General features: G+C 41.7%; 2 protein-coding genes across 3 annotated transcripts; one reads left to right on the top strand and one right to left on the bottom strand.

The window, feature by feature from the left end:
- Positions 1-36477: 36477 nt before the first annotated feature.
- On the top strand, positions 36478-37530 carry TMEM185B (transmembrane protein 185B; the record flags this gene model as incomplete). Its single annotated transcript, XM_080688930.1, has 1 exon — positions 36478-37530. One exon carries the CDS (start codon positions 36478-36480, stop codon positions 37528-37530), a length of 1053 nt encoding a protein of 350 aa, XP_080545056.1.
- Positions 37531-67604: 30074 nt separating this feature from the next.
- EPB41L5 (erythrocyte membrane protein band 4.1 like 5) lies at positions 67605-201844 on the bottom strand (the record flags this gene model as incomplete). Of its 2 annotated transcripts, XM_080688965.1 has the most annotated exons (24): positions 67605-67671; positions 86234-86364; positions 87150-87191; positions 89264-89338; positions 90974-91064; positions 98779-98843; positions 103272-103400; positions 112513-112610; positions 114007-114170; positions 149978-150081; positions 150481-150523; positions 158817-158844; positions 160486-160592; positions 162425-162594; positions 169404-169473; positions 173286-173374; positions 174642-174729; positions 174864-174984; positions 180263-180315; positions 180474-180518; positions 181657-181735; positions 183776-183818; positions 194638-194742; positions 201665-201844. In XM_080688965.1, the coding sequence occupies 24 exons, from the start codon at positions 201842-201844 to the stop codon at positions 67605-67607; spliced, it is 2187 nt and encodes a 728-aa protein (XP_080545091.1). The 2 variants fall into 2 exon arrangements, with proteins under 2 accessions (XP_080545091.1, XP_080545092.1); XM_080688966.1 differs by lacking the exons at positions 67605-67671; positions 86234-86364; positions 87150-87191; ... (4 more) ...; positions 112513-112610; positions 114007-114170 and adding an exon at positions 146479-146659.
- Between the last annotated feature and the right edge of the window lie 86514 nt (positions 201845-288358).

The raw sequence follows: 288358 nt of genomic DNA on the forward strand, positions 1-288358 counted from the left end.
GACATATTATAAACAATTTTTCTTTACACATACTGCAGCACATTTCTCAAAGTTCCATTAGGAAAACACTGTCTAGGACAGCATTAAAATAGCAGTCTTCCCCAGAGGTTCTTCTTGTGGTTTAATAATAAATGCTCTTCACTACCAATAACATAATAACATACATACACACACTTGCCTCCACATACTCAGGAGACAATCTGAAGAGAATGGTAAAAAAAAAATGGCAATTAAAGAACAACAAAAATAACTGCAATGGATTGAAACATCAATTTGTTTATAACAATACTCAGAAAGTACCTCATTGGCTGCCTTTGGAGGAAACAACACGTTATTTAAAAAATTGGCAACTAAAGAATTGAAAATGTACTTTTTTGTCCTATGCAACCTATATTACTAGGTAAACAAATTTCCTCTTCTTAGAAATATGCACATATCAAGGAGTGATAGAATGAGGGTAGAACCATTTTGCATCTCCTCCTGATATGAAACCTTGGTACTGAGCAGCAATGGCAGCTGACACCACAATAAAGAGACAATATTGCCAGGTGGTGGCATGCACTGTAACCCGTTACTGAGAAGAATGAGGCAGGAGGATTACTCGAATCCACTGGCAACACAGTGAGACCTTGTCTTTAAAAAGCAGGAGACACAACGTGGCATATATGAGCACCTTAAAAAAGACATAACCATAATTGACACAGTCATGCCAAAAAAGCTTTAACCTTAACCATCAATTTACAGGAGTTAAGGGGAACCACGGGACATGTTAAATGTCACAACAGAGACGTACCGCCAGCAACATACAAACTGTGAGAAGCTCAAAGGAACAAACCACCCAGTTTCTTCAATAAACTTCAAGGACAAAAGAGATGGCGAGAGAATCTATAAAGAATGAGACCTAAGAGACTATAAGCAAATTGAAACAGACCTTTTTTGGATTCTCACTTGAACAAACAAAAGAAAATTGAGGAAATTGAAAATACTGGCTGGATTTGATAGCATTAGGTAATTCGTGTTTTAATTTTTCAAAATATCTCAAGACAAATAAAATTAAGTGATGTATGAGATCTGCTTCCGAATTAATCAAAGGAAAAAGAGTAAGTAGAGATAGAGATGTAATAAGGTTAGTTATAAGTTGACAGATGCTGACCTGATAGGGACAAAGTGGCTCATTATACTATATTCTATATATGTATATATACTCTATATTGGTAAATGTTTAATTCATACTAAAAAGAAACATAAGGTAAATGAGCTCATGCCACCCAGGGGGATTTACTGGGATTTCACATAAAAATAAATTTTTTAAAACCAAGCAGAGGAAGGAGAATGAAGATGTGGCTGGGATTCAGGGCAGCTGGAGCCAGCGCCCTAACTGTTGCCAGGACCATCGCTGTGTTTCTCTTCATGTGCTGGCTCTGTCCTCTGTATTCCCTCCATGTGCTGGCTCTGTCTCTCTGTCTTGCTATAGATGAGTGTTCACCACTTGGCAAAAAAACAGAGCTGCCAATTTGTCAAATTCGGTGGCCTGCTGACATGCTTTGTTTGCTCACACCGTGCCTTTAAAATTAATTATTAACCCTTTTAAAGAGAGGATTTACATAAAGGTTCAGATTTCTGGCACCTCTCAGACAATCAGAAGTCGACATTCCTAAAAGCAGGCAATAGGCTGGTGCTGAAGAGAGCCACTGTTCAGGAAGAGGCATGCCCAGTCTGCAGGACCCTAGGAGGCCGCTCCTCTCTTCCTTCCACCCTGTCCCAACTGCAGCCATGACAGACTCTGCCCTCTTAGTCTCAATCCCAGAACCTCACTTGGGTCCAGTGCTCTCCTTGGTCAACTTCCTCTTCCCTTGTGCAGCTGTTACTGTTATTACCACCAAGGAATCTTTTTATATGCACATACATGCATAACTCATGTCTATAAAAATAATGAAGTTGAATTAAATAATCTATGTTCTCTATTAATTTTAGGCTTTTTTCCTGAAATTAAATTTGTAAAACAATTCAAATTAGCACTACTATGTGGTTAAGGAAAATTAGTTTAGGTATTCTACCCTCTAATAAATATCTCTTTATTTGTCCCCTTCCTCCCCCTCCCCCACAAAAAAAAGCCTATGTTAACAAAAACAAATGAAGTCAGAAGCTTTGAAGTCTCTTATCAGAAGTGCCCTGCCTCTGGTTTGTGCCTCTATGCACGTGTTATTCCTTATTCCAGGACTGTCCTTTCTCAAGAAGGATCACCTGTATTTTCACACCCAGCTCAAGTGTTTCCTCTGTTCCTTCCTAGATGTTCCCCAGGCAGCTCACCCTCATAGTCTAGGCAAGCCCTGGTGCCTGTCAATACTTCCTACTGCTATGCTTGGTCATCTCCAAGTGTAAAGTCTATCTTCCCAGTAGCTTCCAGCTGCCATTCATCTTTGAGTGCCCCATGCACCTGGTACCCAAAGAGATGCTCAAGTCGGGCGTGGTGGCGCACGCTTGTAATCCCAGCATTTGGGAGGCTGAGACTAGAGGATCACAGTTCGCGGACAGCCTCAGCTACTTAGTGAGGCCCTTCGCAACTCAGTGAGACCCTGATTCAAAATAAAAAATAAAAAATTGGGCAGGGGGTGTAGCTCGGAGGTCAAATGCCTCTGGGTTCCATCCCCAGACCCGAAATAAATAAATAAATAAATAAATAAATAAATAAATAAAAATAAAGAGATGCTCAATACTTGGTAGATTAAAAGCTGGAGCTCTCCACATGCGTTTGAGGCCTTAGGAGGACAAGTGGTAACTGGTAAGTCTTATCATTTACCAATTTAGTGACCTGCCTAGACTACAAAGCAAGAAGAAATGGTGGGAATCATTTGCAAGCTCTGGTTTTTTAAAAAATGTATTACTTCTGAAATAATGTCCTCTCCCACCATAATTCCATCCAGTCATGAAGTCTGAGGATTTTCCGGCCTTACAAAGGTCTACCAATTTATACAGGCTCACTGTAAAAAGTTCCTTCCACCTGCAAAGGCAGTCTTGGAACCATCTCTCAATAGCTGAAGGGCAAATTTGGAACTAGCATAAACGTCCCTTTTTGGACTCACTTAAAATCCATTTCAAGATTTAAGTAGTTTTCTACTGGTATTTTCATTTGTCAGCATCACTAGTTACCACCCTCACACATAGCTGGCACAACTTGCCCAGGTCACCTAACTAGCAGAGGTATGGCTGGGACTGGGGCTCCAGTGTGGGGTTCAGGGCCTATATATTGGGCCACTACATTGTCTGTTACTCCATCACCATATTCAAATGTGGTGTGATATACTGAAACTTATTTCAAAGAAACAAAACTATGGGTCAGAGAGAGCTTTCGAGAACGGCAAATACATAAGCAGTAAAGAAGAAAAAGTAGTTATCATACACCAAAAAGACCTGAGAGCAAGGGCCTGTGCAGAGATCTTTACATCCATCCTCTTGTCACTATCATACACAATAGCCAAAAGGTGCAAGTGATCCAAGTGTCTGTCAACAGATAAAGAAAATTGTACTAGTATTGGGAAGAAGGTTTAAAATGTATTAATGTATCAGTATTGGGAAAGATTTCCAATTTTCAAATATATCGTCTTTACTAAGAAAGCCAGGGTTAGCTAAAAGGAAAAAGAGACTTGTAATTTCCATTTGTAAAGGAAAGAAGGCTGGAGCCAGGAAAAAATGTGTCTTTACATTCCTAAGAACAATTTCACACATTTTGGGGGATAAGACAAAAGGTAAAAGCCTGTGTCTGGAGACAGAAATGCCTCCCCCTCCGGCCCTAGATCCGGCTGGAGAGATAGCAGAAGCAGAGCTGGGGCTGGAGATAAGGGGTAGCATTATCTCCAAAATCATAGGGACCTGCTGGACTTGGGCGGGATAAAAACACTCAGTAAACTGAAGTTCTTTGGCATTTTCATTCGAATTGCCCCCCTGTGCCCCGTTCTGGCACAGGGCTGTACCTATCTCTATATTTCTATCTTTTTAATAAACTTCTTTAAATCTTCAGCAGCTGTCCAAGCGATGAATACTTATTCTTAGCTTAGGACAAGAATCCACGGTTTTTCTGTTTGTCTGTTTGTGTGTGTGTGTGTGGGGGGATTACTTCTCCCCACACACACACCACTCACACTTCACTCCCACAACAAAAATGTGGCCAGCAGATATGATAGAACATCATTCAGCCTTAAAGGAGGACCTTGTGATGTAAGATACAACATTGATAAACTCTGACGCCCAGTTCAAGGAGCCAGCACAGAACACATCCTGTGATCCACTGAAAGCAAGCATCCAGAACAGTCAAAATCAGAGATGGAAAGTAGCACAGTGGTTGCCAAGGACTGAGGAAAGAGAGAAGTAGGGGGTTACTGTTTAATTATTACAGATTTCCAATAGAGGATGATGAGAAAGTTCTGGAGAAGAATGGTGATGGTTGCAAACCAATGTACATGTACTTAATGTCACTGAAGTCTACACTTAAGAAAGTTAAAATGATACATTTCAGCTGGGTGTGGTGGAACATGTCTATAAATCTCAGTATGTTGGGAGGTTGAAAAAGGAGGATTGCAGGTTCATGATCAACCTCAGCAAGCTACTGAGACCTGCTTCAAAACAAAAAATGTAAAAAGAGCTGGAAGTGTAAATCAGAGGTAGAGTGCCTCTGTGTTCAACTCTCAGCACAACTACCACCATCCTGCCTGCACACACACATACACACGCAAAAGTAAATTTTATGTTATGTATGTTTTACCATACTTTTTTTAAAAAGGTAGTTATATACTGATTATAGTATGAGCCAAGAGAAAACATTCAACTTGAAGTTTGAAATTTCAGAAAGCTAATGGCTTTGGTTATTTAACTGAATAAGCATTGGGAAGCTAGTGACTTTGGTTATTTAACATTTCTTGGCCTTCGTCTAATCTATAATTACAATGCACCAACAAAAGTATAAAAAATTAAATAGGTCATCTTTAAAAATACAGGATAGCTCTCTCCTCAGGTTTTTAAGGAGATGAAATGAGAACATACCTCTGAAAATAAGTCTTGAGCATGCACAGAACTGCTCTCTGAATATCACACTAATATTCCAGAAAGAGACATGGGCCTCGAGAGCCAAGCCTATGCTAAGGCAGGAAGAGACCAGGCAGGAAAATCCTCACTTGGAGGCCTTCCCATGTCAGCATGCACTAGAAAGAAAGAGGCCTGCCTTCTAGTGCTCAGGGATTTCTGCACTGCATGGAGAAGCCACATGGCAGCTTCCTCCTCCCAGCTGAGAACTGGAGGGATGGATCCAGAACAGGATCCACCATACTGAGGGTGGCAAAAAGAGAAACATCTCTCTACTCCAGTCACCATCAGAAGCACAGGCATCCCGGTGCTTCCTCATTACTAGAGCTCTCACCCAACAGAACCTCCACCCCAAAATGGCCAGCTCCTCCACTTCCTGAGCCCCAGGGCACACCAGAAGAGCCTTCAAGAGCATCTGCCTCTTCGAAAGTGTTCGCGCTCTGGCTATGCCTGACCCCTGGGTGTGCCCTGGTATTCTGCACATATTGCAGATGCCGTTTGGTTCCCATACCACAGTCTGGAGGGCGGGGATAAGTGTCCTTCCTCCTTCTCCACTGTCACTTCCACTTCAGTACCTCCCTTGAGCCCCACCTTGTTGCAAAATCCCCTATCTCCGAGGTGGTAATAACCTGTCCCCCACCCAGTGACTAGCAGCTCCAGCCCTCCTAGCCACTTTCCTCATTTGCTAGAGACATCCGCTTCTGGTTCACTGGCTTCCTTCCTGTCCCATCAGCCTCCCCACTGACTTCTGGTCCATGTGGATGACCCAGCCAGTTCTCTCAGCCCTGCCCCTCCCCAAGAACCTTGTCCTTCATTTTCCCTAACACTGCTATTATCATACTCTGAAACAGTTTTCTCTGGCCTCTGCCTCCATCCTTCCAGCTCATTTGGTTGATGCCCCCGCATCATCATTCTCTGCCCTCCTGAAATCCCTCAATGTTGGTACCCAGCACACTCTCCACATCAGTCCTCTCTGGGCTCCACAGCTGATGTTAGAAGAGCCTCCCTCTAAATCCCTGGTCTCCTGTCCATCCTCCTCCATCACACCTGCCGCTTTCCTTTTCAACCTGTATGTGGCAAGAGAATCAACTCCTACAACCAGTGTCGTGGAACTTCACTTTAAATGCACTTATGGTCACCAATCAGGAATGTGTGTTCATTCCACGTTCTGGAAACCTCAGATATTCTGGAGGCTGAAATTCCAAGATGAGGCAGCCTCATTTTTTCATCCTCTCAGCCTCTGGTGAGGGACTCCTGAAGGATAGTACCTTGGTGGGAGCACAAGCTAGAAAGCAGAGAGGGGCAAGGCTCTTTTGTAACAGCTCACTCCCACAGGGACTGACCCCAGGCCCCACAAGAATTACCTTTCTCTTTCCTGAGGACAACACATATCCCCACCTAACACCCTCCCACTGAGCCCCACCTCAACCCCACCACATGGGGACCAAGTGTCCAGCACAGGAGCCTCTGAGGGCCACCCATGGCACCAAGGCTTCTCAAGATCGAATGCAGGGTAAATGACCTGGGCATCTTGTTACATGCACATCTGGATTCAGTGGGTGTGGAGTGAAGCCCAGGCTTCTGTACCACTGACCCATCTCTGGTGATGTCTGGTCCCACAAAGCCCACTGTGAATGGCAAAGGACTGTGGTTCTTACTCTCACTATTTATGAAATCCATTGCAATCTGACGGTCAAGGTCACCAACAAATTCCATGTAACCAGTTCTAAGGAAGATGTGTCTTGTGTGTGAGATACACACACACACACACACACACACACACACATATACATACATACATACTGGGAATTAAACCCAGAGGCAGGCTACCTCTGAGGTGTAACCCCAGCCCAATTTATCTTTTACTCTGAAACAGGGCCTCACTAAGTAGCCATTACTGAGGCTGGCTTCAAGCCTACTCTTCTCCTGCCTCAACCTTCCAAATACTGAGTTACAGGTGTGTGCCACCACACCAGATCCCTTCCCCCTTTCAGTAACACGAGCACAGAGCAACTGTGACAAAGCTGTGCCTGAAGAGGGGAAGGCCCCAAGGGACCAGTGTGAAGACCCCTCTTGGCAATGTCCTCCTTGCCCCTTTACCTCTGGCTCCTGGAGCCCACACCTCCCTGGGGGCAGCTCACTTCTCCACAGCTTTCTCCATATTTGCCAGTCTTCTTCCTTCACCTGTCAGCCTCCAAATGTCAGTGCTCCTCAGGGCTCAGGCCTACACAGCCCCTGGTATGAGTTTTCTAAAGGTGCAAATGAGAGTAAATGACCGAAGTGTTTCCAAAAGTGGATGACATCACTGAGCCTACATGCTAAGACTACCCTGGATAGGAAGCGGAAGCGCAGGGAGACGGGTGGAAAGCAGGTGTGGAAGATGCAGCAGGCCAAGCCAGTGACCAGGGCAGCGGGGACAAAGGGGAGGACAGCAGACAAGGAAGTGGCTAGATGTTAGAACAATTAGGACAGTAAAAATGGCAGCAATCACTGACTCTACAGATAAATTTTGAGATTTTAAAGGAGCTCAATATGCAAGTATTACTAGAGGTACCCACCCTCTGGCTAAAATTCATTCCTAACAATGGGGCCAGCTAATCAACAATAAATGACTGACCACCAATCTTTTCCTGTGGAAGGAAGGAGGGGGCCTGAGAAAAGGAAGAATGACAGAAAAGAAAAAAAACTAGCTCATAAATAAGGACAAGAGATGGGCAAAGGGCCAAAAATAGGAAGCAGAGGAAATGCAAATTGTGCTGACTTTTCAACTCTGCCTGATGGTGACTCTCACAATCTCCAACTGGGTTGGGAAGAATAAAAGTGATTCTCCTCACTCAACATGAGTAACTGGATCTTTTGTTACAAATGCAGTGATATTTGTCACATGAAAATATTAGAATCATAAAATTTTTTAGAGATAAAAGGAAACTTAAGAGGTCTTTTAGCCAGGCTTCAGGCTCGAGTTTCTTAAACTCTCTCTTCATCTCCAGACCCTTAGGAAGATTTCATCTGGAAGCTGAAAGAATTAATTCCTCCTAGAACCCAGGTGGATAATTAAGATATATGAGGGTTTCAAGAGAGAACCAAAGAATTTCTAGGCAAATAAACATTGTCCAGAGATTTAAAATAGTGGAGAAGGAAGCTGGGCACGGTACTGCACGCTTGTAATCCCGCATTCGGGAGGCTGAGACAGGAGGATCGCAGTTCATGGCCAGCTTCAGCTACTTAGTGAGGCCCTTTGCAACTCAGTGAGACCCTGTTTCAAAATAAAGAACAAAAAATAGGGCTGGGGGTGTAGCTCAGAGGTAGAATGTCCCTGGGTTCCACCCCCAGTACTGCAAAAAATATATAATAATTTATATAAAGTAATATATATTAATAAATTAATAAAATATATGATGATGGAGAAGGGAGGGTTTAATTTCTCCACAGCTACTTTGCCAACAAGCTTTATTTTTAAGAATCCACATATCATTAACGATTAATTTTAAGCTATTTATCAAGGAGATTATTTTTTGGCAATTTTTTTTTACCAACTTGTTTTAGGGTTAAAAAAATCTCAGCTGTTCCATTTGGTTTAAGGACAAACAAGATTTAAATTTCTAATTTCTAAAGCTACTGCATATTTGGCTAATTAATTCTTAGCATCTGACAATGAAGAGCCAGAAGAAAGAACATAAAGTTTCAAGAATATCATCCATTATCTAGAACAGCAAATACTTTGGCCTGTCAAAATTCCAGTTGTGTTTTAATCTCTCCTACAGTACTGTATACTTTAGTAAACATCTTAAAGACTATTGTCAATAATGTCTGGTCTAAACTTTAAAAATATATATATATAAGCCAGGCACAGTAGCACACTCCTGTAATTCCAGCTATTCAAGAGGCTGCGGTGGGAGGATCACAAGTTGGAGGCCAGCCTGGGCAATTTAGCAAGGCCTTGTCTCAAAATAAAAAATAAACAAGCCTAGGAGTATACCTCAGTGATAGAGCACACCTGGGTTCAATCCCCAGTACCACAAAAAAGAGGGCAGATCGCTCACCTCCAAGAATGCCGACAGCTCATGTTGTCCCTTCCCACATCATACCAGGTTTGTTCTGTGTGCTTGTAAAAGTGATCACCAATCATTTCCAAGATTAGATACCAAGATACTGTGCCTTTCATCCTGGTATTTATTCTCTCTCCTCTCTTCCTCCCTCCCTCCCCCTCTCTCTCTTGCACCACTAACTCTGAGGAAAAGGGTGCTATCTTGTGAAGTAGCAGCATGGAGAAGCTCAGGCAGAGTGAAGCTGAAGCCTTCAGCCGACGACTACGCCAATGCACCATCCTGGAAGCAGATCCTCTGGCCTGTCAAGCCTTCAAGTGACTGCAGCCTCAGAAGAGAGCCTAAGCCAAAAGCATCAGCACTCTTTCCCAGACTCTGAACTTCAGAATTATGTGAGAAAATGTCTGTTGTTTTAAGCTATTAAGTTTAGGGAAATCTGCTATACAGTAATAGAAAACTCACTCAAAAGGCAAATATACATTTGAGGTAGGCAGCCACAAAAGGCCAAACTTTAATAGTTCTTTCAACTCATGCCTAAGTAAAATTACATAATTTTCAATATTTCAGTTAGGATCAGGCCTATGTCAATTACCAATATAATAAGTCTAAATATATATGCTATATGTGTCCATATGCACCCGTTTATATTCCTGGGTAGCAAAAGAACTGTGGTGCTAAAGGAGACAGCTCAAGGTCAAATCTTCAATGCCACATACTTAAACACTATTGATAATATCAGTGGCTCTCTGCCAAATAGATAACAGATGTTCAACAGTGGTTTCTTTCCTTATCATGCCCTATCACCTGATTAAGGCAGAGCTGCACTCTTTCTGGTACTCTGAGCTCTCTGATCTAACATTCAGACTTCTCAACATGCATCATTTTTTTTAAAAAAATGCAAAAATAGGCCGGGTGTGGTGGCGCACGCTTGTAATCCCCGCTCTTGGGAGGCGGAGACAGGAGGATCTCCCAGGTTCGAAGCCAGCCGCGCTGGCTTAAGAGACTCTGTTTCCAAAAATAAAAAATAGGTCTGGGAGTGTAGCCCGGAGGTAGAAGGGCTTCCAGGAACCCCAGTACCACGAAAAAAAAAATGCAAAAATAACCCCCAAGAGTCCTGTATGTCTAATGGCAGGGGTTGTTCAGAAGCAATTAGGGCCAATGAAGAGTAGGAGTCCTATAGTTTTATCTTGAAACAAATTACACTGAAAACCTTCTAAAGTTCATCAAGAACTCACCAAGCTCTCTAGATTGTTATCTCCAAACTTAGCTTTCAAAAAAGATCTCAATGATGTTTCTGATGTCCATACATTAGATGAGTGGGTAAAAATTTAGTGACTAAATGCAAAGGGGTAAAATGGAATTGAGTGGAAGGCCGGGCGTGGTGGTGCACGCTTGTAATCCCCGCGCTTGGGAGGCAGAGACAGGAGGATCGTGCAGGTTCAAAGCCAGCCACATGTGCTGGCTTAGGAGACCCTGTTTCCAAATAAAAATGTAAAAAATAGGTCTGGGAGTGTAGCCCGGAGGTAGAAGGGCTTCCAGGAACCCCAGTACCACCAAAAAAAAAACAAAACAAAAAAAAAATGGAATTGAGTGGTGTGGTTCAAAGGATTATCTCAACTCTCAGGTTTAAAATTTTTCATAGCTGGGCATGATGGTGCACACTTGTAATCCCAGTACTTGGGAGGCTGAGACAGGAAGACCCAAGTTCACAGCCAGCCTCAGCTACTTAGTTAGGCCCTCTGCAATTTAGTGAGACACTGTTTCAAAATAAAGAATAAAAAAATAGGACTGGGGGGATAGCTTAGAGATAGAATGCCACTGGGTTCCATCCCCAGCACCACACACACACAAAAAAATTTTGACTTATTAGGCCATCTATAGCCAGGGCAGAACCCTGAAATTTTAGAACTTTTCCAATCTTCTTTTTTTTTTTTTTTTTTTTTTTTTGTGGTACTGGGGTTCCTGGCTGGAAGCCCTTTCACCGCCAGGCTACACTCCCAGACCTATTTTTATACAAACATATAAATATATATATATATATAATTTTTTTTTTTTTGGAAACAAGGTCTCTTAAGCCAGTGAGACTGGCTTTGAACCTGCGCGATCCTCCTGTCTCTGCCTCCCAAGTGTGGGGATTATAAGCGTCCGCCACCACGCCCAGCTCCAATCTTCTAAGACCTCTTCAGATTTCATTGAAGGTTCTAATTTTGTTCTTCTATCTTTGCATGTCTAGGTCCCATTTTCCCAAAAGTTATCTAGTAACTTCTACCTGTATTTTTTCCACACAAAATTCTAGGAAAAGGTCTACTCATGCATAAGAAAATTCTGCTAGGATCTCAAATAAGAGCATGTGCTAGCTGGGCGTGGTGGCACACACTTGTAATCCCAGTACTTGGAGGTCTAAGACAGGAGGATCACAGGTTTGCAGCCAGCCTCGGCTACTTGCCCCGCACAACTTAGGCTCTGTTTCAAAATAGAGAATAAAAAATAGGGCTGGGGGTGTAGCTCAAAAGTAAAATGCCCCTGGGTTCAATCTCCAGTATCTCTCTCTCTCTCTCTCTCTCTCTCTCTCTCTCTCACACACACACACACACACACACACATAAAAGTAAAATGCCCCTGGGTTCAATCTCCAGTATCTCTCTCTCTCTCTCTCTCTCTCTCTCTCTCTCTCTCTCTCTCTCTCACACACACACACACACACACACACACACACATATCTGCTGTTTCCAGTAGGAAATACTGTGAATAGAAAAGGAAGCAATGGGGGTGAGGGCACAGCACAGTGCTACATAACATGCTTAGCATGTGTGAGGCCCTGGGGTCAATTCTCAGGACCAAACAAAAGAAAAGGAAGGAAAGATTCAGATGTGATCAGAATAAAGACAGACTAGCTAACACAACTAAACTACACACAGAAGATGTGTATCCCTGGCTGCTTCCTACCTGTGTTAGCCAGCTTTCTGTTACTGTGACAGATCCATGGTCAGTTAACCTGCTGCTTTGGGGCCTGTGGTGAGGCAACACAACATAGTTGGGAGCAGTGGAGCAAGCTCACAGAAGCAAAACGGAGAAGAGGCCTGAGTCCCAATAGCCCTACAAGGGCACACTCCTAGAGACCTAACACTGCCCTCCAGGATCCACCTCTTAAAGTTCCACGACCTCCCAACAGCATCACAGGATGGTGCCCAAGCCTTTAACACAGGGACCTTGGGGAACACTCATCCAAACCTCCACTACCACAAAGAACACCTTAAATATTCCTGAATTCATTTAATCCTAACAATGAGAATAAATATTATCACCTTTTTAACAGGTGTTGACTCTGGAGCTCAAAGAAGTGGAAAGCCACGCTCAAGATCAGACCACTAATAAAGTTCCATACCCAGCATCCAACCTTAGGACTTCCAGCCCCAACCCTCTCGTTCTTCCCGATATTCAGTGCCAACCTACATGATCATCCCACTTCAGAGAAGTTCCATACTGTGCTTCTATTGCTCCAGGTCTAAGGAACACTCGACTTGTTCTGAAGAGTGGCATCCAAAACCTTGTTGCCCTGCTTAGAACATAGATCGTTTGTACATCTAAAGATATGCTGCCCCCACGGGTCCTAAGTGCCCACCTTCATCCCCAACCCTTAGGAAGAAACGAGGTTAGGAAAGTAGGACACAGCAGCAAGTTCTCTGTTGTACAGGGCTGAAGTCAAGTCACAGATGATTCAAACCAACAGTCAGCTAAGTCTATACTGCCTGGACAATTCGAATCAGTCCACCTGACAACTGAGAACTCTCCCGAAGACTCACCTGAGAACAGAAGTTTCTGGCGTCTAACTTTCACCTGGAAAGGAGCTCAGAGAGTAAGCACACTGCTAAAACCAGCAGTGTGCGCGGGGATCTCTGCCGCCGCAGTTCTGAACTAACCAGGGACACTCTACCACAGGAGAGCGACAGCAGAGACGCCAGTCCAGGCCAACAGCGAAAGCCACTGCGCTGACCCCCATCAGAAAAAACGGGGGAGGGGTCTGTACACATTTGCAAGACAGCACCAAAAGCAAAAGGCTAAGCAAAAACGTACAGAAGCGGCCCGGTGCACACCAAGCACGAGTTTTCACCGTAGTGAGTTTCCGCGTGACTTTCCCGCTCCGCCCTGCCCGGTCGGCAACTCGGGACTGAGGAAGTGGACAGTCCTCAGGCGGCGGTCTGAGAGAGCAGGAAGTGGAAGCGGGGCCATTTGCGGGGAGAGGGAGGGCGGCGACCCGGGACAGGCTGGGGCAGCGCCCCGTTTCCTCAGCCCCACCGACCGAGGGCCGGGCGCTCCGGGCCGCGGGGACCGAGGAGCCGACGCGTCGCCCACTCCGCAGCCCGCGCCCGCCCCGGCCCAGCGCGCGCCAAGCCCTCACCTGGACGGTCCCGCGCCGCCCCGGCCGACACACTAGTCATCCAGCTGCCTGGCCCGCGCCCCACCCCGAGCGCCCGGGCGTCGCCTAGGCAACCCCCTCCGCAGCCCGCCTCCTTTCCGCTCCCGCCCTTCTCCTGGAGGCCACGCCTACGTGGAGCTATCAGCCAATAGGAGGGGGCCATCTGCAGCCGCGGGCGGCCGGGCAGGAGGTTTCACTAATGAGGAGCGGTCTTGAGCGGGGGGTGGGGGGGCGCCCCGCCCAGCTGCAGCTCCTCCCTTCCCGGCGAGCCGCGCGCACGTGACCGCTGCCGCAGTGTAAAGCTCGGACTTGGTCTGGGGGTGCCGGGCGGGGCGGGCGCAGCGCTGCTCGGGTTTGGGACACAGGCCTGGGTAAGGCTAAAGTAGTGCAAGGAAGCACAGACCCGACAAGAGGTGATCAGTGTGCTTATGAATGCAGCGAGGACAGACAGCGAGGAGACACGGTCCAGGGGCCTCTGGGGCGTGGAGAACCGCCAAGTACCGCCACCACTAATAGCATCCCCTTAAGCACTCGTGGAGTTAACCAGTGTCTAGCTGCAACTTAACCCAGATCACGTCCAAGGGCCAGAACCCTCCAGACAAGGCTGGAGGAAGGAAGTGCCTGCCGTTTGGAGGGCAAGCTCATGGTCACAGGTCCCCCCCCCCCACGAACTATCCTCCTCCCCGCCCATGCCATCACCCTCCAAAGCCCAGGAGTTTGTACTGTTCTATCCACACAGGGTTTCTCCCAGTTGATTTTCCTAACTAGCCTCCCACATCCCACACCCTGCTTTTTTTCCTTTTCTTTTTCTTCTCTTTTTTTTTTTTTTTTTTTAAACTGGGGATTGGATCTGGGAACATACCACCTCCAAGCTACGTCCCCCAACCTATTATTTTTATTTTTTATTTTTATTTATTTATTTATTTATTTTTGGTGGTACTGGGGTTCCTGGAAGCCCTTCTACTTCTGGGCTACACTCCCAGACCTATTTTTACATTTTTATTTGGAAACAGGGTCTCCTAAGCCAGCGCGCGCGCGGCTGCGCGATCCTCCTGTCTCAGCCTCCCAAGCGCGGGGATTACAAGCGTGCGCCACCACGCCGGGCCCTATTATTTTTATTTTGACACAAGGCCTCGCGCTGTATTGCTGAGGGTCTCGCTAAATTTCGGAGGCTAGCTCTAACCTGCAATCCTGTTTCAGCGTCCCAAATATTGGAATTGCAGGCATGCTTCACCCCACGCAGCTCCATCCGCCCCTTTCTGGAGTTTACTGACCTCTACACAAACCACAAAGCATATCACACTGTATCACAATTAATGGTTTAAATGTTGGCCTCTAATCTCTAAGGAAGGGGAATATCTCTTGTTCAATGTGATACCTAGAGCAGCAAGCACAGTGTAATTCTTCTGTTGTTGATTGTCATAAGATGGATACATGTGTATCATATTAGCTGAGTTGTGTTTTGATTAGGTTGTTATATATCAACAACTAACAGATCCAGACACTTTAGCAAAGTCCATGAGTGATGGGCTTAACAAAAAACATGGAACCAAAAGATTGTCCTGTTGTGAGTCTATTCTTTTTTTTTTTTTTTTTCCAGTACTGGGGATTGAACCCAGGTTCAATCTACCTCCTAGCTATACTCACCAGCCCTATTTAATTCTTTATTTTGAAACAGGGTCTCACTAAGGGGGGGGGACCTCATTAAGTATCTGAGGCTGGCCACAAAGACATAATCCTATCTCAGCCTCCCAAGTACTGGGATTACAAGCATGCACCACCATGCCTGGCTTCAATCTACTATCTTAAATACTGTGGTCAGTCTAGTTTTCTATTCTTACCCTTGTTGTGCACATTAAAAACTTAGTGTTAATTATATGACAAACTCTGCTGGGGTTTTTTTGGGTGTTTTTTGTTTGTTTTTTGGTGGTGGTACTGGGGATGGAACCCTTCTACCTCCAGGCTACACTTCCAGGGTACTTTTAAGGAAAACAGATAGGAGGCTTCTCAAAGAGGGAGCTCTCGCTGGGCATGGTGGTGCACACTTGTAATCCCTGAGCTTGAGAGGCTGAAACAGGAGGATAAGACGGGTTTGAAGCCTGCCTCAGCTACTTAGTGAGGCTCTCAGCAATTTAGTGAGACCCTGTTTCCAAATAAAATATAAAATGGGCCTGGGAGTGTAGCCTGGGGGTAGAAATATAGCCCCTGGGTTCCACCCCTAGTACCACCAAAAAAAAAAAAAAAAAAAAAAAAGAGGGAGCTCTCTAGTATTTATAACCAAAAAGGAGAATTACACGTAACCCCTTCTCCTCTGGATTAATGCAGAAGCATAGACTCTAAGCAAGACCTAGTATTTAAGTAGAAGTTGCTTAGTCAGCAAGTTATTTAGCTTCTGTGGCCCACGGTTTCCCAGCTTTCCAATAGGAGCAGTACCTGCACACTGTAGGTGTAAAGATTTAAATAAGATTGCACATAGAACTCAAAGTACAGTAATAGGAACTTACTTGGGCACACCTGGTACAGCCTTTCCTCCTCAGGCCCATCCATACTGCAGTATCAGTAACTGCAGCCTGGTACTAGGGCTCCCATGGTGGAGCCTTTTATCAACTGCAGGTTTAGATAGGGGAGCTGCCTGCCTCAGACTACCCAAATGAAGTTAGATTAGAGAACAGGGTCAGGAATCAGATCACAGACAGGCCAGAAATTTCCTGTTCCTAGCACCCCCCTCCCAAATACAACATCACAAGGGGTTCTCCTTCCTTTTCTGGGGCACATAACTGCCATTCCTTTGTATTGGTAACAAGCTTACTGGGCTGTCCAAGAAAGGCTAACTCACTCTCTGAGAGACCCTACTGAGACTCTATCAGCAGGATCACCAGGTCAGATCCTGGATGAGCCAGGCCCGAGCTGAGAATGGCAGATTCAGAGACAAATTGCAGGACCCTTTCAGAGGGCCACCTCACATGGGATACCAATCCAGAAATGAGTCCCACCAAGGAAAGGGCACCAGTCCTCCGCCTCCTCTGGAATGGCTCACACCAGGACTCAAGATCTCCCTCATCTGCTCAGCTTCTTCTGCCATAATTCTAACTCCTGGCAAAGCCAGAGGCCTATGTAGCAGGAATACTAGATACCCAGCAAGATCCTGTAAGGTCCCTCTAACCCACTGCAGCTATGGGTAAAAGATTCTAGGCACTCCCTCCTTCAAAAGTACTTGTTGAGAATGTGTGAGTTTTTACTGCTATTTGGCAAATATTTCTACTTCTCTCCTGGGCACTGGGTAGGATTGAATGTCTTAGCTACCTATGATTGGGTGGAGCCATGTGATTAGATCTAACCAATAATGTGTGAGCAGAAATGATACCAAAATCATTTCTGGGCTGGAGGATTTAATTGCCAATTCAACCTTCAGAGTTCGGTTGTCCTTGATACTAAATGTTTGGGAGGGTGGCTTCTCTATCAGTCTGGCCTTCTATGATGGGCATAGCTCCTCCCCACCCCTGACCAACCTGAGATGGTCATGGCATGACTGAGAAATAAACCATTGTGGGTTGAAGATACTAAGTGTGTTTGTCAGCTCAGCATCGCTATAATAAAATATCTGAGGCAGCCAACTTATGAGGAGAAAAGGCATATATATATATATATATATATATATATATATATATTTTTTTTTTTTTTTGGTGGTACTGGGGGTAGACCCCAGGGGCTTTTCTACAAATCCAGTCTATTCTCCCAGGCCTATCTTAAACTTTATTTGGAAACAGGGTCTCACTAAGTTGCCAAGAGCCTCACTAAGTAGCTGAGGCTGGCTTTGAACCTGTGCGATCCTCCTGTCTCGGCTTCCCAAACACTGGAATTACAAGCATGCGCCACCATGCCTGACAAAAAGGCATATTTAGCTCACTCTTTTGGAGATGTGAAGTTCAGGGTCACGTTTGGGTGGGGGACATTGGTTTGCTCTTTGGTGAGGGCAGTGGTTGGTGGCACATCATGACAGGAATGCATGTAGAAGCAAGCAGTCACATCTTGAACAGCAAACATAAAAAGAGTGGTGTCCCACATCACTTCCAAGGACAATACCCCCAGTGACCTAACGACCTCCCACTCTCCCCACCTCTCAATGGTTCCACCACCTGCCAACAGTGCCACCCTGGGAACCAAGCCTTTGATTACAATGGTCCCTGGAGAGACACTCAAATCACACCCAAACCATAGCACTAAGATTGGAAAGTTGTCAGTGCAGCATAGCTTAGCCCATTCTGACTGACAGATTGCCAGGCAGTATGGCTGGTATAGTGTAGGGAAATATGGGTGAACAACTCAGACAAGAGAACAGACAAGCCAGGAAACAATCAACTCAGCAATTCTGACTTGTGTCCTTGCTAATTGTTTTAGACTGGACAATCAAAAATAGCCCTCTACTGGGAGGTAACATTTAAGCTAGGACCTGAAGGATGAAGAAGAATCAATCACTCTTGGCCAGAGCTGGGGGTGAGAAGGAGGATAACAGGAAAATATTACAGGCACATGATTAAGCCTATACACAATTCAGAGGCAGAAAAAAAAAAAAAAAAAAAAAAACGCAGGATACTAAGAACAGCCCAGAGGACTGGAGCCACAAGCAGGGGAAAGAGCCACCCAAGGCTGGAAGGGACATGGGACATGTAAGACTTCTAGGTATTCGTAGGAGGTTGTGGCTAGTAGGTTGGAAGCTACTGCCGGAGCCAGCTGGCAAAAGTACAGGTTCCAAAGAGAGGCGTGAGGATGAAGAATTCAACTCTAAGAATTTGATTCTCAGAATTTTTTAATTCTAACATGGGGGAGGGGGAGTGCCAGCCTACTATCTCTACTGGCTGACCCCTGATCCTGGGTCAATATTTCCACTTGCCAACCTACTGGCTGACGCCTACTTCCAGGTCAATATCATCTCTCTCTTGACCCGACAATGCGTTTATTTTCCTAGAGGTATTTATACAGTTACAGGTCAATCAATATCCTCGTGCTATTGCCACCGGAATACAATAGAGACCAATCCAAAGCACATACATTACAGGTAGGTTAATCAGTACCCTCGTGCCATCACCATCTGATCTTCTCTCAGACGTTTTACTTTGAACCTTCTATGACCCCAAACCTTGTTGATTTTGGGCGAAGGATAGTCAGCTGAATCAGAAATATTCTTTTAGGAGAACACTTTAATGGCTTCCCACAAGCTACCAACCAGGTTCAATCTAGAAGGCTGATCTTTTTCCTTCTCCTCCTCCTCTTCTTTGTCACTGAGACTTGAATCGAGCACATTCTATCTCTGAGCCACACCACCAGCCCTATTTTATTTTGAAACAGGGTCTTGCTAAGTTGCCAAGGAACTTGTGTGAAGGACAGTCAGCTGAGTCAGAAACATTAATTTAGGGGAAAGCCTCATGGCTCCCCACAGACCTGAATCCTTTCATATACACTACCGGCATGGACGAGGCCCCAGGTAGAGTCCTGCCTCATTGGAGTTTTCCTGTGCAGCCCGGGCAGCACCCACAAGGCCTCCTTTCCTTGCAGCCTCTTACTGGCAGCTCCTAAACCAGCAGCACCTGGTATTTACTTATTTCCAAACATATTCAAATTCTTCACTTGTGTTGCTCAGTTTAGTAATTGTTACTAAAACAGTTACTGGAGGGTTTTGTTTTTATTTTGTTTTTGTTCTTACTTTGTGATACTGGGTGCAGAACCCAAGGGCATTCTACCTCTGAGCTATATCTCCAGCCCTTCTTCTTTTTTTTTTTTATTTTAGAACAGGATCTTACTAAGTTATCAACATTAGCCTCGAACCTATGATTTTCCTGTCTCAGCCTCCCAAGTATTGAGATTACAGGCACATGCCACCACACCTAACAGGGGATTTAAAAAACTGCTTTTTTTCTAAGTGCCTTATCAAGAACTCTTCTTCACCCATTACTACTCTTCTCAGCAATCTCTACAGCTCTGACTGGCCAGAAGAAACTAACTGGACATTCCTGCGAATCGCTCCACCAGAAAGTCAGTGGCTTAAGTAATTAGCAACGGGATGAGCATTCATCCTCCAACAGAACCAAATCTACATGAGAAACACGTGAGAAAAAAAGAGAAGAGATTCATTTCAATTTTGAATTATTGGATTAGTTGGGCTTGTTCTGTTGTTGTTGGGTATGTTTTGTTTTGTGTTGTGTTGTTTTGTTTTGTTCTGAAACAGGATCTCACTAGGTTTCTGAGATTCTCACTAAGGTACTGAGGCAATCCTCGAACTTGCAATCTTCCTGTCTCAGCCTCCCAAGTCCTGGGATACAAGCATGTGCCACCACACCCAGCCCAGGCTTGTCTTACACAGTCATAGCTTACACATTCTCTCCTTCCAAAATGAAGTGAGTCTGTCCTGGAAATGAATATGTCTCTGCCTGGCCCCTCCATGTCTCTTTCCCTAGCTAGGAATTGTGTCTGTCCACATCACAAGGGCCTCCCTGGATGTTTCCTGGATCACAGACACACCAGGATGCAAACTTAAACCTCAGAGCTCCCGAGGATCCAGTTGCCACCACCTGCCCTGCCCTGGGGACCCACATCCACACTTGCCTGTCACTCACCTGGTACATGATGATCACACCAAGCACATCTGGGCCCCCAGCCCAGCTGTTCTCTCATCCCACCTGTTCACATGACAGCAGGAGTCAGGCAGCTCTGGTGGCTAGACAGACTGACAGACAATGCCACTTGAAACTTGTTGGGAAAGCAATGAGTTGGCTCCCCCTGTGGCAGCTGCTGTTCCTCTGAGGGCTAAGGGACCAGAGGGGACCTTGCTCACTCGGGAGCCACATCCCTATGCTCTGCCCTTGTCCTCATCCCAGCAGCCAGTGTTTCCTAGGGCAGCCAGGGTTCTCCAAGGCTCTACTCACCATCTACTCCTTGAGGCTAATTCTGGCTCCCTGGAGGGGGTATGGTGGTTCAGAGGGAGGTGCTCCTCTAGGCCTTTCTCTGCTGGTTGATGATGTGCCCTTTCTCCTACCACCTCATATCAGCCTTGTCCTAGAGCTGGGGAGGGGCAGTGCCCCTTGCCACCTGGCCCCTCAGCAAACACCACGAGCCTCTACTGTTTTGTCCCTCCCAACTCCTAATGCCAAACTGCTCCCTGGTACATGCTCATTAGCACTATTTTTAAAAAGCAGCTTTCCTTGTCTATGGATGGTCCCATTTCCTCCCCATCTGCTCCAGCGGGCAGAGAAGGCCCAAGGGTAGGAGGTGTAGGAACACAGGATGTCCACAAGGGAAGGGAAAAGCAAGAAGTAACTTGCTTTTCTGTTATAGGCAGAGACATGGCCCCAACCCCTCATCCCATCTCCTAAAGCAAGAACACCAGGCCACTGAAGCACACCTCTCGGCCTGGGAGTGTGGCTCGGTGGTAAAGAGCTTGCCCAACAGGCGTGAGGCTCAAGGTCCCATCCCCAACAATGCAAAAATAAAACAAAATCCCTAGGGTGGGGGCTGAGGAATGATTCTCCTTCCTACATTTTTTCATAGGATTTTTTTTTTCTTTTTTTGCGGGTCTAGGGATGGAACCCAGAGGCATTTGACCTCCACGCTACACCCCCTGCCCTATTTTTTATTCTTTATTTTGAAACAGGGTCTCACTAAGTTGCAGAAGGCCTCACTAAGTAGCTGAGGCTGTCTGCAAACCGCAATCCTCCAGTCTCAGCCTCCTGAATGCTGGGATTACAAGCATGCGCCACCACATCCGGCTCCATAGGATTTTAATTCTTTAAAAACAAGAAGAAATTTGGTGCACAGGCACAAAAATATAGTAGGGAGGTCTGTGCCACTTCTGGGGTGAGGAAGCTGCAGCCTCTGTGGTAGCCATCGAGTTCCCTCAAGGACTGAGCAGAGGGGTGAGGGTGAGAATCCTCATGCCCATGCTCCTGCCTTGGGGAAAATATGAACTCTGCATAAACAATGAATCCATCCTGGAGACCCAGGGTCATAGTCACAGAAAGTGCCCAAGGTAGTTGTGCAGACCCAGCTGAAGCCTTCCCCTTCCCGCACATGCCTGGAAGGGCCGACTGGCCAGAGGTCAGGTACCTACTCCCTGGCTCTCCAGGTAACTACCCTTACATGGACAGGTAGGAAGAGAAGCCTGGCACAGAAAGCCTTGAGGAAGCTGGGATCAGAGGCACATTCTAGTAATCCTACTACTTGATAGGCTAAAAGAAGAGGATTGCAGGTTCAAGACCAGTCTTAGCAACTTAACAAGACCCTCAGCAACTTAGCAAGATCCTTTTCAGATAAAAATTTTAAAGGGTTGGTGGTATAACTCAGAAGTAGAATGCCCCTGGGTTCAATCCTCAGTACTTAAAAAAATGAATGAATTAATTAATTAATTAAAATAAAAGGCCTTGGCCAGGCATGGTGGTGAATGCTTATAATCCCAGCACTTGGGAGGCTGAGACAGGAGGATCGCAGGTTCTAGGCCAGCCTCAGCAAGTAGTGAGGCCCTCTGCAACTTAGTGAGACACTGTTTCAAAATAAAGAATGAAAAATAGGATTGGGGGGTGTAGCTCAGAGGTTGAATGACCCTGGGTTCCATCCCCAATACCTCAAAAATAAATAAATAATAATAAAAAGAAAGGCCTCAAGGGACATGTTGGAGCAGGTGAGGCTATGGGAGCCTTCTTAGGCTGCACAGTGAGATTAGTATCTTGGACCAACTCAAGCTTGAGCACACAGTACTGGCTGGGTGGTATTTATCCGCCAATGGACCTGATAGAATGGGTAAGTGTGGTCTTTGATGTCTTCTCCATCCAGTAATGTTTAACTCTTCCTTCCTCTAAGCTTGTCTCCTGGCTGCCTTCCCCTAAACCTGGCCTGTAACCCTAAACTTAACTCGTGACTTCCTTGCTGTTTGCTTTTTTTTTTTTTTTTTTTTTTTGCAGTACTAGGGATGGAACCCAGAGGCATTCTAGTTCCAAGCTACACCCCCAGCCCTATTTTTTATTCTTTATTTTGAAACAGGGTCTCACTAAGTAACTGAGGCTGGCTATAAATCTGCAATTCTCCTGTCTCAGCCTCCCAAGTACTGGGATTACAAGCGTGCACCACCGCACCTGGCTTTATTTAAATCTATAAAAGAAAGGCACTGTAGGAGAACAGGAGAATTGCCTGGCTCCTCCCTGGCCAACCGCAATATTAAAAATAGTAACTTTGGACTCAGAGTCATTTATGTGAGAGACATCAGTAAGCAGCAGCCATGGCACCCAGTACAAAGCAGGAACCCTCTAATGTGATATTGGGTCTGCTTCTCCCTCCCCTCAGGATTCAGGCTTCTATGATGTCAGACCCTGTGCCCAGCACTTCCTAATACTATTTCATGCAGCCTGAAAGAAAGGGGGGTTTCCTATTTATAGCTGAGGCCCTTGGAGTCAAGGAAAGTTAAATCTATCCAAAATCACATAGCTAGGTAGGGGCAGACCAAGCCGGTATACAGTCCATGCTCTTTACCCTGGTCTCTGGCCCCTTCCCCCTCACATTAGTCAGCTTTCTGCCACTGTGATAAGATACCTGAGAAAAACAACTTCCCAGAAGAAAAGACTTGTTCCAGCTCGTGCTTTCAGAGGCTTCAGTTCACAGTCACTTAGCCCTGTGGCCTGGGCCTGTGCTGGCAGTGTTTCACATGGGCATGCATGGCGGAGGAAGTGGCTCCCTTCAATGCAGCCTGGAAGCAAACGCACAAGAGGAAGCCAGGGCCCCAACATCCCTTTCAGGGCATACCCCAGTGACCTAGCTTCCTGCCATGAGGCCCCGCCCCCTGAAGGTCTTACACTGCCCAACAGTGCCACAGCCTGGGGACCAAGCCTTCAATCCATGGGCCTTTGGTGGATGTTTGGGGGATGTTTAAACTACAAGTTTAGTGTAGAGTACACATGTGTAATCCCAACTACTCAGGAGCCTGAGGCAAGAAGATTCCAAGTTCAAGGCCAAACTTTGACAACTGAGCAAGGCCCTATCTCAAAATAAAAATTTAAAGAGCTAGAGATGTAGTTCAGTGATAGAGCACTTGCTTACCATGGGACAGGCCCTGGATTCATTCCCCAGTACTGTTAAAAAAAAAAAAAAAAGCAAACCATAGAAGGGTAATTAGGAAGCTCAAGGATAAGGGGTTCCACTCATGAACTAGGGGTGCCCTGGTGAATTGTCCTGAGGTAGGGAACAGAGGAGAGGGTGCTTGGCAGCCATAGAGATGTCTGGGGCCTTGAAGATGTAGGTAGAAAATGGGTAGGCACCTGTAGCAAACAGCATGCTGGATGTGAGCAAAGACCCCAAGCTGTGCACAGCACCTGCCTCCCACTGCAGGCTGAGCAAGGCCCATGGGCCCGGGACAAGGCCAGCACCTACCTGACTGACAGACCCTGACACTTGCCAGTCAGCTTGCACCGTGATGCAGCTCAGCCTTAGTGACTCAGCAGAGCTGTGACAAGCTGAGCCCAAGCCCAACAGCCCGTGTTTGTGGCAGACCCTGGCTCTATCTGAGAGTATCTACCTGCACACCCTTTCTTTCAATAAATAGTCCCAAGACTATGGTTGCCACATAAGGTACAGATACAGTACTGGGGACATGCATATACTAAAACTGGTTCATTGGGCATTGTGTTTTTACTTTCAAAATCTATGAACCCAAGTCCAGGGTTCTCAACCTTGCCAAAGTCCCCCAGCTGCACCTGCCCAGAGGGTAGCCTACAGTGGCAAGCTTGAGTAATAGCTCCCAGATAGAGGGATTCCCTCACTACCACCTAAACATAGGAATGGATCCCCCAACAAGACCAGCTTGGGGGTGAGCACAAATAAGATGATGTGCATGGGGAAGAAGAGGAAGGGAGGAGTTCCCTTGGGCCTTGCCTCCTCCCTATGACCCCTGGTCATGGCGCTCTTCTGAGGAACCCCACCAGCCTATAGCCACTCCGCACAAACTGTCTTAGCACCTGTGGGACTGGGGTGACACTATCACCATGTCCAGTTCCACCTCCTCCTCTAGGAAGCCACCTCCTTGACTCAGGCCTTTCTGATCTAGCCATGCTTTTTTTTTTTTTTTTTAGGTGGTGGGGCCCAGGGGCATTCTGCCTTTAAGCTATACCCCCAGCCTATTTTATTTGGAAACAGGTTCTCACTAAGTTGTGAAGGGCCTCACTAAGTTGCTGAAGCTAGCTTTGAACTTGAAGTTCTCCTGTCTCAGCCTCCCAAGTACTGTGATTACAGGCGTTGTGCCACCACACCCACCTCTGTCCATGCATTTTTACAAACCATCATATGTCTCTTGTGTTCTTGTCTTGGGTATTAAGGGCCCAACTAAAATCACAAGACCTCAGCAGACTGAGTCCTATACACAACCCAGCACAGTGTACCAAGGACAGTAAGACCACTGAAATCCTGGCCTTGTCCCTTCCCAGCTGTGGGGCCTTGGGCAAGACATGCCATGCCTATGAACCTCAGTTTCCATGTCAGCAAAGAGGGGATATCTCATAGAGGGTGAAGAGAAGATTAAGTAATACAGCGTCAAGGGCCCTGTGTCAATCTGGCCTGTTAGAGCCCTTAGTCCACACCAATTTCCTTTATAACATGCTCATTTTAATTTTCATTATAATTTTAATTGTAGTAAAAATATACAACATAAAGCTGAGCGTGGTGGTGCCTTGTAATCCCTGCGCTTGAGAGGCTGAGACAGGAGGATTGCACAGGTTCGAAGCCAGCCTCAGCTACTTAGTGAGGCTCTCAGGAACTTAGTGAGACCCTGTTTCCAAATAAAATATCAAAATAGGGCTGGGAGTACAGCCTGGAGTTAGAAACCTTCTGGGTTCCACTCCCAGTAACACACACACACACACACACACACACACACACACACACACATATATATATATATATATATATATATATAAACATAAAATTCACCACCTTAACTATGGTTAAGTGTACAGTTCAATGGTATGAAGTACAATCACATCATTTTGCAAACATCACCACCATACACTCCGACAGCTCAACATAGGCATTAACCATGACAACCCCCACTTCCTATCTCTAGATACATTAGTTAAGTGTATACCTCAGATGAATGTGACTGGCTTATTCCACTTAGATTAAATTCACCTATGTTGTACCACATGTCAGAATTTCCTTCATTTTAAGGCTAACACTCCATTGTATGTACATTCTACCTTTTGTTAATCTCTACTACCCTGATTGGACCCTTGGTTTGCTTCCACCTTTAGCTATTATGAATGATGTAAATACCTCTACGAGACCATGTTTTCAGTTCTTTGGGGCCTCTACCCAGATGTAGAACTGCTGGGTCATCTGGTGAGTCTGTTTAGTTTCTTGAGCAAACTCCCATACTGTTTTCTGCAGCAGCTGCACTCCCTCAGCAAAGCCCAGGGTTCCAGTTTCTCTCCACCCTGCCAGCACTTGTTACTCTGTCTCTTGCTAAGCAGCCATCCTGATGGGTGCCAGGTGTCCACTTCTTTTATCCCAATACACACACAGGCAGAGCCCTGTTCATGGCAGGCATTTCATGGGTGTACTTCTGGTGAAGAAGCACCTGTCCTGAGCTTTCTCCACAGATCTCTGGCTCCTTGGGGACAAACAACACCTGTTTCTTTCACCAGGGGTCTTGGGCTTTGCAATTTTTAGGAATTATTTATAGCCAAGGCCATCTCTTGGGCAGACTCAGGGATGGCCCTTCCAGAGGAAGGCTGAGCTGAGAGGAGACTCCTCCACCAGGTAACCACACCCTGTGGCTTCCCTGCTGAACCATCTTAGTTGACAGACTGTGTCATCTCCAACAGGACCAGGAGAACTGTGAGCCCTGTGGCCGCTAAGGCTGGGGTCCTTCGGGCCCCTGTGTTCTTCCCAGCTGTAGGCACTGTCTTTGTGGCTATTCCTAGGTCCTATGTAGAAGCTTCCTCCTCCCCTGGAACCCAGCCTCTTTGCCCACCCAAGGTACAGAGCCAGTGGCTGCCTGAATTCCTACCAGGAGGGCATCAGAGTGTCAGCTCCAAAGCCCCTCCACTCATAGGTGGTGCTTGGCGCCAGCCTCCCACTGACTTGGCAGCACTTGCAGGAGACACGATCACTAGGGAGATTGCAGGAAGACTAAGCTCTGATGGAGGAAGGGCCTGGAATGATCCAGAACAAGACTCAGAATGACCAGCCTGTGAAGACCTGCCATTTCTTTGGGGTTTGTTGTTGTTGTTGTTTTTGTTTGTTTGTTTGTTTTACAGTACTGGGGATTGAACCCAGGGGCATTCTATGTCCAAGCTACAACTCCAGATCTATTTTTTATTTTTTATTTTTGAAACAGGGTCTCACTAAATTGTGGAGGACCTCACTGCTTGCTGAGGCTGGCCGTGAACCTGCGATCCTCCTGTCTCAGCCTCCAAAGTACTGGGATTACAAGCATGTGCCACCACACCTAGCAAGATCTGCCATTTTTCCCATTGAGGATGAGGCTTTATCATGACTCTGGAGCTACAGAGACCTGTTTAAGTAGCAGCTCCATCAAGGCATGCTGTGTGACCTTGGGCAAGTCCCTTTAGCTCTCTGAGCTTCACCTGTCAAGCGAGGATAGTAACACTGAGTCATGGGATCACCTGTAGCTTTGCAGGGCAATCTTGAGTCTCACCTGCTGCACCAAGGGGACCCCACCCACCTGACCTCCACTGTTTAGCACAGAGACCCCCACTCCCATCCCCATGCCTTGAAATCCCACAGGAAAAAACAGTGAGATTAAAGGATAATGACCTTCCTTTCTCTGACGTGAGCGGGCTTGTTCCAAGGGGAAAACAGCCTCTCAGCTGCACTGCCTCCTCTGCATCCTTGCTTTGTGTAGGGCTTCTGGGGAAGCAACATTCCCAGGGTAGTTTCCTTCCAGGATCACTCCCCCTCCAGAAATTCCCCCAGCAGCTGCCAAGCTCTGTGATAAGAAAGAAAAGAGTAATTTCCAGAAAGAGGCGGGCATATTCAGAGATGGAATGGAGGCCACACCCCACAAGGCCACAGGTCACCTAGGCCATGTCCCAGTCAGCACAGAACTCTAGTGGGCTGGGAGGAGGGGAGGTTCAGGCAGGAGTGGACCTATTGGGGGATACCTGTTGCTGTCTCTCCCAAGCATTTCTACTGTAGTCAGGGCAGAGGCAGGAGGGGGAGGCACATATGGTGCACCTGCTGTATACCTAGGGCTTGCAGACACAGAGCATTCCACAAGCACTCATCCAACAGTTTTTCTGGACCACTAAGCATCTGTCAGGCACTGTTCTGAGTATTAGGGTATTGTAATGAGCAAAACAGACCTCAAAGGGCACAGGGACCAGACTCCCAGGAAGGTATGGCTGTCCTCCTGCCCCTCAGGGCCTGTGAAAACAGGTAGGGGTACCAGGTGTGGCTCAGAGGTAGAGCACTTGCCTAGCAAGCTGGGGCCCTGGATTCCATTCCTAGCACTGCCCAGTGGGGAACTGAACAAAAGAGCAAAGTCCACAGGAAGAAACAGAAAACCAGGTGCTCTGGCAAGGTTTTTTTTTTTTTTATTACACCTATGGTGCAAAGAAATGGCGAGGGGGCAGGGAGGTGGAAGTGGGCAGTCCTAGAAGGGACCATTGTGCTCCTCACCAGGGTCAAGTTCAATGACAATCCCCAAACCAAATCTTCATTTTCCACCTCTTTTTCCAAGAAGGGCAATGGGAGGCTGCAGGGCCAGGAGCTGACTTTATTCATGGCCTCCCTCACATCCAGATCGGTACCAGAGTTTCTTGTGTACCCTGGACTCTGTGTCCATTGAGGAGGCCAAGGAGAAATCCATTACTACCTCTGTCCCCCAACGCCCTGACCCTTAATGACACCTTAGTCCTATGTACAATGAAGCTAGGGAGTCTAGGGACTTAGGGAGGAGGATCCCCTGCCAAGAGAGCCTCGGGACCCACAATGCACCCCACTATGCCTGGAAGTGAAGATGGAGGCAGGCAGAGGCATCGAGGGGCCTTCCTTCTTGGCACCACTGGCCCTGAGCATGGCTACAGTACACAACCTGGATCCTATCTTACAGGTGACTGAAGATTTGGCCAAACCACCACTCAGATTTCCCTCCAAGCCCCACATTAATTGGTTTTTTTTATTCTACAACTCAAACTGCTAAGCCCAAGCCCCAGGGCACACTACAAGGATTCTGAAGCCAAGGCTTTCAGACACCTGGGCTGCACCTGTGCGGCAAGCCTGGGAAAGCTGATGTGGGGACTGTGCCAGATGTGGGGCTGGCAAGCCTCTGCACCCAGGTAGGCCCAGAGCATGAGCACTCTGCCCGTTGCCTGGGCAGCTGCTAATGAGTAGATGCCTCCTGGGCCATCTGTCCCAGGGGCCGCTGCACCAGAGCATGAAGAGCAGAAGCTGTCAGGGTCGCTTTCCCCATCTGCCCTCCTGTGGGGTGGGGGGTGGGGGAGCTGGCCAGCCCAGCCCTGCTTGGCCCTGGCAGCCCATGGTCCTATGTAGGAAGACAGGGCAGCCTGCTGCCTTTTACTTTTCTCTCAAGTCTTACTTGAGGAAGATTAGATTAGGGGTTCAGTCATGTATTCCTAGATCATGCCCGGAACATAGTAGGAACTCAATAAAAGCTGCTCTTCCACCTTGAGTGGGGAGAGCTGTGCACAGATGCTCCCCTGGCTCTGCCACCCACTGGCTATCTAAGCCTCAGAAGCAAACATGCAAATCAGAGTGGAACCTACTCTAATACAGACTACAACAGGGCCGGGGGCATAGCTTTGCCATACAAGATATATATGTATATGTGTGTGTATATATATATATATATATATATATATATTTTTCCCCCCCTTAAGAATCCAGCTATGACCAAATACAAAATTGGGACAGAATTAAAGCTGTCTTAGGGGACAGGAACATTGGTGCCTGGCTTCTTCATGGAAGGCTAAAGTAATTGCCCTGTTGGCACAGTGGGAGTGTAGTTTTGGCCCACTCCATTGCAGGCGCAATGGCCAAGGCATTTACCTAAGACCCAAAGCCAGCCAATAGCTGCATTATCCAAGCCATATGCAAACTGCAGCATCGGAGGTGAGTTAAGATCAGGATTGCCCTTTAGAAAGTCCTCACTTAAGCTTGGCGTGGTGGCGCATACTTGTAATCCTAGCATTTGGGAGGCTGACACAGGAGGGTCACAGTTCACAGACAGCCTCAGCTACTTAGTGAGGCCCTTTGCAACTCAGTGAGACCCTGTTTCAAAATAAAGAATAAAAAATAGGGCTGGGGCTGTATCTCAGAGGTAGAATGCCCCTATGTTCCATCCCAAGTTCTACAATAAAAAAGAAAGAAAGAAAGAAAATTAAAAAGGAAGAAAGAAAAGAAACTCCACACTTGAAATAACAACTTTGCATTGTAAATGGAAGTAAGAATCTATCCTCCTGGGCACTAAGCAGGGAAGCACCCCTGCCAGGGGACAGAGGGTGGTCAAGAAAACCAGGCCACCAACAGTGGACCAGGGAGCTGGCAGAAGAGCTGAGGTATGCCCTTGGCTAGCTTTGCTAAGAGTGTTCACTTTTGGTGCTGTTAAACCCTGCCATGGCCCTTAGAAGTTAGACTTCAGACATACACACAGGGAGCTGGATCCAACCCAGTTCTGTCTCACACTCCTGTTCTCTCCACAACATCTCCTTCAGTCTCCAAGTTGGGGTGGAAGGACAAAGGAAAGAAAAGACTTAGGTTCCACCCAAGTTCTGTACTGGCAGATGAAGTCAACTATTATTACAGAGCCTGCTGGATGGAGTGGCCTTCCATGGCAGGAGCCTGCATCCCCGTGCCCTGAACCCACACCACAAAACCAGCTGAATGGGAGTTCAAGAGCCTGTTGCCTCTCTTCAGCCCGGTTTGCCATATACAACTTGCTACTCCTTGGTGGCAGTGATCAATAAGCACAGGGGCAGCCACCTCCTGCCCCAGGCGTGAGGTAGAGTTCCCTTACAGCATCTGCTCAGAGCCCCACTCCCCATGCTTCCTACATTACTACACCAGGAAGGGACGTGCATGGTGTTCTTGCACAGCCGTGCAGGCCAGCGTCATGTGGTTGTGCTTCTGAACTGCCGGGCAGCCTCTCAAGGACCAGAGCCCCACACTGTTCATGGAGCAACTCCGGGGCCTGGCTCTGAGTGGTATGCAGGTTTTAATTCATTTGTTTACTTCCTGCTATTTTGCATCTGTTAATGAAAGAATTCTCTGTAGCTCAGAGCGCTACTAGGAATATAGTTTTGCAAATGTCTGTTTCTGAGCCATTCCACCCACATGATGCTATCTTGCAAATTCTGACAGATCCAGGTGAGGGCAAGGCTGAGCAAAAGAGTCTGTTACTGAGAAAATAGTGCAAGTGAGACCAGAAAAGAAAGGTTAAGTTGCACATGTAAACTGTTTAAAATATTATACAATGTCAATTTAAATATAACCAAGTAAGCCAAGTGTGATGGCACATGCTTGTAATCCCAGTACTTGGGAGGCTGAGAAAGGAGGATCACAGGCTTGCAGCCAGCCTCAGCTACTTAGTGAGGCTCTCCATGACTTAGTGAGACCCTGTCTCAATAAATAGGCTGAGGGTGTAGCTCTGAGGTAGTGTGTCCCTGGGTTCCATCCCCAGTTCCTAGACAGGAGGATCACAGGTTTGAGGCTAGCCCTAGCAATTTAGCAAGATATCAACAACTTAGCAAGACCTTGTTTCAAAATAAAACAGGGCTGGGGGTATTGCTCAGAGATAGAATGACCCTGATTTCAATCTCCAGTACCCCCCAAAATAAAATAAAGATAACAAACTCATACTTGCATACTATTTATTTAACAATATTCCATAATTCAGGAAGTCTCCCACCTGCCTCCACAGACAAACATTTTATTTGAATATGTCATTATATTTAGATGCCCCAAATTAAAATACCCAATATCCACTTTATCAGTTCATAACATGCGGAGGCTGTGATGTGATCCCAAGTTAACCACTAAGTCTCACGAGCACTCACTTGTCAAAACTGCTCCTAATTTTGAGTTGACTTTAAATCTTACACTGCCCTCTACTTGAGCTACCTCTTTACCTCATGAATTTTAATCTTCACTCATGTGGTTTTTCAGACCCCATGATCCTTACTACCGCTGTCAACAGAGACATGTTCCCACCCCGAGTGGGGATAGCCTGGCTCTAGTTCCATTTTTGCAAAGACAACACAAAAGAAAGGAAAAATAACCTCCTCAAATACCAGGCCTTATGTATCAAGAGGCTTTAGTATAGTCATTCTTCCAACCCAATTATACTATTTCTGAGAATCTGCCCCAAAGAAATGAGCTAGCCGGGAGTGGTGGCGCACGCTTGTAATCCCTGTGCTTGGGAGGCTGAGACAGGAGGATCACACAGGTTCGAAGCCAGCCTCAGCTACTTAGTGAGGCTCTCAGCAACTTAGTGAGACTCTGTTTCCAAATAAAATATAAAATGGGTCTGGGAGTATAGCCCGGAGGTAGAAAGCCTCTGGGTTCCACCCCCAGTCCCACCAAAAAAACAAAACAAAAACAAAAGAAATGAGCTAAATGTAAAAGAAGTTGCCTGATCAAAAAGATCAATATCAGCTCAGAAAAAACAAACAACAACCAGAAACAACCCAATTCACAAGAGGATGGGTGAGTAAAGGATTGGACAGGCCTGTGATGTGATATTTACGTGGCCACTCAAGGATATTTGTGGGAATCTGAGATATTCTGTATATAATATTTCATATAAGAAGCTCACATTTAAATTCACATGTAAGACATTGCTGATTACAAGGCATGCCACTACCACAGAGGAAGGATAACCAAACCCAGGATGGGTGATCTAAGAGACATCTAAGGGAAGCCAGGATCTAAAGGGGAATGATAAGCAGCCTCATCAGGCAGAAAGCCAGAAAACCTCCTCCTCTCAACCATGGACCCAAGTACAGAAAGGAGATAGAACTGCTCTGAGAATGAATAGCCAGTCCTAACACAGCTTTGAGTCTACACGAAGATGTCTGCAAGCAAATTCTGCTTCTTGGTTTGGGTGTAGAGTGGTTTCGAGTCGGCAGCAGATCCTTCAAGACAGGCTGCCAGTTCCTGAGCGAGACTGTCAGCTGCAGGGCAGGTTCTAGAGGTGAGGGCAGGTTCCAGTGGGAGGATAGCAAGCCTTAGAACGAACGCTAAGGAGACAAGCAACTCAAATGTTATGTGGACATGACCTTTCTCTGCAGGGTAGACCGACTAGAAGGAAAAACACAGTAAAGTGCTCAGGGTGATTTTCTGTACGTAGTAAGGCTAGTTTATGTTTTCTTTCTTTAAACAACTCTGCATTTTCCAGATTTTTCTAAAGTGAGGGCATATTTAGGGACCATATAAGAAACAGGAGAAATAAAACAGTGTGGTATAAGTGGAGAGGAGGACATCATCAGGTGGGGTGGTCACCATAGCCTAGCTCTTTGGGGGGAATTCTTATGAAACCTGACCTGTGGACAGGGTGAGGATGCCCACAGCATCAACAGTAGGACTGAGCAGAATGTCTGTGGCTGTGAATTTAGCAGAGATCCATGGCCATGGTCTTGGGCCTCAGTTTCCCCCTCTGAAAAATGAGCTCACTATAGGCCTGAAGGGCGATGTGCTCTGGGATGTCCTCCCACAAACCTGAAACACCTCCTCGCAAACTTGAGACCTGTTCTATTTAGTCACAATGTTGGCTGTGCTCTGCTAAAGATGTCATATTGGCACCAACCTTCTTGCCTGCACTTTCCCAGATACACTGCCCACCTTCAGGCCTGTGCTGCAAACTGTGAATACAGAGATGAGAGATGGATCTCTGCCCTTGAAAAAGTCACAGGGGCCAGTGTGGGGATGATATTGATGTTGACTGATTGATGAGAAGTAGTCTCTCACACAGATGACAATGGAGTCAACATGGCAGCTGAGGAGGCCGGGGAGGAGAGAGATATCTTCACTCCTTCTGTTCTTCAACCAGCATCTTACTTTTTAATTGAGGGTTATAACCAACACATTATAAGAAATTATTAATCACAGGAAATAGCAAAGCAATAATGGGTGAGTCAGGAAATAACACCAAGCTAGTCACAGATGAATCAAGGAAGGAAAGGGTAAATAAGAAAACTGTCAGGGTCTTTGCTTATCGGTTAGGATCCCTGGCTATCAGTCCCATTTGGTCCCTGGAAACTTATCTGTGCAAAAACAATTCCCACTTGGGTGGACAGTTTGTGACCTTCCCAAGCCAAACCAAGGTAACTTCAAAATGGATGACTAACAATGCTCCCAGCAAGCCGGGAAAACCACATGAGCAAACAGGATGACAATACCCTGTGGTGTGAGCCCTGGGCTGGAAGTTCCAGTCCTTGAGTGAGGGATGGCTATCTGGAGCCCACAGAGATAGTAAGAATAGCTACCAGAAAACTGACATATTCTAGGTTTTCAGACATTGCTTCATTACACTGTTTCATTTTGCTCTGGCATTATGGGGGCTATCTCCACTCACAGATTGGGGCGGGAGACTCAATCACTTGCCAAGGTCAGAGGGCCTGGATTCCTGGGGGAGGGGCAGTGGGGCCTCTGGTAAGGGCTGTGGGTGTGCCTGGGGGAGGCAGTAGATAGGAGGCTACTGCAAGGAGAGGTAGAATAGGTTGCATTTAGGGACCTGGGGTGGCAGGGTAAAAAGGTGGCACTAAGGTAGACAGAAAGGGCCACATGGGCTATGGCTTCCTCATAAAAAAGCTGCTGTAAGCAAATCTACTCGTAGATCTAAAACCTCCCTGGGCTTCCTAGTCCCTGCTACCTTAGCCCTACACCAGGCCCTCGGAGCCCAAGCAATGAAGACATCTTATCTCTTGTGGCTGGAGGCCATGGAAGAATTCTGACTTGAGCCCAGATCCAGGGCTGGGAACACTCAAGTGTCACCAAGAGCAAATCCGGACCTAGCACTGTCATGCAGGTCTCCACTAGGCCAGGACTCCCTCTCCCTGGAGACTGGGGCTCTCCTAAGCAGTAGCACTCCTGAGCCAGGCTGTCTGTTACAGAGGAATGTGAAGAGCCACAGAGAGCCACTGGTACTGAGCAAAAGCCCAAGGACTTTGCAGGTTGAATGAAGGTTACCAATAGGCTGGCCTTAAAAATAGATGATCCAAGCCTAGCGTGGTGGCACAAGCTTGTAATCCCTGTGCTTGGGAGGCTGAGACAGGAGGTTCGCACAGGTTCAAAGCCAGCCTCAGCTACTTAGTGAGACTCTCCGCAACTTAGTGAGACCCTGTTTCCAAATAAAGTATAAAATAGGTCTGGGAGTACAGCCCAGAGGTAGAAAGCCCCTGGGTTCCACCTCCATTGGACAGCAGTGGGCCCAGTCAGCTCAGGAGGGCTGCAGAGGTCACAGGGGAGTTGGGACTGAGGATGTCAAGCAGGGGAGAGATGCTGGAGAGGAGGGACACCTCTCAGGACTACCTCATTCCTCAGGACAGTGACCTCAGACATGCCAGCCTCTGCCCTCTGACCTGAACTCCCCCAATCCCCACATAACCTGACTCTGGCAAGGCAGGCCTACACTGGTGGCCTGGAGCACTGCACCCCAACACTCTGTGAATGGCTGAATTTATACTCTGCTTTGTGACAATACCATACAGAACAGGGCAAACAGTCCATGTCGCTTTAGAGGTTCTGAGAGACTGGCTACACCTGGGAAAAGACAAAGCAGAGAGGTACAGCCCCATAGGTCCAGGATCCCCAGCCAGGAGAGGTACAACAGACAGTGTCCCCCCTCACCCATTACTTGAGCACAAACCTGGAGGAGACCCTGCCAGCCCACATATTCATTCCTCTGATGGCAGGGTGATGGTGGAGCAGAAAGGTAAAAATCCCCGCGGAAAGGGGGGGGGGTGCCCAGCTAGCAAGAGAAAAAGGTGTGCTCCAAACAACAGACTTACTGCAGCTTTGTTGGCCCTTAGTGACCAGTCCTTCAACTTAGTAAGGGTCAGTTTATTTAGGTTTCTTGGCTGTGGCAGGGTTTAGGCTGGGACCCCAATTTCTTGACCTCTGGTCCAGTGTCCTTTTTCCAACACTGTTCTTGGCGAATCAGACCCAGACAAGGGACAAAACGAGGATTAGGAATTTAAAGTTCCTGAATTTCAGCCCCGACTCTTACTCTTGGGGCTCTTCTGCTGGGGCTTGGGTTAGTGGGCAGAACCCCTTTCCTGACCCAGTTTCATCCCCTGCCCCTCCGCCTGGACGTTGCTTTGGGCCCTGTGGGGTCTGACACCCTCCCCAGCACTCCCGGCTCATTTCCGAGGCAGGCAATCACCACTGCTGCCCACACACTGCGGGTCCATTTCCGCAGGAGTCAAGAACTGTAGGTTCCCGGCCGGGTAGGAGTGCCCCGAGCCGCACCCGCTCTGCGCCGACCGCCCCGGGGACCGCGGCCGGCCGCGCTGGCCTCCTCGCCAGCCACCCTGGTCACACAGGCCACACCCTGGGCCACCCGAGGGCGTGAACGCCCGGGCTCGGGCGGCCGGGAGGACGCAGGCTCGGTCCCACCTCCGCGTTCGGGCCGGGCCGCGCCTCCCAGTCGCAGCAGCGCGCAGGGCGGGCTAACGGCGCGGGCCGGGGCGGGGCGGGGCCGGCTCAGCCGCGCACGCGCACGCGCACGCGCACGCAGCGCGCTTCCGGCCGGGTCACGTGGCCGCGCGCGCACGTGTTCGGACTCTCCGCGCCGCTGTCCCGGCCTCCCGGCCGCCGGGCCGAGGTCCGCCCGCAGGCCGCGCCCAGGCGGCGGCCCGGGGGAGCGGCGGGGGCGCGGGCGCCGAGCGGCGGGAGGAGCTGGTGCGCGCCGCGGCGGCGGCGGCTTCCGCCATGAACCCCCGAGGCCTGTTCCAGGACTTCAACCCGAGTAAGTTCCTCATCTACGCCTGCCTGCTGCTCTTCTCCGTGCTGCTGCCCCTCCGCCTGGACAGCGTCATCCAGTGGAGCTACTGGGCCGTCTTCGCCCCCATATGGCTGTGGAAGCTCCTGGTCGTCGCGGGAGCCTCAGTGGGCGTGGGCGTGTGGGCCCGCAATCCTCGCTACCGCACCGAGGGGGAAGCCTGCGTGGAGTTCAAGGCCATGCTGATCGCCGTGGGCATCCACCTGCTGCTACTCATGTTCGAAGTCCTGGTCTGCGACAGGGTGGAGCGGGGGACCCACTTCTGGCTGCTGGTTTTCATGCCACTCTTCTTCGTCTCCCCAGTGTCCGTGGCCGCTTGCGTCTGGGGCTTCCGACACGATCGGTCGCTGGAGTTGGAGCTCCTGTGCTCGGTCAACATCCTGCAGTTCATCTTTATTGCTCTCAGGCTGGACAGGATTATCCACTGGCCATGGCTGGTGGTTTTCGTGCCGCTGTGGATCCTCATGTCGTTCCTTTGCCTGGTCGTCCTCTATTACATCGTCTGGTCTCTCCTCTTCCTGAGGTCCCTGGATGTGGTTGCAGAACAGCGAAGAACGCATGTGACTATGGCCATCAGCTGGATAACAATTGTTGTACCTCTGCTTACTTTTGAGGTGCTGCTGGTTCACAGATTGGACGGGCATAATACATTCTCTTATATCTCCATATTTGTTCCCCTGTGGCTCTCCTTAGTAACTTTGATGGCGACAACATTTAGGCGAAAAGGAGGCAACCATTGGTGGTTTGGGATTCGCAGAGATTTCTGCCAGTTTCTGCTTGAAATTTTCCCATTTTTAAGAGAATATGGGAACATTTCATATGATCTCCATCACGAAGATAGTGAAGATCCTGAAGAAATGTCAGTCCCAGAAGCTCCAAAAATTGCTCCTATGTTTGGAAAGAAGGCCAGAGTAGTTATAACACAGAGCCCTGGAAAATATGTTCCCCCACCTCCCAAGTTAAATATTGATATGCCAGACTAAGCTTCTTCCCCTGCAGGGCTCTTAAGTGAAACACACAGACACACACACCCCATCTCAATTTTTCTTCTTAGTTCATCCATCCCAGACTGGAAACAGGCTTCAAACACATCAGCTCATGCCTTGTTTGAGATAAATGCCTATCCCTGACTTATCCGTATGCACAACAGATAGAGTTAGTTTAGTCTCGTGTGTGTGCGTGTGCGTGCGTGTGTGTGTGTGTGTGTGTGTGTGTGTGTGTTGTACATGGGAGAAGAGAACTTGCTTTCCAGGTTGATCTTTTAAGAGCCAGCCAGGAGCAGTAGTTGAATTGTTTAAGTCCTGGAAAGAAGTAACTACACAGCTGTTTGTTTTTTTTCTTTTTAAGTGCTTAGTATACCTGTCAAAAGTATTATTAAAAAAGTATTTTTATACACTGCTAGTCTAAAATTGTATTTCAGATAGTGCCTGTTGTGACATAATAGCAAATATACAGAATTCTCTTTCCCATCACTGGTTTTTAAACCTCATAGTTGTTATTTCTGGTGTTCCTACTGTTAAAATAGTTTTTCTTTGGGTTTCGCTGATACTGGTCTTTAATATTCTAATAGGTGATTTTTTTTCCCCTAATGGAGTGAAACTGCATACATAGTATTTATATGAACATTTTAGCAGTGTAATATGTTGAATTCTAGTTCTCTGCAGTACAATATTATGTTAAAGTATTTTTTTAAGATTCTGTGTGAAGATAAATGTCTATTGCAGATGTACTTAAAAACTGCATAAAATGTTAATATGTTCCTTGTTGTGGAATCATGTTGAAGTACTAGGCATGAAAGCAGGGATTGAAAATCCCACGGATCTGAATATTCAGGTCTATGCGGTTTTAAGGCTTCTCTTAGTACGCGTTAGCCCTCATCCTTTGTGGTAGGTGGCATTTCCAGTGTGGTACCAGGTCATAAAGTGACACTGTTATTTACCACCTTGAATTTTTCCACAAAGGTAGTAATGTCTCTTGAGGAACAACCAAAGTAAGTAGTAACTGGTAAGTAAGATTCTAAGGATCTTGGAATATTAGTTTGCCATACTGTAAAGCATTTCTTGTTATCAAAGAGCTGGAGAGGGCTGGGCGTCATGGCGCACACTTGTAATCCCTGCGCTTAGGAGGCGGACACAGGAGGATCACGCACCTCGCTGGTTTAAGAGACCCTGTTTCCAAATAAAAATATAAAAAATAGGTCTGGGAGTGTAGCCTGGAGATAGAAGGGTTTCCAGGAACCCCAGTACCACCAAAAAACAAACAAAAAAAACTGGAGAGTGACCTTAACTAAAACTGGCCAACAAGATGAGGTCTTATTTTAAGGCCCAGACTTTTTTGGTTTGTCAGCCAGAGGTAACCAATAGTTCAGGTTACTTTTTTTAGGTAAGTACAGTGTTTCTTTAAATACTGGTGGCATTCACAGAAGCCATACCCAACCAGAGAGATGTTCTGACTGGAAACAAATAAATACTTTCAAATGTATTTAAAGTTAAAATTAAAATAATAAAATTAATATTACTGGGAGAAGACTGAAGAGAACCCATTCTTACTAGCAATTTAAAGTTATCTAAATTGGGTTCCATATATTAAGTATATAACTATACCCTTTTTCCTGGCCATGAGCCAGACCTGTTCCATTTGAAGAAAAAGATAAATTTATATTCACAATTTTTGCCCCATTGAAAACATTAAAGCAACATCTTTGGTACACATGGCTAGCAACAAATGCTAGCAAAAAAAGCCTGTGGCTGGAGGGTGCCACAGCTCAGATTGGTTGCCTGGGACTGACATTTTCTCTCTCTCTCTCTCTCTCTCTCTCTCTCTCTCTCTCTCTCTCTCTCTCTCACACACACACACACACACACACACACACACACACACAATTGTTTTATACTATCTGGGAAGCAGTTCTTAGCAGCAATGAATGTAACATTTTATAAAAAGGATTCATATTTTTATAAAAAGGATTCAACAAATACTTATTGAGGACCTGCCTGGAGCCAGGGATGGCCCTAGGAAGTTGGGGGTGCCATGGAGAGCAATTCAGATGTGGCCCTTTCACACAGGAGAAAGTGATAGAATGTGTAATCAGGCCTTACCACAGTGAGAAAGCAGTGCTAGGCACAGTGGCATGCTGGAAGGAGAGAGGAGCTGAGAGCAGCTTCAGAAACTTCTGGAAGGATGCTATCTACCTCAGCTAGATGCTATCTACCTTCACCTAGAACTTCAGGTTCATCTTTGCTTTCAAGAGCCCAGTTCTCCCCCTATTTCATTTTTCTCTGCCCCCAAAGAATACCTGAAAGGATCAGCTCATGCATCATTACAATTTAGGGGTGAGCCGGGTGGGTGGCACATGATTATAATCCTAGTAATTGGGAAGCTGAGACAGGAGGATCACAATTCACGGGTTGCTTCAAGCTATTTAGTGAGTCCTTCTGCAACTTAGACCCTGTTTCAAAATAAAGAATATAAAATAGGGCTGGGGTGTAACTCAGAGGTAGAATGCCCCAGAGTTTCATTCCCAATACTGCAAAAGAAAATGTAGGGGTGGAAGAATAGGTGTTGGAGGAATTGGCTGCAGTTTCAGGGTAGGGACTGTTGGCACCTGGTTCAGACTTCTGTCTCTGATGGGTACCTTGCCACACTCAACTGGTCCGTCTTCACTCCTCCCAAGGAACCCTCTGTTGGAGAGCCAATGTCTGAAGGGTAGTAACTGGCTTCACACCCAGCTGGACCAACCCCTTTCAGACCTCTTACTCTAAGGTCATTGGATAAAATCAATAGAGTGACAGGTTGGGGACAGTGGGTGATCTGAGATGATGCAACCTCCGCTGTTTCTGAAGGTTTATGTGATTGCCCACAGCAGAGTGACTGCGCAATGTAGCATGTCGATTCTGTCACTCTGGTTTCTTCTGCAAAATGATGTATCCATCAGTTTTGCTGCTGAACAACCTTGATAGTCTCAGTGGCCTACAGCATATGGTTTACAGGTCAGCTGGTCTGCTCTGCAGACATCATCCACAATCTGGATATCTGACTGAAAGGAGCAACACTCCCCGGTCCACGTGTTCTTTTTTCTTTTGGCAGATACACAAGGAGCCAAGCCAAGCTCTACAATCACAAATACAGCTCCTTACCTGTGACTTATGTCTGATCTTACATTGTTTTGGCCAAATCACATGGCCAAACCCATGATGTCTGGGGTAAGACAGCACATGAAGGGTCATTTGTGGTAGATAATCCTCCCTTCCAGTTTATAGACATTCGGTCATTTTTTAAGTTGTTGCCATCTGAAGGAATCTTGAGGATCTGAGGAAAGAAGGGAAGACCCTGCACTTAAGCCTTCAGTGAGGCCTGGAGGCTCCATGCAGAACAGTGTTAGGAAGATGCTGTAGCCAAATTCTTGCCCACATGGCTATGCTGAATAACTTGAAAGGCCAAGGCTGGATGCATGGAGACCAGCTAGGGAGGGGCACACTGGGATACAGAGAAGCAGCAGGACATAACCAGACCTCAGTATCAGGCCATCTCCCTACCCTCTTCCAGAGCTCTGACTTAGACAAGGGAACTGAGCATACGGGTAGCTCACTGCCGGGTGGGCAGGAAGACTGGGGTCGTGCACAGCAAGCACAGGGATCCTGGGAAGTTGTGCTCCCAGAAATGCAGTCAAGACACTGCCTCAGAGACTGTTGGTGAGGAGGCTGTAGTTGGTGCCCTTGCCTGGCTGTGTGACACTGGCACCAAAAAGGGCCACTATTGTCACTTCTGCTGCCACCAGTAATTCCTCTACAGTCTGCATGATCCCAGGATTACAGAACCAGGAGGGAGCCTGGAGTGTGCATGCCTCTGGTGTATGTTCATTATGCAGCCTCCTAATGTGAGAAGTCATATGCCGAGGAACCAGAGTGAAAAGAGTACCCTGCTTCTCACTCCTTGGCTATCTGGCATGCGCTCTCCTCCCAAGCTCATACCTCAGAAATAAGGCTCCCATGGAATGACAGCCATGCTTCTCAACAAACAGTGGCAGGCCCTACCCTAAGGGAAAGAGATAAACCAAAGCTACATGGTTACTTCCTCCAGCTCCACATCCATGATATTTGGGTGTTTCTTTTTCTTCCTGGTTTTTTTTTTTGGTATGTTTTCTAGAATGTACGAATTCAAGGGAAATGCCACACCATGCCCTCCAGAGTGTGGCTCATGGATTCTAGAGGTCTGCACATCCCTCCCTTGCCCAACTGCAAATCTAGGGGAGGATGTTCTTCAGTCAAGATGCTGTAGTGCAAGAGATTAAATGCAGAAACAGATGCAAGGGTGCAGCTGTGTCCAGATGAGCTAGGTATTCAAGGCTCACAGACATGCGGAAACAACGCACAGTAGCCTGGCATGGTAGTGCACACCTGTAATTCCAGTGCTCTGGAGACTGAGAAAAAATCCTAAATTGAGGCCAGCTTCCACAATCTCTTGAGATCCCATCTCAAAATAAAAAATAAAAAGGTCTGGATGGTAGCTCAGAGATAGGATTACTCTCCCCTCCAAATTTAATCCCTAGTATTACCAAAATAAATAAATAAAACAATACCACCATTCTACTTACTAATTTTATTTTGATAATTAGGGTTATTTTTCACTTTAAAAAAGTTAACACAATGGATTTATTGTTTTAAAATGAATAAGTAGTTGGGCGTGGTAGTGCATACCTGTAATACCAGTATTTGGGAGGCTTGAGTCAGTAGGATCATAGGTTGAAGACCAGTCTCAGCAACTCAGTGAGATTCTCAGCAACCTAGAGATACCCTGTTTCAAAATAAAAAATAAAAAGGGCTAGGGTTGTAGTTCAGAGGTAGAATACCCCTGGGTTCAATCTCCAGTGCAAAAAAATTAAAAAGTAAAAAATTTTTTAACATCATTGGCTTTAATTCCTACCATAGTAACTACTGATATAACTTAAAAGCTTTGGGGGTCTGCAGTCACTTTTAGGAGAGTAAAGGGGACCTGTGGTCAAGATTTTGAGATCTGCAGTTCTATACAGAAGGAAAAGTTTAGTCTGGAATAGCCCCTAGGGTACTATCCCCATCCCAAGAAGGCCAGGCAGAAGTTGTGAGGGGATGGAGAGTCTTGCCTGGGGTGTCCCTGGGCCTGATTTCAGGCCCCTTGGCAGGTGAGAAGAGGGCCTTTCAGAGCAGGCCAGGGCTCCTCAGTAGAGGCCCAAGGAAGGGAGACGTGCAGGGAGGAAGGAGGGCACAGGGCCAGCCCAGGAGCAGCATCAGCTGTGATGAGAGACACCGCAGACTGGCTGGTTAAACCACGGGCATTCACTGTCACGATTCTGGAGGTAATGCCCATGGTGCCAGTGTGGGGATCTGCTGAGGGGCCTCCTTGCATGTCCTCTGCTGCAGGGTGAGAGAGGAAGCTCTCTGGTGTCCTTTCTTACAGGAGTGCCCATCCCATCTGAGGGTCCCACCCTCGGACCTCCTTCAATTCTTTTTTTTTTTTTTTTTTTTTGCGGGTCTGGGGATGGAACCCAGGGGCATTCTACCTCCGAGCTACACCTCCTACCCTATTTTTTTTTTATTCTTTATTTTGAAACCGGGTTTCACTGAGTTGCAGAGGGCCTCACTAAGTAGCTGAGGCTGTCTGTGAACCGCAATCCTCCTGTCTCAGCTTTCCAAATGCTGGGATTACAAATGCGCCACCACGCCCGGCTGACCTCCTTCAATTCTAACCACCCCACAAAGCCACACGAGGGCTTCGGGGATGCAAGTCAGTGTAAAAGGTCCATGCTCACTCAGCCCACCTCTCCCACACCTAATGTAGACCAGGCAAAGTAGGCTCAGAGGGACCGAGATGTGGTCACTGAGGGGAGAAATGCCCCTCAGCTCCAGGACCGCTGTACCTACAAGTGGCTGGTGATGCGGCAACAGTGACATTGGAACCACTGCAGCCAAGCAGGGTTGTGGGGACAGCCATCCTGAGGAGCACTAGAGTGTGACGAGGGTGAGCCTGCTGCGGAGAAGGAGGCTCCCAGCAGGGTAGGCCTTGGACCATGGGGGTGGAGAAGTAGCCATTGACTCCTTTGGTGATCAGTAATGCTGACTTGATCAGGACCATTACAAGAAGTCCAAAGGAAAGGTAGGCGTGCTGCAAACACCTAGAACACACCTGTAATCCCAGAACTCAGGAGGCTGAGACAAGAAGATGTAGGTTTGAAGTCAGCCTCAACCACTTAGTGAGACCCTGTTTCAAAATAAAAAGGGTTGGGATGTAGCTCAGAAGTAGAGTGTCCCTAGGTTCAATTTCCATTACCAAAGCAACAACAATAAAAAAGTAAATAAATCCAGCAGGAACTGGCCAGAAATGGGGTTCCTTGTTCAGCCATTCATGGGAGAAGGCAGGAAGGCAGGTTTTACCTTTCCATGTACTGCTTGATATCTGCCCTGGGTCAGCAGAGAGTGACAGACATTGCCTATGATGAGGGGATGGCCAGACGAGGGAGCATTCGTATCCTTGTGTCTCTTTTTATCTGAGGAAGAACCCAACCCACAATCTTTCCTCCCCTAGGCCAGAAACAGGGAATAGACCAAAGCGCTGGCATAGGAAGGTACGGCCACCTTGAGGGAGCCCACCATGACTTTGAGAACAGAGGTGGGGGAACAGAAGGCTGCCAGTGTGGTAGGAGAGAGCCAGTAGGGGACTGTACACCCTTCCATTTTCCGTAAGAAAGAATCTAAGATGTGAGTGAAGGGATGGGGAAGCAGACACATGATCATGACTGGTCTTGCCAGCTAGAGTTTAATGTCCAGAAATCATGAAAACCATCAAAGGACAGAGTTATTGTTTTGAAAAATCATTTTAAAATGATTTAAAAACTTGGAAGAAAACTAAGTACCCAAGAATTGAGTATTAAATACATTATATGTACATATGCTGGAATATTATGCAGTCTTTAAAAATATTTTTAAAAGAACTTTTGGAGTCCAAGAAAACTCTCCAGGTGCTTCGGTACATGCCTGTAATTCCAGTGACTTGGGAGGCTGAGGCAGAAGGATTAATGCTCTAGGGCAGCCTTGGCAACTTAATCAGACCCTGTCTCAAAATAAAAATTTAAAAAGTGCTGCGAGCCAGCTGTGGTGGCACACGCTTATAATCCCAGCATTTGGGAGGCCGAGACAGGAGGATTGCGTGGGTTCAAAGCTAGCCTCAGCTACTTAATGAGGCCCTTTGCAACTCAGTGAGACTCTGTTTCAAAATAAAGAATAAAAAATAGGGCTGGGGGTGTCACTCAGAGGCAGAATACCCCTGGGTTCCACCCTCAGTACCACACACACACACACACACACACACACACACACACACACACACACGCTGGGGATGTAGTCCATTAGCAGAAAACCCTTGGCTTCAATTCTAACATTGAAGACAAGAAAGGAAGGAAGGAAAGAAGGAAGAAAGGAAGGAATGAAGGAAGGAGAGAGGAGTGGAGGGGAGAAAAGAGAAAGAAAAGAAAGACAAGTCCAAAAAACCTCTGTTATACAATGTAAATTGAGGTGCGATAAGCAAGCACAAGGTTAATGTGTGCAGAGGGAGGAGACTGGTGGGAAACAAGCCATTGAAGAAAAGAACGGTGCTGGTGGATTGTCTTTCTTCCTCCTGCCTTTAACCATTTTTCTACAATGAACATCAGAAAGGTGATAATCTGGAGTTTTTAGAAGATTGCTCCAGATACAGTGAGCAGAGAGGAAGGGGAGGCCCAGAGTCTCTGAGGCAGATCTGGTAAAAGTTTCAGAAGAGCAGGACAGAAAAACTCAGGATAAGTGGGTGTGAGTTGGGAGGATATTTCAGGAACACCTCCTGGTGAGCAGCAAAGGGGCTTCCTGCTGGCCTCGGGGATTCCCAAAGCTGTCCACCCTGGCCTCAGACCTCAGCCCTGTTCTCAGCTTCCCTTTCTGCTCCGGCCGGGCTTTCCTCTCCTGACTGGAGAAGTGCCTAACACAGCCGGTGCCCTGGTGGCAGCTCACACTCAAGAGTTAAAACAGTATCCCTCTACCCTTGAGTCCTGTGGGGTATCCCTGGAGCCCACCGAGAGCAGCCTCAGATCCTCACAAGCCAGCCTTTGAAAAGATCATTCCACGCTGGGCATGGTGGTGCATGCCTGTAATCCCAGTACTTGGGAGGCTAAGATAGGAGGACCACAGCTATGAGACCAGCCTCAGCAATTTACACACTGTTTCAAATTAAAAATAAAATAGGGCTGAGTGTAGATCAGAGTTAGAACGCCCCTGAGTTCAATCCTTAAGAAAGAAAAAATGAAAAACAAGAAAGGATCGCTCTTCAGGTACCGGCTCCATGTTCACCCAGGCTCTGGAGGAAGTGAGCCGGCTGGCTCTCAGCACTTGCAGTGTGAAAGTCGGGTGGGCCACTCCTCTGCACAGATGGGTGCCTCCCCCTACACTGTGGCCCTTTGAAGTCACACGAAGCAGCTATGGGACTCGTGCCATCCTGGTGCCCAAATGCAAAGCACAGCTTGGCCCAAATGCAAAGCACAGCTTGGCAGTAGGAAATCCTGGGAAAAGAGCTGTGGTTGGGGGCTGACACCTGTGTTCAAGCACCTCCCACTGTGAAATGTGTGACTTGGGGCCACCAGGGACCCCTCTGTGCTTGAGGGGCAATGGTGTTAGCCACCAGGGTGGGCAGCACTGTGAGGCCTAAGACAGAGGCAGCCTGACTTGCTACTGAGCAGCTGGACACCAGGAGCTCCTCACTGCCCTCCACGCTGCCAGCGCTGTGGGCACCCTGAGCCAGGCTGCCCTCCCTCCACCTGTTACTGCTCTGGCAGGTCCTTGTCAGCTGGGGCTGCACTGGCTCAAGGGAGCCCCCGGCTGGCCTGAGTCACGACCCTCTGGCTCCCAGTGGAATGTTGGCCAGGTCTCTACAACTCTGCTAGACCAACTGGGCCCAGGACAGGTGACTCATTGAGAGACGCTCTGGCTGCCGGGACTCAGACAGAGTCCCAGGCCAAAGGGGGTTAGTGGGGCATGTAAGTGCACACGCCTTCTGTGGGGCAATGGCACAGATGTATCTTTCAGTCTCTCCTTTCTTCCCCATAATGTTGGGGATGGAGCCCAGGCTCTCTTGCACATTATATAAGCATTCTATCACTGGACTCTACTCCCAGCTCCCATGCCCCTTCTCTCTGGGAGGAAAATGCTGCCTAGAATCCATAGAGACTTCTTCCATCCCACTGGGCCAGGAATGGGGCACAAAATGAGCAGTGTGGTTCTGGAGACCAAAGTCTAAGATGGAGGTGTCAGCAGGGCTGTGCTTTCTCAGAAATCCTGTGTTCTCCGGCTTGTGGCTGTTTTGGTCCAAGTGCTGCCTCTGTGGTCAGGTGGCTCTGCACGTCTACATCTATGTCCAAATCTTGGGGTCTCCTTCCTCCACCCTGGATGGGTAGGACCTCATGGTAACTCGATTACAACTGCAAAGACGTCATTTCCAATGAAGTCACAACAGGCACCAGGGGTTAGGACTTGGATTTATCTTTTAGAGATACACTCCAACTCTGACAGCCAGGGTCACAGGGCAGCCAACCCTAGGACCTGCCCACCCTTGGGCAGGGTGGGTGACTGCTGGCTCTACAGTGACCAGGGTCCTTCAATATCAAGTCTCACTCACAGCTTGCCCAATGGAGGAGCTGCAGCTGGCCCCAAAGCTCTTTCCCAGAGCCAGGCTCCCAGATGGCGTGTCCCTGGAGGCTCAGGATGTAGAACAGGCACCACCACACTGCCCTGGCACTGCCCAGTGTCCCCAAACAGTGGGTGCCTTGGCTAGCAGGTTCAGGAGCAGCCTCTGAGCTGTTCTTTGGTAGCACTCTTACAGTCTCACCCCTCTGGCTGTGGAGCTTCCAGAATCTGACCATACCTTTAAGAACTAGACCAAATGTACAGCGCTCACCCCAGCCCACCTCTGGGGTCTTTCTGAAGGATTGCAGTAGATGGTAAATCCCTCTCTTCTGTCAAGTCCTAGCAGCCATGCCATCTCTTTTGGGAAGAGTTCCCCGGCACTCCTGCTCTCTTAGGGACAGGAGAGGGTCTCTGGCTCCCTCTCATAGCACCATCCGTTCCTATACCCACATCTGGCTCCCAGTCTCTGATGGAACAGGAACAACATCTGAGTGAACAAGCACGATGTGCCAGAGCTGAGCCAGCCTCTGGGCTGCCAGCAGGAGGAGGAGTGAGAAGCCTGGAGAGTGGAGGCCAGAGTGTGAGGCTGACTCGGTGAGCAGGCTGGGCTGCTGCTGAGAGTGCAGGGGGCAAAGGCCTTGAGGCCCCAGGAGGAGGTGGGCCACCGCTCTGCCCAGCGGACACATATGCGCCCGGCACAACCATGGACTTCCTGGGGTTGGTGGGGCAGATCTGCAGACACATTGTTCTGGACCTCGGAGCTTGCTACTCCCATACCCTAGAAGCCAACCAAAAAAGGAAAGTTGTGTTTAGGCCCCAGCAACAGGACGAAACCCATTCTCCTCTCAGGGCAGCCTGGATCTTTCTGGATGGGGCAGCCTCTGTCTGGGGGACACAGAGCTACAGTTGAAGCCAAGGCCTGGGCAGGTCCTCTGGCCACTGGGAACTTGGTCTCGAATGCCTCTCCTGCTGTTGGTGTGGCTGAGGCCCCTGAGTTCTCCAAGTTTAGGAGGAATGAGGCCCCACTCCAGGGCTCCTTCTCTTTCTGGGCCCCGTGCAGGCTGGTGCCTTTGTTTCCCAGTCAGCCAGCTGCCCTCTCAGCCCTGCAGCACTGAGGCTGTTGGCAGCTGTGTGCTGAGTTGCTCAACCTCCAGGCAGTGCCATGGGACCCCGACCAACCCTAGCAACCCCTTCTTGACCTTTGTGGTGCTCCAGGGTACCCAGTGTGCCTCCTTCTGGCTCAGAGATAACTGCTGTTTTTATTTTTTCTGGCATTGGGGATTGAACCCAGGGATAGTCTACCTCTAAGGTACACCCACCCTAGCCCTATTTTATTTTTTATTTGAAACAGGGCTTTGCTAAGTTGCTGAGACTTTTGCTAAGTTGCTGAGGCTGGCCTCAAATCTACTATCCTCCTGTCTCAGCCTCCCCCAAACTGAGATTACAAGCATATGTCCCCATGCCTGGCTTTGTTGTTCTCATGTGGCCAGATTGGGCTCAGGTAAAAGGCTCAGGCACAGTGGAAGGGAGGGAGAGGCTGTGTCCTGCAGCCCTTGGGCCGCTTCTTGCTGCTGCCTGGGACTCAGAAGGGCTGGGCTGTCCTTCCTGGTCACTGGGCAAGTTCTCTCTGGGACCCCAAGGTGCCCTGCCCTCCCTGCTCCAGCCTGGGGTAGAGGCTAGGCACCCACACTTTTGGAGGACAGCTTCTTTGGAATGGAGAAATGGGACTCTGTGCCTCTCAGCCCGTCCTCATGCCCAGTTCCCTGTGCTGACCCATGATGAACCCACCAGGAAGTTTTAGCTTTTTTGGTTTTGTATTTTGAAAATGAGATGAGAGCTCAGAGCCCCCTTCTCTGCCATTTGGCTGACATGACTCCTATACTTCCAACACTGTGTTTCTGAGTCCATGGATGTTGATTCCCACACCTCCAAATTAATTTTTAATCTGGCTGATTTTAGAAAAATTTTCTTTCTTCTATAATGGGATAACCTCCAGTAGTCTTTTTTAAATTATCATTGCATAAAATAGGCCCCACGACTTAAAAAATGCTGTGTTAGAAATCCCACCCTCTTGCACGCTGAAGGAAGCTGGGTTGGTCACAGGACCCCAGCAGTACTGCCAGGTCTGAGATGTCAGGTTGCCAGGACTTGCTGCAGAGAGCGCTGAGGAGCATCCCGCTCAGCACCAAACCAGGCCAATTGAGTGGAGTGGAGGAGGAGGAAGGACAGAGGGCAAGGTGCCCCGACCTTCCACATGCTGGCGGCCACAGTCCCTCATACTGTACTTACATGGCTCCCAGCTCCAGCATGGGTGGGGCTGCTGGAGGCAAGAGGGTGTCCTGGGCTCTGGTCACATTGATGATGGACTTTTATTCTGTTACTGCTCTGTTTCCTAGTCTTTACCTTGACACAACCTTGTCTGGGTTTCTATAGCATATGGTAAGTGTGAGGTTGGGTTGTACATGCCCCCGGTGTGCTCCCCTTTTTTCCAGGGTGTTTCGCCAAGTCTCTGTTCTTTGCATTTACATGAGAACTTCAGAATCACACCGTCCATTTCTCAACAAGCCTGGGAGATTTTACTGAACTCATAGGTGGATTTGGAGAGAGCTGACATCTTAAGAATATCAAGTCTTCTGAAACACAAATAGCTCCTCCTTTGAGTCTTTCTCTTAGCACTGCTCTGTAGTTTTTAGTACCCTTGATTTAGGTATCTTTTCTCTGATGTATCCCTACTTATTTCATTGTTCTGATCCAATTGCAAATATGGTTGCTTTTATTTCCTTTGGTGCTGGGATCATACCCAGAGCCTCCTGCATGAAAGGCAAGAACTCTACCAGTAAACAACACTCTTAACCCTTAATTTTCATTTTTGTCATATGTATGGAAAATACAATTGACTTTTTCATTGAGCTAACATACTGAAACCTTGTTGAACTCACATATTAGTTCCAGCAGCTTTTTTTTTTCCTTTTAGATCCCAAGATCTACAGTTGACTGTTGTAGCTCACAATCATAAACCCTGCACCTGGGAGGCTGCAACAGGTTCATGACCAGCATCAAAAACTGAGACCTTTTGCAACTTAGTGAGAACCTGTTATATATTAAAAAAAGAATAAAATAGAGCTGAGGGTGTAGCTCAGAGGTAGAATGCCTCTGGGTTCCATCCCCAGTAACACACACACACACACACACACACACACACACACGCACGCACGCACCTCAAGATTCCATTCTACTTTGGTGGTTATGTTTTCTGTGAATAAATATAGTTCTAGTTTTGTTGTTTCCAATATAAGTGCCTCCAGTATAATATTGAATAGGAGTGGCAAGATCAGATGTTCCTGATCATATGGGAAAAGTACTCCTTGCTTTCATCAAGTATGATATTGGCAATAGATACCCCATAAACACTCTGTATCAAGTTAGGAAATTTTCCTTCTATTTCTAGTAGCTGAGAATTTGTCTTGTGTACTGGGACTATATACTACCTGGCTGATGATTTTTTTTTTTTTTTTTTGTACTGGGGATTGGAGCCAGAGGCATTCTACCTCTAAGCTACACTCCTAGACCGATTTCATTTCTTATTTGAAAACAGGGTCTCACTAGGTTGCTTAAAGCTTCACTAAAATGCTAAGACCATCCTCAAACCTGCAATTCTAGTGTCAGTCTCCCACGTACTAGGATTATAATGTATACCACCACACCTGGCCTTATTTCTTAATTTGAGACAGGGTCTCACTAGGTTTCTAAGAGCCTCATTAAGTTTCTGAGACTGGCTTGTAAACCTACAGTCCTGTCTCAGGCTCCCAAATACTGGGATTACAAGTTTGTATTACCATGATTGGTTTGATGATTGGATTTTACACAGCTTTAAAAGGAAGTAGGTGCAAACAGGGTATCATCTTTCTATCCTAGACTTCTGGGCTGGGGTTCTTGCTGAGTGGTAGACTTGCCTAGTATAACCAAGTCCCTGAGTTCCATTCCCAGCAAAACACACACACACACACACACACACACACACACACACACACACACACACGATGTCAAAAAGGAAGGGCAGCTAGGTGTGGTGGTTCACACTTGTAATCTCAGTACTTGGGAGACTGAGAAAGGAGGACTGCAGGTTCAAGGACAGCCTCAGATACTTAGTGAGGCCCTCTGTAACTTAGTGGGACCCTGTTTCAGAATGAAGGATAAAAAAGAGTTTTCAGGTTTGAGGCTAGCTTCAGCAATTTAGCAAGACCTTCAGCAACTTAATAAGACCCTGTTTTGAAAGCAAGAAAAAAAGAAAGAAAGGAAGGAAGGAAGGAAGAAAGAAAGAAATAGGGCTGAGGGTCTAGTCCTGAGGTAGAACCTCGGTTCAATTTCCTGTACCAAAAGAAAAAAAAAAAAAAGGTCATTCTTACATGAGATAAGCCAGGAGCAAAAGAATAAATGTTATAGAATTATAGTACTGGAGGGGCCCAGAGCAGTCAGACTTACAGAGATAGAAAGTGGCATGATGGAGGCCAAGAGCTGGGGCAGGGAGATGGGGAGCTGTTGATCGTGGGTACAGCTTTATTTTGGGAAACCGATAAAGCTCTGTGGAGGGCTGGTGGTGGCAACTGCACAATAATGTGAATGTAATTCAAGCCACTTAAATACATGCTTTAAAATAGTGAATATGGTACATTTTGTCACGTAAATTTTGCCACAGTAAAAAAAACTTAAGCTGGGCATGGTGGCGCACGCTTGGAATCCCTGCGCTTGGGAGGCTGAGACAGGAGGATCACACAGGTTTGAAGCCAGCCTCAGCTACTTAGTGAGGCTCTCAGAAACTTAGTGAGACCCTGTTTCCAAATAAAGTATAAAATAGGTCTGGGAGTATAGCCCCGAGGTAGAAAGCTTCTGGGTTCCACCCCAGTACCACCACCAAACAACAACAACAACAATAACAACAAACAAACAAACAAAAATGTAAATAAAAAAATCTCTTTTTTGATACTGGGGATTGAACCAGGGAGATTCTGCCTCTAAGCTATACCCCCAGCTCTATTTTTATCCTTTCTTTCTTTTTATTTTTTGTGGTACTTGGAACCCAGGGGCTTTTCTACCTCCGAGCTATACTCCCAGACCTATTTTATACTTTATTTGGAAACAGGGTCTCACTAAGTTGCTGAGAGCCTCTCTAAGTAGCTGAGGCTGGCTTCGAACCTGTGTGATCCTCCTGTCTCGGCCTCCCAAGTGCCAGGATTACAAGTGTGCCACCATGCCTGGCTTATTCTTTATTTTGAAACGTGGTCTCACTAAGTTGTGGAGGGCCTCACTAAGTAGCTGAGGCTAGCCATGAACCTGCGATCCTCCTGTCTCAGCCTCCCAAGTACTGGGATTACAACTGTGTGTCACCATGCTGGGCTTTAAAATAAATCTCCTGGAGGACAAAGGACAACAGAAAACACAGAAATGGGAAGTCCTCCAGGCCCTGCTATACTCATGTGTTTTTTCTCTCCACCCCCCCTCTCTAATTCTGGGGATTGAACCCAAGCATATTCTACCTCTGTATCATATCCCAGCCTTTAAAAAATTTTTGAAATAGCGTCTCCCTAAGTTGTGGAGGGCCTCACTAAGTTGCTGAGGCTATCCTCGAATCTGCAATCCTCCAGTCTCAGCCTCCCAAGTATTGGGATTACAGGTGTGCAGCATCATGCCCGGCTCTAACTGTACTTCTACCTCCTCACAGACACATAAAGACCCAGGAGAAGCTCTCAGATGGGTGTCAAGGGCTCCCAGCCCAGCACTGGGCCTGGACGGAGTGTGCTAGGCTGGGGGACAGTGAGGTAGGACAGGCTCGCCTGGCCGGGGGTGGGGGGGGCACAGCAGGGAGGTAGAAGCCTGTCCCTGCTCCCTTTGGTCTACCAGGGAGAGCAGGTGTAGAGGAGTCAGTCCAAACGACAGGGGAGAGGCTCCTGAACTCTTCTCACAGAGACTAGCAGAGAACCTGAAGGAAGGCCAGAAAGCTTGGCCTCCCACTCTGTCCAAAACTGAAAGAGAGGGCCCTGACCACTCCCAGGGGGAGGGGAGTGAACTCCTCAAGTCCCACAGCCCCAGAACCTCCTCTTGTCCCCGTCGCAGGCCTGGCCTTGAGAAAGCTGTGCTCAGTGGCTGGTGCTCTGGATCAGGCTTGTGGGTGCAGCTTGCTACGTGGGACTTCTTGGTTCTGGAAAGCTGCAGTGGCTTCCTTTACAACAGTGCCACCTTGTGGAAAACTACAAGGTCGTCCTGGCTGAACTGTGCACCTGGTTCTATATGCTGTGTGGACAGAGCTTAAAACCAAGGCAGGAGAAATCTCTGGGGTTACATAACAGCCTGAAGGTGTCTCAGATGCAGGTGAGGGCAAATATGCTCTGGTTGATTTGCAGTGTGTGTGTGTGTGTGTGTGTGTGTGTGTGTGTGTGGCGCAGATTAAATTCAGGGCCTTGCCCATGCAAGGCGAGCACTCTGCTACTGGGGTACCTGGCCCTGATTCACCTTTGGAGCAAGGTGTCAAGGTTGGTGTGCAAAGCTGCCTAGAGAAATGTCAGGTCTCCTTTATTAGAGCACCAATGGCAGAGCACTGACTGCCACCATACCATGGCCAGTCATGCCCAGCTTGGGCTTCATTTATCCTCTGTAGCAGAAGAAAATCCCTGGGCATGTCCAAGTCCTCCTAGGAAGAGCCATTTGTTGACAGTCACATGCTCTGCCCCCGCAGCCCCACCTGAGCAGGTATTGCTGGTGGGGCAATCGCAGTTTCTCTCTAAACACCAGTCCCCACTGGGCCTCCTGCTGGCCTGTGGGTGACACTCATGAACTGAGAGGTGGGATGGTCTTCACTTCCCCTCAAAGAGGCAGCTCAGGCCTCTGCCTTCTGTGCTGCCCTCCAGCAGGCTGGGGTGCCTTGGGGCTGGAGGAGCCTCATGCTCTGCCTTCCAAAACTCTGCAGCTTCAGATCCCCTCCAGCCTCTTGAACACCAAGATCCTGAGGGTAGGGCCAGCCTAGCTCACCTAGGCTTCCTTCCATGCACCATGAACTTCAGGGAGCCGAAGCCTCTGGACTTGCATCAGCTTGCCCTCCCTCAGTGCAGCCACTGGGAGATTTTATGGAGTTGGCAGAGCTAGGTGACACCCTTGCACACTACAGCATCACATACAGATGATGCTAAGTTCCTCCCTGTTAACTGTCGGTCTCAAAGACTGACTATGTCCTGGGATCTCCGCCCGGCTTCCTGGCCAGGTATAATGATCGAGGTTATGGGAACCCAGCAAGAAGCCCAGATCTGTCAGAGACAGAAAACTATCTAGGGGGCTCATCTGCTTCTCCCCTGACCTGGCTCTGGACCTTAGAGTTGCGGGTAAGGCCCTGCCGGCTGGAGAGATCCAGAGGGTCCCGTCTGCTGCCTTGCATCACCCTGGCCTTCGGTGTGAGGGAGGCGTCAGCTGCTTAGCCTGCAGCTCCAGTCACACAGGATAGCGTAAGCCAGGCCTTACTCTAGGAACTAGCCCTGCTGTGAGTTCAAAGGTCACCTTGCTGGGCATGTACCAATGGCAAGGCTGTGATATCTCTAGGACAGGGAGCATGCAATAAGGAGAAAGGTGTGCTACACTGAGGGGAGCAAGCCCTGTGGCATCCTCTGGTCAAGAGCCTTTGGGGAAGAGACAGGCCTTTCAGGTGAGCTCTGCCTTTGTGCAGTCTGGCCACTGGCTGCTCTGCTCCTGACCTCTAAGGCTGCTGTGGCCTTGTTTCTGGCAGGAGCCTGAGACTGGCCGCACACGGCCAGCAAGGACCCACTCTGAGAACGAGGCCTGCAGCTGGTGCAGTGTCCTGGAGAAGATGTAATAACTGTCACCACTCGGAGCTACAGTGCCACCTTGGCAGATGTGCACCTGAGTCTGTTCTTGTGTTTGGCCTGGCAGCATATTGTCTGGGTCTTTCTTTGCAGCCCAGAGCACAGTCTTGTTTGTGCTTTGAGAGGATCTAATTTTCTGAATCTATAAAACCATTTGGAGCTAAATCTAGGAAGCAAACTATGGGATCCAACTGTAAGAAACTGGCAGTGTAGCCTGGCATGTTGGCACATCCCAGTACTTGAGAGGCTAAGGCGTATCACAGGTTTGAGGCCAGCTTTAGCAACTTCAGTGAGACCTTCAGCAACCTGTGAGACCCTGTTTCAAAATAAAAAGGGCTGGAGGTGTGACTTGGAGGTAGAAGGCCCCTAACAGCTCCTTCCTACCTAAATCTCAAACAGGCGGTCTCTCAAGCTTTGGGAAAGAAATCCTTGTGGGCTGATGGCACAGTGAAGTCCTGGAGGGGAAGAACCACAGACAGTTCTTAGTGGTAGAAAGAATCTGAGGCTAGAAAAACAAAGATCCCAGACTCACATGAAATGGTGCTGGGCGCTGTGTACTACAACCCTATGTCAGTGGAACGCTCGCTCTCTGCCAGGGGACGACCCTGGGGTGGAGGAGATACCGCAGGTCTCAGGGTAAGCAGTCAATTCCATCACAGAGTAGGCTGACAATCAATGTTGATGAGCCCTGGGGTCCAACAAGGGCTTCTCATTTCTGCAATGCCCTCTGTGGTCACCAGAGGCATTGTGCCCCATGGCCACAAGGATTTCCCCCAGCTGGAGGTGCTACACAGCCCCTAGGCATTCCTAGGTTGCTGCTTCCTCCTGGAGGCAGCCACCTTGACCACTCTGTCCTCAGAGTCACAGGTTGGCAAAAAAGTGCTGAGAGGGGCTGCCTGGGCGATCAAACCCAAACTCTGCCTTCAGAGCAGTTTTAAGGCCCAGGCATCCCTCACCCAGGTAGCACTGTGGTGAGATGAGTCAGGGGCAGAGCGCAGGAGTTCAGGGTGCACCGCGTTGGATCAGTGCTGAACGGGCACATGTACACTCCGGGAGCAAGTGCCCCCTCAATCGTGAGCTCTGAGCTCCTCACTTCTTCCTAGACCTGACCCTGTGGGGAGAGTAAATCTAGGGTGTGGCGACCTGTGCACACCCACTATGCTATCTGCAGGGCAGGTGAGATCTGGGTGGGGCTCATGAAGGCAGAGCTGTCTGTACTGTCCCAGGAATGGAACTGGCGGGGGTCTGGTATGACAATGCTGCTGCCTTGGATGAAGGGAAGTGCTGGCGGAGGTCACAAGCCTCAGGACAGGAGCCAGAGCACTCTGAGAGCAGCCACAGACAGTTCTGAGGCGAGCCCAAAGTAGATCTTCCCAAGAAGCCAGGCTGGTGCATCTGGCTCTGCCAGAGATAGACCATGCACACCTGTGTCCAAGTCCTGACTGACAAGCAACACCAGTGTACCCCAGAAGTGCTGCTCACCCGTGGTCTCCATCCCTCCTACTAGTTTTGCTCACTGGCCTCATGAACAGGCCTCGAGGGGTGACTGACCTGTGGAGTGGCTGTGCGTCAACATTCCCAAGCCCTAGGAGGGGCTGTGGTCTTCCTGGGAGCACTCTGAACAAACCAGAACAGCTCACAAGGCCAAGGGAGTAGGAGGTGGTGCATATGACATCCAGCCAGAACATTTTTCAGCTTAATAATTGCACTTATAGCTGGGCGTGGTGGCACACACTGGTAATCCCAGCGTTTGGGAGGCTAAGACAGGAGGATCACAGTTCAAGGCCAGCCTCAGCTACTTAGTAAGGCCCTTTGCAACTCAGCGAGACCCTGTTTCAAAATAAAGAATAAAAAATATAGCCGGGCATGGTGGCGCATGCTTGTAATCCCCGTGCTTAGGAGGCTGAGACAGGAGGATCACGCAGGTTCGAAGCCAGCCTCAGCTACTTAGTGAGGCTCTCAGCAACTTAGTGAGACCCTGTTTCCAAATAAAATATAAAATAGGTCTGGGAGTATAGCCCGGAGGTAGGAAGCCTCTGGGTTCCACCCCAGTACCACCCCCCCCCCAAAAAAAAAAGAATAAAAAATAGGGCTGCCGGCATAGCTCAGAGGTAGAATGCCCCTGGGTTCATCCCCAGTACCGCAAAACAAAAACAAAAACAAAAACAACCAAAAAAAACCCCAACAACAACCTGTATTTACTCAAAAAGTATAACTAGTTCATGAAAATTGACTCATAGGATGAGGCTGCATGAAAGCATGTGGATAAAAAGCTAGACACATGGTAGAAATCAGGATGGTGGTTATGTGATCCTGGAGAGCCCTAGACTTTTCTGGATGTGGTGCTCAGAGTCCCATGTCCCAGGAACCCTCTCAGCCACTTGGTCACCTGTGTGTGGAGGCCTGTGGCTGGGAAATGCAGACGTCAGGGATCAGGGCGGCACAGACTGTTCAAATCTTGGTTGAACACCTACTGGCAACAAGAGTTGCTGACTCTCATGACTATCTCAAAAGTGGTGGTAAGGAGCACGAGGGCTAGTTTCAGTGCCAACCTGGCTGGATTAAGAAATACCTGGAGCATTCAGGAGGCTGAGACTGGAGGATCGCAGTTCGCAGACAGCCTCAGCTACTCAGTGAGGCCCTCCACAACTCAGTGAGACCCTATTTTAAAATAAAGAATAAAAATTTGGGCAGGGAGTGTAGCTTGGAGGGCAGGGAGTGTAGCTTGGAGGTCAAATGCCTCTGGGTTCCATCTCCAGACCAAAAAAAAAAAAAAACACCCCAGAAATACCTGGAACCATGTAGTGCATTGTTTTGAGTGTGTCATGGACATGTTTCCAGAGGTCAGTGTGTGCGTTTGAGCACATGAAGTGGGGAAGAGCTGCCCTCAGTGTGGGCGCTTTGCCCGATCTGCCAGGGCCTGGAGAGAACAAATATAGAGGGCAAACTGGTATCTCCTCTTTTGAGAGCCAAGGCATACTTGTCACTGACCTCGGGCACCAGGACTGCCATCTCTGCAGATTTTGGAGTTCAGGACTTAAATCAGAGGCCCCCTTCCCGTGCTCACTTCCACCTCAGCCTGGAAGTGCCACCAACTACTCTCCCGGATCTGAGGCCTCCTGGCCTGGCCCGAGTCACACTGCTCACACGCCGGGGTCTCTTGTCTGTAGACAGCCTGTTGGGGACTCAGTTTCCTAAGAACATGAGCCAATTCTGTAATAAATCTTCCCTCATGCATCTGTACACACATATTCTGCTGGTTCTTTCTCCCCTAAAGAGTCTGACCAATGGAGGAGCAGATGGGAAAACCTAAACTAAGAACCCATCAGGGAATATAGTGGGATACAGTGGGTGCTAATCAATGTTGTATCCCTTCAGTAAATATATGAACAACTGCACGCTGCATCTAAGGCTTCTGGGTGCCTCAGAGGCAGCAGTTAATGACTACGTGATCAGATAAAACATTAAACAAGTAACTCTGGAAAAGGGAATGGGCTCATCAAGGAGTGCTCAGAGGGATGTCTAGGGAAGCAATATGAAACCTCAGCCTTGAACAAGGAGCTTTGGGTCCCGGCAGAATGAGGGAAGACCCAGTCATGAGGACCCTAGGAAGTGCTGGGAAAACCACTAAGAGTCTGGGTTCTGTGGCCACAGGAAGCCACCACGAGTTCAAGCAAAAGAGGATCATGACCTTTTTTCTGGCTAATTCTGAAAAATGGATTCGATGGGTTGAAGGCAAGGAGATGGGTGGGCAGGTAGTTGCCAATTTGGGCAAGGGGTAGGCAGACCTGCAGAAGCAGATTCAATAGGACTTGAAGGCACATGGGGTAGGGGAGGAGAGAGGAACCAAGGACAGTAAGACAACTTACTGAGATCAAGACCACCGGGGAGCAGCCAAATTGCTACATGGAGGATTAGGGGGCTTTGGCAGAATATTTTTAAGTTTGCTGTAAGATATTCCAAGTCTCAGGTGTTTGTGCAAACCCCAAACTGAGCTAGGAAGAGTTCAGGCAGAAATGAGGTTGAGAATGGGCTTCGGGAGGCAGCGGCATGTGGTGGACTGGACACCTGCCCAGCCTCAGCAGTGTGAGAATGGGGAAGGCCAGGCCAAAACCGTGGAGAACTGCTAACAGAGGAAACCAAGGAGTGGTCAGATTGGTGGGAAAACTAGATAAATTTGTTGTTAAGCCATATTCTGCTCTTGCTCAGTCTTTCTGAAGTCAGACACACCCTGTGACTGGTTCTGGCCAGTAAAATGTAAGCAGCAGGGGTGTCACAGCCAGGCAGAAATGGTATCACTCCCTAGAAATTAATATGGCAGGTGATTTTCTCCCTCAACTCTTGTTTCCCAACAGATCGATTTCAAGCAGAAAGCCCAAATAGGGAATATAAGAGGCTTATTTAGGAAGTAGGGACACAGTAACGAAAGAAGGGCCATGATAAAGGGAGTTACATTCCAGAAAGGGTGGGGTCACGAGAGGCAATTTAGATAGAAAGAGCTGCTTCCCCAGGGTGAGAAATGGAACGAGAGGAAGAAGTTACACTCACGAGTGTGTCTGGAGCAGCCCACCTGGGAGTGGAAACGGTGTGGAGTCTCCTCATGGTGGGTTTTATTCACCCTGGAACGCTTTCACTCTTTTCCTTCCACAGCTTAGTGCTCAAAGTGCTGTTTCTACCCTGCCCTTTCCCTCAGAAGTCTAGTGAAACCCTGGGGTGTGTGTGTGTATGTGTGTGTGTGTGTGTGTGTGTGTGTGTGTGTGTGTGTGTGTAAGCGGGCCTCTAAAACAGCAGTGGTAGCTCTTGTACCTTCTCCTGAGGTTTAGCCAACTCCTCTGTCCAATTTCTTTCTCTGCCCCATTCATCTCTAATCCACACAGGACAAGCTCAAGCATGGTTCCTTGTGATAGAAATGTGTGGCGTGAGGAGAAGTTGTAAGTTAGGCCACACTTGGAAGGGTCCTGTGTTCAACTGGATGCTTTGCTGCTACTATCTCGAAATTCTCAGTAATTTTCTAATAAGGTCCTGAAAGTTATGCAGCCAGTCCTTGTGAGCCACTGAGCCTTTCTGGTTCATTACTGATGTGTAATCTACTATCCTAACTGATAAACCAAGGAAAGAAGGGAGCTGAGAATGACGACAATAGTGACTATGAGGGGAAGAGAGCAGCACTCGAGAAAGAGCACTATTTGTTCTTTCCAAAATTAAAAACATTAGGAAAGGTTTCTATGCTAAGGTGAGGCAGTTTATAGAAAGGCAAAGTATAAAGACCCAGGACAGGGGGCACATCCGGAGGAAGCCCCTGCAGGGAGGATCATGGCCAGGCACAGGCGACAGGTACAAAGGAGGGAAGGGAGAGTACAGCCACAGAAGCCTCAGCTGCTGGCAGTGCTGAGGAGTTCACTTACATTAGTGACACACAAGGTCACTTGCAGGAGAGGCGACTGAGGAGCAGTGACCAAGGACCTTTTGTGGTGGGTGCTTTTTCTCTGCAGCTGAGACCAGGCCCCCAGCAAGGGCAGCTGGATCCACTCAATAGTGTGTGTGTCCGTGTCCACATGGGTGGGAAGGAAAGCTAATCAATGAAGGCTGCCTAGGGACATACCACCACCACCACCACCACCACAATCACAGCACCTAACATGCACTTGCTGTGTGACACTCTTCCTGAGTGTTTTCAGTTATCAAATTCATTTAGTGTTCACTGTATTATGAGGCACTGTTTTTTCTTTTGGCACTGGGGATAGAACCAAGGGGCACTCTACCTCTGAGCTACATCCCCAGAACTTTTTAGTTTTGAAGCAGGGCCTTGCTATGTTGCCAAAGCTGTCCTTGACCCTGCAATCCTCTTGTCTTACCCTCTCAAGTACTGGGATTACAGGTATGCATCATTACGCCTGGCTATGAGGCACTATTATTATTAGCATTTTACAAGATGAGGCAGAGGGACTGGTGGACAGAGTTCCGATAGGGTCTATTTGTGTACTGTAATTCAATGTTAATTCATTTCAAATGGCTGACCTGATTCTAGGCTGAGAACCTCTCTCCTTTGAAGGCTTCTGTGAATGTGTTTGCCGATTATCTACTGCTTGCCAGTGCTGCAGAGAGCTGTCAGAGGGGCTGAAAGCTGCCAGGGTCCACATGAAATGCCTGCAGCCATAAGCCCTGTCAGGAGGGCCCCCGAGCAACAATGTTCTGTTTTCTCCACATAGTTTCCCAGCAGGCTATAGATAAACAAAGCCATGAGAGTGGTATGTGGAGCTCTAGGACCAGACCCTGGTACCATCAGCACCAGGAATGAGCTGACATCCTCTCAGCTGAGATAAACCAGGTACATTACTCTGGCTTGGATGAAAGCCACTTTTGTTTTGACCACTATTCAAGCCTCCTTCCTCGGACCCAAGTTGTGTGATCAACTGGAACCCAGAGGCATTGCACCTACCGGCCACATTCCGGCCCTTTTTTTTCTTTTTTGTGATACTGGGGATTGAACCCAGGGGCATTCTACCTCCAAGCTACACCCCCAGCCCAATTTTTTATTCTTTATTTAAACAAGGTTTCACTAAGTTGCAGAGGGTCTAAGTAGCTGAGGCTGTCTGTGAACCGTGATCCTCCTGTCTCAGCCTCCCAAATGCTGGGATTACAAGCCTGTGGAACCACACCTGGCTGGCCCTTTTTATTTTGAAACTGTATCTTGCTAAGGTGCTGAGGACCTTACTACGTTGCTGAGGTTGGCCTCAAACCTGCACTCCTGTCTCCACTTCCCAAGTGCTGAGATTACAGGTGTGTACCACAGTGCCCTGCTGACCCACTGTTGCTACCCTAAACCGCACATTTCTAAGTAAATCCCCAGTAGATTACACTGAAATTCCTCATCTGCCCGCTTCCTTGCTTAGTCTCTCGGACCCTTCTACATATGGTGGCTGACTCCTGTAATGATTCCCCCCCCTCCCCCGGAATAGCCTCCTCTGTCCTTTCTACTCTCAAAGCTCCTCTGGCCTGACAATGGAGTTTTGTGGGGATGGTAGGACTTTCCCATGAATACCTGTGAGCTCACCAGCTGCGAAGGTGCTCAGGGCTCTGAAAGGGACAGCATGCATGGGATGTGGGAGTGTGTGACAAGCACAGAGAGCACATTCCCAGGCCGGAGTGGATGGCTACGCCCTAGGGAAGAGGAGAGGAATGTTTTAGGCCCCAGAAAAACCTGAGAGATGGCAGAAGTGCCTGGCTTTCTCCAGACCTGAGTCGTGGATGTTTTCTTTTCTGCTGAAGGCACTGCTCTGACCCTGAGGCTCCTTTTTGCTGCAACTCTGGTCCAGGGAGCCAAGAGAGTGCGGTAGGGTAGCATCTGGAAATCCTGAAGATCTGGATTCCGTTCCTAGTCACGTGGCCCAGGTCAGGTCCCTGTGCATCTCTGGCCATGTTTCTTTATATACACACTGTGTAGCTGGCACCCATAATCTCAAAAGTCTACTTCTGTCCCACAATCCTGCTTTGCTAGCCTGGAAGCACATGCCAGCTGCGAACCTTGCCTAGTGCACCAGACACAAAGGACACACTAGTGTGGGTGGCAGAGGGCTGGGCGCAGGCACAGAGCTCTCCTACTGTGGGGGAGAAGGGCTGGTCTGCTGCCCCTCTCAGCTTCTCCTCAGAAATGGAGTCCTGGAGTCTTATCACAGTAGGAAGGACTTCTGCTGGGATGTGAGTGGGGCCAGAAAGACACTCCAAGCCTATCACCAAAGTGAGTTCCTTTCCTCCAGCCTGACTTGACACCTGTGCCCTCAGCCCTCCAGGCATTTCTTGGTGCTGGCCACAAAGTGCCTCCCAGGTAAAAAAACATGCTGGTTTTATTGGCAGACTGGTGTCCATTCCCCTTCCCTCTGGGGAGCCATGGCAGAGTGAGGTCCCCAGTCCTCCAACCCAGGCCTTCAGCTCTTGCCTGACAGTGAGCAGCATGGCAGAGATGCTGTGTGCACCCCTCCCTCTGTTCCTGTCCACATTCTACCTTTCAGTGGGGATGGAGAGCAATCCTTATCTTTCTAATGAGTTGTTCTACTTGAGTTAGCATAGCTTTTATTACTTAATGCCTCCCAAAATTAATGTTTTTTAGGGGTTAAACTCAGGGCCTTGCACATCCTAGGCAAGCACTCCATCGCTGATATATTTTCCCAGCTCCCAAAATTCGTTTTAGGAGAGCCCCTAGCACAGATACCAGAGCCCAGCCCTCCTGTCCACCAAGAGCCCTCTCAAGAGCCTAGAAAAGCCCCTTGGCTCCAGGCCCAGTGTGGCTCTCTCCCAGGCAGAGGGAAGAGTAGCAGACTTCCCAACCTCCCTCAGAGGCCTCTCGGACACTGTATGGTGCAGCGTGTCTCTGCCCAGCAGAGTCCTGAGAATGAGGAGTGGCAGGGAAGACAGGAGCTGGCAAGAAGAAAGGAGATGAGGACACCTGCCTGCTCTGGATCTGCCTTCACAGCATCTACTGTGAGGCACTTACGAGTCCTTTCAGTAGAAGAGTGACTTACGCGCACTATGCAGTGGAGCCTAGACTCAACACCAGCTGTTTTGACTCCACCACACTGCTCCTTGGAATGACCACTGTGTCTACCAGGACTCCTGGGCAGGATCAACGAGAATTTTAACCTTGAAAACATTTCCACCCCAAATTCATACCTTCTAGAGACACTGACATAGGCCCCAAATACCCTGCACGGCCTCAGCTTGCTTGTCATGTTGTTTACAGTGGCTCTGGCCTTACAATTCTGTCAAGGCCAGCACGTAGGTATCACACGCCCAAGACACGCAAATAGCCCACAGAAACATGATGTGTCACAAGTTTTATTTGAACAGGTTCACATCTAGAGCTCCTATTTCAGTGTACAGACAACTCATAGTTCAGTGTGGTATTTCTAATACAAATCATATAAAACCAGAACACACTGAATATAGTGCACTTGATAGAAAAATAAATTAGTCTCAAAGCTACTGCAGAGCTTTACACACACCAAAAGTAAACACAAAACAGTTAGTGAGGTCCTCATAGGGTACTGTACCCAAACTTGAGGGACTCTGTGATGTAAAAATGCCCCTCTGATAAGGAGAAATCCTGAGAAGTACTGAATACTGTCTCCAGAGATGTCATGAGTTAGGGGCTTCAAGCTCCTATCTTTTAAAACTGGGAAAGGATTGCAGCTCCTCCAACAACATATTAACATAGCTCTGGGTTAATTTCCATAACCCAAGCTAAGCTCCACATTCTAGAGGCTAATATACAGGAAAACTTTCCAACTTTCTGTTCATCCAAGAACCAGGTTTTTATTTTTTGAGAGGAAAAAAAGGGCCAATGAATGTAGAAATGTGCATTCTTCATTCTGCAGAAGTATCTGCAGAAGTATCCAGGTTTCCAAGCCACCATTTGGTCAAGGGAAAGATTAACCAAAGCCTGGTGGGATCCCAGAGGCTCAGAACTGAGCCCACAACTGCTTCTTGCCCAGCTGCATATGTGGATGAGGAAGACAGCAAAAAGTGCTGGGAGTGTCTGAGTGCCAAAAACCCCTGCAGAACCCATCTGAAGACCTGTCTGCCTCCCAGGTGGCCATTTTACTACTCTGCAGAGCTGGAAGCCAGGGTCAGGAACTGTTTCCTAAACAAACTTTATGGAACACAGCCAAGTTGTGAAATGCTGTCTATGCCACTTTTGCAGTGTGACAAAAGGACTGAGAAGTGAAACATTTACTACCTCTGGCCCTTATAGAACAAATGTGTGACCCTTACAAATTGACAAAACAAAAACTTTAAGATATTAACTTAGAAAATTATGAGAAACTTTTCTCTATGGAAGTGATGCAAAGTTCTGGATGGAGCATGGGACTCCACTTTCAGAGCTTGGATAAGAGAAGACAGCAGTGTGGTCTTAGCCGGGATCGAGAGGCATGAGAGGACAGACAGGCTAGACCCAGACCACAACTCAGGGCTTCCTCCTTACACATCCACAGGGCAGCTGTGATTGTGCAGAAGTAAGGAGCTAAAGACAAAAAATTAGAAAGCCTCTAAAAAATATTTTTTAAAAAACTGTCCTCAAACAACATACTAAACACATAAGAAAGCTACTCACTGCCCTGTTCAGCAGCACCTCCTGAAGAACTGGGATGAAATGTAAGAGATGCTACCAACGAATGTTCAATAAGGATCTCATGGGTTAGCTCACTGGGGCTGGACAGAGTCAGAGGCAGATGGCCAGAACCTTTACATCTTATTTTCGGCCCCTTGCCTATTCTCCTCCCCTCCAGGCGATCGCCTGGACAGATGCAAGGATCCTCTCCTGACCTGGCTCCCTGGGCAGGCAGCAAAGCAGCCACTGCTGGCACAAACCATAGGGAAGGCACAAACCTGCAGTGCCTTCAGCTGCCCCAGCACTGCCCTTCTACCCAATGCCATCATCAGCCTCTCTCCCCGTGTCCTTAACTGGTTCACAAGCTTCCCTTTTCCCCAGTAAAAGACATCTTCCCTTCCTCACCCACTACATCCATAGCCCTCCTCAACCCTGCTTCTTCATACCACTAGGTTTCAGGGAAGCAGAGCAGCACAAGCTGTTCCACAAGCAGACACAACAAGAAACTTCTATTCAACAGGTATCTAAGGTGTTAGGTTAATTCACCACTGAAGTATAATTTCCATGCTTACCAGTTCATGTCAAGACAAAAATCTTTTTTTAGCTTGAGATTCAAATGAAAGCCACTATCAATATTCTGATTGGCAAGAATAAAGGTACCCGAAAATATGGAATATTTTCAACTATACAATTCCTAAATTTTGAGAAGCTTAAGGATGAACAGGATGGGGAATTTAGACCTTCCAAGTTGCAAAGCCTTTAGCTGCTCTGTGGTTAGCACTACAACACTAATTATGCAGGACATACAGGGTGTCAGACACTGAAGATCCGCTGTCCACTCCCGTTTACTGAGCCAAACCCAGGTCCCAAGTGTCATCTAGAACTGGTAAGAGCACCACCAGTTGAGCACACAGGCTCAATGTAATGGCTAAGGGGTGTCAGCTAGCAAGAAGTGCCAACCTTCTTTAGCAAAAATGATTGTGCAAAAGCAGTTTCCTATCTCTACAGCTCCCCGGAAAAAAGTGCAAGATAAAAATTCCTGAGCTTTCCAGTTAGACACTCGTGTATATACCCAAGCACATCAGCCCAGGATAGTTCAAACTAGAGTTTTAAAAATTATGAAAGTGGATGTTGTTTTATGCTAAGCAGTACAAACTAGTGCTCAATTACATGTATGTATCATAGGGCCAAAGTATAACGACACAAACTCTAGGAGTGACTGCTCAACATCTGTCCTTGGTAATAAGAGATACTAATGACTTTTAAACATGTCTGCAGATCAGCCTCACTTCCCATGGCAACCAAGGCTTACCTTTCCAGTCTAGTTTAAAGTTAAACTGGTGTTTCTGGGTACTGGATTTACAGGCAGATATCTGTATACTTTTCTATGATTAGCATGTACTACTTTAACTTTTTTTTTGGGGGGGGGAAGGTATAGGCTAAAAGGGACAAGGAAATTCTTAAAACCTTTTTAAAAACCAACTGCAAAATCCCTAATGTGATGCAAATTCTTTCAGTGTGTGCACATACAAAATCCTCTCAATCCAACCCCACACCCTATTCCTGGTATCATTTCCTTTTGCAGTGTGAAGGCTCTAGATTTATTGAGCATCTACTAAAAGGCAATAGAGGTTAAGTCAAACAGAGGCTGCAGGTGTGGAGCACATCGTGCTGAGCCTTCACTCTCCCTGGCCTGGGCGGCAGAGCAGGGTCTCTCCACCAGGAGCCTGCTCCATTACAGGCTGCAAAGTTAGGTATGCTATGCAAGTGAGTGCTTCCTGTGGGAAGGCTGGGGAAATGGGATGGCAATGCATATCTCTGTAGTTCTCAAAGTTTATCTTACCTGGAAGTAAATCTGCTAAGATGTCAAAAGTATGGGAGACATTTAAAACTCTGCATTTTCAACTTCTATTTAGTACAGCAATAAGTATAAAATTCTACTCCTAAGTCTACCTACACAGTGCCTGAGTCAGTTTTCCTACACTCCTGATGTCCAGGTACATGGAGAAGTGCAGCGTCTCTGAGGAGCATTCAGCTCAAGGATGCTCTCCCATGACACTAGAGGGGCATAACAACCTAAAGGTTGGTGACAGCCAGTCATTACAAACAGAACTGCTAGGTGGAGCCAGGAGATGAAGGCAACTGCAGGGAAAGAGACTGCCTGAATCACAAATTTATAACTCTATGCAGTGTGATTAAACTCTTCCAGTTGGACGGAATAGGTAGCTGTTTTTTTTCCCCCCCCAGGGAGCTGAAGTCAAATCTAGGTATAAGTTTTCTACCTCCAAGTAAAGGACTAGCTCCTGCATCTAACACATTCCAGAGGAAACATTCCAGAGGATTCCAGGACTTCAGGGCAGTGAAGAGTGAGTGCCACATTCCAGTTACAGGTGGGGATGGGCAGTCCCTCAGAGCTCCGTGGTCAGTAAACACTTCTGCTTTGAGACTGCATCTTTGGCCAAAGTTGGAGCAGAACTGAAAGGAAGAAAATTTGGGTACTTGGTAAAAACATTTTGCAGGGGTTGAAGGACATTCAAGCCTCCACAACTTAAAGACAGATGTTAGAAAAGATTACAGACTTAAACAGATATTTAGTAATAACTAAATCTTACAATGTGATATTCCACAGAAGAAAATTTTCCAGATAACTGATAACATTTCATTTTGAAATATAAAAATACCAGTTTCTGCCAGGTGTGGTGGTGCATGCTTGTAATCCCAGTACTTGGGAGGCCAAGACAGGAGGATCACAGTTCGTGGCCAGCCTCAGCTACTTAGGCCTTTTGTAACGCAATGAGACCCAGTTTCAAAATGAAGAATAAAAAACAGGTCTGAGGTGTAGCCTGGAGGTAGAATACCCCTGGGTTCCATCCTCAGTACCACAAAAACAAAAAACAAACAAAAATACCAATTTCCCCCTACTTCCTTGAACATAATATGCCAAACATACATTTACCCATATTCAATCATGTCTTTATGACGCCACTCTCCATTCCCACTGTGCAGAGACAAATACCACAGGTGATGACAGGTCAGATTCCCTACGTCCTCACTGGCCATGTGGCCTGCCCTGGTACATTTTAAACACAGCTGACCAATTTGTTATGTTAACATTCAGTGTTTGTTGTCATTTTATTTTCACAAATGGGTATCAGTGTACTTTACATCATTTGTACAGTTTTTATTTTCCCTGCACTGAGTAACTGCCTTACCTTGTTTTGACTGTGAACTCAAGTCTTCTACACATAACTCTATTCCTAACCTCTTAATGTAGAACTGTGGATCTTAGTACATTATTCAGACAGGTCATTTTTAAAAAGTGGTGGAGTATGCTTGTTTTATCTTGACAAAATTCTTCCTATAACTCTGTTCTCATTTTTTAGTCTGGACAGGATTCTTTCATGCTAGATGAGCACTGTATTACTGAGCCATATCCCCAGCCTCTAGACAGGATTCTTTCTAGAACTGTTGGGCAGCTGCTATCTTGGGACTTTCTGTACTTTCCTCCAGGTAAATCTCTGTACCTGTTTCCTGGGTCCTGTGTTTTCCTTTTTTGGGCTGTCTTATTTTGATGGAATATATCTTCTAGTAGCTTCCTAAAAAGGAATACTTGGCAAATATATATATATATATATATATATATATATATATATATATATTTTTTTTTTTTTTTTCAATTACATTTGCTGTGTGTGTGTGCACATGCATGTGTTTTACTGGGGATGGAACTCAGGGGCATTCTACCTCTGAACTACACCCCAGACTTATTTTAATTAATTAATTAATTTTATCTTTTATTTTTTAGGTGGTATTGGGGTTCCTGGAAACCCTTCTACCTCCGGGCTACACTCCCAGACCTATTTTTTATACTTTTTTATTTGGAAACAGGGTCTCTTAAGCCAGCACGGCTGGCTTCGAACCTACACGATCCTCCTGTCTCCACCTCCCAAGCGCGGAGATTACAAGTGTGTGCCACCACGCCCAGCTTATTTTTTTATTTTTGAAACAAAGTCTCACTAAGTTGTGGAGGGCCTCACTAAGTTGCTGAGGCTGGCCACACACCTGCAATCCTCTTGTCTCAGCCTCCCAAGTGCATGCCATCACGCCTGGCTTATTCTGTATTTTATTTTAAAACTACAGAACCATATTATCATTAAAAAAACAATTAATAATGGTTCTAGGCAAATACCTCTTGGTTTTTCTCGAGTTGGATAACTTTGTATGACAGGCTTTTGTCAATTTTTGGTAGCACAGAGAAAGTGGTCAAATGAGCACACAAAACTGCTCTACTGAGTGAAAGTATGCACATATACTTCTGCTTTCTTAAAAATTTTTTGAAAGCCAGGCATGGTGGTGCACACTTGTAATCCCAGTACTTAGGAGGCTGAGACAGGAGGATCACAGGTTCATGAACAGCCTCAGCTATTTAGTGAAGCCCTCTGCAACTTAGTGACACCTTGTTTCAAAGTAAAGAATAAAAAATAGGGATGGGGGTATAGCTCAGAGGTAGAATGCCCCTGGGTTCTATCCCCAGTACTGGGGGGGGGGGATTCTGACTCTAGAGAAATCACATGCCTAAAAAGATTGCTATTATTTATTTACTTACTTATTTGTTTGGAACTGAGGATTGAACCCAGGGGCATTCTCCATTTTTGAAACAAGGTCTCACTAAAGTTGCAGAAATCTCACTAAGTAGCTAAGGCTGGACACAATCTGGGATCCTCCTGTCTCAGCCTCCCAAGTACTGGGATTATAAATATATGCCACCATGCCTGGCTAAAAGACCACTATTCTAATCTCACATTTCTTGGTAGTTTTTCTGGATATAAAACTCTAGGTAAAAAGATTCTCCTCCACAATTCTGAAGGCATTATTGCACTGACCTTCCAGCGCTCAGCGACCTCTGCTGCCACTCCTTTCATGTTCTTTCCCCCGCCCTGCCCCCAGCTTCATGTCCTTTCTTAACTTTGATCTGGAGTTTCTTTTTTTTTTTCTTTTTCTTTTGCAGTACTGGGGATGGAACCCAGGGGCATTGTACCTCTGAGCTACAACCTCAGCCCTATTTTTTAGTCTTTATGTTTTGTTTTGTTTTTTGAAACAGGGTCTCACTGAGTTGCAAAGGGCCTCGCTAAGTAGTTGAGGCTGCCAGTGAACCCAGATTCTCTGGTCTCTGCCTCCCAAATGCTGGGATTACTCTTTAGGGTACAGGCCACTGTAAAACTTAAATTAGTGATGTTAATTTGTTTCTTATTTTGTTAAAATTATTTCAAAATGTAAATTTTTAACTTTATTCCTTTTAAAAAAATGCTTTGAGATGTTAGTGATGTTTACCTGATGTCTTAACTTCCAATGGTAATCTGTAATTAAATTATTAAGTTAAAAATATAAAATACAATTCTATAAAGTGTTCTTAACTTCATAAGGCTTAAAGTAATACCATGAAAAGTAAGGAAAAGCTCCGGGTCTACCGCCACAAGAAAGCCCACTAATTTGGCTAAAATAATATTCAGGAAAAAAAATAATAGAGGCTTTCAGGATGTACTTTTCCAGGTCGGGCCGAAGCGCACCCCACCAAAAGGACCCCACCAAGAGGAAATAGGTTTGCTGACCAAACTGCTAGGGTGGCCGTCAAAAGACCAGTAGGGCCACTCGAAATGTTAACGGTTGTGCCTAAAACCCTTTTGTCCCCTAACCCTGTATACTCAAAGGGAGACCGGAATATCTCCTAGTTATGGTGGATACTTTTTCAAGATGGGCAAAGGCATACCCAACCAAATACAAGACAGCTCAGGTGGTAGTTAAAAAATTCCTTGCTGAAATTGTCCCCCAGTATGGCCTACTCAATTGTTAGCAAAAGCTCTTAAAATAGAATAAAAACTTCACTGTATTATAGACCACAGAGCTCTGAACAGGTAAAAAGGGTGAAGCCCTTCAACCTCCAGCCTACACTCCCAGACCTATTTTTACATTTTTATTTGGAAACAGGGTCTCTTAAGCCAGCGCGCACGGCTGGCTTGGAACCTGCGCAATCCTCCTGTCTCTGCCTCCCAAGAGTGGGGATTACAAGCGTGCGCCACCACGCCCGGCTGAATCGGACTCTTAAACTAACTTTACTAAAGTTAGAAACTGGTGAAAACTGGGTAAGTCTCCTTCCCTTTGCTCTCTTGCGGGCCTGGTGTGCCCCTTATATAAAAGGTCTGACTCCCTTTAAAATAATGTTTGGGCGACCTCCGCCCCTCCTTCCCCCTTCCTCAACTCCGGGAGGAAAACAGCACAAATGTCAAATAGTTATGTTCTTAAGATCTTACAGGCACTCCAGACTGGCTGAATGACATCAATCACATGGTAAAAGCTGTTTATCAGGACCAACAGGATACCCCAAAATCTACCAGCCTTGCAGCTCAACCTGGAGACTTAATATGGACACAGATATGGGAACCATGTACTCTAGAACCCTGGTGGGAAGGCCCATATACTGTCATTCTCAGCACTCCTTCAGCTGTCAAGGTAGCCGGCAAGAAATACTGGATTCACTGGACCCAGATGAAGAAAGCGATACCACCATTACCACAAAATCAGCGCCTTTCATAGCCAGAAAACATTATCACCAGAGAAACAAAGAAATCACCAGGCTCCAGAGAGAAAGCGGACTGAGAACACAGCTCAGAGTACAGAGGAGATACACCGGTCTCACGCCCGAGGACGCGGCAGCAGCGCCATACTGCCGGCGGCAGCGGCGAATTCACCGGACGGCTACAGCAAGCCGAGGTGAGCCGCTGCAGAACAGCCAGGCGGGATCTTTCGGTGCAGGGAGCATCTAAAGCTCCCAGTGGCTGAGCTCAGCACACGCTACAGGGACTCAGAGTGGAATTCAAAACCAAGAAAAAATACGCCAGCCTCACGGCCAAGGGCATAGCAGCAGCGCCATATTGCCACTGGCGGCAGCAGCGAATTCACCGAGTCCAGTACAGCTACATCTGCGTACTCAAGAACAGTGAGTCAAATTGCGGTCCACAGAGGAGAAATCCCAGTACTGTACTCCCTGGGACTTAACCCAGTGGGGGAGTGGCGGTGGCAGAGATATCACACCATAGGAGAACGTGCAACCTGGCACCCGCCCATAGTCTAAAGCAGCCTCTATCCACTCCCTCGGTTGGAGACTCTGTGATACAACCCAGTAAAGGAGTAGTGGGGTCTGAGATACTACAGACTCGCGATCCAGAGCACCTTAAGTGAAGTCATAGTGACCCAAGGGAAGAACCCAGAGAAGGCACAAACATCCGAAATCATGGGAAAGAGGAATAACACTGGAGCAATGAATGCCCACAACCCCACAACATCAGAACCAGATAAAACAAAAAATCAGAAATTTCTAAGCGGGGCGTGGTGGCGCACCCTTGTAATCCCAGCATTTGGGAGGCTGAGACAGGAGGATCGCGGTTCGCGGACAGCCTCAGCCACTTAGGCCCTCTGCAACTTAGTGAGACCTTGTTTCAAAATAAAGAATAAAAATAGGGCAGGGGGTGTAGCTCGGAGGTCAAATGCCTCTGGGTTCCATCCCCAGACCCGCCAAAAAAAAAAAAAAAAAGAAATTTCTAGAAGATCAAATCAGGAAAATAACTGTAGAAATAATAGAGGTGCTTCAAAAAGAACTCAGAGAGAGCCAAAAAGAGATAAAGGATGCAATTAATGAAGTAAAGGCCTCAATTCAAAGCACAAACAACCGATTAGACCACATGGAGAACAGAATCTCGCTCTTAGAAGATGATCATTCCAAAAATGAACGCATAGTTTCTAATCTAGAAAAAAATATCCGACAGCAGGAATCTGACATTGAAGAAATATGGGCCCATTTTAAGAGAGCTAACCTAAGAATAATTGGAATAAAGGAGGGAAAAGAAAGTGAAACCAAAGGGATCAACAATCTCTTCAAGGAAGTAATAGCAGAAAATTTTCCAAACATAGAGCAAGAGGTTGATACACAGGTCCAGGAAACTTATAGAACTCCCTTTAGACAGGATCGGAGAAGAGGATCCCCACGCCACATAATTGTCAAAATGACCAATGTGGAAGCCAAGCAGAGAATCTTAAAGGCAACAAAAACAAAGGGCCAAGTGACATTCAGAGGCAAACCAATTAGAATCACTCCAGACTTCCCAAACCAAGTCATGAGAGCCAGAAGGGCTTGGAGTAACATATTCCAAACTCTGAAAGAAAACAACTTCCAGCCAAAAATTTCCTACCCAGCAAAACTATCTATCAAATTAGATGGGGAAATAAGAAGCTTCCATGACAAACAGAAACTGAAGGAATTTATGTCTTCAAAACCAGTGCTAGAGAAAATACTCAAAGAGATTAACCACAAAGAAGAAATAGGTAACACACACCAGAACCAGAGAAATAAGACTTTCCATCCAACAGACAACTAAGATTGGTTATCTGTGGAGATTCATTATTTATGTTAGTCTTTTACCTATCTCTAAATGGTATTGTTTGCCTTTATTGTTGTTAATTTTTAGGATTTCTAGTTGGAATATTAATATACCTTCAGATATAGCAATTGGAAATATTTTATCCCATTCTATTAGTAACTTTTAACTCTGTTTCCATTGTCTTTGGATATACAATATTTTTTTATTTTTTACGGAGTTTGTTTACCCTTCTGTTGCCTGTGCTATTGAAATCATATCCAAGAAATCACTGCCAATTTCAATGTTGAGAGTTTTTATGACCCAGATTTTCTTCTAAAAGTTTATAGTCTTAAGATTTATATTTAGGTCTTTTATCTATTTTGAGTTAATATTTGTGTATGGGATTAGGTAAGGGTCCCATTTTATTCTTTTCCATGTAATTATTATTTTTCAACAATATTTAGTTAAAAGATTATTATTTCCACCACCAAATGTTCATGGAAACCTTGTCAAAAATAACTTGACAATATAGGGAAGAATTTAGCTCAAGGCTTTTATTTAACTCCAATGGTTTATATATCTGCCTTTAGAACAGTACTACACTGTTTCAATTATTGTAGCTTTATATTGTTTGAAATCAGAAAATATATATCTCTTAGCTTTGTTCTTTTTCAAGATCATTTTGGGTATCTAGAGTCCATATTCCATATTAGGATAGTTTTTTTTTTCTGAAAAATAAATATATAAATATATGATATTTTCACCTAAAAACATAGAAAAAAATATTCTCTGGTAAGAAAGAAAGCAAACAGAAATATTGAAATGTTATCTTTAAGTCATCAAAAGCTTGGTATCAGACAAATGAAAATGTTATGTGAAATTATCATTTTTAATTTTGGATAAAGTGCTATAATACTAGATGTCAACCACTAAGCCAAGCATGGGAAGGAGGGATGGGGAGAGAATGGTGTGGGGATCGGGTGGGGGCTGACTGGGCGATGTGTGCATGTATGTCTACAAAAGTTTGTATCCCACTATAATGTATGAATACAGTGCACCAATAAAAATAAATAAATAAATAAATAAATAGAAAGCGACACCATCTGATGAACAATGAAAGCTTCAATCTTCAGCCGATGACTCCTTAAAGGTCAAGTTTATACGCTCCTCTGTTTCCTCAGACTGACCTGGATGGTTACAAGGTAACCCACACCAGACCCAAACGTTTTGATAGACATTAACTCAAACTGTGGACGGGACACTTGTCACTAATGTTACTACTGCTGGGACTCCTACCTTATATTTAGACCTTTGTGACCTCTTCGGCAGGGAGTGGAAACCAGAATCAAGGATTTGATTAGTTAGATAAGACCAGTAGGGAGTGAAATGGGCAACTCATTTTTGTGAAGCAAGCCCCTTTAAGAAATGAGTACAAAGGCACCTGGAAACTTACTAACAAACCCAACCAGGAAAACAAACCCAACCAGGAAAACAAACCCAACCAGGGCAACAAACCCAACCAAGGCAACGAGCCCTAACTAAATATTCTAACGGTTAGGGGAGTATGGGGCCTTCTGCTCAATCAACCACTAAGCCTGTATATGTTTTTGTTGCCCCAGTGACTGCAGGTTAAAAAATTATCACTACAAAATGTAATGTAACCTTGACTTCACCTTTTCAGCTAGCCAATCAACAAGTTACAAGTCTTTGCTATATGCTTCAGTCTTCTGCGAGGGGTATAAAACTAGCCCAAGCCTTTGTTCGGGGCTCTTGTTCCTCACGGCTGTGTCAGTTGAGCCGAGAGACCAGACTCGAGTCTGAAATAAAGCTTCTTTCAAATTCACTACTGGCTACTGGTGTTTCTCTCCTGGAGGCGACCCATAACAAACAACACACTACTGAATGAAGAATGGGTCATAGAAGATGTAAGAGGTGAAATCAAGAAATTTCTAGAAACAAATGAAAATAAAGATACAACATATCAAAACCTCTGGGACACTTTGAAGGCAGTATTAAGAGGAAAATTTATAGCACTGAGTGCTCACATAAGAAAAGCAGAAAATCTTCAAATAAATAATCTAACAACACACCTCAAAGCCCTTGAAAAGCAGGAACAATCTAATCCCAAAGCCAGTAGAAGACAGGAAATTATTAAAATTAGAGCAGAAATTAACAAAATAGAAAATAAAAAAAAATACAGAAAATCAACAAAACCAAAAGCTGGTTTTTTGAAAAAATTAACAAGATAAACCTAACTAAAAAAAGAGATAATCAACCCAAATTATGAAGATAAGAGATGAAAAAGGAGACATTACTACTGACACTGTAGAAATCCAGAGGATTATCAGAAACTACTCTGAAAAACTATACTCCACCAAAATGGAAAATCTGGAGGAAATTGACAACTTCCTAGATAAATACAACCTTCCTAAACTGAGTCAAGAAGATAGAGAACACTTAAACCAACCAATAACAATCAAAGAGACTGAAACAGCAATAAAGAGCTTACCATCAAAGAAAAGCCCAGGACCAGAAGGTTTCCTAAGTGAATTCTATAAAACCTTTATAGAAGAGCTAACCCCAATACTCCTCAAACTATTTCATAAAATAGAAAAAATCGGAACTCTACCAAATACATTCTATGAAGCCATCATCACACTAATACCCAACCGAATAAAGACAGTTCAAGGAAGGAAAACTACAGGCCTAATGATGAACTTGAATACAAAACTATTAAACAAAATACTAGCAACACGTATTCAAAACCACATCAAGAAAATCATACACCATGACCAGGTAGGGTTCATCCCAGGGATGCAAGGCTGGTTCAATGTACAAAAATCAATCCATGTAATTCACCATATAAACAGAATCAAAGACAAAAATTACAAGATCATTTCAATAGATGCTGAAAAAGCATTTGATAAAATCCAACATCCATTTATGATGAAAACACTGCAGAGAATTGGAATAGAAGGAACATATCTCAACATTATTAAGGCAATCTACAATAAGCCCACTGCCAAAAATCATATTAAATGGGGAAAAACTTCAAGAATTCCCCCTAAAAACAGGAACGAGACAAGGATGTCCACTATCACCAATAGTACTAGAGACTCTAGCCAGAGCAATAAGGCAAGAAAAGGAAATCAAAGGAGCACAAATAGGAAAAGAAGAACTCAAACTTGTACTATTTGCAGACGACATGATACTATATTTAGAAAACCCAACAAACTCAACCAAAAGGCTTATAGAACTGATCAACAAATTCAGCAAAGTGTCTGCATACAAAAATCAATCTTAAAAAATCAGAAGCTTTTCTGTACACCATCCATAAATCCACCGAAAAAGAAATTCAGAAAACACTTCCACTCAGGATTTTCCACAATAAAATAAAATACTTAGGAATAAACTTAAACAAGGAGGTAAACGATCTCTACAAAGAAAATTATAAAACATTGAAAAAAGAAATCAAAGAAGATCTTAGAAGGTGGAAAGATCTTCCATGTTCATGGATTGGCAAAATAAATATCATTAAAATGGCCGTCCTTCCAAAAGTGATCTACAGATTTAACACAATGCCCATTAAACTACCAAGATCATTTCTCACAGACATAGAAAAATCAGTTCTTAAATTTATCTGGAATAACAAAAAGCCCAGAATAGCCAAAGTATTTCTCAGCAACAAAAACCATGCAGAAAGAATCACAATACCTGACTTTTAAACTATACTACAAAACCACTGTAATAAAAACAGCATGGTACTGGCCAAAAAAACAGATACATAGACCAATGGAGCAGAAGAGAAGACCCAGAAACAAGTCCACACACTTTCAGCCAATTGATTTTTGACAAAGGGGCCAAAAACATACTCTGGGAAAAAAAAATAGCCTGTTCAACAAATGGCTTTGGCAAAACTGGTTAACCATATGCAGAAAATTGGAAATTAATCCCACTTTCTCACTCTGCACAAGAGTCAATTCAAGATGGATCAAAGACTTGGAAATCAAACCAGAGACCTTGAAGCTCCTTGAAGAGGGCATAGATCCAACACTGTAACACATAGGCACAGATAAAAACTTTCTCAACAAGACCCCAAAGGCACAACAAATTAAAAGGAGAATCAATACGTGGGATTGCATGAAACTGAAGAGCTTCTGTTCAGCAAAGGAAACTGTCAAGAACCTCAATCGAGAAACAACAGAATGGGAGAAGATTTTTGCCACTTATACCTCTGGTAGAGGATTAATATCTAGAATACACAGAGAACTCAAGAAACTCAACACTAAGAAAACAAAGCATCCAATAACAAAATGGGCAAGCAAACTAGATACTTCACGAAAGAAGAAATTCAAATGGACAATAAGTGCATGAAAAAATGCTCAATATCACTGGCAATCCTCTGATTGCCAGTGATATTGATGCAAATCAAAACTACCCTGAGATTTCACCTAAATCCAACTAGAATGGCAATCATTCAAAACACAAACAACAACAAATGTTGGCAAGGATGTGGAGAAGTGGGAACTCTAAGACATTGTTGGTGGGATTGCAAATTAATGCAACCACTTTGGAAAACAGTATGGAGTATCCTCAGAAGAATGGGAACAAATCTACCATTTCATTCAGCAATACCACTTCTGGGTATCTACCCAAAAGAAAGGAAACCAAACTACCAAACTAATGCATGTGTATCTATGTTCATATACATAATTCACCACAGAAAAACTATGGAACCAGCCAAGATGTCCATCAACAGATGAATGGACTACAAAACTGTGGGATATGTACACAATGGAATTTTACTTAGTCATTAAAAAAAACTCAATTACATCATTTTCAGGGAAGTGGATGGAGCTGGAGGACATTATGCTAAGTGAGATTAGTCAGTCACAAAAAATAAGAAATCAGATGCTTTCCCTAATATGTGAAAGCTAAGGAGAAATGGGTCATTGGAGGAACTCTAGATGAAAAAGGAAATCCTACAGAGGAGCAAACAAGACAACCTAAATGAGGGGATGGGAGGGGGAAAAGAAGGAAAATCTCTAAAACACACAATGTACTTAAACATATTGAAATCAACCACTAAGCCAAGCAAGGGAAGGAGGGACAGGGAGGGAATGGGGTGGGAATTGGGTAGGGATTAAATCGGTTGTGTGTACATGTATGTCCGCACAAGTTTTTTAACCCAATATGATGTATGAATATAATGCACCAATAAAAAAAATGTAATTCATCACATAAACAGAATGAAAGACAAAAACCATATGATCCTCTTGAAAGAGAAAAGTATTTGACAATATTCAACATCCTTTTGTGTTAAAAACACTGAAGAAACTAGGTTTAGAAGGAAACTATCTCAATATCATAAAGGCAATATGAGAAACCCAGAACCAACATCATACTAAATGGAGAAAATACTGAAAAATTCCTGTTAAAATCAGGAACAAGGCTGGGCGTAATGGCGCATGCTGTAACACCCGCACTTGGAAGGCTGAGACAGGAAGATCGCATAGGTTCGAAGCAAGCCTCGTCTACTGAGTAAGGCTCTCAGCAACTTAGTGAGACCTTGTTTCCAAATAAAGTATAATACAGGTCTGAAAGGATAGCCCGGAGGTAGAAAAGCCCCTGGATTCCACCCCCAGTACCACGAAAACAATAACAACAACAACAACAAAAATCAGGAACAAGACAAAGAAGCCCATCATTATCACTGCTATTCAACACAGTACAAATTCTAGCTAGAGCAATAAAAAAAAGAGAGAAGAAAATTAAAGGAATACAAATAAGGAAAGGAGTGAAATTATTTCTATTTACTGATGACATGATCTTATACTTAAAAGACCTAATAAACTAAAAGACAATTAGAGCTGATAAGCAAAAATCAACTTATAAAAATAAACAGTCTTTCTATATACCAATTATCAATCAACTGGAAAGGAAATATAGAAAAAAAATCCCATTCGATAGCCAGGTGTGGTGGTGCATGCTCATAATCCCAATACTTGGGAGGCTGAGACAGGAGGATTGAAGGTTCGAAGCCAGCCTCAACAATTTAGTAAGGCTCTCTGTTAATTTAGTGAGACCCTGTTTCCACATAAGAAATAAAATTGGGCTGGGGTGTTTAGCTCAGAGGTAAAATGCCTCTGGGTTCAATCCTTAGTGCCACACACACACACACACACACACACACACACACACAAAAGAAAACTATTTCATTCACAATAGCCCCCAAAAGAATATAATAGCTACATAACCAAGGAAGTAAAACACCTCTATAATGAAAACACTAAACACTAAAGAAAGAAATAGAAAGATGTGAAAGCTTTTCATGTTCCTGGATAGGCACAATAAACATCATCAAAATGGCCATACTGCCGGGCGTGGTGGCGCACGCTTGTAATCCCTGTGCTTGGGAGGCAGAGACAGGAGGATCGCGCAGGTTTGAAGCCAGCCTTGCTGGCTTAAGAGACCCTGTTTCCAAATAAAAATATAAAAATAGGTCTTGTAGTGTAGCTCAGAGGTAGAAGGGTTTCCAGGAACCCCAGTACCAAAAAAAAAAAAAAAAAAAGAGGCCATATTATCAAAACACTCCTAAAATTAATCTGAAAAAAATGAGAGATCCAGAATAACCAAAGCAATTCATAGCAACAATAATCAGAAGCATCACAAGACCTAACCTCAAACTATACTACAAAGCTATAGTGAGAAAAACAACGTGGTATTGGCACGAAACAGGCATACAGATCAATGGAACAGAATAGAGGATACAGAAACAAAGGTTCACAACCGATAGCAACTTGATCTTTGACAAAGGAGCCAAAGACAGATGCTGGAGAAAAGACAGCCCTTCTAACAAATGGTGCTGGGAAAACTGGTTAACCATATATAGAAAAATGGAACTAAACTCCAGCCTCTCACCCTGCCCAAAAAACAACTCAATGTAGATAAAGGATCTAGAAATTAGACGAGAGACTTTGCAACTACTAGAAGGGGCACAGGGCCAAACATATAGGCACTGGTAGCAACTTCATTAACAAGAACTCCAAAGCCCGGGGGAGGGGGGTATAAAATAAATGGGAATTTTATGAGATTAAAAAGCTTCTGTGCAGCAAAGGAAACTATGGAGAACCTACTAGGAAAGCCTAAAGAATGGGAGAAAATCTTCATCAGCTATCACCTGATAGATTATTATCCAGAATATATAAATAGCTTAAAAATTCAATACTAAAAATATTAAAAATTAATTTTTAATTATATAGGCAATAAGCTGGGCATGGTGGCACATGCTTGTAATGCCAGTACTAGGGAGACTGAGATAGGAGGATTGCAGGTTTACAGACAGCCTCAGCTACTTAGTGAGGCCCTCTGCAACCTAGTGAGACCTTGTTTCAAAATAAAGAATAAAAAATAGGGATGATGGTATAGCTCAAAGATAGAATGCCCCTGGGTTCCATATCTAGTAACACACACACACACACACACACACACACACACACACACACACACACAGAGCAATAGAACTGAACAAACACTTCTCAAAAGAAAAAAAATAGAAAAAGCCAATAAACAATATAAAAAAGTGTTCAACATCATTAGCAATCAGGGAAATGCAAATAAAAACTAACTCTAGTTAGAAGGTAATTCCATCTAACACCAGTTAGATGGAATTACCTTCCATCTAACTCTGAGATTCCATCTAACTCCAGTTAGAAGGTAATCATCAAGAATACAAATAACAGGAGGTGGAGACAGGAGGATCATGCAGGTTCAAAGCCAGGTGTGCTGGCTTAAGAAACCCTGTTTCCAGCCAGGCGTGGTGGCACACGCTTGTAATCCCAGCATTCGGGAGGCTAGGACCTGAGGATTGCGGTTCACGGACAGCCTCAGCTACTTAGTAAGGCCCTCTGCAACTCAGTGAGACCCGGTTTCAAAATAAAGAATAAAAAATAGGGCAGGAGGTGTAGTTCGGAGGTCGAATGCCCCTGGGTTCCACCCCCAGACCCGCAAAAAAAAAAAAAAAAAAAAAAAAAGAGACACTGTTTCCAAACACAAAGTATAAAATAGGCCTGGGAGTGTAGACCAGAGGTAGAAGGGCTTTCAGGAACCCCAGTACCACCAAAAGAAAAAAAAAATGCAAATAGCAATAAATGATGGCAAGGGTGTGGCAAAACTCTTATACACTGCTGGTGGGACTACAAATTAGTATAGCTGCTATGGAGATCAGTATGGTTCCTTACAACACTGGGAATGGAGCTACCTATGACCCAGCCATACCACTTGTGAGGTTCTTCCCAAAAGCACTGAAATCATATTATTACAGGGACACATGCATTTCCAAGTTTATAGTTGCTCAATGTACCATAGCCAAACTATGAAACCAGCCTAAGGTGTCCGTCAATAGATGAATGGATTATGAAATTATGGTAGATACACACAATGGAATTCTAAGTCATAAAAATAACACAATTACATCATTTGCAGGAAAAAGGATGGAACTCAAGAATATTATGCTTCCGTGTCAGAAGTGTTTGCTGAGTGCATAATGATATTACTAAAAAGACTATGATGATAATGGAATAATTTAAAGCTTAACCTATGAATTTCTTTCAAGATAACTATCTTTAATAATTTTTCCTCTAATTGGGAAAGTGTCTTCTTCAATTGGTTCATATTCTCAACACCAGGAGGATATGAGAAATGGCAGCTAATCAAGAAAAAGGTCTATGGTGCAAATGAAGGTAACTATAAGTCTTTTGCAAAGCAGGTGTAGTTATGATACTAGCAGTCAATGCTTGATGATCTCTTTTTACACCAGTTTCTGTCTGTAGCAGAATGTGTAAATGGGTGCACAAGAGGTCTCAGTAAAGCTACTTTGAGGCTCTCCTCTTGGGAATCTTTTTTTTTCTCTTTTAAGTGAATTTATTTTTCTTAATTTATTTTTTTATTGGCGTACTGTATTCATACATCATAATGGTACAAAGACAATACTTTTGTAGACATACATGCACACATTGCCCAGTTAGCCCTTACCCGATCCCCACCCTGTTCCCTCCCCATCCCTCCTTCCCATGCTTGGCTTAGTGGTTGACATCTAGTATTATAGCAATTTATCCAATATTAATGATGATAATCTCACATAACAGTTTCATTTGTCTGATACCAAACTTTTGATGACTTAACGATAACATTTCAATATTTTTTTTTTTTTGCTTTCTTACCAGAGAATATTTTTTTCTTTTTTTTTTTTTAGGTGAAACTATCATACATTTATTTATTTATTTTTCAGAAAAAATCTATTCTGATATGGAATATGGACTCTAGATACCCAAAACAATCTCGAAGAACAAAGCTAGAAGATGTATATTTTCTGATTTCAAACCATATAAAGCAACAGTAATTGAAACAGTGTAGTACTGTTCTAAAAGCAGATATATAAACCATTGGAGTTAAATAAAAGCCTAGAGCTAAATTCTTCCATATATTGTCAAGTTATTTTTGACAAGGTTTCCATGAACATTTGGTGGAGGAAATAATAATCTTTTAACTAAATATTGTTGAAAAATAATAATTACATGAAAAAGAATAAAACTGGACCCTTACCTAACACCATATACAAATATTAACTCAAAATAGATAAAAGACCTAAATATAAATCTTAAGACTATAAACTTTTAGAAGAAAATCTGGGTCATAAAAACTCTCAACATTGAAATTGGCAGTGATTTCTTGGATATGATTTCAATGGCACAGGCAACAAAAGGGTAAACAAACTCCCTAAAAAATAAAAAAAATTGTATATCCAAAGACAATGTAAACAGAGTTAAAAGTTACTGATAGAATGGGATAAAATATTTCCAAATGCTATATGTGAAGGTATATTAATATTTCAACTAGAAATCCTAAAAATTAACAATAATAAAAGCAAACAATACAATTTAGAGATAGGTAAAAGACTAACATAAATAATGAATCTCCACAGATAACCAATCTTAGTTGTCTGTTGGATGGAAAATCTTGTTTCTCTAGTTCTGGTGTGTGTTACCTATTTCTTCTTTGTAGTTAATCTCTTTGAGTATTTTCTCTAGCGCTGGTTTTGAAGACATAAAGGCCTTTAGTTTCTGTTTGTAATGGAAGCTTCTTATTTCCCCATCTAATTTGATAGGAAGTTTTGCTGGGTAGGAAATTTTTGGCTGGAAGTTGTTTTCTTTCAGAGTTTGGAATATGTTACTCCAAGCCCTTCTGGCTCTCATGACTTGGTTTGGGAAGTCTGGAGTGATTCTAATTGGTTTGCCTCTGAATGTCACTTGGCCCTTTGTTTTTGTTGCCTTTAAGATTCTCTGCTTGGCTTCCACATTGGTCATTTTGACAATTATGTGGCATGGGGATCCTCTTCTCCGATCCTGTCTAAAGGGAGTTCTATAAGTTTCCTGGACCTGTGTATCAACCTCTTGCTCTATGTTTGGAAAATTTTCTGCTATTACTTCCTTGAAGAGATTGTTGATCCCTTTGGTTTCACTTTCTTTTCCCTCCTCTATTCCAATTATTCTTAGGTTAGCTCTCTTAAAATGGGCCCATATTTCTTCAATGTCAGATTCCTGCTGTCGGATATTTTTTTCTAGATTAGAAACTATGCGTTCATTTTTGGAATGATCATCTTCTAAGAGCGAGATTCTGTTCTCCATGTGGTCTAATCGGTTGTTTGTGCTTTGAATTGAGGCCTTTACTTCATTAATTGCATCCTTTATCTCTTTTTGGCTCTCTCTGAGTTCTTTTTGAAGCACCTCTATTATTTCTACAGTTATTTTCCTGATTTGATCTTCTAGAAATTTCTGATTTTCTGTTTTATCCGGTTCTGATGTTGTGGGGTTGTGGGCATTCATTGCTCCAGTGTTATTCCTCTTTCCCATGATTTTGGAAGTTTGTGCCTTCTCTGGGTTCTTCCCTTGGGTCACTATGACTTCACTTAAGGTGCTCTGGATCGCGAGTCTGTAGTATCTCAGACCCCACTACTCCTTTACTGGGTTGTATCACAGAGTCTCCGACCCAGGGAGTCGATAGAGGCTGCTTTAGACTATGGGGGGTGCCAGGTTTTTGAATGATCATCTTCTAAGAGCGAGATTCTATTCTCCATCATCTTGGGAATCTTCATTCATTCATTCATTTATCATTTGGCAGTACTGGATTTTGAACCCAGAGACATTCTACCACCAAGTTACAACCCTAGTCCTATTTTTATTCTTTATTTTGAAACAGGCTCTCACTAGGATGCAGAATGCCTCACTAAATTGCTGAGGTTGGTTGTGAACCTGCAATTCTTCTGTCTCAGCCTCCCAAGTACTGGGATTAGAAGCATGCACCATCATACCTGGTTCTACCTCACCTTTATACTACACCTCTTCACCTGTACTGATGGCATTGCCGTCATCACTAGTATAATACTCACAATCAGAATAGTACAGCATAAAAGGAAAAGTCATAAAAATTTAAAGACAAGGCTGTTAAGCCAGGCGTGGTGGCGCACGCTTGTAATCCCAGCATTCGGGAACCTGAGGCAGGAGGATTGCAGTTCGCGGACATAAGCCATAAAAATAACACAACTGCCTCAGCAACTTAGTGAGACCCTGTTTCAATATAAACAAATTAAAAAATAGGACAGGAGGTATAGCTCAGAGGTCAAATACCCCTGGGTTCCATCCCCAGACCCGAAAAAAAAAAAAAAAAAAAAAAGACAAGTCTGTTAGTATCTATTTTTGTGTGTGGCACTAGGGATCGAACCCAGGGGCATTCTCTCTATGAGGTATATCCTCAGCCCTATTTTATGTTTTGAAACAGGGTTCCACTAAGTTGTGGGGGGGGGCCCTCACTAAGTTGCTGAGGCTGGCTGCAAACATGATTCTCTTGTCTTAGACTCTCAAGTACTGGTATTAATAGGTGTGTGCCACCATGTCCAGATTTGTTAATATTTTAATCCAGCAAAGACTTCACAAAGAAACATCATAATTTTGTAGAAAATTACTAGTAGGAAGGAAAAAACCCACTGTGCTAAGCTATAAATAAAAGAAAGACTGATAATTTTAATTAATTGTTGAACTTAAGGCTAGGCACAGTAGTGCCTACCTGTAATCCAAACTAAATGGGAGGGTGAGGTGGTGAGATTGTAGTTTCAAGGTCATCCTAGGCAATTTGATGGGATCCTGTCTCCAAATAAAATAAATTTTAAAAGGGGGTGGGAATGTAGTGCAGTGACAGAGTATTTGTCAAGCATGTGCGAAGCCCTGGGATGGATGGATAGATGGATGAAAAAAAGAATTGTATTGTTATTTAAATAGAGTTAATTTTGCCAGGCATGGTGGTACACACTTGTAATCCCAGTACTTGGGAGGCTGAGACGGGAGGATCATGCAGGTTCGAAGCCAGACACTTAGTAAGGATGTCAGCAACGTGTTTCCAAATAAAATATAAAATAGGTCTGGGAGTGTAGCCCAGTGGTAGAAAGCCCCTAAGTTCCATCCTCAGTACCACAATAAATAAATAAATAAATAAATAAATAAATAAATAAATAAATTTTATTATTCTTTTTACTACTAAAAGGTGACTAAAAACTGCAACTGAGAAAGTCTCACCTCATCACAGCATCTACCAAGAATGGTGCTGGAGGAGAGATCAGTGAGGCTCTATCTTTATTATCATGTCCTTCTTTATCTGCCAAAGATGCTCCATATCCTGCAAGTCCATTAGAAATGGCACCACTCTGCTGTAGAAGAAAGCACAGCACATACGATCACTGAGGCAGCAACTCTACCAATACAGGCAATTTGATGGGATCTGGTCTCAAAATAAAAAAAAATAAAATATAAAGGGGTGGGGATACTACCAAGTCAGCATTTCAGCTCTAAATCAGCTTCACTGAAGACTATGACAGGAGGGAAGAAGATTTTGATGGTCACAGTTATTTTGCTTTTTATAATCTCTCATCTCTGATTCTTATTTTGGCCATATCCTTAAATACTCACAAATACAAACATCAATCAATTAATTAATTAATACTGGGGATTATACCCAGAGGCATTCTACCTCCAAGCTATATCCCCAACCCAATTTTATTACTTATTTGGAAATAGGGTCTCACTAGGTTGCTGAGAGCCTCATTAAGTTGCCAAGGCTCGCTTTGAACCTGTGATCTTCCTGTCTCAACCTCCCAAGTACTTGGATTAAAAACATATGCCACCATACCCATCTTATTTTATTTTTTTTGTGCTACTAGGGATTGAACCCAGGGGCATTCTACTTCCAAGCTATACTACCAGCCCGCCCCCCTTTTAACATTTTTTTGAGAGTCTCCATAAGTTGCTGAGGCCTCCCAAGAATAAGGACTATGTGCCAACATGCCTACCTAAGCCATAAATTTAAAGTCACTAAACTTACTTTGAAGAGTTTTGATAATGACCCCCATGTTTTTAAAGAAAAACAACTCAGAGAGCCTTTAGGCCTTCCTCTAACAGGGTAACCAAAAGAAAGTCACAAATTTTATGAACTTACTGGAACAATCCACCGGGGTGTGATCACAGATGGTGAAGATACCTAAAACAAATTTTATATATGTGTTTACTTTAGGGAAGACTGACTTATTTTCATAATTATAATACTTTAAGAGAGAAAATGTGGTAAATAGTAACCAAAAAAGTAGATTGGGAGAAATGAGTATTACAAATATAAGCTATAATTATAGTAAATATAAATGGGTTAAACTCTGGAACCAGAGTATAGAGACTATCAAGATTTCTCAAGAGATGCAGCCATATTGTTCACAAAAGGTCCAACTAAAATCAACAGATACAGAAAGACTGAAAACAAAAGAAAATTATACCTCAACCAATAACAACTAAAAGAAAGCTAGGGTGTCACTTTTTATACCAATCAAAAGAGAAATTAAGAGGAAAAAATGGCAAAGAAGAACACTTTATAAAGTGCTAAGAGTAGCTCAAGGATGTATAAATGCCATGATTACATATGTACTTCAGAGGACATCCTTCTTCAAAATATACAAAGTATTAACTGAAAGATCTATCAATAGGTGAGAAATGAATTAACTGTAGATGGAGATAGTAAACACACCAAATAAATTTTGGGGGAAATTATAAGATGATCCTAAAATTTATGTCTAAATAAGGATATACCAGACATCAAACCATAAAGCCAAGCCGCGCCTGGTGAAGCATGCTTGTAATCCAGTACTTGGAAGGCGGAGCCTGGAGGATCCAGGTTCATGGCTAGCCTCAGGTACTTAGTGAGGCCCTCTGCTATTTAGTAAGACCCTGTTTCAAAATAAAAAATTTTTAAAAAATTGGGCTGGGGGTATAGCTCAGAGGTAAAATGCCCCTGGGTTCAATCCCCAGCAACACACACACACACACACACACACACACACACACACAATAAATAAATAAATAAATAAATAGTAGCACAAAAAGCTTGAAGGGATGGGTACAATGGTCTGGAAAACTTAGTGAGACCTGTCTCTAAATAAAAAATTAAAAGAGCAAGGGATATAGCTTGGTGGTGGGAGAGTGCCCTTACATTTAATCCCTAGAGTTACAAAAAAAAAAAAAAAAAAGCCAAAGGATCTATAAATAAAAAAGAAGTTGATAGTTCATATTAGGGATGGGGCTATAACTACACAACTCTAATAGGAAATGTAGACATCTTGAATGAAAAAAACATATTACTGAAGATAAATTATCATAATTATCATATAACAATTCTCCTAAATTAAATTATAACATCAGTACAACTACAAATTAGAAGCCAAAAGATTTGGAGGGGTTGAGGCTTGATGAAATAATTTAAAAGATCATTTGAAAGAACAAACAAAAAGCAGCTAAACAACTGTATAACAGATGCTGGGGGAATCTTAACACATAGCAAAACCTACTAAAAAACTAAAAGTAGAAGGCTGAGTTCGAGTTCTGATCACTGAGAAATATATCAATGTAGTAGAACATATAGTCTAAGACTAGAACTTCAAATGCGTAAAAATCTATATTCTGACTTTTATTTTATTAATTAATTTCTTTATTTTTGTAGTATTGGGGATGGAACCCTGGGGCATTCTACCTCCAAGCTACAACCCTATCCCTATTTTTTATTCTTTATTTTGAAACAAGGTCTCACAGAGTTGCAAAGGGCCTCACTAAGTAGCTGAGGCAGTTCAATCTTCTTGTCTCAGCCTCTAAAATGCTGCAATCCTCCTGTCTCAGCCTCCCAAATGCTGTGATTAAAAGTATGCACCACAACGCCTGGCTATATTGATTTTTAAATGTGCCTTCTAAGTTCTTAGGGAAGGAAAAATACATTGGTGATATAAAAACAGTCTTTTACTTTTTTTGTGGAGGTCGGGGATAGAAGAATCCCTGGCAAGCTAGACAAGCATCCTACTCCCAAGCTCCAACCCCAGCTCTCTGCTTTGGGATTTAAAAATTGCACTTGGTTTCCATCACCGCACCACTTCACACACCCATTGTGATCAAAACTATTTACTGTTCGAACTGTGATTCCTTCCTATCCTTACAAAAAGTCTTTTTATTTGTTTACCTAAACTCTTCATTTTCAAAAGAGAATTTCCTTCCAAACTTGCTGTGTTATAACATATTTACCTGAGGTGTAACTGTGTGGTCAATTAGATTCTCAGTTAGAGATAATATCAAGGCATCCAATTCATCTGTAGCATCCTATGGAAGACAAGACATCTAGAATTGTTAAATAATTCATTCATCATCAGGCTAATTTTTTCCTATCTCCTCTCAATTCTATAAGTCTAGCCAAGGCTGGCCGGGCGTGGTGGCGCACGCTTGTAATCCCCGCGCTTGGGAGGCAGAGACAGGAGGATCGCGCAGGTTCAAAGCCAGCCGCGCGCGCTGGCTTAGGAGACCCTGTTTCCAAATAAAAAATGTAAAAATAGGTCTGGGAGTGTAGCCCGGAGGTAGAAGGGCTTCCAGGAACCCCAGTACCACCCCCCCAAAAAAAAGATCCTAGAGGATACTCTAGAAAGACAAGTCTAGCCAAGGCCTAGTTAGTATTTATCCTTTTAACACAGGGATATTTAGGAACCATGATTATTAATGACTGAAAGGAACCTAGACTATCATTACAACATAAAAAGGAAGTGTTCTGGAAATTTTCATCCAGTTATTTCTTTTGTTGAGATAATCCTGGGTGAGGTCAGGGCTATTCTGGATTCCTTTATACTACGCTGAGAGGGGCAAAAGGTTCAGCACAGGAGACAGTGAATCAAGCAGGTGCCTAATTCCAAATGCTTCTTGAGATATATAGGGCACTTCATTGCTTACAAATAAATACAATATAAATTCTCCCTCACAAATGTTTATATTTCTTATTAATTTTAAACATGAAGAATGTTATGTAGGACACAATTCTACATTGCAGTGTATGAGGAGGTAAATTTTTTTTTTTTTTTTGGTGGTACCAGAGATGGAACCCAGGGGTATTATACCTCTGAGCTATACCCCTAACCCTATTTTTAAAGTCTTTTTTAATTTTTAGTTTATTTTTTTGTGGGTCTGGGAATGGAACCCAGGGTTATTCAACCTCCGAGCTACAACCCCTGCCCTATTTTTTATTCTTTTTTTTTTTTTTTTTTTTTTTGTGGTACTGGGGTTCCTGGAAGCCCTCCTTCCTCCGGGCTACACTCCCAGACCTATTTTATATTTTTTGAAACAGGGTCTCTTACGCCAGCACGGCTGGCTTCGAACCTGCGCGATCCTCCTGTCTCCGCCTCCCAAGCGCGGGGATTACAAGCGTGCGCCACCACGCCCGGCTTTTATTCTTTATTTTGAAACAGGGTCTCACTGATTTGCAGAGTGCCTAGCTAAGTAGCTGAGGCTGTCCACAAACCGTGATCCTTTGGTCTCAGCCTCCCAAATACTGAGATTACAAATGTGCATCATCACGCCCAGCAAGGAGGTAAAATTTGAAAACAATAGAAGATAAAATTTCAAGCCGGGTGTTGTGCCACACACCTTTAATCCCTGTACTTGGGAGGCTGAGACAGGAGGATCACAGGTTTGAAGACAGCCTCAGCAAGTAGTAAGTCACTCATTAACCTAGTGAGACCCTGTTTCTAATAAATAAAATCGGGCTGGGGGTGTAGATTAAAGGTAGAATACTTCTGGGTTCAATCCTCAATACTCTTGGGGAAAGATGTGACAATGAGGTCCTCCCTAGACAGGTGAGACTCAGTGTGTCTCTCATAGCTTAAGTTCCAGTGCTAATCCGAAATCACTAGATGTCCCTGGTTATACTAGGAATCAATGCAATATTGCCTTTGGAGAAACTTGTGTTCTTACCTTTAGAATAGAATCATTGTCCACTGGGTTAGTATTCACTGGAGCAAGAAAATCTTTGGAGAGGAACAGGTTATTCTCGTTTAATATAGCACTGAGGAAAAAAAAAAAAAAAAGATAAATTCAGATCATGGAGGACCTGTACAGGAAAAGGCAGGATTTTTTTTTTTTTTTTTTTTTTGCACTACTGGGGATGAAACCCAGAGGCATTCTACCTCTGAGCTATATCCCTAGACCTATTTTTTTTTTTTTTATTCCTTATTTTGAAACAGGGTCTCACAGAGTTACAAAGGGCCTCACTAAGTAGTAGTGGACACTGTCCACGTACTGCAATCCTCCTGCCTCAGCCTCCCAAATGCTGGGATTACAAGTGTGTGCCACCATGCCTGGCAAGGCAGAATTTTTAAAGAAGTGAACTAGGAAAGAAGAATAAAGAATTCATGTGGGGGAGAGTGGCAGCTTCTGAGGAGTGTATGGTAGACAGTATCGCACTCAGGTGCCTATGTGAAACCTGTCTCCAAGCCTTTATATCAGAGTCAAACTCTATTGACGTCAGACTTGTTAGATTAATTAGGTTCTTATTTCAGATCCCCCCCCCCATAAGTTAAGTCTCCTGAAAGGCCCTGGTCTGACCAGTTAAGATACCATCCCCCTCTGACCGCACCTGTTCACTTACCTAGGAGACCTGCCCCCTCCTGGTGCCCTTGGCCAATCAGTGAAAGGGACATTCCCTGCTGACCCCAAGCCAATTACCTGGCCGCAGGACCCCCTCCCATGGGACTCTAGCCAATTAGTTCAAAGGGCATTTCTCCTATCCTATTGGCCCCCAATCTGTAACCCCAAGCCCCTATATAACCCTGATCCCAGCACATGCTCTCTCTCTTCTCGGATTCTTCTTTCTCTCTCCCCCTCTGTCTGTCTCTCTCTTTCTCTCTCTCTCTCTCTTCCTTTCATACTGGCCCCTCCAATAAATCTCTTGGCTACAAGGTGGTCTCTGGTGTGATCAAACTTTGTCCTTTCAGTTGAGAGGCTGAGACAGGAGGATTGTAGAAGTTCAAAGCCAGCCTCAGCTACTTAGTGAGGCTCTCAGCAACTTAGTGAGACCCTGTTTCAAAATAAAATATAAAATAGGGTCGGGCGTGGTGGCACACGCTTGTAATCCCCGTGCTTGGGAGGCGGAGACAGGAGGACCGTGCAGGTTGTGCAGGTTTAAAGCCAGTCGCGCTAGCTGTCCTAGGAGACCCTGTTTCCAAATTTTAAAAAAAAATGTAAAAATAGGTCTGGGAGTGTAGCCCAGAGGTAGAGGGCTTCCAGGAACCCCAGTACTGTACTAGTATTGGGAAGAGGTTTTAAAATTTATTAGTGTATCAATATTGGGAAAGAAGTCCAATTTTAAAGAATATATCTTCTTTACTAAGAAAGCCAGGGCTAGCTAGCAGGAAGAAGGAGACTTGTAATTTACATTTTAAAAGAGAAAGAAGGCTGGAGCCAGAGAGGAGAGGAAATCCCAGATCCTGGAGAAACAAGTTCACACATCTGGGGGGATGGAACAAAAGGTGGTCTGAGATGGGGCTGCCCCCCCTTCTGGGGCAGATCCACCTGGAGACAGCAGAACCAGGGCTGGAGATAAAGGGTAGCATTATCTCCAGATCAAAGGACCTGCCACAGACTTGGTCCAGATAAAACACTTAGTAAACTGGAATTCTATAGCATTTTTATTCGAATTGCCCCCCTGTGCTCACCTCCGGCACAGGGCTGTAATTATTCCTATATTTCTATCTTTTTAATAAACTTCTTTAAATCTTCAGCAGCTGTCCAAGCGATAAATATTTATTCTTAGCTTAGGACAAGAATCCACAGTTTTTCTGTTTGTCTGTTTGTGTGGTGGTGGTGGGGAATTACTTCTCCCCACACACACACCACGCACATTTCACCCCGCAACAAGTACCACCCCCCCAAAAAAAAAATATATATATATAATAGGTCTGGGAGTATAGCCTGAAGGTAGAAAAAACCCTGGGTCCCACCCCCAGTACCCCTCCCCCAAAAATAAAGGGGAAAAAAGCTATTATAAAATATATGAATGGGAAAATTTAGTGGATCCGAAATTATACAGATATCCCGGCTATGGAAGAATGGCCAGGAAATATTGAGAAGTCACCATCTGAGGACACAGGTTGGGAGCTCTGCTGCAGAAGGGAGAAGCAACACCTAGGGTGCTCTGGATATTGTAGCAGGACTAGCCATATGAGAGCGTGCCAAAGCATCTGTGGCCAATAGGTCTGGCAGCTGAGAACAGAGTGTCTTCCTCCAGACAGGTCTAACAAGAATGGTGTGTGCTGAAATTCTTTCTGCCACACAAGCCAAGGACCTCAAGGATCCTGATGAGTTTCCATCTCCAAAACTGGGAATGCCTCAGGACTCTCCATGGAATTATCATGTTTTCCTGTGATGATATTAGCTAATTCCCAGGGACTAGTCCACTGAAGAAACACCAAAAAAACTTTGCAAAAATGGTAACAGTCAGGCTGGATTCTGAAATACGGTCCAAGTTTTACAGTGAACAAGCAAATGCTTAACCAGGAGCCAGCGAAACACAGCAGAGAACTTTGTGGTATTTCAACTTATTCCAGTCCTTTGCTCCCTGGGGCAAGGGTTGTTTAGCCAGCAGCTCTGGCTCATATTCTTGATGTGAGGACCTGGTTTCCAAGTAACTGTGTTGCCTGTTTGGATCTGTGTGAACTCCCTATAGGACAGCTGCCTAGGGCTGATGTTTGTTTTGCCTAACTCAGGTTTCACTGAAGGTAGAGAGGCACAGACATTCCTAGAATTCAGCATGTCCCAAAGGATGCATTTCAAATCCTGGGGAAATACATATTATTTCTTTTTTTTTTTTTTTGAGGGTCTGGTGATGGAACCCAGGAACATTCGACCTCCAAGCTACACCCCCTGCCTTATATTTTATTCATTATTTTGAAAGAGGGCCTCACTAAGTAGCTGAAGCTGTCTGAGAACCGCAATCCTCCGATCTCAGGCTCCTGAATGCTGGGATTACAAGCGTGTGCCACTACGCCCAGTTCGGAATACATATCATTAAAAATAGAAATAACCATGTAGAAAAATAAATCCGGAGCCAGGCATGGTGGTATGTGATTAGAATTTTAGTACTTTGAAGGCTGAGAAAGGAGGATCACAGGTTTATTGCCAGCCTCAGCTATTTAGGTCCTCCTCAACTTACTGAGATCCTGTTTCAAAATAAGAAATAAAAAATAGGACTGTGGGTATAGTTTAGAGGTAGAATGCCCCTGGGTTTAATCCCCAGTATGGGGGAAAAAAAAAAAAAGAAATCTGGAAGCCGGGCGTGGTGGCTCACATTTATAATCCCAGCATTCAGGAGACCAGAGAATCACGGTTTGCGGACATCCTCAGCTACTTATCAAGGCCCTTCGCAACACAGTGAGACCCTGTTTCAAACACTAAAAAGACTATAAAATAGGGCTGTGGATGTAACTGGGAGGTAGAATGCCCCTGGGTTCCATCCCCAGTACCACACACACACACAAAAATCTGGACATTGGAGTATATTCTAGCTAGGCTCCTTCTAGTTTCAAGAGTTCAATAAAACTCCTGATGATCACAGGGTAGTACTATTCTCATTTCCCTCTTCTGGGTAAACAAAAATTTTTGAAGAGATTATTCTAGCTGGGCGTGGTGGCTCACGCTTGTAATCCCCGTGCTTGGGAGGCTGAGACAGGAGGATCGCACAGATTCGAAGCCAGCCTTGGCTACTTAGTGAGGCTTTCAGCAATTTAGTGAGACCCTGTTTCCAAATTAAATATAAAATAAGTCTGGGAGTATAGCCCAGAGGTAGGAAGCCTCTGGGTTCCAACCCTAGTACCACAAAAAAAAAAAAAAAGAAAAGAAAAAAAGATTATTCTAAATAAAACTTTAATAATTGATAGGTCAGGTCCCCCTGCCATGGGCAGCTTGGACAGGAGGCAGAACCCTGGAAGCCAGACTCCAGATGTCGTGAGACTTCAGATGTCACAGGGCAGACTTCAGATGTTGTGGGAGGACTGGCATTTCCACACCACTTAGCCTCCACCCCTAAGACCCCGGCTACATAAATGCCCTCACTTCCCCTCTGCGGTGCAACTCGGCAGACTGATAGCCCTCCAATATCAGTCTCCAGACCTTGACCAGGAATAACAGACACTAATAAAAGGAGCCTAGTATCACACTCTTTTGCTGGATTTTTCGTCCTTTGCAACCCCTGACTCAATTTCAATGTTACATTTGGTGCCAAAACCCTGGAGGATTTATTCTTATTTTATTTTTTTTTCTCTTTTTTTTTAACCCTCCCTGAGCCCCTGTGACTCCCCAGTGGTTCCACCAGGCCCATCTCCTCCAGCTTCTTGCCTCCGGCTTCTCTGTTTATCCAAATGTGTGGCCGCATCAGAGTTGCCTCTGAACAACCAGGTTGTCCTCCGTCCTTGAGAAGGGAGTGGAGAAATCCTTCCTGTCCTCTTGGTTCCTCCAGCCCTGAGAAGGGAGAGGAGATGTCCCTCCTACCCTCTTGGCCCCATTCCCAGATGTTGACAAGGACAATGAAGACATATGTCTCCTGTTCTTCATTCTTGCCCATGGACCAGACATGGGAAGCCAAAATTCCAAAATGGGTTCCGGATCCCCACTAGGTTGTCTCCTTGCTAATCTCCAGATCCTGGGGCTATTGGAAGATTTATGCCCTGCACGCCTCTGTTTCTATTGTAACATGGGATGGCCTCAGTACAAATTAGATGTCTTGGTGGCCCAAAAACAGAACTCTGGATTTTAATATCCTGACTGATCTCAGTAACTTTTGTAAATTATCTGGTAAATGGTTGAAAGTCCTTTATATCCAGGCCTTCTTTTTCTTGCATTCCTACCCCTCCCTTTGTCCCCACTGTTCCACCACCCAAGTCCTACTGGCTGGAGACCCCCATCAGCTGCCATTTTCTAATTCTGCTGGGTCACAGTCTCCATCTTGTGACTTTGCATCATTTCAGGTCTCTTCCTCCCAAGTCCCGGAGAGGAATCCCCGACAAGCCCTAGAAGCCCCACCTTCATGAGCTCCTTTGAATCGCTGTATGGTCACCCTTTTTTGCTTAATCACTCTTTCTCTTCAAATCCCCCTCCCTTGACTTCCTATCTCCCCTACTTGTCTTTTCTCAAGCACTTCCTTTGGGAACACGCTGACCGATATCTTCCCCAACCTGGGATGGAAGAAGCAGCTTCACACCCAGCAGCCAAGTCCCTTAAGCCGGGAGACCAAGTCCTCCTCAAGTTGCTTCAACCAAAACATCTCCAACCATGGTGGACTGGGGTTTTACAGGGATCCTCACCACACCTACTATGGCCAAACTGCTGGGTGACCCCAACTGGCATCATCTTACTCGGCTAAAATGGGGTCTGTTATCACAGTCTCCTGACAAATTCTCCTGTACAATGTCGGGGGCCACTAAGGTCTGTTCTTCTGAGCAGGCCCACCTGCTTATGTCTGGAAATTCACCATGAAGGAGACCTATCTGTCCCCCTCCATAAAACATTGGGCCGACCACAAGGTAGAATCATCACAGTGCTCTCTCTCTCTGGATGCCAGACAGCCATAAGTATTGAACTCTCTCTAAAATCTGTTACTGATGCTCCTGACCCAATAGTATATTTTCTATTTAACCAGACTGACACATATTGCCTAATCCAAGCAGAGACGACTTAAAATGGCTCTTGAATCTACAATCTACTCTTTGGCCTCCCTTCAGCAACAAATTACCTCCCTTGCTAGGGTAGCCCTCCAAAATAGAAGGGCTTTCCATTTACTCACTGCTGAAAAGGGTGATGTTTGTCTTTCTCTTTCTCAGGAAAAATGCTGCTATTATATTAATAAATCTAGTCTAGTGGAGGAAAATGTCCAAACTCTGATCAAGTTAGGCAAGAATCTAAAAACACAATATCGTCAGTCTACCTCATATCTGGAAGGGTTCCAAGGGCCAGTAACTGATGGACTCCTTCCCTTCCTGGGACCCATTCTCATGATCTGCCTTTTCTTTTTTAATAGACCCTTGTCTGCTAAAGTTCATTCAAATGTGCATTACCAAGCTGTCCAGGGTAACCTTCAGTCAACTCCTGCTGCAGCCACACTCTCACCTGCCTACTACCAAATGACCCAACCTCTCCTGGCCAAGGGCCCCCTGATAGATAACGACATCCCCTCTAACAGCAGGAAGTAGTTATTGACTTGGTCGTCGACCAATATCACCAAAGGGCCAGGATGATAGGTCAATTCCCTACCTCCCTTCATGGGCAGCCAGACTCCAGATGTCACGGGGCAGACTCCAGATGTCGTGAGAGAACCAGAATTCCCAACACCACTTGCCCCCTCCCCCAAGACCCTGGCTATAAAAATACCCTCACTTCCTCTCTGTGGCACAATTCTGCGGACTGACAGCCCTCCAATAATGGTCTCCAGACCTCAACTAGGAGCGACAGACACTTTAATAAAAGGGGCCTAATATCACACTCCTTTGCTGGGTTTTACCTCCTTTGAGACCCCCGACTCAATTTCAACATTACAATAATAATAGTAATAAAAGAAAATAATTACAAAATAAAAAATAGCCGGGCGTGGTGGTGCACGCTTGTAATCCCCGTGCTTGGGAGGTAGAGACAGGAGGATCGTGAAGGTTTGAAGCCAGCTGCGCTGGCTTAAGAGACCCTGTTTCCAAATAAAAACTATAAAATAGGTCTGGGAGTGTAGCCCGGAGGTAGACGGGCTTCCAGGAACCCCAGTACCACCAAAATATAAATAAAATAAAAAAATTAAAATGATAAAATAAATAAAAACATTAGCACTAATATTTATTAGACCAGTTTTTCCTGATGTTTGTTAAGTACTAACTGTGAAGTCCTTTATGCAAAGCATTCTATATGCTTACTTGCTATGTTGATTATAGCATGTAGAAAAGAATATTATCTGAAAACCCTCCATTGAATAAGTTTTAAATAAAAGGGGGGGAGAAGCTCACTCACTTAGCATTTTAAAGCACCAATTCAGAACAGATCAGTAGATAGTGATTACAAAACCAAGCAGCACAGAACAAGAAATGAAAGCTAACAAGACAGATAAAAGGCATGGCATCAACAATTACAAGAGTGGCAGAGAAGAACTGGAGGATGCAGCAGAAAAACTGTTTACTGTGAGTGCTACTGGTAGGTAAGTATGTTAGAAGAGGTCACTGTAATGACAAGGTAACATCGAAGTTAACAACAAAATCCAAGAGAAGTAATAAACATTTTTCAACATTATCTTTGAGATTAAAAATTGTAATCCCCGCGCTTGGGAGGCAGAGACAGGAGGATCGCGCAGGTTCGAAGCCAGCCGTGCTGGCTTAGGAGACCATTTCCAAATAGAAATATATAAAAAATAGGTGTCTGGGAGTGTAGCCCGGAGGTAGAAGGATTTCCGGGAACCCCAGTGCCACCACACACACAAAAAAATCTGTAAAGATGGTTTTTGCTCTCTACTGTTTGTCTCATTTGAAGACAAGTGAGACTGCAGAGAGACTAATTAGGAGTCTCTTCAAATAATCTAAAACTTAATATAAAGCAACTCTGCAATAAATGAAAAAAAGTGAATTCAAGCTATCTTTCAAAGAGTTATCATGAAAAATGTGATGGCAGAGTGGGGAAGAAGACATCCCCCACATTCTCTCATCCCCCCAAAAAAATATCAAGAAAGGACGAGAGCATCGATCTACATGGAACTATACCTGCTTGTGGCAGCATCTTGAACATTGGTGTTATTATGACTTAAAAAGCTATCTTCTCTTGTAATCTAGGAAATAAAACCATTAAAACAAATTTAATCTTTGTTAAGATTACTAAAATTAAAAAATTATGTTTCCAATGAAAATAGAAATATAGCTTACTTCAGTCCAAGTAAGAGGCAATCATACCTTACCTTTATCTAGTGCAATCACATCCTAAACTAATAGCCTAAGATCCCATTTCAGTATGTTTGATATACAAATCCCACATTCTTACTGTCCTGTTACCAATTACTTAAAACATCATAGTGTGCTAACTCAATATATACACAATTCACAAAGGTTTAATCCCAGAGTATTTTGAATGTAAATGTTAAAAAGAAACATGTTGCACGGTATACTTACTGGTTTTAATTTTCCTGAAGTGTGAGGAATATTATAGAAGAAAAATAAATTTTTCTGAGCTCAGTTTGTCCCCTGCTTTCTTGAGGTATAATTTATAAGAAAAATGCATCATTTTAAATGTATGGTTCAGTGAATTTTTGAAAAATATATATAGATGTATAACCAACATAAGTAACATTTCCACTATTTCCCTCATCAAAATATTTCCTCAACATAGGTGTGGTGGAGCATGCCTGCAATCTCAGTACTTGGGAGGCTGAGACAGAAGGATTGCAGGTTTGCAGCCAGCCTCAGCAATTTACAGTGAAGTCCTCTACAACTTAGACCCTCCCTGTTTCAAGATAAAACAAAATAGGACTGGTGGTCTAGCTCAGAGGTAGATTGTTCACTGTATTCAATTCACCAGTACCACTAAAAATAAGAATAAAATTTTAAAAAGGCCCTCTGGCCAGGCGTGGTGGCACATGCTTGTAATCCCAGCATTCGGAAGGCTGAGACCAAAGGATCATGGTTCGCGGACAGCCTCAGCTACTTAGGCCTTCCACAACTTAGTGAGACCCTGTTTCAAAATAAAGAATAAAAAGTAGGGCAGGGGGTGTAGCTCGGAGGCTTCCCACTTATTTCTATAAAAAATTTTTTACTTGTGGCAAACAATCTATACTTTCTGGAATTTCATATAATTTGACTCCTGTGACACTTATCTTTTGGGTCTGCATGAAGTTTTTGAGAGTCATTCATCTTGTTGCATATATCATCAACTGATTTCTTTCAATGGCTGAGTAGCATTCCACTGTATGGACATACCACAGTATCTGTTTAAATGTCTGTTGATAGATATTTAAAGTTGTTTCTTGTTTTCAGCTATTATAAATAAAGGTGCTGGACACATTAGTATATCAATATTTGTGTCAATCTAAGTTTTAATTTCTCTTGAGCAAATACTTAAAGAGTCTAATGGCTGAGTCAGATGATTAATGCAATGTCAAACTCTTCTAATTTGTTTTCTAAAGAAGAATTTAAATAAAATTACATTTAAAAAGCACACATTAATTTTTCTTACCAGTAATAAGGGCTTACAGTAAAATACACAATTATAAGGTTTAGAGAGTAATTTCTTTTGTGGGGGATTAAGCCTACAGGCATTTTATCTCTGAGCTATACCCCCAGCCCTATTTTATTTATTTTTTAAACAAGAACTCACTAAGTTGCTGAGGCTCACTGCAATCCTGCGATTCTCCTGTCTCAGCCTCCCAAGTACTGAGATTGCAGGCATGCGCCACCATGCGCAGGTAAAAATAAAATTTTATATTCATAACTTATTTTATAATATCCTACCAGCAAAACATTTTTCTTCAAAATTACAAGTACCCGTTTTTCTCTCAAGTGGTTCTGTTACATGTTGTTGCTCAGGATTTACAAGCTGCTGTTGAGTTTTATCCTCCTCCACTGATTACACACTGACTCATGTTTTATTTTGTTTTTTAAATATTCTCATCAGCAGTATACATGCATTGCACCAACACAGGAATGGCCGGTCTTTAATTTTAGCTATTTCAATAGTGAATGTGTCTTTCACAAGTGTGATGTTAGCTATACATTCTTTTTCATAGATCCCTTTTGTAGGCTGAATAAGTTCTATTCTATTCCTACTTTGCTGAGAGCTTTTATCATAAGCAAATGGTAAAATTTGTAAAATGCATTTCTTTACAAATCAATTTTATGTATTTTTAATATGTGAATTATATTAGGGTTTAAATAATAAATCAACTTTTTCTGAGAAAAACCCTACAGGGTCATGATGTATGACTATTTATTTATTTTTGTTTGTGGCACCGGGAATTGAACCCCCAGCCTGATTTTATTTTTTATTTGGAAACAGGGTTCCACTAAGTTGTGGAGGGCCTCGCTATTTTAAGGCTAGCTTCCAACCTGTGGTCCTCCTGTCTTAGCCTCCCCAGTACAGTGATTATAAGTATGCACCACCACGCCCAGCTGACCCTATTTATAAACTGTTGAGTATGACTTAATTATATTTTAAGACCTTTTATGCCTATATTCAAGAGGAGTATAAGTCTGAAATGCTGCTACTGGGATAACATTAGTTTTATAAGATGAATTAGGAAGTTCTCCTTTCTCTTCTAATTTTTGAAAGAATTTGTATAAACTGTTATTTCTTCTTAAAATATAGGCCGATTTCTATCATGAAAGTATCCTGAGTTTTTCTTTATGAAAAAGCTTTTTTTTTTTTTGTACTAGAGATTGAACCTAGACACATTCTCCTGAGGTACACCCCAGCCCTATTTTAATTTTTACTTTGAAACAGGGTTTCACTAAGTTGCCTTGCTAAATTACTGAGGTTGGTCATGAACCCATGATCCTTCTATCTCAGCCTCCCAAGTACTGGGATGATGAGGTGTATACCACCACACTCAGTTCATGAGAAGGCTTTTAATTATAAAATCAAACCCCTGTAATTCAGAGATTTTATACACACACACACACACACACACACACACACACACACACACATATATATATATATATATATATATATATATTTTTTTTTTTTTTTTTTTTTTGGCGGTACTGGGGTTCCTGGAAATCCTTCTACTTCCATGCTACACTCCCAGACCTATTTTTATATTTTTTATTTGGAAACAGGTGGCTTCAAACCTGCGCGATCCTCCTGTCTCCACCTCCCAAGTGCAGGGATTACAAGTGTGCGCCACCACGCCCGGCTTGAGATCCTATTTTTTGCTTCTTAAAGTATAGAAATGCCCAAAAGTAAAACTGAAATGTAATGATGTCTTAATCCATACAGGCTGCTACAGCAAAATGCCATAAAGTGATGACTACAAACAGCAAACATTTCTTCCATACAGTATTGGAGGCTGCAAGGCCAAGATCAAGGCCCGGGCAGTGCTGTGTCTAGGGAGTGCCCATTCCTTACAGATGATTAAAGGGACAAGAGAGCTTCCTCTGGGCTTTTTAGCACCAACCCCATTCTTGAGGGACCACTTCCCCAAAGACCCACCCATGATTAGCACTGCTTTGGGGACGAGGTTTCAACATATACATCTGGAGGCAAAAAATTCAAATCACAGCAAATGATAACAACTATTAAGACTACTGCTACTATCACTATTTGGGTTAAAACTTCCTAAATGCTTATTATGTATCAGGCACTACTTCATTCCTTTACATTTGTTATCTTACTTTATCCTTATGACATATCACAAAGCAGGCATAACCATTATTTTATTTTAAACATAATTAAACTGAGGCTCAGAGAAATAGACTGATTTACCCCAAGTCACAGAGTTGGTAAGCTATAGAATAGAAATGGAATTCTAGAGCCTATACTGTTGTGTTTTATATTTTTTATGTATTATGTCGTATATTTATATTTGGAGAGAAAGGGCAGATAAAAAGCATGAATTCCTAAACTGATCTCATCTCTCTTCAAGGCTTGTGCCTAGGATGAGATGAATAAAGCACATTTTCTCAGAGGAAGACTTTGAAATTCCAGTTGGTAACCTGACAGGCTGGACTTGGGTAAGACAGCCTTGACTTGCCTTCAATAAAGAATTTAAGTTTGAAAGTTAAGAAGGCCCAGGACAAACTTATTTGGAAAGCATGGCTGCCATACCACTCCAGGGGTGACCCTACTCTGTATCCTTCACTAGATCACAGGTAACTCTACCTCATACCTCACTCTTGTTGCTAATAACTCCAAAAAATTTTGCCAAATTAAAAGTACAAGGGTGGTTGGGAATAATGGAAGAATAAAGAAAGACCTAGAATCATAGGCATAATAATGGAAGGAACTAAAAAAGAAAATTACTGGCTTTTCTGGTATAAAAGTGGAAAAATTAGTGACTCAATTTAAAAGAAATGTATCAGAACATCTTTATCCTAATATTTCATCCTGTGACTGCCCCTTCTTAATCAAGCTCAATTTTAATTCATTAAGGAAGGCATTACAAACCATCTTGGATGTGTTTCTTGGTACCATGCTCTGTCTCTTGTCACTTGCTAAATTCTGCATTCTTTTCACTTGACCAGGACTATGTCTATTAAAAGCAACTTACCTTATGCACTGCTTCTGCCTGAGCCTTCAAAATGTTACTCTTGAAGTCAGGAGGAACTCTCAGGGCATTCAATCCTGGGTTCTCAATGACATTATTGAGACATTTTTCAGTCAACTTTACCACTTCCTCCTAGATATTAAAAATATAGAGTAGTCAATACATACTCACATACATACTTATGTGGAAAGCAAAAAGGTTGATTAAAGCCAGGCGTGGTGGCGCATGCTTGTAATCCCTGCGCTTGAGAGGCTGACACAGGAGGATTGCATGGGTTCGAAGCCAGCCTCGGCTACTTAGTGAGGCTTTCAGCAACTTAGCGAGACTCTGTTTCAAAAAAAAAAAAATACATATATATATGTGTATGTCTGGGAGTATAGCCCGGAGGTAGAAAGCCTCTGGGTTCCACCCCTAGTAGCACCAAAAAAAAAAAAAAAGGTTGATTAAAGTTCATATTCAGGCAATCAAGAAATCATGTCATAAGCAGCCATATCCTATTCTAGACATAGATAACTCCTACAGTCATCCACCTGTGGACAGCTCCTGAAATCCAGATGAAATTAATTACAGAAAATATCAAACATTCTCAATATATGATTTAACTCAGGCATCTGCCTCAGATGATACAGGTAGTTAGTTATTCAGTTATTCAAAGACAGGGCCTTAGGCACAATTATTTATAGAGTCCCTACCAAGTCATACTTCATGTCTGTAGCTCAGGAGCTATCACCAGAAAGACTACTGTGTCTGGGATTATACATAACAGAGCCATAAGTCACTCCTAGATAAGACTTCTGAAAAAGGTAAAGCACAAATTCAGTCAGTAAAGACCACCATTCCAACAATGAAAATGAATTACTTTGAGAGGAGATAATTGGGAGGAAGCAGGTTAATAAGCTTAAAAAAAAGAAGCAAATGACCTGCACCACAATTGATATTTTGCTACCTCATTAATAAAAGGCTACTCCCAAGTACAGGATGATGTACTACACCAGTTTTTTAGGTTTTAAAAGATTTAATGAATAAGCTTACTTTTATTTGATGTTTCTCAATCTTCCAACATCTGCCTGAGTGGCAATGGAATATCTAAATTTTTAGTAAGTGATTTTTTTTTTTTAAAACAGGGAACAGTGATTTATTTTTTTATTTTTTTTAAATTTTTTAAATTAATTTATTTTTTAAATTGGTGCATTGTAGTCATATATCAATCACATTGGAGTACAAGACTTGAGAGGATATACAAGCACACATCATCCAATTAGCCCTCCTCCAGCCCCCATCCCATTCCCTCCCCCTCCCTCCATCCCACACTTCTTTGGTGATTTACTTTGATACATTTGTTTATGTACCTCCTGCTTTTTAAAGAGGCTCCGTCCTCCAGTATTACATACCCTCTGATTGGTCACATTAGTTGCTTCACTATAGGGCCCTTTCTATAGCTCAACCTCTTCCTGTTGCCCTTTTCCTCCTAGTTACTGCTGATTAAGAGAAGCGTCTGATTTATATTTTCTGCGATATTTCTCTGTGCATGCTGAGTTGCAAGTACCAATCCCACTCTTGATGGTCCCAGTAGTGGCCTGGCTACTCAGTGGACTGATCCAGACCTCGCTGGCTCAAGCAGCGGCCTTGCCTCATGGGAGGCCCCAGTTCTGGTCTCGCTGGCCCCTGAACCGGTCTAACCCCTAAGCTGGCTTTGGTTCTGGCCTTGGAGGCCGCAGGAGTGAACTTGCCTCACGCCAGGCTCCGATGTAAATGATTTTTTAACTATAACTTAACATGTGATTTTAATATGTAAAAAAGTCTGAAAATAAATTCTTTAGAATATGTCTATGACCTCCTACTCTTCAGAATGGTTCAAATTAGTTGAACAAACTCTTTGTGTCCTTTTTCAATCATGGCTCTTTCAAATGCTTTAACTTTTTTCAGAGACAATTATTCTGAAGACTTGAGATCACTTGTTAATCACTGTTATCTGCACATTGCAGTATTCTCAGAGCAATTGGTCTCTGACATATACAGATATTTCTTTTTCTGCCTGTATTTAAAACTAAAACAAGAAATACTAAGAGTATAAACAGCTATCATCTTTCTGGAAGTTAATTTTGCCAATGTACCACAGGCTTTAAAATTATGCATGTTCTTTGACTAGAAAAGTTGATTATGTGTATTCATTTAAAAGACTAACACAAGCCGGGTGTGGTGGTGCACGCTTGTAATCCCCACGCTTGGAAGGCGGAGACAGGAGGATCACACAGGTTTGAAGCCAGCCTTGCTGGCTTAAGAGACCCTGTTTCCAAATAAAATATAAAATAGGTCTGGGAGTATAGCCTGGAGGTAGAATGGTTCCATCCCCAGTACCACCCCAAAATAAATAAATAAATATATAAACAAAATAAAGACTAACACAGCACTGATCAAGACAGTAAAAACTGCCTAAATACCTAATAGAGGGCTGAGTAAACATGAGAGAAAACATGACTCTTCACTTCTGTGACCAGTTAATCTTACTTAACATAATGTTCTCCAGGTCCATTCATTTTCTGGCAAATGACATAATTTGTTCTTCTTCATTGCTGAGTAGAATTCCATTGTATGTATATCCCACAATTTTGCAATCCATTCCTCAGTTGATGGGAACCTAGGGTTGGTTCCATGACTTGGCTATTATTTCTTGTTTCTTCTTTGTGGTATATTTAAGTATTTTTTCTAGTGTCAGCTTGGAAGTCATGAATTATTTTGGCTTCTACTTATCTTGGAAAGTTTTTATTTCTCTGTCAATTTTGAAAGATATCTTTGCTGGATATAACAGGCTTGGGTGGAAGTCATTTTCTTTCAGGGTTTGAAGGACATCCTACCAGGCCCTCCTGGTTTTAATGATTTGGGTTGAGAAGTCTTGAGTGAATCTTACTGTTTTTCCCCTGAATCTCATCAGTCCTCTTGCTCTAGATGCATTTAAGATTCTCTCTTTGACCTCTATTTAATCTTTTTTTTTTTTGGTGGTACTGGGGTTCCTGGAAGCTCTTCTACCTCCAGGCTACACTTCCAGACCTATTTTTTTTTATATTTTTATTTGGATACAGGATCTCTTAAGCCAGCAAGGCTGGCTTCAAACCTGTGCGATCCTCCTGTCTCCGCCTCCCAAGCAAGGGGATTACAAGCGTGCGCCACCACGCCCGGCTCTATTTAATCATTTTGACTATTATGTAGCATGGAGAAATTCTTTGATCCTTTCGGACTGGGGTTTTGAATGTCTCCTGTACTTAGATGTCCATCACATTTTTCATGTTTTAAAATTTCTCTGATATTATTTCTCTGAAGAGCTTTCTAATTTCCTTGGTTTGTGCTTCAACACCTCCTTCAATGCCTTTAATCCATAGTTCGGTCACTTCATATCCCACATTTCTTGAAAATTGTGGTCATGCTGTCCTACATATTGTTGGCTGTCCAACAATGTATCAGTTTTCATTGAGCTGTCTTCTAATAAACTCTATTTTCCATGTGGTCTAGTCAAAGTCTAAAGAGAGAGCTTACAGAATGGGACGTCTTTTCCATGTACACCTCTGATAGAGGACTAATATCCAGAATATATAAAGAACTTAAAAGACTTAACCCTAAAAACCAAATAACCCAAACAATTAATAGGCAACTGAACTAAATAAACACTTCACAAAAGAAGAAATAAAAATGATAAATATAGAACTGGGTGTGGTGGTGTACAGTTGTAATCCCAGCATTTGGGAGGCTGAGACAGGAAGACTGCAGTTCAAGGACAACCTCAGCTACATAGTGAGGCCCTTTGCAACTCAGTGAGATCCTGTTTCAAAAAAAAATAATAAAAAATAGGGCTGGGGTATACCTCAGAGGTAGAATGCACCTGGGTTCCATCCCAGTACCACAAAAAAGGCAGATATATGAATAAAATGTTAAACATCATTAGCAATCAGAAAGATGCAAAAAGCACAATGAGATTCTATATAACCCCAATTCCATGTAACCCCCATTCAAAAAGTCAAACAACAATAAATGCTGGTGAGGATGATGGGAAACAGGAACTCTTATAAACTGTTGGTGAGACTATAAATCAGCATAGCCACTATAGAGGTGTGTGTAAAAATTTCTCATAAAACTGGGAATGGATCTACGATATGATCCATCTATACTAAACCTGGGTATCTTTCCAAAAGAACTGAAGTCAGAATAAAATAGTGATACATGAATATCCACGTTTATAGCAGCACAATTCACAATAGCTAAATCAGGGAACCAATCTAGGTGTTCATCAACAGAGGAATGGATATAAAATTATAGGATATATACACAATATAATTCTACTCAACAAAATTATGTCATTTGTGGGAAAATGGACAGACTTGCAAAACATTATATTAAGTGAGATTAGCCAGTAAAAAAAAGTGGAAGGTCATATGTTTTCTCTCATTTATATCTCCATCATTTTGTTTAGAACCTTTTTTTCTTTTTAGTGGTACTGGGGATGGAACCCAGGGGCATTCTACCTCAGAGCTACATCCCCAGCTCTATATTTTGTCTGTCTTCCTTCCTTCCTTCATCCTTCCTTCCTTCCTTTCTTTTTTTGTGGGTTTGGGGATGGAACCCAGGGGCATCTGACCTCTGAGCTACACTCCCTGCTCTATTTTTTATTCTTTATTTTGAAAAAGGGTCTCACTACATCACAGAGGGCCTCACTAAATAGCTGAGCCTGTCTGTGAACCATGATCCTCTGGTCTCATCCTCCTAAATGCTGAGATTATAAGCATGTGCCACCATGCCCAGCTTCGATTCTTTAATTCTTTATTTTGAAACAGGGTCTCATTGTATTGCAAAGAACTTCACTAAGTGCTAAGGATCGCCACAAACCCTGATCTTCCTGTCTCAGCCTCCCCAATGCTGGGATTACAAGGATGCAATATCACACCCAGCTTAGGGCCTCTTTTTTTATTCTTATTTAGATCCTCAATTTCTTTCTTTTTTTGGTGGTACTGGGGTTCCTGGAAACACTTCTACCTCCGGGCTATACTCCCCGACCTATTTTTTTTTATACTTTTTATTTGGAAACAGGGTCTCTTAAGCCAGCGCAGCTGGCTTCGAACCTGCACGATCCTCCTGTCTTCGCCTCCCAAGCGCGGGGATTACAAACGTGCACCACCACGCCTGGCCCTCAATTTCTTTATTGATACATTGTCTCATATCCTGTATACTTTCTCTAATTTCAGTTCATAATTTTGGGGACGGGTTACTGGTGATTCTACCTGAGAGCTATACCCCCATCCCTATTTTATTTTTTATTTTGAAACTATGTCTCCCTAAGTTGTAGAGGGCCTCACTAAGTAGCTGAGGCTGGCTTTGAACCTGCAATCCTCCTGTCTCAGCCTCCCAAGTACTTGGATTACAAGTGTGAGCCACCATACTGTACCAGTATTGGGAAGAGGATTCAAAATGTATTAATGAACCAGTATTGGGAAAGATTTTCAATTTCCAAATATATCTTTGGTAGTAAAAGAAGCCAGAAGCTTCGAGGAAAGGGCTGCAGATCTCCAGGTGCCACGGGCAATTAGCAAGGGAATAGAAGAAGCCCAAGAGCCTAGAGCCTTTTTTTTTATTTCTAAAGAGAGGCAAACTTCCTCAAGGATGTGGGGAAATCCCAGACTCCAGACAAGCAATTTAGCACATTTAGTGCTAAAAGGCATGGGGGTCTGGGCTGGAGACAGAGCAGGTCATCTACATATCAAACAACCTGCCTGGAGATATAGTCCAGTTAGAAGACTGGTTACAAAGATACTCTATGTCCAGGAATCTTCAGTGACTTGTTTCAGGTCATTCTACTATGTCACTCCATGGCGTAGTGCTTTATTCTAAGCTCTAGCTTTCCTGCTTTCTTTCTTTTCTTTCTTTCTTTCTTTCTTTCTTTCTTTCTTTCTTTCTTTCTTTCTTTCTTTCTTTCTTTCTTTGTGTGATACTGGGATTCCTGGCTACCTCTGGGCTACACTCCCAGACCTATTTTATATTTTTTTATTTGGAAACAGGGTCTCTTAAGTCAGCGAGGCTGGCTCCAAACCAGCGCGATCCTCCTGTCTCCACCTCCCATGCGCGGGGATTACAAGCGTGCGCCACCACGCCTGGCTAGCTTTCCTGCTTTCTAATGGTGCTATAACAGTTACAACCTGTATTTATCTTTGTAATAATAAACTCATTTAAATCTTCAGCAAGAGTCCGGACTAGTGTCCATCGGTCATAAATCTGGACAAGAACCCGCGGTTTATGGGAAAAATCTCCGGAAGCCTAATAGAGGTCCCCAGGGACAGTTCTCCCAAATGATAACAAATCAAACTGTAATACATACCAGGCTTTTCTGATTTCATTTCAAAGGTCTTTGATCATATTTAAAATAAAAATTTTGATTCTCCTATTTTCTGCAGTTCAGTATTGGTGATCTGCACTGTTGTAGAGTTGTGGGAGTTTATTGTTTCTTTGTTGCTCTTCATTCTCATGTTTTAGGATTCATATGTTTGTATCTCTGTTGTGATGGTATCCTCTTCTTTGTGTGGAAGTCTTTTGTCTATTTGCTATCCTTTTATAAGTCCTTTGAAGGGGGCATATATTTGCCTCAAAAATCTGTCTCATTAGCCAGACATGATGGCACATACCTGTAATCTCAGAACTTGAGAGACTGAAACAGGAGGACCCTAAAGTTCAAGAACAGTCTCAACAAATAGACTCTCATCAACCCAGTGAGACCCAAATTCAAAACAAAATACGGCTGGGAGTGTAACTTAGAAGTCGAATGCCTCTGGGCTCAACCCCAAATACCACACAAAAAAGAATCTGTCTCATATATTCAGAATTTTGAGTTAGGCCCCCCAAACCTCTCTAGCAGTATATAGTACTTAGCAGTATAGTCAAGCTGCAGTGTGACACTGGCCACAGGCCTCCATGCTCACTGGATCCAAACTCAGCAGGATCAGAGATTATAACATTCTGAGCCTGTGGCCTGACTGGCTGAGCTTTCATGCTGCAGGGACATCACTACTATTCTGCTGGCTGCTATCACATTTTCGTGTGGACTTCTGTGCCTCCATCATCCATACTTCCATCATCCAGAAATTATGTTCTGAGCCTGTGGCCTGGCTGGCTGAGCTTTAGCATACCAGGGACAGTACTGGTGCTCTGATGGTTGTGATCACATAAAATACTATTAGCTTTGGCCTTTATGCTCACTTGGCCCAAACTCTGCTGAAGGACAAATGGCAATCCTAGTTGGCAGTGTGGCTGTCTGCAGTGCCCCAGAGACACTGCTGCTGCTCTGCCTGCTGTGATCATGTGAAGTCCTGCTGGTCATCTGCCTCCCTGCTAGTGGGCTCAAACTCTGTCAGGGAACTTGTTCAAACAAGTCTAGTGCATGGGTGGTGACTTATTTTACCCCAGGGACAGCTTCGATCACATGAGACCTTGCTGGTCACCAGATGTGTAGTTGTGGAGCCCAAACCATTGGGTGTAAATTTACAGCTTTCTGAGACTGTGGCATTGTTGCCTGAGTTATTTCTCCCCAAAGGCTCCACTGCTGATGACCCTGCGGTGATTGCTGGAAACCCCACAGAGGCAGGGAAGACTACTGACTATCCCTAGGAACTATCTGCCAATTCGGTGTCTATTGTGTCTAACTACAACACCTGCCCCTGCCTCCACAGGGTGGTTCTGCAAACTCACGGACCATGATTGTTGCCATGGGAGTCCCTGCAGCCATGCAGGCTCCAGCTGGGACGGTTTGTAAACTCATGGCTTTAATAAGCCTGATTGTAGCCACATGGTGCTTTGAAGGAAGGATCTGTAGTATAGTTTCTCAGTTCTAACAAGTTCAGGGTGGCCGTAGGAGTTCACTGGGCAGTCTGATGTGTGGTATGGAATTTGCTGTGGTCTTGATGTGACTGGTTGTTGTAAGTTATAAGTTGTTATAAGTTATGTCACTTGCATCCCTGCAAGAAAGGTCTGTAATTTCTTAGGTCCAACAAGTTTACCTGTAGCTGTAAGAGTTTGCCAGGTGATCTGGCTGGGTGGGCTGGAGGTTCGTGGTTTTGAGCATGGAAAGAATAATGTGATTGCTTTTTTGTGTTGGTGATAAGGTAGAATAGAAGAAATAAAATTTAAGTAGAAAGGAGACAGATTATCCGGGTGTAGTGGCACACACTTGTAATCCCAGTACTTGGGAGGCTCAGACAGAAGGACTTACAGGTTCACAGAGAGCCTCAGCTATTTGGTAAAACCCTCCACAACTTCGTGAGACCCTGTTTCAAAATAAAAAGTAAAGCACTGGTGGTGTAGTGGTGAGCATAGCTGCCTTCTAAAATAAAGAATAAAAAATAGGGCCGGGGATAAAGTTCAAAGGTAGTATAACTCTGAGTTCAAAGCCCAGTACCACAAAAAAAAGAGAGAAAGAGAGAAAGGAAAGAAGGAAGGAAGAAATGACTTCTCCAAAGATGACAGAACACTGCAAATCAGCTATTCCCCTTTCCTCTGTAATACTGAAAAAAAAAGTCAACTTGACCTCATTATTGGTTGTCTATAAATTTAAAAAAAGGATACCTTTACATCATTACTTAAAACTTACTATTTTATTTAAGGGAGACTTCTGATAGCTGATTATTAATTATAAAATTTCTATCTCATTCAATTTATTTTAGTTACTTTAGTTACCTCCAGATACACCCTGCCCTTTTTATTTTTATTTATTTATTTTTTTGTGGTACTGGGGATAGAACCCAGGGGCTTTTCTACTCCAGGCTATACTCCCAGACATCTTTTATATTTTATTTGGAAATAGGGTCTCACTAAACTTATCTCGAGCAAAATAATTAGTAATTAAGTTGTTGAGAGCCTTACTGAGTAGCTGAGGCTAGCATGTGCCACCACGCCCGGCCACTTGCCCTTTTTATTTTAAAATAGGGTCCTAATAAGTTGATGAGACTGGACTCAAACCTGTGATCATTCTGTCTCGGCTTCCCAACTACAAGTGTGTGTCGTCATACTCAGATGACCTTACAATTCTTAATGTTGCTGTACACCTTTCCTCTTTCCCTCCTAAACATATATAACTTTCATTTTTTTTTTAATGAGAAAAAAGGTCTGTGAGAGCTCAGCATAGATATTATTTTCCAGCAAAGGAAAAGAGAAAGTATTCTCTAAAAAAAAAAAAAAGATTTCTGGGAGCTCTGGGGATGTGTAATCTGAATACCTGGTTGTTGACATTAACATCAGTGTTGGATCGAGGGGGTGGCAAAGGACTCTTTTCCATTTCAAGCTGTTTGAACTTCTCTGAGGCATCTTTCAATGCTGGGGGAAAAAAAGGTAAAATTGCCTGTCAGTCTACCAAACCGTCACCACTGTGTGAGGGCAAAGATTTAAGTTTGGTTTTTTCTCAACACTCACTAAAACCAACTAAAAGTAATAATCCAGAAAAGCACAAATATATATTCTTTCACAACCAGGTAACTCCACTAAGAGTTAATCCTACATATTAATCCTAAGTACATTGTCTATGTCTGTACCACTCCTAAAAGGCAACTGCATGTGGACTTTCAATAGCACGTGCTCTTAAGAGTTTATCCAGCCAAGAGACCTGCAGCACAGTCCTCTTTCTTTTCTTTTTTTGTGGTACTGGGGTTCCTGGGAACCCTTCTACCTCCGGGCTACATTCCCAGACCCATTTTTATATTTTTATTTGGAAATAGGGTCTCTTAAGCCAGCAAGGCTGGCTTCTAACCTATATGATCCTCCTGTCTCTGCCTCCCAAGCATGGGGATTACAAGCGCATGCCACCACACCCAGCATAGTCCTCTTTCTTATCTCTTTTACCCTTAACTCAAGCTCACGTCTAACCTCAGTACTATACTGTCTTCATTCCCTGACTATAAACTGTCTGAAACTAAACTTATCTTAAGCAAAATGATTAACTCATTAATTAATTCAACATATTCTATATTGGTACTATCAGGTATGATGCAGGATAAGTATTTTGTCTTTATAATATTCTTTACAAATGTATTTTGCATATATTTGTAATATATGCAAATATTACAAATGAAGTTCTTTACTGAAAAGATAAAATGTTAAATATAATTTACCTTTAAGTAAACTCTATTTAAATTAACCACCCTGAAACAATTTCATGTTGCAGAAATAAATTTGATGTGAATTTAAATTTTTATATTATCACTTAACAAAAAAGTTGCTGAATACTTAATAACTTCTATATAAACAGATAGGATAAGAAGGGAAAAACTATGAAATCATGTTCAAAAGGATCTCCTAAAAGTACCCATCAGTTAACCCAGTGGATTCTCTCCCTGTATGCACATAAGAATCAGATGGAAAGCCTTTAAGAAATACTTATTCCCAGGGTTCATTCTACAAGATTCTGGTAGTGAAAGTTTTTAAAACTCTCCAGGTGATTTTTACGTACAATTAAAGCCACAAGTTACAAATTCACGGCTGGTGTATTCAGAAGCTTTCCTACTGATTTACTTAATTCCCGTTTCTGGTTTTGTCAGACATCAAAATCTTAAGTTCTCTTAAGTCAAAAAGGTAGGAAACCATGTAACTATTCTAACAAATTTAAAAATTCAACTGCTACATAAAATGTTTTTGGAGGAACTGATTTAATACCTCACTTTGAAGGAAGATAAAATAAAAAGAAATGTCACTGATGTATTACAGGGCATTTACTTACTCCCAATTTCAACTTCAGGTTCCTCTAGTCCCATCTGCCTCACAGCTGCATTCATGTTATCCAGTGTTGGAGGTGTGTCTACAGTATCTGATGTCCCAATCACATCACCAGTAGTTGTTTCCAAGAAGCCTGGGCTGTCTAGCAAATCGGTACTCAGAGGCAAACTGTAAAGGTAATAGAAAACTTACTCAGACCAAGAAATGTGTCATGAAATGAATTTAAAGTACCAACAAAGCCGGGCATGGTGGCCCACGCTTGTAATCCCAGCAATTGGGAGGCTGAGACTGGAGGATCGTGGTTCACGCACAGCCTCAGCTACTTAGTGAGGCCCTTTGCAACTCAGTGAGACCCTGTTTCAAAATAAAGAATAAAAAATAGGTCTGGGGGTGTAGCTCGGAGGTAGAATGTCTCTGGGTTTCATACCAAGTACTATAAAAATAAATAAATAAATAAAAATAAAGTATCAACAAGAAAAATCATTGCTGAGAAAAGATTCTTAAGAAAGTTTTATTGAACTGGCTTTACTTATATCTCAAAACTCTGTGGGCAAAACACGTCTAGCCAACATGAAATAAAAGGAACTGTGTTAAACTGGGCATGGTGGTGCATGCTAGTAATCACAGTACTTGGGAAGCTGAGACAGGAGGATCACAGGTTCACAGCTAGCCTCAGCTACTTAGTGAAGCCCTCCTCCTCCGGTCTCAGCCTTCCGAATGCTGGGATTATAAGCATGTGGCACCACACCTGGCTTATTCTTTATTTTGAAACAGGCTCACTGGTTTGCAAAGGGCTTAAGTAGCTGAGGTTGGCCGTGAACCCATACCCTCCTGTCTCAGCTCTATTTCAAAATAAAAAATAAAAAGCCTCAAGTGTGTAGCTCAGAAGTAGAATGTCCCTGCATCCAATCCCTAACACCACTAAAATACACACACACACACACACACACACACACTCACACTCTCTTTCTCTCTCTCTCAAATCTCAGCATATATGCCTAATAGAAATTAAAAAAAAATACATCCACACAAAAACGTGTATGTAGATGAATGTTCATGGCAGCATTATCTCTAACAGTCAAACATGGAAACAACCCAAATGCCCATCAACTGATGAATGGATATAATGTGATCTATCCATAGATTATTCAACAATAAAAAGGAATAAAATATTGATAGATGCTACAACATTTTTTGGATGATCCTTGAAAACAATCCCAACAAGAAAGGGGAACCTGTCACAAAATACCATACACTGTATGATTCCCTTTGTATGAAATGTCCCAAATATGCAAATCCATGGATTGAAAGTAGACTTGTAGTTGTCAAGGGCTGGAGAAGAGGTCAGGGAGAAATGGGAATTAGCTACTCTGATACAAAGCCTGAAATTATATTCCATAAGTGCTTCCTTGACATCATATGCCTCACAGGAACCCAAAGGCTTAACACAGCTTTTCTGCTCTCATGAGACAGGACCTTCCCTTGTGGAAAGGCTCCATACCTGGCCAGTTCCACTTTCAACTGTGCCAGATGCACACTACCAAGACCTAAACCTAATTTCACTTCTCTGCCAGCCTAGGACATTATTCAAACAAGTCAATAACACCTGAATAAACACATAAAAGCAAAGAAACTTAATTAGTAATTAAAAATCTTCCGCCAGGGTGGTGGCATAGCATTCAGGAGGCTGAGACCGGAGGCTCGCAGTTTGTGGACAGCCCCAGGTACTTAGCGAGGCCCTTCACAACTTAGTGAGACCCTATTTCAAAATTAAAAGGACTAAAAAATAGGGCTGGGAGTGTAACTTGGGAGTACAATGTCCTTGGGTTCTCCCCAGTACCACAAAAAAGAAAAAGAAAAAGAAAAATCTTCTCACAGACAGGTCCAGGCCCAAATGATTTCCCTGGTCAATTCTACCAGTTATGTAAAAGAAGATACAGTACCAATCTTCAACAAATTATTTCAGAAATTGATTCTATACAGCCATTATCACTATAACAAAGACGTAACAATAAAGCAAGCAATGAAAAGGACCACCGTAACCCAGTGGGATTTATCCTAGGAGTCTAAGAGTCTAAAGCTGGTTTAACATCTCCAAATCAATTAATACATCATACTAAAAAAGCAAAACTCAGAGATGAAGAAAAAGCACCTGACAAAATTTTAAAATGTTGATATACACCAGGCATGGTGGCGCACGCTTGTAATCCCCGCACTTGGGAGGTGGAGACAGGAGGACTGCGCAGGTTTGAAGCCAGCCTTACTGGCTTAAGAGACCCTGTTTTCAAATTAAAATATAAAAATGGGTCTGGGAGTATAGCCCGGAGGTAGAAGGGTTTCCAGGAACCCTAGTACCACCAAAATTAAAAAAAAAAAGTTGATGACAGTAACTTTCAACAAACTAGAAACAAAAAGAAACATCCTTAATCTGATTTTAAAAACCCCACTAATGTCACATTTAATGATGAAAGACAAATGCTTTCCCTGTTAAGTCGGAAGTAAGATGAGGATGTCCAAACTCACCATATCTATTCAGAATTGTACTGGCGGTTCCCACCAGTGCAACAATATGTTAAAAAGAAAAGAAAGAGACATAGATGAAAAGTCTCCAGACTGAAAAGAAAGTCACATATGACAGAACCCTGTGTGCAGAAAATCCAACCAAAATCCACAAAACACTACTAGACAAGTTCCACAAGCTTGTGTGATACATGCTCAATATACAAAATCAACTGCATATCTACAAACTAGTGATGAGCAACATGTAATTCAAACTAAGAAAACAAATCTAGCTGGGCCTGGTGGTACATGCCTGTAATTCCAGTACTTGGGAGGCTGAGACATGAGGACTGCAGGTGTGGCCAGCCTCAGCAATTTATTGAGATCTGCAACTTAGCAAGACCGTTTCAAAAGAAAAAATAAAATAGGGCTAGCGGTGTAGCTCAGAGGTAGAATGCCACAGGGTTTGAGCTTCAGTAACACTAACACATACGCAGGCACGCACGCAGGCACTCCAGGAGTGGTGGCGTATGCTTATAATCTCAGCATTTGGGAAGCTGAGACAGGAGGATCACAGTTTGCAGCCAACCTCAGCTATTTAGTGAGACTCTCTAACTCAGTGAGACCCTGTTTCAAAATAAAGAAAAAAACTTCCAGCCAAGATGGCGGTGGCGACGGTTGGCAGCAGCCAAATAGGACTTGTATTCCTCTGAGAAACCCTGGACAACAGATTTTGGTTTCATATCTGACTGGGACAACATACAGAGACATTTCCAGTCATGACTTCCTATCAAAAATATGAGAAGAGATGGACCAAGATGGTGGTAGCAGCCAGTATTTGGGAGAGGCAGACAGATTCAATCTAATCCACCTTGAACTGTTGAAGAAATCTCCCCAAAAGTAGACTGCTCTTGCCCCATATGCTTAGGAATTCTGGACAACATACTATGTAAGAAAAATGTTTGGGGTGCGATAGAGGGAGCCTCACATGGCCGGGCCAGGCCCGCTGCACTGCCCATCCCGGGAGGCCTCAGCACTCATAGCCGCCGCACTCCTCTATGCAGCACTGGGGACCATGGTGCACTTGGTGCAACAGATCCCGCTCTCCATGGTAAAGCTGTGGAACTCTGCCTACGGAGGGGAGACAAAATTCATTGCTGCTAGGTATTTGGGCTCCCAGCTCTTGCAAAAGACAAGTACTATTTTCACCTATTTAAAAAAAAAAAAAATTGGAAGAAGAAATGGGAACCTCTGTTAGACGCCTTGATTTGCCCACAATGAAGGAGATCAGAGCCTGCCACACAGCAAGGCCAGTCTCGGGACCAGCGAGGCTGGGATCAGGGACAGCAAGGCCTGAACGAAGCCTACTGAGCAGAAAGGCCAGGACCAAGGACTACGAGGCTGGGGCCTGGGCCTGGTGAGTGGCAAGGCCGGTGAGGGGCCCTGCTGCACAGCAAGGGGCCAGTGGGTCCCTGCAATCATGCAGTCAGGAAGCTCTTGAAGCTGCCGCTGCTTCACCCAATCTCCCAGAAGATTCCCAAATCCAACTGGCCTCTATTAAAAAATTGGGTGTGAGTGGATTATCTCGTCAAAATCACTCACCTTCTGGCAGTCATGATTTCAGCAAATGGGAATCAGTGTGGAAAATAAAAGGACTTCCAAGGAAGAGATAAACTATAATTGATCAGATGTATCTATGTTCATAGCTACACAATTCATCATTCCCAAACTATGGAACCAGCCAAGATGTCCATCAACAGATGAGTGGATTAAAAACCTATGGGATAGGGTGTATTCATTCGAGTCACCCCTCCATGCCAGTCTGGTATGGAGCTGTACCTATCCTCTGTATTTCTATCTTTTAATAAACTTCTTTAAATCTTCGAAAAAAAAAAAAAAAAAACAAACTATGGGATAGCTGGGCGTGGTGGTGCACGCTTGTAATCCCCGTGCTTGGGAGGCAGGGACAGGAGGATTGCTCAGGTTCAAAGCCAGCCTTGCTGGCTTAAGAGACCCTGTTTCGAAAAAAAAAAAAAAATAGGTCTGGGAGTATAGCCCAGAGGTAAAAGGGTTTCCAGAAACCCCAGTACCACCAAAAAAACAAAAACAAAAACAAAAACAACAACAACAACAACAACAACAACAACAAAAACTATGGGATAAGTACACAGTAGAATTTTACCCAGCTATAAAGGAGAACAAAATTATGGCAACTACAGGGAAATGTCACACACACACACACACACACACACACACATCAGATGCTTTCCCTAATATACAAAAACTAGGAAGAACTCTAGATGAAGAAGGGACCCTATAAAGGAGCAATTAAGGTGACCTGAGGGGAAGGGAGGGGGAAGATGGAAACTCTTTAAAGCACATGATCTACTTAAATATATCAAAGCCAATCACCACATCTAGCATGGGAAGGAGGGAGGGGGAAGGAATGGGATGGGGATTGGATAAGGGCTAATTGGGTGATGTGGGCATGCATATCTCCACAAGTTTTTTTTTATTCCATCACGACTACAATGCACCAATAAAAATATATTAAAAAAATAAAAAAAGCCGGGCGTGGTGGCGCACGCTTGTAATCCCCACGCTTGGGAGGCAGAGACAGGAGGATCGCGCAGGTTTGAAGCCAGCTGTGCGCGCTGGCTTAGGAGACCCTGTTTCCAAATAAAAATGTAAAAATAGGTCTGGGAGTGTAGCCCGGAGGTAGAAGGGCTTCCAGGAACCCCAGTACCACCAAAAAAAAAAAAAAAAGTAAAAAAAAAAAAAAAAAAGAATAAAAAATAGGGCAGGGGGAATAAAAAATAAAATAAAAAATAAAATAAAAAATAAAATAAAAAATAAAATAAAAAATAGCTCAGGTGGAATGTCCCTGAGTTCTATTCCCAGTACCACACACACACACACACACACACACACACACACACACAAAGATAAAAGAAAAAAAAAAAAAGAAGAGAAAAGAAAGAAAAGCCAGGTATGGTGGTGCACATTTGTAATCCCAGTACTTGGGACGCTTAAGAGGATCGCAGGTTCGAGGCCAGCCTCAGCTACTTAGTGAGGCTCTCCACAACTTAGTAAAACCATGTTTCAAAATAGAGAATAAAATTAGGGCTGCAGGTGTAGTTTGGATGTACAATGCCTCTGGGTTCCATTCCCAGTATCACAAAAAAAAAAAAAAAAGGAAAAGGAAGTGAAAACAAATCCATTCACAATAGCATCAACAATACAAATTAAAGAGTAAATTTAATAAAAGGACTTGTACCCTGGAAACTAAAAGATCTAAATAAGACATTTAATGTTCATGGATGCTGGGCATGCTGGTGCATACTTGTAATCCCTGTGCTTGGGATGCTGAGACAGGAGGATCATACAGGTTCAAAGGCAGCCTCAGTTACTTAGTGAGGCTGTCAGCAACCTAATGAGACCCTGTTTCCAAATAAAATTTTGATTTTGGATTAGGTAGAGTATTCACAGGACTAACAAACACCAAAGGTACATCCGTTAAAAAAATATTTTGGATATGTTGGACTTCATCACAATTAAAAATGTTTGAGCCTGGTGTGGTGGCACACGTCTGTAATCCCAGTACTTGGGAGGCTGAGATAGGATGATCACAGGTTCAAGGACAGCCTCAACAAGTAGTGACAATTAGTTAAGACTCTCATCAACCTAGCAAGACCTGGTTTCAAAAAATAAAATAAAATAGGGCTGGGGGTGTAGCTCAGAGGTTGAATGCCCCTGGGTTCAATCCCCGGTACCACAAAAGAAAAAGTTTAAGCTTCAAGAACTGTGTGAAAATGAAAGAAGCCATAGACTGGGATAAAAGTTGTACAAATCATGTTTCTGAGAAGGGAGAGTATTTAAAACATGAAGAACTGTTAATACTATAGTAAAAAGATGACTCATGTTAAAATAGGCAAAAGGTCTGACCAAACATTTCTCCAGAGACAATACTCAAGTAGTTGATGAACATACAACTATAATGTTAATAACTCAACATTATTTACCCTCAGGAAAGCACAAACCAAAACCACAATGAGATACCACCATACACAAACTGCAATGGCTAAATAAAAACAGAAAGATAAACAATAACAAGTGTAGGCAACGTTGTGGAGACACTGAGACCCTCATATGTTTCCATTCTAAAAAGACAGTTTGCACATTTCTTGAAAAATTACATATACATTTATCATACAACTCAGCAATTTTTCTTCTAGGGTTCTATCCAAGAAATACTATAACTTGTGTCTATAAAAATATGAACAGCTGAGTATAGTTGTACACAACTGTAATCCCAGCAATTGGGAGACTGAGACAGGAGGATTTCTCAAGTTCAAAGCAAGCCTCAGCAATTCAGCAAAATCTTGTCTCAAATTTAAAAAGGGTTGGGGATGTAGCTTAGTGGTGAAGTGCCCTGTGTTAAATCACCAGTACAGGAAGGAAGCAAGAAAGGGCAGGGGGGCTCGGATATAGCTCAGTGGTAGAGTACCCCTAGGCCCAATCCCCAGGATCAGCACAAAAAAATAAAATGTGTACAAATGTTCACAGCAGTATTCATAATAACCCAAACATGGAAACAATCCAAATTTCTACCAAATGGTGCATAGCTAAGCAGTGTGCAGGACAACCATACAATGTACTATCAAATACTATCAACCATCAAAAAAACAAAGCAGCACTCATGGATGAATTTACAAACATTACACTAGGTGAGAGAAGCCAGACACAGAAATCTGTACACTCTATGTATCCACTTACATTTCTACCAAAGGAAATCTATAAGGAAGAAAATAGATCACTGGTTTCCTGAAAGGGTGGAGAAAAGAAGATGACTTACCTGTAAAACAGCATGAGGAAAGTTTTTAGGAATGATGAAAATGTTCTAAAACTGTACCGTGATGACTGCACAACTGTATACATTTATAAAAAATCACAAAATCGTACACAACAAATTTTGAGGTATGTAAACATATAACTCCATAAAGTTATTTCTTTTTTTTGGTGGTACTGGGGTGGAACCCAGAGGCTTTCTACCTCCGGGCTATAGTCCCAGATCTATTTTCTATTTTATTTGGAAACAGGGTCTCACTAAGTTGCTGAGAGCCTCACTAAGTAGCTGAGGCTGGCTTCGAACCTGTGTGATCCTCCTGTCTCAGCCTCCCAAGCGCAGGGAATACAAGTGTGAGCCACCACGCCCGGCCTAAGTTATTTCTTTAAAAAAAAAAACAAAAAAACCTGAGCCAGGCGTGGTGGCGCACGCTTGTAATCCCAGCATTTGGGAGGCTGAGACCAGAGGATCGCAGTTCACGGACAGCTTCAGCTACTTAGTGAAGCCCTCCACAACTTAGTGAGACCCTGTTTCAAACATAAAGAATAAAACATAGGGCAGAGGGTGTAGCTTGGAGGTCAAATGCCTCTGGGTTCCGTCCCCAGACCTGCAAAAACAAAACAAAACAAACAAACAAAAACCTTCCTGAATTAGAAACCTATTACCCAATGTATTGTACTTTAACAAACTCTTTTCCAACTTTCTTTTTCCTCCCTACCTTCTTGCATGGTGATGGGGATTAAACCTGGGGCCTTACATATGGTAGGCAAGAGGTCTACCACTGAGCTGAATTCTCAACTCTTAATAGTTTTGGTTTTGTGTTTTGAGACAGGTCTCACTGTTGTGAAGGCTGTCATCAAACTTGGGATCCTCTTGGCTCCACCTACATGTGTGTCACTGCTGCAAGTTTTTTTTTAGAATAAGACTTGATATTTAATTTTGCTGATCTAACATTGAGTCACAGCACACAAACTTCCTATTTGGAAGGTTCCAGAGGAATGAGGACCTTATTTCAATATCGTGTGTCTCAGATGGAAGTCAAAAATAACAGTTTAGGCCGAGCGTGGAGGTGCACGTCTGTAATCCCAGCGCTTGGGAGGCGGAGACAGGAGGATTGCACAGGTTTGAAGCCAGCCTCGCTGGCTTAAGAAACCCTGTTTCCAAATAAAAATAATATAGAATAGGTCTGGGAGTGTAGCCCAGAGGTAGAAGGGTTCCTTACCCAGTACCACCAAAGGGGGGAAAAAAAAAACAATTTAGGGGGGAGGAGAAATTATCAAGAGACAGCAAGAACAAATAAAGGGAATCTTACAGGAAGCCAGGAATCCCAGTTCTGCCTCTAGTCACTTAGCTGTGGAACTCTTGACCTTGGCTTTCAAAACGTGGTCTATGGAGTTGAGCTACTTTTAAGTAGAGGTGTGGAAAAGGCAGTGGTAGAGCTTTGCTCTTCCCATGATGATTTCTTTCTTGAGCTTTCATTTGGATTTTTGCCAGGTAGACTAATTTATTTTATTAATTTACTTATTGTGGTACTGGAGATTAAATCCAAAGGCATTCTACCTACAAGCTACATCCCAAGTCCTACTTTATTTATTTTGAAACACTGTCTCACTAAGTTGCAAAGGGCAGAGGACCTCACAATCTGAGCAGAATTTAAGGGAACCCAAGAGCACTAATCTCACCGAGGCCATAGAATAAAAGAACTTCAAAAGAGACATTCTGCAAGAGAAGTCAAAGGACTAGAGGGCACTTTGACCTTTCTCCTCCCCTCCACAAGAAGAGCAGGGCTTTGTAAAATGACATTAGGAAAACAGAGTCTAAAATACTCAGTGGAGGGAGAAGAATAATATCTTACTCTGTGGTGAATTCCCCAACAGCAGAACACCCCAGGCTTGCATCAGGTGTGGTACAGGGAGCATCCTTGGGAAAATCTCATGTATGACTCCATTAATTTGGGAGCATGTCTAAAAATATTGTCAGTGTAGGGGAAGTCTATTCTAGTAAGAAGTTATTTCCCTTTTTTCCTTTTTTTTTTTTTTTTTGGTACTGGGGATTGAACCCAGGGGCATTTTACCTCTGAGCTACACACCCCCAGCCCCATTTTTTCTTCTTTATTTTTATTTTTATTTTTGCAGGCCTGGGGATGAACTCAGGGGCAAACCTCTGAGCTACACCCCCTGCCCTATTTCTTTTTTATTCTTTACTTCGAAACCACTGAGTTGCAGAGGGCCTCACTAAGTAGCTGAGGTTGTCCTCGAACGGTGATCCTCCGGTCTCAGCCTCCCCTGCTGGGATTACAAGCATGTGCCACTACGCCCGGCTTTTTTCTTCTTTATTTTGAAACAGGGTCTCACTAACTTGCAGAGGACCTTACTAAGTAGCTGAGGCTGGCCACGAACCTATGATCCTCCTGTCTCAGCCTCCCAAGTACTGGGATTACAAACATGCATCACCACACCTGGCTAGAAGTTATTTCCTTTAAAGGCAAGGAGAAAAGAAAATTCTTTACAGAAGAAAAGAAATTCATATTTATAGGAAAAATGACAGAGTAAGAAAATCCTATTACAAATACCAAATTAATAATAATGGGTTGAGCCAGAATTATCAGTGGATGCTAAAACTTCAGAGTAAGGTTGTTAGGAAACAGAAAAACCATTCAGTATCAAAATGACAGTTCACAGGTTAAATCACAAAAAGTACTTTCACAGTAAAATTTGGTAGACATCATTTTAAGAAAAAACATTAGTAAAAATGTTTAGACTCAATCTAACCACAAGAGAATCAAACAAATCCATGCTGAGACATCCTGCCAAAGAACTGGCAAAGGCTATTTGTGTGTGTGTGGGAGGGGGGGTGGACTAGGGGTGGACCCAGGGGCTTTCACCTCCGGGCTATACTCCCAGACCTACTTTTTAATATTTTACTTGGAAACAGGGTCTCACTAGGTTGCTGAGAGCCTCATTAAGTAGATGAAGCTGGCTTCGAACTTGTGTGATCCTTCTGCCTCAGCCTCCCAAGCGCAGGGATTACAAGCATGCGCCACCACACCCGGCCAAAGGCTATTTTCTAAAGCCCAACTATAAAATGCAAAAACTCAGGGAAGGGGAAGTATTCCTGCTTAAAGACACATGAAAAACAAAATGAAATTTTGACTGGATTTTAGATTAGGAGGAAAAGTTGCTATAAAGTACATTTACTGAAACATTTGGAAAAATCTGAATATGAACTAAAATTTTTAATAACTTATCAATGATAAATTTTGGGTGCAATAAACGTATCATACACAAAAATGTCTTTGATTTATGGAAATTCATATAAAAGTATGTAGCGATAAAGTAATATAATTGTGTATGTTATGACCCAGCCAATAAAATAAAGCAAAATATTAATAGTATATCTACAAAATGGCACATTTGAAGATACCTATCATTCAGCTTTTCTGCAAATTTGAAGTTTTCAAAATAAAAAGTTGGATGCTGGGGATGGTGGCGCACACTTGTAATCCCCGCGCTTGGAAGGCAGAGACAGGAGGATCGCGCAGGTTTGAAGCCAGCCTTGCTGGCTTAAGAGACCCTGTTTCCAAATAAAATATAAAAAGTAGGTCAGGGAGTGTAGCCCTGAGGTAGAAGGGTTCCATCCCCAGTATCACTAAATAAACAAACAAACAAACAAACAAATAAATAAATAAAACAAAATAAAAAGTTGGTAGAAAACAAGAACAAATGTTCCCTTGGACCAAGTGTGACTTTAAGCCCATTCAATGGTACTCCAAACTGTACCAAGATCAGATCACTGAAAGAGTGAAGGGGCAGCAGCTGAGCCAGGAATTAGGGGAGAAAAAAAAGAGTACTGGGGGAGGTGAAAAATATTTTGCCTATGTTACAGAAAAGTGACTGATTCTTTGAGGGCTGCTGAAAAATGTGTTAACATGTAGCACAAAAGAACTGGTGCTGCACGTGTCCCAACACATGTCTGGCTTACAACAGCACCACTGAAATAAATCTTGCCCCCTTTTTTCTTCCTTCCTCAACCCCCAAGGAAAAGAGGAAAAATTGAGAATTAAAAGCATAAGCAGCAGGGCATGGTGGCGCAGGTTTGTAATCCCCGCGCTTGGGAGGCGGAGACGGGAGGATCATGCAGGCTCGAGTGCTGGCTTAAAGAGACCCTGTTTCCAAATAAAAATATAAAATAGGTCTGAGAGTGTAGCCTGGAGGTAGAAGGGCTTCCAGGAACCCCGTACCACCCACCCACACACACCCACACCCACACACAAAAGCAGAAGCAACTCCCACTCCCATTCCCCTCTGGAGACATTAAGAATGGAAAAGGGGAGCTGGGCGTGGTGGCGTACACTTGTAATCCCAGCATTTGGGAGGCTAAAACAGGAGGATTGCAAGTTCACGGCCAGCCTCAGCTACTTAGTGAGGACCTCTGCAACTTAGTGACCGTGTTTCAAAAAATAAAGAATAAAAATAGGGCTGATATGTAGCTCAGAGATAGAATGCACCCGGTTTCAATCCTCAGTACTGCAAAAAAAAGAAGAAAAGAAAAAGAAAAAAAAGAATGGGAAAGGGAGATCTTGGACATGAGCTCAGAAATGGACTTTTTGTGACCTAAAACATGTTTTAATACTGAAGGTAAAATGATCTTATATATACAAACAGCAGTGATGGACTGTCAACGGTAAACTGAGGTCACTCTAGGAAGCACTGGAGGAGCTGCCAGTGGAAACAGGCACTGGGGCCTTGAAAACAATGCTTTGGATGAAATAAAACCCAAAATACCACAGGTAAAAGCGAAAAAAAGAGTTGGACTTACTACTTGAAACCAAGGGACTGAATTTTCTATATACGAAGAGAGGCTGAAAAAGCTCTATTCAAAAATGGGAACAAAAAAAAAAAAGAAAAAGGGCCTTATCTGTGAAATTGGGAATGGTGGTGCATGTTTATAATCCCAGTACTTGGGAGCCTGAGACAGAAGAATCACAGGTTCTTGGCCAGCCTTAGCTACTTAGTGAGGCCCTGTTCCATAAATAAAGAATTAAAAATGGGGCTGGAAGTTAGAATACCCCTGGATCAATCCCCAATACCGCAAAAAAGAAGAGGAAAAAAAAAAAAAAAAAAAAGGCAAGCTGAACTCACAGAAAAAAAATTACAAAGTACATTTAAAAAGTATGTTAAGACAAAACACACAAAACTTAGAACTAAAGAATATTTCAGCTAAGAAAGTAGAGAGTTACACAATCTACAAAGAAATGTAAACAAAGTGTATTAAATATGATAGAGCCAGGCATGGCGGCGTACACTTATAATCCTAATACTTGGGAGGCTGAGACAGGAGGATCGCAGGTCTGAGGACAGCCTCAGCAATTTAGTGAGATTCTCAGCAACCCAGTGAGACTCTGTTTCCAAATAAGAAATAAAACTGTCTGATAGTTCGGAGGTAGAATGCCTCTGGGTTCAATTTCCAGTACCACAAGGGGAAAAAGAAGTGATAAAAGAAGTCAGATACAAGCTTATAACCCAGTACTTGGAAGACTGTGACAAGAAGACCACAGGTTCAATTTCAGATTTAAGTAACTTAGTGATATCCTATTTCAAAATAAATGAAAAAATAAATAGAGATGGGGTTATAACTCGGAGGTACAATTTACCTGGGTTCAATCCATAGTTACCCCCCATAAAAAAATGTGGTAAAAGACGAAGGGAAAAAAATTGATGAAAAATGAAAGGACATTTTGAAACTAGAACAGTAGATTGTAAAAAAAAAAAAAAAAAAAAAAAAAAAAAAGTATAGCCAGGCGTGGTGGCTCACGTTTGTAATCCCCGCGCTTGGGAGGCTGAGACAGGAGTATCGTGCAGGTTTGAAGCCAGCCTCGCTAGCTTAAGAGACCCTGTTTCCAAAAATAGTAAAATAGGTCTGGGAGTGTAGCCCGAAGGTAGAAGGCTTCCAGGAACCCCAGTACCACCAAAAAAAAAAAAAAAAAGAGTGGTAATTGGACCTCTATCTCACACCATATAAAAATCAACTCCAAGTTGATAACAGACCTAATTTTAGTAGCTGGAACTATAAAAATCCTAGCTGATTTTTATATGGTGTGAGGTAGGGTACAATTATCACTCATTTCAATGTGGACATCCAGCTGAAACAGCACAATGATAAATTTCTTAAAAAGTGGCGTTAAGAGGTTTCGGACTTCCGGGAAGATGGCGACCGAGAAAAGCGGGGCTTAAGAGCCCCGCTAACAACAAATCTCCATTACCACAAAATCAGCACCTTTCAAAGCCAGAAAACAACATCACCAGAGAAACAAAAAAAAAAATCACCAGGCTCCAGAGAGAAAGCGGACTGAGAACAGAGCCACAGAGGAGATCCTCACGCCCGAGGACGCGGCTTCACGCCTGAGGACGCAGCAGCAGCGCCATACTGCTGGCGGCACTGGCGAATTCACAGGACAGCCACAGGAAGCCGAGGGGAGCCGCTGCGGAACAGCCAGGCGGGATTTCTCGGCGCAGAGGGCATCTAAAGCTCCCAGTGGCTGAGCTCAGCACACGCTGCAGGGATTCAGAGTGGAAATCAAAACCAAGAAAAAAAAAACGCCAGCCCCATAGCCGAGGGTGTAGCAGCGGCGCCATATTGCCACCGGCGGCAACAGCACCGAATTCACCGAATTCAATACAGCTACATCTGCGTACTCAAGAACAGTGAGTCAAATTGTGGGCCACAGCGGAGAAATCCCAGTACTGTACTCACTGGGACTTGACCCAGTGGGAGAGGGGTGGTGGCAGTGATATCACACCATAGGAGAACGTGCAACCTGGCACCCCCCACAGTCTAAAGCAGCCTCTATCGACTCTCTGGGTCGGAGACTCTGTGATACAACCCAGTAAAGGAGTAGTGGTGACTGAGATACCACAGACTCGAGATCCAGAGCACCTTAAGTGAAGTCATAGTGACCCAAGGGAAGAACCCAGAGAAGGCACAAACTTCCGAAATCATGGGAAAGAGGAATAATACTGGAGTAATGAATGCGAACAACCCCACAACATCAGAACCAGATAAAACAGAAAATCAGAGATTTCTAGAAGATCAAATCAGGAAAATAACTGTAGAAATAATAGAGGTGCTTTGAAAAGAACTCAGAGAGAGCCAAAAAGAGATAAAGGATGCAATTAATGAAGTAAAGGCCTCAATTCAAAGCACAAACAACCGATTAGACCACATGGAGAACAGAATCTCGCTCTTAGAAGATGATCATCCCAAAAATGAATGCATAGTTTCTAATCTAGGAAAAAATATCCGACAGAAGGAATCTGATATTGAAGAAATATGGGCCCATTTTAAGAGAGCTAACCTAAGAATAATTGGAATAGAGGAGGGAAAAGAAAGTGAAACCAAAGGGATCAACAATCTCTTCAAGGAAGTAATAGCAGAAAATTTTCCAAACATAGAGCAAGAGGTCGATATGCAGGTCCAGGAAACGTATAGAACTCCCTTTAGACAGGATCGGAGAAGAGGATCCCCACGCCACATAATTGTCAAAATGACCAATGTGGAAGCCAAGCAGAGAATCTTAAAGGCAACAAAAGCAAAGGGCCAAGTGACATTCAGAGGCAAACCAATTAGAATCACTCCAGACTTCCCAAACCAAGTTATGAGAGCCAGAAGGGCTTGGAGTAACATATTCCCAATTTTGAAAGAAAACAACTTCCAGCCAAAAATTTCCTACCCAGCAAAACTTTCTATCAAATTAGATGGAGAAATAAGAAGCTTCCATGACAAACAGAAACTGAAGGAATTTATGTCTTCAAAACCAGCACTAGAGAAAATACTCAAAGAGATTAACTATAAAGAAGAAATAGGTAACACACATCAGAACTAGAGAAACAAGATTTTCCATCCAACAGACAACTAAGATTGGTTATCTGTGGAGATTCATTACTTATGTTAGTCTTTTACCTATCTGTAAAGGGTATTGTTTGCCTTTATTGTTGTTAATTTTTAGGATTTCTAGTTGGAATATTAATATAGCTTCAGATATAGCATTTGGAAATATTTTACCCCATTCTATTAGTAACTGTTAACTCTGTTTACATTGTCTTTGGATATACAATATTTTTTTTATTTTTTAGGGAGTTTGTATACTCTTCTGTTGCCTGTGCCATTGAAATTATAACCAAGAAATCACTGCCAATTTCAATGTTGTGAGGTTTTATGACCCAGATTTTCTCCTAAAAGTTTATAGTCTTAAGATTTATATTTAGGTCTTTTATCTATTTTGAGTTAATATTTGTATATGGGATTAGGTAAGGGTCCAATTTTATTCTTTTCCATGTAATTATTATTTTTCAACAATATTTAGTTAAAAGATTATTATTCCCACCACCAAATGTTCGTGGAAACCTTGTCAAAAATAACTTGACAATATAGGGAAGAATTTAGCTCTAGGCTTTTATTTAACTCCAATGGTTTATATATCTGCCTTTAGAATAGTACTACACTGTTTCAATTATTGTAGCTTTATATGGTTTGAAATCAGAAAATATACATCTTCTAGCTTTGTTCTTTTTCAAGATCGTTGTGGGTACCTAGAGTCCATATTCCATATTAGGATAGATTTTTTTTCTGAAAAATAAATATATAAATATATGATAGTTTCACCTAAAAAATAGAAAAAATAGATTCTCTGGTAAGAAAGAAAGCAAAAAGAAATATTGAAATGTTATCTTTAAGTCATCAAAAGCTTGGTATCAGACAAATGAAACTGTTATGTGAGATTATCATTTTTAATTTCTGATAAATTGCTATAATACTAGATGTCAATCATTAAGCCAAGCATGGGAGGGAGGGATAGGGAGAGAATGGGGTGGGGATCGGGTGGGGGCTGACTGGGCAATGTGTCATGTATGTCTACAAAAGTATGTATCCCACTATGATGTATGAATACAGTGCACCAATTAAAAAAAAAATTGAGCCAGGAAAAAAAAAAAGAAAGAAAAAAAAAAGTGGCGTTAATGTAACTGGCCATGTTAAAAAAAAAAAACATAAAACTACATTTCCTCATACCTTTTCTCAAGATAAGTCTAAAAAGATCTGAGATTCAAATACAGTATACAAAACTTAAGCCTATAGGTGCTAGAAGCTGAATTTCCCCTAAAACAAGCCAGGGAGAAAACACCCTAAACATTAAAATTCAAAACACAATGGATCAACTTGCTTACATAAAAATAAACTTTCATACAACAAAAATACCAAAAGCAAGATAATTTGAAATATACATGCAACTTATATACCAAGTTCATACAGCTAATATATACAAAAGTTTCTTAAAAATAAAAGCTAATAGCCCTACTTAAAAAGGGCAGTGGGAAGCCAGGGGTGATGGCACACACTTATAATCCCAGTACTTGAGAGGCTGAGACAGGATTGCAGGTTCGAAGCCAGCCTTGGTAACTTAGTAGAACCCTGTTTCCAAATAAGAAATAAAATTGGGCTAGTACCACAAAAGGGGGGGGGGACAGTGGGGACACAGATAACAATTTAAAGGAAAAAATGCAATGGCTCTTAAAGCACAAAAATGTTTATAGGAGAAATTTTAATTTTTTGCTATACTGGGAATGAAACCCAGGGGCATTCTACCTCCGAGCTACACCCCCAGACTTATTTTTTATTCTTTACTTTGAAACAGGGCCTCACTTAGTTGCAAAGGGCCTAAGTAGCTCTCTTCAAACCATGATCCTCCTGTCTCAGCCTCCCAAATGCTGGGATTAGAGCGTGCATCACCACACCCGGCTCATAGGAGGAACTTAAATGAAAACTACACTGAACACATCCATTATGGAAGTTTCATGGAGGTATATGTGTCAAAATTCACAAAGCTTATAACAATAAGAAATTTTGGAAGAGAAAATCTGATAGATGTCACTTTAACCAAGTAATCAGTAATCAAAACAATGGGGCCTGTGACTACCGGGAAATTTAAATGTGCACGTATATACTAGGTAAAAGCAGTACATTATATCTGACTTTCTGAATATATGTTGTAACTACCTTGGGGACATGCAAGTATTTGTTATTTTTGTTAAAAGATACATAATAAGGAATATGAATGTGAAAGTCAATCCTACAAATTCTTCTCAATTGGTGTAGGGAGAAAGATCTACTTTTGCCTTGTATTTTCCATACAACAATTATCTTTTTGTGTCAGAGTTGAATTTGGAGGGCATTCTACCTCCAAGTTACACTCCTCTCCCTGCCTTTTTCAATTTGTTGTTTTGAAACAGCCTCACGGAATTGCTGAGGCTGGCCTTGAATCTGAGTCCATCCAGTCTCAGCCTCTCAAATACTGAGTTTACAGGCATGCACCACCACGCCCAGCTACAAAGCCATCTTATAGAAAAACCAATCAGGAAGAACCAGGTTGGTGCAGCAGATTCAATTATGTTCCCTTCCACAGGGAACCTTCTGGGAAAAGAAAAAAAAGCAGCATAGATCACTGTAAGAGCTGAAAGAGATAGTGATAACACTGGGAAAATGTTTCTTTCTAAATTATAAGTCTAGCCGGGCGTGGTGGCGCACACTTGTAATTCCCGCGCTTGGGAGGCAGAGACAGGAGGATCGCGCAGGTTCGAAGCCAGCCCCGCGCTGGCTTAGGAGACCCTGTTTCCAAATAAAAATGTAAAAATAGGTCTGGGAGTGTAGCCTGGAGGTAGAAGGGCTTCCAGGAACCCCAGTACCACCAAAAAAATAAAAATAATAAATAATAAATAAGTAAATAAATAAATTATAAGTCTAGGCTGATGGGCATACGCATATAAAGATATAATTTGTATGACACTAACAGCACAAAGTGGTAAGAGTACATTAAAAGTAAATGTTAGACTGTCCAGTTAAAAGGGAGAGATTGACAGAAAGGATTTAAAAACATAACCACCAGGCACGGTGGCACACGCTTGTAATCCCTGCGCTTGGGAGGTGGAGACAGGAGGATCACTCAGGTTTGAAGTCAGCCACGCTGGCTTAAGGGACCCTGTTTCCAAATTGAAAAAAAATATAAAAATGGGTCTGGGAGTGTAGCCCGGAGGTAGAAGGGTTTCCAGGAACCTCAGTACCACCAAAACAAACAAACAAACAAAAAACCCCAAAAAACCATAAAACAATTATATGTTGTCTACAAGAAATACTCTTTAGATCCTAACTTACAAATAGGATGAAAAAGCAAAGAAAAATAGGCCATGTAAACACTAGCCAAAAAAAGGGATAAAGTGGCTATATAAATGCTAGGCAAATGAGACTGTAAGTTTTGCCAGATACATGAGCTGGGTGTGGTGGTGTAGACTTGTAATCCCAGCATTTGGGAGGCCGAGACAGGAGAATCACAGGAAAATTTTCCAAGATAAACTATTTCACAAAATAAGAGAAAAAATTTTCAAGTTATATATTTGGTAAAGGACTTGATCTGAACTATACAAAGAATTCTTACAAATAAATACTACCTAATTTTTAAAACAAGCCAAGAATATAAAGATTATTCTCCCAAGAAGGTATAAAAATGGTGAATCAGCATATCAAAGATATCCAACACCATTAGTTCCCATAAAATATATTTTTGAAGATTTAAAGGAGTTTATTAAAAAGATAGAAACACAGAAGACAGTTACAGCCCCATGTCTTTCAGGAGTGGCATGGGGGTGTTTCGAATGAATTCACCATCTCCCATAAGATATTGCTTCATAACAACCAGGATGACTAAAATGAGCAGGAGAGATATTATCAAGTGTTAACAAAGATGCAGAAAACTAAAAAGTTTATATAGTGCTGGTGGAAATACAAAATGGCACAGCTCCTGTGGAAAACAATCTGGCAGTTCCTCAATATGGTCAAAATAGTCACATGACTCAGTAAATGAAACTATAGGCTCATACAAAAACCTGTACATGATTGTTCAGGGTAGCATTATTGACAAAGGCAAAAATTAGAAACACAAACATCCATTAAATGATGAACCAATAAAATGTACATCATATAAAAATATTAAGCGAATAAATGGAATCAAGTACAGATGGTCTGTATTATACATTCCCCATCTTTGGATTCAAGCAGTTGTAGATTGAAAATACTGGAGGAAACACTGCATCTGCACAGAACATATAAGAATTTTTCTTGACAAAATTCCTTAAATGATATAGTGTAACAACTATTTAATAAATTCAGGTATTATAAGTAATCTAGAAATGCTTAGATTATATGAGGGATGTGCACAGGTTATATACAAATATTATGCCAGTTTACATTAGCATTGAGCATCCATATACTCCTGTATCCCCAGGAGGAGGGGTGCCTAAACCAATTCCTTAAGAGATACCAAGGGATGATTGTACTGATACATGCTACAATGTGGAAGAACCTAAAAAGCATGTTAAATGAAAGAAGTCAGATACAAAGGCCACACAGCGTATGATTCTATTTATAGAAAATTTACACAATGGGTGAATATTTAGGTGCAGAAAGTAAATTAGTGCTTGCCAGGGGTAATGGGAAGTAACAAAATGTTCTCAAATTAGTGGTGATGGTTGAACATCTTTGTGAAGACATTTAAAAACACTGAATTGTACGCTTTAAGTTTTAAAAATGTTGCTAGACATTCCAATTTCAATTCTTGTGCAAAGAAGTATGTAAAGACAATCTCTCTTCAGCCATTTCCTTCCTTCCATGGACACTTACCTGTATAAGCTGAAACAAGTCTCCCTCCACATGTTGGGGCATTTTGTTTCCATTTACTTAAGTAGTATGTGCTAAGAAACATGGTATCTTCCTTATCCTCTCCCTACTACCTAAAACTCCACTATTTATCAATTTAGGTATTTTTTTTATGCATGTACAAACATACATGTGGTTGGGTTGCTTTTACAAAAATGAGAACTTCTCTCAGAAATTTAAATGAACACACATATATGGAGGTGGCATATTTTATCATCCAGGCTTCCTCCAATTGACATCCTTTACAGCGTCTCCACAGTTACCTTTCTAAAACACGACTATTAGTTCAGTTTGGGTGTTTTTTGTTTGTTTGTTTGTTTTTGTTTTTTAACTGTACTTCACATTCTATAGAGCTTTATTCCCTTAATAGCTTCACACTGGTATGGAGGCAGTACAGAAGTAAAGTCCAGGTTTTCAGACTGTCTGAATTAGGACTTTAAGCAGTCAAGAGCTTGAAATAGTTTCACCATGTCCTAGCAAAGCAACTTTATAGATTACATATCCTTTCTGCATCTTAATTTCTTCACTAGCCTAAATATTATAGATCTAATGATTAAATGCTATACTGCAGTAATTATTTATGCTGTACCTTAAGAACAATGCCAGGCACAGAAGCACTCAAGTATAAGCTATCATGATGCCGCAACATAAATTTTATAATCTTTACATAAACCTAATTCATAACTGCTTGACTATACCTTGTACTCTGCTACTACTTTAAAATTTATTTTGCTGTGCATCTCTTGGCCTGTAATGATTTAGACATCCAATGCTCCTGATTATATTTATCACTTAAAACCTGATGCAAGTGCTAAGAGGCCTGCTAAACTTTAACCTCTTCTAGTTTTCTAGGACCTTGCTTACATAATGATTATACTTGTATTAGGTACTTATAAAACTGTCTATCTACACAGTTTGAGGGTACATTTTTTTAAGCCAAGGACAACATATTATGTCTGCATCACAGTGTATGCTGAGCATCCATCCATTCAATTAAATAAAATGGAATGCCTGTTCTGAGGATAGAGGGTGTAAACAAAATAAATGTTCTCCTTTGTTGTAGCTTATAATCTACTTAAGAATATGGAGATGTCAAATGTACAATATATAAGATGAAGTGAGGTGAGAAAAAAAGGTTCAGGGGGAGAGAGAATGCCAAGAAGACTGGGATAGCACACAATATTTTATAGTGGTCAAGAAAGGCTTCAGGTCAGAGAAGCCTATCAGAATGAACCATCAGAGATTCAAGGGAGGAGCAGCATTCAGGCAGCAGTAACAGTATAAAGAACCTGGGAGGAACAAGCGCGGTCTATCTAAAGAAGCATCAGATGGGTCTTTGAGAAAACTGAATAACAAATTTTGGCAGAAGGGGTGTAAAAATCATGTTTTTGGATGTGAGGATCTGGGGTTTTATTCTGAGACAAGGACACTGGAAGTTTTGAGCAGAGGAATGTTATCTAAGTTATGATTCATGTGGCTGCTAAGAGGAAAATCAAACAGTAGGGGAGCAAGACCAATTGCTTGGAGACCAGGCAAGGTATTGGTTCTGAAAACAAACAGGATGGCTATAGTAGAGATGGTAACAAGTGGTAAATTCTGGCTGTTTTGTAGAACTGACAGAACTTACTTATTGATGAGTGTAAGACAAAGAGGAGTCAAGAGGACTGTAAGGTAGCTATGGTCTAGACAAGTGCTTCCCCCAGTGGCCATTAGAATGCACCACAATCTGGCCGGGCGTGGTGGCGCACGCTTGTAATACCCGCGCTTGGGAGGCAGAGACAGGAGGATCGCGCAGGTTCGAAGCCAGCCGCGCGCGCTGGCTTAGGAGACCCTGTTTCCAAATGAAAATGTAAAAATAGGTCTGGGAGTGTAGCCCGGAGGGAGAAGGGCTTCCAGGAACCCCAGTACCACCAAAAAAAAAAAAAAAAAAAAAGAATGCACCACAATCTGTAGGCAGCACATCTAGACACAAACTACTGCCCTTCCTTCCAGAGCTTCTGGTTTGTTAGGTCCAGAGTGGAGCCAAGATGGAGTAGCCAAGCAACAGGAAAACCACAACTACCACTTATGAAGCTAGAAAAAACTGCAGAGTTGGGAAAAAAACAAATCAAGAGATCAATTGTTTAATTCTGAACATATTGGGGAGACCACAATATCACCTCTGCAGTATTTCCCCAAATCCAAGGCTTTCATTTAATCATGTGAAAACACCACACAAATCCAAGTTGAGGGGCACCCCACAAGGTTTGACTTCTATGCTTCAAAATGTCACAAAAAGCATGGAATAACTGAGTATCACAGACTAAAGGGAACAACTGTGCTCCAAGGGACCTTGGGGTCAGACCCTGGAACGTTTGCAGAAAGACTACTGAAACCTGCCAATATGAACCTCAGTTCTTATAATACCTTACCATAGTTAAGTGAGACACTGCCATTAGTGGAAACAGGAATGGGCTGTGGGTGCTTTCTGCATGATCCTTGCAACTGTTCTTTAAGCCTAAAACATTTCAAAATAAAATATTATTGTTGTTTTAATAAGATGTGTGTAAAAGATATGTAAGCAAAGAGGTCAACTAGGCAGAGGATAGGTAAATTTGAAAATAAAGCGGTCCAAGTTGATGGTATAAATGAAACTGCCAGTGGAGATGGCACTTTAAAATCTTAACCCTAGATAAGACTACCAAGAATGAGTTGCGATTGCATGAAACTAAAGAGCTTCTGTACAGCAAAGGAAACTGTCAAGAAACTCAACTGAGTACCAAAAGAATGGGAGAAGATTTTTGTTTACCTACTCCTCCAATAGAGGGCTCATACCTACAATATACAGAGAACTCAAGAAACTCAGCACTAAGAAAACAAATAACCCAATCAAAAAATAGGCGAGTGAATTAAATAGCACTTCAGAAAGAAGAAATTCAAATGGCCAATAAATGCATGAAAAAATGTTCAACATCAATAGCAGAGAGATGCAAATCAAAACTACCATGAGATTTCACCTAACTCCAACTAGAATGGCAATCATTCAAAACACAAACAACAACAAATACTGGCAAGGATGTGGAGAAGTGAGAACTCTAAAACATTGTTGGTAGGATTGCAAATTAGTGCGACCACTTTGGAAAACAGTATAGAAGATCCTCAAAAGAATGGGAACGAACTTACCATTTGATTCAGCAATACTAATTCTGGGGATCTACCCAAAAGAAAGAAAACCAAGCCGGGCGTGGTGGCACATGCTTGGGGCGTGTAATCCCTGTGCTTGGGAGGCGGAGACAGGAGGATCAGGCAGGTTCGCAGCCAGCCTCACTGGCTTAAGAGACCCTGTTTCCAAATAAAAATATAAAATAGGTCTGGGAGTATAGCCTGGAGGTAGAAGGGTTTCCAGGAACCCCAGTGCCACCAAAAAAAAAAAAAAAAAAAAGAAAACCAAACCACCAAACTAATGCAGGCATATCTATGTTCATAGCTGCACAATCCACAATTGCCAAACTATGGAAACAGCCAAGATGTCCATCAACAGATGGATTACAAAACTATGGGAGATGTACAGAATGGAATTTTACTCAACCATATAGAAAAACACAATTACATCATTTACAGGGAAAATGAATGGAACTAGAGGACATTGTGCTAATTGATATTAGTCAGTCACAAAAAAGAAATTGGGATGTTTTCCCTCATATGCGAAAGCTAGGGAGAAATGGGTAAGAGGAGGAACTCTAGATGGAGATCCTATAGAGGAGCAAATAAGGTGACCTAACTTAGGGGATGGGAGGAGGGAAGAGGGAAACTTTCTAAAGCACATGATGTACTTAAACATATCAAAGTCAATCACTAAGCCAAGCACGGGTAGAAGGGTAGGGAGGAAACAGGCTGAGGATCGGGTAAGGGTCTTTTATCCCATTAAGAAGCATGACTACAGTCGGGCATGGTGGTGCACGCTTGTAATTCCAGTACTTGGGAGGCTGAGACAGGAGGATCACACAGGTTCAAAGCCAGCCTCAGCTACTTAGTGAGGCTCTCAGCAACTCAGTGAGACCCTGTTTCCAAATAAAATATAAAATAGGTCTGAGAGTATAGCCCAGAGGTAGAAAGCCCGTGAGTTCTATTCCTGGTACCACCAAAAAGGAAAAAGAAAAAAAAAAAAAAAGATGTAATATACCAATAAAAAATAAATGAATAAAAAAGAACGAGTTAATGAGTTGTTACAGGAATGGTCTTAAGACAGTTTAGGGGGTTAGGGAGACGTGTAACTAGCAAAAGGGATTAAAAAACAGTGGCTCCAGAAGCTAGAAGCAACATAAGAATGGCATCCCTAGGAAGAGTGAAGAAAGTGTTTCATGATCCTGGGTATGGTGGCACATGCTTGTAATCCCAGCATTTGGGAGGCTGAGACCAGAGGATTACAGTTCATGGACAGCCTCAGTTACTTAGTGAGGCCTTCCACAATGTAGTGAGACCCTGTTTCAAAACTAAAGAATAAAAAATAGGGCTGAGGGTGTAGCTTGGAGGTAGAATGCCCCTTGGTTCTATCCCCAGTACTGCAAATAAACAAACAAATAAACAAAATGCTGATAAATTTATTAAAATTGATTGTGGAGCCTGGATTGGTGAGGTGGCACAGGTCTATAGTCCCAGTACTTGGGAGGCTGAGACAGGAGGATCGCAGGTTCCAGGCCAGCCTCAGCAACTCAGCAACCCTATTTCAAAATAAAAAACAATATAGGGTAAGGGAGGTAGCTCAGAGGAAGAACACATACAGACTGGGCATGGTGGCACAGGGTTGATTGTAATCCCAGTACTTGGGAGGCTGAGACAGGAGGATACAAGTCTGTGGACAGCCTCAGCTACTTAGTGAGGCCCTCCACAACTTAGTGAGACCTTGTTTCAAAATAAAGAAAAAGAGAAAATAAGGCAGCATGCACACATGTGGTCCCCTGCAACCTAACAAAAGCTACTTTGTTGGAAAAGTGACATAACAGTACTAGTCCATGCAGAGCTTTTGTATAAACGATGTTCCCCCTAAAGACACTTTACACCTATCTTTTGCAAAACTGTTATATAGTATACTGATAGATCATAACACTTGGTACCATCTGCTGGAAAGCCATTGTCAAATGTAAATACTGTCCTCTTTAAGTGGTACTCTTGTAGAGAATGCAACCTGCACAATTATCCCAGTAATTCTGTAACAGAGACAAGGTCTAATTAGAATAGATTTAAGAGTTAGAGAGAGAAGATAGTGAGTAGAGACAATTCTTTCAAAACGAAAAGCTTTGCTACTAGTGGAGGTAGATCCAAAGCAAAGTTTCTCTTTTAATGCAAAGAGGTATGCAGGATGTTTCTTTGCTGATGAGAATATTCCAGGAGAGAGAAAAACCCGATGATATTAAAGAGAAGACAGAATTGTTACAGGTATTCCTGAGTAATTTGAGGGTCAGGATCTAATGGAGAGGTGATGGTTCACCTAGCAATGGAGAAAAAGCAAAGGATGTATGTTCAAATGCAGACATGTTCACTGATCAGATGATGGGAACAAAAAAATGATCTTCTGTGAGTACTTATTTTCTCATTTAATAGAAAGTAAAGTCGAGCTGGGCAGGTGGCACACGCTTATAATCCCAGCATTTGGGAGGCTGAGACAGGAGGATCCGGGTTTGAGGACAGTCTCAGCTACTTAGTGAGGCCCTTTGCAACTTTGTTTCCAAATAAAGAATAAAAAATAGGGCTGGGAGTGAAGCTCAAAGGTAGAATGCCCCTGGGTTCCATCCCCAGTACTGGGGCGGGGGGGGGGGGGAGGTCATCAAGTGAGACTGGAAAGTTAGAAATGAAAACATGGTGGAGGTAGACAATGAATAAAGAAAATGTGATGGATGTCAGGCAGAACTAGGGCCCATTTGAGCCTTGTGGTCAGTGCTTAAAGTGAGGTCTTTCAATACTGTTGTATTTCACATTCACCATCTGTATGCATAGTACATAAGTTAGGTTTAATCAGGATTAAATTCAAATGTAAACAACAGGGGAAGGCCAAGAAATCTGAGGATCAAGGAAGAACTCTGAGCTGTGTTTAAAAAGGAGATGAATCCAAAACTAAGAGATTTCCCAAATCTTTCCTTAAAAACTTAAAATGAATTCCCTAGACCTTCTTACAAATCCATACCCCTAAGGCTGATTTTCAATACCTTTCTAATCTACTCAAATACCTTTTACTCTTAATGCTACAAAAGAATTGTGAAATTACATGATAACTTGAATATTCTAGAGTACCCAAATCTTCCTATGTTATCCTAAAGACTTTCAAGGGTTTTGTTGGTAGTGCTCCAAGAAATAACTGATCCAAGTTGTTAAGCATAGTCTTATCTCCATACTCATGGCACATTTATAATTATTTGAATATGTAATCCTTGAAGATAATGTCCAGGCTACACACATAGCTTTGTTATAAGAATCTTTTTGTAATGGTACATTTCCTAGTGATATTTTATATCCTAGGATGTTTTCCACAAGTTCTCACAAATACTACTCTACGAGCTTCACAAGATAAATTAAGCCAGCAATCACTTTCCTATTATAATTTCTTTTCTTTTACTGTAACCTTAATAGTTTTTGAGGTACTGGAGATAAAACCCAGGGGCATTCTACCTCTAAGCTACAACCCAGTCCTATTTTTTATTCATTATTTTGAAACTGGGCCTCATTGAGTTGCAAAGGGCCTAAATAGCTGAGGCTGTACAAAAATTGTGATCCTCCTGTCTCAGCTTCTCAAATGCTGGGATTACAAGTATATGCCACCAAGCCTGGCTAATAATTTTAAATATTTTCCATTTAAACACTTTTCATGATTAGACACGTCTACAGACAGGAGCTTTATTAAAGAATACACACTTTCATACAAATTCTAACCATGCAATAGCTTACCTCAATTCTTCATTAAAATTATCTAAAAAAAAAACTTCCTTTAACATAAAAAACTAAGAACTACAGGTGTGAACCTTTTTCTAAGGGGAGGAGGTACACAGTCATTAGGCCACTTTAGGGAGTCTTAGTCACAATCAGTAGAGAATGTTGTTTTCCATGCCAATATAAACATGATGTTGGGCAGCTACCAGAAACAAATTAAGAAGCTAGCTCAAGCACCACCGCCTAGGAGTAAGGCCACAGCTGCTTCTTAGGAAAAACAGATGCTTAGATAATTACCTATAATAAATTTTTTGTGAGAACAATTCCCTCAGAAAGAACAGGAATTTTTATATTCCTATTCAGTATAAAAATAAAATGTATCCCCAAAAATCCACAGAAATTTTTTTCTTTTCACCAACTTCTTTTAAAAATTTCTCTTCTCTTTACTAATTATATTTTGGAAAGCTAATATGTATATACTGCCCCATCAGCCCACCGAGCGTAAAGGAGACATGCTACCACATTAGCAATGGATAAAAACAGATGAAAAAAATGAAGCTAACATTTTTTACAGTGAAAGTGACGTGCTTCACATACTAATTTCTATACCACTTAAGTTTTCAAATTCAAACCCCATGTAAAATCATCTTACATTCAAGCCTTCAGAACAATTCTGGTAAAAGACCTAATTGATGATGTAGTACAATTTGTATTAAATATAAGAAGTACATGGTGTGGCATATGTGGTGAGATTTTTACTGGCCCCAAGATTTTATTTTTGCAAACCCATATGACAAGTCTAATAGCAAGGATAGAAAAGTCAATACAATTTGGCCTTATTTTCAAACCTAAGATTCAATGCTTAACACACAAAATAATAGCCTCTCAGAGCAAAGGGCTATGGTTTAGAAACAAAGTGTTCATTCAAACACTTCAAGTTCCAAAGTGCAGGCTTCCGCCATCAGAGCACTGACATAGAGCAACCCTCTCCCAATGTTCTCAGTCTACATTTGGAAATATGAAGGGGGGGGGGACACTAAAGCTGAGGGATTAGTCTTCTTATCTTTACAATACTATTCTCCTCAGGAAACCCAAAGACACACTACTCTGGACTCTCTCTTCTATTTTACTGTTTTGGCAAAATGGAAAAATAAAATCATGACACCAGGTTACCTAAAAGTGATCAAGCAAGGTTAGTAAATCCAAATCACTATTAGCACATGGATGCAGTAAAATGTAAAAATATAGAAGATATGAGAAACTAGGGCTGGGAGTGTGCTCAGTCATAGAATACTTGTGTAATCATGTGAAGCCTTGGGTCAACCCTAACACCTGGGGGAGGAGCACCACTATTAAGGCTCAGCTAACTGTGTTACCCTACAAAACAAGCAGTCTCCTATAAGCTATCTCCTTGTCCTCCATTTAACAAATACTTCCGTTTTGCACCTTGATATATCTATATAATACCTTTTATATCCTAGATAATTTCAATAATAAAGATTACCCAAGCATTATAAAACTTGGGATGGGGGAATACTTAAAATATCCCCCCTTCAAAAGACAAGGATGATTTTAATTAAACTATTAGCAAGCTAAAATATTTGTATACTAGCTGCCTTTTAAAATACATAGACATGCCGGGCGTGGTGGCACACGCTTGTAATCCCCGCGCTTGGGAGGCAGAGACAGGAGGATCGCGCAGGTTCGAAGCCAGCCGCGCTGGCTTAAGAGACCCTGTTTCAAAAATATAAAATAGGTCTGGGAGTGTAGCCCGGAGGTAGAAGGGCTTCCAGGAAACCCAGTACCACAAAAATAAAATAAAATAAAATAAACATAGACATAGGATAAAGTTATTTTTCTGTATAAATTCATTAAGATAGATCTGTGATTATCATATCAAGATCAGAAAAGGTTAGATCACAATCAGAGATAAATGCCTGTTTTATCATAAAAACAAATAATGAGGCTGGGAGTGGTGGTGTATGCTTGTAATCCAAGTACTTGGGAGTCGGAGGAAGAATCGGAGGTTCAAAGCCAGGCTCAGCAACTTAGTGAAGCTCTCAGCAAATTAATGAGATCTGTTTCCAAATAAACAAAACAGGTCTGAGGGTGTAGCTCGGAGGTAGAATGTCCCTGGGTTCCATCCCCAGTACCACATACAAAAAAAGAAATAATGACTATGAGCTCATTTTTATTTCTTTTGTTTAAGTATGGTCATCAGCTTTGCTATGTTTCTGAAAGTTTCCCTGTATAAGAACACAGTTGAAACGTAACCAAACTAACTCAAGATGTTGGAATTACATTAAGTAAAACTAGATGAAGCACTAATTAGCACTCTAGCACATAATCCTGGAGTTCTAGGTAGATGATTCCTTTAACAGAAAAGATGATGGTCTCATAGAGTGCTTCTGGGGGGGAACATTTCTTTAGATTTGTTTTACAGTACCTGGGATTTAACTCAGGGGCATTCTACCTCTGAGGTACCTCCACAGCCCTAGTTTTTATTCTTTATTTTGAAACAGGTTCTCACTAAGATGTGGAGGACGTCAATAAGTGGCTGAGGCTGTCCACAAACCCATGTTCCTCCTGTCTCAGCCTCTTAAGTATTGGGATTACAAGCCGGGAGTGGTGGCGCATGCTTGTAATCCCAGCATTCAGGAGGCTGAGACCAGAGGATCAGGGTTCGCGGACAGCCTCAGCTACTTAGCAAGGCCTTCTGCAACTCAGTGAGACCCTGTTTCAAAATAAAGAATAAAAAATAGGGCAGGGGGTGTAGCTCGGAGGTAGAATGTCCCTGGGTTCCATCGCCAGACCCACAAAAAAAAAAAAAAAAAAAAAAAGTATTGGGATTTCAAGCATGCACCACCATGCCCAGCAGTGTTTTTTGTTATTTTTAAGTCCAGTGTTAATTATGTTGTCCAGGCTGTCTCAAATTCCTGGGCTCAAGTGATCTATGTTCCTTTTGGCATAATAAAAAGCAGAGTAGAAATAGTTTAAGGACACTTTATTTAATTTAGGTTAGGCTACTGTAAATTCCTTTTAGCTCTGAAAACATACATAGCCATCTATGAAACTATCAGTAGTAAGAATAAATATTTACAACAGAGGCTGAGTATCCCCCTATTGGAAATAGTTGGGCCCACAAGTATTTTGGGTTTTAAATCTGGAAATATACATAATAAGATATCTTTGGAATGGGACCCAAGTCTGAACATGAAATTCGTTTACGTTTCAGACCTCAGCACATGGCCTGAGGTCACTTTTGTTAGTTTACCTGCCTTCTGACTGCAACTAGCAACACATGATGTCAGATGTAGGATTTTTTACTCGTGGCATCAAGTCAGCCAGCAAAAGTTTCAGGACTTGTAACATTTCAGATTTTTGTATTAGGAATATTAACCTGTACTGACATGAAATCCTGAGGCACATGGAAATGTCTACAAAAAGAGACAAATTTCATTTTACTACCATCCAGCTTTAGCCCATTACTTCCCCTTTGTCCTCTCTCTCCTCCAACCCAGTTTTATCAGGAATTTAGAAATGAATTTTTATTATGAAGTTTTCAAAGAAAGAAAAACTACAGTAAAATTTTTCCATTACTTAAATACATTATCAATTAACTCAAACTCATGTATAGAAACGACTACTTTTAATATAAACTGAAGATTTTACTCTTCGATTACATCCTTGTACATTGTTTTCTTTTGTCTATACTGGGGATGATCACGCTAGGTAAGCTCTCTACCACTGACTATATCCCCAGCCCAATACTTCCATGCTTCTAAATTTAAGATTCTGCTAAGATACATGAGGCATTGTCTGAGTGTTTGACTTCAGATTTCAAGATGAATATTAAAATGAGCAAAGTTAAGCTTTGGGACTTTCTAAAAGATCCAAAGCTTTGTTAGTCATCGTGTCTCCTTGGTTTGCATTACAGAAGTAGTAAGGTTTTTCATCATACTCATATCCATGAAAACTTTTATTGAATGGTACAAACCAAAACTTCTGTGCTTATAATGTTATAATACAAACCCTTTTGAAAAAAATGTTATAATCTGTGTTATGCAAAGTCTAGACTCTATAACTATGAAGGCAACACATTACTGGCCATTTTTTGTTATTGTTTTATTTGAAAACAAGGTGCTCACTAAGTTACTGAGAGCCTCACTAAGTGGCTGAGGCTAACTTCGAACGTATGATCTTCCTTTCTCAGTCTCCCATTCTTTAGCTTCACTAAAAATGACATTCACGGCCATTTTTAGGCATACTAAATGATGAGGTCAGGAGTCCAGCTAGTTAAGATACAGATCTGCTCATATTTAAGAAGAAAGTTTTTGAGTTACTGTTTATCAAAAATGATTTGTAGGATGAAACCAAACTTTGAAGTAAGCAGAATGGGTTATATGGGTTTTGTTACTACTAATAAAACTTGATTACCTTGAGGTATTATGAACTCGCAAAATATAAAATATCCTCAAATTATATATGCCTATTTTAGAAGTTTGAACATTTTTCTAAAAATCTAAAAAAAAAAAACCTACTGAGAAGAAATGCTTCCTTTATATCACTTCTCATCCATCAGAAATGTACTTTTTCAAGCTCATCTGCCTCTATGCAAGTACTTAAGTAATTACATTAGAGGCTCAAGAAGGATCAGAAATAGTAACATACATTCATCTAAAAATGATATTGTTTGGGTCAGAATTTTATTCTGAAGATTGTGCAAGGTCAGATTCTGAGACTGTTTCAAACTTGGGAAATCTATCAAGCATAAGAGATGAAAGAGAATAAAGTAAATAGGCAAAATAAATACATTTTTCATAGCCATCCAGTAGTAAGAGAACCATTCAGTTAAACATTGGTTAACTGTTCAAAATAACTGTTTAGATTTATTTATAAGCATCATTCTGTTAACAAGATTTCTAGACCTGTGGTAACTTAAAATATTTGTGTTTATTAAAAGTAAGCATGTATTAAATTCTTGTTAATTAAAATCTAGGCACTTAACTGAAATGAATGCATGAATCATTTTAGAAATAAAAACAGTGTATAAGAACAGTATTATAAAAATATCAAGAAGGGCTTATACACAATGGCTGAACATGCTTCCATTTGGGCGTGCTTTTAGTGTGTCTGATTCTTTAAATTTATGTGGATGGAATATGGTGAGGTGACAACTAATAATAGTTTATCCCAAGCACAAGCCTTCTGAAAGATATTCTGATTGATGTATTAACAAGCTAAAATCATGAAAACCCTTTTCAGTCATAGTAATATACATACTCTTGTCAACACGGCTACATTTGTCATTGATGGCAAACAGCTTCTTCAGATCCTCTTCCCTTTCACAGAAGAACACAAGTACAAACAGCACCATACAACAAGTGACACACAATAAAATATATCCTCCCAACTATTCCTAAGGTGAACAATCCTTCAGAAACGTACACTGTGAACCTGGAGGCTTAACACTCATATCTCAGTCATGGGTACATAGCCAGGAAAATGAACGTCATGATGGACTCCTGCATTCTTCACATTGTGCTCATGGACAAAGTCAGTGTAGTTTCTACGTGCGGTCTGGGGTGGGGGCAAGGCCCTTGTGTTCCACGGGTTTCCGCCACGTTGACAGCAGTCACTGGAAGCAGAGAGCCTGGACAGTTGGGGAGTTGGAGGGGAGCACAGTTAGTCAACAGGAACAGGAAAAAATGGATGTGTGAGAGGCAATGAAGAAGAAAGGCACAATGACTTGCATGCACTATGGCCAAGTATTGGTACTGACACCTACTCCATGCAACAATGACATTCAAGAACAAGAGGGTAAATCCACAGTCACATGTAATGAGAGTTGTCTATATAGAAATGCACGCAAGTAATCAGAATCAGTTAAGTGAATTAATTAAAGAAGAAATTTCATAGACAGCAAGACACTGTATCTGTACCTGATGTTGCTATGAAAATCAAATGCAGAAATGTTGTTTGGGGCTAACAAGAAGTAAAATTCATTCATAATCAACTTAATTTAAATATTTAAAAGGAAAATTCTGTATAAGGACAAAAGCATATATGGAAAAGGGCAACTGTGAAAATTATCCCCCAAATTAAGTGATTTCACAAAACTGAACTCCAGGAAACAAAATTTCAAAAGAGCATTTAAAAAGAAATCTGCCCTAAAGTCCATGCAATTTTACATCAGTGCACCCAAGTAACAATACAGAATCATCTCTCCTTCTATAATCAAAGTTCAAAGGGCCTCAAAATGAAATTCAACAGGTACAGATGAGATAAGATGAATGTCCCCTTCAAGAAATAGTTTAATAGGCAATTAGATGCTTTTTATAGCAGTGTTATAGAACGAGAAGAGTGCCATGCATATGTGCAGTCTCCAGTTAGAAGTGATCAAAGTCCTCTGATAGAAAGAAAACATTTGCCAAGACTTAGCAAACTGAAGATTTATGAAATGGCAAAAAGGGCAATACATATTTCAAACAACTGCAAAGAAAAAAGTTACCTCAAATTTAAAAAATGTCTGAAAACAGGGTTTTAAATATAGTGTTAGCCAGGAGCAGTGGTGCCTGCTTGTAATACCAGTACTTAGGAGGCCAACCAGGAGTATCACACAGGTTTGTGGCCAACCTCAGCTACTTCATGAGGTCCTTTTCAACTTAGTAAGACCCTCTTTCAAAATAAAGAATAAAAAAATAAGGCTGAGGGTGTAGCTCAGAGGTAGAATGGCCCTGGGTTCAATCTATGGTAATGCCGGGGTAGGGGGGTATCTTTGTAACTCAACAAAAATGCAAATCTTTAATCTTTAGAGAAACTGAAAAGGACTTTTCAGAACAAATGTGGGAGGCTTTTTAAAATAAAGTTTTCTATTAATTAAAATATAATTTATCAGACCTCACAAAATTCAAACCTTCAACCAAGGGTCACTATAAACTAATTCACCCAATTAATGGTGTCATTTAAAAGATACCAGTAGCTGGACATGGTGACACATGCCAATAAGAACAATACTCAAAAGACTGGGACAGGAGGATCATAAGTTGCAGGCCAAGCTTAGCAATTCAGCAAGACTCTATTTCAAAATAAAAAATAAAATAGGGCTGGGATGTATCTCAGAGGTAAAATGCTACTGGGTTTAATTCCCAGTGACAGAATAAATAAATAAATAAATAAATAAATAAATAAATAAATAAATAAATAAAACTTGAATAGGGAGTAGATTTAGATGAAAACTTATCTGAGGGAAATATGAGGCTCCATTATTCTGCCCAACTTTTCAAACCTGGGGAGCATTTCCAAATCTTTTAACACTTTCTAAAGGAGGACTATTTTACATTCTTTTAAATCAAAGCATGCAGAAAAAAGAATGAAATGCAGAATGAATTTTAAGTTAAGGCTAGAAAATATCCATTTTTATCCAAGACATGTCAGCTGTGTATTCAGTCCCATGCCCTGTTGCCATTCGCTGAGGCTCACTGGGTTTTAATAATCACTGCTTTACTCCATTTCAGCAAAGGATGTCTCAGCACGACCACATAAAGGAAGGAGGTCACATAGTTCCAAAGTTTTCATTTTTCTTGAAATTAAATTTAAATCACTAATCTTTCTCAAGGATGGATCAAAGGAACTGGGTAGTGCCTAACAAATGAAATTAAAACTTTTTTATAACTTAAAAATACAAAGATTAAAATTGGGTATTTTGAGACCTTGTTCTTTATACTTTTAAGGGTGTGCCTTACACAAAGCGCCCTATACCACACTCCCAAGTTAAACATTTTTTTAGAAAGGAGAAAATGGGGAAAAGAATCTCTTAATCACAAGTTTTTTGGAACTGAAGTAAAAGTATGCCCAGCCATCAAGAGCAAAGCGTCCTGCAGTGAGTTAAGCCAAAATTACTGTGGAGAAACAATTACACAGCACAGACGAGACAACCACCAACCACTGCTGACCCACCACCAGATAGGAGAACTGGTTGCACAGAAAGATGACCAAAACCTTGACACCATCACAGAAACTCATTTGATTTCAGGGACCACGCAAACTGAGGGCAAAAGAGAAAAATCCTATGTGTTATTAAAGTTCACTTAATAAATGGGCACGAAACTTGAACAGATGAGATACCCAACACAACCACACAATCAAACGATTCCAAAGGCGTCCCTCCTCCCCAAGCCCTACACATTTAAATAGGAAAGGATGAGCCCAAATAATTGATTCCAATAAGCCACAAAATATTCATATTTGTGTACTTACTATTAATCTAGAAAGATCCCAAAATCTAAATAAAATATCCTTCCTCTCTTTAGATTTTCTCTTAATGTCTCAAGAGTTAAATATTTCAATCATGCTTCTCTTTGGCTTTTTTTTTTTTTCCTTTTTTAGTGCTAAGAATTGAACCCAGGAGCTTTCTACCTCTGAACCACTCTTTTGGGACTATCTTATTTTTTATTTTGAAACGAGTTTCACTAAGTTTTGGAGGACCTCACTATGTAGGTGAGGCTGGTTGTAAACCTGAGACCCCCTTGTCTCAGCTTCCCAAGTACTGGGATTACAAGCATGTACCACCACACCTGGCTCTCTTTTGACCTTCATCTTCAGTCTTTGATGAAGAAAACAGTTAACATCATATTGCATGGAACAACATGGAACCTATTTTCCTTATGGCTCTGGGATAAGGTTCCAATGATTAGCAAGGAAGTTCTTTTCAGTAAAGAACCACCCGCCAATCCCGGACCATGCTTATCAAAACAAAAACAACTGTCTTGTGTTCTTCATTCAGACAACTGGACTCCCTTCTTCACCCACATACTTCATTTTTCTATCTTTATAACTTGTTTAAAATTCTGTTTTTAGCTCACAAATATGAATAATTTGTTTTCAATCACATTTCAAGTATTTAAAGATTACAACTTGACTTTTAGAATACAATTAAGCAAGCAATATTTTGGTTTAGGAATTAACAAACCATTTCCTGGCATGCTGGTCTGTTCCGGAACTCTGTGTAGTATTCTCTATCTCCACCAGCACAGGACCAGAAGATACAGGTACAGTAGATCTTATATCCCAAGCCTTTGAACAAAGTTACAAAAATCATCTATTTTGCCTAGATAAGAGTCCTCATCAGCAGATAGAACACTAAAATACAATATTATCTACACTGTGAACTAATGAAATATAAACAAAAGTCTTTTATATTACCTTAGAGATAGTTAACAATTTAACTGACATTAATATTTTATTGATTTCCCTGAATATATAGAGACAAAATGTTTTGCAGAACATCTGTTCTACTTACAGTGTTTTAAGAGTAAGACAGGGAGGTGTACATTACTGTGACACTGAAGGAATAAGGACAAGAAAATGCATACAACTTACACAAGGTATATCTCTATAAAATCCAATTAATGATACTAATGTGTGATATTAACTATCATGTTCTAGTATCTTAGAAGTTTGATATTGTCTTACCTGTTGGGAGTCATTATTCTGAGTTGAAACATTATTGTGAACACTGTAGAGGAAAAAAACTATTAAAAATAATATATAAAATTCTAGGGCTACATTTTGTAAGATTATACACACTTCAATAAAAGCAGAGCCAAAGATATGACCTATTTCAAATAAAGAACAAATCTATTGGAGGTATCTAAAACTAAGAAGGTCAGATATCCAGAAGACATTTACTCTAACAGGCAAACACCTGCTTTTCTATACACTGGTATTTCCACATACATGTATTTTAATTATGTGTTAAGACATTTACTTTACTACTAATTTTGTTTATTCATTGGACCAGCATAGCAAAACAGAACACCACAAATGATTGCTTACAGAAAAATTTCATCGGTGTCAATGCATAAGACAATGAGACATAGGTTAAAATTAGAAACTTGTGTATATGCCTTCCTCTCCAAATAATTTATAATTTCTATGTGTGTGGTACTCGTGATTTAACCTTGGGGAGAATCTACTACTGAGCTACACCCCCGACTCTTTTTAAAATTTGTTTCGAAAGAGTCTTGCTAGGTTGCTGAATCTCAATAAATTGCTGAGGCCGATGTCAAATCTATAATGCCTCCTGCATGGTTCTTACTGCTGAAAATTGCTTTGGCTATTCTGGGTCTTTTGGTTTTCCATATGAAATTAGAAATCAGGGAAATGAAAATTAAAACTACAATAAAACTCCATCTAACCTCAATAAGAATGGCAATCACCAAGAAATCAAACAACAATAAATGCTGATGAGAATGTGGGAAAATAGAACTCATATATAGTGTTCATGGAATTGCAAACTAAAGCAGTTACTGTAGAGATCAGTATGGAGATTCTTCAGAAAATTGCAAATGGATCTACCATATCATCCAGGTATACCACTCCTGAGTAATACACTCATATACATGTTTATAAGCAGCACAATTCATAATAGAATTGTGGAAAACTATGGAACCAACTAAGTGTTCATCATGGATTATGCAATTATGGGGTATACATACAATGGAATTCTACTCAGCAATAAAAAGAACAAAATTATGTCACTTGCAGGAAAATGGATGGATTTGGAGAACATTATGTTAAGTGGAAATCAGCCAGTCACAGAAAGTGAAGACTCATATGCTTTCTTCTGTATGCAGGCTACAAAAGGGACTTTAAATAATGGAGGAGAAACCCACTGGAGTAAGGGAGATGGTCTATAGGAGAGTGAGGGTGAGAGAGAATTAATGAAGAAAGTACTTCCACTGACATTATGTACATATATGAGAATACAAATGCCAATCTCAATATTACATATTGGGGAAGGGAAAGGAAGCATTAGGGAGGGAGCCGGGGGAAAACTCACCAAGCACTGTGTGCATGTATGTCCCTATCACTCTCAACTACATTATGATGTGAGATTACAGCACACCAATAAAAGTATTTATTTAAAAAAAAAAAAAAAAGCCAGGCGTGGTGGCGCACGCTTGTAAACCCTGCGCTTGGGAGGCGGAGACAGGAGGATCGTGCAGGTTTGAAGCCAGCCGCACTGGCTTAAGAGACCCTGTTTCCAAAAATAAAAAAGGATAAAATAGGTCTGGGAGTGTAGCCCGGAGGCAGAAGGGCTTCCAGGAACTCCAGTACCACCAAAGAAAGAAGAAAAAAAAAAAAAAAAAAGAAAAAAAAGTAAGAAAATAATCTATAAATCTAACTGCAGCAATGTGTTACAGGAAAATGAGATACATAATAAAATGCAATCAAACCCTTACTGTTAAGTTACTGACCTTCAAGGATTAAGAAAGAATACTTGAAATATCACAAAGGGATCTGTTTTATTTATATGTTGTGGTACTAGGGACTGAACCCAGGGCATTCTACCTCCAATCTATACCTCCCAGTCCTATTTTTCTTTTCCTCTCTTTCTTTCTCTTCTTCTTTCTTTCTTTCTTTCTTTCTTTCTTTCTTTCTTTCTTTCTTTGTATTGGAGATTGAACCCAGGGGCATTTTACCTCAGAGCTACACCTCCAGCCCTATTTTATTCTTTATTTTGAAACAAGGGCTCAATAAGTTGCAGAGGGCCTTACAAGATGCTAAGGATGGCCAAAAATTGGAAATCCTCCTGCCTTTCAAGTACTGGGATTACAAGCACGGGCCACCGTGCCCAGTTCTATTTTTTATTCTTTATTTTGAGACAGAATCTCACTAAGTTGCAGAAGTACATGCATGTGCATCCTCAAAATGCCTCCCTCCTGTCTCAGCCTCCCCAGGACAAGCATGTGCCACTACACCCAGCTTTCCCAAAGGAACTGAAAATCACATGACCAGGGTCAGGTTCGCACAAACATTTCCAACAACACTCAAAAATATATATTGAGCCAAGATGTTATTTAAAAAGAGAAACAGGCAATACTTCTCAAACAGAAAAAAAAATCTGAATAATCATCCAGAAACCTTTCTTAGAGGGCAAAAGTGAAACCAAGACTACCTGAAGATGAAAGTCAATTAAGAAAGACCTCAGGTAATGTATAAACCCATATATACATACATATACATACATACATATGTATATATATGTATATATAATACATACATACATACACACGCACACACACATATATATGTATATGTGTGTGTGTGTATATATATATATATATATATATATATATATATATGTATGTATGTATTGTGTGCGTGCGTGTGTGTGCGCGTACACACGCGCACATGTGCTGGAGAGTGAACTCAGGGCATTCTACCTCTGAGCTACATCCCCAGCCCATTTTAGTTCTTATTTGGAAACAGGGTCTCACCAAGTTCCTGAGAGCCTTAGTAAGTTGCTGAGGCTGGCTCAGAACCCATGATCCTGCTGTGAGATATGCAACATCAATCCAGTTATATCCTATTTATAAAGTACATTTTGATTACAAATTGAATTGCCTGAACTTGCGTTACTATTGTCTGAGGTCAAACTCAAACTTGGGGCTGGAGATGTGGCACAGTGGTAGAATATGCACAGAGCCCTTGATTCAACCCAAAGCACCATAAAATCGCTGCCCTCATTATCATCCTTCTTTCAACACATGATGAAGAACTTATCTTTGGGGTCTTCCAGTTCATTTCTTTTTTACATTTTCAAACCACATAGTAGCCTGGTCTGCCTTTCTTCCTTTCTTTTGGATTAAAACCCAGGCACTCTTCTACTCAGTACCCCCCCCCCCCAGCCCTCCAGCCCTTTCTATTTTGAGACAGAGTCTCTCTAAATTGCCCAGGCTGGCCTTTAACTTGTGATCCTCCTACCTCAGCCTCCCAGATACTGATTATAGGTGCATACCACCATGCCTGGCATAGCATTATTTTTAGAAAAATTCTCAATATAATCTAACTAAAAAAAAAAATAATCAAATGTTTTATTTTTAATTCTGTTTTTACTCATGGAATATATTTGGAATATTGTTTTATATATTTTGTGGAGAATTATCCTGATATCGGGATTTATGCTATCATTACCACTATCAGAACAGCCTTTGCAAAACATGCTTATTCAAAGTAATGTAATTACATTTTTAAAGTACATTGTACTTAATTTGTGTAAGGGAACAAAGGATCTACTTTTCTCTTTATTAAACTAGATTATTCACTGTGTGTGTGTGTGTGTGTGTGTGTGTGTGTGTGTGTTGTTTTTGTTTTTGGTGGTACTGGGGTTCCTGGAAGCCCTTTTACCTCCGGGTTACACAGACCTATTTTATACTTTTTTTAAAATTTGGAAACAGGGTCTCTTAAGCCAGCGCAGCTGGCTTCAAACCTGCGTGATACCCCTGTATCCACCTCCCAAGTGCAGGGATTACAAGCATGCGCCACCATGCCTGGCTCATTGTGTTTTAACTTTACCTTCAAACCAATTACAAAATCATTAAGTAAAATTAAAGCATATTTAAAAACACTGTTTAGGGTAGATATATTGAAAAGTAAATTGTAAAGAATATATCTTTCAGGCAGAAGTACTTTTTGTGAACCATTTTGATCTTTCCAGAATATACTATGCTGGTGTAAGTAACTCATTATCCTACATTAATAAAATCTCATTCCACCTGCTGAACACAGAGTTAAACCAGTCTATGGTTCCTCTGTTACTCTCTGAAATTTTCCCTAACTGGAAATAACTTCATTTAGTGAAAAATAAAAAACAAAACATGACCAAAACAAGTGTTTATAAAGAACAATGTTAACTTACCCAAAGTTTCTTGTTTTCAACTAATTTGAAATGTGGAAGGCACTATTTTCTTTTAATTATGCATACTCTTTCACAAGTATGAAAGCATTACTAAATGAATTACTTATTATTACTGATCTAGACCTGGCTTTCCACTGTAAAGGATTACGTGGAGGGAGGGAGGGAGAAAGGGAAAGTACCAGTATCAACTATCCTTTAAAATGTCACCCCTTAGTCAGATGTAGTGGCACATGCTTGTAATCCCAGTACTGGGATGCTGAGCAAATTCAAAGCCAACCTCAGCAACTTAGCAAGGCTCTCAATAACTTAGTGAGAACCTATTTCTTTCTTTCTTTTTTTTTTTTTTTTTTTGGTGTCTCTGGGGTACCAGGGATTGAACTCACAGGCATTCTACTTTCGAGCTACACCCCGAAGCCTGATGTTTTATTTCTAATTTGGAAACAGGGTCTCACTAGGTTAATGCGAGTCTCACTACTTGCCGAAGCTGTCCTTGAACCTACAATCCTCCTGCTTCAGCCTCCCAAGTACAAGGATTATAGGCATATGCCACCACACTCAGCTGTGAGACCGTTTCAAATTAAAAAAAAAAAAAATACTAAGAGAAAGGGATGGAGGTATAGTTCAAAGGTAGAATGCCCTGGGACTCAATTCACAGCACCAAAAAAAAAAAAAAAAAAGTCACCTCTTCTACCTCTTCATAATATATTTTTAGTTGAGACTCATAAGGGAATAGTAGTTAGGGGAAAAAACAGTATAAAGAAAATAATTCACATCAACCAATTTAAAAAACTTTATTCAAAGAGGAACTTTACAAAACTGTAAAGTACAAAATCAGGGCACATTTTAAGCCAAATAGTTGTGCTCTTTTACACACTATTGCTTTCCATGGTTCACTGGAGCAAAACTGTTTACGTACACAGAGCAGCAAGGGTGAGAATGGAAGGCTGGACCCACCAGTTTTTTTGTTTTGTTTTGTTTGAGGTACTGGGGATGGAACCCAGGGGCATTCTACCTCCAGGCTACACCCCCAGCCCTATTTCTTATTCTATATCTTGAAACAGGGTCTCACGGAGTTGCAAAGGGCCTCAGTAAGTAGCTGAGGCTGTCCACAAACCACAATCTTCCTGTCTCAGCCTCCTAAATGCTGGGATTACAAGTGTGCGCCACCACTCCTGGCCTCAAGCTCAGGTTCTCAAACACTGTCATGAGTGGTACTTCTTCTGGAGAGCTAGAGTCCCTTTTTAAATGTCATTTCTTTTTTCTTTTGTTGTTTTGTTATTGTCATTGTTGTTGTACTGGGATTGAAACCAGGGGTATTCTACTTCCCAGCTATACCCCAAGCTCTACTTTTTATTTTTATTTTGAAACAGCATCTCACTAAATTGCAGAGGGCCTAATTAGTTGAGGCTGGCTGAGAACCTGCAATCCTCCCAAGTACTGGGATTACAAGTGTGTGCCACCATGCCCAGCTTTATTTCATTACTAAAATGCCTTTATTTCTTTTTCAGTACTGGGGATAAAATTCAAGGGCATTCTACCACTGTACTACATCCTTAACCCCCACCCCCACCCCTTTTTTTTTGGCAGTACTGGAGATGGAATCCAGGAGCATTCTACCTCCGAGCTACACCCCCAACCCTATTTTTTATTCTTTAATATAGGGTGTTGGCCGGGTGTGGTAGCACACGCTTATAATCCCAGCATTCAGGAGGCAGAGACTGGAGGATCCCGGTTCACGAACATGCCTCAGTAACTTAACGAGTCCCTTTACAACTCAGTGAGACTGTTTCAAAAATGGAAGGGCTAAAAAAATAGGGCTGGGGGTGTAGCTTGGAGGTACAATTGCCCCTGGGTTCCATCTCCAGTAATGCGCAAAAATATAAAAAATAAAAAAATAAAACAGGTTTCCCTGTTTTTAGTGAGCAAAGGGCCTCACTAAGTAGCTGAGGCTAGCCACAAACCCTGATTCTCCTGTTTCAGCCTCCCAAATGCTGGAATTACAAGCATGTACCACCACGCCCAGCTCCTAACCCTTCTCATTTTGAGATAGTCTCATTTGCAGAGGCTAGCTTTGAATTTGTAATCCTCCTGTCTCCTTAGTTGCTGGGATTACAGGTATGTATCACCATGCCGAGCTTCTTTAACAGCCTATTCTTAAAGAAATTGAAAAAAGAAATCTATTATTACTTAAGTATTCCATTTCTGCTGTTTTCCAGAGGCAAAAGTATAGATAATTAAGAGAAAATTACAAGCCGGGCGTGGTGGCGCACGCTTGTAATCCCGCGCTTGGGAGGCGGAGACAGGAGGATCACGCAGGTTCGAAGCCAGCCGCACTGGCGTAAGAGACCCTGTTTCAAAAATATAAAATAGGTCTGGGAGTGTAGCCCGGAGGAAGAAGGGCTTCCAGGAACCCCAGTACCACCAAAAAAAAAAAAAAAAAAGAGAAAATTACATTTAGCATTAACACTTAATTTCAGTTCCCTTTTTAAATGTCATTTCTCATAGAAAAGAGACTACTGCACTAGTATTGGGAAGAGGCTTTAAAATATATTAATATACCAGTAATGGGAAAGATTTCCAATTTTAAAAATATATCATTTGTACTAAAGAAAGCCAGGACTGTCAGGAAGAAGGGACTTGTAATTTACATTTCTAAAGAGAAGGAAAGAAAACCAGAGCCAGGGAAGAGGTCCTTTACATTTCTAAGGAGAGACAGATGGCCTAAGGGATGGGGGAAATCCCAGGTCCCAGAGAAGCAATTTAACACATCTTGGGAAGATAACAAGAGGTGGAGAGGTCTGTGTCAGGAAGACAGGACTGCCCCCACTGGAGAAAGCAGAAAACTGGGCTAAAGATAGGGCAGCATATCTACAGATCAAAGGACCTGCCTCAGACTTGGTCAGGATAAGAACTCAGCTTACTGGGGTTCTTTGGTGAAATCATTCGAACTGCCCTCTTGTGCCATTCTCAGGCACAGAGCTGTAACTATCTCCTGTATTTCTATCTTTTTAATAAACTTCTTTAAATCCTCAGCAACTGCCCAAGCTATGCATATTTATTCTTAGCTTAGGACAAGAACCCGTGTTTTTTTTTTTTTTTTCTGTTTTTCTGTTTGTGTGGTTGTGTTGGGGGAATTACTTCTTCCCTCACACACCGAATATATTTCACCGCAACAACTACATATTCCTTACTTTTTGATCAGAAATATTTATTTCCAAACATCTTAGAAGAGGGCCTAAAAACTTTGTAATTTTTCAACATCATATCACTGCTTGAATATTGTTTCCATTTCTACTAACTTTACTAGGTACTATTTCTTTAAAGAGTGTTAATACTAGCCAGGTGTGGTGGCACACACTTGTAATCCCAACATTTGGGAGGCTGAGACCGGAAGATCACGGTTCACGGAGAACATCAGCTACTTAGTGAGGCAGTCCACAAATTAGTGAGACCATGTTTCAAAATAAAGAATAAAAATAAAGAAAAAAATAGGGCAGGGGGTGTAGCTCAGAGGTCGAATACCCCTGGGTTCTATCTCCAGTCCCACAAAGAAAACACACACACACAGTGTTAATATTCCATCCCAGACTCTCTTTCAGAAAAGCAAGCTATGATACATTAAAATCTTTCAAAAAGTATATCCCTAATATCCCTCCAGTTTTTCTTAAAAGGAAATTATAAATGAAATAGCTCGAAAGGACACAGAATTGTACAACCCCCAAAGGCACCAAATTCTGTATATTACTCAGGAATAGAGTTACTTATTTGTAAATCAACCTTTGTTCTCTGAACTCCTTCTGTGCAGAGATCATGATTGACTCCTCTGCACATCTTCAGTCATTTGTCAATAACAAGCATACTCACAGGCATACAATGTTCACACTCACTCCACTCTAGTTCTCTGAACTGCTTTGCTTTTCCTCATGTCCAGTTTATCTGGCTTTGTGTATCCATTTGTTTCCTATTACTCTCAATGCCTAGAGGCAGTGTGACACTTCAAAAAGCCTTCAACAAATATTTAATGACAGCAACTACTTGCAATATTTAATGCAGCAATAAATTGCAAACATTGTTTATCAATACCTAAATTGCAAACATCACTCACCTGAGATCTTCAAGTTTTGTTGTACTTGCTGACAGAGATAAAAAGATAATATCCCATTACTTTCAAAATCTTAACAGAGTAAATTGCTTCACTATTCATTAAAGTCAAACTTTGAATAATTGCTTGATAAAAGCTATGTTTCCCAACTACAGTTTTTAAAGCCTTCATTTTATAAAAGTGTTCTGGAAGCAGGACATAGTGGTGCACACCTGTGATGCCAGTGCTTGGGAGAATGAGATAGGGGGATCAGAGGTTCGCTGCCAGCCTCAGCAACTCAGCCAAACCCTCCACAAGTTAGTGAGACCCTGTTTCAAAATAAAAAATAAAATAGGGCTGGGGGTTGTAGCTCAGTGGTAGAATGTCTCTGGGTTCAACTTTCAGTACCATGAAATTAAATCCATCAATAAAAATAAAAGCATTTATGGAAATGAGCATCATGCCTTCTTCCGCCTCCGAGGCCCTGTCCAAAAGAGTTCTCATCGCTCGGGATTTATTCGATTAGGATCACAATTTAGATATAGGTTAAGTTTAATAACTCTTTTCCGGATCTTTTGTTCTTGCACACAGGCCCTCCCAAATTAGGCCAACCATCTCAGTTACAAACGTGGAAACTAAGGCGTAGAAAAGTAAAGTGGAGCCAGGTGTGGAGGAGCGCACCTCTGATACCACAACTTGGGATTTATACTACTCAAGTCAATAATGGAGATCCTTCTCATTTTTAAAATAAAGCAAGTATACACCTTTTCTTTCAAAACTGAACTAACTTCAAGTCTCCTACAGGAAGCTAATTCTGAACAATATGAAAAACAAAAAGTAACAGGGTTTGAAACTATCACAAACTAAAATGGTTTCTTTACAGCCATATACTATTTAATTTACAGCCACTCCAAAAATTAATTATATGACATTTAAAAAAAAAAAAAAAAACCAGTATTGGCAAATATCAAACCACGGCAGCTGTTTCATATAGCTAAGGAAGACCCTGATATTGGACATACTTAAACTTCAATCTCTATTTTAATACAAAATCAAATCCAAGTTTAAATTTAGTTGTCAAAGTAAATTCACGCTTTTTCTTGCATAACTGAAGTATCTTCAATAACAAGTAACATTTAGGAATTTGAATTTATCTATGTATAACATATACTGATTATTAACTTGTTTTGTGGTGCTGGGGATTGAACCCAGGAGCATTCTACCTCTGAGCCACACCCCCAACCCTTTTTATTTTGGTTTATTTTTATTTGGAAACAATCTCACTAACTTTCTGAGAGCCTTGCTAAGGAGCTGAGGCTAGCTTCAAATCTGCCATCATCCTGCCTCAGCTTTGCACGTTTGCATTTTGTAATCCTAGTACAGTTTGCGCCACCATGCCCAGCTAAATTTTAAAATTGTACTTAACAAATGTTTTAATATTATAATACAATATGAAACAATTTTTACTTAAGCTGAACAAAATCTCAGAACAGCATCTGAATGGTATTACCATAATTTAATATCAGCTATCAGTAGAGGCCTATGTAACTTATGAAATTGATTACACTAGAAGAGCTCATTAGACAGGAATAAACCTAAAGATATTCTTCAATAACCTCTTCTCAAGGAAATGATGTCAGCACAAGTTTAGCTGTCAAGGAGAAAGATCCTTTGAAAGAGGACTGCACTTTACCTTTCATAAGTAGAGTTCGGCGAGAATATCTTTTGCTGGGTCTTCTTTCAAAAGATGTTGATCTTCTTGCCTTATTGGTTTTTGTGGTCTGATACTCAGTTTTCCCACTAAAATAAATGAGGTATATATCAGTAAGGATAAAAGAATTTGAAGCCTAGTACGTAACAAGATACACATATGTAAAAATCTACATTTAGATTCTCCTTAAAAGATTTCTGAGCTTTATCCCAAATGAACTACTAATAGTTCTGATGTTCTTCTTTACCACATCATTCTTTTACTCTACAGGGTTTTGTGAAATATATAAGATTAATTATACTTTGTTTTCTCAAGAACATCTATCAGATGTATATTAGATATACATTTGTAATTTCCATACTCTTATAGAAACCCCCTCTCCTTCCTATTAACACTCCTCAATGCAAAGCATGTAATTAAAAATGACTTTCAAAACTGGGCGAGGTGGCGCACGCTTGTAATCCCAGCATTTGGGAGGCTGAGACCAGAGGATCATGGTTCACGGACAGCCTCAGCTACTTAGTGAGGCCCTCTACAACTTAGTGACACCCTGTTTCAAAATAAAGAATAAAAAATAGGCCGGCATGGTGCCACACACTTATAATCCCCGCGCTTGGAAGACGGAGACAGGAGGATCGCACAGGTTCGAAGCCAGCCACACTGGCTTAAGAGACCCTGTTTCCAAATAAAAAAGTATAAAAATAGGTCTGGGAGTGTAGCCCAGAGGTAGAAGGGCTTCCAGGAACCCCAGTACCATTAAATAAATAAATAAATAAATAAATCTATGGCAGGGGGTGAAGCTCGGAGGTCAAATGCCCCTGGAGAGGCCGGGCGTGGTGGCGCACGCTTTTAATCCCCGTGCTTGGGAGGCGGAGACAGGAGGATTGCGTTGGTTCGGAGCCAGCCTTGCTGGCTTAAGAGACTCTGTTTCCACATAAAAATGTTAAAAAATAGGTCTGGGAGTGTAGCCCGTGGGAGTGTATACCAGAGGTAGAAGGGCTTCAGGCTTCCAGGAACCCCAGTACCACAAAAAAAAAAAAAAAAAAAAAAAAGACTTTCAGTTCCTTTTCTGTGATATGCTTTTCAGAATATTTTTCTGGAAACATTGTCAAAAACTAATATCCTGCTTCTCTGATTTCATTTGAATTCTGTTAAGAAATGCCTCCTTCCTTTAACACAGGTAGAAGAGAAGATTTCTTACATGAATTCCTCACAGCTGACTTGCCAGATTAACTTGTACTGTCCATTCCTTCTTTAAGTCATACTGATTCCTATGGCATACTGAAAACTCAGAACTAATAATTGTGTCATGGAATATAAACTGAAACATTTCTAACTTGTGACAAACATGGAGTCTCTAACAATAATGGAAGGCTTATAAAGGACCACAAATATAATTCAGATTAACTTTTTACTCAATGCAAGATACCACATCCTTTTTCCATATGGTATCTAGCTATTGAAAAATAAAACTGGGGGTTATTATATAAAGTAAAAGTAGAGGGATTATGAAATCTATAACACAATTACTATGATTTCACATCTATTCAAGAAACTACAACCAATAATGATGCCTTTTTTTTGACCAGTGGAAGATTTTGGCAACATACTTTACTCCTCTCTCCCTCCCTCCCTCGTTCTTTCTTTCACTGGGGACTGGACCCAGGGGTGTTCTACTTCCTATTACAAACCTGGTCTCATAAGGTCACTGAGAGACTCCTACATTGCTAAGTCTATCTCCGAACCTGGAATCCTCCTGTCTCTGCCTCCCAAGTCGTGGTTATCAGAGGTGCGCTCCTCCACACCTGGCTCCACTTTACTTTTCTACGCCTTAGTTTCCACGTTTGTAACTGAGATGGCCTAATTTGGGAGGGCCTGTGTGCAAGAACAAAAGATCCGGAAAAGAGTTATTAAACTTAACCTATATCTAAATCGTGATCCTAATCGAATAAATCCCGAGCGATGAGAACTCTTTTGGACAGGGCCTCGGAGGCGGAAGAAGGCATGATGCTCCACAGCACATTTCCACAAATGCTTGCATGCTTTTGGATGATCCAATCTAAAGACAAATGTATGTTCTTGTTCTTTGCCCTGGAAATTAAAAAAAAACATTAAAAGCAATGATTATTAGGTCAAATAGTCCTGTCTCTACTTCTGTAATACACATACAACAAGCAGCAATGCAAAGAAGGAAACAATAAAGTCTGCTCCCTAAAATACACTTTCTCTCTCCCATACATGTCCTTTTTCTTTCTTTCTTTTGTGTGGTGCTAAGGGTAGAATCCATGCTGGGCAGTGCTCTACCACTTAAATCCCCAGTCTGAAACTCATTTTCTATAGCCATCTACATTAAAAAAGCAGAGTGAGACAAGAGGATCTGGGTTCGTGGACAGCCTCAGCTACTTAATGAGGCCTTTTGCAACACAGTGAGACCCTGTTTCAAAATAAAGAATTAAAAAAATAGGTCTCAAGGTGTAGCTCAGGGGCAGAATGCCCCTGGGTTCCATCCCCAGTAACACAAAATAAATAAATAAATAAATAAATAAATAAATAAATATTTAAAAATAAAGTAAAAAATTAAAAAAGATTTGAAAGCAAACTGTTTTTTAAGCCAATATAAAATTACTTTTAGGAATGTCCTTTCTACTTACGTGATTTCATTTAACAAAGAAACATAAATGAGGATTCCCCTTCCATTCTTTGTGGTAACTATATAATTGTAATTTAGAATCTTGCTGGGCATGGTAATGTATGCCTGTAATCCTAGTAGTTGGAAGGCAGAGACAGAAAAAAAGGCAGGTTCATAGCCAGCCTCAGCTACTTAGTGAGACCCTCTTTCAAAATAAAAAATAAAACAGGACTGGGGATGTATGTCATACATAGAATGCCCCTGGGTTCAATCACCAGTACAACAACAAAAAAAAAACCAATTAGGGTCTGGAGAAGTAACTCAGTACATCTCCATGAACTCTACATGATAGACTGCTTGTCTAGTATGTGTGAGGCCCTGGGTTTGATTCCCTACAATTCAAAATAATAATATTTAAGGAATTATATACAGTCTGACAATATGTATCAACAGCTTTAAAAATGCTCACATTTTCTGTTCTAATAACCAAACTTCCAGGAGACAAATTATAATGGTCAACATGTACAAGCATTTTCTTAAGGATTTCACATGAGCTGCTCAAACAAGTGGTAGTTCAGTAGTTCATTAGCTCCATTTCATAGATAAGACTGAACATCAAAGTAAATAGAAGCCCCAGGTCACAACCATAGTAGGAAGAGAAACCAGAATTTGATTCTAGTTGGTCTGGCTCCAGAACCTACAGATGTTAACAACTAAAGTTATATTACCCTTCTAGGGAATATGGTTTTCTATAGTAAAACTTAGCATACACCCAAAATCCCAAACTAGAGAAATAGTCAGGTAAATAATGGTTTACTGAAAACTATACAAAAGATAAAGATAAATGATTTATTCATATTATAGAATATCATCTACTATTAGCTGAAATTGAATAAGCTACAGCTTTATGTATATACATGTTTAGATAAAACAAGCTGAAAATATATATGTTCAATTTTAAAACAATTTTACTGTTATGATGTGTTTATATTTGGAAAAAAGTTATAAAATACACGAGAATTATGCCCACTACAAGTGGTGGCTAGCTATGAGAAAAAAGAAAAAGTGGGGCATTAGATCTTAACTACTATTTTTTCTTATATATTTATTTCTAAAAAAAGAAGGAATCAAAATGTAAAAAATACTAAACCTAGATCATGAGAAAAGTAGATATGTGTTTTTTAATTTTTATACTTTTCAATCTGAAATATCTTATAATTTAAACTTTTTTATTTAAAACTATTTCTTAATTTTATACAGTTTTTCATGATAAACTATAAGACATAAGAGGTACTAACCACAGAGGGAAAAATTTAAACTTGTACTATATAAAAATTGAAATTTCCGTTCACTCAAGAGATGCTATTAAAGTGAATCCAATGTCAAACTAAGATGCAGAAGATATCTTGCACACATACACCTAAGAATACCTACAAATGCACAACTTTTTCAATGAGAAAAAGGCACATGACATAATAGAAAAATGAAGAAAAGACTTGAACAGAAACTTTCTAAGAAAGAATACCCAAATATTCAGGAAGTACATAAATAGATGTGTTCATCAGATAGTGAAATGATTATGGGCATCTATCCTGGAATGAGAGTTCAAGAATATATTAAACTACAAAATGGTTCCCCCACCCATTACAAAGACCAAAGTGGAAAATTTTCTACATTATTAAGAGATTTCTCTTTAAAACACTTCATCATAGCCGGGCCTGGTGGTCCACGCTTATAATCCCCATGCTTGGGAGGCTGAGACAGGAGGATCACACAGGTTCAAAGTGAGCCTTACTTAGTGAGGCTCTCGGCAATTTACTGAGACGCTGGTCCAAATAAAATATAAAATAGGTCTGGGAGTATAGCCCAGAGGTAGAAAGCCTCTGGGTTCCATCCCCAGTATCACCAAAAAAAAAAAAAAAAAAAAAAAGAAAAGAAAAGAAAAAGAAAAAAACACTTCATCATTGTCTGATTTTCTTTCAAGTTATACAACAGGAAAATCCTTTGTATATATCTCAGTAATAAAACTTAAAAACTTTTGAACTATATATCTTTTTCATATACTTTTTAGAATCTTCTTCCTCAGGTTCTGTTTTATGCACTTTGTTCTGCATACAATATTGGAAATGGTTTAGGATGCTCTTTTTCAGTATTTTAGGGTGAAGGGAAGAATGAATGAGATCACATAATATGAGTAGCAAAGGACATTGCTACTTGGTAAAAAAAAAAAAAAATCAAACTGAGGTCATCCTCTAACAATGCACATTTATTCACTAGAGACAAACTAATTCCCCTAGATGTGTGGAAATGTTTTTTTCTACAAAGTAACTTCTCGTTTCAATATTGAATCACAGTGCCAACTTTTTAAAGCCATTTTGTGTAGTAATTATACTTAACACATATAATACTAATAATGAATGTAGTATTTGACTGAATTTGCTATGACATGCTCCCATGAACACAAGCAGTAGCTGTTGCCTGGCTGAAAAAGATTTTAAGGTATTATCAATTGTAAGATGCATCCCAATATTTTCATAGGTGTTAAACTTTTTTTAAAGTGTGGATAAAAATGTTTAAAATAATAACATTGGGTATTTCTAAAGCACTTTTACCTTTTCCTTTCTATCAAGCAGTGAATAAAGAAATATATATATATATATATATATATATATATATATTTTTTTTTTTTTTTTTTTTTTTTTGGTGGTACTGGGGTTCCTGGAAACCCTTCTACCTTCGGGCTACACTCCCAGACCTATTTTTATATTTTTATTTGGAAACAGGATCTCTTAAGCCAGCAAGGCTGGCTTCGAACCTACGCGATCCTCCTGTCTCCACCTCCCAAGCGCGGGGATTACAAGCGTATGCCACCACGCCTGGCTGAAATGCATAATGTTTAATAAGAAAAAACTCAAGACTATAAAAGACAATTTTTTATATTCTTAGACCTAGGCAACGTGAAAATTTAAAACAGCACACTTAAGGAAAAAGAAAAAAGAAAATCAATACTGGGAGCCCTTTTTTTTCCCATACGAACCTTGACCTTTGTAAGAAACACGTGTAGAAAAATATAAACAAAAAGGAAAAATAAAAATCATCCAAAATGGAAATCACCTTGTAATCACATACTCAGCAGATTTAAATCCATGCAAAGTTTCCTCTATGCAAAATATTGTCATTTAAAAAAAACTAAACATAACAATACTACCAAACCAGCTTGGCGTGGTGGCGCACACTTGTAATGCCAGCATTTGAGAGGCTGAGACCAGAGGATCATGGTTTGCAGACAGCTTCAGCTACTTAGTGAGGCCCTCTGCAACTTAGTGAGACCCTGTCTCAAAATAAAGAATAAAGCCGGACGGGGTGGTGCACACTAGTAATCCCCACGCTTAGAAGGCGGAGACAGGAGGATCGCGCAGGTTCGAAGCCAGCCATACTGGTTTAAGAGACCCTGTTTCCAAATAAAAAAATAAAATAAAGAATAAAAAAAAGATAAAAAAATACTACCGAACCAAACATTCACTTAATGTACCATAAAATTTTCCCAACACCAGTATCTATTTTTCTTAACTACATACATAGCATTTATTGCATGAAAATGTAAGTATGCACACACTTGTCCACATCTTTTGAAGACTGGCAAAGATTAGTACTCCTATCTTAACACTTACCAGACACATTGTTGCAAGTGCTTCTCTGACTTATTGGGTACTCCCATTACACTCAAATTTTCTTGAGAATATGGAATATTTCTCATTCACTACAATAAAAAATTTTAGCATTGTACCAAGCACATAAGCACTCAATTCATAATGAACTGAGCATGTGTGTATATCTAGATGAACTGAATATATATGTGTGCATGTGTATAATATACAAATATGTATGTATACATATGTATGTATGTACATGAAGGATCACTATTCATATATGAACAACTTTGGAGCTGAGTGTGGGGGTGTGGGCCTGTAATCCCAGTACTTGGAAGGCTGAGACAGGAGGATCACAGGTTTGAGGACAGTCTTAGCAATTTACTGAGACACTTGCCAACTTGGAAAAACCCTGTTTGAAAATAAAAATAAAACAGGACTGGGGGTGTAGCTCCAAGATAGAATGCCCCTGGGTTCAATCTCCAGTACCAAAATTATTTTTTAAAAAAATCAGATTTAAGACAATAAGATTTCATTATCATGAGCAATTTTTAATTCAATATCAGCAAAATTTTGGCAAAACTCACCTATTTGTATTTCACTTACTGCTGCTCACAGTTTACACTGGTACAACCAAAATGTATTACTAATAATAACAAGAGGTGGGAAGTCAATTAATAATTATGAACAGACCAGAAACATGTGAAAATATGCCTGCACATGGTAAAAGCTGGAAGAAAAAGATAGGAAGCATTTAAAGGGAGAAGTAGAACACTGAATTTGCCTACGGAAAGAAACTTGAAAAGCTTCTTTTAATCATGCCAACATTGTATTACAAAAATGTTCAAACATATAGAAAAATTAAATACACACATACATACCATGTACAACCAACAACTGTTAACATTTTATCCAATTTTTAAAATATCTACATCCTTGTGTATATGTCTTAAAAGTTTACTCATAGCCAGGCATGGTGGCACACATTTGTACTCTTAGTACTTGGGAGGTGAAGAGAGAAGGATCCAGGCCACCAGCCTCAGCTAGTGAGACCTTCTGCAATTATTAAGACCCTATTCCAAAACAAAAAATAAGGAGGGAATGGGGCAGAAACTGGGTATGGGCTAATTGGGTGCTGTGTGCATGTATGCCTCCACCATCGTGTACCCCATTAAGATGTACAACTATATTGTACCAATAAAAAATTAAAAATAAATAAAAAATAAAAAATAAAATAGGGCTAGAGGTGTAGCTCAGAAACTGAATGCCTCTGGGTTCAATACTCAGTAACACACACACACACACACACACACACACACACACACACACACACGCAACGTTTATTCATTTCCATACAGTAAGGGGAGTGAATGCAGAATTCTGAGAGTTTTGATGAATGCTCAGTTATGTAATCATCATCAAAATAAAGCTACAGAACAGTTCCCTCACCCACAAAACTCCCTCTCACTCAGTCCTCTTTATATTCAAACCACCTCTCAACCCCTAATCCCAAGCAGTGAGTGATCTATTCTACACTATAGGTTTGCCTTTCCCAGGTCATATAAACAAAATCATATGGTATATAATCTTTTTTGTTGTGGGTCTGAGGTTTGAACCCAGGGCCTCATACATGCTAGGTAAGTATTATGCTACAAGTTATGTGCCCAAAGGTTCATTTTTATTTTACATTGAGAAAAGGTTTCCCTAAGTTTCCCAGGTGGGCCTGGAACTAGAAATTCTCCTGCCTTAGCCTCCTGTGCAGCTGGACTGGCAGGTGTGGAGCACAGCACCCATGGGTGCTTCATCTTTCAGATTCATCTCCATGTATGTACATTAGGAACTGCATTGGGGGGTGGGGGGGAATGGGGTTCCTGGAAGCCATTCTACCTCTGGGCTACACTCCCAGACCTATTTTTATATTTTTATTTGGAAACAGGCTCTCTTAAGCCACCAAGGCTGGCTTTGAACCTGGGCGATCCTCCTGTCTCTGCCTCCCAAGCACAGGGATTACAAGTGTGTGGCACCACGCCCCGCCTAGGAAGTACATTTTAACGGATAAAATGGCAGTCCTTAGTTCAAAAGAACTTATTAAAGAATATTAAGTAGAGCCGGGCGTGGTGGCACACGCTTGTAATACCCGCGCTTGGGAGGCAGAGACAGGAGGATCGCGCAGGTTCAAAGCCAGCCGCGCGCCCTGGCTTAGGAGACCCTGTTTCCAAATAAAAATGTAAAAATAGGTCTGGGAGTGTAGCCCGGAGGTAGAAGGGCTTCCAGGAACCCCAGTACCACCAAAATAATAATAATAATAATAAGAAGAAGAAGAATAAGTAGATATTTTTGACTAATGTTTTTGGTAAGGTACTAGAGTGATAAAGTGACTCAAGTGTAACCTTGTGAACACTTCAGATATATTATCAATGAAGAAAAACTTTATATTTCATATCAACAGCAAAAATTTGTATTTTTACAATGGTGTTATCTGAATCAAAAAATTACTTCAAGTATTAATTATAAGATTGTTTTGTGGTTTTCTACAACAAACAAGAATATTCCCCTTTTAGACATATAAGTTAATATATAATGAAGTCATTATTAAACAGGTAATGAAATAAAATTCCTACCTGATCATCATCTTCTACGACGACTAGAGTTATTTTATTCTTCTTAAAGTCCATTCTTGTTATTTTGGGCCTACAGTAAATAATATGAGACCAACAGCCCAATTAAAAAAACTTTTGTTTTTGCTTCAAGTACATTCAGTTACCTAACTTTTGAACTGAATACTGGTAAGAGTTTAAATATAATCTGTACCACCCATCAAATTCTCTTATCTATTAATCTATAAGATAAATGTGCATTTCAAAAACAATATCTGTCCACATTGATGCTACATATGTATGTCATTAAAAATATTAAGAAGAGCTGGGCGTGGTGGTGCACGCTTGTAATCCCCGCGCTTGGGAGACTGAGACAGGAGGATCGCACAAGTTCGAAGCCAGCCTCAGCTACTTAGTGAGGCTTTCAGCAACTTAAGTGAGACCCTGTTTCCAAATAAAATATAAAAAAGGTCTGGGAGTATAGCCCGGAGGTAGAAAGCCTCTGGGTTCCACCCCCAGTACCACCAAAAAAAAAAAAAATAGAAGAAAAGAAAATAAGTTTATATAATTTTATAGACACCAACTATGGGTAATAGACTCTCTAGGCTTAGGTAAAATCTTGTCAATGTTAAAGAAGTAGCTCAGCAATTGAAGACAGTAAAGATAATATAACTTTAAAAGGCATAAAGGGCACATCTGTGTACCTGAAATTAAAATATATATTTATTAGTATGTTATATTATACATTAATATAAGTTTTCTATTGACACAAGCAACAATTTCAATGAATCTCAAGAAAAATATGAGTGAAGACAATCTCAAACTGTAAAATACTCTAAGAATTCACAAAACATTCTTTTCTTTTTCCACAAAACATTCTTAAAATGACAAAATTAAAAGATGGGAAACATTTGGTTATTGACTTCCATAGGCTGGGAAGGAAAGAAAGGAAAGATGTGGTTATAACTATGAAAGGGAACCACAAAGAATCCTTGTAAGAAGTACTGTCGTGGTGGTTACACAAATCCACACATGTAATTTTAATACATACATTTTAATACATACGTACATACATACATACATACATACATGCTTGCACTTGTAAAACTGGTAAACCTGAGGAATAAAGTAGCGGACTATATCAATGGCAATTAATTTGGCACAATGTCTTAATGTATTTATGTAAGATATTAAGGGACATTAGATGAAAAGTACATGGGATCTCCCCTACAATTTTATTTGTAAATAAAATAAAATACTTCCTCTTGATTTAAAAAAATAATAAAATAAAACGAGCCATATGTAGTGGCACAAGCTTATAATCCCTGTACTTGGGAGGATGAGATAGGAGGGTTGCTGTTCATGGACAGCCTCGGGTACTTAGTGAGGCCCTCTGTATCTTAGTGAGACCCTATTTCAAAATAAAGAATAAAAAATAGGGCTGGAAGTGTAGCTCAGAGGTAGAATGCTCCTGGGTTCAATCCCTGGTACCATAAAAAATAAATAAATAAAATACAGTTGGGATATAGCTCAGAGGTAGAATATCCTTGGCGGGTTCAATCCCCAATATAAAACAAACACACACACACGAAAACATTACTGATGAGGTCTTCAACTCCGTTTTTTATAGCAATGTGGCTTAAGGAAAAACATTTAAAAAATTGTTTACAGCCTAGTGTGGTGACCACAATTGTAATCCCAGTACTTGGGAGGCTGAGACTGGAGGATCTCAAGTTAGAAGATAGCCTCAGCAAGTAGTGAGACTCTCATCAACCTAGTGAGACTCTGTTTTAAAATAAATATAAAATTGGGCTAAGGATGTAGCTCAGAGGTAGAATGTACCTGGGTTCAAACCCCAGTGCCAAAAAATAAATAGTTTTTTCAGCTGGGAGTAGTGGCACACATCTGTAATCAGAGTACTTGGGAGGCTGGGAGAGGAAGATCACAGGTTCACAGCCTGAGGAACCTCAAGAGACCCTCTGCAACTTAATGAGACACTGTTTCAAAAATAATAACAATAACAATAATAGAGCTGGGAGTATACTTCAAATGTAGAATGCCTCTGAGTTCAATCCCTAAAACACCCTCCTCACCACATACACACATATATGCAAACCTCACTTTCTGGCCTGCTTTCTATTTCTCCACCTGTACCAGAATTCTAAACCACCTACTCAGCTGGGCACGGTGGCGCAAGCTTGTAATCCCAGCATTCGGGAGGTGGAGATGGGAGGATATCATGGTTCAAGGACAGCCTCAGCTATTTAATGAAGCCTTTTGCAACTCAGTGAGACCATGTTTCAAAAATAAAGAATAAATTTTAAAAAACCACCTACTCTATTTGAACTCTACTTCTAACAAGGGTGAATGTCAAAACAATGTCACTCTCACTCCCACTGACTAATCTTTAAATTTCCACAGTATTATGAGGAGGCACAAGAGATGATCTCTTTCTCTCTCTGCCTGGAGCATTCTATGGCCATGAAGTAAGTTCCATGTGCCTAAAGGGCAAGATAGAAGTACCAGAGAATTAGTGCACCAACACAGGGCAGGTGAATGTACCAGCTTCCTTGTCCATCAAGGCATGGCTGTAACAGTGTACACTCAAGTCTTTCAAGAGTCCTTAGCAGAACAACTGGATGTGAATGTGAGTCTTGGTAGGAGGTCTTTGAACTAACAGTCCTAGCCCTATGAAGAAGTAACACAGGGGCAAATACAGAGCAGCCATCTTTGGTGCTTGTCACTCCTAAGCTCTGTGCTGGTTCTGACATAACATAGTAAATGCTATTTCCTAATTCTAAGCTTCCAGCACACAAGACAAAATCTGAAGGACTAAATTATGGCTATGAAGTCCATGTAAAATGTATTCTTGATGTACAAGTAAAATATACTGTCTATTTTGGATACTGAAAGCCAGATCACAGAAAGAGGAACCAAGTTTAACAAGAGACTGTTTCAAAATAAAAAAAATAAAAAATAAAAAGGGGTCAGAGGCAGAATGCCTCTAGGTTCAATCCCCAGGACCACATAATGAAATGATCACACAAAGTATCCAGGTGAAGAAGACTGAGTAAATAGAGAAACTTGTAATATTTATGTTAATACATATATTTTTACATACCTTGAAGCTAATAGAAAATATAGCTACAAGAGTTTTAAAAACTGCCTCTGGAGAGCCAGGCGTGATAGCGCACGCTTGTAATCCCTGTGCTTGGGAGGCGGAGACAGGAGGATCACGTAGGTTTGAAGCCAGCCATGCTGGCTTAAGAGACCCTGTTTCCAAAAATAAAAAAGTATAAAATAGGCCTGGGAGTGTAGCTCGGAGGTAGAAGGGCTTCCAGGAACCCCAGTACCACCAAAAAAGAAAAAAAGCCTCTGGAGAGTTGGGAATAAAGGTGAGCAAGAATGCCCAGCAAAGTGACCCACAATGCATTCCCAGCTACTCAGGAGGCCTAGGCAGAAGCAGCAAGAGTTGACAGCCAGCCTGGGTAACAACAAAACCGTTTCAAATTAAAAAAAATTTTAAAAAGAACTAATAATGTAGCTCAGTGGTGGTTTTTGTAAGTATGTTTGTTTGTTTGTATTTTTTTGTGTGTGTATGGTACTAGGGACTGAACCCTGGGCCTTCTACCTCCAACCTATATCCACAGCCCTTTTTATTTTATTATTTGGAAACAGAGTCTCACTAAGTTGCTGACAGCCTACTTAAATTGCTGAGGTTGGCTTCAAACCTGTAATTCTCCTGTCTCAGTCTAACCAAATATATGAGAGTAGACAGTTATTTTTCGTTTGCAAGCATTTCCTATTTGATTTCCAAACCATATTTTATGAGTTAACTTGAGAGAAACATATTTACTCATTAAAAACAACACAACAGTAAATATCTGTGACATTAACTCTGCTTACCAAAAAAATAAGCCAATTTTGGTCTCTCCTTCAAAAACAAGAACTCCTGTTGGGGTTAGTCCCAAACTATAGTCATTCCCATCTCTAGCCTAATTTAAAGAGAGAAGAAATTTGTTAGCTTTATTTGCATAAAACATTTGTACAACTGTTCAATTTTATTTTCACATTGTAATTATATTTATATGTTTATATATATTTATATTATATATGTTTATTTGGATAAACTGGATAAAAAAGAGTTGGATACTCTCATTGATCTCAGGCTTCCACTGGGGACTTTAGAATATATCCCCTATGAGCCAGGCGTGGTGGCCCACGCTTGTAATCCCCGCGCTTGGGAAGCTGAGACAGGAGGATCGCACAGGTTTGAAGCCAGCCTCAGCTACTTAGTGAGGCTCTCAGCAACTTAGTGAGACCCTGTTTCCAAATAAAATATAAAAAATGTCTGGGAGTATAGCCCGGAGGTAGAAAGCCTCTGGGTTCCACCCCTAGTACCACCAAAAAAAAAAAAAAAAAAAAGAATATATCCCCTATGGATAAAAAGGGATTATCATTTAATGTTTTATTACACACACACGCAAGCATGCGCACACACATACTTTCTCTGAAAAATTTACACATATTTTATAGAATATATAAATTATATTTATATAAACTAAGTTTATATAAAAGTAATTTTTGAAAGGCCTCTTAAAAACGACTTTGTTTCAAAATAATAAAAGCAGGCCTGGGGGTATAGCTCAGAGATAGAGTACCCCTGGGTTCAATTCCCAGAACTGAAAAAAAAAAAAAAAAAAGGTTTTAATGAATAAATAAACAGCATATCCAAAGTACCCAGTACTAGCTTATGTAAAACATGTCCTCTCCCATCCTGCAAAATTCATACCCACTTCTAAGTCTTGAATTGTGGAACTGGGGATTGAACCAGGGGCATTCTACCTTCTAAGTGTAATCCCAGCCTTTTTTTTTTTTTTTCCAGTACTGGGGATGGAACCCAGGGCAGTCTACCTCCAAGCTACACCCCCAGCCCTATTTTTTATTCTTTATTTTGAAACAGGATCTCACTGAGTTACAAAGGGCCTCACTAAGTAGCTGAGGCCATCCGCAAACCACGATACTCCTGTCTCAGCCTCCCAAATGCTGAGATTTCAAGCGTGTATCACCACGGCCAGCTAACCCCAGCCTTTTTAACACAATTTTTTTTTCTTATTTTGAGGCAAGATCTTGCTATGTTGCCAAGGCTGGCCTTGAACTTGGGATCCTCGTCTCAGCTTCCCAAGTACCGGAATTAAAGGTGGGCCTCACCATGCCCAACAGGAACACATTTTTTGAAAAGCATCACTACACATGGCTTACCTTGACCACATGCATATCAACCCCATACATTTCTAGCCATTTGGCTTTATTCAGATAATTGGTTTCAGCTTGGGCTGGTGTTTGTCCTCTGAAATTTAAAGTATAATAATTTTTAAACAATACTATAAAGTGAATTATATATCAAAGATAGAAACAGAAGAAAATATACACAAAATAACCACTCTGTTAAAAAAAAAAAAAGTGTGATCATATAACAAGTACCTGTATTCCTTCCATTTCTCAAAAATAGCCAGTTCCATTTCTTCAGTCTGAATGGGCACAAATCTGAACTCAGAGACGAGCTCAGGACTGTGTTCTGCAAGATCATAGTCACCAAGTTCAGCTGCAAACATAAATTTCACAAAGTAACATTACATTCTGTTAAATGAGTAAGTTTCTTGCTAAAGAATACTCCTTCAAAATCTGTTTAATTAAGAAGAATTATTTTAAAAGAATAGAAAAAAAATTTTTTGCAGTACTAGGTACTAAAGCCAGGGGCGTTCTACGTTTGAGCTACACCCCCATCCTATTTTTAATCTTTATTTTTGAAACAGGGTCTCACTAAGTTGCTGAGGGCCTCAGTAAGTAACTAAAGTTGTCCATGAACTCATGATCCTCTTTCTCATACTCCCAAGTACATGGATTAGAAGCATGCCCTACCACACTTGGCCTAGAAAGATGATTTTTTTGTTTTTTTGCGGGTCTACGGATGGAACCCAGGAACATTCTACCTCCAAGCTACACCCTCTGCCATATTTTTTATTCTTTTTTTTTTGGGGGGGGGGCTGGGGCTGGAACCCAGGGGCATTCGACCTCCGAGCTACAGCCCCTGCCCTATTTTTTATTCTTTATTTTTGAAATCTGGTCTCACTGAGTTGCAGAGGGCCTCACTAAGTAGCTGAGGTTGTCAGCAAACCATGACACCCCCACCCCCCCACCCCGTCTCAGCCTCCCGAATGCTGGGATTATAAACATGCACCATCACGCCTGGCTTTTTTATTCTTTATTTTGAAACAGTATCTCACTAAGTTGTGGAGGGCCTCACTAAGTAGCTGAAGCTGTCCACAAACCATGATCCTCCAGTCTCAGCCTCCTGAATGCTGGGATTACAAGTGTGCGCCACCATGCCCGGCTAGAAAGATTTTTTCATAATCTACCAGTAATTCATAATGCTTAAACCATTACCTAAAATAAATCTAACAGACTTTAAAATTGTGAGTCTATACACATAAATCACACGTTTGCTTTTGGTATGTTTTCAATTAATTTTTCTTATATTTATTATAAATGTATGCTGAGAGTGGTGGTGCATGCTTGTACTCCCAAGAGTGGTGGTGCATGCTTGTACTCCCAGCGCTTGGGAGGTTGAGACAGGAGGATCACACAGGTTCGAAGCCAGCCTCAGCTACATAGTGAGGCTTTCAGTAACTTAGTGAGACCCTGTTTCCAAGTAAAATATAAAAAATAGGTCTGGGAGTATATCCAGGAGGTAGAAAGCCTCTGGGTTCCACTCCCAGCACCATCAAAATATATATATAAATAAATATATTTACTCTAAATGTAAATATAATTAATATATTTTAATTAATATTTTTCTTAACTTAGTCACACTTTCATGCTTTGCTTTTGAAAATTACTTTTTTGACTCCCATAGAGAAACAGCTTTTGACCTTATAATAAGTAAATGAAAAATTAAGCAATTCTTAAGACAATTACCTGGTATCTAAAAGAATCTAAGCAATATTCACAAAATATATACAATTTATATTTTCCTTTTTGGTGGCACTAGAGATTGAACCCAGGGGCCACCTCCAAGCTAGGCCCTCAGCTCTATTTTTTATTTTATTTTGAAAAAAGGTCATGTGAGGCTCATGAGTCTCACTACTTACTGTGATCCTTCTGTCTCAGCAGCCCAAGTACTGGGATTACAAACATGAACCACCACACCTGGCACAATATTTTAAAATATAATCTTTATCTTCCTGGAATTTAAAATGATTAATCCTAAAGAAATAACTCAAGCTGGGCATGGTGGCACATGCCCTTAATCCTGGTGATCAGGAAGGAGGCTGAGACCAGTGGATCACAGACCAGCCATGGCAGCTTAGTGAGACCCTCGGCAACTTAGATCCCATTTCAAAATAAAAAAGGATGGGGGTATTTCTCAAAAGTAGAATGAATGCCTCTGGGTTCAATCCCCAGTACAAAAAAAAAGAAGTAACTCAGCATTACTGAGAGGAAAAGTCAGGAACAGGTAGCAGGAAAGTAACTGGAAATAAAAACTTTTTTGGGGGGAGGGGAGTTGGTCTGAGGATGGAACCCAGGGGCATCTGACCTCCAAGCTACATCCCCTGCCCTATTCTGTATTCTTTGAAACAGGGTCTAACTTCCAGAGAACCTCACTAAGTAGTGGAAGCTGTCTGTGAACCACGATCCTCTGATTTCAGTCTCCCAAATGCTGGAATTGCAAGCATGTGCCACCACGCCCAGCTTGCACAGACATTTATATATTCATCTGTGCTTATCTGAACTGTGGATTTGAGGACCAAAGGCAAACAGTATGTCGGGTTTTCTATATTTTTTACATTCTTTTTTTTTTTTTTTTTAGCATGTAATATTAGAGACTGAATTCAGGAGTATTCTACCTTTGAACCCCCCTTTCTAATTTCTTACTTTGAAACAGGGCATCACTAAGTTGCTAAAGCTGGCTTCAAATTTATAATACTCCTAAGTATTAGAATTATAAACCTATGCCACCAGACCTGGCAATATATTTTTGTTTTTCTGTTTTTGGTTTTGTTTTCCTGGTAATAGGGATTGAACCCAGGGGCATTCTACCAATGAGCTATACCTCAAGCCTTATTTTGTCTTTTATTTTGAAACAGGATCTCAGTAAATTGTGGAGGGCCTAAGTAGCTGAAGTTGGCCACAAACCTGTGATACTCCTGTTTCAGCCTCCCAAGTACTGAAATTACAAGCGTGTGTCACCATGCCCAGCTAGCATTTTTTTTCTTTTAAAAGAATATTTAAGCTGGGCATGGTGATGCACGCTTGTAATCCCCGTGCTTGGGAGGCAGAGACGGGAAGATCGCGCAGGTTCAAAGCCAGCCGTATTGGCTTAAGAGAACCTGTTTCCAAATTTTAAAAAGTATAAAATAGGTCTGGGAGTGTAGCCCAGAGATAGAAGGGTTTCCAGGAACACCAGTACCAAAAAAAAAAAAAGAATATATATATATTTGAATTGTACTAAAAAGTTAATTTTTTAAAGATATTTAGATAAGCCAAGCTTGGTGGCATACCCTTGTAATCCCAGAACTTGAGACAGGAGGATTACAGATTTGTGGCCAGCCTTAGCTACTCAGTGAGCCTCCTTGCTGCCCCCACAATTTAGTGAGACCCCGGGCTGGGAGTATAGCTCGGAGGTAGAATATCCCTGGGTTTGATACCCTGTACCCCCCCCCCACACACACACGCAACTTTGGATAAAGAATTCAGTCGAGAGAAAAAACATGAGGACTATATCTTTATGTAAGAAATAATAGTGGTAATCACTCATTATCTATTGAGTTCCTAGTCCACACTACTGAACACTACTATGAGTCAAACTTTCAATAAAACACACAAAAATGTATCTTCAAACCCTCCTTTCAAGAAGCATATACTTCAGTTGTCATGAAACCTGCACAATGAGGAACAGAATATATGCAGCAACAATTAAATGGTGTAACACTGAAAATGATAGCTTCACAGGAGACCTTAGTTATTAAAATTAACAATCTCATATAGAGAATAATAAAATATAAGTGTGCTTTCAAAAACGATATTAGTGGGCGATGGATATAGCTCAGTGGTAGAGCTCCTAGCTACCACGCACAAGGCCTGGGTTTAATCTCTAGCACTGCAAAAGTAAAAAAACAAAAGAAAATGAAAAAAGTACAACTCCACACTTCTGAGCAATACCAATGAGCTAGTAGCCAACTAACACTATGCAGATTAAAAAAAAAACTAGTTGTAATTTGAAGACAAACTAGGATAGTGTGACAAAAATTTACATTAGCGAGCCGGGTGTGGTGGCACACGCTTGTAATCCCAGTATTTGGGAGGCTGAGACAGAAGGATTGGGGTTTGCAGACATAATGAGGTCTTAGTGAGGTCCTTTGCAGCTCAGTGAGACCCTGTTTCAAAATAAAGAATAAAAAAATAGGAATGGGACGAAGTTTGGAGGTAGAATGCCCCTGGGTTCCATCCCCAGTACCGCAAAAAAAAAAAAAAAAATTACGCTAGTGGACAGTATCTTTGCAGTACTGGGGCTGGAACCCAGAGGCATTGTACCTCCGAGCTACGCTCAAACCCTATTTTTTAGGTTGTTTTGTTTTGTGTTTTTAAGCAGGGTCTCACTGAATTGGGAAGGGCCTCCTCACTAAGTAGCTGAGGCTGTCTACGAACCACAATCTTCTGGTCTCCACCTTCCAAATGCTGGGATTACAAGTGTGCGCCACCATGCCTGGTGCTAGAGGACAGTTTTTTGAAATAAAGAAATTTCTTAGCCGAGCTTGGTAGGGAACACTTGTAATCCCAGTACTTGGGAGATTGACACAGGAGGGTTGCAAGTTCATAGCCTGTCTCAGCTACTTAGTGAGGCCTTCCACAACTTAGGGACACCCTGTTTCAAAATAAAAAATAAAAAAGCAAGGTTGGGGGTATAGCTCAGAGGTAGAATGACCCTGGATAAACCCCAGAACCAAACACAAAAAATTTCTTCATCACCATTTCCTGTACCAACAGGAAAATATACTCTCTTTAAAAATGGAAACACAAAATAGGCAAAAGTATAGGACTGCCATAAATTAAAAATTAGTCATCTTAGCTGTACAATGGCAAATAAATACTACTAATCTTAGAACTGGGGGTAAATATGGACCTCTAAAAAAGCATGGAACTAAAAGTCTTGATCATCATTAAGTACTATATTTATTCTAGTATGTCTACAGATGCTTTCAAGCAAGTATTTCAAGCAAGTATTTGATTTTGTAAAGAATTAAAATTTCTGGCCAAGCATGGTGGGGCATGCTTGTAATCCCAGTACTTGGGAGGCTGAGACAGGAGGCCAGCCTTAGCAACTTAGTGAGGCTCCCCACAACTTAATGAGACCTTGCTTCAAAATAAAGAATATTTTCTTAAAAAATAGGTCTGGTGATGTAGCTTGGAGGTAGAATATCCCTGGGTTCCATCCCCAGTAGTGCAAAAATTAAAAAATGATAATAAAAAATTTCTGCTTTCCTTTATAATTACAATATTTAGAAGAAAATTACAAAGATTAGCAGTATCTAACCAATGTAACAGAAGAATGATCTGTTCATTAATCTCACAAAAATGACTATCAGCTTTAAACATTCAGTAATTTCTTCATGCAATCATTTTTCCAGAATAAGAGTTGAAAAAAACAAATCATAGCTACAGAAATAATTTACTTATTAAAAGTAAAAGAGTTATTACACTTTGGTAAAAGTTTAGACAAAAACAGCATTGTTTGTTTAATTACATACACACACACACACACACACACACACACACACACACACAGAATTGGGCCTTCATCTAATAGCACAAGAATTGCTTACCTTGCAGATTGTAAGCTGCCAACTGCACTGCTGTATCAAAGGGACATTCTAATCTGAGACCAAAACACAAATTTGTTAAATCTCTTTCCTAACCTTCATTTTAAGATAAAGATACTCCATATTGACCATTCTTCAAAGATATGAACTGATTTTCAAAGTTATTTTTTAACTACCCATGAATATATGCAATTATTTTCTAAATAATACTTACTTTCCACTGAGAATATCTTGTCTTAATTGAAGAACAAATAAATACCTAAGAAAAATAAAAGGCACAAATTTCATGAAATGGAATAATCTACTATAAACATAGATCCTATCCTTCTGATTTGAGAACATTCTTCATTATAGAATTTTATCCACAATAACGTATATAAAAGAAAATACAACACAGAAAATAAGGGCAATGAACATCAAAAGGAAGCGAGCAAGACCACCAAATAACAGCAAGAAATAGCAGGCCACAGAATACAGCTCATTATTTAAGACAAAATGTTTAAAGCATGTTGGGAATGAGCTCTGTGATCGAATTTGCCTTTATTGTGATGACGCATCCACCTCATATGTGATGGGACACAGGCAAAGGTGCATCTCTGGATAATAGAGCATTTGAGAGGAAGCCCAAAGGCATCCTACAACTTTTTCACTTAATGAGGATTATATATACAAGGAGCCATACAAATGCAATATAGAATAAACAGATAAATATCAGAGGCAGGATAAAATAAAGAGAAGTATATATAACCTAAAGTTTAAGCCTATTCAAACAAATCAGAACTTAATATTTTCATTCAATGGCATTTTATTGGATAAAGAAAAGTCAAGAGCTATAGGCAAGGTGGCACGTGCCAATAATCCCAGCAGGACGATCACAAATTCCAGGCCAGCCTAGGCAATTTAACACATCTGGTTTCAAAATAAAAAAATAAAAAGGACTAGAGACATTGTTGCAGAGCGTTTGCTCAGCATGTTTCAAGTTATGGATGGATGAATATGTGGGTGGGCGGGTAGCCAGATGGATGTAAGAAAAAGTCAGAAGCCAATGTGAATGAATTCCCAGTAACCAAAGATTCTGCAAGTCAATGAACATCATGTTATGATGTATTAAAATAAATCAATGTAGCTTAAAATCCATGAGTTGATAACAAAACGTAAAAAAGGAACTTACTAGTCACCTTTAAAGGATGCTAGGGAATCAACTCTTTATTTTGAAAATTAGTAAGCAATCATACACTTAAAAAAAAACACTATCCTAGATAAAATTCTACCGTTTGAGGCTTTGTTACCATGGTCTAGGAATTCATTTCATCATCTGTCTATATGCTGGAAACAATTCTAAAGACAGGCTTCCTAGACCACACCCCCCCACACACAATTCTAGATAGTGGTCTTACCGTGTTAGCTCTTCACGAAGATTATTCGGTTCGGAGGAATAAAACTTAACTCGAAGATGCAGACAATAAGGTGAACCAACTGTCATTTAAAAAAAAAGGTGTTAGTTTTTGTTTAACCATTTAATAATAATGTTTAAGCTGGGTGCACTGGTGCACACCTGTAATCCCAGCTACTCATCAGAAGGCTAAGACCAAATTCCAAGTTCAAGGCCAGCCTGCTTAATGACACCCTGTCTCAAAATAAAAAGGGCTGGGACAAAATGGGTATAGTAGCACATGCCTGTAATCCCACTACTTGGAAGGCTGAGAAGGAGGATCACAGGTTCAAAGCAATCTTCAGCAACTTAGTGAGGCTCTGTTTCCAAATAAAATACAAAATAGTTCTGGGAGTATAGCCTGAAGGTAGAAAGCCCCTGGGTTCCATCCCAGCAACACACACACACACACACACACACACACACACACTTAAAAATAATAAATTAATTAATTAAAGTACAACAGAAGATAATAAGTTATTTGGGTATTATTTCAGGTGGAACCTAGGCTTAAATTTGACACAAAAGGATCACTCACTAGATTTTAAAAATATATATAAACAACCATTACATAGGACTATCATAATCATCTGTTACTTTAAGAATAGCAACTCTAAACTAATTCCAACAGTTCAGGGCCAGATGCATTGAACAAGTCTTGACTATATAAAAACCTGCACTTGGGTGCATTAAGGAATGCCCGTGTAAATAATTACTCATGGCAGGTCATCCCATGCACTTGCAATTCACTCCAGTTAGCTCCCTAACTTCTATATTCTCAGTGGTTCTATCCCTTTGTTTTGTGAAGAGCAGAGATACCATGAAATCTCCAACACTGCAGGGCACAAACTGGATTACAGACTGGACACTAGTATTTTCTTTTGACTACTGCTATAAATAATACTGGGATTTTACATGAATTGTTTTATTTCATTATTCTTTTGTGTGTGTGTGGGTTTGGGGATGGAACCCAGGGGCATTCGACCTCTCAGCTACACCCCCTGACCCATTTTTATTATATATATATATGTATATACATGTAAAATATATAATAAATATATATTTATATATTTTATTATATATATTTATTATACATATTTTTATTATATATGTATATATGTGTAAAATATATAATAAATATATATATAAGATATATATATATATATATTTTTTTTTTTTGGTGGTACTGGGGTTCCTGGAAACCCTTCTACCTCCGAGTTACACTCCCAGACCTATTTTTATACTTTTTTATTTGGAAACAGGGTCTCTTAAGCCAGCGTGGCTGGCTTCAAACCTGCACGATCCTCCTGTCTCTGCCTCCCAAAGCATGGGGATTACAAGCGTGAGCCACCACACCCAGCTTATTCTATATTTTGAAACAGGGTCTCTATAAGTTGCAGAGGGCTTCGCTAAGCAGTTGAGGCTGTCCGCGACCTCTGGTCTCAGCCTCCTAAATGCTGGGAATACAAGTGTGCACCACCACACCCAGCTCATTTCATTATTCTTAACTAAAAATTATTACAGTCTTAAAGACCCAAATATTTTCTGGAACAAGGCAGATGTCAAAAAAAAAGTCTAACAAGAAAATTCCATTACTAAATAAAACTTTGTTACTAAATAAAACTTCCATAACTAAATAAAAATTAACTACTAAATAAAACTTAAGCAGTTTGGGGGAAGTCAATCCACATACAAGTTGCATGTGGCTTTCTCCTATAAACTTTAAATTGCAAGAAACCTGAATCCTGATTAGTATCAAGCCTATGTTTAGGCAGTAGGCCAGTATATTAGAATTAAGTGGCTTTGAGAAAGCAGAGATGCTAAAGAAATTCACTGGAAACGTGATTTTTAATGTCTTTACAGTTTCTAGCTGGGCATGGTGTAATCTCAGTACATGGAAGGTTGAGACAGGAGGATAGCAGGTTCAAGGACAGCCTCAGCAACTGAGTTAGATTCTGTTTCCAAATAAAAAGTAAAATAGGGCTTAATAGAATGCCCTTGGGTTCAACCCCCAGTGTAAAAAAAAAAAAAAAAGTTTCTAATACATTAAGTTATCACTTTTCTACATTTTTCCCAACACTTACTTTTTACTTGCTTTTTGATGCTTTTTGTACCATCCAACCAATGCTGAAAACATAAGAAACAATTCAGTAAAGCAGATGATAGAATTTTAAACTTTTAAATTACAAGTTGTTTTTTATGTTTTTGCTGATAATCACAATGAAATGTTTCCCAGGGGCAAAGCCAAAGTGAGTGAGTGAATATGGAAGTAGATACCTGAGCCCTCAGTACCCTGGTGGGCTTACCCCCACACACAAACAAGGCTTAACGCTAACAGGGGCTTCTTAAGACATCCCTGGTCTCTCAGGAACAAGGTTGATAGTCTAAACGTTGCCTTAGTTTTCCTCATTGTTCCCAAATAAATGACTCGTTTAAAAATAGAAAAAAAGTACCTGTATATTTCAGTGCCTGATTCAATCTTATGGAAAATATAAGATTTACTGGTAGATCCTAACAAATAATTAGATAAAATAACAATGCCACTTAATGTTTTTATTTATTTTTACAAAACAAATACTAGTCAGTAGCAATATTATTTGAAAAAGAACCTGCATGGTAAATAAGATTTTTTTGATAACCAAGGCCCTAGATGTTAAATGAAATACTCAATGTTCCTTTGCTTTACAAATGAATGTTGCAGGCATGGCTGCATATACCTACAATCCCAGTTCCTGGAGGGTGAGACAGGAGGGTTACAGGTTAAAAGCAAGCTTCAGCAATTAGTGAGGCCACTAGTAACTTAATGAGACCCTGTTCCCAAATAAAAAATAAAATAGGACTGGGGATGTATCTCAGAAGTATACTGTCCCTGAGTTCAATCCCCAACACCACAAAAAAATAAAATAAAATAAAAGGCTGGGTGCATGCTTGTAATCCCAGCATTCGGAAGCTGGAGACCTGAGGATCGTAGTTCACCGCCAGCCTCAGCTACTTAGTGATGCCCTTCACAACTCAGTGGGACCCTGTTTCAAAAATTAAAAATACTTAAAAAATAGGGCTGGAGGTGTAACTTGGAGGTACAATGCCCCTGGGTTCTATCCCCAGTACTGAAAATAAATAATAAAAATTAAATTAAATTAAATAAATAGAGAAATGTTAACAGTGTGACTAGCAGCTTTCTGATCCGAAGAGTGACAGGCTTTCCAAGGCACAAACAGACCTAACGACCAGTTCTAGGTTCTTCCACTATTATTATTCCTTTATACCAACATTCCCTAACCAGAGACAGGATACACTCATCTAAGATACACAACACTGAGTTCTCTTCAACATGCTTTCAATTCCAAGTACCCTCAGCAAAAGTATTCTTATGCTAAGTAACTAGTCTGGAGCCAAGGAGTCCAGTTTCAGAAATCCAGACAGGCAAAGCATAAACAAAGCTCCATTGTTAATAGTGTTGTAACTGTTTGCTTTCCTTGTCAATTATTTGCATAGCCTCTTCCCTTCACTCAACTCTCTCCCAAGATCCAAAGGTGAAATTAACAGAACTACCAGGGTGCCAGCAAAGTGCCTTTCCACCTAAAATACAATGACCAGTGAACATTTCAAAAGACACATAAATACTGTGCAATGTATTCTCTGGATTCCAAGAGTACAGGCTATTTTGCTGTCCAATCTTTTCTTTTTTCTTTTTCTTTCTTTCTTTCTTTCTTTCTTTCTTTCTTTCTTTTTTTTTTTTTTTTTTTTTTTTTTTTTGCGGTGCTGGGGATGGATGGAACCCAAGGGCATTCTACCTCCAAGCTATACCCCTAGCCCTATTTTTTTATTCTTTATTTTGAAACAGGGTCTCATTGAGTTGCAAAGAGCAACTCATTGAGTAGCTGAGGCTGTCCACAAACTGCGATCCTCCTGTCTCAGCCTCCCAAACGCTGGGATTACAAATGTGTGCCACCATGCCTGGCTCTCCAATCTTTTAATAAATTCAGTTGGACATCTACTTTCATATTTCAATCTAGTAAATGTTCAGTTTTAAACATCCTTCCACATTAATAGAACATAATCCAATCTATTATAGAAAAGGCTTCAGCCTAGGAAAGCCAACAGTCCCTGCCAAGAAAGCAATTTCCAAAATCCCAAACTTAATTGTCCCAAAATAAAACAGTACAGACTAATTAATGCCAATTACATACCAGGTATGAGATAAAACCAATTTTCATGCCCAGAACACTTTCTCCCCAGACCCGCGAACCTGGGAGTTGTTCTATCTTTAGGCTCTATCCCTTATCTTGCAATGAAGAAAACAAGTCCATGGCTGGTCACTATCTGATGTAGCAATGGTTAAACTCTTCATACACCATAATGAGTACAAATAAACACAACTGTTCCAGGAAGCAATGTGATCAGACAGCACCTAATGACTCAAAATTAACTGTTTTTTGACCCAGCAATCCTACACTAAGAAATCATCCTACCTATAAGAAATTACATTAGAGAAAGCTAAAACAATCTATATACTCAACAATGATGATCTGGTTAAAATAAAGGATATAAATATGATAGAGCAACATACAGCAATTAAAAGAATAAAGTCAAATACTTGGGATCTGGAAGACTGTTGAGAAAATATATTGCTAAAATTTTAAAAGGCATGTTATAAAACAAATTGTTTTATCAAAACAAATATGCATATATAAGTATTAATTTTCTTTCAGGCTAAGACACTATATAAAAAAGTGTCAGAGATATCTCTAGGTCACTGAGATTGCTGATGATTTTTCTTTGTGTTTCTCTTTATTTTCCACTTACTGTATAATAGCACTTTAATACAATAACCACAGACCCCTTTATTATTTTGTCAGTAATCTATGCACATGGCATAATTTTGGCAACATTAGATATACAGCCAACAGTATCCCCACAGCCTCTGTCCCCCCACCACATGCACCCCCCAAGATATTGATTTCTCCTGATTTATTCCAGAGTTTATTTAATTTTTAAATGTACGTATGTTCATAAAGAGTGGAGAACATTAACAATGCATTGAAAACCATCAGGCTAAATATATATTTGATAGAATAAATTTTGAGGAATATAAGAACACTGACATAATATAAAATCTTCCTTAGTTATTTATAAGATTTAAGTTTCACCCTGATCAGAACTATTTATGACTAGTCTCATAATACACTTTTCTACTAATTCATCCCTATTATCCTACCAAGAAGCATATTAAACATAAAATCATCCCAGTGATAAAAAGGATTAAAGGTACCTTCCAAACAGTCAGTTTAGTTACTTTTCTACCTGCATATAACAGCTTCTAGTATCTGCACTACCTTAAGATGAGCTAGAACATGGATAAAGCATCAAACAATTTGAAAAGATTTAGGAACTGGGGGAATTCTGGGTGATGTTCTGGAAAAGGTCTGAGTTCATGTTTGCATATTCTCAAATCTGTTTTCTTTCATCTCCTCCACATTCCAAGACCAGGGACTGGAAAATTCGGAGCTGAGATGGGCACTGACAATATTTTCCTTACTTGCCTTTAGAAGTTGAGTTTAAATTACGAAGAAAGTTAAAAGTGAGAGTATGCAGATACAGATTTTTGGGTGCTTGGTGTGAAACTAATGAGGTATTTTCCTCCCTATACTTCATTTAAGGAAACAAACTGCCTTCCAATTTCCTATTTTTAAAGTTTAGTTGATAAACTTAGATGTCAAAGAATGCAAAAAGCCATATTTCTTTCCATCCTATTGAGCTGAGCATCAAAGAACAATTGTTGACTTGTGTGCTTTAAATTATGAATAACAATCATAAATATAACAAAATTACTAAACCAAAACTTCCCAGACATCAACATATACACACTCTCATCCTAGGCCCTCCAATCAAACTATTAATAGCGCTTTTTTTTTTTTTTTTTTTTTGGTGGTACTGGGGTTCCTGGAAGCCCTTCTACCTCCAGGCTACACTCCCAGACCTATTTTATACTTTTTTTATTTTTGGAAACAGGGTCTCTTAAGCCAGCACAGCTTTGAACCTGCGCTATCCTCCTGTCTCCGCCTCCCAAGCATGGGGATTACAAGCGCGAGCCACCATGCCCGGCTTATAAATAGCTCTTCAAAACACCTTCACATCTCCCTAAAGAAATGTCCCACTACCCTTAGTCAAAGGGCAAACAGCTTCAAATCACAGAAATGTTAACTATCTCTTAAAACAACTGTCTCCGCAAAAAAAAAAGAAAAAGTTCTTATTCTTTTGTGAATTAGAACTTATGCTCTGAATCAAAGAATAATTTTAAAACAAATTTTAAGCCCAGCATGGTGGTGCATGCTTGTAATCCCAGTACTTGGGAGACTGAGACAGGAGCATCACAGATTAACAACCAGCCTCAGATACTTAGTGAGGCTCAACTCTATTTCAAAATAAAGAAAAAATAGGGCTGGAGGTAGAATGCCCCTGGGTTCCATTCCCAGTACCACAAAAAAAAATTTTTTTTCAACATTTTAAATAACTGTAGAAAATGTTAAAAATTTGTAGTAAGAAAACAGAAGAGCAAGCTGGGCATGTTGGTGCACACTTATAATCCCAGCATTCAGGAGGCTGAGACCAGAGGATCGCAGTTCATGAACAGCCTCAGCTACTTATCGAGGCCCTTTGCAACGCAGTGAGACCCTGTTTCAAAAAATAAAAAGACTAGTTGTGTAATCCCAGCATTGGGGAGACTGAGACTGGAGGATCGCGGTTCACGAATCACTAGGTAGCTGAGCTGAAGCTACTTAGTGAGGCCCTCTGTAACTTAGTGAGACCCTGTTTCAAAATAAAAAAATAAATAGGGCAGGGAGTGTAGCTCGGAGGTCGAATACCTCTGGGTTTCATCCCCTGCTTTTGCAAAACTAAATAAACAAACAAATAAATAAAAAGACTAAAAAATAGGGCTGGGGGGTGTAGCTCAAATGTATAATGCCCCTGGGGTTCCATCGCCAGTACCACAAAAAAAAAAAAAAAAAAAAGAAAACAAGTATCTTGTATTACCATAATCTAACTGAAATAACTTCAATTTGGTCTGGATTCCATTATAAATCTTTCCTAAATAATTACTTTGGGGGAGGTTAACAATCTGTTGTATGCCATTCCAAAAAGAAAACCTGGGTCAGCCAGTACAATGTATTTCCTACTATGCCATTCTCATAATGTCATTATACTTCTTTCAAGATTAGAAAGAAAGTAAGACTTATAATGGATTTATGTAGATAATTAGGTAGGTTCACTCTCCAGATATAGGACGCATAATCTATTTTGGAGATATTTTATAAAAAGAGAGTAAGCTACCAATATTGTATAGTATCTCACTAGGATTTACAGGTCATTTTTACACTTAGTTTACTTATTTTTAATTACCACTCATAACATGAACCTACTTACAGTATTATTATTATTAATTTTTTTATTTTTATTTTTTTTGGTGGTACTGGGGTTCCTGGAAGCCCTTCTACCTCCGGGCTACGCTCCTAGACCTATTTTTACATTTTTATTTTGGAAACAGGGTCTCCTAAGCCAGCACGCATGGCTGGCTTCAAACCTGCGCGATCCTCCTGTCTCTGCCTCCCAAGCGCGGGGATTACAAGCGTGCACCACCACGCCCGGCCCTACTTACAGTATTAACTTCCAACTTCTTGCAGTTCCTCCTGTTTTAGCAAATGTGTGTATTACAATATACTCAAATATTCTACTGTTTGTGCTAAGTTCTCAGCTGAATTCCAGTATACAAATTCATTCATCTGATAACAGTAATAATTTTACCTCCTTTCAAACCAATGTAACTTTTGTTTCCAAAACTGTACTTGTTGGTACTTCTATTATAAAATTAAGTAGTAGTGGTAATTGCAGGCATTTATATTATATTATTATATTATTTATATTATTCTGTATTAACCTAAAGATATCAAATTCATTGTAGAAAAAGAAGTCACTAACCAACCACAAGGTCTGTCCACCACAGGTGCTGTCTGCCTGTAGGACCATTTGTTTACCAAGTACCCACTACTCCTCAAAGATGGGCACACCTTCCAATGCTTGCCTCTATCTGTACAGATCAAAAGACAAGTTGGTTCTGTATAGGACAAAATCCTCTAGGTCTATTTATCCAAGGCATTCTTAAACTAGGAGCTTAATAGGCCACCAGCTCAAAAACAAAAACAAAAACACCACAACACATGATGAAAACTCTAGAGTTAGATTAGAGTATCTGACCTCAAAAGAGAATCATAAAGCCAAACTGACATCTCAGATTATATGTACAGTACCTGGAATACCTGAATTCTAAAACTAGAAAAACAAGAATTGCCTGTTCTCTCAGCTCACTGATTTGCTATGGAGGAAAGCCAGCTGTGCACTATACAATATATACCCATGCTCTAATATACAATTAAATGTATTCCAGCCCTTTTGGATCTAATATGTGTATTATCTTTAAATGAAACACCAAAAGCTTCAGTTAATCAAATTACTATTTTACTTTCTGCATGGTAAAGATTCATTTCAATTTTTTTTTTTTTTTTTTTTTTGCGATACTGGGGATTGAACTCAGGGGCATTGTACCTCCGAGGTACATCCCCAGCACTATTTTTTAGTCTTTTTATTTTTGAAACAGAGTCTCACTGAATTGTGAAGGGCCTCGCTAAGTAACTGAGGCTGTATGTGAACCATGATCCTCCAACCTCAGCTTCCTGAATGCTGGGATTACACGCGTGCACCACCACTCCCAGATTGTTTGTCTTTTTTTTTTATGTAATTCCACTCAACTATATGATAAAGTAATGACAACGCAAAAGAAGGATTATGCTGTGCAGAGTTAAAAAACATCACATCAACTCATACTGCATTGTCAAAAGCAAGCATCAAAAGAGCTAGAAAAAGCCAGGTGTGGTGGCACACTCTTGTAATCCCTGCGCTTGGGGGGAGGAGACAGGAGGATTGTGAGGGTTCAAAGCCAGCCACGCTGGTTTAAGAGACCCTTAAACCAGTATAAAAAGTATAAAAATAGGTCTGGGAGTGTAGCCCAGAGGAAGAAGGGCTTCCAGGAACCCCAGTACCACCAAAAAAAAAAAAAAAAAAGAGCTAGAAAGTATAATAGTGAGGGTAGGAAATAATGGCCAAGATATATCCCACATTTTAAATTATATCAACTGATACTGCATCATCTTTGCATTCTAAAAATAAACTATAGCTGATCATAATGCATTTTTTATAATTTTATGACCAGCTGCTGAATATAGTATGCTGATATATATAAAGTAGACCCTAAGATGGGCAATGGTAGCGCACGCTTGTAATCCCACACTTGGGAGGCTGAGACAAGAGGATCGCACAGGTTTGAATCCAGCCTCAGTTACTTAGTAAGGCTCTCAGCAACTTAGATCCTGTTTCCAAATAAAATATAAAATACGGCTGGGGGTGTAGCCCAGAGGTAGAAAGCCCCTGGGTTCCACTCCCCAGTACCACAAAAAATAAAACAAAACAGACCCTATCTAATATATCTGTGTTTATATAAATAAAATATCGGAATATTTTATACATAAACTATGAATATATACAAATGTGAAAACATATATATTTAATATTTTTCCACCTACTGGGGATTAAACCCAGACGCACTGTACCTGTAAGATATACTTCCAGTCCTGTTCTGTTTTGTTTTTGTAGAACTGAGGATTGAACTAAGGGGTTTTCTACCAGCCCTATTTTTTATTCTTTATTTTGAAACAGGGTCTCGTTAAGTTGCAGAGGACCCCACTAAGTAGTTGATGCTAGACATGAACCTGTGATTCTCCTGTCTCAGCCTCCAAGGTACTGGGATTACAAGTGTGTGCCACCTTTTAATCCTTGTTTTGAAACAGGATCTTGCTAAGTTGCTAGTATCTTGCTAAGTTGCTGATGCTGGCCTGGAATCCGTAATCCTACTGTCTCAGCCTCTTGAGTACAGGGTATTACAGGCATAGGCCACCACACCCAGCTCATTATTGCTGACATTTTATTTAGGATTTTTACATCACGAACTAGGGAAGAAATCCAGGAGTGGTGGCACACACTTGTAATCCCACTACTTGGGAGGATGAGACAGGAGGATCACATAGGTTCAAAGCCAGCCTCAGCAGCATAGTGAGGCTATTGGCAACTTAGTGAGACCCTGTTTCCAAATAAAATATAAAAAGAGATCTGGAAATATAGCTCGGAAGCAGAAGGCCCCTGGGTTTCCTCCTCAGTACCACAGAAAAAAGAAAAAGAACCAAGGAAAAAAACGGAAAAAGCAGGCATGCATTTAAATCTCAGTATTTGGGAGGCTAATACAGGAGGATTGTGGGTTCATGGCCAGCCTGAGCAACTTAATGAAGCCCTCCACAACTTAGTGAGGCCCTCAGCAACTTAGTAAGAACCTGCTTCAAAAATAAAAAAGGCTAGAGGTATACTATGAAAATAGAATGCCCTTGAGTTCAATCTCCAGTACAAAAAAATAATACACACACACACACACACACACACACACACACGAGTCTCAAAGACACAGGATCAAGCCATTTTATTGTTCATCCCACCAAATGTTAAAAAAGAAAATCACCAATCTTTCACAATATTTTCAAAAAATACAAGAGGAGAGAACATTTACCCAGCTCATTCTCTAAGGCTGGTATTACCTTGACATTCAAATCCAACAAAGATGTTACAAGAAAAACTATAAACCAGTTATCCTTTAAAAATACAGATGCTAACATTCTCAACAAAATACTAACAAATCAAATAAAACAACACATAAAAAGGATTATATATGAGCCAGGCATGGTGGCACACATTTGTAATCCCAGTACTTGGGAGGCTGAGAAAAGAGGATCTGGGTTCTTGGCCAGCCTCTGCTACTTAGTGAGGGGCTCCACAACTTAGTGAGACCCTGTTTCAAAATAAAGAATAAAAAATGGGGCTGGGGATGTGGCTTGGAGGTAGAATGCCCCTGGGTTCCATCCCCAGTCCCACCAAAAAAACCAAACCAAACCAAACAAAACAACAACAACAACAACAACAAAAGGATTATATACACAACCAAGTGGGTATACCAGAAATGCAAGAAAAAAAAAATCAACCTAATATAATCAGTTGTATTTGTATGAACTGTATTACATTAATAATAAGCACTATGAAAATTCAATTAAGAAAGCTATTCTGCTTACTAGAGCATCAAAGGAATAATATGCTGAGGGATGAATTTAACAAAGGAAGCAGAAGACTTCTAAGAGGACACTAAAGATAGTATGCTGGGAGGCTGAAACAAGAGGACCTCAGGTTTGGGACCAGCATGCAGTGACTCAGTGAGACTCTGCTTCAAAATAAAAATAAAAAGGCTGAAAGTATAGCTCAGTGGTAGACTGCCTCTGGTTTCAATCCCCAATACCACAAAAAATATATTAATAAAGACATTATACATGGAAAGACATTTCGTGCCATGGATCAGAAGACAACATTATCAAAATGGCAACAGTCCCCAAATTGATCTAGGGAGTCAATACAATGCTTTTCAAATTTTCAATTGTCTTTTTTCGCAGAAGTGAATATATCCTAAACCTTACACAGAAATGCAAGTGACCCAGAATTGCCACAATAATACTGAAAAAAACCCAAAAAACTGGAGAACTCACATTTCTCAACTTCAAAACGTCCTACAAAGTTAAAATAGTTAAGACATGATGCTACTGGCCTAAGGCCCAAAATATAGATCAACAGAACTGACTACAGAATTTAGAAATAAACCCATATATATTTATAGTCAACTGATTTCTTCACAAGCATGCCAGGAGTACTCATTGGGGAAATGGCCTTTTCAACAAGTGGTGTTAGGACCATTAGAAATCCAATGCAGTAGGAAGTAGTTGGACTCCTGCCAGGAAACTTAACACTAAGATAGCCTAGTCTACCCACCTTAATATACAAATTAGAAACTTACATTGCTTATCCAAAAGGCCAAAAAACTCCCATACTATCATTCTATTACATAGTGGTTCACAAACTCCAGTATACCACCAAACCAAGCCAGTAATTATTAAAAAGATAGAATCCCAAGCCCCAAGATCAATTCATTTCTTCTAATAGTTCAAGTTAAGGCCAGAACTCAATTTTTTTTCCTAGTACTAGGAATTGAATCCAGAGGTATTCCAAGCTACATCCCAGTTGTATTTTACTTCTTATTTGGAAATAGGGTCTCACTAGGCTGCTGAGAGCCTGGTTTTGACTCTGCAATTCCTCCTGTCTTAGCCTCCTAAGCACTAAGATTACAATTATGTGCGACCATGCCTGGCTAGAACTCACATTTTTAACAGGCACTTTTTTTTTTCTTTTTTTTTTGTGGGTCTGGGGATGGAACCCAGGGGCATTATATCTCTAAGCTCCACCCCCTGCCCTATTTTTTATTCTTTATTTTGAAACAGGATCTCACTAAGTTGCAGGGGGTCTCACTAAGTAGCTGAGGCTGTTGGCAAACCACGATCCTCTGGTCTCAGACACCTAAATGCTGGGATTACAAGCATGCGCCACCATGTCCAGCTTTTAACAGGCACTTCTTAACCAAGAAGTCAGTTTCAGATCACAACAAATAATGTGACATAAAAAATGCAATAAGAATATGTATCCTAGCCAGGCGTGGTGGCGCACGCTTGTAATCCCCGCGCTTGGGAGGCGAAGACAGGAGGATCACGTAGGTTCGAAGCTAGCCTCACTGGCTTAAGAGACCCTGTTTCCAAATAAAATATAAAATAGGTCTGGGAGTATAGCCCGGAGGTACTGGTTCCATCTCCAGTACCACCAAAAAAAAAAAAAAGAATATGTATCCTTCTAGCACTAAGCCCATCATCTGACATTACCCATTTCTGCTCCCATAAGGGAAGTTCCAAAATTTACTCACTGCTACTTGTGCTGAATCCATAAATCTCAAACCAAAATAGTCGCTTTCAATAAGGTCCAGGTGATACATAATCTGATCGAACAGCTCTTGTCCCTTGGCTTTTTTCTGAAAGGGCAAGAAAAGAAGTTAATCAATAAGCAAAAGACAACTTGGATAGAATACATCCTTTCACGGCAGACCCCATGACCTACTTTCTCCCACTAGGCCCCACTTTCTATAGTTTTTACCACCTCCCAATAGTCAATCCAAGTATGAATCCATCAATGGGTTAACCCAATGATGAGATCAAAGCCTTCAAGATCTAACCACACGTTGAAAAATAATTATCAATTGGTTAATATCAACTTTTGCCTATCAGGTTTAGGGAAGGGTAAAAAGATCCAGTATGTGTAGTTTGTGGAAAACAAATGTGAAATTGTTCATTCCAGGCCAATAAATGTTCTATGTATTTTTATGTACCCTTCTTCTTTGTAGCTACTGAAAACAAACCAAGTACAAAAGTGAAAATACATATAGCTCTTGCCCACTGCATATTTATTTTTCAGCTGCCTCAGTACCTGAACTTGCTAGTCCTTTTTTCCACCTAACAAATTATTCCAGGTCACTACATGTTTCAGACTCAGTACTCATTTCACATTATTTTATTTTATTTTTTGCAGCACTAGGGATTGAATCCAGGGACATTCTACCTAGGAGCCACATCCCCATCCCTATTTTTATTCTTTATTCTGAAACAGGGTCTCACTGAGTTGTAAAAGGCCTCACTAAGTAGCTGAGGCAGTCCTAGAACCATGATCCTCCTGTCTTGGCCTCCCAAATGCTGGGATTACAAGTGTGTGCTACCATGCCCGGCTTTATTTTATTTTAAAAAAGGGTTTCACCAATCTGGGCGTGGTGGAGCATGCTTGTAATCCCAGCGCTTGGGAGGCTGAGACAGGAGGATCACATAGGTTCGAAGCCAGCCTCAGCTACTTAGTGAGGCCTTTTGCAACTCAGTGAGACCCTGTTTCCAAGTAAGTATAAAACAGGTCTGGGAGTATAGCCCAGAGGTAGAAAAGCCCCTGGGTTCCACCCCAGTATCACAAAACAACAAAAAAACAGAAAAAGGGTTCCACCTAGCTAAGTTACTGTGGTCGGCTTTGAATCTGTGGTTGTCGTCTCACCTTTCCAAACACTGGGATTACAGGTGTGTACCACCATGCCTAGCCTTTTGTCCATTTTAAAATCATTTTTATTATTGAGTTTTAACAATTCTTCATATATCACATATATATTTGCAAATACTTTATCTTATTCTGTGGGATGTTTATGTCTTTTAGCTTTCATAATGTCATTTGAAAGATAAAAGTTTTTAATTTTGAGGAACTATAATTTATCTGGTTTTTTGCTTTTGTTGTTTGTGCTTTTAGTGCCAAGTCCAAAGTAAATACAGATTTAACACTATATTTTCTTTTAAGGATGTTATAGCTTTTAGCTCTTAGGTCTTGGATCTAATATATTTCCTTTTCTTTTTATGATAGTGGGATTGAACCCAAAGGTACTCTACCACATCCCCCACCCCATTTTAATCTTTTAATTTTGAGACACTGTCTTGTTCAGTTGCCCAGACTGCCTCAGCTTCCCAGTAGCTGAGATTACAGGCCTGGTCATTGTGCCTGGCTCTTTAATCTATTCAGAGTTTCTATAATGGCATGAGGTAAGGATTCCACTTCATTTTATTTATTTACTTATTTACTTATTTATCTATCTATTTTGGTGGTACTGGGATTCCTGGAAGCCCTTCTACCTCCAGGCTACACTCTCCAGACCTATTTTTTTTTAATATTTTTATTTGGAAACAGGGTCTCTTAAGCCAGTGTGGCTGGCTTCGAACCTGCGCGATCCTCCTGTCTCTACCTCCCAAACGCAGGGATTACAAGTGTGCGCCACCACGCCCGGCTCCACTTCATTCTTTTCCATGTTGCTCCTATTGAATGGTCTTGATACTCTAGTCAAAAATCAATTGAGCACAGATGGGAGATTTCTATGTTTTTCTATTCTGGTCCACTAACTGTGTCTATCCTTGGGCTAATAGCATATCATTATGATTATTTTTTATTTGTTTTAAGTCTTAAAATTGGAAAGCTCCAGTCCTCCTTGTTTTTCTTTTCTTTCTTTTTTTGGGCTATTTAGGGTCCTCTGCAATTCCACATGAATTTAACAATCAGCTTGATGATTTCTACAAACAGATCAGATCAGCTGGGATTCTGGTGAAGACTGCACTGATTTTGAGTGTCAGTCTGAGACATACTGCATCCTGACAATATTCTAAAGTCTTCAAATTAATGAACACGTGATGGTTTTCACTTATGGCCATCCCCCTTATCCTCAGGTGATATGTTCTAAGATCCCCACTATATGCCAGACATCACAGATATTATCAAACTTTATGTACTACATTTCTTCCTATACAAATATACCTAAATGATAATTTAATTTATAAATTAGGCAGAGTAAGAGAATATCAATGACTAATAATAAAATAGAATTATAACAATATGCTATAATAAAACATACACACTTTATTTATTTATTTATTTATTTACTTATTTATTGACTTACTTTGCAGTGCTAGGGACTGAAACCAGCAATCCCTAGTGTATGCTAGTCAAGTACTTTACCACTAAACTATACCCTCGGCCCTAGGCTTTTTTGTTTTGTTTTGTTTTTTTAAGAAATTAATATCACTGTGGCCTATCTTTTCCATTAGTAAGATGGTTGGCAAATGTTCATTTTATATCCATGCAAGTATCTAGAATTAGGTTACTAACTCTAAAATTTCATCTACAGGACTAAAAAGGCAATTGTTCTTGTTCCACAAGGGTTTAAATCTAAAACTGACTGTTTCACTACAACTGCCCCATGACAGGCCAGCTAGTATTTCTCAGCTTGATCAAGCATAACATACACCGTGCTCAGCAAACCAAGTTTGGGAAACCATTCTAGACAAGTCACTAGACGTTTGTTCGATGACTTTAAAGTCTAGTGTTATTTGTTCTCTAGATACACTGCCTTTTCAAAAAGCTTTTTCAAAAATTCTCCTTTTATCAGCGTATCCATCAACAAACCTGAGACTTCATACTTCAACCATTAGGTAATAAAAATTTTTCAAGGATCTAACAATCTCAGGCTTTCACTATGTATCTAATAATACTTCAATGGAACAGTGCACAAAACTTAAGATTGTTATCAAATAAAAATGACTATGAAAACCATCTTCAGATAAGTTTGAGAACATGTGAAATGTGTTGCAATATCTTACAAACCTCAAATAGTGTTTATAAAAAGAAAATTTACATGCTTTAAGGTTTTATGGAATAAAAAATCCTAAGGCATGCATTAAACAAAGATGACAAATACACATAACCAGAACTTCAAAAGTTTAAGAAATCCTGAATCTTTGATTAAATTTATCATATTACAATATTTTTAAATGTATAACGTATATATCCAGTACATTCCAAATTAATTAATATGAATATTCTTTTAAACAGATTTAAATTCTCTTAAATTCTCACTATGAGTGTTAAGCCTTCCAGAGCCTATTTAACTATGTTCTGTAGCAATATCTAGGCTATTGCCTTACCTAAAGAAACTTTTTTTAATAATTTTTTTGGGTGGCAATGGTAATTGAACCCAGGGGCATTCTACCTCCAAGATATACCCCCAGTCCTATTTATTTTTATTTAGAAACATGGTCTAATTAGGTTGCTGAGGCTGTCCTTGAACCTGTGATCCTCTTGTCCCAGCCTCCCAAATACTGGGACTACAAGCATGCATACTACACCCAGCTAAAGAAACTTTTTAAATTGAATGTTATTTAGGTAAATGAATGAGTACTAAAAAATGTATGTGGGGAGATAAAACATCAAGGAACACCAGTGAAACTTATGCCACATCTCATAACCTATATTAAGTCTCTGAACGCAGAACGTAGACAAAAGAAAGATCTGGTATGCCAGGCGTGGTGGTGCACCCTTTTTAATCTCAGCATTCGGGAGGCTGAGACCAAAGGTCGACTTACAAAATGTAAATACAATTACAACATACTTTCTTGAAATAAAGATTACAGTATTAAAAAAAACCTGTATCACAAACTACTCTGGGTACAAAGAAACAGGCAGTCAGATCTGAATGGCATGATGAAAGACCTTTTTCTCACTTCACTTCATTAAAATTTTTGCAAGCACACCAGACTGTAGAGGTAAGTACCTGTCTTGTTTTAAGGAAAGAAGAATTTAAAAATACGAAAAAAGCCAGGCGTGGTGGCGCACGCTTGTAATCCCCGCACTTGGGAGGCCGAGACAGGAGGATTGCACAAGTTCGAAGCCAGCCGCGCTGGCTTAAGAGACCCTGTTTCCAAATAAAAAAGTATAAAAATAGGTCTGGGAGTGTAGCCCGGAGGTAGAAGGGTTTCCAGGAACCCCAGTACCAAAAACAAAACCAAAAAAACCCACAAACAAACAAACAAAAAAACAACAAAAAAGGCCAGACAAACATGGCGGTGCATGTTTGTAATCCCAGTACTTGGGAGGCTGAGACAGGAGGTTCACAGGTTTCAGGATAGCCTCAGCAAGTAGTGAAACTCTCACCAACCTAGTAAAACTCTGTTTCAAAATAAACATATAAAAAATAGGGCCAGGGTTGTAGCTCGGAGATAGAATGCTCCTGGGCTCAATCCCCACTACTACAAAAATAAATTAACTAAATTAAAATAAAAATAACAAAAACAAAAATGTGTAAGGAACTAAAAGTATTAAGAGTAATTATCATTATGGTTCCCAAAGATTCTTATTTCTTTAATAAATGCTTAGTAAGGATTGTGAGAAACCTACTAAATCATACTATGTACTGCCACCACCAAAAACACAGAAACACAAAATTAATGTCCCCTGAAGAACCCACTTTTAATGTTCAGATCTGACATAATTAAGCTTTGGGGGTTGTAATACCATCAATGGATAAAGTCCACTGTGATGGGTTTATTGGGTGGTAACCTAGACAGGTGGGTGTGACTACAGAAGGTAGATCTCTGGGGATATGGCCTTAGGAACTATGCTTCTGTTTTTGAATCAGCTTATTTATTTGCTATCTTGCTTCTAGTCTCTGTAATTTCAGAGCAAATCCTTGCTCTCTCCCTCTTTCTCTGCTTCCTGTCACCTGCCCTGAGATTATTAGGCACTGGCCTCACCTGGATTGAACCCAAAATATGTAAGCAAATAAATTTCCCTTTAAATTGTGTGGTCAGTTGCCTTGGATTCCAGCAGTGAGAGTGTTGACTGAGACAAAAATTGGTACAAGAGAAGTGGGGTCACTGCTATTTCTATGTATGACCATGTGGATTGTGACTTTCTGGAACTGGTTTGCAAGAGGAAATTGGAAAGGCCAAAATGTGGCTAGAAAGGCAGATGGCAAACTGGGTGTGGTGGCACGCACTTGTAATCCCAGTACCTGGGAGGCTGAGATAGAAGAATTGCAGTTGGCAGCCAGCCTCAGCTACTTAGTGAGGGTTTCCGCAACTTAGTGAGACCCTGTTTAAAAATAAAGAATAAAAACAGAGCTGGGGCTATAGCTCAGAGGTAGAAAGCCCCTGGGCTGAATCCCCAGTACCCCCCCCCCCCAAACACACACACACAAAGAAAGAAAAGAAAGGTAGATGGTAGACTGTGCTCAGGAGATTTTGCAGGCAAAGAACTAACCAGCATTTTGCCACCCTCCTGAAACCTTGTGTGGGGCCAAATTTAAAACTGATAAACTGAGGAAGCTGGTAGAGGAAATCATAAAACAGTAAGATATCCAAACTGCATTATGAATATTGATGTCCATGTTCAATGAATTTCACAGTGCATTTTGAAAGCAGAAGTCAAAGCAGACACTTTACAGATTTGCAATCTGGCCAGAAAGGCATGTGTAAAGCTTAGACCCAGAGAGACATGTTGTGAAAAAAAGTAAGATGTATGAAGGGAGATCGCATGCTTTGCCTAGGAACAAAGAAAGGAATGTGGTTGGGGCAGTTTAAGACCAAGTGCAGAACCATGAAAACAAGGGCCCAGCAGTGGTGGCTATGATTATACAGGGCCTGGTGCCACAGCCAGGACTGAGACAGGCCTATCCATGGCTGTGATGGAAAAGGGCCCAGCAGTGATAGAAAAGGCACGACTACCTCTCCTGATAGTGACTGATTTTGTTGCTCACATAACACTGAGTTTCCTGGAAAAGAGACTTCCCCTCAGATTTCAAAGGAAGGCCTGGGAATGTGTGGCAGAGTCAAAATCCCTACAAACAGACCCAAATGGGGCAATGTGTGACGCTGTGAGGGTGAAACCAAAGTTGTAAAGTAAAAAAACCCAAGTTTAGAAACACCAGAAATGTAGAACGACCTTGAGGAAAGGCAGAAAGCTATGCACCACGGAGGTAGGCTGGAGAGAGTAAACAGCCAACTGCAATCAACAGGCTTCGGGGCAGCACTACCAAGACCTTTTGGAGATGACTTCTTACCACCCTGTGCCTGGATGACAATGCAGCTGCAGGATTAAATGCTTACCCAGCAGTGAGAATGCTGAGGCACTGCGCTATCACTTAAAATGTTTCCAGAGTCAGGCATGGTGATGAACACTTAGTTTGGAAGGCTGAGACAGGATTTCAGGCTCAAGGACGGTCTCAGCAAGAAGTGAGACTCTCATGAACCTAGACAGACCCTGTTCTAAAATAAACATAAAATAGGGCTAGGGGTGTAGTTCTGAGGTAGAATGCCCCTAGCTTCAAATCACAGTAATTAAAAAAAAACTGTTTCCAGTAACAGCTACTAATTCAAAGAGAAATAGTATTATTCCAGATACTTTTGGTCTAAGAATACCTGAGTGTTTCAGTTCCTGACCCATACTAACCTGTACTATCTAATTCCCTCAGAAAGTTATCAGTAGAAAGTTCAAATAAAAAAAGACAGTAGTGTCATGAAAAATTTATAACCTCAGTGAGACCCACATACCGGCAAGTCCACACTGACGTCAGTGCCATCCAGAAGGGACACTCTACATGTGATGATGGACTTAGAATCTCCAGCTGCAGGGATGTGTGTGGCAGCTCGCTGGGCCTCTCGGAGTCGTTCTTTCTCAGCATGTTTGCGCATTGACCTGCGCCCGAGAGTTCTACGAAGGAAGCTCAGCATGTTTGTCACTGTAAAATCACAGAACAAGATGACATCAGAAAAAAAAAAGAAACTCCCCAGTCGGACATGGTGGTACTTGCTTGTAATCCCAGCACTGAGGAGGCTGACACAGGAGGATTGCAAGTTCCTGGCCAGCTCTGTAGCCAGCCTCAGCAACTTAAGTGAAACCCTGTTTCAAGATACAGAATAAAAAATAGGGCTGAAGGTGTAGCTCAGAGGTAGAATGTCCCTGGGTTCCATCCCCAGGACTGCCAAAAAAAAAAAAAAAAAAAAAAAGACTCCCCACAATTTATAATTAAACAAATGATATTACTTAACAAAGTCTTGTGACCATTAATTCCAAAAAAGCACAAACTGGCTACTTTTTACACATACTTCAAAACATTGTATTGTATATAACAAGTAGATACAAATTTTACTTGCCAAGTAAAGATAAATTTATTTTTAAAACTAGCTACTTGAGCTTGGCATGGTGGCGCACACTTGTAATCCCAGCATTTGGGAGGCTGAGACCAAAGGATTGTGGTTCGCAAAGAGCCTCAGCTACTTAGTGAGGCTCTCCACAACTTAGTGAGACCCTGTTTCAAAATAAAGAAAAAAAAGCAGGGCAGGGGGTGTAGCTCGGAGGTCAAATGCCCCTGGGTTCCATTCCCAGACCCACAAAAACAAAACAAAACAAAACAAAAAAAACCCTAGCTACTTACGTTCAAAGTTTTAAGAAATGTATATTTAAGACAGGGCCATGATTTTCTAAACTTAATAGACTATTTTTAGGCGATAACCAGGCAAGAAAAGGCAAACATTTATGAAATCCATCAAGTCTTTTAGATCAATAAATGATATATACAATAAATAGTGTAGGAATAGATGAATATCCCTACAAACATTAGGAGAAAATGGCAGACATTCCTAAGGTATACTTTGTTAAAGTTCCATTTTTCTTTTCTGAGCATTTATAATAATGTAAAAATAATCACTTATTTCAGGTAAAATACAATTCAAATATCATGTGTTGTCGGGGATAGTAGCGCATGCTTGTAATCCCAGTACTTGGGAAGCTGAGACAGGAGGATCAAAGGTTTGAGGCCAGCCTCAACTACTTTATGAGGCCCTCTGAAACTTAGTGAGAGGCTGTTTCAAAAATAAAGAATTAAAAACTAGGGTTGGAGGTGTACCTCGGAGATGCAATGTCCCTGGATTCAAATCCCCAGTACCAAAAAAAAAAAAAATCATGCATTTATCAAGTACTCTACTATTAGTTACAGACTTTTTTTTTGAAGGGGGGCAGTACTCGGGTTGGAACCCAGGGGCATCCTACCTCTGAGCCATGCCCCAGCCCTATTTTTTATTCTTTATTTTGAAACAGGGTCTCATTGAGTTGCAAAGGGCCTCACTAAGTAGTTGAGGCTTTCTGCAAATCAGGATTCTCCTGTCTCAGCCTCCCAAGTACTAGGATTACAAGCGTGCACCACCACGCCTGGCTAGTTTTACACTTTAATTTGAAGACAGGTCTCACTAAGTTGCCCAGGAGGGCCCCACCCTTTCACTTCAACCTCCCAAGTGCTAGCACTAGCACTTGGATTGAGCCCAAGGGCATCTACCTTCTACCTCCAAGCTACATCCCCAGCCATTTTGTTGGTTTGCTTTTTGAAATAGGGTCTCACTAGGTTGCACAGCTCTCTATACTGCTGAGGCTATCCTTGAACCTGTATTCCTGTTTCAGCCTCCAAGTACTGGGATTACAGACATGCATGCATGATAAACTATACTGCTACAGATTTTAAATTACTACTTAAACCTTAATGATATCAAATTTCTTTTTTTGTCTTTTCTTTTCTTTTTGCCATACTCGGGTTGGAACCCAGGAGCATTCTACCTCCAAGCTACCTCCAAGGCTCTATTTTTTATTCTTTATTTGGAAACAGGGTCTTACTGAGCTGCAAAGGGCCTCACTAAGTAGCTGAGGCTGCCCAGAAACCACGATTCTCCCATCTCAGCCTCCCAAATGCTGGGAATTACAAGCATGCACCACCACTCCCAGCTGATATCAAATTTCTTTAATGTTCTATTCAGCTAAAGAAACAAAATCATGGCATTTGCAAGAAGATGGAAAGATCTGGAGAACATTATGTTAAGTGAGACCAGCCAAGCACAGAAAGAGAAGGGACATATGTTTTCTCTAATATGCCCAAACTAGGGAGCATTGGGGATACCAGAAGGACTCCAGATAATGGAGGGGAAATCTCAGCAAAGCTAGAAGGATAGGAGATGAAGAAGGCTAAGGTTGATTAATGGAGGAGCTACATCCTAATATGTGTAAAAGTATGAATATAGCATGGTTAACCTGGACACTCATTTTTGGGAGGGGTGGAGAGGAGCTGGGGTGGGGGGGCACCAAGCACAGCCTAAATGTATACCATTTTCAATATGTCCCACTTATAAATAAAAGAAAAAAAATTTTTTAATGTTATTTGTTTCTTTCTTTCTTTCTTTCTTTCTTTCTTTCTTTATTTATTTATTTATTGTGGTACTGAGGGTAGAACCCAGAGGCTTTCTACCTCTGGGCTATACTCCCAGACCTATTTTTATACTTTATTTGGAAACAGGGTTTCACTGAGTTGCTGAGAGCCTCACTAAGTAGCTGAGGCTGGCTTCGAAGCAAAGTAAACTATTTGAAACCAAATACAGTATAGGAAACACCATAAAAAGTTGTTTTGATATCCTACAGGTGTTTAATTTGTACAACTAAGAGAATTTGAGAATAAGTACATTTAACTAAATGAATAAATATGACATTTTTTAACTCCAGAAAAAGTAAATTTTTTTTCATGGTATTGGGGTTCCTGGAAGCCCTTCTACCTCCGGGCTACACTCCCAGACCTATTTTTACATTTTTATTTGGAAACAGGGTCTCCTAAGCCAGCACGCACTGCTGGCTTCGAACCTGCGCGATCCTTCTGTCTCTGCCTCCCAAGCGCAAGGATTACAAATGTGCACCACCACACCCGGCTCAGAAAAAATAAATTGTACAGATAAGGAAACGTAGTCACAGTATACTACATGACTCCACTCCTAATAGTAAAAATACTATTAAAAACAAAATATTGGGACTTCCGGGAAGATGGCGACCAAGAAAAGCAGCGTTTACGAGCCCTGCTAAAACTTGATTTCTATTGCCACAAAACCAGCGCTTTTCATAGCCAGAAAACGCCATCAGCAGAGAAATAAAAAATGTAAACACAAGGGACAGAGAAAAAAAAGACTAGAAGAACAATCAGAGACCAGAAATGAAGCCCGCAATGCAGCAGCGGGGCAGCATGGACACCATCTTCCCTCACAGCACCAGGATCCAGAAAGGAAAGGTAAACAAGGAGCTGAAGTGAGCAGCTGCAGATCATTCTGGTGTAATTCAGCAGTTCTTTCAGCCTAATGAATGTCTAAAACTCTCAGTGGCCAAGCTCATCATGCTTTCTAGGGACTCAGGACAGAGCTCAAAACCAGAAAAGAAATACGCCAGCCTCACGGCCGAGGGCATGACAGTGGCGCCATATTGCCAGAAGCTCCAGCCTCACGGCCAAGGGCATGACAGCGGCACCATATTGCCAGCAGCGACAGTGAGTTCACCACGCTCTGGACAGCTCCTGATCACACGCACAGTAACTGTGAGTGAAATGGGGGCCCCTAAAGGAGAAATCCCTGTACTGCATGCCCAGGGACTTTGATAATCTCCCTGGGACTGAAATTTTGCAGTTCAACCCAATGAAGGAGTAGCAGTGGCAGGTACCACACCCTAGTCACTGCTCCCCATGGGAAAACACCCAGCCTGGCACCCCCAGTCTCGAGCAGCCTCGATTAACTTCCTGGGTCTGAGACTTTGCGATACAACTCAGTAAAGGAGTAGTGGCAGCTGACATTACCACAGACTCGAGATACAAAGCACCCTAAGTGAAGTCGTAGTGATCCAAGGAAGGCACAAATTTCTGGAATCATGGGAAAGAAGAACAACAATAGAGCAATGAATGGCCACAACCTCATATTATTAGAACCTGATAACACAGAAATTCAGAGATCTCCAGAAGATCAAATCAGGAATATAACTGTAAAAATAATACAGGACCTTCAAAAACAATTTAGAGAGAGTCTAAAAGACATAAAGGATGCAATCATTGAGGTAAAGGCCTCAATTCAAAGTACAAACAACCGATTAGACCACATGGAGAATAGAATGTCACTCCTAGAAGATGATCACTCCAAAAATGAACGCATAGTTTCTAATTTAGAAAAAAAAAATCTGACAGCAGGAATCTGACATTGAAGAAATATGGGCCCATTTTAAGAGAGCTAACCTAAGAATAATTGGAATAGAGGAGGGAAAAGAAGGTGAAACCAAAGGGATCAATAATCTCTTCAAGGAAGTAATAGCAGAAAATTTTCCAAACATAGAGCAAGAGGTCAATACCCAGGTCCAGGAAACTTATAGAACTCCCTTTAGACAGGATCGGAGAAGAGGATCCCCACGCCATATAATTGTCAAAATGACCAATGTGGAAGCCAAGCAGAGAATCTTAAAGGCAACAAAAGCAAAAGGCAAAGTGACATTCAGAGGCTAACCAATTAGAATTACTCCAGACTTCCCAAACCAAGTCATGAATGCCAGAAGGGCTTGGAGTAACATATTCCAAACTCTGAAAGAAAATAACTTCTAGCCAATAATTTCCTACCCAGCAAAACTATCTATCAAATTAGATGGGGAAATAAGAAGCTTCCATGACAAACAGAAACTGAAGGAATTTATGTCTTCAAAACCAGTGCTAGAGAAAATACTCAAAGAGATGAACTACAAAAAAGAAATAGGTAATACACGCCAGAACCAGAGAAACAAGATTTTCCATCCAGCAGACAATTAAGCAAAGAAGAATATATTCATGTGTTTGTTGGTTAAAATCTTTGGAGATTCATTATTTATTTTAGTCTTTTACCTATTTCTAAATTGTATTGTTTGCTTTTATTGTTGCTAATTTTTAGGATTTCTATTTGGAATATTAAGATACCTTCAGATATAGCATTTGGAAATATTTAACCCCATCCTATCAGTAACTTTTAACTGTTTTCATAGTTTTTGGATGTACAATATTTTTTTAAGGAAGTTTGTTTATTCTGTTGTTGCCTGTGCCATTGAAATCATATCCAAGAAATTACTGCCAATTTCAATGTCGTGAAGCATTATGACCCAGGTTTTCTTCTAAAAGTTTACAGTCTTAAGATTTACATTTAGGTCTTTTATCTATTTTGAGTTAATATTTGTATATGGTGTTAGGTAAGGGTCCAACTTTATTCTTTTTCATATAATTATTATTTTTCAACAATATTTAATGAAAGGATCATTATTTCCTTCACCAAATGTTCTTGGACACCTTGCCAAAAATAACTTGACCATATATGAAAGAATTTATTTCTAGATTTTTTATTTTATTCCACTGGTTTATATATCTGCCTTTATAGCAGTACTACACTGTTTCAATTAATGTAGCTTTTTAAGGTTTGAAATCAGAAAATGTACATCTTCTAGTTTTGTTCTTTTTTGAGATTGTTTTGGGTATTTAGAGTTCATATTTCATGTTAGGATAGGGAAAAAATGTATGATAGTTTCACCTAAAAAAAAAAAAGAAAAAAAAATTATCTGGTAAGAAAGAAAGCAAAAAGAAATATTGAAATGTTGTCTCTAAGTGATCAAAAGTTTGATATCAGACAAATGAATCTGTTATGTGAGATTATCATTGTTAATTTTGGATAAATTGCTATAAATATTAGATGTCAACCACTAAGCCAAGCATGGGAAGGAGGGAGGGGGAAGAAATGGTGTGGCATAGGGGCTAACTGGGCGATGTGTGTACGTATGCCTATACAAGTTTTTTATCCTATTATGATGTATGAATACAGTGCACCAATAAAAAAAAATCCTAAATATTGCAGGGTGTGGAGGCCCACGCTTGTAATCCCTGCACTTGGGAGGCTGAAACAGGAGGATAACACAGGTTCGAAGCCAGCCTCAGCTATTTAGTGAGGCTCTCAGCAACTTAGTGAGACCCTGCTTGCAAATAAAATATAAAAAATAGGTCTTAGAGTATAGCCCAGAGGTAGAAAGCCCCTGGGTTCCACCCCCAGTACCACCAAAAACAAAACAAAACAAAAAAAAACAACTAAATATTTATCTAACCATAAAATAACTCTGAAAAGTAGTATGTAACAAAGCTGTAAAACAGATTCATCTCACCTAGAAGCAGCCCAATAGATAATTCCTAAAAATCAAGACATCTGTATCAATGAATCCCTATTTCTTCTAACACAAGTCCACCATTATTCCTAAAATTCATTCTCTGACATCCAAAAAGTAGTCATTCTCCCTTCATCATACCTTGAAAACATTTTATTGCTTCACTAATTACATTAGAACTCATTTACATTTTGGTCTCTTTTATCATTAGAAATTTGAGGGCACAATCCCTACTTTGACTCAATCACCACACAGTAAAATTCATAATCTTGAACAATAAATGTTTAGTAAATAATCTTACCTCATCCTAAAAAAAATTCCCTAAGCATTGTTATATTTTGATGAATAAACTAACGGTCAGACAAATTAAAACACTGGGTGATTCCAGAGTTAGCAGATGATGAATAAAGAGACTCACAGTCGGGATTTCAAGTCTTGGCCTCTTTCTACTCTTACAGAAACCATTCACATAAAATTTCCATTTTAGAAATAAGAAGCATTGGTGGTGCATGCTTGTATTCCCAGCATTTGGGAGGTTGATACAGGAGGATCGTGGTTCAGGGGCAGGCTCAGCTACTACTTAGTGAGGCCCTCTGCAACTCAGTGAGACCCGGTTTCAAAATAAAGAATAAAAAATAGGAAGCCAAGCCGGGCGTGGTGGCGCACGCTTGTAATCCCAGCATTCAGGAGGCTGAGACCAGAGGATCATGGTTCGCGGACAGCTTCAGCTACTTAGTGAGGCCCTCTGCAACTCAGTGAGACCCGGTTTCAAAATAAAGAATAAAAAATAAGGCAGGGGGTGTAGCTCAGAGGTCAAATGCCCCTGGGTTCCATCGCCAGACCCACAAAAAAATAAAAATAAAAAAGGAAGCCAAGCATGGTGGCTCATGCCATGCTTGTAATCCCAGCATTCAGGAGGCTGAGACTAGACGATCATGATTCACGGACAGTTTCAGCTACTTTGTGAGGCTCTTTGCAACTCAGTGAGACCCTATTTTAACATAAAGAATAAAAAATAGGGCTGGGTGTGTAGCTCGGAGATAGAATGCCCCTGGGTTCCATCCCCAGTACTGCAAAAAAAAAAAAAAAAGAAGAAGAAGAAATTTTAAAAGATTATAGCTAAAACAAAGCCAGATGAAACCACAAACACAAAAATATATGATTCAGGGCCGGGCGTGGTGGCGCACGCTTGTAATCCCCGCGCTTGGGAGGCGGAGACAGGAGGATCGCGCAGGTTCGAAGCCAGCCGCGCTGGCGTAAGAGACCCTGTTTCAAAAATATAAAATAGGTCTGGGAGCGTAGCCCGGAGGTAGAAGGGCTTCCAGGAACCCCAGTACCACCAAAAAATATATATATATATATATATATGATTCATTTTTTAGAATTCCCCTTATTCAACAAGCAAATTGCAAATGAAAAAAAAAAGAAAGAAAGCACTAGATCTTAAGAGACTTAAGACTTGGAGTGTAATTCAAAAGTAGAGCAGGTGCTTAGCATGTATGAGGCTCTGAGTACAATCCCTAGCAAGGGGAAGGAGAAAGGAGCGAGAGAAAGACCTAAAATACATATTTATCAATCATGATATAAAGACCTGTTTTGGATTCTGATTCAAATTATTTATTAAAAAGTTGGAAAGCTATGCACGGTGGCACACGCTTGTAATCCCAGCATTTTGGAGGCTGAGACAGAATGATCAGAGTTCACGGACAACCTCAGTTACTTAGTGAGGCCCTTTGCAACTCAGTGAGACCTGTTTTGAAATAAAGAATAAAAAATAGGACTGGGGGTGTAGCTTGGAGGTAGAATGCCCCTGGGTTCCATCTCCAGTACCACCAACAACAACAACAAAAAAAAGAATTTGAAAGATGTTATCACTGGGGAAAGGTATAACTTCTACATACATCTTAAAATTATTACAAAATAAGCTGAGCATGGTGGCACATGCTTATAATCCCAGCACTTGGGAGGCTGAGACAGGAGGATACACAGGTTCGAAGCCAGCCTCAGCTACTTAGTGAGGCTCTCAGCAACTTAGTGAGACCCTGTTTCCAAATAAAGTATAAAATAGGTCTGGGAGTATAGCCCGGGGATAGAAAACCCCTGGGTTCCACCCCTAGTACCACACACACACACACACACACACACACACACACACAAAACTATTACAAAATAAAAGTAAAAAGTTATACACCTATTAAAAAACAAGTGACTCTCTAAAATCCCAGTTGCATTTACAAACCTGACTTAAAAGCTAAAATATTAAACACTATAGAAAAAATTTAACAGCTAAAAACTATGATAATCATTCTCATGTTACAGGCATGTATACTCCTCTAAAATTAGGTAAATAAGCAAAGGTATGGCAGTTGTCATTTGAACTGCCAAATGAAATGATAATCAAGGACTGTTACAACTTTTCTTCTAGATAAAACGGTTGCACTGAAGTTATGTTTTTTATAAAAAGTCCTTATCTTTTAGAGATATGGAAATATTTATAAAAAAATGACATGCTGTCTGTTATTTGTATCAAATTAACAGAGAAGGGAGATAGGTCAGGACGCAGATGAAATAATTCACCTGATAACTAATAAAACGGGGGAGGGGGTTCATTATACTCTATTTTTTTATATTTTGAATTTTTCCAAATAAAATATTTTAGCCAGGCATGGTGATGCACATCTATATAATCCCAGTACTTGGGAAGCTGAGACAGGAGGATTATAGGTTCAAAGCCAGACTCAGCAACTTAGCAAGGCTCTCAGCAACTTAGAGCCTGTTTCCAAACAAAAATAAAATACAGCTAGTGTGTAGCTCAGAGGTAGAATGCCCTAGTTCAGTTTAATCCCAAACACCAAATAAAAGATTTCTAAAGAAAAAAAATGTTCAAAATATATGACAATTTTGTGGTTCCTAGGAAACTAATTATAATTAAAATGTTTCTTCCACCTTACCCTGACCTGGAACTCAAGGGCATTCTACCTCCAAGCTACACATCCAGCCCTATTTTTTATTCTCTGAGTCAGGGTCTCACTGAGTTGCAAAGGGCCTCACTAAGTAGTAAGCAGCTGAGGCTGTCCTTGGATCCTAATATCTCAGCCTCCCAAATGCTGGGATTAAAAGCATGTGCCACCACGCCCAGCTTATCCTGACATCTTTAAAACAGATTCACTACACAAGGAGGGTTGACCAGTTAAAAACAGCTTAGCTGGTGCTGGAAGCATAACTCAGAAGTCGAACAGTCCAGGAATTTAACAAACAAAACTGTCCTAAAGATTAATAAAAAAAAAAAAAATTAACACAGGGTTTTGCTATGTTTCCCAGGCTGGACTACCACTCCTGAGGTCCTATGATACTCCCACCTCCAGCTCCCAAGTAGCTGAGCGCACAGGTGCAGGTGAGGGGGTAGACAAAGAAGAAGGGAGCAGAAGTTGCCCAGTGGCCTGCACTTACCTACAGTCCCAGCTACAGGTTGCAGGTAGGGTGGGGACACAAGGGAGGCTAAAGCAGAATGACCTGAGCCTAGGTGTTCAAGGCCAGCCTGGGCAACAGAAGGAGACCTTAACAAACAAATAAAAAGATACTGTTTGTCTCTTAAAAGACTCAAGAAAAAATTTAAAAGATTATGAGATAAACAATCTCTTTCAAAAACTGTCCTTTTCGAACATGGTATTAAACATATTATTAAAAAATGTAATGTGCATACCTTTCGCTCAGCAATAGATACCTAGTAAGATGGCCTAAAGACATAGTCACATATGTGCTCTGAATGATAGGAATGAGGGTTTTCTCAGGGCATAATTAACTAAAAAAGTTTAAAATACGCCCATCAGCATGCAAAGTTAAGCATATTGTAGTACATACAATAGCATACAATACAGTCATTTAAAAATAAAATTGAAAAATCCAACCACAGAAAAGCACAGTATTAGTCCACACTGGGGTAGGCACACACAAACATACCCATACACAGACAAGGACCAGAAGAATACACAAGCTATTAAAGTGAGGTCTCTCCTGAGTCAACCTACAGATTATAAGAATATACAAGAGCTGGGCATGATAGTACACTCTTGTAATCCCAGCATTTGGGAGGCTGAGACAGGAGGATAGTGGTTCGTGGGCAGCCAGCAGCCTCACTCATTGAGGCCCTTTGCAACTCAGTGAAACCTTGTTTCAAAATAAAGAAAAAAAAGAAAAATAGGGCTGGGGGTCTAGCTCAGAGGTAGAATGTCATGAGTTCCTTTCCCAGTACTGCCCCAAAAAAAAAAAAAAAAAAAAGAATATACAAATGTATACAAATGAATGTGTCATTAAGGTTGTTTTGGATTTTTTTTTTGGGGGGGGGAGGGGTACTGGGGATGGAGCCCAGGAGCATTCTCCTCTGAGTTATACCCCCAGTCCTTTTTAAAAAAATTTTTTTAAAACAAGACCTTGCTAGGCTGTTGAGAGTCTCACCACATTGCTGAGGCTGTCTAAAACCTGTGTTTCTCCTGTCTCAGTCTCCCAAGTACTAGGATTATAGACATGTGCCACCAAATCCAGCTATAAGTTTGTTTTGCTTTGTTTTGTTTTTGTGGTACTAGGATGGAACACAGGGGCTTTCTACCTCTGGGCTACACTCTCAGGTCTATTTTTATATTTCATTTGGAAACAGGGTCTAAGTTGCTGAGAGCCTCACTAAGAAACTGAGGCTGGCTTCAAACCTGTGCAATCATCCTGTCTCAGCTTCCCAAGTGCTGGGATTTACAAGCATGTACCACCACACCCAGCTCTAAAAGTTTCTTTTTAATTATTATTATTATTAGTGTGTGGGGGGGGGGTACTGGTAATTGAACCCAGACAACTATACCTCTGAGCCACATCCCTAGCCCTATTTTATTCTTTTTACTTTGAAACAGGGTCTAAGTTGCAGAGGACCTCACTAAGTTGTTCAGGCTGGCTGCAAACCTGAAATCCTCCTGTCTCAGCCTCCCAAGTACCATACCTGGCTTATTATTATTAATAACAAATGTTTAAGCTGGGTGTGGTGGCTCATACTACTAATCTGAGTACTTGAGAAGTTTAGACAGGAGGATCACAGGTTGGAGGAGAGCCTCAGCACCTAAGATTTTGTTTAGAAAAAAAAGGGGGGGGGCTGGTGATCTAGCTCAGAGGTAGAATGTCCCAGGGTTCAATTCCCAGTACCACCAAAAAAAAAAAAAAAAAAAAAAATTTGTGGCATATATCTGTAATCCCAGTGACATGGGAGTATGAGGGAGGAAGATTCCAAGTTCAAAGCCACCTTAACTGCAACTTATCAAGATATTGTCTTAAAAGATTAAAAGGACTAAGGATGTAGGCACAATGGCAATGCAACCCTACGTTCAATCCCAGTACCAGAAAAAAAAAATATTTTTAGCACACCTGTAATCCCATCCTGCGAGGCTGAGACAGAAGGATCACCAAGTTTGAGGACAGCCTAGGCAACTTATCAAGAACCTGTCCCAAAATAAAAAAGGACTGGGATGTAGCTCTGTGAAAGAGTGCTTGCCTAGCATATACAGGGCAACCCAGTGTCAAGAAAAAAAAAAAAAGAGGGGTGTTGGGGACCTCAGAAAATTCATTTCTCCAGGTTCACACTCCTCTCCTAATCTCCCAGTTTCATTTTTTATACTGCAGCCAGTGGACTTGGGCAACCACAAACCGATTCCTGACTTTAGCTTTCTGAGTGTGTATGTGATACTGGGGATTGACACCAGGGGTGCTCTACCACTGAGCTACACCCCTAGCCTTTTTTTTATTTTGAAACAAGGTCTTGGTAAGTTACTAAAGTTACTGGCTTTAACCTGTGATCCTCTAGTCTCAGCCTCCCATGTGGTTTTAAACTCTTTAATGATCCTGTCCCATGACCCAGCTTCTACCTTTATACCCTTCAAGTTGCCCACTGTGGGTGATCACTAGGCTCAGCCCAAAAATTTAAATTCTGAACTTTTTTCAGTAGCAATTCCATCTTTCTAGAACAATCTTTTTTCCACTTCACCTCTCTCCTCAGATTTATAGCTGAAATGTATTTTCTTCAGAAAAACATTCTCAGACTCCTCAGTTTAAACTAGGGGCCCCTGTTAGTACTCTTAGGCTTTTCTTTACAACAGTAAACAAACCTAATTGCTTAATTATTTTTCTTCTTTTTTTTTTAAACTGGCCATTTCCCTAAGACACAAGCACAGGAACCTAGTCTGATTTATTCACTACTATGTCCAATAGCCAGCACAGCATCCTGCATATCTGGCACACACTAAGAAAATAAAATGGAATTTTTGGACAGTAAAGCTAAATGGTTTCAAAAAAGAATGTAATTTTTGCTGGGCACAATGGCACATGCCTGTAATTCCAGTAACTTGGGAGACTGTGGCAGGAGGACCTCAAGTTCCAGGTCAGCTTTAAAAATTTAGCAAGATCCCATCTCAAGCAAAAAAAAAAAAAAAAAAAAGACAAAACATAAAAATTGCTGGGGAGACTCAGGCATGGTGGTACAGGCTTATAATCCCAGTACTTGCTTGGGGAGGCTGAGACAGGAGGATCGCAGATTCACGGCCAGCCTCAGCATTTAGTGAGGCCCTCCGCAACTTAGTTAAGATCCTGCTTCAAAATAGAGTAAAAATAAAGCTGGGGGTGTAGCTCAGAGATAGAATGCCCCTGGGCTCAATCCCCAGTATGGCAAAAAGGGGGTGGGGATGTAATTCAGAGGTAGAGGGCCACTGGGTTCCATCCCCAATACTGCAAAAAAAAAAAAAAGAGAAAAAGTTTATAATTTTTCAACAAGGAGCCATTTTTAAAAATGCAAACTGAAGCAATCTGCTTACTACTTAAAAGAAGTTGCTTTAAACAATATATATCCAGAACACAAAATTTTGTCATAAAATACGTATACGCATACATATATAGGCCATAATGTGGTAAGCAACTGCTTTTCATTAAGCAATATGCCAATTTACAAAACATGGCAAAAAGATCACTACCTTGTCTCTGTAATCCCAATTTTTTTAAAAGTAATCCAACAGCAGCAAAATTACCTATCTTTTCTAATGAAGTTATCCGAACAAAAAAGAAATAAATCTGCAATGTATCTTATCTCAGTCCAAATATCCCACGATGGTAAGCAGAGCTCAGAAAGGCGTTGTTAGGAACGGGGTTAGTATATGAGAATACCAAAGCTGGGAGGAGGGAGGGCTTGGGAAGGAGGGGGCTTACCAAGCGCTGTGCGCAAGAATGTCTCTATCACTCTGAACTACTTAATGTGAAACTACAATGCACCCATAAAGTATGTTTTTTTAAGAAGGGAGGACTTAATGGAGTGAGGAACTGCGTTAAAAATGTTAGAGGTACTTTTCCAGTAATTCTTTTAAAGCCCCGCTTTGGTATTAGTTTAAAATACTGCCAAACACCTTAAAATAGTTGCGTTTTCTATTTCCTAACAATTCAGGAGACACACGCGATTAGCACGACCCACCCGCCCAGCAGGCACGAGGGGCGGCGGGGCGCGGGGAGCCCGGGGTCGCGGGGGCCCGGCCGAGCCGCGCTCTCCTGCCCCGCCCCGCGCCCCGCCGCCCGCGGCTCCCCTCGGCTCCGGCGGCCCCGGGGGCTGCGGCGGGCCAGCCCGCGCGCGGTGCCGCCCTTGCCCGGCCAGGTCCCGCGGGCCGCGACACAACGCAACAGGACGAGCCGCCGCCTTACCTGGGCCGGCGTCTCAACGAGCCAAGAGCGCGACGCTGAGAGGACTAACAAATGGCGGCTCGTCCACCCGCGCTAATCCCGGCCGCCGCCGCCACTTAAAGCCGCGCCGAGCCGGGGGCGGGGCGCCGCCGCACGTGACCCCGCCCCGGAAGTCCCGCCCCGCCGCCGGCCCTGCGAGCCCGGTGGGCTGATTGACTTACCTGTCCGTATATCGATTCGCGCCGGCAGGTGGGCTGGCCTGTAAACCCAGTACTTGGGAGATGGAGACAGGAGGATTCCAGGTTTGAGGCCAACCTCAGCAATTTAGCGAGGCCCTCAGCAACCTAGAGAGATTCTGTTAAAAAAAAATAAATTAAATTAATTAATTAAAAATAGCCCGACATGGTGGTGCGCACTTGTAATCCCAGTACTTGGAAGGCCAAAACAGGAGGACCCCAAGTTCAAAGCCAGCCTCAGCAATTTAGCGAGGCTCCCAGCAACTCAGTGAGACCCTGTTTCCAAATAAGAAATAAAATATGGCCGGAGGAGAGGGTAGCTTGGCTCAACCCCAGCACCAAAAGAATAAAAAAAGATAGAAAGGAAGAAAGAAAGAAAGGGCTGGAGGGTGTATCATGGAGGAAGAATGTGCCTGGGTTCAATCCCCAGGACCAAATAAACTAGTAACAATAAAGTACTACTTTCCCTTGCCAGACCTTCTCTAGTACTAACCCTAGTCCTACTCATAACCCTTAATCTAGCCCTAACCCAAACTCCATCCCCAGGCCCAGTTTAAGCCCCAACCCCAAAGCGAGCCCTAAACACGACACACAAGGATGTCCTTGCCTTCCTTGCCTGTGCGGTGGTGGATCTGGATTGTCAACTGGTCTAAGACATATCTAGGACACTGGGGAGTGTTGATGAGGTGGTCAGCATGTGGAACAGCCCCTTGAGGGGAAACCCACCCTAAGTGTGGGTAGCACTGTCTAACAGGCTGCGGACCAAGCTGGAAGAAAGGATGGGGAAAGGAAACAGCCAGAAGACAGGAGAAGCAGTGAGAAGGCAAGCACCTTTCTTCCCAGGTGAAGCCCTGGTTTGCTCTCTGGGGATATCTGACCTCAGCTCTTGGCTCTTCCAATTGGACTGTCACTGACAATTCTCTAAGGAGTTTCCAGACCTTTTCCTGCTGGACTAGAACTGAATCATTGGGCTTTCCTATTATAAGGCTCCAACTTCTTGCACCAATCAGCAGCTGTTCCTGTGCAAGAGACCACTTGAAACTATACCCTTCTGAGTTAAGCCAATTTGATAAATGTCCTTTTATAATACACATATCCCGCAAATTCTGTTATTCTACAGACTCTGAACTAATAGACCTTTCCTTGCTTTCTTTTGCCATAGGCCTGAGCCTATCCCTATCTATACCCCAAACCCTAAGTCTAACACTAAAACACCCATCCTAAGCCCAGGCACAGCCCTATTCGTAAGCCCAAGGCCACAGTGACTCCCAAACTCAAATCTCTATGGTGCCCCTGCTTTCTGTTGTCTTTCCTTGCACTAGACTTTCCCAAAATCCTAACTCTGACTCCAAGACCAGGCCCAGGACCAGCCAAATACCAAAAAAAAAAGCTACATCGTAACTTAGCACTTGATGATGCCCTTAGGTTGTCTTGCAGTTGAGTAGACCCAACCCTAGACCAGTAGCTTCACTTAACCTTACCACTAACCCCAGGCCAAGTTTCAGCCCCATCCTAAAGCCATCCCTGAGTTTAACATGATGTAGCACCCTTGTATTGCCTGGCCTAGTGCCTTACTTGCCTCACACTATACCTGAACCGAGCCCTATCAATAACCCTAAGCCTAACATTTACCACAACCATAATCCCAGCCAGACCCAGCACTAGCCAAAGCCACAGTCCTAATGTAACACTCTATGGTGCCCTTCCCTGGGCCTACTTTAGACTATGCCTAGACCTAGCCCTATCTGAACTCTAACACTTTCCCTAAGTTTAACACTAATCCCAAGCAAGCCCTACCCCAGCTACAGCCCCAAAGAGTCCTCTAATATTAAAACATATGTTTCTGGCCTTTTCTAGCCTTACTCTTGGCCTAACCCTGGCCATATCCATAGCCCTAATCTAACACTATCCTTAACACAAGGCCCAGGCCTACCCCAGTCCAAACACCAACGTCAGTGTCCTTGCCTTGCCTTGCATTTTCTTACTGTGGGCCTAACCCTAGCCCTATCCATAACTCTAACTCTAACCTAACTCTAGCTCTAATCTTAGGCCCAGGAGCAGCCCCAGCTCCAAAATCAACCCCAAAGTGATTCCTTAATACTCTATGCTAACCTTGCCTTGCTCTGCCTTTACTTGCCTTCCCTTGTACAAGGCCAAATCCTATCTCTATCCATCCCTCACCTCAGGCCTAAGCTCAGGCCCAGCCCCAGCCAGTCCCAACTCCAAACTGACCCCTAAACCTAATCTGTGGGACCCTTGCCTTGCTTGAACTAGACCTGGCCCTCACCTAAGTAAGACAAGGAAAGGGCATGATATAGTGTTACTGTAGGAATGCTGTGGATAGAGTTTCCCCCCCAGCATGAGGTTTTAGCTAGAGAAGCCTCCTCCTCCATTAGGTATAAGAAAGTAGGATATAAAATTAAGATATAGAATAAGAGGATAGCATATAGAGTTAAAATTAAGATACAATAAGGTTGAGAATGAAATTAGAAACTTAAGGTAGTTAAATATAGAATGCAGCAACTGGTAGGATTTTAGTTAACTGACAAGTTCCTGTTTTTACTAATGATCTGCTCGAGTTCTGGCTTCTGTAAACTGCTTACGCATAGAACTGGAGAATGTCCGGAAAGAGTTCTTTATCTTGGATATGTTGGTGTTTAAAGAATGTTAAGAATGGCCTTTTATGTTTGAAATGCTTTTGAAATATATATGAATGTTATAGAAAGTTAAAATAGTTTTATAAGTTCTTTACTCTGAGAAGCTCGTAACTGCTCTATCTACTAGGAAACATCTGCTAGCCAGAGGCAGCCCCTGATGAGCGGGTGCACACCCAGCATAAGGGAGATAAGCAGACTCTTGGCGGGCAATGACGTAGTAAGGCAGCTCTTTGAAACCATTCACTGTGATTCAAGTGTGTGTATGCTTGCTTTTAAAATTATTGGCTGTACCTGTTTACAAGTTTATTTGATTGGATGTATCCTATTTTTGGCGGGCTCTGACGTATGTAACCACTCCCTATTCTGGCTATAAATTCAGAGCCCTCAGTGAGCTCGGGGTCAAACCTCGACCAGACCCCCTTACCTGCTTAAGGGACTGCGGCTTGGCCAGGGCAACTCTTTGGCAGCCTACAACTCCCTGAAGGGTGCTGGGTGGTTAGTGTCTCAGTTTCTACCCCTGGCTTGCCGGGACAGAGCCACAGCACAATAAGCCCTGTTTGTGTTTTACAACTCTTGTGAGTCCTTCGTTATTTGGATTGGTGGGCGATTCTCGGACCCTTCATTACATTTAGGGGTTGTTGGAGTGTGGGCTGTGGCTGGGCCTGGGTAGGGTAAGGGTGAGTGTTTAGCTTAGGGTTTGGGTTAGGTTTAGGCATAGTGTAAGGAAAGCAAGACAAGACAAAGCAATGGCAGCAGGAAGTATTCAGGTTAACATTCACTTTGGGGTTGGGACTGGGCCTGTGTCTGGAACTTGGCCTAGGATCAGAGTTAGGGTTAAGTTATGGATAGGGATTATATAGTTAAGGCTTCGTAGTGTGTTGAGGCTGCTGTGGGATAGGAGCTGAGGTTGTCTCCTCACAGTGCAGAGACATTCAGTGTTGGACCACCCTGAGCAGCATCATTCTAAGGGGCTGGTAAACATTGTTTCTGTTTTGCTTCCTTTGTTGCTGTATATTTCAATAGGAAGCTGAGATGGCTATTGTGGACAGAAGTCTTTTGTTAGTGATCAGGTGGCTCCAGCTCACCACAATCACAATCAAAGCTTTTGTCTACCTTACTCTGATAAAGAGGACTTCTTCCATTCATCGAGGAGAGTCCTGGGCCCATAGGCAGCCCCCAGGATTGGCTCAGGTCTCCAGCTGTGCTGGGGCAGTGGTGTCTCAGAGGCTCTTGCTTTACAGCAGCAGCCATCTGGAGTGTTAATTTAAAGCTGATTGTGGTAGGCATGGTGGTGCTCACCGGTGATCTTGTTATTTGGGCTATTGAGACAGGAGGATCACAGGTTCAAGACCAGCCTTAGCAACTTAGTGAGACCTGCTTCAAAATAAAAGTAAAAGCTAGGTGTGGTGGCACACACTTGTAATTCCAGCATTCAGGAGCCTGAGACAGGAGGATCGTGGTTCGTGGACAGCCTCAGCAACTTAATGAAGCCCTATAAATTAATTGATTAGCTAAATTAATTAATTAATGTTAAAAAGGGCTAAGGATTTAGCTCAGAGATAAAATGCCCCTGGGGTCAAAACCTGATACTGAAAAAAAATTATTGATTCTGAGTTGGAGTTGGGCTTGTGCTGGTCTAGAGTGAGGGACTATAGTAAAGGATAGTTTAAGGTTATGAATAGGGCTCGGGTTAGACCTAGGATAAGGCAAGTTATAGTATAGTATTAGTCAAACAATAAGAGGCAAGGACACCATGGAATGTCAAGGTTAATGGTTACTTTGGGAATGGCACTGGTCCTGGGACTGGGGCTAGGTGTATCTTTAGGGTTAGTGTTGGATTTAGGGTTATGGATAGGGGTAGGCTTAGGCCTAGAGCAAGGCAAGGCAAATAAAACAAGGAAAAGAAAACAGAGTATTATGTTTAGAGTTTGCTTTGGTGTTGGTGTGAGGTTTGGACTGGGTTTTGACCTGGAGTTAGGGCTAGTTATAGGGTTTGGGGGACTTGCTTTAGGCCTAGTTTAAAAAAAAAAAAAAAAAAAAAAAAAGGTAACCCAAGGTACCATAGCAGGTTAAATAAAGGGTTTGATTTGATATTTGGTATTAAGGCTGAGACTGGGATTTAACCTGAGACTGAGTTTGGTAGTTAGGGTATGAATAGGTCTAGGATTAGGCCCAGACAAAGGTAGGCCAATGCAAGGGTCCCATAGAGCATTCAGTTTTAACATCCGTTTGGTGTTGCTGTGGGGCTGGGCCTGGGACTGGGGTTAGAATCAGTGTTAGGGTTAGACTTATGGGTAAGGATATGGTTATGTTTAGGGAAAGGCAAGGCAAATACCCCATATATTGTCTAGTTTAGGGGTTCCTTTGAGTTGGGGTTGGGTCTGGGCTTGGGATTTGGGTCATGTTTAAAACTAGGGTTAGCATTATCTATAGAATTAGATTTAGGCTTAAAAAACTCAATACAATGCCAGGACAAGGCCCTATAGACTGCTAAGCTTAGGTGTTGTTTTACAGTTGGAACTGCTGCCAAGTCTACACTTGGGTTCAAAATAGGGTTAGGATTTGAGTTAGGGTATTTGATAGAGTTAGATTTTAGCTTAGTGCATAGCAAGGGTTAGAGTAGGAGTTAGGGATTAGGGTTTTGGTATGGGTTTAGGGCTTAGACTTAGTCTTGGGATAGGGTTAGGTTAGGTCTAAGGTTAGGTTTGTGGTGAGAATAGGAATTAGAGTAGGGTTATATTTGAAGTTATTGGTTAAAGATCCACTATGGTTAGTATTAGGGTTAAAAGTACGGCTACGTTTGGGGTTTGGTAAGGTTAGTGTTAGAGTTATAATTAAAGGCTGTTGTTAGGGTACGATTAGGCTTAGTGGTTAGGGTTACTCATAGAAGGTTAGGGTTAGTGTTTGGTTTGTGTAAGGCTAGGCTTAGGATTATTGTTTTTTAGTTAGTACTAGTATTAGGTTTCAAACTTGTGTAGTTTTAGGATTAGTGTTTGGTTGTTTTTGGTTATGTTAAGGTAGTTTTAAGGTTATAGGCATAGTTTAGAATTAGGGTTAAGGTTTGTGTGTTATATATGGGTTAGAGACTTATGGTGTTAGTGTGTTAGGGTATTAGTATTAGCTTCGGGTTTGAGGTAAGGGTTTTTGGATTAGTATTTTATGGATTGGGTGAGGTTAGTGTTTTGGTTAGCTTTAGGTTATTACTGTTAGGGAGTTAGTTTTTGTGTGAATAGGTGGGTGAGGTTGAGGGTAAGATTTTGTTTATGGTATTAGTGGGTTAGAGGGTCAGGGTTTGTTTTATAGGCATAGAGTTAGGGTAAGTGTTTTGTGGTACTGGGGGTGGAACCCAGAGGTTTTCTACCTCCAGGCTATACTCCCAGACTTATTTTATATCTTATTTAGAAGCAGGGTCTCCCTAAGTTGCTGAGAGCCTCACTATGTAGCTGAGGCTGGCTTCGAACCTGCACGATCCTCCTGTCTCAGCCTCCCAAGCACAGGGATTACAAGCGTGCACCACCACACTCAGCTAGGAGTTACTTTTAAGATTAGGGCTAGGTTGTTGTTAGTGTTGGGGCAGAGGCAGTGTGCAGTTGATGCTTTAGTTCTTAGAGTATAGGGTTAACATATGAGGTTATGTTAGTGTGCAGGGAGGGGAGGGCTGGGGCTCAGTTTCAGGTTAGTGTTAGTGGTGGTTTTACAATTTGGGGTGGTCCTAGTCTTGCAGTTAACATTATTTTGGGGCATCATTTAGTATTATCTTCAAGTGTCTATAAGTTTAGGGTCTGGGAAGGGCTAAATCCAAGATGAGATTTATAGTTAGGTGTTGGATTATGTCTATGTTTAGGATTAGTATTTGTGGTAGGGTTAGCGTTAGAGTTATGGTTATTGTTAGTTCTAGGTCTATTGATTTGTGTTATAGTTTATACTCTTGTGAAGGTTAGGGTGAAGACTACATTCACACCAGAGATAGGTTTATTTTTAGGATTCGGTGTTATTTTTAGGATTAGGGTAGGCTAAAGTCAGGGTTAGTCTAGTTAAGTAGGTGGAAATGTTTTGGTTTCAGATTTATATTAGCGTAATAGGGTTAGCTAAGTCTAGGGCTGGGTGTACTGTTAGTGACTTGGTCATGGGTATATGATTCTTGTACTTTTGCAAGCAGGCAGGCTGTTTTGCCATGCACTTCTGCATGTGAGCTGTTACCATAGCAATGAAGATAAGCTTCTGGCAGGCTGTTGGCATGGAAACAAAGATAAGCCATTGAGACTTATAAGGTCACAGACACTGAAACCTAAAAGGTTTCAGATGCTGAGTCTTAAAGGAGAATTGAGAAACACTATGTGTCTCCTCGCCCAACTGATGTGAAGCTATATCCTGATTTATGATATTCTGTTCAGTGATGTCAGACCAGATTGGCCTGTCTTTGTAAAGATGAAGAAGCATGAACTAAAAATAAGACCCAGAGTCTGGGTGGAGGGCAGTGTCTCTCTCAGGACACTCCACTACAGTCCTTTTTAGAGTGTGGTGCTTCTCTGTCACTATGCAATAAACTTCTTAGATTTGCAATTGAGGTTCAACTGTTTATTTGTATACCAAGTCAGGAAAAAAAAAACATGGATGGTGGTGGCCTCCTCTTCTGCCATAGCATCTTTGGTGCTCAACTATGAGGATCAAGGGGCCCTTACTGAAGCTCATATCCTTCAGGGTAAGAATTCTCTCAGCCTAAGTGGGACTATACATATATATACAGTGTCACAATATATATTGAGGCCTCAGGGAAACCATCCTTGTTTTGTGAGACCCCAATGAGTACCCATCCATTCTGCTCCTGCCTGAGATGGGATAGTATTTTAAAAAGATCCCTGAGTGGTTGTCATCACCTAGTTAGAGACCCTTGGTCTGTGGCCCTACCAGACAAAACCAGGAGTGATACTGAGAAAGAAAAGGAGGAGAGATTGAAACAGGGAGGATGGCTTTCAGCTCAAAAGCCTGACTCTAATAGCTACTAAACACCCATGGCTATCACAATTACTTTGGCCATTACAGTGTTTTGGTGATTGGAGACGCCAATGATACCTGGAATATATATGGGACTCCATCTGAACAAAAAGAGGAAAGACAACAGGCACAAGCACATCCTCTTTTAGGGGGACAACAGGCACAGAAACACCCTCTCTTGGGGGGACAAAACGTATAGGCATGACATCTCTTGAGGGGGAACAACAGGTGCAGGCGAGGCAGAAATATACCCTCTCGTTCATAGATGGGATCCCAGAATTGACCCCAGTAAAACAATATGACAACACCAAAAGAGGCATGGCAGCTAAGAACCTCTCCTGACACTCATGAGAATGTTTCCTCTTGTTGTGGTTGGAGGAAGCAACTATGATCTCCAGATTGCCCACAAACCATTCTCATGGGCTGAGTTTAAAAAGATCAAAAAAGACCTAGAAAAAAATATGACAAACCCTGACCAATGTATACAGACCTTTGAATCACTGGATTCCTTACACAATCTCACTTAGAAGGACATACAGTTGCTCCTAGACCATACCCTAACATCCTTGAAAAGGGAATGAGTTTATCAGGGACCCCAGAAGACAGGCAAAAATTATTATTTATATTGTATACTAGAAGGACTGAGAAAGGCTAAAGTTAAATCTCTTAATTATGGGCAGTTGGCAGCCATAAATAAAGGCCCAAATAAACTCCTGATGACCTTCCTAAAAAGACTTAAGAGGCCAGGCATGGTGGCGCACACTTGTAATCCCAGCACTTGGGAGGTTGAGACAGGAGAATCGCACAGGTTCAAAGCCAGCCTCAGCTACTTAGTGAGGCTATTAGCAACTTAGTGAGACCCTGTTTCCAAATAAAATATAATATAGGTCTGGGAGTGTAGCCTGGAGGTAGAAAGGCCCTGGGTTCCATCCCCAGTACCACAAAAAAATTTAAAAAACTTAACAAAGTCATGGTTATATTCCCTAATCTGACCCTGGAATTGATAGAAAGGAAAGCTATCCATAGAGACAAATTTATAACAGGGACGTGGAAAAGAGAAACCAGAAGGAGAAAGGCCACAGAAAAATCCTGGTTGCTATGTGTATGGGCAGCAATCCCACAGGAGCCCAGGATGAGGTCTGCTTTAGGTGTGGGAAACTTTGGCATTTCAAATATGAACGTCCTTAGTAAGGAGGCTACAAATGTCCCTCAAAACCTTGTCAATGGTGTAAGGAATACCACTGGAAATCTGAGTTCCCCCAAATCCAGAAGGATTTAATGTTCTCAGACCCAAGTCCCCAGTGATGGGTCCCAGGACCACCTCTCCAGGCTCCCACTGTTATGGTTTTTGTTGTTGTTGTTGTTGTTGTTGTTGTTGTTTGTTTGTTTGTTTACAATGTGAGTTATTTTTCTTTAGCTCAATATAGAAATTATGAGCTGGAAAACTCAGTTGTAAAGCTAAAGTAGGATTTATTAGACTGATAGGAGAGCACCTCACACACAGGGGAGAGTGAGACAGAGTGCTCAAATGAATCACTCCTGTCTCCCATGTTACAGTTATAATAGTGCTGTGGGATCTTTTCCTCAATTCAATAAATATGTTGAATTGGGAAATTAAAGCTAGAGACAGCTACAACAAATCTTTATTACAAAGTCAGTAAGAAATAGAAAAGGAAGCGAAGAAGAGGAGTGTGCCTGGAAGACATGCTGGAAAGCCTGAAAATGAAACTCTCCCTCCTCTCCAACACTGGCCCTTAAATACAGGTTTCTTATTGGTACATTCTTATCAGCATTACCAAGACAACAGGCTAGTAACTTACTTTTTTAGGCAGGTGGTGGCTTCTTTTCTCTGAGTACTACCTCCGGGCTACACTCCCAGACCTATTTTATATTTTATTTGTTTGTTTGTTTTTGTTTGTTTGTTTGTTTTGGTGGTACTGGGGTTCCTGGAAACCCTTCTACCTCCGGGCTACACTCCCAGACCTATTTTATACTTTTATTTGGAAACAGGGTTCCTTAAGCCAGCAAGGCTGGCTTCAAACCTGTGCAATCCTCCTGTCTCTGCCACCCAAGTGCGGGGATTACAAGCATGCGCCACCACACCCATCTTATATTTTATTTGGAAACAGGGTCTCACTAAGTTGCTGAGAGCCTCACTAAGTAGCTGAGGCTGGCTTCCAACCTTCATAATCCTCCTGTCTCATCTTAGTAAGAGCAGGAGTTGCCAGGTGTAGTGACATGCACACTTGTAATCCCAGTACTTGGAAGGCAGAGACAGGAGGATCTTGGTTCTTGACTAACCTCAGCTACTTATAAGGCCCTCTGCAACTTTAGTGAGATCCTGTTTCAAATAAAAGAAAAAAAATAGGGCTGGGGGTGTAGATCAGAGGTAGAATTCCCCTGAGTTCAATCCCCAGTAACACACACACACACACACACACACACACACACACACACACACACGACTAATTTCAGGGGTCAATTATCTTATTTTTATCTCTGTTGTATTGGCTATATTGGTTATCCAAACATCAATGACATACACAAACTTTCTGCAACTTATCTGAACCCTTTTATTTTTTTTAATTTTTAATTTTTTTTTTGCGGGTCTAGGGAGGGAACCCAGAGGCATTCAACCTCCAAGCTACACCCCCTACCCTATTTTTTTATTCTTTATTTTGAAACCAGGTCTCACTGAGTTGCAGAAGGCCTCACTAAGTAGCTGAGGCTGTTCGGGAACCGTGATCCTCAGGTCTCAGCCTCCCAAATGCTGAGATTACATGCGTGTGCCACCACGCCCGGCTTCAACCCTTTGATATTTATTTATTTATTTATTTATTTATTTATTTATTTATTTATTTATTTTTGATGGTACTGGGGTTCCTGGAAGCCCTTCTACCTCCAGGCTGTACTCACAGACCCATTTTATATTTTTATTTGGAAACAGGGTCTCTTAAGCCAGCCAGGCTGGCTTTGAACCAGCATGATCCTCCTGTCTCCACCTCCCAAGCACGGGGATTACAAGTGTGCACCACCACGCCCGGCATAACCCTTTGATTTTTATCCTAGTACCTTCTTCCCATTTGGGATGATTTCAGAAAAATCTTACTTCATGCAAAATGATTTCTTATTCCCATAACAGTTTTTTTATCTTTTCTTACTAAAACTTTTTATACTCATGTTTTCTCTCTCTCTCTCTCTCTCTCTCTCTCTCTCTCTCTCTCTCTCTCTCTCCCTCTCTCTCTCTGTCTCTCTCTCTCTCTCTCCCTCCAACTTTCCCTCTCTCTCCCTCTCTCTTGTTTTTACATACAGGTTGAACCAAAGAATGCCATTTTACAATGTTGTTTTTATGCTAACAATTTAGAAGCCCACTTAATGTACTAAAATGTTACTTTTGACCGTATGAAGCCAAGAGCAATTTAAAGAATTACTCACATTTTACATTTATCCAATTTAATAATTGTGTTATAGATTACCCTTGAAAATTAAGACAGCAGGTAAGCATCATTAGTGCCTTAAAACGTTTATTTTTTTGCCAATGGGAAAAAAAACCTTTAAAGGCAATGCACATTGTATTTGAGCACATCTCATGTGATCAAAGTTTTACAGTGAGAGGACTCTGGGCTCCGGGCCGGACCGCACGGAGCACGCCAGACCCCTGGAGAAACCGGGCCTGGTCATAAGAACCTAGGTCCCAGGCTGGGGTCAGGCGGGGCACGCTGACCCCCAGAAGAGCCGGTGCCTGGGTCGCAGGACTCTGGGCCCCGGGCCAGAATGCGCGGAGCACACCAGACCCCTGGAGAAACTGGGGCCCAGTTGTAAGACCCTGGATCCCAGGTGGGGGTCAGGCAGGTCACACTAGACCCCTGAAAGAGTCGGGGACAAGGTCGCAGGACTCTGGGCCCCAGGCAGAATCGCGCAGAGCACGCCAGACCCCTGGAGAAACCAGGGCCTGGTTACAAGCCCCTGGGCCCCGGGTGAGGATCAGGCGGGGCACGCCAGACCCCTGGAAGAGTCGGGCCCCAGGTCGCAGGACTCTGGGCCCCAGGTGGAGTCGTGTGGAGCATGCTGGACCCCTGGGGAAACTGGGTCCGGGTCACAGTGCAACTGAATGCCTGATCCCACAACCTCCTCAAACCACACATACTGTCTCCTCTTATTTAAAAAAAAAAAAAGCGGGGGGGGGGAAGAAAAGAGAAAAATATCGGAGAGGGGTCAAGAAGGCAATGGCAGATGCCAGGATACTGGAGATGCAGACAAAATTTATCCAAATGAACTGGAACTTTTGGAAAATTTTCCTGCAAAGGAGGACTGCTTCTTCTCTTCATTCTTAAGAATCTTGGACATCACCTGTAATGAGAGAGTTTAGCGGAGACCTAGAAGAAAGGTGGTGTTGGAAGCGATCTCTGTGATGGCGGTGGAGACTTGTATTCAGGAGAAGCAGAAATCGGATTCTACCAACCTTATTTTTTGGAGAAATTACACCAAACGTCAAATGCTACTGTCGCGCATGCTTAGGAACACTGGACAACATTCAGAGTGGAAAAGAGCTTGGGGAAGATTTGAAATGGTGGAGGCAGTGGCAGTGGCCAGTACTCAGGGGAGGTAGAGATCTGATGCATTACACCTGTAACCTTTGAAGTAATAATCCCAGAGGCAGAATGCTTCCACCACACACCCTCGAGAACGTGGGACAAATGGCTGGGCACAGAGGGTGCTCAGATTGGAGCCTGCCGAGTGGTGAGGCCGGCGACGGAGACAGCAAAGCAGGGATTGGAGCCTGCCGTGAGGCAAGGCCGGTACTGGAGCCTCTGAGGCCAGGATCGGAGCCGGCCGAAGGCTGTTTCTGGGGCCAGTGAGGCTGGGATTGGAGCCTGCCATGAGGCAAGGCTGGTACGGGGACTTCAAGGCCGGGATCGGAGCCTGCCAAGGGATTAGGCTGGTGCCAGGGCCAGCAAGGCCGGGATTAGAGCCTGCCATGAGGCAAAGCCAGTGCTGGAATTTTTATAACCATGACCTCCATCTTGTTTACGTAATTTTGATGTGGTGAATGTCCCTGTGAGGTACCTAAACTTATCCTGTAAGGTACCTCCCCCAGCAAGGTGTGGCAAAGTGTCTCCTTTCATGAAGGTCGACCCCTCCTACCATTAGCTGGCTTATCATGCAGATCTGTCTTTTAGATAGAGAAAGGCCTGGTTCTCCTCTCCTAAGATCTATCTTTAGATAGAGAAAGGCCTAGTCCTCCTCTCCTATTGACTTGTTAATCACCTTTAGCTAGGTTAATTTACATTGGAATAGTTGCCTACTTTTAGGCAGAAACCAAGTCCTTGCACAGATTTTCCCCTCACCCAATTTTTAAAATATATTAATAATCATAGCTTTCTCAAATCTTCCTAGGCCATTCCCAATACTAGTACATCTATCTTTGTCTCTAACCGACATGTGTTGAAATTGTTTTTGCCATGGAAGCCAAGGACTCCAGAGGGTCCTGAGGTAAATTTATCTTTCCCAAATTGGGAAACTAACTGGGGAACTCTTCAGGCCTCGCCACAGAATTATCATGTTTTCCCATGACAGAGGGATGAGACAAAAAGAAGTGTATTTTTTTTTTTTTTTTTTGTAATGGGAGTGGAACCCAGGGGCTTTCTATCTCTGGGCTCTACTCCCAGACATATTTTGTATTTTATTTGGAAACAGGGTCTCACTAAGTTACTGAGAGCTTCACTAAGTAGCTGAGGCTGGCTTTGCACCTGTGTGATCCTCCTGTCTCTGCCTCCCAAGTGTGGGGATTACAAGCATGGGCTGCCACACCCAGCAAAAGAAGTGTAGTTTTATTTATTTATTTATTTATTTATTTAATCTCACATAACAGATTCATTTGTCTGATAACATTTCAGTATTTCTTTTTGCTTTCTATCTTACCAGAGGATATTTTTTATTCTTTAAGGTAAAACTATCAGACATCTTTTTTCAAAAAAAAATCTATCCTAACATGAAATATGAACTCTAAATACCCAAAATAATCTCAAAAAAGAACAAAGCTAGAAGATGTACATTTTCTGATTTCAAACCTTATAGAGCTACAATAATTGAAACCATATAGTACTGCTATAAAGGCAGATATATAAACCAGTGGAGTAAAATAAGAAGCCTAGAAATAATTTCTTCCATATATGGTCAAGTTATTCTTGACAAAGTTTCCAAGAACATTTGGTGAAGGAAATAATTTTTTCACTAAATATTGTTGAAAAATCATATTTACATGAAAAAAGAATAAAATTGGACCCTTACCTAACACCATATACAAATATTAACTCAAAATAGATAAAAGACCTAAATGTAAATCTTAAGCCTATAAACTTTTAGAAGAAAACCTGGGTCATAAAACTTCACAACACTGAAATTGGCAATGATTTCTTGGATATGATTTCAAAGGCACAGGCAACAAAATAATAAACAATGATGTTGAGCATTTTTTCATGCATTTATTGGCCATTTGAATTTCTTCTTTTGTGAAGTGTCTATTTAGTTCACTTGCCCATTTTGTTATTGGATGCTTTGTTTTCTTAGTGTTGAGTTTCTTCAGTTCTCCGTATCTTCTAGATATTAGTCCTCTATCAGAGGGGTATGTGGCTAACATCTCCCATTCTGTTGGCTCTTGATTGAGGTTCTTGACAGTTTCCTTTGCTGAACAGAAGCTCTTCAGTTTCATGCAATCCCATGTATTGATTCACTTTTTAATTTGTTGTGCCTTTGAGGTCTTGTTGAGAAAGTGTTTATTTGTGCCTATGTGTTGCAGTGTTGGACCTATGTCCTCTTCAAGGAGCTTCAAGGTCTCTGGTTTGATTTCCAAGTCTTGGATCCATCTTGAGTTGACTTTTGTGCAGGGTGAGAAAGTGAGATTAATTTCCAATTTTCTGCATATGGTTAACCAGTAGGAGGAATTCTAGATGAAAAAGAAAATCCTATGGAGGAGCAAACAAGACAACCTAAAGGAGGAGAAAGGAGGGGGGAGAGGAAAATCTCTAAAACACACAATGTACTTAAACATATCGAAGTCAACCACTAAGCCGAGCAAGAGAGGGAGGAAAGGGGAGGGAATAGGGTGGGAATTAGGTAGGGATTAAATCAGTGGTGTGTGCATGTCTGTACACAAAATTTTTTTACCCCAATATGATGTATGAATATAATGCACCAATAAAAATTTAAAAAAATAAAAATATATATATAAAAAAGAATAAACTTCCTAAGAAATAAAAAAATTGTACATCCAAAGACAATGTAAACAGAGTTAAAAGTTACTGATAGAATGGGATAAAATATTTCCAAATGCTATATCTGAAGGTATATTAATATTCTAAATAGAGATCCTAAAAATTAGCAACAATAAAAGCAAATAATACAATTTAGAAATACGATTTAGATATAGGTAAAAGACTGAAATAACTAATGAATCTCTAAAGATTTTAACCTATAAACACATGAATATATTCTTCTTTGCTTAGTTATCTGCTGCATGAAAAATATTGTTTCTCTGGTTCTGGTGTGTATTACCTATTTCTTCTTTGTAGTTAATCTCTTTGAGTATTTTCTCTAGCACTGGTTTTGAAGACCTAAATGCCTTCAGTTTCTTTTTGTCATGGAGGCTTCTTATTTCCCCATCCAATTTGATAGATAGTTTTGCTGGGTAGGAAACTTTTGGCTGGAAGTTGTTTTCTTTCAGAGTTTGGAATATGTTATTCCAAGCCCTTCTGGCTCTCATGACTTGGTTTGGGAAGTCTGGAGTGATTCTAATTGGTTTGCCTCTGAATGACACTTGGCCTTTTGCTTTTGTTGCCTTTAAGATTCTCTGCTTGGCTTCCACATTGGTCATTTTGACAATTATGTGGCATGGGGATCCTCTTCTCCGATCCTGTCTAAGGGGAGTTCTATAAGTTTCCTGAACCTGTGTATCGACCTCTTGCTCTATGTTTGGAAAATTTTCTGCTATTATTTTTTTTGAAGAGATTATTGATCCCTTTGGCTTCACCTTCTTCTCCCTCTACTATTCCAATTATTCTTAGGTTAGCTCTCTTAAAATGGGCCCATATTTCTTCAATTTCTGATTCTTGCTGTCTGTTTTTTTTTCTAAGTTATAAATTATGCGTTCGTTTTTGGAGTAATCATCTTCTAGGAGTGAGATTCTATTCTCCATGTGGTCTAATTGATTGTTTACACTTTGAATTGAGGCCTTTACCTTAATGATTGTTTCCTTTATTTCTTTTAGACTCTCTCTAAATTCTTTTTGAATGTCCTATATTATTTCTACAGTTATTTTCCTGATTTGATCTTCTGGAGTTCTCTGAATTTCTGTGTTATCAGGTTCTGATATGAGGTTGTGGGCATTCATTGCTCTATTGTTGTTCCTCTTTCCAATTACTCCAGAAGTTTGTGCCTTCCCTGGGTCACTACAACTTCACTTAGGGTGCTCTGTATCTCAAGTCTGTTGTAATCTCAGCTGCCACTACTCCTTTACTGGGTTTTATCGCAAAGTCTTATACCCAGGAAGTTAATCTGGCTGCACGAGGCCGTGGGGGTGCTGGGCTGGGCGTTTTCCCATGGGGAGCTGCGACTAGTGTGTGGTATCTCTGCCACTGCTACTCCTTCACTGGGTTGGACTGCAAAATATCCGACCCAAGGAGATTATCAAAACTGTGCAAGTCCTTGGGAGTGCAGTACAGAGAAATTTCCTTTAGTGGCTGCAGTTTCACTCACGGTTATTGTGTGTGCAGATATGGAGCTATGGCGGGGCGCAGTGAACTCACTGTTGCTGCTGGCAATATGGGGCCACTGCTACACCCTCGGCCGTGAGGCTGGTGTATTTCTTTTCTGGTTTTGAGCTCCGTTCTGAGCCTTGGAAGGCATGATGAGCTTGGCCACTGGGAGTTTTATTTATTTATTTATTTATTTATCTATCTATTTTGGTGGCACTTGGGGTGGAACCCAGGGGCTTTTCTACCTCTGGTCTATACTCCCAGACCTATTTTATATTTTATTTGGAAATAGGTTCTCACTAAGTTGCTGAGAGCCTCACTAGTAGCTGAGGCTGGCTTTGAACCTGTGCGATCCTCCTGTCTCAGCCTGCCAAGCGCAGGGTTTACAAGCGTGCACCACCATGCCCGGCTGCCACTGGGAGTTTTAGATGTTCCTTGCACTGAAAGAACTGCTGAACCATACCTGAATAATCCGCAGCTGCTCACTTCAGCTCCTTGTTTACTTTTCCTCTCTGGAGCTTGGTGCTGTGAGGGAAGATGGCACCAGCCCAGCTCCACCGCCTCATTGCAGGCTTGATTTCTGGTCTCTGGTTGTTCTTCTAGTCCTTTTTTTTATGTCTCTTTTGTTTACATTTTAAATTTCTCTGTTGGTGGTGTTTTCTGGCTATGAATAGCACTTATTTTGTGGCAAGAGAAATCGAGTTTTAGCAGGACTCGTAAATGCTGCTTTTCTTGGTCGCCATGTTCCCGTAAGTCAAGAAGTATAATTTTAAATAGGACTAAGAGTAGGCTTGCAGCCAGGCGTGGTGGCGCACGCTTGTAATCCCCACACTACGGAGGTAGAGACAGGAGGATCACGCTGGTTCGAAGCCAGCCTTACTGGCTTAAGAGACCTTGTTTCCAAATAAAAAAAATATAAAAAATAGGTGTCTCGGAGTGTAGTCCTAAGATAGAAGGGTTTCCAGGAATCCCAAGTACCACACACACACACACACACACACACACACACACACACACACACAAGAGTAGGCTTGTACTCAAGTTATTTTGGTTTTCTGACATATCTCCTTCTTAACAGAGGAGCTGGTATCTCTAGTATAATTAAGAATGAGAGAAGTGGAAGTCACCCCAGGAGGAGGCTACTTTGTACTTTATGAGAAGATCTTGGACCAGGAGAAAAAGGCAATGCATAGAAGCACTGCATAAATAATCAGGCTTGGGAGGGTTATTAACAGTCTTTAGTAGGCACATGTTCTCCTAAAAATGGGTTAATGACTCACCTTCTGCTATTGCTTGGGTTAAGTTTTAAAGAAAATCATGAGCCCAGAATGGATCAGATTTTCCTGAAAGAGTTGTTTCCAGGCCCAAGATGACAAGAGTTATAAGGCAGAGTTTAGCATGGGCATTCTTGAATACCTTAGGTAACATGCACAGAATCATTAGCAAGTAACAGAGGGTTATTACTATTAGATGAACTAAGTTCTTACTTCAGAAACACCCCCCACCCATGAGCTAAGTTTCCTGAGAGGCCCTGTTCTGACTGGATAAGCTACCATCCCCCTCAGACCGGACCTGGTCACTTCTGGGAGAATTGCCCCCCCAGGTGCCCCTTGGCCAATCAGTGAAAGGGATATTCCCCGCCGACCAAGCCAATTACCTGGCTGCATGACCCACTCCCATGGAACTCTAGCCTATTAGTTCATAGGGCTTTTCTCCTAGCCTATTAGCCCCCAACACGTGACCCTAAGCCCAAGTCCGTATATAACACTGATCCCATCTCTCTCTCTCTCTCTCTCTCTCTCTCTCTCTCTCTCTCTCTCTCTCTCTCTTTCTTGCTCTCTCTCTTCTTTCTCTCTGTTCCCCCCTGTCTCTCTCTCTTTTTTCTCTCTCTTTTATATTTGTTTCTTCCTTTCATGACAGCCCCTCCAATAAATCTCTTGGCCAAAAGGTGGTCTCTGGTGCGGTCAAACTTTGTCCTTTCAATTACTACACCCAAGAGGGCTAACCCCCAAAATAAAGAAGATTGAAGGGCAGCACCATTAATCATGTGTCTATTTATTAGGTGTCTTCTTGGACAGGAGCTTAAGTCCATCGAGTGACTTGTAAGAATATTCTGGAGTGGTCTCAGTTGTGACAGGGGTTGGTGATGGATCTCCAGCAGCCCACTACTTGATTCTGGTATGATGTATCCAGATATCAATGATAGGCACTTTAAAAGTGGTAGGGGTAGAGAGAATGATGGAATATGGGCCTATCCAGTGGTTTTGCTTTTTTGTCTACAGATTTTATTAGCATTAGGTCCCCCAGACAGAACACAGGTTCTCCCTTTTCCATGGCACTTTTTGGAGTTTGCCAAAGCTTGTTGATAAGCAGCTAGCTGGATGACATAGTCTGCTAACATCTGGGATTCTGAGTCTAAGACTATATCCTGAAGCAAGAAGGTCCTCCCATATAATTTTTCAAAGGGTGTAAGAATTAATTTACCAGGTTTGTTGCAGATCCACATTAGAGTAATATGGAGTAACTGCCAACAGGGGGCATGTACTTCTGAGCTATTTTATGGAAGTGTCTTCTTACTATCCTGTTAGCCCTTTCTACTTTTCCAGAGGATTGGGGATGCCAAGCACAGTGTAGATTGAAGTCAATACCCAAGGTCTGAGTAATGCATTGGGTAGCTTCAGATTTCAAGGCTGGCCCATTGTCATTTTGTAATGAGCAGGAAACTCCAAAGAGGGGAATAATTTATTAAAGTAGAATTTTTGCTACCTCTTGTGTTTTTTCTGACTTGCAAGTGAAGGCCTCTACCAATCCTGTGAAGGTGTCTACCAACACCAACATCTCTCTGTGTCTCTTCCCTCCTGGCATGTGACTAAAATCAATTTTTCAATCTTCCCGTGCTACGGCTTGCTCAGTTCTGGCACAATAAATCTGGCACTGAGTCTGCTCAGGACCGAGATTCTCAGAAAGGTGGGCAAAGGCTTCGGTTGTAGTTCTGCAGAGACTTCTCTACAGCGATTTTTCCCTTTTTATGAAATAAACTCCTTTAAGTTTCTGTTTATGGTGCTAAAAGTGGAGATTCCTCTCCAGGAAAAATCTGAAATGATTGACACGGACACCTGCCTCTTGTGCAGCTGACAAAGTTTTAATTTTCATAACTAGTACTTATACCCTTATTTTCAGTGTAAACACCAAAGGACAATAGTGAGGCATTAAGTGTAAACAAGATAAACAGGATAAAAGAAGATCCATGGTGTCACAGTTTAAGATGCGTCTGGGACTGGGCAATTACAGTCAGCCCCCTTGGCTTTTGTCATTGAAATCAGGTTTCTGGCCTCACAGGTGAACCTTAGGGGGCAAGGTCTGGAGTCCGGAAAGGAGTTCGCAAAGGTGGGGGTCACACCCAAAGTTCGTTTTGGAGAAATTCAGTCTTCTAGGATCTCCTTTAATTCTTTCAGAGTCTTTTGTTCCTAGGGCTTAGTCCATGCCCTCCTCTTCCTGGCAAGGTCCAGAGGGCTATGGTGAGAATTTGTTTAGTCCTGTCTGCTCTGCCATCCCCTATAAGGCAATACTTATATTACAGTTAGTAGACAGGGCCAAAACATTATAAGACAGGTGATTGGATTTCTATATCTTGAAGCCAGTTTTACTATCCTGCTGCTGAGTCACAGACGGTAGGCTTTTGTTAAGTCAAAGCTAGGAAAGAGCTTATTAGCATCTCTAAGAGAGCAGATGGCCCAGACTCCAGAGAGACAATTTTACATCTCTTTGGAGAATGGGGCAAAAGGTAGGAACTTGTATTTGCAACTTCCTCTGCTGGCAGAGAGGTGTTGGGAGCTAATCTGTAGATCAAAGGACCTGCCTGCGGAAAGGCCAAGAGGAATTTTGCAGCCTTTCTTCGGCCCCTCAATTTGGATTGCACTTTAGCAATGCAGAGAAAGTCTGAGGGCTCAGACATTTTACTAGAAAATTTATCTTTCATGGACTCAACTTCTTCCACAGTCCTAATTCTTGGGATCCCGTTTTACATCATTGGAGCCTATTAGTATAGAATTCTAAGAGCAAGGAGTAATTTTGCCAGAGATGACACTTCCTTCTCGGGGCTTGCCTTTGTGAAGCATTTTGCCACTCATACGAGCATTTGTCACACGTGTATATGCCGAGAAAGGACTGTGGCATTCCTGTACAGTACCTGTACTATTTGCCCTGTGGCTTCATAATAGGCTATTTTTATGGTTAATATGAAGCAGATTTCACAACCCTGCAAGATGTGACTTACGGTTTTCTGTAACTGCTCTCTGGTGAATAGCTTTGGAGTTAGTTTCAAGAAATGATCTCTCCCCAAGTAGTGCATCTGATAGAAAGTTTTAAGTATTTTTCATTACAAGTTTTGGGGTAGCCATATCCTTTTATCAGAGGTAACCCATCATCCTCAATGGTCTACAATGCACCCCTATTGTTTAGCTTTGGCACTCTTTTCTGGGAACTACACAGGCCTCACATTGGATAACAATGACACTTCCTAGAAGATCAGATAGTTGTTAGGCTTATGTGAGTGGCAGCCTCTTGGGCTACTCTTTCAGCCAGGTTATTACTCTGAGTGTCAAGGTCTGTCCCTTTTTTATGTACCCTGCAGTGTATTATGGCCACTTGTTTTGGTCATAGGACAGCCACTAATATGTCCATAATCTGGGACTTGGGTCTAATAGGGAATCCAGATGAAGTAAGAAGCCCCCTTTCCTTCCATATAGCTGCATGGGCAAATGATCAGGAAGGTATATTTAGAATCTATATAGCTATTAACCCTTTTCCCATAGACCATATTTAGGGCCTTAGGCAGCACCATTAACTCAGCCAATTGGGCACTAGTGGAAGGTGTTAGTGGTCCTGCCTCTTTAATTTCAAATGGTGTCCTGATGGCATAATCAACATATCTTATCCACTTCTTCACAAAAGAACTGTTATGAGTGAACAATTCATCATCAGAGTTAAAGTTCTTGTCAGGGTACCCAATGGTGTGTTAACATCTCCTTGCATGAATGAATGGGACCTTCCATGTCTCTGGGTTGACAGCCATACATTTCTTTCTCTCTTTCTCTCTTTCTCTCTCTCTCTCTCTCTCTCTCTCTCTCTCTCTCTCTCTCTCTCTCTCCAGTACTGGGGATGGAACCCAGAGAAATTCTACCTCTGAGCTACACCTCCAGTCCTACTTTTTATTCTTTATTTTAAAACAGGTTCTCACTGAGTTGCAAAGGGCCTCACTAAGTAGCTGAGGCTTTCCATGAACCATGATCCTCAGCCTCCCAAATGCTGGGATTACAAGCATGTGTCACCATGCCCAGATCATACATTTCTTTAAGGATATATCAGACTCGTCCATAAAGATGGCCTGATAACTAAGGATATGGCTATCTGAGAGCCATAGATGTCCCTTTGACTCTAATAGGCTCCTGGGGCCGAAGGGTTTGTTCTTTAAGACATATTAGTTTTCAAGCTTCAGAGATTAGGGTACTCACTAAGGACATTGCCTTAAAGCAAGCTGGCCAGCCATGAGCTATGGAATCAAGTTCTTTGCTGAGATAAGCTACCACCTGCAAAGTTTCTCCCTTATCTTATGTGAATACTCCCAATGCTACCCCTCCTCTTTTTGCAGATGTACAAACTGAACTTATTTCGTGTAGGCAATTCAAGACCTGGTGTCTCACTTGGGACCTGTTTTAACTTTTCAAATGCCTGTTTGCTTCAGGGGGCCACTCTGGTAGTTTAGGACATTTCTGGCATTCTTTAAGAAATCTGTAAAAGGGCCTGCTGTCAAGGGATAGCAGAAAAGTTCTGTGGGTTCTTGGCTTCCATGGCATTTTCTGAGCCAGCTCATTATGATTTAAAATTATGTACCTGGCTTTTTTTTGTTATTTATTTATTTTGTGGTACTGAAACAGGGGTTTCTTGCGAGAAAACCCCGGTGAGTTCTTGTCTACGGAGAGCGAAGAATGACACCCGCAGACCTCAGGAAGGGGAGTAAAAGGTTTATTGGAAGCAGCAGGGAATGGGGGAAGGGAGGCTGAACAACCCCAAAGGGGCTGGAACTCTGGGTCCAGCAGCTGCCTTCAGGACAATACTTGAGAGTAGCCCAAGCTGAATTGCCTTCAGGTGCAGGCTGCTTTCTTCCGGAGTCCACGCAATCTGCCAGAAGGGAATAGAGAAAAGTGGCCGAACACCCCATAGGGGCGGTCGGAACTCAGTTGCAAACTACTTTCTCCCAGAGTCCACGCGATCTGCCAGAAAAGAGGTGCAGGTCACCCCTAGGGGCCTGGTCAGCCATGATGTCCAGCAGAGGCCTTCAGGTTACTACTCGAGAGTCGCCCGAGCCATGTGCCTTCAGATGCACTCTGCCTTCTCTCAGGGCCAACACGACCTGCGAGAGAGAGAGAACAGCTCCCCAAAAGGGGAGGGGGTCCCGAGCGGGAAGTCCCCCCTTTTGCCATCTGACTGGCCGATGCCTGACTGCTTGCAAGTCCGTTTGTGGTTAGGGTGACTCCAAGGAGAATTTGCATAGGACATTTGCAAGTTCTTTGAAGGGTCTCCTTTCAGGAATGCCAGACTTGCTCGGTGGGTTTGTTGATTAGGAAACTCAGGATGGCTTTGTGAAGCTCTGGCCTTCTTATCTCCTGAGCCTTTGGAATTTCAGGCATTTGTTGCCCCTCAGGAAACTCAGGAAATTAACTTTTTCTACCAAGGCCTTTTCCCTATCTGCCTATTTCCTTTCTATCTCCTCAGTACTGAGGTTCCTGGAAGCCCTTCTACCACCAGGCTACACTTCCAGACCTATTTGTACCAGTATTGGGAATGGCTTAGGAAGATTTGAGAAAGCTCTGATTATTAATATATTTCAAAAATGTGTCAAAATGGTGGCAGACCTGGGTAAAGACAGGACTCGATTTCTGCCTAAAAGCAGGCAGCTATTCCAATGTAAATTAACCTGGCTAAAAGTAATTAACAAGTCAATAGAGGAGAGCTAGGGCTTCCTCTTTCTAAAGACAGATCTACATGATAGTCTAGGGAGGATGGAGCAGGGGGTTGACCTTGTCCTTCATGAAAGGAGACACCTCGCCACACCTTGCTGGGGGAGGTACCTTACAGGGATGTTCACTACTTCAGAATTACGTAAACAAGATGGAGGTCATGGGTATAAAAAGTCTGGTGCATGTGCTGTTCCTTGGGGGGGGGGTGAATTGGCTTGGACCACCCTCCCACCCATGCCATTCTTGCATGGGGCTGTAACTATCTTCTATATTTCCATCTTTTTAATAAACTTCTTTAAATCTTCAGCAAGTGTTCGAGCTATGTATACTTATCCTTAGCTCAGGACAAGAACCCGCAGTTTTTTTTTCCCTGTTTTTCTGTTTATTGGGTTTTGTGGTGGTTTAAGGGAAATTGTGTCCAGGACCCTAACAGGGGTCCTCGGGGACAGTTTCCCCACAACCATATTCTCTGAATCCGTAACACTATTTTATATTTTTATTTGGAAACAGGGTCTCTTAAGCCAGTGCAGCTGACTTCGAACCTGTGCAATCCTCCTGTCTCCGCCTCCTAAGCGCAGGGGTTACAAGCCACCATGCCCGGCTGGGCCTAGCTTTTTAAAGAATAACCAAGCTCTATTATTAATCTGAATCTGAAGATTTTAGATTTTTTTTTTTTTTTTTTTTTGGCAGTACTGGGGATTGGACCCAGGGGCATTCTGCCTCTGAGCTACACCACAGCCCTACTTTTTATTTGCACTAAGATTTTAGTCTCACTAAGTTGCAAAGGCCCTCACTAAGTGGCTGAGGCTGGCCATGACCCTGTGATCCTCCTGTCTCAGCCTCCCAAGTATTGGTATTACAAGCATGCACCACCACGCCCGGCCAAGATTTTAGATTTTAAAACCATATAGCTGGGCAGGGCATGGTGGTGCACACTTGTAATCCCCACGTTTGGGAGGCAGAGACGGGAGGATTGCACAGGTTCGAAGCCAGCCGAGCTAGCTTAAGAGACCCTGTTTCAAAAATATAACATAGGTCTGGGAGTGTAGCCCGGAGGTAGGGCTTCCAGGAACCCCAGTACCACCAAAATAAATAAATAAATAAATAAATAAATAAATAAATAAATAATAAATAGTAAATAATAAATTTAAAAAATAAATAAAATAAAATAAAACCATATAGCTGGGCGTGGTGCTGCACGCTTGTAATCCCCGCGCTTGGGAGGCAGAGACAGGAAGATTGTGCTGGTTTGAAGCCAGCCTTGCTGGCTTAAGAGACCCTGTTTCCAAATTTAAAAAAATATATAAAATAGGTCTGGGAGTGTAACCCAAAGGTAGAAGGGTTTCCAGGAACCCCAGTACCACCAAAAAAAAAAAAAAAACTTTAAAAAAATACCCATATTTTCTTTTCCTTCCCAATGTGTCTCCTTTTTACCTAAAAATTTATTTCTTGTATTCTACCTCATCAAAGCTTTCTGGGCATATCCCAGGATCCATATATGGCAGTAACCTTCAGCTTCCCAAAATCCCTAAAGTTGTCCTGAGGTATTTGGGAGAGGGAAAACAAATATAGCCTGCACTGTCTCTGACCCTAAAAAGCGAGAGTTCTCACAGTATTGATGAAGTAGAATAGAAGAGATAAAAAGTAGAAAGGAGACCTTTGGGGAATGAAACAAAAATATAATTTTAAAAAATCTTCATAATCTTTGGTTTCTTTTTTTAATTTTTTATTTTACTTAACACAGACATATATATATATATATATATATATATATATATATATATATATATATATATATATATAGACAGATATATTTATTTATTTATTTTTTGGAAATAGGGTCTCACTAAGTTGCTGAAAGCCTCACTAAGTAGCTGAGGCTGGCTTCGAACCTGCGCGATCCTCCTGTCAGCCTCCCAAGCGCGGGGATTATAAGCGTGCACCACCACACCCGGCTTATAATCTTTGGTTTCATTTTAACAGAGCCTGTTTCTTCTTAAAAAGGCCAGGCCTAGACCTTTATGTCATAACAAACTGGCTCCATATTAGAAATTCCTGAAGTGATTAAAAGCTTCATCTATTGTCAGAGTTCTGTCTGGCTTTATGCCTCCACTTCCTAGGATTCTTATCTAAAAGGAATTCCCATCCTTTGTTACTCTATGCTTCAAAGGAGCCTGACATCCCATGTGCCCCCAGTCACCCTCTCTCTAGTGGGGCCCTATTAAAAGGATAGATCTGAGGGGCTCTTGGCAGCTATTGGACACTCTTGGCAGATCTATTTGCAGCACTCTTGGCCACTCTGGTGGGCAGCTCTTGGCCACTCTGGACTACTCTGCCTCACTCTTCCTGCAACTGCTCTCATGCTTTCAAGATGGCCTACATTTCCCCTGAATGTGTATTTTTGCTTTTCTTGAATTAAATTTCTGCTTTTGTCTCTGATTGGCTCATGTTGAAATTCTTTTTACCATGGAAGCCAAGAACCCATAGAAATAATCATGCTGACACATGACAGTATGAATCTCCCAAGTAAGTAACTTGGGACTCACAAAGTTGAGCCATCTCTTTTGAAACTTTATATAGACTCTTTGAGCCAGGAAGTTAAGAAGGGATAACAAAATATCTTAACATTGAGACTGTGAGGAGGTAGGCCACCAGCCTCCTCGAAGTCCCACAGGAAGAGACAGGCCAGCAGAAAGTCATCCACATATAGGAGGAGTGTGGCCTGGGGGGAATTCCAATCTTCCAGGTCCGTATCCAAGTACTGCCCAGATATGTGTGGGCTGTCCCTAATCCCCTGAGATTGCACTGTTTAAGTTAACTGGCATCTACCTCCCCTGGGGACCTCAAAGGCTTCTTTTTAGAAGCTGGCTACCTGTATAGAGAGGGATGCAGAAAAATACATCTTTTAAATTCAGAACAGAGTAGCACTGGGTTCTACTGGGATAGTATCAGTAAGGTATAAGGATTAGTCTTGAGTAAAAAAGTATTCAAGAGGCTGACCCAATGTGCCCAAGTAGTCACTTTATGAGAGGTCTTAGACCAGGGGAAAAGGCAACACAGAAAATCTGGTGCCTGTATCCACAAGAAATTGGACAGTCTGTGATCCCAGTCCCACCTTTAGGGTTGCCAAAAGCCCTTCAGTCTTAACCTAGGTGGTAGGAGCCTGGAGAAGTATCCCTGGGTCCCATTTTTAAGGACCTGGATTTGAGGACCCCAGGTCCCTACAGACATGGGGATACTCAGACTTCCAATGGTCCCCCTTATATTGTGAACAGGGCTTTGGAGGATGTTTATAGCCTCCCTGATGGTGGCATTCACATGTGAAATTCCCTAGCTTCCCACACTTGAAGCAGACCTGAGCCTGGGCCCTTGTGGGATTAGTGCAAATATTTGTGGCAGCCAGGATTTCTCCATGACATTTTTCCTTTTGTTTTTCCCATTCCAAGACTCTATTACAATAGACAGAACTAGTGGCCTGCATTAACTGGTCCAAATTGAACTTTTGTGGATTTGACACCAATTTTTGATGTTTTCTCCTTATATCTGGTGTATTTGTCTCTGGGAATGGCCTCCTCCTCTACCATTTCTGGAGTTAAATTAGTGAATTTTATTATGGCCTTCTTCAGTCTTTCTTGGAAAGTCACTGGGGACTCACTTGGGTCCTGATGTTATAGCTGCCAACTGGTCATAATTGAGAAGCTTAACTCTTCTCAGTCCTCCCACTATGCAATATAGTGACATTTTTCCCCACTCATTCCTCTTGTCCTCAGAGTTCCACTTGGGGTCATGTAACACTATTGCATCTGTCCCTGTCAGAACTTGTTGAGTTATTCTTACTCAAGGTTTTGAGGTGGTATAGTAGTTATTATCTGCCTCTCTGGATTTTCATACACTCAATCTTTTTTTAAGAAGGTTAGAGTCTGATCTAGAGTAAATTAGCATCCTTCTATGTAAGGTCTAATAAAGAGGTAAATAACTTGAAGGCCTGAACATATTGGTCAGGGTTGCTGGTATAGTTGCCAAGGTCCTTTTGTATTTCCTTAAGCTCAGCTAGTGAAATGGTTTATGGGTAATTTAGTGTCTAAATTATCCCTCTCCTACTGCCACAAGGGGAAACATTCTTCCTTGTCCCCCTGGTACTGGCTCTGAATGTTTTTTCTTAGTTTCAGGTACCTTCTGAATCCTCTTGTTGTGAGGGGCAGTATCATAATATGGGAGGGGGGAGGCTGTTCAGGCACAATCCCACGGGTATTAAGGGAGGCTTTGTAGGTGTCATGGCTCCTTCAGTATTGTCATCCTGTTTCTCTGGGATTAATTGGTCTTTAGATTCTGCCTTAACCATTGCTACCAAAATTGTTTCAATTTTGCAAAATTCGAATAAGTCTGCATGGTCCAGAGATAAAAGGAAAGCTGAATATATGCCTCTTCACTCCTGCTTACAGAATAGGTCTAGCTGCAGGATAGTGTTATAGTTTAGGCTTCCCTGCTGTGGCCAGTTCTCTTCATCTCCCAGCAAATATTGTGGCCATGCTTGAATGCAGAAAATGAGAGCTTTTCCCTTTAGGATCTGGGGATCAAACTTAACCCAGTGTTGGAGGATGCATACCAGGGTAGTTTTGAGCTTCTACCTTGGACTGCTAGGAGCCCATCTATAAGAAAGAGATGTATTTATTGGATTGTGCTTGGAAGGTCATCATCCTTCTTTGCACCTTATGATAGAAGCTAGAAGCCCAGCTGAGAGTGAGTCCTTTTAGGCTCCATTGGGGGCTCTGTGAAAGTGGCCTTATAGTCCACCAGGAATGGCCTCTATAAGTGTGAGACTGTGCCATTCTTGCCTCTGCATCAATTCATCCTTCCCTGCCTTTCTGTCCAGGTGGGGTCCCATATATTTTTTCTTGTACCCAAGATACCACTGGTATTTCCAATTAATAAAACACTGCAACTCCCAAAACACTTACAGCATACACAGAAGGATGGTGGCTAAGAGCTTAAGTGTGGGAGGATCCTACCTTTCACCAGTAGATGGGGATAAAGGCCTAAGGATTACAGGAAAGCAGTAATAGCTACCCATGGGCATTCCTCCTTTCTAAATTCTACATTGAAAGTGTTGGATGCATGGAAGCACTATGCTCCAAGTGACAGAGAAGCCTGGCTCAGGGCCCTGTTGCTAGGGATTATAAGGACAAGAGGGAACACGCTTGACAGCAAGGATAGATCCCCCCCCCCACCCCGGTACTGGGGATGGGTACTGGAGCTACACACCCAGTCCTATTTTTTAGTCTTTTTATTTTTTAAAACAGGGCCTCACTGAGTTGCGAAGGGCCTTGCTAAGTAGCTGAGGCTGTCCACGAACCACGATCCTCCAGTCTCCACCTCCTGAATGCTGGAGTTACAAGCATGCACCACCACGCCCAGCCTAAGAATAGACTTGTTTTAGGAATAACACCCAGAAGATGGGCTCGTGGGATAGAGTAGAATAGGAGAGTTTGGGTGCCATTTTAAAAGGAAAATTAGGTGACAGCAGTGACACACACACACACACAAAAAAAAAAAAAAAAAAAAAAAAAAAAACCACACACACACAAAAAAACAAGGCAGCTTGAGCTAAAAGCCTGGGCTTAGCTTAGAGCCCCGAGCAGCTTGCAGCATGGCTTTCAAGGGAGAAGTCTGAGCAGAGTCCAAAGGCAGCAGCGCCCAGCCCCATGCTTCTGTCTCTGGTCTGCCAGAAGGGTGGGTAATGCTGCCCCACTTCCCTGTAGGTGCTGGCAGAGCCACCCCCTAGACTCCAGCGCAGCATAAGAGCCCAGTAGCACAGCACCAAGCAACACAGAGGCCACTGTTCCCTACACCCTATTTGTGAAGATGGCTGATGAAGCTCTACTTGCCTGTCACCACAGCCCACAGCAACACTGCCAGGGTGGCCATGGGCAGGAAGGTGAGCCCACAAAGCCCACCTCCCCAGCATCTACCCTGTGTCACAAATTTGCGCTGATGTTCAACAGTGATCTCATGGCTGACGTCCACTTCATTGTGCAGCCTCTGGGGGTGAGCAGTGGGTGTTTTTCCAAGCTCAGCTTTCCACAGAGCCTTTTAAAGAGTGTCCCATTTTAGATGGGACCAAAATGGATGAGCACTCACTGGGGTTCTCACAAGACAAGGATGGGTTTCCTGGAACCTCAGTATAAACCTTGACACCAGTTTAGTCCCCCTGGCATGACAATAAACTACAAGAGTTCTTACCTTGTAGGGCATGAGCTCCAGGTTACCTATGGCCACTGAGCCTTAGCAAGCACAGTAGAGGTCCAGAGTTCCTTCTTGCTATCCTACAGTATTTATAGGGATGATTCTCCTTCCTGTACATACATTTGCAAAGGGCAATCAACATTCTACATGCATGGCCTAGTAGAACCCTACCCAAAAGCTAAGACAACAAAGGGAACAGACACTATACGTAGACACAAGACGCCATTCAAGTCACCCATCAGATGTCTGCAGGCCCAGATGAACAGTCAATGTTTTTCAGAAAAGAAGACTTCAAGTCCCTGAAAGGTAACCTGGGTTCCTGCTCTCATCATAACCCATATATCAAACACAAGATTTTCAGCAAATTAGTGGGAAATCAAGAATGTGTCACCAACTGTGTGACCTCCAAAATTACTGATTTTTTTCTTAGTACTGGGAATTGAACCAGTACTGGGTGCTCCATTGCTAAGCTACATCCCCAGGCCACCTTTTAAAATTTCATGGTCTATGCTGCTGATATATAGAACACCAATTATCTGTCTAGCAGCCATCTACTTTGCGTCTCATTATCTCCATCTGTCTTCTTCTGTGCTTTGTTTCTATAACTGAAAACCAAGTAACTCATATGGAAAATAAATATATTTTTACTATTCTTTAGGCTAGAGAGTCCGAGGTCAAGGGGCCACATCTGCTGGGCATCTTTTTGGCCAGTGCCTCTCTGCAGGGTTCTGAGGCAAAGTCAGCTTAGGTGATGCCAAGCATGCCAGAGAGACTTGCCTTTTGTTGCAGAGCCTTTCCTTGCTGACCCTTGGGTCCTGCAATTCATGAACAGATCAGTCATGATCAATCACTTCTCGATCAATTACTCTTTTTAGATACTCTCAGCATAGGACTTGGGGATTAACCTTTCAATAATACATAAGTTAAGAAGACAACCATTTGAGTCGGGCATGGTGACACATGCTTGTAATACCATTACTTGGGAGGGTGAGACAGGAGGAGCTGGGTTTACCACCAGCCTCAGCTACTTAGTTGAGGCCCTCCACAACTTAGCAAGACCCTGTTTCAAAATAAAAAATAAAGTTGGGCTGGGAGTGTAGCTCAGAGGTAGAATGCCCCTGGGTTCAATCCCCAGAACCAAAAGAAGAAGAAAAAGGAGGAGGAAAAAGAGACCATTTGAATGGTAGTACCTTCCCTTTAGATTAAGCATGGAATGGTGGGCTCTACTTCAGATTGAATGACCAAAATTACAGCATGGGAAGTTAAAAGTAAGTTTCAGAGGTTATACATCAGAACTAGGTAGTTGTGTTGCTTTCTCTGCAATAGGGAACAAGCTAACTAACAATACTCAGTCTTAGGTTACAGTTGCTATCTGTGGAAAGAAAAAAGATAAAAAGCTGGGTTGATGGTATTAAGCTACAGTATACGGTACTCCAAGCTACTATGGTTGGGTCCAGGAATCATTATATAAGCTTCCAGATTCTCTTGGAGTTGCCTCTAGGTGTGACTGTCCTTCCCAAGGAGGGTCCCATGGACCAGGACATAGACCTGGGTTTTGCCCCTGCATTCTCCTTAGTTTAATGTCTGCATCTATAGGTGTTTCCATACAGAACACACTTTGTCAGTGTTGCACAGGGCAAAGGCCAGGAGTGGATTAGAGCAGGGGCCTTGGAGAGCACACAGCCCGAGAGCTTCTATTGCATGGGTGCACTGCAGTTCTATTGTTTATCTGTCTATTGGAGGATTTAACTATTTGGTCATTATGTAATTGTATGCAGTTGCTTAGAAATACACTTTCAAGACTTATCTAAATTCTTAGGATCATGTTGAATCATATTGAGACACCAGGGTAAACTTTGGAAGAAACTGCCAAGTGTATGTGTGTGTGTAGGTGCGAGTGTACGTGTGTGTGTGTGTGTGTGTGTGTGTGTGTGTGTGTGTGTTACTAGGGATTGAACCCAAGAGCATTGTACTTCTGAAATACATCCCTATCTCCGGATAAAACCCTTTTTTAAATTTTTGTTTGAAACAGAGTCTTGTCAATTGCTGAGACTCTCACTACATTGCTGAGGCTGTCATCGAATCTGTAATCCTCCTGTCTTGCCTCCTAAATACTGGGATTACAGGCATTAGCCACCACTCCTGGCTCTAATGGTTCTTTAAAGTGGTGAACTATCATGTCCTCTGCCAGCAACACTTGAGAGTTCCTGTTGTTCCATGTCCTCCACACAAATGATATTGCTATAATATAAACACAGGGGTGCATTTGGTCCATTCATCTCCATTTATCAATCTATTTATTCACCAGTAACACAGAGCCTGAGCTGGCCTCCAACTATATGAGACCTGAGTGATCAGCCCTCATCCTCACTTGCACTTTCTCTGAAAAAAATATTAAAGGTTATGCTTCAGTCTCCAAAGTCGATTGTATAACCTTTATATACACCTCTGTGAAACCTGTAACCAAATGAAAACCTGTGAATACAAAATATCCAACTTATCCAGGCATGATGGCACAGACCTATAATCCCAGTATTTGGGAGGCTGAGACAGGAGATCACAAGTTTGAAGTCAGTCTCAGCCACTTAATGAGACTCTCAACAGCTGCGAGTCCCTGTGCACAGGTGGAGAGATCTGAGCTTTGGCTGCATGACTTGCATGCAGCCTTGGAACTGGCCTGAGGTAAACTCACCTTCCTTCTGAGACCTACATGCTACTGATGTGGCAAGATTCAGGGATAACATGGTTTAAAGTCAGTGTTGGAGGCCAGGGGACTTACATCACCCCTCCCTCACTTTGGGCAGAGGAATGCAGTACAATAAACACAGATGGTGCTCTAGAAGTGCTCCAGCATCAGGCAGAGACCTGCTCCTGGGGGCAATAAAGACAGTTATAAATGATTGCTTGTCTGTTTATACTATGGGCTCTGTACCGTGACACAGATAGACACTGTGCTCATTGTGATATGCTTCTTGGCTGCCAGTCTGGCTAAATTGCTGAAGGTCTTGCTAAATTGCTGAGGTTGGTCTCAAACCTGTAATCCTCCTGTCTCAGCCTCCCAAGTATGCATCAAGGGCAGTCTACATATGAGCTACACCCTCAGCCATTTTTTTGTGTGTATTTGGTATGGTTTAAGTTGTTGAGGATCTTCCCTAGTTGTTGAAGCTGACCTTGAGCCCACAATCTTCCCGTTTTAGCCTCCCAAGTACTGGGATTACAGGTGTGCCTGACTTTAAAATACTTTTATTGGTGAATTTTAATTATACATCAAAAGACATACAGATTGATAGAAACATAGATGCACACAGCATCCTGCTTTCTCCACTCTGCCCCATACATCCTAGATTAGGGCGATATTAATCAAATATATTAACCTCTTATTTAGTAGGAATTTATTATTTTATTAATTTGTATTAAGGTGTCAGAAAGTCACTTCTGTTTATTTTTCTGTTGTTTCCCTTGTATTTTATTTATTTCTGCTTTAAAATGCAGCCTCTTCTACTTGTTTTTTTATTTTTTACTTTTCTGGCTGTTTCTTTTCTTTTCTTCTTATTTTTTTATGGTACCAAGGATTCAACCCAGGAGCATTCTACCTCTGAGCTACACCCCAGCATTTTTTAGTTTTTGTTTTGAAACAGAGACTTGGTTGGTTTTTGAGAGTCTGGCTATGTTGCTGAGACTATCCTAGAATCTGAGATCCTAAATCTCCCAAATACTGGGATTATGGGCATGTACCACCACATCTGGCATTTTTCTGGCTTCCTTAAACCATAGTTAACTTATATAAGAAACTGAGCATCTTATATAAGTATCTAAAACATATCCAAGTAGCTGGGCGTGGTGGCGCATGCTTGTAATCCTTACACTTGGAGAAAGGACAGTCTTTTCAATAAATAGTGGTGTGAAAAACTATACAGCAATTTAAAGAATGTAGTTAGACTCTTATCTCTCACTAGTGACAATAACAACCCAAAAATACATTAAGAACTTGAGTTTAAGATAAGAAACTCTGAAACCAGTAGTAGAAATACAGTGGAAATACTTTAGAATATTGCAATAGGCAAGAATATTTAGGACAAGATACCAAAAGCATATGAAACAAAAGCAAACATGGGTAAATGAATAGACAAAAGATAAAAGCTCCTGTACACCAAAGGAAACAACCAACAAAGTACAAAGGCAACCTACAGAATGGGAGAAAATATTTGCTATGTATACATCAGACAAGGAGTTGATACCCAGTATAAAAAACTCTAAGCCGGGCGTGGTGGCGCACGCTTGTAATCCCAGCACTCAGGAGGCTGAGACCTGGAGGATCGCAGTTCACAGACAGTCTCAGCTACTTAGTGAGGCCCTCTGCAACTCAGTGAGACCCGGTTTCAAAATAAAGAATAAAAAATAGGGCAAGGGGTATAGCTCAGAGGCCAAATGTCCCTGGGTTCCATCCCCAGACCTGAAAAAAAAAAAAAAAACAAAAAAACAAAAAAACCTCTAAAACCCAGCAGGAAAAAAAATCTTGATTAAACCTTGGGCAACTGACTAAAATACACATTTATCAAAACATGTAAAAAAAAAAAACCAGTGGGTTCTTGAAAAACATGTTAAACTTAACTAATCATTATTAAAATGCAAATCAGACCACAGTGAGATATGATTTTGCCACCATAAGAAGGGTTAGAATGAGAAAAGCAAAGATAATGAGTATTGGGAAAGAAGTGGAGGAAAGGGAACTCTATTCCCTGTTCTGGGAATGTAAATTAGTGTAAACATTATGGAAAACAGTAAAGAAGTACCTCAAAAACTTAAAAATAGAACTACCAGATAAGCTGGACGCGGTAGCTTATGCCTGTAATCCCAGTACTTGAGAGGTTGAGACAGGAGGATTGCAGGTTCGCAGCCAGCCTCAGCTACTTAGTGAGACCCTCTTCCAAAATAAATAATAAAATACGGGGCTGGAAATGTAGCTCAGATGTAGGATACCCCTGAGTTCAATCCCCAGTACCATACACACACACACACACACACACACACACACACACAACACTACCATATCATCCAGCAATCCCACCACCGAGTATACATACAAAAGAATTGAAATCAATATGTCAAAGAAACAGCTGCTTTCAATGTTAATTATAGATCTATTTACAATAACTCAGAACTAGAAATAGTCCAAAGTATCCATCAAATGATGAAATGATAAATAAAAATTGGAATATATATACATAATAAATATTATTTGGCTATAAAAACAATGCAGTACTGTTATCTGTGACAATATGGATAAAATTGGGCATCACTATGTTAATTAAGGCAGGAGCAGAAAGATATATATTTTATGAATTGATGTATATGTAATATCTTAAAAGTTAACCTCATAGGTATTGATAGAAGAATGTTGGCTACCAGAGACTGGGGAGAGTAATGGGGCAGAATGAGATTGAAAAACATTGATCATTGGTACTAAGTTACAGTTTGATAGAAGCACTTCTGGTGTATAATTTCACAGTTGGAGAATATAGACAACATAATGTACTGTATTTGTCAAAAAGCTAGAAAAAATAAGCTCTACTAAAATAAAAAATTATATTAAAATATCAAAGTTTTTACTATTATTGATCAAGAAATGATAAATGTTTGAAGATGCAGTTATATTTAGACTTTATACATCATAATGTAGTTTGTGGTGATAGTGACATACATGTACACAGCAGTTGGTGAATTTTCCCCTATCCTCCCTTCTTCATACATGGATGTGCATTTTTATGTTATATTATTATAATGAATTACTAATAATTCTAACACTCTTAGTCCATTTGGAAAGATACCTAGGAGTGCTATAACTGGATCATATGGTAGATCATATGGTAGATTTTTTTTTTCAGTACTGAGGATTGAACCCAAGTGCATTCTACCTCCAAGCTACACCCTCAGTCCTATTTTTTATTTTAAAACAGGGTCTCACTAAGTAGCAGAGGGACTCACTAAGTAACTGAGGCTGGCTATAAATCTGAGATGCTCCTGTCTCAGCCTCCCAAGTACTGGAATTATAAGTGTACATTACCACATCCAGCTTGCCAGCATTTATTGTTGTTTGATTCTTGACGATTGCCATTCTAATTGGGGTTAGAATCTGTTTAGCTTTGATTTGTGACTCCCTGATGACGTTGAACATTTTTCATATATTTATTGGTCATTTGTATTTCTTCTTTTGTGAATCATCTACTTAGTTTACATGTCCTTTTCTTGATTGGATTATTTGTTTTTTTATTGTTAAATCTTTAAGTAGTTTATATATTCTAGATATTAGAGTAGCTGGCAAAGATCTTCTCCCATTGTGTAGGCTCTTTTTAGACCCTTGATGGTTTCCTTTGATGAACAGAAACTTTTTAGTTTAATGCTTCCCATTTATTAATTCTTATTTTAATTACCTGATATCTAGGTATCTTTTTATTTTTTATTTTATTTTTGGTGGTACTGGGGTTCCTGGAAACCCTTCTACTTCTGGGCTACACTCCCAGACCTATTTTTTATACTTTTTCGATTTGGAAACAGGGTCTCTAAAGCCAGCACAGCTGGCTTCGAACCTGTGTGATCCTCCTGTCTCTGTCTCCCAAGTGTGGAGATTACAAGTGTGCGCCACCATGCCCAGCTGATATCTGGGTATGTTATTGAAGAATTGTCCACTGGTAACTCTTTGTTGGAGTGTTGGACCTTTTCCTTCCTCCTGTAATGACAAAGTTTCTGGTCTAATTTCCAGGTCTTTGATTTTTGAGTTTATTCTTGTTCAGGGTGACAGATTGTGACTTAATTCCATTTTTAAATTCTGCATTTTGGATTTTTTATTTTATTTGTACACTATAGCTTCACATCATAATGTAGATTATATTGACAATGGTATATATTCACACAGTACTTGATTCCCCCCTGCCGCTTCACCTCTCCCCCTTCTATCACGAGTGTTTAGGGTAACCATGCTACATTCACACTTATACACATATTTGAATGTAGCTCTTCCATTAATAAATTTCAGCCTTCTTCCTCCCCTACTCTTTCTTTCTTTCTTTCTTTCTTTCTTTCTTTCTTTCTTTCTTTCTTTCTTTCTTGTGGTACTGGGGATGGAATCCTTCTACTTCAGGGATATGCTCCCAGGCCTATTTTTTAATATTTTATTTGGAAACAGGGTCTCTTAAGCCAGAGAGGCCGGCTTCAAACCTGGGCGATCCTCCTGTTTCCGCCTCCCAAGTGCGGGGATTACAAGCTTGTGCCACCATGCCCGGCCTTACCCTTGCTTTCTAGCTTTGCTGAGGTTTTCCCTCCATTATCTGGAGTAACTCTGCTATCCCTAATAGTCCCTAGTTTGGGCTTATTAGAGAAAACATATGTCCCTTCTTTTTCTGTGCTTGGCTGATCTCACTTGACATAGTGTTCTCCAGATCTTTCCGTCTTCTTGCAAATGATGTGACTTTGTTCTTTATTGCTGAGTAGAATTCTTTTTTTTTCCCTTTACTTTGGAGAATTTTATTTATTTTTTATTTTATTAAAATTTTTTTATTGGTGCACTGTATTCATACATCATATTGGGATTAAAAAAAACTTTGGTAGACATACATGCACACATCACCAAGTTAGCCCCTACCCGATCCCCACCCCGTTCCTTCCCCATTCCTCCTTCCCATGCTTGGCTTAGTGGTTGACATCTAGTATTATAGCAATTTGTCCAAAACTAACAATGATAATCTCACATGACATTTTCATTTGTCTGATACCAAGCTTTTGATGACTTCAAGATAACATTTCAATATTTCTTTTTGCTTTCTTTCTTACCAGAGAATATTTTTTCTTTTTTTAGGTGAAGCTATCATACATTTATTTATTTATTTTTCAGAAAAAATCTATCCTAATATGAAATACGGACTCAGATACCCAAAACAATCTCGAAGAAGAACAAAGCTAGAAGATGTATATTTCTGATTTCAAACCTTATAAAGCTACAATAATTGAAACAGTGTAGTACTGTTCTAAAGGCAGATATATAAACCATTGGAGTTAAATAAAAGCCTAGAGAAAAATTCTTCCATATATTGTCAAGTTATTTTTGACAAGGTTTCCACGAACATTTGGTAGAGGAAATAATGATCTTTTAACTAAATATTGTTGAAAAATAATAATTACATGAAAAAGAATAAAATTGGACCCTTACCTAACACCATATACAAATATTAACTCAAAATAGATAAAAGACCTAAATATAAATCTTAAGACTATAAACTTTTAGAAGAAAATCTGGGTCATAAAACCTCACAACATTGAAATTGGGATTTCTTGGGTATGATTTCAATGGCACAGACAACAGAAGGGTAAATAAACTCCCTAAACAATAAAAAAATATTGTATATCCAAAGACAATGTAAACAGAGTTAAAAGTTACTGATAGAATGGGATAAAATGCTATATCTGAAGGTCTATTAATATTCCAACTAGAAATCCTAAAAATTAGCAACAATAAAAGTAAACAATACAATTTAGAGATAGGTAAAAGACTAACATAAATAATGAATCTCCAAAGATAACCAATCTTAGTTGTCTGTTGGATGGAGAATCTTGTTTCTCTGGTTCTGGTGTGTATTACCTATTTCTTCTTTGTAGTTAATCTCTTTGACTATTTTCTCTAGCGCTGGTTTTGAAGACAAATTCCTTCAGTTTCTGTTTGTCATGGAAGCTTCTTAGATGGGGAAATACCCCATCTAATTTGATAGATAGTTTTGCTGGGTAGGAAACTTTTGGCTAGAAGTTGTTTTCTTTCAGAGTTTGGAACATGTTACTCCAAGCCCTTCTGGCTCTCATGACTTGGTTTGGGAAGTCTGGAGTGATTCTAATTGGTTAGCCTCTGAATGTCACTTGGCCTTTTGCTTTTGTTGCCTTTAAGATTCTCTGCTTGGCTTCCACATTGGTCATTTTGACAATTACGTGGCGTGGGGATCCTCTTCTCCGATCCTGTCTAAAGGAAGTTCTATAAGTTTCCTGGACCTGTGTATCAACCTCTTGCTCTATGTCTGGAAAATTTTCTTTTTTTTTTTTTTTTTTTGGTGGTACTGGGGTTCCTGGAAGCCCTCCTTCCTCCGGGCTACACTCCCAGACCTATTTTATATTTTTGAAACAGGGTCTCTTATGCCAGCACGGCTGGCTTCGAACCTGCGCGATCCTCCTGTCTCCGCCTCCCAAGCGCGGGGATTACAAGCGTGCGCCACCACGCCCGGCTCTATGTCTGGAAAATTTTCTGCTATTACTTCCTTGAAGAGATTGTTGATCCCTTTGGTTTCACCTTCTTTTCCCTCCTCTATTCCAATTATTCTTAGGTTAGCTCTCTTAAAATGGGCCCATATTTCTTCAATGTCAGATTCCTGCTGTCAGATTTTTTTTTTCTAAATTAGAAACTATGCGTTCATTTTTGGAGTGATCATCTTCTAGGAGCGACATTCTATTCTCCATGTGGTCTAATCGGTTGGTTGTACTTTGAATTGAGGACTTTACTTCATTAATTGCATCCTTTATCTCTTTTTGGCTCTCTCTGAATTCTTTTTGAAACACCTCTATTATTTCTACAGTTATTTTCCTGATTTGATCTTCTAGAAATCTCTGCATTTCTGTTTTATCAGGTTCTGATGTTGTGGGGTTGTGGGCCTGCATTGCTCCATTGTTATTCCTCTTTCCCATGATTTTGGAAGTTTTTGCCTTCTCTGGGTTCTTCCCTTGGGTCACTATGACTTCACTTAAGGTGCTTTGGATCTCGAGTCTGTGGTATCTCAGTCCCCACTACTCCTTACTAGGTTGTATAGCAGAGTCTCAGACTGTTGTTGAGTGTGCCAATGGAGCTGTAGTGGACTCAGTGAATTCGCTGCTGTTGCCGCCACTGGCAATATCTCGCTGCTGTCATGCCCTCGGCCGTGAGGCTGGCTTATTTCTTCTCTGGTTTTGAGCTCTGCTCTGAGTCCCTGCAGGGTGTGCTGAGCCCAGCCCCTGGGAGCTTTAGATGCTTCCTGCGCTGAAAAATCTGCCGAAATCTGCTCAGCTGTTCCGCAGTGGCTCACCTCGGCTTGCTGTCCGCTGCTCCTCTCTGGGGCCTAGTGGGCTGTTGAGTGCATTAGTCTGGTGCCGTCTGGTGAGCTCGCTGCTGCCGCCGGCTCGCTGCTGCCGCGTCTTTGGGCGTTAGGCTGGTGTATCTCTTCTGTGGCTCTGAGCTCCATTCTGAGTCCCCCTCCTCTGTCGGGCCTGTTGCTGCAAGGAAAACCAGACCCTTCTTAAGGGCTGTACATAATAGATTTATATATAACGAAGTATAAATCATTTTTTTAAGGAATGTTTGACAATTCAGAAGGTGGAGAAAGAAATGCATCATTTATTTTTACTTTTGGTTTTCCCCACAGCAGATTCAGTGGGAGTCAAAGGCTACACAGTAGCAAAAGCTATTTCTCACTGAGAAGCCACCTCAGCAACCACAGGAAAGGCCTACATTTCTCAAAAAGGTTTCAAGCAAGCCCCAATAAGAGCCCAAGCAGAGAAAATAGCAATTCCATCCAGTCTAAGCAAACAGTACATACGAGACAAATCATTCCTCAAATGTTACCCAGCCCTGAAAAAATTCCCCTACCAACCTTGGCATCTGAAGGGATAGAGAGACTCACTGAAACTTCAGGTTTCCTGCCTCACATTGGACACCATTTGTAGAGAATGGTATTGATGCTGATTGATTCATTAGAAGTCTCTCATAAAAACGACAATGACATCATAATGATTTTATAGAAAATCATTATGATTAGAGAAACAAGACAGCAGAGGGGCATGGGTAGGAGAGATAACCAGTGTCCAGCTTCCACGAGCATCTAACTTTTATTGAGAATTTTAACCAAAACATTGTAATCACAGAAGACAGCAAAGTAGACTCACTCACAGGGTGACTCAGGGAAAAACATCAAGGTAATCATGGATGAATCAGAGAATGAAAGAGTAAAATTCTAGGAAATAAGGAATTGTCAGGGTCTTTGCTTATTGGTCTCATGTGGTCTTTGAAGATTTGTCTTCATGCAGAAATCTTCACTTGGGAGGGAAGTTTGTGCCCCTCCCAAACTGGACCAAGGTGACCTCAAAGTGATGAATAACAATCATTCCAACAGGTTAGGTAACTCTGTACACTGTGGGATGATTCAGTCTTGTCAATTAACATATCTCTCAGCTCACTGCAAACTTATGTCAGCCAGCATAAACTCAGAAAGCTGCAGGAGGGATGGGAAAACTGCCTGGGGCTTCTCTACAGGGATTGCAGTTATGAAACCATCTGCAGCTTCCTGGAGATGAGTGAGCCCCTCTGCCCCCACCTGGGAGTGGAAATAGGTTCATTCAAAACAAGGAAGATATAGAACTCTCTATAAGATGTGTCAAATCTTTATTTTTAGGGAAACTCAGTGTGAAAAACTTTTAGAAGAAACAAGTAGCTGGGAATCATGATACACACCTATAAACTCAGTACTTGGGAGGCTGAGACAGGAGAATCACAGTTTTAAGGCCAACCTCAGCAACTTAGCAAGACCCACAGCAAATTTAGCATTTTAAAAGATGGAACAATCTCTCATGCTTTTGGATACTTAAAATAAATATTATAAAAAAAAATAGCCATTCTACTAAAAGTAATTTACAGAATCTTTGCAATCCCTGTCAAAATACCAATGTCATTCTTCACAGACCTAGAAAAGTCAGTCCTAAGTTTTATATGGAGAAAAAACTCAAAATAGCCAAAGCAATTTTCAGCAAGAAAAACAGTCCAGGAGATAACGTAATACCTGACTTCAAGTTATACTATAGAACTATAGTAATAAAAACAGCATAGCATTGACGCAAAAACAGACAACTAGACCAATGGACCAAAATAGATGATAGAAATAAATAGATGATAGAAATAAATCTGCATGTGGATAGCCAATTGATTTTCAACATTGGTGCCAAAATGGGGTGGGGAAACTGGTAGGAAAATGTAATTAAGATTCAAAATGGTTACTGTGGGATGCAGCACATCTCAGTAGCTGTAACAAATAAAATTCAACTACTGAGAAGGCAGCGTCTTGACAAAACAAAACAAAACAAAAAAGCAGTGGAAGATACTTTTGAACAGATTAACAAAAACACAATAAAGGGAACCACGGCATAAGGAAATCTAATACTCTGAACACAAGATCCACTGCAAAGAGCCAGAGAGCCATCAAGGAGATGCAAATCAAACTAAGCTGAGATTCCATCTAACCCCATTCAGAGTGGCAAACATAAAGAAGTCAAATAACAACAAATGCTGGTGAGGATGTGGGGAAAGAGGAATTCTTTTACATTGTTGGTGGGAGTGAAAACTAGTTCGGCTGCTATGAATATTAGTGTGGAGGTTCCTTAGAAAACTGGGAATGGGCACCGGGCGTGGTGGCACAGGCTTGTAATCCTCGCGCTTGGGAGGTGAAACAGGAAGATCTCACAGGTTCAAAGCCAGCCATGCTGGTTAAGAGACCCTGTTTCCAAATAAAAATATAAAATAGGTCTGGGAGTGTAGCCTGAAGGTAGAAGTGCTTCCAGGAACCCCAGTACCACCAAAAAAGAAAAATGAAAAAAAAAAAAAAAAGATTGTGCTGCCGGGCGTGGTGGCACATGCTTATAATTCCCATGCTTGGGAGGCGGAGATAGGAGGATCATGCAGGTTAAAGTCAGCCACGCTGGCTTAAGAGACCCTGTTTCCAAAATAATAGTTCTGGGAGTGTAGCCCAGAGGTAGAAGGGCTTCCAGGAATGCCAGTACCACCAAAAAGAAAGAAAATAAAAGCAAAAAAAGAAAAAAAAGAAAATGGGGACTGGATCCACCATATGATCCAGCTATACCATTCCTGGGTATCATTCCAAAGGGGTTGAAATCAGAAAACTACAGTAATATATGCATACCTATGTTCAGAGCAACACAATCCACAATAGCCAAAAGATAGAATGGATTGCAAAATTATGGGAAATACATACAATAGAATTCTACTCAGCAGGAAGACGGCGACGGAGAAAAGCAGCACTTACGAGCCCCACTAACAACCAATCTCTATTACCACAAAATCAGCGCCTTTCATAGCCAGAAAACACCATCAACAGAGAAACAAAGAATGTAAATACAAGGGACAGAGAAAAAGAGGGCTGGAAAATGAGGCTCCAGAAAGAAACCAGATCGCAGTGCTGTGGGCCGAGCCATGGAGTGGTGTGGCGCGGGCGCCATCTTCCCTTACAGCACCAGGCACCAGAAAGGAGGGGGACTCAGAACGGAGCTCAGAACCAGAGAGGAGATACGCCGGCCTCACGGCCGAGGATGCAGCAGCAGCACCATACTACCAACGGCAGCAGCGAGCTCACCGGACGGCACCAGACCAACACACTCAACAGTCCACCAGGCTCCAGAGAGGAGCGGCAGACAGCAAGCCAAGGTGAGTGGCTGTGGATCAGCCAGGTGGAATACGGCAGGTTTCTCGGCACAGGGAGCAACGCTCCCAGGCACTGGGCTCAGCACAACCTGCAGGGACTCAGAGCGGAGCTCAAAACCAGAGAAGTAGGGTAGGTGCTAACTTGGTGATGTGTGCATGTATGTCTACAAAAGTTTTTTTTTTTTTTATCCCATTATGATGTATGAATACAGTGCACTAATAAAAATAAACAAAGAAAAAAGGAAAGAAAGAAAGAAAGAAAGAAAGAAAGAAAGAAAGAAAGAAAGAAAGAGAAAGAAGGGTCTGGATAAGAGTTAAAGTGAAGTGATCCTATCTTTTAGTAGATAATGTCTGTCATATGCTGTTATTCAAGGTCATAATCCAAATTATCCACAGAAAATTCTAAGAAAACATGTCCCTCTTGATTTTAAATTATTAAAAAGCTCTCACTCACCTTTTATTGACCCTTGGTTAAAGTAATATTTGGCTTTTAAAAATATAGTGAGGGATGCATACATCAAGCTTAAAAATTTTTATGATTCCATTTTCTAGTTTTGTTTGTTCTATTTTATACACTCAAAGTTAATTCCAGGATTTTAAAGCTCTATATCTAATCCCTCCCACCTCTGGTGACACATTTACAACAAAACATGACTTTTTACTACAGAAACCATTATCTTTCATTTTTGAGCTCATGATTCTTACAAATTCACTTTGAAATTATGCACATGTATTTTTTGTTCTGATTTATCTTTTGTCTAACTAAAGCCTTTCTTTACTTTTTTGTTTCTTTTCTTCTCATATTTAACAGCAATTCAAGAGTTAATTCTCTGTTTAATACATTGAGAGGGAGGTAAGTGATAGTGGTGTCTGGTATGAAGTCTTACTCAAGGCTTGACAAGTAGCCACTGATATCAGTGTCTATCCCAGCAAAACACACACACACACACACACACACACACACACACACACACACACTTATATAAAAGGGTTAGCATTTATTTATTTATTTATTTATTTATTTATTTATGTGGTATTGGGATGGAATCTAGGGGCTTTCTACCTCTGGGCTACTCTTCCAGACCTATTTTATATTTTATTTGGAAATGGGGTCTCACTAAATTGCTGAGAACTTCACTAAGTACCTGAGGTTGGCTTTGAACCCACGCTATCCTCCTGTCTCAGCCTTCCAATTACTGGGATTACAAGCATGTTCTACCATGTCTGGCTAAAAACAGTTGACATTTAAATTAAAAATTTTCATTTTTATCATCAGATATTATCTAAGCTATTATATAACTAGATATTTTTTCTCCCTAATGATCTATTAGCAATACAGATATACAACTTCTAAACAATGCTTGATCAGCCATTACCTAAAAACAAAATGTATTATTAACCCCAATTCAAAAATCTCTTTTAAAACAAAGAAGAGGAGGCCAGGCATGGTGGCACATGCTAGTAATCCCAGCATTCAGCCTGAGACTGGAGGATCGTGGTTTGTGGATAGCCTCAGCTATTTAGTGAGGCCTTCCACAACTTAGTGAGACCCTGTTTCAAAATAAAGAATAAAAAATATAAGGCAGGATGTGTGGCTCAGGGGTATAATGCCCTTGGGTTCCATCCCCAGGCCCCCCCACACACGCACACACACAAAAAAGTAAAGGGAATATGAATTTTTGCTCTCCATATGGATTTTCTTATTACTCTTAAAATGTATTTTTCTTTTTTCAAATTGATGAAATTTTCTTAAGTCTCAGAGACAGTCTGTTTTCTTTCTACCTTTTTTATTTTTTCTATTCTATCACAAGAAACTTTGACTACATTGTAGAATGTGGAAGATGAAGCTTATGAAAAGAATACTGCATATGTGATAAAGATAGTTACATTATGATAATTTCCTGTGTTTTCTATTATTGTCTCTGTTTCCTTTTTTTTTTTTTTTTTTTTTTTTTTTTTTTTTTTTTTTTTTTGCCTGTTACCTGCTTCTGGATCTGACTGCTATTGTTCCAGGTATAGACTGCAAGCTAATATTAGGGTTGTCAAGTGGAGGGGGAGTCTTTATTTACCACTGGTCCCGGGGAGGATGAGCTGCTCATTCAGGGGCTGGCCTGGGTGGCCTCGGTATTATGATGGGGCTATGCTAAAAGTAGGGGTCCTCTCCCCTGGGGCTACCAGGGAACATCAGGTAGGCTCTCTCTCTACTCTCCCCCAGGCTAAAAAAGGGAATGACAGGCAGGCTGTCTCTTTTCTTCTACAGACTACACACAAGGGAATGTTAGGCAGGCTGATTTTTCTGCCCCAATTCTGCCCAGACTACAGGCCTGCCTCAGCCAAGCAGGGCAAAAAAGGGAGATGCAAAGGGCAGGCTGGCTTGCTATGCTCTTTGGGAAGACAATGAAGGCAGCCTTCTGGGGATGGAGGAGATTTGATACCTTGATGGTCAGACCTAAGCTGGAATGAGAACCCTGCTCCCTCGCTCACTCTTTTGTACAATCACATATACAAACACAGCTTTGTTAAAATGTTCTGTTCAACTCAGACAGTTAAATCTGGTGTGGGCTTTAAGAAGCTTGGTAACTCATGTCTCCCGTGATCATAGGGTTTGGGTGTTTGGGGAATAGCTTATAAGGAATCAGTAAATACTTCTTACCCTGGTTTATCCATGGATTTCCCAGGATTTGGTTAGCCATGGGCCTCTGGATGAGGTTGACAGTTAACAACTGATAGATGATGCTTTGTGCATGGGTGAATAGGCAAAAGGGCATCTTGTACCTTGCCTGCTAGTCCTTCAGCTGCTCAAAGGTGGTGCCATCAAAGGGGAGGCAGTCTGTGGGTATAAGGTAGAAGACATCCATGCCCCAGAAGTCCACTTCAGGGCTATGTTGTTTCCTCTGGTAGAGCTCCTGGGCACAGAACTGAGAACATGATAGAATACCTTTATCTTCCACCTGGACATGACCCTGCAGCTCAGCATGAAGTCAGTGACTGATATTTCTTGTCTCATCCGACAGGAATGAGCTTCAGATCCCAGTGCACAATGCCTTCTTCGTGACAATAGTGCCCCACAGGATTTGCTTTAACAGCTGCCAAGCCACCAGTGACACAGTCACATGGTCCATCACCAGGTAGACAGCAGTGTCTACAGTCTGAAACAGCTGACCATATTCTAGTACTCCACAGTCCTCATTATATGAAGGGGAGATTATACCTGCTCTTAAGCAGAATGTTCCGGGCCATCTCTGTCCCATGAGGATATGATATGCCAGTTTGACCTGGGAAAAGATGACCTGCTCAGTGTCTCTCAGTATCCTATAATGGCCCTTGAGGGCATCCTCACAGGGAGAGCTGGCTAAGAGGCCTGGCCTCACCTCACTACTCTTACTCATAGCACTGTACACTGAAAGACACAACAGCAGCTATCAATACTAGCTAAACACAACAACAACAACAACAACAACAACAACAACAACAACAACAAAAATAAAAATATTAACAAACCCAAACTGAGATAGGACACCCAATCAGAAACTTAGAAATATTGTCAGGAGTTTGGATCTAAGATGGGATATAGTAAGAGTTCCCTAACCCCTCCCCCTAGTTGCCCACTGGCAAGCAAGCAAACACTTCCAAAAGATAAGGGAGCTATTTCTTAGGCAACCCAGAGTCATGATTCAGAAGCCCTTCCTAATGTAAACAGGAGAGAGCAGTTAAAAGATGGGAGAGAGGGGGATGGTATGGAACTTAAGTACATTGCTAGGTATAATAAATTTCAAACTTACTCCTCCCATCTCCAAAGTGAGAGACTGCAGGTATAAGAATTATTTGATCCCTCTGTTCTAGGCTCAGTTCTGTAAGTTTGTCAACTGAACCTTTACCGGTAAATAAATAAAGAAACCTGTCTCCGATTTTGGCCTCTTGAAATCCTGTTTCAGGAATCAGGAGGAAACTGAAAAGGGGAAGACTGAGTCTGCTGCAATAAAACAAACAAAACCACACACACAAAACAACAAAGCCAAAAGCCCAAACCAACAAATCAGATCCAAAGCCACCAAATTGACAACAAGCTAACTATTTGAGTTTAACAGGTTACCAACCAAGAGCTCCCTGTACTTATGGACAAAAAACAGCCAAGGGCAGAGCCTTATATAGCCAGTACTTGAGGCTCCCTCACAATGACTCCCTGTGTGGTCACCGTGTCTGGGAAGGTGTATAAATCAGGATTTTAACGTATTTTTGAACAAAAGCTAGAAATCACACTTGAAGTTATCATGCATAGATTCTTCTTTTTGTACATAATATCTAGTTTTCTCTATAATAAATATGGATAAATGTAAGAAAAAGGATGATAGGTCAGGTCCCTCCCTTCCCCCACAGACCCTGCATTAGGGACAGGAGGTGGAACCCCGGAAGCCAGAGAAGAGATGCTGTGAGACTCCCAACATCACAGGGCAGACTCCAGATGCCATGAGACTCCAGATGTCGTGAGAGGACCGGCATCCCCATGTTACTAGCCCCACCCCAAGACCCGGCTACATAAATACCCTCGCTTCCTCTCTGCTGCATGACCCTGCTGACCATAACTCTGCCGACCCCGACTCTGCTGCTTGGTCATTTGTCCCTTCCCCCATGTCGGGAGACTTCACCCAAAGGTGCCAGTTTAATTAAAGAGGCCTTTACTAACTTGGCTGGTGTTTGCCTCCTTTGTGACCCCCAACTCAATTTCAACATTACAAAAGAAATGTCAAACTGGAAAACATGATTTATTGGAAGGCATATAAAGTAACATTCTAATGGATTTTGGTCAAAAAGTTTGGGAACTGCATTTGTTTAATGTACCAAGCATGAATGATTCTTTTTTAGCTTCTGACACCCAGTATTCTCAATAAAACAATTTGTGTAATTGTATATTAAAAAAAACCCTAAAGCAGAAGCAATGAAATGCTTATAATCCCAGCACTTGGGATGTAGAGACAGGAGGATTGCAGATTTGTGGCCAGCCTTCATTCTCCAGACTGGAACTTTTTTCTTAACACTGGAACTTCACATTTAGCACCAGAACTTCTTTCTCTGAACCAGAACTGATGGGGATTGAGCCTGTATTGATTATTGAGAAGAATTGCATTAATTGCTAATAAGAATAAGCTTTCATACATAGGCAAAACAATAAAATCATTTTTCTCTGCCTCTAAGCTGTCAGTCAAGACCTGCAGCCAGGATTGACCTTGGTCAGCTAAGAGTCGGCTGTTAGCCCAGCTGAATATTGAATGTTAAAACATGAACACCTAGCTAGGCATGGTGACATATGCTTGTAATCCCAGCATTCAGGGGACAAAGACAGGAGGATAGCAGTTCTCAGCCAGCCTCAGCTACTTAGTGAGGCCCCTTGCAACTCAGTTATGCCCTGTTCCAAAAATAAAAGAATAGAAAATTAGGGCTGGGGGGTGTATCTCAGATGTAGAATGCCCCTGGGTTCCATCCCCAGTACTGCAGGGAAAAAAAAAAAAACACAAACATTTTCACTTAATAAAAGAATTATATGAATTTCCACAATAGTTTAGGCTAAAGTTAAAGATGAAAAAGCAAGCTATTGCCAGGCGTGGTGGTGCATGCTTGTAATTCCTGCGCTTGGGAGGCTGAGACAGGAGGATCGCATGGGTTCGAAGCCAGCCTCAGCTACTTAGTGAGGCTCTCAGCAACTTAGTGAGACCCTGTTTCCAAATAAAATATAAAAAAGGTCTGGGAGTATAGTCCGGAGGTAGAAAGCCTATGGATTCCACCCCCAGTACCACCAAAAAAAAAGCAAGCTATATTAACCCAATATTAATTACTAGTTACACAAAATAGTTATAGCCCAGATTTTTCATAATTTAAAAGGCTATATTCCTGTGTCTTTCTTTTCTTTATTGAAAGATAAGTTTTTAACATAATAAGCAACTTTTAGCAGACAGAGAAAAAGGCTAAAAACTCACCAAGGACACAGATGGACAATACATGCTTTAAAACTAAAACCAAAGACCAAGCAGGCTTCTATCTGCAGCCACCTGAGCTTGTTAACCAAGTAACACATTATGATCAGTGATGTCAGACCCATCTGTCCTTATGAGGATGAACAAAGAAGGCTAACAGAGAGGGCTTGCACAGCAGTGTTAACTGGCAGGGCTACACTTGAATTGGGGAGAAAAGGAAGATTGTTGGCTAGACTGTGTGAGAAATGGAGATGGTAAATTCTTATAAAAAATGTATGTGTTCAAGCTGGGTGTGGTGGCGCATGCTTGTAATCCCAGCACTTGGGAGGCTGAGACAGGAGGATCATGCAGGTTCAAAGCCAGCCTCAGCTACTTAGTGAGGCTCTCAGCATCTTAGTGAGACCCTGTTTCCAAGTAAAATATAAAAAAATAGGCCTGGGAGTGTAGCCCGGAGGTAGAAGGCCCCTGGGTTCTATCCCCAGTACCACAACCACAAAAAAATGTATGTGTTCAAAAACTTCAATGTCTTACTTTCAAGGCACTCCACTACGTCCCTCTGACACAGTGCTTTGATGGTCTGTCCCTGCTTTTCACCTTTCTAATAATAAATATTGCTTAAGCTTGCAATAATATAGTTGTGGCTATTTTTCTAAACTAGGTAAGTACAAGAATCCACATCAACATCTCAAACCGTTACAAGAACTTTTTTTTCACCAGAAGTACTGTTTGAACTGACCTTTTTTGTTTTTTGCATTGGACTTCTTGCTGTGAACCTTATTGCTGTGAATTCTTATTTGCACTGGAACTACTTTCTTTGAACTAAAGTACTTTTTTGCTTTGGAAGTATTTCATGGGAACCAGAAGTTCTTCCTCTGAACCAGAACTACTTCATGTGGAGTGGTAGTTCTTTTGTACACCAGAACTACTCATATAAACTGGAAAGTTCTTTCTCTGAACTGGAGCTACTTCATATGAACCAGAAGGTTTTTTTTTTTTTTTTTTTTTTGTACCTGAAAGTACTTTATATAAAGCAAAAATTCTATCTCTGAACCTGAACTTCTTTCTTTGGACTGAACTTCCTTCCCAGGACCAGAATATATTTCTTTTTTTTTCTTTTTTTTTTTTTTTGTGGTCCTGGGTGTGAAACCCAGGTGCTTTTCTAACTCTGGGCTATACTCCCAGATCTATTTTATACTTTATTTGGAAACAGGGTCTCACTAAGAGACCTCACTAAGTAGGGTCTGAAGCTGAGAGCCTCACTAAGTAGCTGAGGATGGCTTTGAACCTGTGTGATTCTCCTATCTCAGCCTCCAAATCACTGGGATTACAAGCATGAGCCACTATGCCCAGCCAGAACATATTTCTTAGGACTGGAACCTCTTTCTTGGAACCAGAACTTCCTTCTCAAGACCAGAATTTTTTTCTTAACATCGGAAATTCTTTCTCTGGTCCAGTACTTAACAGCCAAAATATTCTTAACATTGGCATTTCATTCAATGTTTTATGGTTTGGGATGATGTCACCATGGGTTATTATTCTTGACTGGTTCATGGAAAAAAGTCAGAATGGCTGCAAGGTTAAGCAATGTTTTATTATTACAGGCAGTGGGGGGATGGTGAAGGGGGGCAGAGCAGTGAAAACACTATGTAGGAGAGAGATATGATGGAGTGTCTCTAATGCCTTCACAAATGCAGTCTTTTTATAGGAATTTCTTATCTTGTCCCTCTGCTAGCCAAAAGTCTTCTTTTCCCACCAAAAGCAGGTGTTGGCCCTCCAGTTATCTTTGCTGTGTAAGCCTTTTTTAAAATAAATTTTTAGTGGTGCATTGTAGTCATACATCTTAATGGGATAGAAAAAAAAAATTTGTGGAGATATAAATGCATACATCGCCCAATCAGCCCTTACCCAATCCCTAACCCCTTCCCTCCCCCTCCTTCCCATGCTTGGTTTCCTGATTTACTTTTATATGTTTAAGTACATCATGTGCATTAAAGAGTTTCCCTCTTCCCCCTCCCATCCCCTCAGATAGGTCACCTTAATTGCTCCTCTAGTATCTCTTCTTCATCTAGAGTTCCTCCTGTTACCAGTTCTCCCTAGTTTTTGCACATTAGGAAAAGCATCTGATTTCTTATTTTTTTATGACATTTCACTGTAAATGCCATAATTTTGTTCTCCCTTATGGCCTGGAAAAATTCCATTGTGTACACATCCCATAGTTTTGTAATTCGCTTATCTGTTGAAGGACATCTTGGCTGGTTCCACAGTTTGGCACTGGTGAACTGTGCAGTTATTAACATGGTTGCTCATGCATTAGTTTGGTATTTTAGTTTTCATTATTTCTGGTAGATACCCAGAGGTGGTATTGCTGGATCATATGGTAAATTCATTTTCCTTCTTCTGAGGATCTTCCATACTGTTTGCCAAAGTGGTTGCACCAACTTGCAATCCCACCAACAATATATTAGAGCTTCTATTTCTTCACATCTGATCAATTACAGTTTCTTTTTTCCTTGGAAGTCCTTCTTTTAATTTTCACACTTATTCCCACTTACTGAAATCGTGAGTAACTTTGACATGATAATCCACTCACAACCAATTTTTTTAATAGAGATCACTTGGATCTGGGAATCTACTGAGAGATGAGGTTAGGCAGCACCAGCTTCTAGTGCTTCCTGGCCACATGATTGCAGGGACCCACCAGCCCTTTGCTATGGAATAGGCCCCAGTCCCAACCCTGCCATGCAACAGGCTCCAGGCCCGGCCTTGCTGGCTCCAGACTTGGCCCCAGTGTGCAGCAGGCTCCGCTCCCCATCACCGTGGGCAGGATGTCTATAGAGGTTCCCATTTTTCCTTCCATATTTTTTTTTTAAGTAGGAGAAAACAGCGTGTGTCATTTGCAGAAGCTGGGAGCCCAAATCCCTGTCAGCAATGGATTTTATCTCCCTACCTAAAGTGGAGGCCCACAGCCTCACCATGGAGAACAGGATCGTTATTGCAAACACATCTCTGCCCCCAGCAGAGTGCAGAGGAGCTTGGTGGCCAGGAGCACTGAGGTCTCTCAGGACACCCAGGGCAGCAGGTGGCCTGTCCATATGGGCGGGGCTTCTTCCAACTCACCCAGACATTTTTCTTACATAGTATGGTGTCCAGAATTCCTGAGCATGTATGGTGGGAGCAGTCTACTTTGGGAGAGATTTCTTCAAAAATTCAAGGTGGATTGGATTGGATCTGTCTGCCTCTCCTGAATACTGACCACTGCCGCCACTTCCTTCTTTCTCTCTCCTAGAGTATGTTGTTGTTGAATTCCTGTGTATGTGCAGCAGGAGCAGTCTACTTTCTGATATCTTCTAGGATGTCCCTCCAAAAATCATTTTTCTTGCAGTGGCAGGCACCAAGCTGCTGTCTTGCCTCAAATTCTACCATTTTCCACTCTCTCTCCTATATTTCAGATAGGAAGTCATGACAGGAAATGTCTCCGTGTGTTGTCCCAATCAGCTATTGAACCAAAATCTGTTGCCCAGGGTTTCTCAGAGGAATGCATGTCCTATTCAGTTGCTCTCAACCATCACCGCTGTGGTCGCTACTGCAGCCACAGCTGCCACCATCTTTCTCCCTCTTCAGTATTTTCAAATAAAGAAAACAGTATGTGTCCCTAGCAGAAGTTGGGGGCCTGAGCACCTAGCAGCAATGGGTCCTATGTCCCCACCAAGAGCAGAGGCCCACGGCCTCACCAGGAAAGTGGGTTCTGCTGCTCCAAACACATCCTGGCCCCCAGCACTGTGCAGAGGAGTGCGGCAGCCAGGAGTGCAGCGCAGAAGAGCGCAGCTTAGAGGAGCGTCCTTGTCTCCGGGACGTGCGGCGCCAACTGACCCAGCTATGCAGGGCTCCATCTGATGTGCCCCGAACCTTTTGCTTACATAATATGTTGTCCAGAGTTCCTGAACATGTAGGCAGGAGAAGTCTACTTTCGGGGAGATTTCTTCAAAAGTTCAGAGTGGATTGAAATGAATCTGTATGCCTCTCCTGAATACTGGCCGCCGCTGCCACCGCCATCTTGAACCATCTCTTCTCTCTTATATTTTAGATAGAAAGTCATGGCTGGAAATGTCTCTGTATGTTGTCCCCATCAGATATTAACCCAAAATCTGTTGTCCAGGGTTTCTCAGAGGAATACATGTCCTATTTGGCCACTGCCAGATGTTGCTCCTGCGGCCACTGCTGCCACCATCTTCCTGTGCTCCTGTGTAAGCCTTTTTTGTTAGCCTTCTTTGTTCATCACAAGGACAGACACTTCTGACATAACTGATCAGAATGTGTCATTTAGTCATCAAGGTCAGAGGCTGCAGGGTAGAAGCTCACATTATTCTTTGTTCAATTTTGCTCTTAAAGTTTAAAGCCTATACTGTCCTCATGTGTCCTTTGTTACAGTTTGGGGAAACTGTCCCCAGGGATCTTTGTCAGAACCCTGGGAATAATTTCCTGGACACAATTTCCCTCAAAACACACACACACACACACACACACACACACACACACACACAGCGCAGGTTCTTGTCCTGAGCTAATGATAAATACACATTAGCCCAGACTCTTGCTGAAGATTTAAAGAAGTTTATTTAAAAAATAGAAATACAGCCGGGCGTGTTGGTGCACACTTGTAATCCCTGCGCTTGGGAGGTGGAGACAGGAGGATCGTGCTGGTTTGAAGCCAGCCCCCCTGGCTTAAGAGACCCTGTTTCCAAAAATAAAAAAGTATAAAACAGGGCCAGGCGTGGTGGCGCACGCTTGTAATCCCCGCGCTTGGGAGGCAGAGACAGGAGGATCGCGCAGGTTCGAAGCCAGCTGCACGTGCTGGCTTAGGAGACCCTGTTTCCAAATAAAAATGTAAAAATAGGTCTGGGAGTGTAGCCCGGAGGGAGAAGGGCTTCCAGGAACCCCAGTACCACCACCAAAAAAAAAAAAAAAGAAAAAAAAAAAGAAAAGAAAAAGAAAAAAGAAAAGAAAAAAAACCACAGAAGACAGTTACAGCCCCATGCCATTCAAGAGTGGCATGGTTGGGGGGGGGGGTTGGTTCGAACAAATTCATCAAAATACAAAGCATGGAACAAACTTTATACATGATGTTCTCCATCTTGTTCACGTGATTCTGACGTAGTAGAAGTTCCTGTAAGGTACCTCCCCTTACTTTCCTGCCAAGGTGTACTTTCCCACCTAAGTCTCTTTTCATGAAGGTCATGATCGAAGGTCAACCCCCTCCTCCCATCCTAGTTAGATTATCTAATTATTATGTAGATCTGTCTTTAGAAAAAGGAAGTCCTAGCTCCCCTCTCCTATCGACTTGCTAATTACTTTTATCTAAGTCAATTTAAGTTTCAATAGCTGTTTGCTTCCTGACTGAAACCAGAACCAAGTCTTTCTTTCCCCAGATCTGCTATTTGTACACAATTATTTTGAAATATGTCTATTAATAATCAGAGCTTTCTCAAATCTTCCTAAGCCATTCCCAATACTGGTACATCCTTGGTAAATCTCAGGATCCCCTTATCTTTATCTGCTAGAAATTACTTACTATACTGAAAGCCTATTTAATAATAAAGAAAAGAAAGACACAGGAATGTAGAGGTTTTAGGGCTTTAAATATTTTGTGTTATTACTAATTGATATTGTATCAATATAGCTTGTTTTTCCCCCTCTTTTAACCTAATCTAAAATTTTGTGAGAGTGTACGAAATTCTTTCCTTCTAAGCGCAGAGTTTATAAATCCAGAATTCAGTGTTCTTCACCTTAGCTGCAGACCCGGGCTAACAGTTTTTAGCTGGACAAGGTTAGTCTTTGGCTGGAGCTTTTGGCTGACAGCCTAGAGACAAATAAAAGGGATTTTATTGTTTTGGCTAAGTATAGCTTATTAGCAATTTAAGTATAGCTTATTTTTATTAGCAACTAATACTATCCTTTTTAGCAATCACTATCAACTTAATCCCCATCATCTGGACTGGGAGCTTCCTTCTCAGACCAGCGCCTCCTTTAAGGCCCAGAGCTTCCTTTTTGCCATCAGAACTTACTTCCTTCTGCAGACCAGAACGTTTTTCTTAGCACCAGATCATTCTCCTTAGCACCTGAACTTCCTTCTCTGGACTGGAACTTCCTTCTTAGCACCAGAACTTCTTTCTCTGGATCAGAACATCCTCCTTAGCTTTGGAACTTCCTTTAAGGACTAGAATTTCATTTTTTGCCCCCCAGAACTTCCTTCCAAAGTCCAGAACTTTTTTTTGTTGTTGTTGTTGTTGTTGTTGTTGGTACTGGGGGTAGAACCCAGAGGCTTTCTACCTCTGGGCTATACTCCCAGACCTTTTTAATATTTTATTTGGAAACAGGGTCTCACTAAGTTGCTGAGAGCCTCACTAAGCAGCTGAGGCTGGCTTCGAACCCGTGTGATCCTCCTGTCTCAGCCTCCCAAGCGCAGGGATTACAAGCATGCGTCACCACGCCCGGCTTCAGAACTTTTTTCTTAACACCAGAAATTTTTTCTCTGGTCTGGTACTTCCTTTTTAGCACAGGAACATTCTTTTTAGCACCAAAACTTATTTTTCTTAACTGGAATTATCTTCTTAGGAGTGGAATTTCCTTCTTAGCACCAGAACTTCCTTTTCTGGACTAGAAAAAGTTTCTTAACACAAGAAATTCTTTCTCTCGACCTGAACTTCCTTCACAGCACTGGAGCTTCTTTCTTATAACTAGAACTTCTTTCTTAGGACCAGCCAGCTGTTTCTGCTTAGGACTGGAACTTTCATACAGAACCAGAGCTTTTTTCTCAGGACCAGCCCCGATGTCAGCTCCAGGATGCCTGTGGGACTTATCTATAGCAGGCCAAAGCTCCGTTATCCTCAGGAGCAGTTTGGGGACATACTTCAGTAGCTTCTGAGTTTCTGAATATTTGTTTTATCACAATTTTTGGAAAATAATGGCGATGGGCTCCACTTCAGTTTGACTTTCCAACTGTGGCCCTTTGCCTTCATGCAGTACTTTTATTCACAGGAAAGCCAGGAAAGGAGCATGTGCAGTTATGTTGTTGCACCCTGCACTGAGCTCCAGCTGCCACCAGTGGGCGCAACACCACTTGTCCTGCCCTGTGGCTTGGACAGCAGCCAGCAGGGCAGAAGCCATCTTCCTTGAGTGTGCAAGGCCTCCTGGTTGGCAGCAAGAAGTCCCTGAGGACCAAGCTTCATTCCTGAAAGCTGACTAAAAAGCCCTCTGTCTCTGTGTGATGGTGAGTGGAAGCTTTGTGTCTATGCTTTAAGGGAGCCCTTAAAGAATGAGATTCAAAGTGAGCACATTTTTCACTGATACTGAAGGCATGTGTCCAGGATTATATTTACATGGAGCCCTCTAACACATTTATTTACACAGTGACTTTTAATGCAAATGTAATGTCCACACTGTGGCTTATAATATTCACATTTTTTAAAACTGGGGATTGAACTCAGGGGCATTCTAACTCTGAGCTACATTCCCAGCCCTATTTATTTTTTCTTTCAATATATGGTCTTGCTAGGTTGGAGAGGGTCTTGCTGTGTTTCTGAGGCTGTTCTCTAACCTGCCATCCTCCTGTGCTAACTTCCCAAGTACTGGTATTACATGCATGCACCACTTCACCCAGGTTATATATGACTTTTAATAAAAATATTGTTTGCACTGTGGGACCCGAGGGCCGAGCAGGTGGGAAAGGGACAGGGCATTGTGTCCTTAGCTTTGGTTCTGCTGCCCAGGGAGTCCTTGGCCAGCTCCAGGCACCCCCAATCTGGTGGTCCTGAGGGCCTGGAGAAATGGCCTGGCCCCAGTGAGCCAGCCTGCACGCATGTGGAGACCAAGATACCTGTCAGGGAGACAGGCAAGTGCTAGTGCTTTTGTAGCCTGCCCATAGTTGCCTTGGGTGGCCCTTGCCCCCTACCAGACCCAGGAACACAAAGGCAAGTTAGGGCAGGCAGGGAAGGTAGCAGAAGGCAGCAGAGCAGTGGCTGCCCCAGCCTCTAGGAAGGGAGGGTTTCAGGACTGTAGCTCCTGAGCCCAGCAGAGCTGAGCTCGGGCCTCATAGTCAGGGCAGAAGGCTTGCAGCAGCCAGGGTCAGGCAGGCCTATGGCAGCCTTGTGAGGAGCCCTGTCCTGGCCACCAGTGTTTGCAGCCATACTGCCCTGAATGCTCGCTATCTCAGGATCTAAGCAGGGGTGGGCCTGGTTAATACTTAGATGGGAGACTGCCTGGAAATCCTGGGTGCTATATTCTGGATCTACTGACTTCCCTCTGTCCTCTTTTGCCATACCTACCCAACCCCAGGACCTTGACCCTCCTCTTGACCCTTCTGCTCTGGGATGCAATGGTGGCCCTTCTCCAGCCCTATTATATTTTTGTTTTGAAACAGGGTTTTGCTATGTAGCTGAAGCTAGCTTTGAACCTAAGTTTCCCTTGTCTCAGCCTCCCAAGTACTGGAATTCCAGATGTGTGCTATGGCATCTAATGTATTTTTCCTTATGATTGTGTTACAAGACGAATTCCATGGCATGCATTTGGAGAAACCACTGATAAGAAGAGTTCTTGAGCCAGGCGTGGTTGCGCACACTTGTAATCCCCGCCCTTGGGAGGCAGAGACAGGAGGATCGTGCAGGTTCGAAGCCAGCCGCGCTGGTTTAAGAGACCCTGTTTCCAAATAAAAATATAAAATAGGTCTGGGAGTGTAGCCCAGAGGTAGAAGGGCTTCCAGGAACCCCAGTACCACACACACACACACACACACACACACACACACACACACACACAGAAGAGTTCTTGAGAAATCATCTTTCCTTTGCCACAGCATTGTGTCCAGTGAGGACTAACAGTTCTGATTATTTCAGTACAGTTTCTCAACCAAACCATGGCCAGACCCATTTGTGCAGCTGAGTGACTTCCCTCACCTGACCCCACCTGTTCCCATCACCTTCTGGGCATGCTGTTTGTGCACTGGCTTTAGCACGAATCAGGAGGAATGCTCATCTGTACAATAGAATGTTACAGCCAGACACAGTGGCACATACCTGTGCTCCCAGTACTTGGGAAGCCAAAACAGGAAGATCACAAGTTGGAAGCCAGCCTCAGCAACTTAGCAATATCCCATTTCAAAATAATAAAAAGGGTTTGGGTTATAGCTCAGTGGTAGAATGTCCCTGGGTTCAATCCCTAGTACCACACATGCACATTTGGAGCATTCTTATGAAAATTGTTATCAATAGATTTTTCATAACCAAGTGTGGTGGTGCACGCTTGTAATTCTAGTACTAGGAGGCTGAGACAGAAGGTTTGCAGGTTTGCAGCAGAGGCCCTCTGCAACTTAGTAAGGCCCTGTTTCAAAATAAAGAATAAGGAGAGCTTCAAAATGGTGACTGTAAGACACATCTCATCTCAGTAGCTGGAACAAACAGTTCAGCTACCAAGAAGGCAGTGTCTTGACAGACGAAATAAACAAAGCAGTGGAAGATTCCCACAAACAAAGCAAGAGTGAATCATGGCAGACAGAAATCCAGTGCTCTGATTGTGAGATCCACTGCAGAAAGCCCTGTTGGGGCATATACGTACAGCGCCTTAAGAGATACAGCCTCCCTCGGCCTGAGCGGCCTGCAGGCTAAGCCTTAGGCAAAGTTTAAGAACTTCCCCAGAAGAGGGACTAAGACATGCCTAGAGGAAGTTACAAAGGCATGGTTTCCCCATTCATTATGGGTGGGGAGACTGAGTAGTTTTTCCCTTTAAAGGAGCTTCGCACACATGAATGGGCTGGGATTGGCTGCGAACTATGTGCTGGTGATCTTTATCCCAATAGGCTAGGCTATTTTCTCATTGGAAATTTCCCTCATGGTTTTGTGCTATATATATGTTGCTTGGAGAGGAATAAGTGAGATCTTGCTTGACTTGACTCCCGGCTTGTGTGTGTGTGTTCGAGCCGTCGGCACTCAACCTTCCTGATCAGCCCCACTACTGACAGGCAGGACCCTGTCAAAGCCCAAGTGCACTACTGACCTGGTGTGGCAGCTGGTGCCATCTTGGGCCGGCAGCCAAACTGTGTTTATGGCTCTGGCATTGCAGCCCCAAGAAATCCTGACAAATATTCCAAGAACTTGAAGTGCAGAAAGTGGTTGCAGAGATCCAACATCTTAGGCAACAAGCACCATGCTTCAGGGATGCAGAAAAAGATCCAAAAGCCCATGCGCTCACTAGAGGCAATACCTGCAGCGGAAAACTGTGCTCTCCAGAAACCCGGCCCACAGGACAGCAAGGTAACTGGGTCTCCTTACTTGGCCCAGAGCAGCTGCATGACCCCAGCAGGCTGGGACCTGGTGGCCCATCCGAGTACAGTTGGAACCTACAGAGATACAGGAAGAGCTCATAGTGCTCAAAGCACATTGCCTGCACGGGGTTACAGGGGGGTTGCTCCAATACTACACTGGACTCCCTCTGCCATTGCGGGTAGGGAGGTGCAGGCCTAGGGTAGGAAGGCACAGAGGACGAGGCCCTAGCATGAAGCCCAGGGCCGGAGAGCTTACACAGAACTCATTAGCTGTGACACCAATGCTCTGACACCTAAACACAAAGCTGTCAAAGGTGAGAGAGGGGCACAAACACTCATAAAGTGGGTCCAAAAACTGACAATAGGTTATGAAGCAAATGAGAAACACTGGAATATACTCCAGAATCTACCACAGTGAACAGACATATAGATATTACACAGGCCTGAGCCATATATATGTAAATTAGCAGGACTGCTGTTTTGGGGGAGTTGTTTTTGTGTTTGTTTTTCTCACACTATCACTAGTTCTTTTTGTTCTTTTTCTTTTTTAATTTTTGTTCTTTCTTTTTTAATTCCTTTTTTTGTTTCTTTTGTCATTGATTTATAATTGTTAGTTTGTGTAATTTGTTTTGTTACTCTATGTATGTTTGTTTTCCCCTTCCCTGATTCCTTTTACAAACTTCCTCACTCTAGCCTATCTACTCTCTTCTCTCAAAACTGTTTTCCTTACTGTATCTCCTTGTTTTATAATCAAATTATTGCATGTCTCCATACCTAAATACTTTACTAACTACAAGAATCCTGCTCTCTAAACTTCTTTCATTCTCAACCAGATACTACCTTATTATACCTAGATTCATACTCAACTTAATCATATATTCTTTACCCGACTCCTCTACCCATCACCCCAGCTCCACTCCCCTTACCCAACCTTCTCCATTGAAAAAAGCACTGCTTATCTGTGCATGAACCTGCTGACACCTCTAAATTTCTACTGCTAAGATTGGATCAAAGAGATTACCCACAGAGTCACATGCAAAAAAGATGCCAAGACATAAAAAAAACAAGCCTGAGTACCCTGAAAATATGAGAACAAAGAACAGTGAGGATATAATGGAAATCACAAATACTGACCTACAAGAAATGCAAGAAGAATTTCAAATCCTGGTCCTCACAGTAAGTGTACAAGAAATGAAAGAGGAAATGGAATCATTAAGAAAGAATCAGAGGGCACGGGTGCCATCTTCCCTTGCAGCACCAGGCTCCAGAGAGGAGGGGGACTCAGAATGGAGCTCAGAAGCAGAGAAGAGATATAACAGTACTACACTCTTTCAATTATTGTAGCTTTATAAGGTTTGAAATCAGAAAATATACATCTTCTAGCTTTGTTCTTTTTTGAGATCGTTTTGGGTATCTAGAGTCCATATTCCATATTAGGAGAGATTTTTTCTGAAAAATAAATAAATGTATGATAGTTTCACCTAAAAAAAAGAAAAAAATATTCTCTTGTAAGAAAGAAAGCAAAAAGAAATATTAAAATGTTATCTTTAAGTCATCAAAAGCTTTGTATCAGACAAATGAAACTGTTCTGTGAGATTATCATTGTTATTTTGGATAAATTGCTATAATACTAGATGTCAACCACTAAGCCAAGCATGGGAAGGAGGGATGGGGAGGGAACGGAGTGGGGATTGGGTAGGGGCTAACTAGGTGATGCGTGCATGTATGTCTACAAAAGTTTTTTTTAATCCCATTATGATGTATGAATAAGGTGCACCAATAAAAAATTAAAAAAAGAAAGTATCAGAAAGAGGTCTGGAATGAAATAAAAGAGTCAATAAATGAAATGAAGACCGCAATAGAAAGAAATTCTGGAAGATTAGATGAAATGGAAGACAGAATATCACTGTTAGAAGATAATTCATTAAAACTGAAATAGGATACAGAAGTTATTACGACATCAAAACCTAAACATCCAGCAACTATGAGAAAACATGAAATGTCCTAACTTATGGATAAAAGGCATTGAAGAAGGGAAAGAGGTACAGACCAATGGTATTTGTAATGTCTTCAGAGAAATAATTTTAGAGAATTTTCCAAACAGGGAAAGAGATTTGGACATTCATGTACAGGAGACATATAAAACACCATTAAGACAAGATCAAAGAAGGGCCTTCTCACACATGTAATAATCAAAATGACCAACATAGCTAAGGAAAGAATCTTAAAAGCAGTGAGAACAAAATAATGGGTGACATACAGGGGCAAAAAAATAAAAATCATCCTAGACTTTACAACCCATGTCATGAATGCCAGGAGAAAATGGTATGATATAATCCAAATCCTGGAAGAAAACAACTTCCAACCAAAACAGCTATATTCAGCAAGATTATTATTAAAAATTGATTGAGAAACCAAAATGTTTCAAGGTAAGAAGAATCTCAAAAAATTCACAAATACAAAACCAATACTAGAGAAAATACTTAAAAATAAACCATAAAGATTCAAAAAGAAGCCAGGTGTGGTGGTGCGTGCTTGTAATCCCAGCACTGGGGAGGCTGAGACAGGAGGATCATGCAGGTTTGAAGCCACCATCTTAGTGAGGCTCTCAGCAGATTAGTGAGAACCTGTCTCAGAATAAAATGTAATTGGTCTGGGGGTATAGCCCGAAGGTAAAAAGACCCTGGGTTCCATTCCCAGTACCACAAAAAAAGAAGAAAAAAGAAGAAAAATTTCAGAACCAGAGAAGAGATTAATTTGATCAGCATGCAACTAAACAAAGAAGAAATAACATTATGTCAAACAGAAGATAGAGCAAAAAATGGCAAGAAACAAAAATCATGTTTCAATAATAACCCTGAACGTCAAAGGTCTTATTCACCAATTAAAAGACATAGACTGGCTATGTGGATTAAAAAACATAAACCAAATAGATGCTTCTTGCAATAAAACCCACTTTACAGCCAACGACATTCATAGGCTGAAAGCGAAAGGATGGAAAAAGACATATCATGCAAATAGAGACTAAAAACAAGCAGGGTAGTAACACTGATATCCAACAAAACAGACTTTAATCTAAAATACATCAGAAGAGGCAAAGCAGGGCACTTCCTTTTATTAAAAGGAACAATTTGCCAAGAAGATATAATGACAGTAAATGTTTATGCTCCAACTGTGGGTGTACCAACATTTGTAAAACAAACCATTCAGGACATCAGCTCTCAAACAGACCCAAATGCAATAATATTGGGAGACTTCAACACACCACTCATGCCACTAGATTGATCTTCAAGGCACAAAATGAGTAAAGACTCTTCAGAACTAAAGAAAACTATAAACCAATGGACCTAATAGACATGTACAGAATGTTTCAACCAGGAAGAGCAGAATATACATTCTTCTCAGCAGCCCATGGAACCTTCTCCAAAATAGATCACATCCTGGGCCACAAAGCAAGCACCAGCAAATTCAAAAGATGTAATATAATTTTCTGCATCTTTTCAGACCACAATGGAATGAAAGTAGAAATCAACAACAGGAAGACCAAAAGAAACTATTTAATACATGAAGATTGAATGATACACTATTGAATGATGAGTGGGTAAGATCAGAAATAAGGAGATAAATAAAGAAATTCCTGGAATTAAATGAAAATAGAGACAGAACATACCAAAATCTATGGGACACTTTGAAGGCAGTGTTAAAAGTAAAGTTTATAGCATTGAGTGCCCACATAAAAAGAACAGAGAGTTATCAAGTACACAACATATTGATATATATATATATCAAGGACCTAGAAAAACAGCAATAGTCTAACCCCAAAGCCAGCAGAAGGCAGGAAATAATTAAAATCAGAGCAGAAATAAATAGAGAATTAAAAAAAATTTAAAGAATCAACAAAACAAAAAGCTGGTTCCTTGAGAAGATTAATAATATTAACAACCCCCTGGCCAACCTAAACAAAAGAAAGAATTAACTCAAATCATTAAAATCAGAAATGAAAAAGGAGACATCACCACAGACAGTGAGGAAATTCAGAGGATTATCAGAAACTATTTTGAAAACTTATAGTCCAGTAGTTTGGAAAACAAGGAAGAAAATGATAGATTTCTAAGCATATATAACCTACCTAAATCAAACCAAGAGGACATAGCAAGCCTAAACCAACCAATAGCAAGCAGAGAAATAGAAAAAGCAATAAAAATTCTGCCATCAAAGAAAAGCCCATGTCCAGATGAGTTTCCGGCTGAATTTTACAAAATTTCAGAGAAGAACTAAATCCAATACTTCACAGCTTGTTCCAGGAAATTGAAAGAGATGGAATTCTTCCAAACTCCTCCTATGAGGCCAGTGTCACATGAATACCAAAACCAAATAAAGATACCTCAAGGAAGAAAATTATAGACTAATATTCTTGATGAATATAAATGCAAAAATTCTAAACAAAATACTAGCTATACACATTCAAAACCATATCAAGAGAATTGTACACCACAACCAAGTGGTTTCATTCCAGAATAGCAAGGCTGGTTCAACATATGCAAATCAATACATGTTATTCACCAAATATATAGAACTAAGAACCAAAACCACATGATCGTATTAATAGATGCTGAAAAAGCATTTGACAAAATCCAACACTCATTCATGTTAAACATACTGCAGAAAATTGGAATAGAAGGAATGTATCTCAACATCATTAAGGCTATATACAATAACCCCAAAGCCAACATCATATAGAATGGAGAAAAACGGCAAGAATTTCCTCTAAAATCAGGAACAAGACAAAGATGCCCTCTATCACCACTCCTTTTCCATATAGTCCTTAAGACTCTTGCCACAGCAATAAGACAAGAGAAGAATATCAAAGGAATTCAAATAGGAAAAGATGAGTTAAAATTATCCTTGTTTTCAGATGACATAATCCTTTATCTAGAAGACCCAAAGAACTCAACCAAAAGATTACAGGAGCTGATTAACCAATTCAGTAAAGTTTCAGGATACAAAATCAACCTAAAGAAATCATTTGCTTTTCTGTATGCCAACAATGAATCCACAATAAAGAAATAAAGAAAACAATTTCATTCAGAATAACCTCAAAACTGATAAAATATCTAGGAATAAACCTAACAAAAGATATAAAAGACCTCTACACTGAAAAATATAAAACATTAAAGAAATAAATTAAAGAAGACCTTGGAAGATGGAAAAATCTCCCTTTCTCATGGATAGGCAGAATAAATACCATCAAAATGGCCATTCACCAAAAGTGATCTACAGATTCAATGCAATTCCTATCAAAATGCCAAGGCATTCTTCATAGACCTAGAAAAATCAGTCATGAATTTTATATGGAGAAAGAAAAGACCCAGAATAGCCAAAGCAATTCTTATCAATAAGAACCATGCAGGAGGCATCACAACCCCGAACTTCAAATTATACTAAAGAGCAATAGTAGTAAAAACAGCATGGTATTGGCACAACTACATGAATACAGCCCAATGGAACAGAATAGAAGATACAGAAACAATCCCACACACTTACAGTCATTGACCCTTGACAAAAGGGCCAAACTCATATGCTGGAGAAAAGACAGCCTTTTCAACAAATGGTGCTGGGAGAACTGGCTATCCATTTGTAGAAAGATGGAACTAAATCCTTACCTCTCACCATTGCACAGGAATCAACTCGAGATGGTGCGTATAGGCCATCACCAAGCACTGTGTGAATATATGCCTTTTCCAATATGATCCACATAAAAAGAAAAAAGGAAAGAATAAGAAAAGGCTAGGAGTTAGCTCAGAGGTAGAATGTCCTTAGACTCAGTCCCCAGTTCACACATACACTCACAAAACCAAAACCAAAAATGGAGTTTTTTCATGTAAAACTCCATTCCAAAAGATCCTTCTGGTATTCTTTTGCACAGGAATGACTGAACACTCGCCTTTGTGTTTTTTTAAATAAATTTTTATTGGTGCATTGTAGCCATACCTCTCAATGGGATAAAATACTTGTGGAGATATACATGCATACATCACCCAATCAGCCCTTACCCAATCTCTAACCCCTTCCCTCCTACCCATGCTTGACTTCCTGATTGACTTTGATATGTTTAAGTACATCATGTGCTTTAAAGGGTTTCCCTTATCCTCCCTCTTATCCCCTCAGATATGTTACCTTCATTATTTCTCTATAGGGTCCCTTTTTCATCTAGAGTTCCTCCTGCTACCCATTTCTCCCTAATATTTTGCACATTAAGAAAAGCATCTGGCTCTCTTCCGGGAAGATGGCGACCGAGAAAAGCGGGGCTTAAGAGTCCCGCTAACAACCAATCTCCATTACCACAAAAAGAGCGCCTTTCATAGCCAGAAAACACCATCACCAGAAAAACAAAAAAACCACCAGGCTCCAGAGAGAAAGCGGACTGAGAACAGAGCTCAGGGCCACAGAGGAGACACACGCGCCTGAGGATGCGGCAGCAGCACCATACTGCCGGCGGCAGCGGTGAACTCAACGGACGGCTACAGCAAGCCGAGGTGAGCCGATGCGGAACAGCCAGGCGGGATCTTTCGGCGCAGACAGCATTTAAAGCTCCCAGTGGCTGAGCTCAGCACACGCTGCAGGGATTCAGAGTGGAAATCAAAACCAGAGAAGAAAAAATACGCCAGCCTCATGACCGAGGGCGTGGCAGAGGCGCCATATTGCCACCGGCGGCGACAGCAGCAGTGAATTCACCGAGTCCAGTACAGCTACATCTATGTACTCAAGAACAGTGAGTCAAATTGCGGGCCACAGAGGAGAAATCCCAGTATTGTGCCTCCTGGGACTTGACCCAGTGAGGGAGTGGTGGTGGCAGAGATATCACACCATAGGAGAGCGTGCAACCTGGCACCCCCCATAGTTTAAAGCAGCCTCTATCGACTCCCTGGGTCGGAGACTCTGTGATACAACCCAGTAAAGGAGTAGTGGGGTCTGAGATAATACAGACTCGAGATCCAGAGCACCTTAAGTGAAGCCATAGTGACCCAAGGGAAGAACCCAGAGAAGGCACAAACCTCCGAAATCATGGGAAAGAGGAATAACACTGAAGTAATGAATGTGCACAACCCCACAACATCAGAACCTGATAAAACAGAAAATCAGAGATTTCTAGAAGATCAAATCAGGAAAATAACTGTAGAAATAATAGAGGTGCTTCGAAAAGAACTCAGAGAGAGCCAAAAAGAGATAAAGGATGCAATTAATGAAGTAAAGGCCTCAATTCAAAGCACAAACAACCGATTAGACCACATGGAGAACAGAATCTCGCTCTTAGAAGATGAGCAATCCAAAAATGAATGCATAGTTTCTAATCTAGAAAAAGATATCCAACAGCAGGAATCTGACATTGAAGAAATATGGGCCCATCTTAAGAGAGCTAACCTAAGAATAATTGGAATAGAGGAGGGAAAAGAAAGTGATACCAAAGGGATCAACAATCTCTTCAAGGAAGTAATAGCAGAAAATTTTCCAAATATAGAGCAAGAGATTGATACACAGATCCAGGAAACCTATAGAACTCCCTTTAGACAGGATCGGAGAAGAGGATCCCCACGCCATATAATTGTCAAAATGACCAATGTGGAAGCCAAGCAGAGAATCTTAAAGGCAACAAAAACAAAGGGCCAAGTGACATTCAGAGGCAAACCAATTAGAATCACTCCAGACTTCCCAAACCAAGTCATGAGAGCCAGAAGGGCTTGGAGTAACATATTCCAAACTCTGAAAGAAAACAACTTCCAGCCAAAAATTTCCTATCCAGCAAAACTTTCTATCAAATTAGATGGAGAAATAAGAAGCTTCCATGACAAACAGAAACTGAAGGAATTTATGTCTTCAAAACCAGCGCTAGAGAAAATACTCAAAGAGATTAACTACAAAGAAGAAATAGATAACACTCACCAGAACCAGAGAAACAAGAGTTTCCATCCAACAGACAACTAAGATTGGTTATCTGTGGAGATTCATTATTTATGTTAGTCTTTTACCTATCGCTAAATTGTATTGTTTGCCTTTATTGTTGTTAATTTTTAGGATTTCTAGTTGGAATATTAATATACCTTCAGATATAGCATTTGGAAATATTTTATCCAATTCTATTAGTAACTTTTAACTCTGTTTACATTGTCTTTGGATATACAATATTTTCTTTTATTTTTTAGGGAGTTTGTATATTCTTCTGTTGCCTGTGCCATTGAAATCATATCCAAGAAATCACTGCCAATTTCAATGTTGTGAGGTTTTATGACCCAGATTTTCTTTCTCCTAAAAGTTTATAGTCTTAAGATTTATATTTAGGTCTTGTATCTAGTTTGAGTTAATACTTGTATGTGGGATTAGGTAAGGGTCCAATTTTATTCTTTTCCATGTAATTATTATTTTTCAACAATATTTAGTTAAAAGATTATTATTTCCACCACCAAATCTTCGTGGAAACCTTGTCAAAAATAACTTGACAATATAGGGAAGAAGTTAGCTCTAGGCTTGTATTTAACTCCAATGGTCTATATATCTGCCTTTAGAACAGTACTACACTGTTTCAATTATTGTAGCTTTATATGGTTTGAAATCAGAAAATATATATCTGCTAGCTTTGTTCTTTTTCAAGATCATTTTGGGTATCTAGAATTCATATTCCATATTAGGATAGATTTTTTTTCTGAAAAATAAATATATAAATATATGATAGTTTCACCTAAAAAAACAGAAAAAAATATGCTCTGGTAAGAAAGAAAGCAAAAAGAAATATTGAAATGTTATCTTTAAATCATCAAACACTTGGTATCAGACAAATGAAACTGTTATGTGAGATTATCATTTTTAATTTTGGATAAATTGCTATAATACTAGATGTCAACCACTAAGCCAAGCATGGGAAGGAGGGATGGGGAGAGAATGGGGTGGGGATCGGGTGGGGGCTGACTGGGCGATGTGTGCATGTATGTCTACAAAAGTTTGTATCCCACTATGATGTATGAATACAGTGTACCAATAAAATAAAATTAAAAAAAAAAAAAGAAAAGCATCTGATTTCTTTTTGTGTGTGTGTGACATTTCACTGTAAATACCACAATTTTGTTCTCCCTTATGGCTGGGCAAAATTCCATTGTGTACATATCCCATAGTTTTGAAATCCACTTATTTGTTGAAGGACATCTTGGATTGTTCCACCATTTGGCAATGATGAACTGTGCAGCTATGAACATGATTGTTCATGCATTAGTTTGTTATTTTGGTTTTCATTCTTTTTGGTAGATACCCAGAGGTGGTATTGCTGGATCATATGGTAAATTCATTTTCCTTCTTCTGTGGATCTTCTATACTGTTCTCCAAAGTGGTTGCACCAACTTGCAATCCCACCAACAATGTATTAGAGCATCTATTTCTCCACACTTATTCCCACTTACTGAAAACCTGAAGGCCAGAAGGTGAGTAACTTTGACAGGATGATCCACTCACAACAAATTTTTTTCTTAAATAGAGGTCACTTGAATCTGGAAATCTGCTAAGAGATTAGGTGAGGCAGCGACAGCTACTATTGCTTCCTGGCCAACACAGTTGAAGAAATCCGCTGGCCCTTTGCTGTGAAGCAGTCCGCAGTTTCAGGCCTGCCACTCAACAGGTTCCAGGTTCGGCCTCACTGGTTCCAGGCCCAGCCTCGCCGTGCAGCCGGCTCCGGGCTCACTGCCTAGCAGGTTCTAGTTCCTGTCATTGTGGGCATGATATTTACAGAGGTTCCCATTTTTTTCCTCCGCATATATTTTAGTAGGAGAAAACAGCACATGTCATTTGCAGAAGCTGAGAGCCCAATTTTCTAGCAGCAATGGATTTTATCTCCCCACTGAAAGTGAAGGCTCACAGCCTCACCATGGAGAGGGAAATCTGCTGCTCCAAGCACACCCTGACCCTCAGTGCAGCATAGAAGGGTGCAGTGGCCATGAGCTGAGGTCTCCTGGGACACCCGGCAGAGCGAATCAGCCCAGCAATATGGGCGGGGCTCCCTCCGACTTGCCCTGGACATTTTTCTTACATAGCGTGTTGTCTAGAATTCCTGCACATGTGCAACAAGAGCAGTTTACCTTTGGGGAGATATTTTCAAAAATTCAAGGTGGATTGGATTGGATCTGTCTGCCTCTCCTGAATACTGGCCGCTGCTGCTACCACCAGTTTGGTTCATCTCCACAAAACTTTTACTTGCATAGTATGTTGTCCAGAGTTCCTGAGCATGTGGGGCAGGAACAGTCTACTTTTGGAGAGATTTCTTAAAAAATTCAAGGTGGATTTGGTTGGATCTGTCTGCCTCTCCTTCTTGGTCTCTCCTAGGGTATGTTGTTGTTAAGTATTCCTGTGCATGGGTGGCAGGAGCAGTTTGCTTTCTGATCTCTTCTGGGATATCCCTCCAAAAATCACTTTTCTTGCAGTGGCGGGCACTGTGCTGCAGTCTTGCTTCTAATTCCATCATTTTCCACTCTCTCCTATATTTCAGATAGGATGTGATGACTGGAAATGTTTCTGTGTGTTGTTCCATTAAGCTATTAAATCAAAATCTGTTGCCCAGGGTTTTTCAGGGGGATGCATATCCTATTCGGCCGCTGCTAACCATCACCGCTGTGGCCGTGGTCGCTGTTGCAGCTGCAACTGCAGATGCTGCCATCTTCCTCTCTCTTCAATATTTTTTAATAAAGGAAAACAGTACGTGTCTTTTGCAGGAATTGAGGGCCCAAGTACTTAGTAGCAATGTGTTTTATCTCCCCACCAAGAGCTGAGGCCCACAGATTCACCATGGAGAGCGGGTTCTGCTGCTCCGAGTGCACCCAGCCCCGGTGCTGCGCAGAAGAGCAGGGCGGCCAGGAGCGCCCTTGGCTCCCAGAACATGTGGCGCCAGCCGACCCGACTATGGGGGCTCAGTGTGACACGACCGGAACATTTTTCTTACATAGTATGTTGCCCAGAGTTCCTGAGCATGTGGAGCAGGTGCAGTCTACTTCTGGGGAGATTTCCTCAAAAGTTCAGGGTGGATTAGAATGAATCTACCTGCCTCTCCCCAATACTGGCCATTGCTGCCACCACTGCCATCTTGGCACTCCTACCAAGCATTTTTCTTACATAGTATGTTGTCCAGAATTCCTGAGCATGTGGGGCAGGAGAAGTCTTTTTTTGGGAGATTTCTCCAACATTTCAAGGCAGGTTGGATTGGTCTTATCTGCCTCTCCCAAATACTGGCCGCTGCTGCCACTACCATCTCTGCTCTTGGTCTGTCTCTTCTTTTTATATTTTAGTTAGGAAGTCATGGCTATAAATGTCTCTATATAGTGTCCCGATCATATATTAAGCCAAAATCTGATGTCTGGGGTTTCTCAGAGGAATACCTGTCCTATTTGGCTGTTACTAGCTATTGTTGCTATGGTCACCACCATCTTGGAGCTCTTCCCTGTGTTTGTTTCTTTCTTCTTTTTCTGTTTCGTGTGTGTGTGTGTGTGTGTGTGTGTGTGTATCTTTTATGACTTTTTAAAATTTTATTTTGCAGTACTGGAAATTAAACCCAGGGCATTCTACTTCTGAGCAACACCCTCAGCCCTATTTTTTTTGTGTGTGTGTGTGTGTGTGTGTGTGTGTGTATCTTTTATGACTTTTTAAAATTTTATTTTGCAGTACTGGAAATTAAACCCAGGGCATTCTACTTCTGAGCAACACCCTCAGCCCTATTTTTTTTTTTGTGTGTGTGTGTGTGTGTGTGTGTGTGTGTGTGTGTGGTACTAGGGATGGAACCCAGGGGTGTTCTACCTCCAAGCTGCTCCACTAGCCCTATTTTACATTCTTTATTTTGAAACAGGGTCTCACTGAGTTGAAAAGGGCTTCACTAAGTAGCTGAGGCTGTCCACAAACCAAATTCCTCCTGTCTCAGCCTCCCAAATGCTAGGATTACAATAGTGTGCCACCATACCCAGCAGCCCTATTTTTTATTCTTTTTTTTTTTTTTTTTTTTTTTTGGTGGTGGAACCCAGAGGCTTCCTACCTTCGGGCTATACTCCCAGACCTATTTTATACTTTATTTGGAAACAGGGTCTCACTAAGTTGCTGAGAGCCTCACTAAGTAGCTGAGGCTGGCTTCGAACCTGTGCGATCCTCCTGTCTCAGCCTCCGAAGCGCAGGGATTACAAGCGTGCGCCACCACGCCCGGCGTTATTTTTTATTCTTTATATTGAAACAGGGTCTCATCAAGTTGTGGAGGGCCTCACTAAGTAGCTGAGGCTGGCCATGAACCTGAGATCTTACTGTCTCAGCCTCCCATGTATTGGGATTATAAACGTGCACCACCATGTCTAGCTTCAAAATGACTTTCAGAGAAAATTACTATTATTTGAGAAAAGGGGCAGTTGAGGGGACTGAGGAAGAGAGATAACACTCCTAACTCTACTTCCACCAGTTCTTTCTTAAATTGAGACTTTTAACTAAAACATTGTAAGAAATGAGTAGTCATAGGAAACAGCAAAAGCAGTCATGGGGTCATAAATCAGAAACGAAAGGGTAAAATTCTGGGAAATAAGGAAGTTGTCAGGGTTTCTGCTTATCATCAGGGTCCCTGCTTATTGGTCTCATTTGGTCCTTGGGTGGACAGTTTGTGACCCTCCCAAGCTGGACCAAGGTGACCTCAAAGCTGAAGACTAAGAAGGCTCTGAACGTGTGTGTGTGTGTGTGTGTGTGTGTGTGTGTGTGTGTGTGTGTGTTACTGAGGATTGTACCCAAGGTCATTCTACCTCCAACCTATACTCCCAGTCTTATTTTATTTTTTAGTAATTTGCTAAGGCTAGCCTTAAACCTGCAATCCTCCTATC

The sequence above is a fragment of the Muscardinus avellanarius genome (genome assembly GCF_963383645.1).
Source record: "Muscardinus avellanarius genome assembly, chromosome: 2".
NCBI classification, from domain to species: Eukaryota; Metazoa; Chordata; class Mammalia; order Rodentia; family Gliridae; genus Muscardinus; species Muscardinus avellanarius.